Here is a 288,358-nt window from a genome sequence, read left to right as displayed (position 1 = left end):
GCGGGACAGGTCATAAACATATGCAGGTCATCTGCTTTTTCCAAATTGCACTTTGGACAACAGGGAGTAGGCCCCTTCGAAAATTTGGCAAGTCTAGCTGGAGACCAGTATACTCTATGGAGAGAAAACAAGTGATTGCGCTTTAAATTGGCAGGTGAGACCGTAAGATGTAATAAGTCAAAGGATACTTGCCATAAATTCTGCAAGTCGACGTCCTGTACTTGATCCCTCCAAAGCTGATCTGGAAGGGCAAACTCTCCATCTTCTTCCTCGAGTATTGTCCAATAAAGGACTGATGTTTTAAGTGTTCTAGGTTTCTTCATTAAAAGCTCATCCAAAACAGTCTTGGCACCTTTAACCCCTGTAACAGCTTGGGTCCAGCTTTTAATTTGTAAATACTTGAATTTGGATAGATTGTTATCTGTAAGGAGAGAAATGTCTTCCCAACTCAAAAGGTTCCCTCCAGGTAATAGCTGGCCCCATGTTCTGATATTTGCATTCTGCAAAGCGATAGATAGTATATCTTTAGTCCATTCAGGAGAGCCAGGAGAGTCCCATATTGGGGCGAGGGCGGAGTAATATGAAATGTTCAACGCTCTTCTAGTTCTGGCCCACACATATGCCATATCTCTAAAAACTTTTAATCGCACTTTTTTGAAGTAACGCATATCTCCAAACTTGAACAAAAATGCATTAGATCCTCCCTGGATCTCAGATAACATATTTTGAAACATAAAGTCTGTTTCTGTCTCCCCTAGGGTGTCGAATAACCTTACTCCTGCTTTCAATAATAATGTCCAGGCATATACTCTCAGATCCGGTGCACATAATCCACCTTTGCTTTTCTTCCTGCGAAGCTTTTTCCATGAGATCCTTATGCCTTTAGAGGCCCAAATAAAGGAATTCCATTTAGCTTGGATCTTAGTTAGTCTGGCTTCTTTAAAGGTAAGTGGAATATTCTGGAATATGTATATTAATTTAGGTAACAGCATCATTTTTACTATATTGATTCTTCCGATTAGGGTCAGAGGGAGAAATGACCAGCTTTTCAAGGATTCCACGATTTCTTTCTCAATTTTTAAAAGATTTGTTTCAGCAAGTTGATTTATGTCCTGCGTAATTTGAATTCCCAGATATCTGATTTGATGTTTCAATATTGAAATGGAGTTAGCATGGGTTATATTCCAGCACATGCATTCTGATTTGGATTGATTGATCAGATAACCGGAGAGTTGGCCAAACTGCTCTGCTGCTTTATATATAGGAGGAATTGATTTAATAGGGTCCGTAGTGTACACCATGAGATCGTCCGCATATAAAGCGACTTTTTTGATCCAGTTGTTATATTGAAAGGGTAAAATGTCTTGATCTTGTCTAATTTTTTCTGCAAACGATTCCATGTATAAATCAAAAAGTAGGGGGGAAAGCGGACACCCCTGTCTTGTTCCTCTCTGAATTTTTATAGGAGAGGATAAGCTTCCATTTATTAGCAATCTAGCTATCGGAGCCTGGTAAAATGCTGCTATTGCCCCACAAAAGTTACTGCCTAAATTGACTTTTTCTAATACTTTAGCCAAGAATTCCCAATTGACACGGTCAAAAGCCTTAGCGGCATCTAATGTGATAACCGCTAGTGGGACTTTATATTGAGAGGCAACATCTATTGCACCCACCAAGGCTTGTGTAAGATCTTGTATTGAACGGCCTCTGACAAAACCCTTTTGGTCTAGATGCAATAGTTGGCCTGCTACCCCGTTTAGTCTCTCTGCTAAAATCTTTGCCATAAGCTTATAGTCCGTATTAAGGAGGGAAATAGGCCTATATGAGTCAAACTGGGATGGTTTCTTCATTGGTTTTAGAATAAGAACCACTATGGCATCATTCCAGGAAACAGGAATTTTGCCTCCTTCCTCATATATAGAGGTAAAAAGCAATTTCAGGACTGGTATTATTACAGGTGCTAACACTTTATATATCTCAGAGGGTAGTCCATCAGGACCTGGAGCCTTACTTTTTTTGGCAGAATCAATTGCCGAAGCTATTTCAGTGGAGCTAATTTCTCTGTTAAGGTTGTTGGAAGCCTGATCATCTAAAGCTTTAACCTGATATTGATCTAGCCATGACTGTATTAGTTGATGTTGTGGCAGGAGATCTTCTCTATACACTTCATCAAAATGATGGTGGAAGGCCTGGTCAATATCTGTACTTTTGTCTGAGATCACGTCCATATTTGGGATCTGTACTTCCTTAATAGAGTTTTTCTTGATATCCTTTTTTGTTTTCCAGGCTAAAAGTTTTCCGCTGGCCTCACCATATTCAAAGTGTGCTAATGAGCTAGCCTGCCAACGTTTCCTCAACCTTTCGTCTAATAGCTGCTCCAACTGTAATTTACATGTTAACAGATCTTTCCTATTATTCTCTTGATCTGTCAGGCTGGGGTCTAGTGCATCCTGTTCAAGAATTTTAATCCTAGCTTCAATTTGTGAAATTTGTGCCTTATATGCTGAATATTTTGCAATCTGAAATGCTACTAGGCGCCCTCTCAAAAAAGCTTTGTATGTATCCCAGACAACCGGGAGTGTAGCTGTTCCCAAATTAAAAGTAAAAAACTCATTTGATTCCTTAAGCAGCTTATCTAATACTTCTTCTTCCAAGAGAATACTTCTGTCGATTGTGCATCTCTTAACCAACTGTGGACCTGTCAATTTTAAAGTTAGAGTGACCGCTGAATGATCGGAGATATGGGCACCTAAATGTTTTATCTCCACCACTTGCTGACCTAGGTGTTCTGCGATCAAGAAAAAGTCTAGCCTAGATTTATGGCGTAATTTTTTGTTGTGTAAAGTAAATTCTCTTTTTGTGCCATTTCTTTGTCGCCAGATATCTTTCCATCCAAACTGAATAATCGCATTGGCTAGTATTGCTCTAGTTTTAGAATTATGTGAGAACCTTGCAGTGGTGGATTTATCTAGCTGAGGATCGATTACTAAATTAAAATCTCCTGCAAGAATCACCGGATCCTCATAATCCAGAAGTTCAACAAAGAGGTCTTTAAGAGGAAGGGTGTCATCCGAATTAGGACCATAGTATCCCACAATCGTGAATTTGTGCGCATGTTGCTTTATTTTCGCTATAACCCATCTTCCCTTCTTATCAGATTTGGATTGTAACAAAGTTATCTCTGCATTCGATTTGATCAATATAGCCACCCCTTTAGTAGCAGTTAAATGAGAAGTGGTTATTACCTGCTGAATCCATTTTTTATCCTTGAAAATATCTATTAATTCTTGTTCGGTAGAATTGGTCTCTTGTAAAATAAAAATATTTTCAGGTGCATCCTTTAAATACTGAAGAATTCTCTCTCTTCTATGCTTGACCCGTAACCCATTAATGTTCCACGAAAGAATCTTAAGGTGTGATGCATGAGCTACCCTATCTTGCATTATTTCTCCTAACAAATGTGTAGATAATGAGGCTTTGAATATGGCGATTGGGACATTTTTTTGTGTTTTTTTCCCCCAGATGCTCCCCACCCAGTGCCCTCCCCTCCCTTCCCCCCCATACTAGCCCTCCCGTGCTCCCCTGGAGAACCCCCCTCCTTTTCCTGGCCGGTTTGGGCCATTGAGACTCTTCCTCCCGGGTGTCTTTTCATTGAGAGCGTTGAGAGCATTGAAATGTATAGCTGAATACTACTTTAATTGATGCATAAACTAAAAATTTCAATACCTTCAGTGTTTGTTGTCTTGCTCTCTTAAAGTATCATCTGTAAGTAATTGCAGGTATTCTTCTGCCTCATCCAACCTCTTTAGGACTTTCATTTTATTTTATACTTTCAGTGATGCCGGAAATTTGAGCTGGGCGGTAGCGCCAAGTTGTTTAAAGGGTTCTAGCACCTTACCAAGCTCCCACTGTCTAGACGCCGTAATGGAAGACACATCTGATCTGATCTGATAAGAAAAGCCGTCTATCAAAAGTTCGCTAGTTCTTAATGCCCTGTTAAGGATCTCTTCTTTTAGGGTATATGTCAAAAAATGTACTAGAATCTTCCTAGGCCTACTCTTATTTGGATTTTGCCTGAATGGGTCTCTGTGAGCTCGTTGAATATCTTTTATTATTTCTTCTTCAGATATCTCAAGTTCAATTGTCTGTTTGATCAATCTGGCCACAAAAGCTTTAATATTTCCCCCTTCTGCCCCTTCAGGAACTTTTAACAGGCGCAGGTTATTTCGCCTTTGTGCGTTTTCTAAGGACTCCATTTTATCTTGGAGTCCTTGCTCCTTCAATCTTAGGTCCTCAAGCTTTTTAGAATGCTGAGTAGCCAACTTTTTTAGTTCTGCTACTGAGGTTTCTAGATCAGTAGTTCTAGCAGCTAGAGCGTCAAATTCCTCCTTAATTTCCTGCTGATTAATTAATGTTGCTTCAAAACCACTTTTAACCTCATGACTTAGGGCTTTTAGCATGGCTATCACTGACTGGTCCATATCTGATATATTTGTAGGAGCTGCAGATAGGCTGTCCTCGCTATTAGCATTCATTGTATGCGCTAGGACTTCTTCTCCTGATTCCAAATCCTTGATGGCCTGCTCAAAATCCTTATCCTCAGAACTATGTATAGTATTTTGTTTCAGAGTTCCTGGAGAGGCTTCCTTGAGCTCCAGGTCCATTTCTAGTCCCTCCAAAAGTTGGTATTTATTAGTAGTTTCCAGCCCGCTTATAGCTACCCCACCTAAAGGCTGCTCCGACAATTTAAGTTCCAGTACTGAAGGCACGGTTTTGAAATATGCCTTCAAGGAAGGAGGTGGTTTAGTCTTTTCAGCTAATTTCTGAGTTTTAGCAGCTTTTTTTTCGGCTTTCTTTAAGGATTTTATCTTGGATTTAGATAAAACTGGAGAGGATGTCTCTAGGGCATTTAGAATGGGTTGCTTTCCCCCCTTGCTTCTAAGGGTATATCCTGAAGCCTGGGAGCCTTGAGACTCTTTTTCTGACATATGCAGGTCTGGGGCTAATAGTTCTATATCCTTAAAAGTCTCCCCTGGCCCGTTGCATTGTGGATTTGGTAGTTTTATTTTCCAATTTATAGTTTCAGTGCTCTCCCCCGGGTGACAAGAACTATATCTATATCCGGCTCTTCTTCCCTTCTTAAGCTCATATGCCGCTTTAAACCAGCGTATTAACCCCTGTTTTGAGGCCTCATATGATCCTACCTTTAGAGTGCAGGTAGCAGAATGTGGGAGATGAGGAGTCACGGCCCCCGCCGTGTCAGTGTGTAGAGTCCTCTCCAGACTGCTTGTTTTGTAGCGCTCCAACACGGAGCTGACAGCGAATATCACCAAATCTATTCTCGCACCCGTTCTTAAAAAGAGGCTGTGTCCTGTAATTCTCCCCGCCTGCCACCACCGCTGCTCGATCAGCGCTCCAGCGCCGGTGCAAGCCGGCGAAGGTAGCCCGTAGCCTGTAGCCTGTAGCTCCGCCCGCTCCCCTCCGCTTTATGGATTGTTTGTTTTTCTGATTCTGTTTGGCGGGTGGTGTGTTATCGTAGTGATCGCCGCTTGCACCGAGGAAACTGGCAAAGGAATGCGCGTCTCGTCCGATGTGGAAAAAGAAGGTTTAAAGCACAATTCTGCTGTTCGCCTCTCCGCTCATGCTCATGCTCTTGACGGCGCGGACACCCTAAGGCTCCAGAGTCTCCCGACTAGCCACGCCTGCTAGCCGCCATGTTCTCCTCTGCCGGCCTTTCTCAAGTGTTAAATTCTCTCAAAAACCCATACACCCAGTCACTGACCTACTCAGACACTCATGTGCACACTTATACATCTACTCAAACAATCAGAGACTCACTCAGACAGTGATGCATTCACTCACACACCCAGTGAGACACTAATTCAGGTAATCCCAGATCCAATCAGACACACCCACAACTAGTCACACACCCATTGAGACAGTCACACACCTACCCGGGCACTCTTGCACTCACTCGTTTTCAAAGCTAACAGGTAGGAACTAGAATGTAAAAAACCTTAGAAATTCACTGAAAAAAACCCAAAGGTTACCAAACATTATAGTTAGGAAATAGAATTTAAAAAAACTTAGAAATTCACTGAAAAAACAAAGGTTACAGGGATGTTATATTTAGGCTCACATTTCACTCATACAAAACCAGTGAAATGCTGCAGTTACAGTAACCTGAACTAACTATAACTTATGACCCCACAATGCTCTGCATATGATCTCACATATTACATCACTCATAACATGATCAGTGATGACATCATCTAGTGAGTGTGTTTTCTAAAAGTTTCTGAGTGATAAAGATATATAATAATATACTACAAAACGTAAATAACTATAGTTGGTGTACCACAAAAGAGTAATGGTATTTGTAACACCTATTATGTTGAGTGGTATGACTGTATGTATCCATGTTTGAGTAAATGTCTGGCTTTATAGGTGAGTGAGTGGTTATATGAGTGAGTGGCTATGCGAGTGGCTGTATGGGTGAGTAACTGTGTGGCTGTGCGAGTGAATGGGTGTGTCAGAGGTGTGTGGGTGAGTAAGTGGGTATGTAAAAGGCTCTTTAGGTGAGTAATGGGGTGTGTGAGTGGCTATATAGATGTGTGAGTGCTTAAGTGATGTATGGATGAGTATGTGAGTGTGTGAGTGACTGGGTAAGTAAGTGAATGTGAGAGTGGCTGTATGGGTGTGTGTATGCTTATGTCAGTGACTATAGGTGAGTGAGTACATGTGTTAGTATCTGTATGAGTGAGTGGGGGTGAATAACTATGGGTGTGTGAATGTATGAGTGCCTCTACGGGTAGGTGGGTAGATGTGTGAGCAGCTGTATGCGTGACTGACTCAGTGTGTGAGTGGTTATATGGGTGTATGAGTGGGTGTATATCTGGATGTGTGAATGGCTGTAATGGTGAGTGAGTAGGTACATGAGTGGCTGCGTTAGTGGTTATGTGAGCGGCTGAATGGGTAAGTGGATGTGTGAGTGGCTCTATGATTCAGTTCAATGAGAGGGTAGGTGAGTACTTGTATGAGTTTGTGAATGCGTTCCTAGTGGTTGTATGGAAGTTGGTGTATGTGAGGTTGTATAGGGGTGTGAATGGGTGTGTGAGTGGTTCTGCGGACGATGTAATCAGTGATGTCATTTGAGGATGTCATCAGTGACGTCACTGACCACGCCATGAGTGAAGCAATATGTGAGATCATGAGCAGCGCATTGTGGGCCGTAAGTTATAGTTGGGCCAGGTAACTAGAACTGCTGAATTTCACTGGTTTTGTACGAGCCAGATGTGAGCCAAAATATAACGTGCCTGTAACCTTTGTCTTTTTCAGTGAATTTCTAAGGTTTTTTAAATTCTATTTTCTGCACTAGGAAGTTATAGTTAGGACCATGTTCCAAAGCAAAAGCATTTTTTGACTTGCCTATATCTTTGGCAACAGTTGACAAGTCTTCATGAATTTTTCTCAAAAAAGCATAATCATAGGTCTTATTGTGCATTGAAAGTTTCTGGGTGATCCATCAAGCGGAGGCCGAGAAAGAGGGAGGGTTTAAAAAAGGTGTGGTCTCATGTCAATTACCATAGGACGGGTAGTCTAACCTGCAGCCCAAATCATTAGATGGAATTACACCAAATTTGGTAAAAAGGTAGATTTTGTTACGCGGATCACGCTTTTAGTTATTTGGCATACATCTGTTAAGTAGTTATTGAGAAATTTAATAAGAAATAGTTAATGATATCTCTGTCCTTGAATATTTCACAGTGACATTGCAAATAAATGTGTTAACGTGAACCAACAGGAATGCTGTGAATGGCTGGCTGCAACCTGAACAGAAAGTTACGGCTGCCGTTTTATCGATCGGAGAACGGTTCCTGGGGATGAACATTTCTGTGAAAGCTGATATAAGGGGTAATTGTGGAGAAACTCTGACCCCTTGTAAAACAAATGGGGGTGTTAATAAGACAAGTTATGTGTCAAAATAGATTATTTTTTATCACAAGTGATATTAGCAAAGACCCCTTAACCGTCAGCAGGGTCCCCATGTAATGCCATTAGGAAGTCACGACCATTGTGGTGACTTAGTAGATATTGTTGAAAATAAACATACACACCCATTCAGAAACTCATACACTCACTTACATTCGCACTCCGACACTACACACCCATTTACAGATGTAGTCAGTCACACAGCCACTCAGAGACCCAGTTACAGACTCATGCACCCACTTAACACATTCATGCATTCACTTGCAAACCCACTGAGATACCCATTGACAGACTCAGTCATACACTTGTGCACCCACTCAGGGACCCACTCAGAGACTGATGCACCCACCCATATACACACTCAGAGTCAGACACTGAGTGAGAGACCCAGTCAGGCACTGACGCATCCCGTGACAGGCTCCCTTAGAGACTCACTCAGACACTGAGGCACCCACTAAGACACTCAGTTAAATAGTCAGACAGCCACTCGTAGGCTGACTTCAACACTAACACCCCCACTCAAAGACCCATTCAGACATTGATGCATCAACTCAGAGATCCACTCAGAGACTGATTTGCGCACTCACAGACCCACTAGAACATTGATCGACCTGCTCAGAGACCTAGTGAGACACAGATGCACTCAGTTCACTTCATGAAAGCTTTATTTAATTTAGCAAACAAATCATAAAAGTGCAAAGTCCAAACTTCATTAGTTAATAATATGCAGGTTACATTTTTTAATAACATTGCATTGTTCGAAAATAAACATGTCATTCAGTGTAGATAAAAAGCTCAGGCATATAAGTAGAAAAAAGGACCGACAACCCACATTAAGACTGATCCTTTATTCTCACAAATTATAAGTACTAAATACATAGCTGCACCTCATAGAACTATTTTATCTATACAGCTTTCTGATTGCAAGCGCTCCTCATATAAAATTTATGACAGCAGAACAAAAATCAATAGAATCCAGCAAATACATAAAACCTTCTCTATAAGAACAAGGGCGGTACGCCATCAAAAATTGAAGCAAAAATGTAGCTCTCAGGGTTTTATAAAGTGCAAAGTAGTTTGTTTAGCCATATATTACAAGGACATGGCATAAGATCATCGGCCCGACTGCATTCATGCGAAAAGGCTACCAAAAAATGCAATGTGCGCAAACAAAACTTAGTAAGGTAAAATCTATTTTCCAGGTTCATGAAAACAGTTAGATAAAATTGCTACTGGTTAGTCAGAGCTAACATTTACAAAACTCAGCAAACTCTGCTAGCTCAATAACTGCTGGTGGTATGCGTTTGCACTTGAAAAATAAAGCTGATTTGATAATAGATGTTGCTTGGCGGGGGGGGGGGGACATTTTATGGGGGTTGTCAAAAAAAGAAATCAGGTCTACTTCTTGGAACACATGTTTCAAATAACGTAACCAAGGAATCTTTTCAACCTGGCATACTGTATGCGTGTATGGCGTCCCTGTAATGTGCATGGGAAGCCATACACGCACTGTATAACGCACACAAGGTGTTTTCAGGCCCCTCGAGTGCCACGGTGGATCCCTATTAACATCTTAAAATAGTCGCAAGATGGATATTATCAACCCATGAGTTGTTAGAACCTGGGGAACAAATAGAGAAATCAAAAAGAAATATACAAGATTACCTATATGGCACCCTCTCTCATATGAACCTTCCTGAAACCTATGTTCTGAACGTACAGTGACGCTTCACCTGGACACCTATTTTATGTTTCTATACCATTTGGTCGAGCCGGAAAAGTTACAAACCCATTGACAGTACCTGTATCTGAGGTGGCTTTTTCCTGAAGAAGGAATTTTTAATGCCAAAATGCCGGGAGCTGAAGTCACTTCACGACACAGATACACTCTTGTGTTCTAATACACTACATACAAGTCACATCTACAGAAAAGGTTTAAGACAATCATATGTGTCATGAAGATATAGAATACATCGGATTATATATAGAACATTGTATATATATTTCTTTGATTCTTTAGTCTGAATGCTGAGATGGATGTGGTGTGTATGTGTTTTGCTTAATCTCATGTTAAAACAAGGAATACTTCAGTATCAATAAATAATCATTTTTAGCGGGGCGTGGCTAGCAGCCGAGTAAGATGGCTGCTGCTTAGAGGAGCTCCGGGGAAGCAGTAGCCTTCAACAACGATCCGACTACTTATCCGCACAAAAATAATGCTCCAGAGACTCTCGCTGATGTCTAAGGGCGAGCAGCGTCTGCAGACGTAACTCCGGTTTAAAACCGGGATCGTGCAATACCTGAGGGCGGACTGCGGCGGCCTACGGACCCATCTGAGGCTGGGGACTTGATTGACGGGCGCGCCCGGCACGATACGTTGTGGCGGCAGAAGCGTGAGGACTGCTGTGAGCGGCCCGGAAGCACCCTTGAGCTCGGCTGAGGAGGGCGCTGGACCACAGATGACCCGTGAGCGGGAACAGAAGCTGCAGTTCGGAGGCCCGCGATCTCGGCCCCAGGGAGGGCGGACACGAGGTGAGGCCTACCCACAGTGGCGAAGCCGGGGACTCGATTACTCGGGAGCCCTGGCTTCCAACGGAGCCGGAGACGCAGGGGCCCGCAACACAGTGGGAACAGTGTGCTAAGACATTCGCACCAGCAGTGGGGCCCGGCGCAACCCCCGCCTTATAAATGCAGTATAAGATCCTGGCAAGAATGCGGGGGTGGTGAGTTCCGGTAGCCCACACGCAAGTGGGTGCCTACTGGTGGGGAATTGGTGTTCAACTGATAGAAAAACAAATTTGGGACTTGCGAACAGTGACCCCCCTCACTCGCTAACCCGCTGGAGGAGATACCGCACTAGTAGGGGGGTCCTGGGTGTGTCGCCGGGCCACGTGGACCGAGAAGTTCGATGGAAAGTAGCGGTCAGTATCGAGGCACCCCGACAACCTTCAAAGATACAATGGCAGGCAGGGGCCCACGGACTCAGGCCACGCAGTCTAAGCTGGATAAATACGCATAAGGAAAGGACTTTCCGCCACTCCCAGAGTGAAGGGATCCCTCAGATAAGGCCCCCGGGGAAGAAGGCACCAAAAATGTAACATTGGAAGACATAATGGCAGCCCTTACCAGTGTCCAGGCCACAGTGGGGTCAAAATCAACAGATGTATCTCTATTAAGGACAGACTTTCAAAAAATGACGGCCAGGGTCACAGAGGTCGAACAAGTCACCAGAACTCTAGTAACAGACACAGCAGTCCTGCAGAAAACGGTATCCCGGCTCGAGACTGAGAACAAACTGATGGCGCCGAAGCTGGACGATCAGGAAGGACGCTTCCGCTGAAATAACGTGCAAATTCTCGGAATTCCTGAAAGTGAAGGGAGCCCGGCGATGGACCTCTATGTGGAGGAACTCATAAAGACACGGCTACAACCAAGGGGACTATCAATCTTTTTCTCAGTCAAAAGAGTCCACAGAGTTCCTGGGGGAAGGCCCAAGCCTGGGGCCCCGCTAGACCTGTACTTGCCCGTCTGTTCAACTTCCCTGATAGGGACGCAGTACTACAAACCCCAGAGTGGCCCCATCGATCCGTATTCAGACCTCAACGGTGTCTTTTTTTCCAGATTACACAACGGCGGTCTCTAGGCACCGCCGTAGATTCATGGAGGTCAAAAGAGAACTGAGAGCCAAGGACTTGCCTTACTCAATGCCGTTCCTGGCAAAACTTTGAGTTATAGCGGATGCTAAGACATGGTTTTTTGATACACCAGAGGAGGCACATGACTGGCTCGAGGGCTGGCGACAGGTAGGTGGGTCCAGGCGTGGGAACAGAAACCAACGCCGTCGGGACTAGACTGGCGACGCAGACAACCAAGATCAACGACGGGCTGAGGAGGAACACTCATAACAGAATGAAGCTGAAGACCTCGGTTAAGGGTGAACTTGAAAGCTGGGAGATGACCAAAATGTAGGAACACGTACCTGGACAGTAATGCAGCTGCGCCTGTTTTGGACACTAAGCTGATGCAGTCTTTGGGGGGGGGAGAAGGTCTATGCTCTTCCTTGGACCTCTTACCCCCTTCACGCAAGTACTTTTTCGGGGTTGGGATTGAGCACTCTGCTAAGTTGGGGTGGCGGGCAGTTCTGAGTCCGTCGGGCAGGGAGGGAGTGTGAGACACAGGGTTGGGGCACATGGTTTTAAGGTTTATGGTTCTAGTTTGTAACAGCAATGAAAGGTTGGCAACGTGCCCACTGGCTGATGTGCGTACACGTCACACGTGCGAGTTAATGTATACATTCCCTGACTACCGCAACTATGGCGACACTAACCCCAGCTGAATGTACTCCGGAAATGCCCCCTAGAGCTCAGGTGTCCCCCCTAACATTACTCATGTGGAACGTACATGGCTTGGGAGACAAAATCAAAAGGGGCCTGGTGTTGCAGGTTCTAAAACGTCAAGCCCCAACATTGGCCCTCCTGCAGGAAACACACCTCACAGGCACCGCGTGTAAGGCATTAGATAGGTGGGGATATAGGATGGCGGTTCATTCGGAGTTCTCATCTGGCTCTAGCGGAGTAGGCATACTGGTGCGGAAACAACCCTCCTTCATAGTACATCAGACCAAAAGGGATGATCAGGGGAGGTTTGCAGCTCTCCAGGGCCAATGGGAGGGAGAACATGTTAATGTGGCATCAGTGTACATTCCCGCGGCGCTGCACGCAGTGGCACTCCCAGCCCTTGGACAGTTCCTACTTACTCTACCGGAGGGTGACCTTATAATTGGGGGGACTTTAATGCTACGATGGATGCTAACCTAGACAGATACCCAGTGAGGACACAGACACCCGGTGTTTCTCGCCTGCAGAGTTTTCTAGAGGCGCTTGGGCTTATTGATGTTTGGATCCATGAAGCCACAAAACACTTCTTCGTGGAGAACACTCCGTCAGTTTGTTCCCCGTCAATTTTATGGTAGGCTTACAAGACCATAATTAGGGGTCAAGACATAGTTTCAATTGTAGGGTACAAGCGAGAGAAGCAGAAAGAACTGCTAGATTTGGAGCTAGAATTACATTCGTCCGAGACACGCCACTTGGCAGACCCCACTCCGGCATCATCACGTGCACTACAGCTCAAACAACAACAATATAGGGACCATTTAAGAGAAGAGACAATATCAAACCTCACAGCCACCAGACATAACATATATGATGTAGGGGACAAGGCTGAAAAGCTCCTGGAGTGGCTGGATAGACGAGAATAGGGTACTAAAGGAATAGCGCAAATACACACAGAAGATGGGCAGCTGACAGCAGATCCCCGGGAAATAGTACGCACACTGGCAGGGCATTTCCGAGAAGTTAACACGTCAGCATCGGTCATTATAGAGGATGAAGCTAAGGCCTCCATAAAAAATATAGTAATGCCCAAACTTACTCCGGAGGCTGCCCTAGAACTGGAGGCTGATCTCATGGAGGAGGAATTGCAAACCGCGATCCGCTCGCTGCAGTCGGGCAAAGCAATGGGACTAAATGGGGTCCCCAATGAATTATACAAACAGATGGCGGGAATTATCAGTCCGCATCTATTGCGAATGTACACTGACAACCTGGAAGGAGGAGAGCTGCCGCTTGACCAGCGACTGGCCACAATAGTGGCGATCCCGAAACCTGGGAAGCCTCCGACTGACTGCACTTCTTATCGTCCAATCTCATTGATCAATGCGGAGGCTAAAATACTTGCTAAGGTGTTGGCGAACAGACTGGCGCCACACCTCACGCATTCAATTCATCCACATCAGTCTGGCTTTATGCCGAACAGAAACACTGCATTGAACCTCAGACGCCTACATGGGGTGCTGGCTAGGACTCTAACCCTGCAGGAACCGGCAGTTGTAATCTCCCTTGATGCAAGGATGGCTTTCGACATGGTTGAGTGGAGTTTTCTTTTTGCGGTCCTTCACCATTTGGGATTTGGCCCAAAATGTGCATGGGTCCGCCTCTTATATACGAGACCGCTGGCATACGTTACGGACAATGGACACATCTCCGACACTATACCACTAGCAAGAGGGACGCGCCAGGGATGCCCCCTGTCACCGATGCTTTTCGCATTGGTGTTGGAGCCCCTGGCGGCTTGGATCAGAGGAGAACCATTGCTGCGAGGCATTCAGTGGGCGGACGGGTGGGAGGACCGCATTTCCCTCTATGCAGACGACATCTTGGTGTATTTGACAAACCCCGAATACTCCATACAGGTACTCATTAAGATCTGCGACTAGGGCAATTGAGAAACAGCAAGGGCTTTGACCAATGAGACAATATAGGCATCTCCACGGTGGGCGACCTGTGAGACAAAGGGACTGTGATCCCATTTGAACAGCTCAGGCAACAGTACGAGCTTGCTCCTTCTGAGGCTTTTCAATATACACAGATTAGGCACGCATTGTTGGTGGCGCTACCGCAGGACACTGAGGTACCTGAGGCCTCCCCGCTGGAAGACAGACTACTCACAGACTACATGCAAAAGCGAGCCACATCTTTCACTTATCGTAAGCTCCTTAATAATTTTCCGGACCCTACAACCTCTTTAAGAGAAAATGGGTGGTTGACGTGGGAGAATTAGATGATACAGAATGGCAGGAAGCATTGGCCTCACCCAAAGAGGTGGGTATACCCTCACGACTCAGACTAGTGCAGCTCAAGATACTACACTGCATATATCATACTAGGTGCACCTTATACAAATTGGGCAGAGCACAGCATCCATACTGTCTTAGAGGGTGTGGGGAGGAGGGATCCTTCTTTCACACATTGTGGGACTGCCCCAAGATAGCTGACTACTGGAGAAAGATATTAAGAACTGTGTCGTAGACGGAAGGAGTATCACTAGTCCCAGAACCGCGCAGGTGCATATTAAATGTGTGGGAACCCAATGACCTTACACGTCCAGCGCAAACATGGGCCACAATGGGGTTAATGATGGCAAAGCGCAATATAGCGCAAAAATGGGGGGCTGTGGAATTGCCGTCATTGGCGGTTTGGTGTACAGACTATGGCTATGATGGCCGAAAGAACGGTTTTCATAAATCGGAGATGCCCCCAGAAATGGAGCAAAATATGGAGAGCATGGAATAAATACCGGGGGATATATGTGAGCCACCACCAGATTGTGATGAAGACAGCTCTGATGATGAGTTATAAGATATGTGCTGGGACTGTGTTAAGTAGATTGTCCACCACAATCAGCCAGATTACTATAAGCGTTAATCGTGGTTTACTACGGTGGTTATGTATGCTAACTGTAATATGTAATTATGTACACCCTGATTTTTTTTGCCAAAGTTGTAAATGAAAATAAAAAATAAAATAAATAAAAATAATATTTTTTTTACTTTTTCATTATATTGGTTTTTGTCTCTCCTGATATTTTATCTATTTCTATCATTATAATTGTTTGAAGTTGCCCTAGGAATTTACAGAATGTATTATGTCCCTGCCTAGAGGAACTTCTTATTAGTAGCAGGGGCCCTTTATCTTCACACATCTTTGCTACCTTGGAAATATTGAGATAATCTGTAATAATGGATTTTGAGAAGTGTAGATCCAATGAAAGCTAGACCGTTGCCCAAAACAACGTAGGGGCAAGGCCAATACGGTCCTCAATGTGTTCCAAACCCAATTCAGAGTGGTGAAAAAGGGTCAACACGCTTTTAGATATCATCAGAAGCCTTCTAATAAAGTTGTTACAACTTGAATTTAGTGCAATTACTGTGACCCCAAAACTCTGGCAATCGGCCGACATTTTGCTTTGTAAAGAATTATCAGCTCTTTAAATGGTTTTCCGGCTTATTTTGGCTGCGAAACGGAAAAGTGTCTCCACTGCTTTAGTTGTCTGCTGGGCTCTTAAAGTCAAAAAAGGGTCCCAGGAAAGCTGTATATTAAAAAAGGATCCCCAAATAAGAGAAGCTTTTAACTTTCTCAATGACATTACCGTACACCACAAATGTTTTAGACTTTGTTCGTTTGGAGCTGCATTCCAACACATACAATTTTTTGTAATTTACTTTTAAGTCACTGGATGCCAAAAAATCTACAAAAGCGTCTGACACTGATGCACCAACTCAGAGATCCACTCACAGACCCCCTAAAACATTGACAGACCCACCCAGAGACCTTGTGAGACAATGATACACTCACTCATAGGCCACTCAGAAACTGATACAACCAGTCAGAGATCCTCTCAGACACTGACGCAACCACTGAGAGACCAACTCAGAGACTCATGTACCCACTCACTGTGAGTCTCTTGCACCTGCTGACCTACCCACTCGGACAGTCGTGTATCTACTCACAGACTGACTCAGAGACTCATACACCCACTCAGAGATTAACTAAGGCACTCATGCACCCAATCACAGACCCACTCAGGCTCATGCTCCTAATCAGGCTGCACAAATCCTTCAGTGCCTGTGTTAGGGAATAGAGATCTATGTAGGTGTCACTGCAACTACCTTTGAGTCTGCTGCATGCATAAATAGTTTGTGGTGAGTAACTTAATGTGTAAGTGCTTATGTACTTGTCTCTCTAACAGAAAGAGAGGCTCTATGCTTTTGTGAACTTCTATCTCAATTGTTTTAGGGATGGTATACTCTGTGTATTATTTGGCATAGAGGCCTGCAAGTGTACAGGTAACTTGTACAACTCAAAAGCACACCTGTCAATGTCTTAAGCACAAACAGCATCCTTACTCCTTACAGCATATCTTAGAAGTGTAGTATGTGCACTAAAACAGTGGTTTGATACTTAAGAAAGACCTTTAACATGGCAAGTAAAGCTTAGGGTAAGATTGCACAGAGAGGGTCTGCACTAGTAGCATTCGCAAACCATTTCTCTGCATTTTTCAGAAGGTTGTGTCAGTACTTTCCTACATATGTGGGTTTAGCAGTACACCTGTATGAGTGCCATAAGATGTTTAAGTAAATGTCCTGATATGTGACTGTATTTTTGCAGCTCCTGTCTAAATGTGTATGTAAGCGGTTGCACAAATACTTCAGTGCCTCTGTAAGATAATAGAGAGCTATGAACCTGTGACTGCAACTACCTCTGAATCTGCTGCAGGCATAAGGAGTTTCTAGTAAATTACTAAATGTATATGTGCTTCTGTAGCTGTCTGAGTAGGTTGCAGAGAGAGTCTATGCTTGTGATCATGTATATCAGTTGCTTTAGGTGTGCATGCCTATGTAGTACTTCCCATAGGGGCCTATGAGTGCTCAAGCAACTTAATCAACTCAAAAGAACATTTGTCAATCTCTTAAGCACAAAACAGCATCCTTTATGGCATACGTTTAGCATATCTCAGAAGTGTGTTATGAGCAGTAAAATGTGGAGTTGACACTTCAGAAACACTTATAACTTGCCCAGTGAAGCTTGCAGTGATAGTGCACAGACAAGGTCTGCACCAGTAGCCATCACCCATGTGCTGCTACGTAACTGCCTGCTGTAAGACCTCTATGGCTGTCTTCGTGTGTAACATCTGCAGAAATACTTTCATGCCTTTGTTAGGCAATACAGAGCAATGTAGGTGTGACTACAACTAACTACTACTACTTCTGCATGTATTAATAGTTTCTAGTGAGTGACTGAATCTATACGTGCTTCTGCAATGGTCTCAATAGCTGAAACAAAGGCTTTGTTTTTCTGAACATGTATGTTAGTTGCTTTAGGGTTTGCACACTATGAAGTAATTAGCATAGGGACATGCCAGTGCAGAAGTAACTTAGTGAACTGAAAAGAACATCTCTCATCTTTTAAGCACAAACAAGCATGCTTTAACGTACACCTACAGCATCTCTCACATGTGACTTGTGCATACTGAAAGTTTAATGTAATACTTGACAAACAGTTTTTACGTGGCAAATCAAGCTGCAAGTGAAAGAACACACACACAGGACCTAATCATCCATGTTTGAAAGAGTATTTCTCACATGAATGAGAAGGCTGTGTCACTACTTGGCAATATATGAGACATTGTTGGAGTAGTGTGCTGTGCCAAGAGACATTTAAGTAGATAAATAAACTAAGCATGGGCGGAAAATCCGTTCCGCTCGCGGATTTTGCGGATTTTCGGTAAATTCGCAATCCGCGAACGCTCGCGAATTTACCGAAAATCCGCAAATTCGCAGGCAGCGGATTTTTTTTCTTGGTGATACAATTTTGCGGCGTGCGGTGTAAGTTCGCAATTGCGAACATGTAGGTGCGGCGGGCAGCAACAATCTCGCACTCACGAAATTACAAAAATTGCAATTCTGCACAAGAAATCCACTAGCAAGCAGCATAGACCTTCTGAAAATGATGATTTTTATCAGAATAACTCCCTCATCAGGTTGACATTTGCCTGCACTTTTTTGGATTTGAGGCCTTTGACTTTCTTTGGATCACTTTTGGATTAGAAATCAACTTCACAAGTAAGCTTGTTTGGGGCATTACAGTTGCTGTAATGCTGTTCTGCAGAAAAACGAGTTTTGCAAAAGTGAAAGCATTCAGCAGGTGCAAAAGTTCAAACTCATTATTAGTAACCATTCCCTGTAGTGCTTCCTGACTGGGGCCCCTCCAGAGTTCAGTTGCTAGTTGCAACAATTGTATGACCCTGCTCTGACCCTCACAGCAGGCTCATAGAATAGCTGCAAGTAGGCCACAAAGGTCCTGGAAAAAAAATTGCACTGCAACAGAAAGCAAATTACAGATAAGGAAGCAGGTGCCAGACTGGAATTTTAAAACCGTGACATATTAATAAATCACCCCCAAATTAATTCATGTCAGTTGAAGCAGGCAGGTGTGCTTGCTTTTTCCCCCCATAATCTACAGTTATGATGAACCAGAGGGTGGCATTGATGTACCAGAGGGTGGCATGGGTGAAACAGAGGGTGCTGGGAACCTGTGATGATGAACCAGACGTAGAAACAACATAATCGCGACCGTTGCGAGCCGACATGTAAGTTCGCAATTGCGAACTGGTACAAAACCCTCGCAAACTGGCAGAAATCCTTGCGAACACAAAAAAATTCGAGAGAATCCGCGGATTTTGCGGATTGCGAGTTTGCAAATTCGCAAAATTCGCGAACGCCAGATTCGCAAAATTCGCCCATGCTTAAAATAAACACCTCAGTGCCTGTGTTTGAGAAAAGAGAGCAAAATAGATGTGACTATAACTATGTTTCTGGGTAAGTGACTGAATGTTTATGTGCTTCTGTAGCTGTCTGACAAAGCAGTGTAACAGAACGTCAACACCCAGAATTCAAAGAAAAACACTCTTTGAGAACAGCACATCATATATACACATGTACATATTTCCACATCTTCTAATGCCTTGCTAACTAAAAGTTGAACTCTTAATCTATAGTTTCTTTACTAACCATCACACCATATAGTAAGAAGCACATGTGCAACATACTAATTAAAAGCAGGAGATTGTGAACTAAGCATGGGCGGAAAATCCGTTACGCTCGCGGATTTTACGGATTTTCGGTAAATTCGCAATCCGCGAACGCTCGTAAATTTACCGAAAATCCGCAAATTTGCTCGCAGCGGATTTTTTTTTCTTGGTGATACAATTTTGCGGCGCACGGCGTTTACTTACCGTCATTCAGTGTTTGCCGAGTTGTTTTTCTCGATATTTTGCGAGTGCTGCGCCATTTTGGATCTTGCTGCGGGATCCGGCGGGACTTTGGCGAGCGCGATTACGTAATCGCGGCTTGCCAACTTGCACAGCGAGAGTTTGTCAACGCGAGTACGCCGTGATCACGTATCGCGGGACTTCGCAATTGCGAGCTTGTAGATGCGGCGAGCAGCAACAATCTCGCACTCGCGAAAATACAAAATTTGCAATTCTGCACAAGAAATCCACCAGCAAGCAGCATAAACCTTCTCGAAATGATGATTTTCATCTGAATAACTCCTCAGGATGACATTTGCCTGCACTTTTTTTGCGAGGAGTCCATTTTGGGGAGGGGGGGTGGGAGGAAGGAAGTGCCCCACAGTCTTAAACTTCCTGTTCCTGTCCAGCAGGCTCCTCCCAGTGCTTTGTCCATCTCCTGGTCACTTTTCATTTGGATCTGGAGCTGGAAGGAATACTTTTTGTGGATGCTGCTGGATATTTGGATTTGAGGCCTTTTTGACTTTCTTTGGATCATTTTTGGATTAGAAATTTCACAAGTAAGTTTGTTTGGGGCATTACAGTTGCTGCAACGACAATTTTGGAATTTTCGATTTTTGGGCTGTTTTGGGGCCTTTTGCCCAGGGGTACTCAGTGGTGGGTGCACTGAGTCTTTCTGCGATGTGTTTTGAATTTAAACATCATGGAGGGGCTGGATGGCTTGGGATTGTGCTGATTTTTCTGTGATTTTTGTTTTTGGCCCGTTGTTGTGGCCTTTTCACCAGGGGTAGTGAGTGTTGCATGGGCCTAGTCTTTCTGTGGGGTGTCTTGAATTTAAACATCATGGAGGCCCGGATGGTTTGTGATTGTGCTGATTTTTCTGTGATTTTCGTTTTTTTGGCCTGTTGTTGTGGCCTTTTCACCAGGGGTAGTGAGTGTTGCATGGGCCTAGTCTTTCTGTGGGGTGTCTTGAATTTAAACATCATGGAGGGCCTGGATGGTTTGGGATTGTGCTGATTTTTCTGTGTTTTTCGATTTTTTTGGGGTGTTCATGGGGACAGGCCATGTGGGTGGGGGCCATTTTGAGTGCTGGTACAGGCAGGCCATGTGCTGGGAGGCAGGTGGCCATTTTGAATGCAGTCAGTGTTGTTAGGCCTGCAACCATTTTGCCTAGTTTTCAACCTTTATGCCCAGGGGTAGTGAGTGTTGCATGGGCCTAGTCTTTCTGTGGGGTGTCTTGAATTTAAACATCATTGAGGGCCTGGATGGTTTGGGATTGTGCTGATTTTTCTGTGATTTTCGTTTTTTTGGCCTGTTGTTGTGGCCTTTTCAACAGGGGTAGTGAGTGTTGCATGGGCCTAGTCTTTCTGTGGGGTGTCTTGAATTTAAACATCATGGAGGGCCTGGATGGTTTTGGATTGTGCTGATTTTTCTGTGATTTTCGTTTTTTTGGCCTGTTGTTGTGGCCTTTTCACCAGGGGTAGTGAGTGTTGCATGGGCCTAGTCTTTCTGTGGGGTGTCTTGAATTTAAACATCATGGAGGGTCTGGATGGCTTGGGATTGTGCTGATTTTTCTGTGATTACAGGGGTTAATGCTAAGGAAGGTTTTGTAGATGTAAATTTCACTGAGGGGCGAGAAGGAGTTCCATGTGGCCCTGTTCTTAGTGCTAGAACTGAGAGGGTTTTGACTCATAGAGAGGACAGGATGAGTCGTACTCTCAAGTGATGTAAGACTGATGGATTTAGTTTTCTCCATAAAGAAGATAGCCAGATCAGTGCAGGAAGGTGAATTGACTGCTGAGTCGAGGTGATTGGGAGGTATCACTGATTGCTGTTTGACAATTTCAAAAAGGTTTTTTGGGCGATTAGAGGCTTGTCTAAGTTGGGCTCTGAAGTAATCGGTCTCAGTCGTCTTGATTCTTTTACTGTAGGAGCTCCTAACCGATCTAATGACTTTTAGATGATACATAGATGGTTTTGATCTCCATAGACGTTCAGCTGCCCTTAAGTTGTGGCAATCAGAGTTTAGGTTGTCATTGAACCATGGTTTGGAGATTTTGGAGGCGGCATTTTTTTGTTGTAGAGGTGCTATTGAATCCATGATATCAGAGATATTAAAGTTGTAGAAGTCTGTGAGATCATGTACATAAGTCACGACCGGGGGAGACAAAGCATTTTTACATTCGGTAGCTAGGCAGTCCGAGTTAATATTCATGAGGTCCCTTTTCCACTGTTTCATTTTCTTGGGTTGGATCCTATTCCGTATCACCTCCCTACTGATAAGGAAGAAGTTGCTGTAGGGGTCGGACCAATCACAAGGAGTAATGTCCTTCAAAGTGATGGTATTACCTTTTGAAATAGTGAGGTCCAGAATTTCTCCTTTGATGTGAGTTGGTCAGTCACAAAATTGGGTAAGGTTCATATGAGATAGGAAAGCGTTAAGACAAATCACTGCTTGGTCATTAGGTTTAGACCAATGAAGTCACCAAAGTAGGTTTGGGATATTGAGTGGTAGTCATTGGAGGAGGTTATTTCCATTAGTTGTTCGATGAAAAGTAAATTATCGCCAAAAGGGTGGTAGAAAGTATAAAGTTTGCATACAAGGAGGTGGTAACTAGAGATGTTGAGGCAAAGGTATTCAACTACGGAAGAGGAGGAATACTCCATGTGAAAGACAGATAATGTGTTCGGGTGTATACAAGCTAATCCCCCGCCCTGTTTTGTGGTTCTGTCTAGATGAGTTATGTCATGACTCGGAGGTTCTAGGACGTCTAATATGAGGGTGGAGGAAGGATTTAGCCAGGTTTCTGTGAGGTTTATGTCATCTTGCTCATTGTTTTGGATGAGATTGAAAATATCTGAAGCATTTTTTTTTTGCTGATCTACAATTGAGTAGTGCACATTTCAACCGAATATGCGTGTGTGATGTAGGGGTCTGGGTGATGTTTACTTGCTTGAGGTTGTCACTATTTATGACTCTGTGGTTGTTAGAGGGTTTCCTGTTTGGGTCGACTAGATTGGATTGAATTTGGGCCATGTGGACCTTGTCAATATCTAGAGTTATTGAGTAGGAGAGGAGTAGATCTTCGATATCACTGGCGCAAGTTCGACCATCATTCTTCTAGGGCAAGAGGGGGCGTTGGGGAGGGGTACTGTTTTGGAACAGTTTTTACGGTCTTTTCTGAAACGAATTGACATACTTCAAACCAACTGATATGAGATCACATTTTGGCAACAGCAATAATAGCTTAGCTCGCTCTTCTGGTGGCCTAAGACTCACTTCTTGCAAACGTGTAAATACAAGAGCACTTGTAATAATATTTTTTTCTCAGGCAGGTCGCAAATAGGAAGCTATTGAGCTTTCTTGAAGACATTGATCATAGTGCACAATTAAGTCAGCATAATATGAGCTTAGCAACTCTACACACACCTAAGTGTTTTATTGATTCCAGACAGAGCTGAGATGTGGTTCTGAGGTTGCAAAATATTGTAAAATAAGCAGGGATGAGACAGTTATACAGTTCCCACTAGAAAAGGTTGGACTGCGTATTAGAACAACAGGACGTCAGAGTGCAGGGCCTGAATCCATCTACACCATCATAGACTGCTGTCCCAATTCCTGACAAGCTCACAGTGCCTCACTCTAACCTCTAACTCCTAACCTTCTTGGAGTGGCAGGTGATTTTGGCAACCTCAAACATGACACTGATTATCAAAGGATCGTGGAAACAGATCTTACCTCTTTCATTGTTTACATATGCATGACCATGGTAAACACAAGGAAAGATATGAATAAATACATTTGTTGAAACAATTGTTATCTTGCATAGAAAGAGTGAGCTGTGATTATTAAGCAGATAAAACAAAGAATGTAACCATCATTATGAAGAATAAACAGTTCAACCATGGCAGTCTATATTCTATAGAGATAAGTATACCAGATAAAAACGCCAGAAAAAGAAGCCCATCAGGGGGGCTTGCGGTATGGGTGGCATGTAAATTGAATTGAACGATAGAGCAACTACGGGTTTCCCAGCTATCTCCCAATCTCGTGCATGTGTGAGTGTAGGATACTGGTCTTGAAGAAGGTGTGAATGACAGTTTGAATGTTTACCCAGCTGGTCCCCTGGGATGCAGTTGATATGGGGGAAACTTGCAAATTATGTGGAAAGTCTTAAGAAGGATATTGCTGATGGGAAATAGTCTGAGGAGGGCAAAAGGGGGAAATATTTGCTCTTGCATTGTGGTGATTTCAGGGCCGTTGGACAGGCCCCTATGAGGTGTTGGAGAAGATGGGCAAGGCTACCTACTTGGTAGCCGTAAAGACCCCTTGGCACCCACATCGGGTGTTACATGCCAACCGCCTCAAGCCCCACTCCGAGAGGCCCGAAGTCATGTTGGTTATGGTGACTGACGGATCAGAGGAAGAGGACACAGAGCCTCTCCCTGACCTTTTTGCGTCTCAAGAAAAGGATGGGTCGGTGGAGGGAGTGAAACTCTCGCCATCCCTGACTCCTGAGCAGCAGGAGGAATGTCGCCAGGTCTTGGGGTCATTCGCTCCTCTGTTCTCCCTTGTCCCGGGAAAGACCCACCTGTGTACCCATGATGTGGACACAGGAGACAGCCCACCTGTGTAGTCCAAGTCTTACCGGCTGTCTCACAAGGTGAAGGCCAGCATTCGAAGTGAAGTAGCTAAGATGCTGGAGCTAGGAGTCATCGAACCTTCAAGTAGCTCTTTGTCTAGCCCGGTGGTTTTGGTGCCCAAAGCTGCTCTACCTGGCGCCACACCAGAATTGCGATTCTGTGTGGATTACCGAGGACTAAATTCGGTAATGAAAACGGATGCTCATCCGATCCCTCGGGCGGATGAACTGATTGACCGGTTGGGAGCTGCCCAATATCTCAGTACCATTGACCTCACTGCAGGGTACTGGCAGATTCCCATGACTGATGGAGCCAAGGAAAGGTCAGCCTTCTCCACACCTGATGGACACTACCAGTTCTGCGTCATGCCCTTTGGGCTCAGGAACGCTCCTGCCACTTTTCAGCGGTTGGTGAACACGATCCTCATTGGGATGGAGTCCTTCTCTGCTGCCTACTTGGATGACATAGCTGTCTTCAGTAGCAGTTGGGAGGATCACTTGCAGCACTTGCAAGCCGTTCTCCAAGCCCTGGAAAGGGCTGGCTTGACGATCAAGGCCAGCAAATGTCAGATTGGACATGGGTCGGTAGTGTACTTAGGTCACTTGGTGGGCAGGGGAAAGGTGCAGTCCCTTCAGGCGAAGATTGAGGCAATCATGGCCTGGAAACCCCCCAAGACCCAGACTGAGGTCCGAGCCTTCCTGGGCCTCACAGGTTACTACAGACGGTTCGTGAAGGGGTATGGCACTATCGTGGCACCCCTTACTGAACTCACGGCCAAGAAGCAACCCAGGAGAGTCATCTGGACGGAGGCTTGTCAGCGAGCCTTCGACACTCTGAAACAAGCATTGTGTAACGCTCCCGTCTTGAAGGCTCCAGACTTCACGAAGGAATTCATTGTCCAGACAGATGCATCCAACATTGGCATTGAGGCGGTGTTATCGCAACTCAATGAAGAGGGTCTGGATCAACCCGTGGTCTTTCTGTCACGGAGACTGCTTCCCCGGGAACATAGGTGGAGTACCATTGAACGGGAAGCCTTTGCGGTGGTCTGGGCACTGAAGAAGCTGCGAACATACTTGTTTGGTTCACACTTCCTTGTTCAGACAGACCACCGACCCCTTCGCTGGCTCATGCAGATGAAGGGGGAAAACCCCAAACTGTTGAGGTGGTCTATCTCCCTACAGGGAATGGACTTTTGGGTGGAACACCGACCCGGAGTTGACCACACGAATGCAGACGGTCTCTCCAGGTATTTCCGCCTTAGTGTTGAGAACTCCCAAGGGGTTGGGTAGCTCTCCCCACTTTCAGCTGGGGGGGGACGCATGTTAGACCGGTCTGCTTCTGAGAGTCCCCTCACCACTATGATTTCTTTTGTTCCCCTGTACCTCCCAAAATTTGTCGCTTTTTTTTGTCTACCAGGACCTTTTGTGTGCTGTTTCATGGGGCTGGATGTTCCTTGACGCCCAGTTGTTCACAAGGTTTTTGGCACCTATTTACAAGGCACCTGGCGAAACCTGTGACATTATAGACTGGGATTGGCAACCTGTATGAATGGCCTCAAAATGGTGGCCATCCTTTTTCCTCATGTGAGTGACTCCCCTTGGAGCCTCCCTGAACCTTGACCTTTCAAGGTTTTGGCGCCCTTTTTACTTGGCGCGCATTCCTGACAGGAATTTCTTTATTTCCCTCAGGTACACAAAATGGCTGCTCTAGATCCCCAGTATGGTGGCTGTTAGGGTCCCAAATACCTCTCGGAAGTGCAATGTCATTGGCCTAGCCCAAAGAAGGTTCTAGAACCTACTGGCACGAGCCAGCACCTCAGGGCACTGGCTATATAAGGTCCAGTCCCTGGCGGCCATTTTAGATGACTAGAAGACTAGATAGGATAATGATGTTCCAGATCTAGGTGAAGAAGGAGATTCCAGACTTGACACCAGATTGACACCTGCCCTGTTGACCCCTGAGGCGGCTGGTAGTGCGGGCAGTAGAGCAAGCAAGGGTCACTGGGGTGGATCCTGACTGGCATTCCAGTCAGCTGTGTGTGCGGTGACCTTGCGCCTGCCCAGCGACTGCCTCGTCACCCCCAAGGGACTATGGCCGTTTTCGTGTGCCTCCCCCTCCCCCCCCCCCCGGTGGTGAATCACGACAGACCCAGGTCGCGAGGCGAGAGCAAGTTCGCTGCGACCGCGAGCGTCTTCTGTGCCCCTTTGTGACAGGCGCCTCCAGCGAAGAGCGAGGACGTCTCCGAGCTCCACCGGTGTCGAGTGCTTCCTGCGCAGACTGAGGTGAGGTGGTGCGCCGGGGCGGGGAAAGGACGGCCTTCGTTGGGCGGGACTACTGTCTCTGCCCCTCCCCAGTGAATCGGCAGCTGTAGCTGTGGGCGGGAACCATCCCTGTTTGAGGAAGTCGGAGGGAGGTCCGTGGAGCCCCTGAGAACCCGTCGCTGGCAAGAGAAGTGCTGACCCCGACTGAATCGCTTTTCGATTGCAGCCGATGTGAGGTGGGCCCGTTTCTTCAGGTGGGAAGCGGTTATATAAAGGAACTGTGAACCGGCATTTGACTGAGCGCGAAGATTGTGTGACCTCTTCGGCAGCCCCGTTCGTCAGTCTAAAGACTTTGAACTGGTGCCGCCTGAGTGCTAGCAGTGGTAAAGCCCCTAGGCGCGCTTAGACCCCACCGGCAAACAGAGATCTCAACCCGGTGGCAGCCGAGTGTAAATGAAGTGTTCACTGTCTTTCCTTGCCTTTTAGATACACGCGCATAGCCCCCGTGTGGTTCTTAAAGAGTCCCAACACTCCTTTTGTGCCCAGAGAAGCCTGTGTACATTATTGGTGAAATCGTCCTAAACTGTAAGAGTTATCTTTCCAACCTGAAATGTATTTGCAAATGTAGTGTTCCTGAAGTATTTAATTGGTGGCAGCTATACCAGAATGAACCTATGGTTGTTTATTTAACTGAACCAGCATTTATTCTGCTAAACAGAAAGTGATATTTATTCTATTTATCGAAGATATTTATTCCCGATATTTATTCTATTCATTGAAGATATTTATTTCTGATATTTATTCTATTTATTGAAACCCAGCAAATTTTGGCCAAAAGAAATGTAAATGTGCTTTCCTAATTGATCCCCATTCACAACAGAGAACTTTTACATAAAGGAATCATATTTTTCTACAACAGTGGTGTGGTGTCCTTCTTTTTGGTGGTTGTACAAGGAGATATTATTGGGTCAAATCCGGCTTAACACAATAGCCTTCACTTGCCTTGACACTTGAGCCAAGGTACCCCCTTTGTGCTGGGCTTGCCCATCGCAGGTGCAACACAAGGATATACCAAAAGGACAATAAAACCTTGATATTCAGTGCTGCAAGATATTACCATCTGTTGTATTCCCGAAATGCCTTTTTTGTGCATTATGCTTTGTAGCAGCATCTCGTGGCTTTGATGTCTTCTCTCGCTGCACTTTTAATTGGTACAATTAGGGTTGTCCTAGCAGATTTACAGTCTCTATCAAACCAGTGATCCATTGCATGATAGGTAGCTCTCTCATAACAGATACTGGTTTCGGTAAACGAGGAGCTAGATGATCAACTATGCTAATGTACAATTTGTTGTGCTGGTAAAGCTCGATTTCCACTTCCTCCCACTTTTGTGTCCTTGTCTAGGTTGAGAAGATGTATATGGCCTATTGTGCGAAGTGGCTACGGTAAATAAAATGTTGCCTTGGAGAGGGGTAAGGGGGTCATGGTAAGAGAGCTGTGCAATATTCCTCTAGTTTACCCCTAATCCTTGTTGTTTCTTTGCCTCCCTCTTCAGGGTGAATCAAGAATTTGGATATGGCTCTGGAGGTGATCGCATTGGGCGCAGCAATGTGGCTAAGTAAGCACAGTAAATTTCCCCTGTTTCGGATGTCATGAGGCATCTCAGAGACATATGTGGGGGAAAGGTCTAGTTTGTTTGTTTAATTAGGACCCCAAAAGATCTTAGCGGGTAAGATTTTCTCCACCATCTAACATCTAATTTGGCCATGAAGAAAGTTTATAAATGTACATAATATTTAGAAACCATACCCAAAAAAACGTGTACTGTGGTTCCTAGTAATGATCTCTAAGGCTACCATTGTTTGTTAAGGGATGATTGTCTTGCTCCCCCCCCCCCCCCCCCCCCATACCCAACTTTGTTATCAACTGTATGGGGACCCCATTAAATGTTTGCTTAGCACTTGAACTGGGCAAAGGCAGGAGTCATTCGGTCATAGAAAGAAGAATAGGAGATGCAGATCCAGTCCGAAGGTGGCTTATTTTCTTCAGACAGGGTTGTCGTCTAGGCTGCAAAATGGAAATACTTGACTCACTGTTTGGCCATTATCTGTCTGCAGAGTACGTTTTTGTCATGGCTCAACTATATTTTAGTGCCTAATGCGGTACTAAGGGGGCTGCCATCTTACAGGGCCCACTACATACGCACTGTCCAGGACTTCACCACTTAAAAACAGCAAACAAAAGTACAAGCAAATCTAAAGACGAACATGACGATAAGTGCTGCAGAGGAACCATCCTGCCACAGGTTGGTCACTAAACCTAGCCAAGGTCTTGTTTTTTAAGAAAGACTCCAATATGTTTAAACATTACAGAGAATTGAGTCATAGAAAACAGTCCTATCCGGGAGTTAAGGAACTTAGTAAATTATTTTGACTAACAGCTTCCTCAATTTCGTCTTGCTACATACATTATTAAAGTCCTTGCATTGTTGCTCATCAGAGGCTTCTATATGTTGAGATTCAGTCTATATCTGGATGGCACATTTTAAGTGCTGATTTCCCACAAATGGTTTCATGGGAGGCTTCCTTGGCCATAGATTTCTCAGAGAATATGATTGAAGCTTCGTTAATTCTTGACAGTCCCAAGGGAGCCAATGGAGTCTATCCAAGTGTGCAATGGTCCGTGTACGTTTTTCAGAAATATTTGTATATATTCCGTTGCAGGGTTTAGAGTCTGCAACCTCAACTGATGCCGCAGGCTTGTGGATATCTAGGTTGAGTTCCTTCATTGAGAGTTCAAAACCATTTAACTGGTAATAATATAATTGCCTCGGTCCTCACATTTGAACAAAGGTTTAAATTATCCAAAACTGTAGAAACTCTCTTTAGCCCCAGTTTTGCTGTAACATATCTTTCCAGGAGGTCAGTTATTTTATATATCAGCTCGAGCTGCATGTCTGCCTTCGCAGACTGTGCTGTGAGAGACATAGAGATCGTGTCAGAAGATTTTGAAATTGCTTTCAAGGAAAGTCCAGTGTTTACACCGCTATTAGCTTAGTATATCTTCTGCCCTCAACCGCTGCCGGGGTGGCTTTATCTGATACTAAATGTCCAGGCATGTTGTCACATAGTCCTTCCACGTCCTGTGAAGTTTAAAGTGTTCCAAACGCGACAATCATTTCAGTGCAACTGCCATAAGTGTGATGCAGAATTGGATCTCTGGAGTTTTATAACCGTATATAAAACGGATGCGCTTATTGAGTAGGGCGACAGATAAATCTCCCAACCATACAGCTGGTGTCTTGGAAGGACCTGACAGGTAATAATTGAGTCCACCAAATGGACTGTAGATGACAGAAAACAATCATATTGTGGGCCCTGTTTAACCCCTTCGATGCTCATGACGAGCTCAGCTCGTCATGAACAATGGGATTTACAGATAGCTCAGCACAGTAGGGGAATACCATCAGCAGCGATGGTGTTAAGAAAATTATCGATCATATTTTCTTTCCATCCGGCAAAGGATTTAAAGAGAGATGACATTAGAGACTAGAACTGTCAACCATATGGCTATGTCCAGAACAAGAAACAATTGCTGTGGTAATCATACTGAAAGCGCTTGTGGAAAACCTCAGGGCCCCGAGTATACTTGCTCAATAGGTGTGCAAATGGGTTGGATCTACATATTTATTTAAAGTTTTGGATAGCGCGACCAAAACCCCGAAGGGTATCCGAGCGCTTCACAGTAATGGAGGGGGGAACAAAGTAAGGGGGCATTGAAGAAAAGGTAAGAGAGCTTAACATGATGAGCTAATTAAATTGTACAGAGATGCGAGCAAACATCACTTAATAGGGTAAGGCAGAGAATCACAGACATTACAATTGTTAGGGGAAAAAAAGAACATTTCGCACACAGATGAACCAATTAAGGAAGGAACTTGTCCATTAGGATTGTTTTTACTTCATGTTTGAATGCAGCCGTGTAGGGGATTCTACGAATTTCCAGTGGAGAGAGAGTTCCAGATCTTAGGTGCTGCACCAGAGAAGGCTCTGAGTCTCATTTCCTTTTTGAGAAAGGTCTGAGGTTTCAGAAGTAGAGCATTTGCACTTCTGGAAAGTCTTCCTCTTCCTGATAATTCCAGTTTTTGAGCCAGGTATCCAGGTGTTTTGAAGTGGAGGGCTTTGTGCGTCAAACATGTAATCTTCAAATGTGTTCTTGCTTCGTAGGGTAATCACTTTAGAGATCTTAAGGCTGGGGATATGTGCTCATTTCTTTTTGTGTCAGTGATCAGTCTGGCAGCGGCTTTCAATGAAGCCCTGAGCAGGGTCAAGGTATATTTGAGGAGGCCAGAGAGCGTCACACTCCCATAGTCTCGCCTCGGTAGGACAAGTGCTTGAACCACCTGCTTGAAGCCTTCATGAGGGAGGAATAGTTTTAGGTTTCTAAGAATCTTTATTTGGTGATTCGCACCCTTGCACATCTTACTGATATTTTTGTTCATGTTCAAGTGTGAGTCTAGGGTGATTCCAAGAGATTTAGCTGAGTTGAAGATCACCGGGAAGCAATTGAAGGTCGAGAGGGGATTCATCCAGAGGTCAATCTTGAGGGTGTGCTTAGGAGAGGAAATGAGAAGGAATTCTGTTTTGGTGGTGTTCAGCAGGAGATGGTTTTCAGTTAACCAGTTTTGGCTAATCGTCAAGGAGGAGTTGAGTGAGATGAGGTCTTCAGAAGAATTGATTTTCAGATAAAGTTGGGTGTCATTCACATACATATGAAAAAGAATGTTCATGGATGATAACACATTCGCTAGTGGTTCCAGTAAAATATTAAAGAGTATAGGAGAAAGGGCAGATCCTTGCAGGACCCCCATGGAGACAGCAGACGGATGGGATAAGGTATGATTCACCTTAACTCTTTGAAGTCTATTGTGAAGGAAGGATGAGAACTATTGCAGTACCAAGCCAGAAAGGCCCATTCTGTGTTCCAGAATAGCTAAGAGGTTGTTGTGATTAACCGTGTCGAAAGCAGAGGAAAGATGAAGGAGGATTAAGAGGCAGAATTCATTATGGTCTAGCATGTTTAACATGTCATCAATGTGATGAGGGCCTCCTTGTTTTCTTTGAAGACAGATGGTGGCAGTGGGTCACTGAGGTGATTACAGGGGTTAATGCTAAGAAAGGTTTTGTAGATGTAAATTTCACTGAGGGGCGAGAAGGAGTTCCATGTGGCCCTGTTCTTAGTGCTAGAACTGAGAGGGTGTTGACTCATAGAGAGGACAGGATGAGTCGTACTCTCAAGTGATGTAAGACTGATGGTTTTAGTTTTCTCCATATAGAAGATAGCCAGATCAGTGCAGGAAGGTGAATTGACTGCTGAGTCGAGGTGATTGGGAGGTATCACTGATTGCTGTTTGACAATTTCAAAAAGGTTTTTTGGGCGATTAGAGGCTTGTCTAAGTTGGGCTCTGAAGTAATTGGTCTCAGTCGTCTTGATTCTTTTACTGTAGGAGCTCCTAACCGATCTAATGACTTTTAGATGATACGCGGATGGTTTTGATCTCCATAGACGTTCAGCTGCCCTTAAGTTGCGGCAATCAGAGTTTAGGTTGTCATTGAACCATGGTTTGGAGATTTTGGAGGTGGCATTTTTTTGTTGTAGAGGTGCTATTGAATCCATGATATCAGAGATATTAGAGTTGTAGAAGTCTGTGAGATCATGTACATAAGTCACGACGTCTTGGGGAGACAAAGCATTTTTACATTCGGTAGCTAGGCAGTCCGAGTTAATATTCATGAGGTCCCTTTTCCACTGTTTCATTTTCTTGGGTTGGATTCTATTCCGTATCACCTCCCTACTGATAAGGAAGAAGATGCTGTAGGGGTCGGACCAATCACAAGGAGTAATGTCCTTCAAAGTGATGGTATTACCTATTGAAATAGTGAGGTCCAGAATTTCTCCTTTGTTGTGAGTTGGTCAGTCACAAAATTGGGTAAGGTTCATATGCGATAGGAAAGCATTAAGACAAATCACTGCTTGGTCATTAGGTTTAGACCAATGAAGGTTGAAGTCACCAAAGTAGATTTAGGATATTGAGTGGTAGTCATTGGAGGAGGTTATTTCCATTAGTTGTTCGATGAAAAGTAAATTATCACCAGAAGGGTGGTAGAAAGTATAAAGTTTGCATACAGGGAGGTGATAACTAGAGATGTTGAGGCAAAGGTATTCAACTATATACTCCATGTGAAAGACAGATAATGTGTTCGGGTGTATGCAAGCTAAACCCCCACCCTGTTTTGTGGTTCTGTCTAGATGAATTATGTCATGACTCGGAGGTACTAGGAGGTCTATTATGGGGGTGGAGGAAGGATTTAGCCAGGTTTCTGTGCGGATTATGTCATCTTGCTCATTGTTTTGGATAAGATCGAAAATATCTGAAGCATGTTTTTTTGCTGATCTACAATTGAGTAGTGCACATTTCAACCGAATATGCGTGTGTGATGTAGGGGTCTGGGTGATGTTTACTTGCTTGAGGTTGTCACTATTTATGACTCTGTGGTTGTTAGAGGGTTTCCTGTTTGGGTCGACCAGATTGGATTGAATTTGGGCCATGTGGACCTTGTCAATATCTAGAGTTATTGAGTAGGAGAGGAGTAGATCTTCGATATCACTGGCTGCAAGTTCGACTATCATTCTTCTAGAGCGAGAGAGGGCGTTGTGGAGGGGTACTGTTTGATCACATTTTGGCAACAGCAATAATAGCTTAGCCCGCTCTTCTGGTGGCCTAAGACTCACTTCTTGCAAACGTTTAAATACAAGAGCACTTGTAATAATATTTTTTCTCAGGCAGGTCGCAAGTAGGAAGCTATTGAGCTTTCTTGAAGACATTGATCATAGTGCACAATTAAGTCAGCATAATATGAGCTTAGCAACTCTACACACACCTAAGTGTTTTATTCATTCCAGACGGAGCTGAGATGTGGTTCTGAGGTTGCAAAATATTGTAAAATAAGCAGGGATGAGGCAGTTATGCAGTTCCCACTAGAAAAGGTTGGACTGCGTATTAGAACAACAGGACGTCAGAGTGCAGGGACTGAATCCATCTACACCATCAGAGACTGCTGTCCCAATTCCTGACAAGCTCACAGGGGCATATTACCAAGCAATAGCGATAATTATTGCTATTGCTTGGTTAGAGACAAAAATTTACCGCCCAGCTGCGGCGATTTTTATCGCAGATAAACCTTGGTATTACCAAGGTTTATCGCAAATGCAATAAAAATCGGCCGCAATGCATGAATATCGCTGAAAAGTCCGCGATATTCATGCATTACCGAGCTAATGCTCTTAGCCATGTTATCCACCTCCCATTGGATAACATGGCTAAGAACTGCTCAGGGCAGGTGTTAGCTTTTGGAGATATTCGGGCTTAGCGCAAATATCTTCAAAAGTTGGTAATAGGAGATAGCAATGTTAGCGACTGTTTCCAGTTGCTAACATCTTGGCACGCCCACTTTGCATGTGATTAGTGATAAATATCACTGACATGCAAAGTGGGGCCCAAGATGGTCGCTATCTCCTACTAGCTGTCGCTAACTGGTGTTAGCGACAGCTAGGTAATAGGGAGATAATTTTATCTCCGCTTTCTTGACTTTTAAAGCCAAAAAAGCGGAGATAAACCCCCTTGATAATATGCCCCACAGTGCCTCACCCTAACCTCTAACTCCTAACCTTCCTGGAGTGGCAGGTGATTTTGGCAACCTCAAACATGACACTGATTACCAAAGGATCGTGGAAACAGATCTTACCTCTTTCATTGTTTACATATGCATGACTATGGTAAACACAAAGAAAGATATGAATAAATACATTTGTTGAAACAATTGTTATCTTGCATAGAAAGAGTGAGCTGTGATTATTAAGCAGATAAAACAAAGAATGAAACCATCATTATGAAGAATAAACAGTTCAACCATGGCAGTCTATATTCTATAGATATAAGTATACCAGATAAAAACCCCAGAAAAAGAAGCCCATCAGGGGGGCTTGCGGTATGGGTGGCATGTAAATTGAATTGAACGATAGAGCAACTACGGGTTTCCCAGCTATCTCCCAATCTCTTGCATGTGTGAGTGTGGGATACTGGTCTTGAAGAAGGTGTGAATGACAGTTTGAATGTTTACCCAGCTGGTCCCCTGTGATGCAGTTGATATGGGGGAAACTTGCTAATTATGTGGAAAGTCTTAAGAAGGATATTGCTGATGGAAAATAGTCTGAGGATGGCAAAAGGGGGAAATATTTGCTCTTGCATTGTGGTGATTTCAACACTATTGTTAGCAGCCAGGTCCTAATGGAAAATCATTGTCTTGGTATTCCTGAGAAAGCTATAAATCAATTTAAATCATCTAAGAAGGGTGATGTATTTTCGGATCTAATGATAAATCATAAAGTGTGTTTTATTTATACCTGTACAGTCTCAGATAGAACCACCAATGTGACATATGACAATGGTAGAAGATCATCACAATTGGCTATATCATAGTAAATATCGAGGGTTGAAAATATGTATGCGATCCGTCTGTGATCAGAAGAGTGGAGAGTGATCATGACCCTGTGGTTCTATGCATGAAGTTGAGTTCTACGTGGTATTCTTCCGTCAATAATTTAAGCATGGGGTCCTACGTCCACAAATTGGAACAAATATTAGGAGGTAAAGCAAAAAATTATGTACAAAGAAGTACATTCATGATCTCCCACTGCTCAAGGGAATAGTGGTTACGTATGGACCCAAAATGATGAATACCCTGTCTGATAATAGTGAAAGTATCCTTCTGACCTAAGATGAAATGATAAAGAGCTGAAGTCCTTGTGGTCTAAACCAATAAGGCCCAGACCCATAGGTCCTAAGGGTGTGAGATTGAACAAATGGTACCACTGGTACGATGATGAATGTTTTCGCATGAAGAAAATAGTCTCACATGCTCTTTTATGGCGTCATTGTAACTCCCAGAGTGAAGTACTATTTCGGAAATGCAGGCAAGAATATAAAGATCTCCTGAATGTCAAGAAAGCACTACTTCAGAAAACACTCTGGGTGGAACTGACAAATACCTCTCTTGATAAAACCTTAAAGAGGTTCTGAGAACTTGTCATGAGGATAGAGAAGGAGGCAGGCAACTTAATAGAGAACCATATTGGTTTGGTAGCTTAGGTACAATATTTAAGTGCATTGTACAGTGACACCCTGAGCCCTCGCTAGTGTGAAAGTCCTTCTATAAGGGCTACAGTACACTTATAATTTCAGTACCTGAAGTGGAAAGAGCATTGAACATCATGAAGAAACACAAAGCTCCAAGTCCCGACCTAGTGTCTATTGATTTCTATCTGGAGGAGCCTCAGTTTTGGGCTAGAGTTTTTACCAAAATATTCAACTCAGCCCAGCTGCGAATTTGATTCCACTCTCTTGGTGTTCAGTCATTCTTGTACCTATATTTAAGAAGGGAGATTGTGGCATCCCTTCCAAATACCGCCAAATCTCCCTCTTGGACGGGACAGGGAAAATCCTTGGGAAGCTCCTATTTAACTGGTTGCAGGGCTGGGTGGACAGTCATAATATCTTGAAAAGGCACAAGCTGGTTTCAGATCACAGGTGGGTACAACTGATCAAGCAATACGACTTCATGTGATCACACATAAGTACAGAGTCAAAAGGAAATATTCATTGTATATCATATTCATGGATCTGAAGGAAGCCTTAAACCTAGTTGACCGGGAGAAACTGAATTTCACTTGTAAATGTAAATGTAAATGTACAGGAATTTATATAGCGCAAATCACCGAGCGGTTTCTAAGCGCTTGCTTAGGGAACCCGTCCTGGTATTCCCCTGTGAAATAACCCCAGCAGGGTATCCGCAAGGTGAAAGCCAGGCATCCCGCCGCGAGGGGCCGTTGTGGAGATTAAGCAAGCTATTGCCCAGAGTCGCAGAGTGTGAACCCGTGAATCGAGTAGGGACTCGTAGCGAGAATTGTCGAGTCCATGGACATTTTTAGGACTCAAGACCCCGCCGAGCCGGAATTGAACCCTGGTCCCGGGCTGACCTCTGCTTCCAGGTCTGCCTCCTCTAACCAGTGAGCCACACTTCTCCTTGTAGATCGAGGGGTTGATAATACTTTGGTATGAACAATAATGCCCCACCACTCTAACAATATTGCTAGGTCATGTTCGGGCAGAGAAGTGAGTGTACTGAAACCTTTAAAGTAGAGAACGGTATCTGACAAGGTTGCGTGCTGGTTCCCTTATTATTAAGCCTCTTTCTGAATGATGCAGTGGACTGTCTATTGAAGGAACCCCTGGATGTTCCTATTATAGCAGGAAGAAGGGTTTTACAATATTATTATTCACTGATGATGCCATTTTGATGGAGCAAACAACAAATGCAACTATTAAGCTATTAAGGCACTTTGCAAATTACTGTGAAAAGAAATCACTGACTATTAATGGAACTAAAACTAAGGGTATGGTAATGAGACCATCACCCAATTTTAAGCGGAGGCTTGCAATTGACAGTGCCTCTATCTAGATTGTTCAGCAGTATGACTATCTGGAGATACCATTTGCAGAGAAATTGCAATGCAAATTTCATATTCAGAAGACAACCATAGTCTGCAGACATATGGGTGGAGTGATCCTGAAGTTCAGACATAAGGTATATGCAAGAAGTATTAGTATTGTATTGCAGATCTATAAATAAAAGGCAGCAGCTCTCTATGGGGGTGAACTTTGGGGTATGCAAATCTCCACTCACTACAATTGGCCGAGAACAAAGTTTTGAGAGCTCGGCTGAGGTTGGGCCCAGGCACCCAGTTGTTAGACCTTTATGTAGAACTTAGCCTTATCACAATGTCGTAGACAGCAGCCCTCAGTCCAGTGTTGTACTGGGTCAGACTGGTGAGAAATCCAAAGGCGACAATACATTCAAGATCATTGGAAGATGCAACATCGGAAGGTGGATGAGATAGGAATAACAGGCCATCCCGTGTAAGGAATATTTTGTATGAACTGCATTTGGGGTTTCTATGGTTAGACCCAATTGGAGTAAAGTGTGTCACTGCCGATTTGATTAATTACCGCCATTATCAGTTCAAGTGGATTTTGAAGTACACAGTGCTGAAGCCAGAGTCTAAATTGGGCAGTTATTTCTTCCCTTCCTATATGTTCTATTTGGATCTGATTGCATAGATATATGATCCCTTTTTTTATTTTACTGATTTTGTGTACCTGTGCCCCCAGTAGGTTGTTCACATATATTTGCTGTTTCAATGAGCATTATTGTCCAGTGATGAAGGTTGTTGACTGTGAATTTTGCTTGATATTATCGATCATGTTGTTATGCCTCTTTGCATTTGCACTTTAATTAGTCCTTGTACTGTACTGATCTACTAATTGATTGTCCTTTGTGTTGTCGGACCTGTTGTTAGACTGAATTTTACTTCATAGTTTCAATGTTTTTATGCATCCTTGCATTTGCACTTTATAAGTCCTTGCACTGCACCGATCTACTAATTGATTGTCTTTGTTGGTGTAGCACTGGTGGCGGCCTTTTGTGCTCCCCTTAGGTTTCCTGCACGTTTTTTTTAACATTCCATTTTAGTAGAAAGACCGTGCCTATGCGCTACAAGCCATAATGTTATCTGCCAGATTACATTGGGTATGTTCTAAATTTATGAGCTATCTGGCACATGCATCAACCAAAATCACCTTCGGTAAAATTGCGAATCGGTAAAACAGGCCGTTACCGAACACAAAACATCATTTCCCAATGCATCAACCCCAATACTGAAAAAACTCCAGATTCGCAAATTAACCCACGCAGTAAATTACCGAATCGCAAAATAGCAATTTGAAATTACTGATACATTCAATTGCTCCCGGAAATAGCGAATCGCATCACACCTCGCAAATACCGAAAATCTCCAAATTCACTATTTAGCATGAGCAGAATAAGGGGAATCCCAACCAGGAGGTAAAGTTGGTGAAAGAAAAAAAAAAGGAAAGAAAATATGTGAAACAGGTGGATACAATCAGAAACCCTTCAAGAATAGCCCTGGAGACCCCGAATGTTAACCAAAATGGCTGCCCTCTACGTGCTAATGCAGCAGCACAGCGCAGGAGGAGGATCCAGGAGAGGGTATTCAGGGTGAGCATCACATTACTGGGCCAAAATGACGACAAAATCTAGGACAAGTAGAGACTTAATCGTGCAATGGTCATGCGCCTAATTGCTGACCTGAAACCACTACTGCAGCACCAGACCCGTAGGACCAATGCCATCCCTGCGCACATCCAGGTCCTATGCAGCCTGCACCTGCTGGCTTCTGGAAGTTTCCAGAGGGTCGTAGTGGTTACTGGAGGCATATCACAAAGCCCACTTTCATGCTTCTTCAGCAAATTCATTGATGCCATGCTGACAATGATACACACCCACATCACCTTCCCACAACCCCACAGCAGTTGAACCGGACCAAACAGGACTTCTACCGTGTGGCACAATTTCCCCATGTCATAGGATGCATTGACTGCACGCATGTCCCCATCTGTCCCCCCTCAGCCAACGAGTACATATTCTGCAACCGGAAGTCCTATCACTCAATAAACGTGCAGGTCGTGTGCAATGCCAAGCACATCATTACGGACATTGTAGCGCAATTTCCCAGGAGCACACACAACTCCTACATATTCAGACACAGTGGCATCCACAGGCGTCTGCTAAACTGTGAATTCGGAGAGGGATACCTACTTGGTACATACATATACCTATTTGTTACACCATCATCACATATGTAATTGTATTAATGTTGCTAACCCTTTGCTCCCCACCCTTTACGTGACAGCGCATACGCCTTGCGTGAATATCTCCTCACTCCCTACCTCAACCCAGCAACACCTCTGGAGCAGCGCTACAATGCGACACATATCAGTACCAGGAATTTGGTAGAGCGAACATTTGGTATCCTTAAAGATTGCTTAAGGATCTTACATAAGACGGGAGGTGCATTGGAGTATAACCTGTAACCTGCTGCAGGATATTAGCAGTGTGTGCCATGCTGCACAACATTGCGACAAGAAGGGGACGGAGACAACTTTCGTGATGACCAACCCCCTGCACAATACCGACAGGCACATGTGTCAAACACATCTGAAGGTCAAAGGAGGCAGACATACATAAAACAACATCACTTCAGAGGCAGGTAAGAATGAGCCATCACAATATATTCGGGAGTATGTCAGAGTAAATATACATAATTTGTAAACATGACTGTGACTCAACACATTGTGAAAAGATACATATCCGTTGGCATCACGGGAGTACGATCACGATATGTAAGTGGCCCATGGTTACACCACCATGGGCAAACAGGCGGAAGTGCATGTCTATTGCGCCTTTCTACGTATCCCCAGCCTCCTGTCGCATGGCTCCTCTACATCACCACAATGTGTGTCGGTGGCTGTAGAGCTGCACCCAATTGCGTCTCCTGTTACTGGTCTCCGGCACAGAGACGCTACTTACGCTTAATGCCACCTCACTGCCCTCCTCCCCTCCCAAGTAGCTGGCACTAAATGTGCCAGACTGCAGATGTTCAACTGCAGTGGTCACCTGGCCTAAGGTCTTCGCTACATCCCTGTAATAATGACCTAGGTCGATCTGCAGTGACACGGATCTGCGTGACAAAGCAGCAGTGCTTTTGCAGAGCTTGGTGATGACCCTAATCGATGCGGTAGAACAGAGCAAGTTCTGCCGATGCCTCCTGCGCTCGCTGTGTTGTCCTGCTAGGTCGGCACGGGTGAGCTCCTGTAGGGTCTTATTAATGTCACGATTCCCTCTCTAATACAACTGTGGTCAGTTGACGCACAGCGTCTGTCATTGTGCACATGTGCTTTGCCAGTTTGGAGAGGTTGAGGTTTATGGTTCCCATATATCTCCCCTGCAGGTACTGAACACGCAGCATCTGGGACTCTACCCCACCATAGACGTTTGTAGGCTCTCCGGATCACTCAGCAATACTGATCATGGCCCTGCGCCACTGTCTGACTCGGCCACATGCTGGTGTTGGAGCTGGCGGAGTGACACGTGACTGGCGGGGAACACTGTGTGCTGGACTCGGCTCGGTCTCAATTACCTGCAGGGAGGGGACATGTGCCCTGCGTCTTGGTGGTGTTGTCGGTAGTGGTGATGATGGTTATGATGTCGGTAGTGGCGGTGGTGCTGGTGTGGATTGACGTCCCTGCAGAGTCTCTCCATCGGTCTCTGCCGGTGTTTCGGAAATGATGAGGCGTTCGCCGTCATCAGAGTCCACTGGAGATGCATCTGTGTGTGAAACAGTGCATTGTTATTATTTTATTTTGTTACTTTATCTGTTTATCATTCTGCATACTTTGAACATAATAAATGACATATTTAGACAGACTGTTAGACCAGTGCTGCTGGTCTCATTTCTTGCGCATTGGTAATCATAAAATGCACACTTGTCTGACATGACTACAACTCCCATGATGCAACACTTCTGTGATGGTATATGTGTTATGCACTTCTTCCTGCACACTGTGATTAGCTTGGGGGGGAAGGGCATGGGTATACAATACACAGCGAATCAGCACAGGCATGCATCTTACCTTGATCTATGGCTCATTGGTCCCCTCAACGAGGTCCTTCAGGGCTGTGTTGGCAGGTACTCTGGATGGCCCTCCTTCTGTGCCAGCTGCCTCCTTCACCCTTTCCGCCATGAGCTCCTTTGCCCTTTTCCTGAGGTCATACCACCTCTTTTTCAGATCGTCAATGCTGCGGTGCGTGACTCCTACGGCAATTACCCTCTCCTTGATACGCAGCCAGATCTTGCGCTTCTTGGCTTCGGACACCTTGAGTGACAGCTTTCCATAAAGCTTGTCATACTTGCTGCTCACCTCCTCTATCAAATGTTCCAGTTCCCTATCAGAGAACTTTCTCTTCCTCTTCCTGGGCATGTCTGATGGTTTTGATGCATTCTTGTCCATCCTGGATAGTGTGGTGTGGCTGTGTTGTGAGGGTGAAGTCTCTCAGCTCAGCTCCTATGCTCTGCCTCCTCCTCTGAGCTCCTCAGGGCACTGAATGAAGCATGGGCTGGATGACTTCCTGGTTGTGATGTCATCAGCTTGCTTCCAGAGCGACCCGTTTTTAGCGAATTCGCTATTTCCGAATTTGCTAATACCGAAATCGGTAATTGCGATTTCGGAATTTGCTAATCTTTATTTTGAGGACTCGCTATTGTATATTCGGTGTTTCTTTGCGATTTTTACAGAATCGCTCAGAAATGCCGAATCTGTTGATGCATCCAGAAAAACAAATCCTTATTTGTGATTCCTTATTTAACGTTTTTCCGAATTTTGATGCATGTGCACCTTTGTTATTAATTTGTGTTTTTTAATTATTGTTAGGCTGATAGCTGAAACAATAAATATGTAAACAAAATCGATATATATGTGTATATCCCTACCTATCACTACCCCTATTATGAGAACATAGTGGTATACCCTCTGGCTGATCTCTTAAATTAGCCTGAGACCCCATGCCTGGATGACTTGGTCTGGAGTTGTATTGGCAATCCCTCTCTGCAGGATCAGGATGGAAGATCAGCAGAGCTGCATTTTAAACACAGCATTGGTTCCAGGTTCATCATCACTGGAGTGCCCCTCTAAACAGTAAATGCACAGTGCACTGTTTATATAATAAATCTATTGTGCTAGAGGTACAGCTCTGATGCAACAATGTGTTTAGATGTTCAACGCGGTCTCTGAGCGGGCAAAGCAAATGCTAGGATATCTTTTTCAGTTCTTAGCTTTGAACAAAATGTACAATGTAGCAGAAAAGACTTCTAAAACTAAACAGCATGTACGACATCTTCTTAGAATAATATAGTGTAAATAAAATATGTCTGAAACAAAGTCAGCTAAAACGTGTAAAATACAAAACTAAAAGGGGAACCAAAGTGGGTCCAAGAGGGCCACACTACAAGACCACATTTTGATGGTACAGCAGAGAAATCAAAAACAGTCCACCAATCCAACACAGTTGTCATGGTGGTAATAAAACAAGGCATATTATTGGCTTACCTAGCCTCCATCTCTTCAGAGTGGACTGGGAAGTAAATAATGTTTTGGAGATCACACCTACTTGCTTCTGCCTCCTACTGCATAGTAAAAGTTAAAATTGAAAATTGTCTAGCATTCATGAAGAAGAATGTTCACTTCTATTAAGGATATGTAGGCAAGAATTTAAGGTAATAAACAAACACGAGAACCACAAAATCCATAGTTCTTTAGAGACAAATACTGTTCCCAAGATGCACACCATTATCCAATCACAGTCCAAAAGTCATATAAACACTGACAATGCTGGTGACCTCTATTCTTTGCTGCAGCAAAAACATTCTGTTGAATATTGTCCCAATTTCATTCTAGTTTCTGAGCAGGAACCAAAGACAATATATATCAATAAAAGCTATCCTATACCATTTGTTAATGATGGGGTGGGGGGTATTTACAACCATTAAAACATATAATACAGAATGTGGGACATAAAGATACCATTAACATAATACCAAGTGGAAAAACCCGTGGTTCCATGTCTCTAATAGAATTGAAAATTATTTTTAACAAATGCTAGAAAATGTTTAATTCTATGGCAGGACCAGAGACTACAGATTATGTAACTTTGAGGCCTTGTCATAATAGGGAAAACTTACTGGCGTATAGTAGAAAGATTTTAAAATTGGACTCTATTGACCAGTCATCCATATGTTATGTTATGAAGAACTTCCAAAGCGCATATTCACTAAAAGTTTTCATGGCACTGAGAGCACTAGCAGCAGAGTGAAGAAACAGTTAATCGTGGTCTTGTCTGAAAAGCCATGTTTGTAGCAGCGTTCTGAAATGCTCATAGGAGGTTGTGGCTCTTATGTTGTCTGGGAGAGAGTTCCAAACACCGGGAGTCAGCACTGCAAAGCTGGTCCCCCCATCCCTGTCTTTTCCTATTGAATTTGGGGACTCTAAGAGATTGAGGTGTGCTCTTCTGAGATTACGCCTGTGGATGTAGTTGGGGCTTTTACCATGACGGATTTTAAAATTCGTACATCCCGTTTTAAATGGGGTTCCTTATGCAACTGTGAGCCCTTGCAGTTGTTTTAGCAAAGGGTTAGTATGGCAGTATCTAGGGTGTTGATACACCAATCTGGCTGTTTGGTTTTGAACAAGCTGTAGTCTTTGGCTCAGACCTTCAGGAAGACCTAGGTAAAGAGCATTGGAGTAATTAATCAATTAATCAGGGTACTTGTAAAGCGTGCTACTTACCTGTGAGGGTCTCAAGGCGCTGAGGGGATGGGGGGTTCTGCTACTGCTCGAAGAGCCAGGTTTTGAGGAGTCTCCTGAAGGTGAGTAGGTCCTGGGTCTGCGGAAGGTGGGACGGGAGGGTGTTCCAGGTCCTGGCGGCGAGGTAGGAGAAAGATCTGCCGCAACGGTTATTCGTTGGATTCGGGGGACAGCGGCGAGGGCGAGGCTGGCGATCGGAGCTGGTGTGTGGGGGTGTAGAAGTTTAGTCTGTTGTTCAGGTAGGCTGGTCCGGCGTTGTGGAGTGCTTTGTGCGCGTGAGTGAGGAGCTTAAAGGTGATCCTCTTGTCGACAGGGAGCCAGTTGAGATCTCTCAGGTGGGGGTTAATGTGGGTGCGGCGGGGGATGTTGAGTATTAGTCGTGTGGAGGCGTTTTGGATGCGTTGTAGTCGATGCAGGTGTTTGGCTGGGATTCCTGCGTAGAGTGCGTTGCCATAGTCCAGTCTGCTGCAGACGAGGGCCTGAGTCACTGTTCTTCTTGTTGCGGTCGGGTTCCACTTGTAGACCCTGCGGAGCATGCGGAGGGTGTTGTAGCAGGAGGAGGAGACGGCGCTAAACTGCTTCGACATGGAGAGGGAGGAGTCAAGGACGAATCCTAGGTTACATACATGGTCGGTGGGTGTGGGTGCTGATCCCAGCGTGGTCGGCCACCAGGAGTCGTCCCAGGCTGAGGGGGTGGGTCCGAGGCTGAGGACCTCTGTCTTGTCGGAGTTCAGTTTAAGGAGGCTGCTCCTCATCCAGTCGGCGACGGCCTTCATTCCCTCGTGGAGGTTGCTTTTGGCGAATTGCCGGTCCTTGGTGAGGGAGAGGATGAGCTGAGTATTGTCGGCATAGGAGATGATGTTGAGGTCATGCTGGAGTGCCACTTGTGCGAGGGGGGCCATGTAGACGTTGACTAGCGTCGGGCTGAGGGATGAGACCTGGGGGACGCCGCAGATGATGTCGGTGGCATTCGGAGCGGAAGGGGGGGAGGCGGACGCTCTGGATTCTGCCGGAGAGGAAGGTCCAGTCGAGGGCCTTCTCTTGGATTCCGGCTTCTTGGAGGTGTGTCTTTAGAGTGCGATGGCAGACCGTGTCGAAGGCGGCGGACAGGTCAAGGAGGATGAGGGCTGATGTTTTGCCGTTGCCTAGTTGGTGCCTGATGTCGTCTGTGGCAGCGATGAGGGCTGTCTTAGTGCTGTGGTTTTGTCTGAATTCGGACTGTGAAGGGTCTAAGATGCTGTTGTCTTCGAGGTGGCAGGCCAGTTGAGTGTTGACCATTTTCTCGATGACCGTCGCCGGGAACGGGAGCAGAGAGATGGGCCGGAAGTTCTTGTGGTCCTTGGGGACCACTTTGGGCTTTTTGAGGAGGGCGTTGATGCCGCCGTGTTTCCAGCTTTCCGGGAATGTCGCTGTTTTGAAGGAGATGTTGATGACCCTTCGTAGTTGGGGTGCGATGGCTGCATCTGGTGTGGGGACGGGTTTGAAGGGGATCCTGAGTGGATGGAGTTCATGGCCTTGTGCGTCTCGTCGTCATTGACCTTGGCACAGGAGGTCAAGCGGTTGGTGTGGGTGGTGTTCGCAGGGGAGGTGGAGTCTAGCGAAGACGGGGCAGTCGTGGTGCGAAGCTGTCGTGGATGTCAGCGATCTTGCGGTGGCCAGTGAGTCGCACAGTTCTTGCGAGGGCGGGATGCCACTGGCGTTGGCGCTGAGGTTGGAGAGTTCCTTCACGATGCTGAAGAGCTCTTTGCTGTCATGTGCGCCGTTATTGAGGCGGTCTCTGAAGGAGGATCTCTTGGCTAACCTGATGAGGTGGTAATCAATGCGGGACCTCAAAAGTGTGATCACAATCTGGAAGATGGCCTCAACAGAGAAGAATTTCCATTTTTATTTTTTATTTTGCAGAGCTGAAAGAAGAAGGGTGAGGTCACTGCTCAAATCTGGGGTTTGTTGGACCTGACCCTCTTGGCAGGGTCATCCCTAAACTTTTTGCCTTCCTCCAATACTCTCTCTGACCTGTTTTTGTTGGTTTAATGACTCTGGGCACTTTACCACTGCTGACCAGTGCTAAAGTGCATATGCTCTCCCTGTATAAAGTATAACTGTGTTTGGTATACCTGATTGGTTCATTGGATTTACTATCAGTCCCCAGTAAAGTGCACCAGGAGTGCCAGGGCTTGTAAATGCCAATACTGCTAGTGGGCCTGCAGCGCTGGTTGCGCCACCCACAGAAGCAGCCTTTTAAAAATGTGTCTAGGGTCTGCCATTGCAGAACCTGTGTGCAGTCTGGTACTGTCATGCTGGCTGGGCAAGTGCACACACTTGCCAGCCCCTAAACCTTCCCTTAACTTCATATTAGTCACCCCTATGGTAGGCCCTAGGGCAGGGTGCATTGTAAGTGTAAGGTAGGACATGCTCTGATGAGTGTGGCATGTCCTAATAGTGAATTACAGCCAAATTCGTTTTCACTATTGTAAGGCTACCTGCTCCCCTTTAGGCCAGATGGGCTGCTGGAATTATTACACTCTATAATCCCAGCAGGCTCAGGGAGCATGGTAGAAAATAATGTTTAGTATGCCTGAACTCAGAATAATAAAATACTTCTTTTAGTAAAGTTTATTTTAATATCCTGTGTTTGCAAATGCTACTTTTAGAAAGATAGCATGTGCTTGCCTAACCATTTCAGCCCGCCTCTGCAGTATGTGTATCTGACTGTCTGGGTTGTGTGAGTGACAGGGCTGGGGCATGACAGGTAGTGATGGCAAGGATTACACCTTAGTGGGAGGTAGGAGTGGCCCTTGACTCTTAATCTGGCTGTGCTCTGCCACCACAATGCTGGCTCCGCCCCCCTGGGGAACGACTGAGGACTCAGCCTGCATCTGGCCCAGGAAGGGCGAAGCCCCATCATCAAGGTACTCCTGGCTGCCCCTGTCCACACAATGCTGGCTCCGCCCCCTGGGGAGCGTCTAATGTGCCTGCCCTCACACTGAATGCAGAAGCCAGAAGTACCCCCAACAAGTGCCCAGAGGCTGAGAGCAGTTATGCAAAGGCCCCCCTGGCCTGTGAGAACAAAAGAAACTTTGCATAAAAGTAGGAGCCCTGCTCCTTGTAAATCAGAATCCTGTTTTACCACAAAGGACCTCTACCCGACTAGAAGGAGAAGAAGACGCTGGAAGGACTGGCCTGCTGCTTGCCTTGCTGAGAAAGGAGAGGAGAAGACTTACAGAAGAAAGACTTTGCTGCTTTGTGCTCTAAACATTCCCCAAGGGCTTGATTGAGCTTGCCCCCTGATCTGGACCCCAGGACTAGTGGGTCCTTGGTGCTCTTGCTCGTCTTGACTTCCGAGCCGTGTGTGCTTCCCTGCTGGAGCCAGACTGCGCCCCTCATTGCCCCCTCCTAGGGCTGTGGCACTCGGGAGCTTGCCAGCCTCTGCCCTGTGAGAGCCTCGCTCCGACCGGAGACGCTCTCTGCCCCCAGGCTTGGCTTCCTGCTCCTCTGCCCCTTTGCCTGCTACTGGAGTGCCTTGAAGCGCCCTCACCCCTCCCGCCGGAATTTCCTTTGTGGATTGTGATCCACGCCGGGTCGACAGCTGCACAGTCTGTGCCCTGTGACCCCGCTTCGCAATCCCCGAGGTTTTGCCAGGCCGCGCCGCCCCCGCTGAGGAGACCCCCGCACCGTCGTGCCAAGGGTCGCGGGCCGCGCCTGCCTGCCTGCATACGCCCGCTGGCATCAGGATTCAAGAGTGCCGACTCTGATCCACGTGACTGAAGTGTTCATCGAAGTCTCCCTCGGGCTCGGGCCCGCAACGCTTTCTTTCCCCGTCAGCCAGCTGTTACGCGACGGAGAGCCGAGCAGAGAAGTCTCCGAGTGCCCGGAGCCCCCACGGGTGAGTGAGAGCTGAGTGCTCCATCTGTACTCCCCGTCAGGGACTCCGAGCCTCCCCCTGCCGGCCGCGCTGCACCCGGAGCCCTCCCGCACCGCTGGGCCGGCCCGCCTTTAACTCTGTCCTCGAGCCGAGAGGAAGAGCCGGCACAGGCATGCTCACGCCCGATGCGTGAGCCGCGGTAGGAGCCGAGTCAGTTTCCTCGCGGAAGGCAGGAAAGGCGCTGCAAGGCACGCCGAAGGCCCGGGGAGGGTCCCAAAGCCACGGGACGGAAAGAGACTATCTGTAAAAGGGGGATAACACTGAGAGAACTGTGGATTTTAAGACCCCAAGAGAGATAAAGTGTAACAGAACTATTGATGGAACATTGGAGTTAAGAAATCCGCAGTAGAAGCAAATTATCAAAGAACTTTCCATTGTTTTTACTGAAACTAAGAAAAGTACCTATTTACAACCTGTGGTGCAACAAAAACGTTATTTGGTCTTGTACTAAGTCTGAACTGCATAGAGATATATATTTTTACATAAAGAAGCGTATTTTTATATACTCACAGCCTGGTGTCCATTTGTGGGGGGATTGGTGTATTTTACTGTGTGTGTAATTTCAAATGCTTAACTGAATAACGCCTGAAGAATAGCCTTGGCTGCTCACGCCACGCAGCTAGAGGGTGAGCAAGGGTAATTCTAAGGGGTCATCCTTCGCCCTGACTTAGAGGAGAGGGTCCCTGCTTGTCACAAGTGAATACTTGCGCCAACCAGAGACCCCTAATTCTAACATTGGACGCAGCGGTGAGGATTTGCGAATTTGCATTTGTAGTTGACATACAGTGAATTGCTGATCACCACATAGTGAGAGCAGACCTATAACGCAGCCACAGATATCCATTTTGTTTAATTTTGCTGTGAGATCTCCATGTGCTGGTGAAACGTCATGCCTGGTTCAGTGAGGATGGAAAAGGTAGCAACCAGATGCCTGTCGCCAGAGGAGTTGGCAGACAGGGCAGCAACCAGGGCACATGAAATGGAGATGGCGAGATTAAAAGGACAATTGGAAATAGAGAAGCAGAAATTGGCAATGGAAGCGCAAAAACGCCAAAGAGCTCACTACTTGAGGATGAGAGAACTTGATTTGGAGCTTGAAGCCAGGAGGGCTTCAGCCCAACAACCAGAGATTTGTGTAGCTCACAGATGGAGCTTTGCTGAGTTGGAGGTGGAGTCCAGCTCAGCTGGTGGCAGCAACATGCAGGTATCTAGTGCTGACAGCATAGTGCGCGCACCTAGAGATATGGCACCTGACTTGGAGGGGGTTAACTTTCACCAGGAGGTTCAAGGGCATGAGGTAGCTCCTGTAGTGCGCAGCGTCCCTGAAGGGAATAGGGTGGCTGGCGTAGGAGTTCATGGTCCTAGTGGTGGGAGGGATTCCCCCATGGTTGAGGTCCTGGTGGGTGAGTGTAAGGACCACCCAGAAGAGTGTGGGTTGTGTGACAGAGACAGTCCGCTACTGTCTGGCCAATCTCAGAAGAATGGTGTGGAGTATGTGTGTGAGGCGCTGGATGGAGAGGTGAAGGATAGTTTGGTTAACCCTGCTAGGGGGCTGTGTGATCCAATTCTGGGAGAGCATACTTTAAGTCCCAGTTTTCCAGAGCTATGCCAACACCTGTTTGAGAGTGAGTTCTCTGACCCCAGGGAGCTCACATTGGAGGCAGACCTTGTGGTGGATTCCAGAGGGTCTGGAGAGGCATTGGGGTGTGATGTGGGGAGTGACTCAGGTATCTTCCAGCCCAGAGTGGTGGAAGTGGCGCAGATTAGCCCAGCTAGGTCCTGTAGTAGTGAGAGGGGTGTAGGGCCTCACGTCCTGTCCTTGAGGTGAAGGAGTGAGACTGGGTTTTGTCCCGGTAGTGCCCAACCTCAGTCTCAGAGCCTGGATGGTTCTTTAAGGGAACATCAGGTGGGGAGCCTAGGCTGTCCGGATGAGTCACCCTCTGAGGGGGATCCCCCAGTGGCTAGAGAACGTGGATGCTCTGTAGACAGAGCTCCAGCAGTTCCGGTGTCTGGCAGTACCGCTCCAGTTGGGAGGGTGCAGAAGTCCAGAAAGAGGGGCGAGAGGGGGAAAGAGTCCCCAGTGGAAGAACCAGTGGGTCAGGGGCCAGCCAGCAGGGCTGCGTCCCCAGTGAATGACCATGGGGACACCACTTCTGTCCTGGGGGATCTTCCCACACTGTCAGAGGGACAGAGGCTGGGAGATCTGCGCCAGGCAGACTGTCGCACGGCACATGAGCTATGTGCCACCCTCAGGGGGGGCATGCGTGCTCCCCGGGAAGTCCTAGTGCGCCAGGCAAGTGTTCAACTGCAGGGTTGGGTCCCTGAGTTGGAGAGCCAGGTTCAGGTGTTGTCTGACCTGGAGGGTGGGACCACTGTAATCAGTTTCCTGACCCATGTCACTTCTAGGGGTACCACTCCAGTGGGGAGTGGGCAGTACTCTGGAAGGGGGTGCAGAGGGAGGGAGTCCTTGCCTCTGACCCCGGTGCAGTTTGAGGGTTTAGACCCTAGGATAGAGGGCCAGGTTCAGGGTGTCCCCCCTGACCTGGTGCCCCAGTTGCAGGATAGCACCCCTGAACTGGTGGGCGAATTGTGCAGGTCACCTGCCACAGGTGCCCTGACAAATCTGGAAGGGGGTACCACTACAGGTGGGAGGGTACAGAGCCCCAAGGAGGAGGACCGGGTGTGGGAGAGGCCACCCCCGTGTTTAGTCCAGCCGCCAGGTACAGGCCTGGGGCTGGTGGGTCAGTGCCAGGATGACATACCTGACCTGACAGGAGGGAGAGTGGACACAGGGTGCCAAGCACCTGGGGCTACTGCCCCCCGCTCTCTGAGGCCACAGAGGTTTGAGAGCCCTGAGAGGCATGAGGCCTGGGTCTCAACCCTGACTACTGTCAGTGGCCACTGTGATTTGATGACTGTCTGTTGGGACACACCTGTGAGCAAGTTAAGGTTAGAGGCTGCACAGGTGGTGTCCACAGAGAAAGAGAAGGGTGCCCCATGGATTAGCTGGGTGAACCCTGAGAGTATGGACAGAGGATTTGAAATAGGTTCAGATTGGCGTAGAACTGGAATATGCCCCTGCTGTTGCGGGCCAGGTCCAGGTTCTATCGCCCAAAGCAGGGAAGCCCATCACAGTGGTGATTGGTCTACCCTGCGTTTTGCCTGGAAGGGGGTTGTGTTGGACCTGACCCTCTTGGCAGGGTCATCCCTAAACTTTTTGCCTTCCTCCAATACTCTCTCTGACCTGTTTGTGTTGGTTTAATGACTCCGGACACTTTACCACTGCTGACCAGTGCTAAAGTGCATATGCTCTCCCTGTATAAAGTATAACTGTGTTTGGTATACCTGATTGGTTCATTGGATTTACTATCAGTCCCCAGTAAAGTGCACCAGGAGTGCCAGGGCTTGTAAATGCCAATACTGCTAGTGGGCCTGCAGCGCTGGTTGCGCCACCCACAGAAGCAGCCTTTTAAAAATGTGTCTAGGGTCTGCCATTGCAGAACCTGTGTGCAGTCTGGTACTGTCATGCTGGCTGGGCAAGTGCACACACTTGCCAGCCCCTAAACCTTCCCTTAACTTCATATTAGTCACCCCTATGGTAGGCCCTAGGGCAGGGTGCATTGTAAGTGTAAGGTAGGACATGCTCTGATGAGTGTGGCATGTCCTAATAGTGAATTACAGCCAAATTCGTTTTCACTATTGTAAGGCTACCTGCTCCCCTTTAGGCCAGATGGGCTGCTGGAATTATTACACTCTATAATCCCAGCAGGCTCAGGGAGCATGGTAGAAAATAATGTTTAGTATGCCTGAACTCAGAATAATAAAATACTTCTTTTAGTAAAGTTTATTTTAATATCCTGTGTTTGCAAATGCTACTTTTAGAAAGATAGCATGTGCTTGCCTAACCATTTCAGCCCGCCTCTGCAGTATGTGTATCTGACTGTCTGGGTTTTGTGAGTGACAGGGCTGGGGGATGACAGGTAGTGAATGCAAGGATTACACCTTAGTGGGAGGGAGGAGTGGCCCTTGACTCTTAATCTGGCTGTGCTCTGCCACCACAATGCTGGCTCCGCCCCCCTGGGGAGCGACTGAGGACTCAGCCTGCACCTGGCCCAGGAAGGGCGAAGCCCCATCATCAAGGTACTCCTGGCTGCCCCTGTCCACACAATGCTGGCTCCGCCCCCCTGGGGAGCGTCTAATGTGCCTGCCCTCACACTGAATGCAGAAGCCAGAAGTACCCCCAACAAGTGCCCAGAGGCTGAGAGCAGTTATGCAAAGGCCCCCCTGGCCTGTGAGAACAAAAGAAACTGTGCATAAAAGTAGGAGCCCTGCTCCTTGTAAATCAGAATCCTGTTTTACCACAAAGGACCTCTACCCGACTAGAAGGAGAAGAAGACGCTGGAAGGACTGGCCTGCTGCTTGCCTTGCTGAGAAAGGAGAGGAGAAGACTTACAGAAGAAAGACTTTGCTGCTTTGTGCTCTAAACATTCTCCAAGGGCTTGATTGAGCTTGCCCCCTGATCTGGACCCCAGGACTAGTGGGTCCTTGGTGCTCTTGCTCGTCTTGACTTCCGAGCCGTGTGTGCTTCCCTGCTGGAGCCAGACTGCGCCCCTCATCGCCCCCTCCAAGGGCTGTGGCACTCGGGAGCTTGCCAGCCTCTGCCCTGTGAGAGCCTCGCTCCGACCGGAGTCGCTCTCTGCCCCCAGGCTTGGCTTCCTGCTCCTCTGCCCCTTTGCCTGCTACTGGAGTGCCTTGAAGCGCCCTCACCCCTCCCGCCGAAATTTCCTTTGTGGATTGTGATCCACGCCGGGTCGACAAAAGCACAGTCCGTGCCCTGTGACCCCGCTTCGCAATCCCCGAGGTTTTGCCAGGCCGCGCTGCCCCCGCTGAGGAGACCCCCGCACCGTCGTGCCAAGGGTCGCGGGCCGCGCCTGCCTGCCTGCATACGCCCGCTGGCATCAGGATCCAAGAGTGCCCCCATCGTTGGAGTCGCACAAGCCTGTGCCGACTCTGATCCACGTGACTGAAGTGTTCATCGAAGTCTCCCTCGGGCTCGGGGCCCGCAACGCTTTCTTTCCCAGTCAGCCAGCTGTTACTCGACGGAGAGCCGAGCAGAGAAGTCTCCGAGTGCCCGGAGCCCCCACGGGTGAGTGAGAGCTGAGTGCTCCGTCTGTACTCCCCGTCAGGGACTCTGAGCCTCCCCCTGCCGACCGCGCTGCTCCCGGAGCCCTCCCGCACCGCTGGGCCGGCCCGCCTTTAACTCTGTTTTTGAGCCGAGAGGAGGGGCCGGCACAGGCATGCTCACGCCCGATGCGTGAGCCGCGGTAGGAGCCGAGTCAGTTTCCCCGCGGAAGGCAGGAAAGGCGCTGCAAGGCACGCCGAAGGCCCGGGGAGGGTCCCAAAGCCACGGGACGGAAAGAGACTATCTGTAAAAGGGGGATAACACTGAGAGAACTGTGGATTTTAAGACCCCAAGAGAGATAAAGTGTAACAGAACTATTGTTGGAACATTGGAGTTAAGAAATCCGCAGTAGAAGCAAATTATCAAAGAACTTTCCATTGTTTTTACTGAAACTAAGAAAAGTACCTATTTACAACCTGTGGTGCAACAAAAACGTTATTTGGTCTTGTACTAAGTCTGAACTGCATAGAGATATATATTTTTACATAAAGAAGCGTATTTTTATATACTCACAGCCTGGTGTCCATTTGTGGGGGGATTGGTGTATTTTACTGTGTGTGTAATTTCAAATGCTTAACTGAATAACGCCTGAAGAATAGCCTTGGCTGCTCACGCCACGCACCTAGAGGGTGAGCAAGGGTAATTTTAAGGGGTCATCCTTCGCCCTGACTTAGAGGAGAGGGTCCCTGCTTGTCACAAGTGAATACTTGCGCCAACCAGAGACCCCCAATTCTAACAGGGTTTCATTGAGGGGTCTTCATCACCAAGTATGCTTCGGCTCTTAACGCTTTTTTCGGCGTATGAGGGGAGCCAAGCTCCTGAGGCCAAAAGGAGGGACTCCATCAATGCAGTTTGTTTTTGACCATTCCCACCTTGGTTTTATCCGAATTCACTTTTAGTTGATGACAGTTCATCCTGTCCCGGATAAAGATCAGAGTCTTCTGTAAGAATGTTATAGATTTTGGTGTATCCTCGAGGTTGAACACTAGCAGCATGACATCAGCGTAGTTGTATATTTTTACTTTTTGCCTTTGTAGGGAGTTTACCAAAGGGCGGACATAGAGATTGAATAAGAGGGGGGATAAAAAGGAGTCCTGAGGTACTCCACAGTTGAGATTGACCTAGGAGAAACAAAAAGGAAGAAGGCGGTCCCATGGGAAGAACTTTATCCAATCCAGAGCACAACCCAGCAGTCCAGCCGCATCAACAGTCTAAAAGGATGTCATGGTCTACTGTGTCAAAGGCCACCAATAGATCCTGGGCCTTACCTTTGCCACCTCCTCTCTCATATCATTGACTGTGGAGAGAATGATGGATTCAATAGAGTGAACGGCCCGCCTGATGGGGGTCACCATGGATAATGTAATGTAGGGCAGCCCCTAAAGAAATGGATTTAGAAGCCAAAGAGCATCTGGCAGAGTTTTCCTCAAAAATAGAAACATCAATGCCATCTTGCTCCAAAAATCAAATGAACCTGTCTGGCCATCATGGGAACTGAAGCTGGGTGGAGGGGATGGAGGAGAGAAAAGAACAGCTGACAAGAAAGAGATGATCGGAGATCTTGTGTGGCTTCCTCCTACGAGCACAAGCAACAACCCATATACAGCTTGGGAAATATGGTTAAGAAATATATATATATATTTTTTTTTTAAACTTTTTATTTTTGTTGTTGCTATCACATGTTAAACAATGGCAAGCAATCGTTCTGTAGAGCAGCTTCAACATTCCGCTGTCTACAATCAATAGAGCAACTTTTTATATTTTACCCCCCCCCAACATAAAACTCGCTACTTCAAGGGTTGCAATGCATGATCATGAGTTGTATTCTAATGCAACATCGGTGTGTATCTAGGCGTACAGCAGCCCCAAAGACAGTCTCTGGTGATTACATTCTCTCCATCGTTTATGTTCCCCAGGTCCCGGGTCAAACTGCGCATCTGGGCCTCCCCCCGCCCTTCGCCCATTACTCCAGATCCTCGTCCTCCCCTGAGCTGTCCCCATCTTCCTCTTCGGGCAAAGGCTCACAAATGTCCCCCCTGTATGTGTTCCATGGAGTCCAAATTCTGTTCCATTTACGTGGATTATGTCTCTGTTGATACACTGCCCTCTCTGTCACCATGAGCACATCCATATTCCTGCACCATAGCGCTAGCGTCGGTGCCTCTAGTGCCCCCCAGTTTTTCGCGATATCACGTTTGGCCATCATTACGCCAATGGTCACCCAGCCCTTTGCATGCAATGACAAATCTGTTGGGCCCCATATATTTAGGATGCATGTTCTGGGGTCAGGCGTAAACGGGTTCTGGAGGGCCTGGCTGATCGTGCGTGTGACACGCCTCCAGTATTCCTGTATGACTGGGCAGGTCCAAATAGTGTGGAACAGTGTACCCTCCTCCCCACAGTTTCTCAGGCAATACGGGTGTTCTGCTCTGTGTATTTTGTATAGTGTGGTGCGGGTGTAGTAGACCCTATGAAGTACTTTGAGTTGTATCAGCCTAAATCTGGTGGAAATACCTGCCTCCCTGGGCGATGCTAGGGCTGCGTTCCAGTCCGCCTCATCTAGGTCTCCTATCTCGTCCTCCCAGTGGCCCTTCAGCTTTCCAAGGGGATCCGGCAGGTTGTTCATCAGCTTGCGGTAAGTGAGGGAGGTTGCGCTGGACTCCATGTAGTCCGTAAGCAATCGGTCCTCTAGCGGGGCCGATTCCGGAAGCGCCACACCTGGTTCCAACACTGACAAGAGTGCGTGCCTAATTTGAATATATCTGTACGTTTCGGTCACCTCCATGTTATACTGCTCCCTCAGGGTCGCAAAGGAGAGCACGCCCTCTCCTGTCCATAGGTCGCCCACCGAGGAGATCCCAATGGTATCCCATTGATCAAACCCCTTGGAGCTGCGCAGGTTGCCAAGGGCTTTGGTGTCCCATAGTGGCGTGAGTTTAGTGATCACTCCCTCCCAGGCCAGTCGCCTTTGCGCTTTGTGCCAGATGGCTACCGTGTGTTTGGTGGGTCCCTCCAATTTTCTCACTATTCCTTTGTTGTAGAGTGGGGCCAGAAGGGTGGACGTGCCCAGCTGGTGCCTATCCGCCTCATACGCCGGGTCGTCGTGTGCCGCGTGGACCCATTGGTTGATCACCTTGAGGTGAGCGGCCCAGTAGTACAGTTCGAGGTTGGGGAGGGCTATCCCCCCACTGTACCAGTCTCTGGTTAACTTCGATTGGGCAACCCTAGCCGGTTTGTCACCCCACAGTAGGCCAGACAATTGTGCCGACACGTGGCGGAAGAATGATACGGGGACCATCGCCGGTGTGTTTTCCAAGACATAGAGGAAGCGAGGCAGCGCCATCATCTTAAAGAGCGCTGCTCTACCTAATAGAGTTAAGGGGAGATTTTTCCAGTGGCGCACGTCTGCTTTCAGCCTGTCTAGCTGGGGTTTAAGATTCAGGTCGAGGAAGGTTGAGTGATCTTTCGTGATCCGTATCCCTAGGTACTTAAAGGAGTCGCGTTCTAGGAGTAAGTGGCAATCCTCAGGCAAGGCTGGGGGGTCACCCTGGACCATGAAGAGTATGGACTTGGACCAGTTAAGTTTGTATCCCGAGGCTGTACCGTGGGTTTCGCACAGTGCCAGTAGGACCGGGATGCTGTTCGTGAGGTCCATGAGGTAGACGAGCATGTCGTCGGCGTATAGGGATACTCTATCTTCCCAGCCACCTCCCCATTGTATGCCTTTCAACAGCTGGGTGGTTCTGATAATTGTGGCTAGGGGTTCCAACACCAGGGCGAACAGTAGTGGCGAGAGTGGGCACCCTTGCCTCGTGCCCCGTGCCAGCGGAAACTCCCTGGATACGTGGCCATTTGCGGTTACCCGCGCCATGGGTTCGACATACAGTAATTTGACCCACGAAATAAACTTCGGGCCCATGCCCATGTGTTCCAGGACCGCAAAAAGATAGCGCCACTCCACCATGTCAAACGCCATTTTGGCATCTAATGATAGTACCGCCGCTGGTTCCTCCAACCGCGGGGCTCGGGCCAGCACTCCGTTCAGCCGTCTCAGGTTCAGCGCCGTACTCCGGTGCGGCATGAAGCCCGACTGGTCCGGGTGTATCAAATACGTCAGGTGGGGCAGGAGTCTGGTGGCCAACAGTTTTGCCAGGATTTTGCTCTCGGCGTTAAGGAGGGAGATCGGGCGGTACGATCCGCATTCCTCAGGGGGTTTGCCGGGCTTGGGTATCGCGACAATTGTGGCCGTGCGTTGATCAGGAGGCAGTCGCCCCTGTTCCCGACACTCCTGGAACATATCGAGCAATGGCGTGGATAGTGTTTCGGACATAGTCTTGTACCATTCTATCGGCACACCATTGGGGCCCAGTGCTTTCCCCGGGTGTAGTGCTGCTATGGCTAACTGTATTTCTTCCGCTGTCAGGTCGGAGTCAAGCTCATCCCGTTGGTCGGGGGCGAGAGTGCGAGTCGGCACTCCATTGAGCGAGCTCTCTGCCATCTCCCGTGTGACCTCACACTCGGGGGTGTACACGGAGTGGAAGTGGTCTGCCAGGAGTTCCACTATTTTTGCCGGACTGGTATGCATCTCGCCAGTAGGGTCTTTCAGCTGGAGTATGGCCCTCTGACCTCCCCTTGCTTTCTCCAGCCATGCCAGGAGTTTCCCTGCTTTGTCGCCTATGTCATACACCCTACTCGTGGTTGCTGACATGTGTTCCCTCACTTGGCGGTGCAGGAAATCGGTATGGCGTTGCTGGGCCATTCGGAGCGCGTGCTGTGTGTCCCCGGTTGGGTTCCTTTCGTGGTCCTGTGTCGCCTCGTCAAGTTGTCCCTCCAGACCTGTCAGTTCCTGACGCTGTGTGTGTTTGTGTCGTGCGATCACTGAAATCGCCTGTCCGCGGAGCACCGTTTTATAGGCCTCCCACAGGATCGTAGGCGACGCCACTGAGCCCACATTTTCGGTGAGGTAGGATCGTGTAGTTCTTTTCAAGGCCTTGGCTATGACAGGCTCCCTAAGGTAGCCCGGGTAGATAGGGAAGAGTCGCCTACGGGTCCGTTCCTGACTGGAGAGAGTCAGTGTTATTGGGGAGTGGTCGGAGACCCCTCGTGGTCTAATCTGAGAGTCAGTGTAAGTGAGGAGACCCCCTGCCAATGTCAGGAAATAGTCAATCCGCGACATGCTGTCGTGGACCGCTGAGTAGTATGTGTATTGCCGTTCCACTGGGTGGAGCCGCCTCCATATGTCCACTAAGCCCTGCGCTTCCATGAAGTTCGGTAATTTGGAGTGTGCCTGTGTTTGTGTACGCATTGGGTACCGGTCTAGAGAGTCTTGAGCCACTGCATTAAAATCCCCTCCCATTACGAGCGCCCCCTCTGGAAGGTCCAATAGGAATTTACCTAGTTCCGGGAAGGCTATGGTGTGTAGTGCCGGCGGGATGTATACTGAGACCACATTAAGTGGTTTTCCCTCCCACTGTCCATGCACCGCTGCGAAGCGGCCCTGTGTGTCCACTGCTACTGATTGGACGACAAACCTGGATGAGCGGTGAATTAGTATCCCGGTGCCCCGGGATCCCCTTGTGAACTCAGAGTGGGCCACCATGCTATAGCCCTTCCTGTCTAGGGCCTTAGTGGCCGTGCCTGTGAGGTGTGTTTCTTGTAGTAGGACCAGGGCGGGATTCTGTCTTTTTATACTGTGCAGGACCAACCCTCGTTTAATTTTGTCGCCCAGACCCTTCACATTCCAGGACATAAGGCTCAACGGGGACGCCCGCCCTACATCAGTGCCCTCCCCCATCGTGTTCGGGTATGCGGAGTGAGACGTCGTGCTCGCGGAGGACCCGGAGGTCTGTGTATTGACTCCGCGTGCAGTATCGTGACATTACCATTCTGTTTTCATGCGCTCCTATGTAGCAATCTTGACCCCGTGTAGAAACTAAGAACCATAACCCCATCCTACCCCCAACTCCCCCCCTCCCCTGCTCGACGGACTCAACACTGCCCGCCCCCCCCAACTCAGCAGAGTGCTTGATCCCAACCCATAACATAGTACTTGCTCGCTGGAGTGAAGGTGTCTCCGTGGTCGGCGGCCCCCTTCCTCAGCTGCGGAGGCCTTTCCACCCAGTGTCCAAAGCGGCCTTGTCAGTCTATGTTGTTCATCGATTCTTCCATTCAGCAGCCGCGATTCATAGCCCTCCGTCAGCACTGTCCTCATGATGATCGGTCAAAGGAGAATGTATCTCTGCGTCTTCGTCGTTGGCTTGTGGGCCCTGACGAGAGCCGGCCGTACGGTGCTTGTTCTGTCTGTTGGACCGACGGGGGAGGCCTGTCGTTCTCCATCCCTCCAACCAATCCTGCGCCACCTCCGGGGATTCGAAAAACCAGGTCTTGTTGTCCGCCACTACCCGGAGCTTGGCCGGGAAGAGCATGGAGTACGGGATTTCCCTGGCCCTTAGTTCTCTTTTGACTTCAAAGAAGGTCCTTCTCCTCCGTGCAACCTCGGCCGTGTAGTCAGGAAAGAATGCCAGCGTCGCGTTTTGGATCTTTATGGGAGGTGAGTTCCTTGCCGGCTGCAGGATGGCGTCCCGATCCCTGAAATTGAAGAGTCTAGCTATTATTGGTCTGGGGTTGGCGCCCGTCTTATGGCGTCCTCCCGGTACCCGGTGTGCCCTTTCCACTGTGAAGAAGGCAGAGAGTCCTTTGGGCTTCAGAGTCTCTTTGATCAGGTTTTCCACGTATAGATCCATCGCCCTCGTGTCTTCCGATTCTGGCACACCTATTATACGGATGTTGTTCCGCCTCGAGCGCCCTTCCTGGTCATCCAGCTAGTCGCGAAGTTCTTTATTTTCTTTTGAGATGCGCTCCATGCTGATTTGTAGTTCCGACACGTCTTCAACCAAGGATTTGGTCACCACCTCCATATTATTCACCTTCTCCGTCATTTTATGAAAGTCCGCCCTTATAAGTGTGATCTCAGCTGAGATCGACCCCACCGTGGCTTGCACCTGTGTGAGGGCCCTCATGACGTCGTCAATTGTCGCCTTCTTGCCACTGGGCACGTCGGCCGTCCTGCTTGATTGCGATTTGGCTTCTTGCGAGGGAGAGCCGGGCTTTTCATACGCAAACCGGTCCAGGCGTGATTGGGCCGCTCCGTTTTTAGGCCCTTTGCCGGCCATTTCGGCGTCCCTTGGGCCGGTCTGATGTCGTGTGGTCGCTTCACCCCAAATTCCACTGGGGGCCGTGCCTGCCTTACCTCCTCAGACAGGTATTCGGGGATCGCCTCGGGGTTTTGAGGGCCAAGCTAGGTGCTGCGTCCCGCAGGGGTACCAGGCTGGTCAGTGCTTTGGACGTTCGATAGTATGAGGCTGCCAGTAAGGTTTGGGGCTAGTTTGCGTGGCAGGCAGTCCTGAGGGAACTGCCCCTGCCCTCCGTAATGTCCACTTGTGCCACCTCCTGCTCGTGGCCGTCGGACCCACTGCTCGGGACCTCTGATGTAGGTGGGGGGCCCCGGGTAAAAGAGGAGCGCCTCGTGTAAATGTCCGTCAGGTGTCAGGGCCCCAGCCTTGCGGGGGTGTCTCGACGTCACTCCTGCGCGCGGGCTCCTCGCCGCTCACTGCACCTTCGGCGGCGGGGGGGATTCACTGAATGGTGCGGTTTACCGATCTCCTGCCCCCGCGCTCAGGCCGCCGCCGGCCAAGATGGCGGTTGCCGGCTCTGTGCGCCTGATTCCTCCCTCGTCGGGTGCCCGCAATTGTGTCTCTCTCACCTCCGATGCGTCCCACTTCAGGAGTCGCGGGCCCCCGATGTCCGGTGCAGGCGGCTGGGTGCTCCGGTTCGTCAATCACCGCACTTCTCCGCGGCCGTGCACTTCCGGTGGATTTGGTGCCCACAACAGGTCATTTCCTCCCGGGCCCGCCGCTCACTGTGGTCCCCGGTCTGTATGCCACGTACAGGCCCCTCCTGGCTGTTGTCGGAACCGTACTTCCCGACCTCGGATTGAGGTCCCGCTGGTCCGGTTCGTTGCCGCTTGGTCCTGGGTGTCTGTGCCTTCCCGCCCGGGAAGTTTTAAAACACGGATAGTTGATCGGATTGATCCGGGAGCCGCCTCAAGCACGGAGCTCTCCTTCTAGGCTGCCGCCATCGCCGGCTGCTAGCCACGCCCCAAGAAATATTTTTTAAGTTAGTTTTGGTCCTTCTCACATTCATAAATGTAACTCTTTTGGGAGTAAAATGCCTATCTGCTAGATTCGAGAAACTCACGGACAAGATAGCACCGTGAGGCTGGCTGATAGTTGATTCCTAGATAATATGCCATTTGCTGGCTCTTTGGCACAAATGAAGAATAGAAATATCCTGATGGTCTGACTACTAGGATTTAGGAGAAAGGCAGATTCGGAAAGGAAGGGAAATAGGAGGTTCACATGACAGTTCCAGGAGGATTGGATCCTCTCCTTCACCAAAGAACCCACTATCGCCAGGAGCAACTTCCCACAAAGGAATGAGAGCCATTCCCATCGCCTCCGGGATGAAAGACAGCTGCCTGAAGCTCAACTTGGACAGAAGTCCTCATCCTTGGAGCCCCCCTCTGCTTGGAACGACTCCTGATCATCCTCTGCTCTAGGACGTTCCCCTACACCCACGAACCACGCACAAAATCTCAGCATCAGACTGGACTCCTCGCTCACAATGGACCACCAGATAAACACCATCTCCTCGGCCTGCTTCAACACACTCTGCCTGCTTCGAAAGACCTTCAGATGGATCCCCACTGAATCCAGAAAGACAGTCACCCATGCCCTCTTCAGCAGAAGACTCGACTAGGGCGACACACTCCATGCCGGCGTCACACAGAAACTCCTCTGAAGACTCCAGAATGTCCAGAACGCCACAGCAAGACTAATCCTCAACATCTCCAGTTGCAGCCACATCACTCAACACCTCTGCAACCTCCACTGGTTCCCAGTCAACACAAGAATAACCTTCAAACTCCTCACTCCTGCATACAAGGCCTTTCACAACGCCAGACCCACATACCAGAATCACTGCCTCTCATTCCACGTACCCAACAGACACCTCCACTCTGCCCAGCTTTCCCTGGCTACCATCCCACGAATCCACAAGACCAGATCTGCAGGAATGTCTTTCTCCTACTTCGCCTCCAAGACATGGAACACCTGAGGAAATCACCTCGCTGACACATTTCTGGAAGGACCATAAGACCTGGCTCTTCGGATGAACTCAGCACTTAGTCTGAACCACTGCGCCCCCCAAGCACCTGGAGACCCTCAAAATTGAGTAGCCACGCTTTACAGACCCTGGAGGATTGATTCATTGAAACTCAGCTGCATCCTCCATGGGAGAGTTATCAGGATAACTTCTGCTGCTTGTCTTCTGGTATGCCATGTCACTATGGGAATCACCACGAATAGTGGGAAAAGCATAGTTTCATCCCTGCCATTCTTGGAGAAAGGCATCTGTTGCTAGGACCAGCAGGTCAGGGTTTCAGCAGTAAAGTAATGGGATTTGAAAAGTCAAACTGGAAGCAAAAAGATGCATGGAGCAGGGACCCCATGTATCCATGAAGGTTGAAAACAGTGGTGTGTGGAGTTTCCATGCACTTGAATCGACAATAATATGGAATTCCATTCAGTGATCTCATTGTGCTTGCCAGGAAGGTGAACCGCCAAAACTGAAATGATGTTGTTAATGTATAATTGCCTAAACTTCTTTACAATGCTTGCTAGGATGTGCCCCTCCCCCAAGCAGTTATGTAACAAACTACTGAAGCATTGTCCATTCAAAGTAGAATGCAACATTCTGAGCTCTTTGATGTGACGGAATGGATGGCAAAAGCTCCTGCTAGAAGCTCTAGAAAATTATTTGTAGTTGCTTCTCTTCTTGGGACCATTCCTCACTCCTCCTTCGCACCCCTGGAGAGCTAGCCAAATCTTGCACCCTCAACCGAGTCTGCTGGCATTAGATTATCAGATCCAGTGTCAGTATGCCATTCTAGGCCGCCCTGGGATCCAACCACCAGTGAAATGAAACTCCTGCCTCTTCAAGATAGTGCCTGGGCATAAGCAATATCCTTTTGGCGATGTTGTATTAATCATTGTAAGGCTCTATAATGAAGTGGTCCGGGGAAGATTGTTTGAATGGAGGATGAAAGAATTTTGACCAGACGAGTTATCCACCGAAAGGTGACTGATTGTTTTGCGAGAACTCTGTGAATCTACTTTTTTATGGCTTCAATATTGTCTGAGAGAGAAAGGGCTGAAGGCATTGAGTCTATTACGAACCCTAGGAATTCAATTTGAGTAGTCTGAGTTAGGCTGGACTTGATCTGATTGATGACGCAGTGGTGCAGGAGGGAGGTAGTTAGGTGAAGATGTTGATGAAGGAGACCTGGATCCTGTGTTATAATTAGGATTTGTAATTTTTGAATGTGTTGAAATCTATTAGATTGATTACTGGTTTGTAACCTCACCCTTTAATGCTTCCAAGAAAAGTCTTGCTGACAAACCCATTTGCATGCTGTGATGTGCGATAAATCAGTTTCTACTGAAGAAGAGACTACCACTCCATGTCTCTAAAACTCTGCTTCTCTAGTGAATTGCATGTGGGAAGGTCGTTTGAAATGGTTTGTCGTAGAATTCTAGGTGAAATCCCTGTAGTGTGCGGAGGACCCATGTATCTTGTATAATTTGCCTTCTAGATCTGACAGAGAAAAAAGCTTTCTCACTAGAGACATTGGAAGTGGTAGCTCCTCCTCTGCCATGTTCACAGTAACAACATTCTCTGAAAGATCTGGCCCTGGCCAGGAAGAAAGCCTCTCCCTGCTCGTAATCTCCATAGCCCAATTGATTTCTTGGGTGACCTATGAAGGAGGGCTAGAAAGAAACTTCAGAGAGCCCTGTACCTCTGTTCTTCTTGTTAAAAAGGTGTTTTTAAAGGCCTTTTCATGAGCAACTTACTCCTTGTCTAATGAAGTAAAAGAACTACAAATGTGGTTATTTCAGTCACAAAGGACTCTCCAAATAATGAAATACCTGCTGCCTTATTGGTGGCAAGGTCACATCATTTAGGGTAAATATGCAGGAGAATTGACCTGTGCCTCTCTATAGAAAGGGTGCAGTTCACATTCCCCAAAAGACAAAAGGCCCTTTGAGCCCACGTGGCTACCAGATTAAGATCCATAGAGGCCACTTGCTCTTTGTCCAAGAAGCCTACATCAAGGATCTTTGAAAGGGGTCCTGAAAAATCAAGAAGTTTACCCCGACATGCTCGCCAGGATTTGTTGAAGCTCTTTTTTGGATCTTTATTATATTTGCCGGAGAAAGAGGACCATATACGGTCAATTTCAGTCACGTCAGGTTCTTTCCCTTCTAATACAGAATGAAGGCCTTCTGTTTGGATACCATTGCGCACCTCCTGTGGGAAAGGACTTCTGAGTATTGGTTGCAGATAGCAATTTTCACAGAAGGCAACCAGTTGGAGAAGCATGGGTGCATTATGACTTCCGTATTGAAGGTATTGCACAAATGGTTTGAAAGCTTAAAGGGAAGCGTTTAGTGGACCCTCCCCAGATTCCTCCTTCACCCTAACTCGCTTTGGCAGGGTACGCAAAGTTCATGCCACATCTCCATCAGGGACGTCATTCGTCTTCATCTGTATCATGTGTGTATGACACATCAGGATATGAATCCTTTTTATCTTCCAGAGTATTTATGGGCAGTGAATACAAATAAGCCTTTTTTTTTGGTTTTCTTAGGCAGTCGCCTTGGAGTGTTTTTTGACTTAGAATTACCTTATTTTGCATCAGATTTAGAAGATATCAGGGCTATCAGGCACCCATGAAAGTGAAAAGAAGGGCTTTAGTTATTGACCTAAAGAGAAGGGAACAGACTTAGTCACATAGTTTTGGATTTATTAGTCAAGGAGTGACCTGTCTCTTGTGAATAGCTCAGCTCCGTCGGGGTGAGATAAACGGTAGTGGTGCTATTTCCTCAGTATCAATTAAAGTCCCCATCACAATATTTATTGGGTTACCCACTACAGCCACCAGATGGTGTACAATGAGATAGGTGGTGGACCTCAGCTAAGGTGACAGAGGATCATGTGAATTTATATTTGGCTTCGTGTTTCAACTCATCCCCAGGTTGCACTAAGCAAGTCAACTATTATTTCAAACCGAGCTCTCTATCGAACACGGTTGTCAGTTGGTGCCTAAAAGCAGAACATTTCCATAATTCCTATGGGTTTGGCAGGGAGTATATACTGAAAATGGACTGAAGATGGTACCACAGTGGCCCCAGAAGCAGGGTTTCTCTGGCGGTGACTCAGCTGAGGAAATTAGGCCCATCAAAAGGAGAGAGGATCAAGAAGAGTAACCACTGACCTCGAGTGAGAATATTCCTTCAAAATAGCACAGTGGTCAGTGTGAGGTTATTGGGAGGAAAAACGTACTTATGATTGCTCTGATCAGCAAGACCATCAGTGTTTATGTGTTGAATTGGCCTGTGATTGGTTGATGGCACGAATATTGGTAGCTAGATGTCCTTGTGCCACACACATAGCCACACACATAGCTCCCTGAGGGGAGGGCAGGCGCAGTGGTGCTGGTCGAACCACCAGGAGTGCCTGGCGACTACATACTGCAGCCAAGGACAGGCAGATGGGCTCTCTCAAGGAACCACTCAATACTGTGACTTTGTGGAAAACACCACTTACACAGTCTGTCAAGGATCCAGGCTAGTACATCCTCAGAGTGACTTCAGGAACTCCAGGCAATACTCCAGGAGAGAGGCAGAAGGTCTGTATCTCCCATCAGCGTTCCCCCAAGCTTGGTCCGACAAATGTATCACTTATCTAGGGATTAAACTCTACCCATAATTGGGAGACACAGTAAGTGTTAATTACACTGAACTTCTACACTCCCTTAGATCAGAGTTGCAGAAGGAAGGCCCATCATGTACATGGCTGCTGTAAAAATTACAGTTCTTCCTAGATTTCCATATTTAGCTCAAACCTTCCCATTGTAATCCCAAAATGGAGTGTTCAAGTATACATTTTACAACATTAGAAAACGATGACACTTTCAGCACGAAGTACTGATTGCTGCCCCCAACAGATGGAAACATTTTATATAGGTAATCAAGAGCAACACCACTCATCTATGAAAACTAAAACAAACGCACATTAAGAATCTCCTCTCAGCCCTGCATGATGTAATTGCACAATTATGGCAAACATGCGGGGAGAGACTGCCGCTGCATTTTTCCTGACCTCGCCGCACCCACTCCGCGGGTGCCGCTTCACACTCCGAGCCCTGAGCCTGAGGTAATAGGACGCCGTGAGGGAGTTGTGAACTGCGGGCTCCTGCTGGTGGCGTGTAACAGGGCTGCGAGCGTAGCAGGGACTCCATCTCCCAGGAGTCCCTGCCTGACCTACTGCTACCACCTGGTCCGCTCTCCTTGTTGCCCCGCCCACAGCCCACTGGAGGGAATTTAAATCGCCAGCTGTATTTACCTCGTGGGTGTGCCATTGAAGACTGTGCCTTGCGGGGAGAGACTGCCGCTGCATTTTTCCTGACCTCGCCGCACCCGCTCCGCGGGTGCCGCTTCGCACTCCGAGTCCTGAGCCTGAGGTAATAGGACGCTGTGAGGGAGTTGTGAACTGCGGGCTCCTGCTGGTGGCGTGTAACAGGGCTGCGAGCGTAGCAGGTACTCCATCTCCCAGGAGTCCCTGCCTGACCTACTGCTACCACCTGGTCCGCTCTCCTTGTTGCCCCGCCCACAGCCTGTCACCGCCCCTACTTATTGGTTGCTGTACCCCGGTGCCCGGGAGCGTCGCCGGGCAAAGACCGGGCCAAGAGCGAGCCCGTTTGTGCCCGTTCATGACAGTTCGTGGCCGGGCCCCCACCTTATTTTTGCACCCCCGGGTACATCTCTACGTGTGGGGAGATGTCCTCCCGTGATACTAGGAGCAAGTCATCCTTAGGGGGAGCAGCTATTACCGGAGGTATGGAGAAATTCCTGGTAAGAGCCAATACCCTTATCGATACTGAAATAGACGCTCTGGAAAAGCGCTTATCCAAGGAACTAATTACCAACAAAAGATCCTCCCTTGGTACTCTGGCCTGTGCCAAAACCCCGGACCGGCACAGAGAGACTTGTAATAATGTCACAATGAACTCTTCTTTAAAATCTGTGGAGAATAATTTGGCGTCATCTGATTTGGACATATTGGTTAATGAAATCCTCCCTAAAATTGACTTGGTTCTTGATATTAATACGCCCTCTCTCTCTGATCCAGTTGTTATTTGTAATTCAATTTCAAATGGGGTGAAGGAGGGGGCCACGTCCAAACGTAAAAGACCCTATAATTCTAAACTGGGTGGTAAATCCAAATCCGCCAAACTTCGACATGAAACCCCCAACCCCACACCAAGTTCATCCCCTCCCCTATTTAATTCGGATTTTACCCTAGAAACCCTGGGAGCCCTTTTTAAAACCTTCCTATTCCCCCTAGAGTCTAAATTGGAACGTATTGAACTCCGTTTATCTAATATTGAGAAAACCTCGGCTGCTATTCTAGCTAGACTACCTGAGTCCAACTCCCCCTCCAACTGTCCTAATTCTCAAATTCCCCTAACCAATTTAGGACCCTCTCTAGTGATTCCTGCTGCTGCCCCTCCCTTGCAACCCCCTATGGGTAATCCAGCCCCGATACAAAGCAGCAATTCTATTATTCCACCTTTTCTACCAGTAGGTCACCCTACGACAGCTACCAATGGGACCATATCTAATGCCCATATAGTTCCCCCAACCCCCGAAAAGTTTGTTCCTAGACCACGAAGACCGGACCTGCCCCCCCGAGACCAATCGCTTCATGGTAGTCATGGCTGGTGTCCCCCCCCCTTGAGGCAGGAGAACGTGAGAATTTTCTTTCACTCAAAAGTAGAGTCATTAAGTGGTTGAATTGGAATAGACCCCTCCCGGCCCACTTTAATAATGAAATTATTATGGTGAGAAGGGTACCTTGGCTAGGTAAAACTAGAAAGTCCATAACAGGGGATTGTATTACGGTGAGTTTTCGAGACCCTAGGACAGTTCAACACATATGTGCCGGGTTTAATAGATCTCTCGATTCCACCATTCAGACACTGCCAGTGTCCTTTTTTTCCCCCCTATTCACATGCACCATGACCAAGCTCGAAGTAACTGGACGAGAGTCGATTGGAGGGGTAGACCTCGTGGGTATGAAGCAAGACCGGATTTTCTACCACCTGAGACCCCCGTCTATGATTTTAATCGTTTTAACTGTCTCAACGGGCTGGATGGTGTTGATTGACTGCCCCCAGCTCCAGTTCCCACTCCTCCCTTTATTGGTAACAATCTAGTTGTAACAACGGGTATCGGTTCATTATCCACTTCTCCACCAGCAATGCCCCTTACCACTGCCCCGGGGCACACACCTTCCCAGCGAACTGTAACTGCTGATAATACTCTAGTTGCAGCCACGGGCCAATGTTTAGTACCCGGAACATCTTCCACTTCTACTCTGGTGCACATATCCCCCCAGGGAGCCATCCCTCTTGTTACCGCCCATCCTCCTGCCCCGATGGTTTCCCTTGCTGCCAATAAGCCCTCCATCTCTATTGTACCCGAGACCAGTGTACTAGCCCCCTGTATCCCCGGCCTCAAATTTGCCAGCTGGAATATTGCAGGTTGGAGTCGGCAAATGTCGTCCCTGGGATGGAGTGAAATCCTTTCTGACTTTGATGTCTTATGTCTACAAGAGACATGGGTAACCACTGATATCATCCTTGATGGATTTGTGTCATATAACAACCCGGCACAAAGGTCTAATATGGGCAGGGCCAAAGGGGGGCCAGTAATTTTACTTTCGGTAAATCTCCCTGTTCGCAAGAAATTACATCTGACAGTGGGTCTCCATTCACACATTCTAATCCTAGAACATAACAGGGGCCACACAATTATGCTGATTAATCATTACAACAATTTGTTTGATGCTTCTAATACCACTGTGGTGGACGAGTTGGGCGTAGCCGTGAGTAATATCTGTAAAGGCATTCATAAACCCTACGATATCATCTGGGGAGGGGATTTTAACATTCGTACCTGTCCCCATTCATTCACCAGGACTTGTGGGTATGATGGGGATAATGGGGAAAACCGGGCACATTTTATTCATTCTCCCTATGGTGATTCCCTTAATTCTTTGATGCTAAACATGGACCTTATGATACACTCCCCGGCCACAGACGCGGATGGTAATCCCGTACCAACCTTTGTAGGTTTGAACTCGGCCTCTGTTATCGATCACTTATTAGTTTCTGTTCACTTTGTTCCACTCTGCACGGTTCCAAATGTTGTCGACCTTGGAAGTAGCGATCATAATGCTATTACCATGCTGATTTCTGTTTGGGGTGCTCCAGCTAACACTCAACGCTTAATAGTTGAAGATGTAACCCCTTGTAGGCAGAATGGTGTACGTATCAAGTGGTGTATGGATAACTCCGAGAGGCTGCAACTCAAAATCTTAGAAGCAGGGTCTGTGGCAATTTTGAAATGTTTGGATCCAGAGGCATCCCCTGAGTGCATTTTAGCTGATTTTGTGGAACTAGGTACAATTATAAAAAGAACGCTTACTAAAACAAAAGGCCTAACCAAGAAGGAAAATGTTGGCTGGTTTGATAGCATGTGTACCAAATCCTTCCGGGAACTTAAGCAGGCACTCACTAAACAACCCAGGGACAGGGTGGGTATCACATCCCTTAGACAGACTTATAAAATGCACCTAACCCGCAGAAAACAAGAGCTAAGGGAGCAAGCCTAGGATGCCCTTGATAAAGCAGCCATATTGCATGATAGCAAGCTCTTCTGGAACATTGTTAATAGCCCTTTCCTGGTAAAAGACTTCCCCGTATTGTCAGCCCAGGTTAGTGAAGCAAACTGGGTTGCTCACTTTTCTGAAATCTTCAATCCAACCAGGGAGGATTGCGCTAGTTCCCCCTCTCCCATGTTTGAAGAGAAGTTATCCCTCGATATTACCCTCCAAGAAGTGGAAACTGCCATTAGTCTGAGCAAAGGGGGAAAGGCACCGGGACCTGACGGGGTCCCGGTTGACCTGTATAAATCCAACTCGACACTTTGGAGTCCACTTCTAACACAGGTGTTCAATGCTTCAGTTAGTGAGAATACACCACCTACCTGGAGTGAATCCATAATCTTGCCCATCTACAAGAAGGGAGATAGAGGAGAGGCTAAGAACTACCGCCCTATCTCCCTTTTGGATTCCTCCCTTAAGATCATGAGTATGGTCCTACTGAAGCGTTTAGAGGAATGGGTAGAGGATAATAAACTTCTAGCGGAATCTCAATACGGCTTCCGCAAAGGCCTTGGGACAACAGAGCTGTGTATTAATCTCGACCTCCTCATCGGGAAGTACACTAAAGCGAAACAGGGTTCCTTATTTCTCTGTTTCGCTGATCTCTCGAGTGCATTTGACCTCGTGGACCATTCTCTGTTATGGTCCACACTACTGGAAATGGGAGCCCCCCCTGCAATTACATATTTCCTGGCTAGACTATACAACAAACTATCGGCCCAGATTCGCTATGGTCATGTAGGGAATGCACTGGGAAAATTAGGGTTAAATCCGGCATAAGGCAAGGCTGTGTGCTGGCCCCATTGCTTTTCTCCCTTTTTATAAATTCCATGGAATCTGAACTGAAGAGGGTACAGGCAGATCCCCCGCAGGTTGGTGATCATCCTGTGCCGGTCCTGCTATATGCCGATGATACGGTCCTACTCTCTCGCACTCCAAACGGGCTCCAAAAGTTAATGAACCATTTCTATGACTTTATTAAGGGGAGGAAACTGAAAATCAATAACTCTAAGACTTACATCCTGGCCTGTGGGAAACGGATGAAACTTACCAAACCGTTTCATTTTAATAACCACAGAATAGAGGTTGTGGACCGATTCTGTTATCTCGGTGTAACTTTTTATAACAGAGGAACTTGGGCTCCTGAGATTTTAAACGTGAATGCTAGGATGGGCAAAAGCTCCTCCGGAGTATTTCGCTTTGCTTCAAAGTTGGGTAGCCGCCGTATTCCAGACATGTTAAATATCTATAGGCATAGATGTGTATCCATTGCTCTATATGGTTCTGGTATATGGGGCTATTGTAACCACAGGGAATTGCAAGTCACTGAGAACCAGTTCATTAAAAGACTCCTTTGTCTACCTTCGTCGGCATCCAATGAACTGAGCCATAGAGAGGTGGGCTTAAATCATCTTACAGACCTAATGGGAATGAGACCTCTAATGGTCTGGAGGTCAATCTGGGCTAAGGATGAGACTGGCTTTACCAGGCGGATTATCCTAGATTGTCTTTGTTTGGACAATGCCTTTAATATTCCCTGGTTAAGTTACGTTTCATCTTCTTATAGAGAAATGTTTAACCTGGATATTGTTAGTGACCCCCATAGTGCTGTTACTGTACCAAAAAAGGAACTTAAGATCATCTTTTAATGGAAACCAAAACTAACTTGCGCAGGGCTGAATGTAGCCTTGTGTCAACTCATGTATTTTACCATTCTAACATGTTGGAAGACAGGGGCATGCCTATGTACCTTAAAACTATTGCCAAGCAATCCCATCAGTTTGTTCTCACTAGGTTGAGACTTGGTATTGTACATAATTTAGTGGCTTTTCCAAAGATGAAAATTTATAGCCAATCTCCCTGCCCATGTGATGGACACACTAGACAAAGCACTTTGCACTTTATGCTTATTTGCCCTCTTTATATGCACCTTCGTCGTTATTATCTCAGACCTGTTTTTAAGAAATATTCTGTGTGTACTACTGCCCAAGCAATGAAACTGTTATTCGCACTTGATACTTTGGATATCTGTTTTTTTTCTGCTACCTTTTTACTAAAAGCTGTTTCTCATAGGAAAAGCCTGGTGTTTTAATCCCATTACTGATGAGCTGTTTTTTTATACTGAAATGTCTGTTACCTGTATTTTTTATAAATTGTTTGCTTTTGTGATTGTTTTTAATAATCGAATAAAGCTTTGAAACTTGAACTTGGCAAACAAACAGAATATGCTAACAAAATGGTGGCATGCACTCAATTTCTTTCTGTTTTTTGATCATATTTCAACAAATGCTCAAAGGGTTTAGATTTAGTGTGCGGGCTTGATCCGTACTGTGTCCTGGTAGCACAGCCGAAAGTTCAATGTTCAAGCTGGTGGGATATCGTCCTCCAGATTCAAGCCGCTACAGCTATGAAAATATTCCATTTCAAGAAAGTGACACTCAAACCATTAAAAAAAAAACATGTAGTCCATATTTTATTCGATAAATTCTTCAATGCTATTGCAGGTTAATGTAATTCCGCACTTTTAATGCAGCAGGAATGCCCATCCAGGCCTTATTCTGTAACATGTTGGAATTCTTTTTTACATCCTTGGGAAACCTTTCGTCAGGGGGCTGAAATGTAATCACAGCCACAGTTGCAAACCTCAGGATGTCCTGCACAAATAGTCCCGCAAAAAAAAGATTTGGATGCCGACTCGCTTCCAGAGGAATATGCCCAAGAGCTGTAGTGTCACCTCGAGGACCCTGCAAAGCAGACTTGGCCTGTCCATCTCAGTTGGTCTAAGGAACTGGCAGGTGGGGGGGGGGGGGGGGGGGGGATGCGGCGGGGGGGTAAAAGGAGGTTAAACCTTAAATGGGATATTTAGCATCTCTCATGATGGGTGTTTTGCTCAAATAGTCTTGCACAGAACAATAAGCTCCATAAGTAGAGAAAGATCTGTTCATAATCATTTTGTTTCTGTGATACATTTCTTTCAGAAGCTTAACAAAAATGAGAACCAAACTGACGGGTGTAGATTGAATATTGCAACAATCAGGTCCTTGTCTATTAAACTCCCAGTTTTTTTGGAATGACCTTTGCTCCTGGTTTATCATGCATAGAAAGCTATTTGGTAAAAAAAAATTTGAGCTGAATGCTCTAGCAATAGCCTGTTAAAATAAAGTCAACTGTTGTATGACTGTGGTGACTGGCCCTACACAGGTTGAGAGTGAATGTGTGTGCAGTGGACTAAGCAAAGAGGACTTGCCTCCCACTCACCCTGATATCTGCAGAGAGGTAGCAAAGTGGCAAGTGAGGACCACACAGAAATATGAATGTACTGGAAACTAAAAGGGAATGCATCATCCCATTTTTAATATCGTGTAATGTTTTGCGCCCCCTGGCTGCCACAGTTAATTGTTTGGCTTGCTAGCTAGCAGATTAAAACTCACAGAGGCACAGAAGGGCCATCCTAGAGAGTTTCCACATTCTCAGCTTGGGGAAGTTGGGTGGGGTAGGAATCCCAGGAGCTGTTAAAACACCTCCCTGTAAATTACCTTGAGTAATGTGCCTGCAAAGGGGGGTATGAAGAACTCTGGCTCCAGTCATCAATTAGGTTTCAACAACATCTTGGAACGTAGAAACCATTTTAGTATAAGTGGAGCGTGGGTAGCCCTCGACCTCGTAGGTGCACGCTGCCACTTCTGGTAGCCCAGAGCCACCGTCTCGGTCTCTAAGCTCTTCTCGATCGGTGGTTCACAGTCTCTCCTGCAGTTTGACCTCACCTTTGGGGTTGCTTGAATTTAAATTGCCTAAGTTAATTCAAATTGATCAAATTGTTGTACCTGCAATACAGTGTCAGCAATGTAATTACTGCGCTCCAGTTTTCTTCCTCGATCACTACTTTAACTGTTTGCAACCCTGCCGTTTCCAGCACCCTGCCTTCTCACCTCCCAGAAACCCCCTCCCAACCCCCACAACTACTTTTAGAGGCAGCTGTACAGAAGTGTCACCAGTCAGTCAATGGCAAGCCCGTATGCACCCATACCCGCCTCGACCACATCCAGCATCAGGGACCCTGGCCTTCCGCACCCCTACCAAGGCTCTGCTGCAGAGCTCTGTGCCATGGACTACGGATGCAACAACTGCTGCCTCACTCCACAGGAGGACCTGTCACCTGCTGCCACTTTCTCCACCACCCTAACACCAACCCCCATCACATAAACAAGTGCCACACCTACCCCGGTGGCCAAGACCTTCCTCAAATGACTCAGCTGCCTCCTGATCAATTGACGATCGCTCTGCAAACACTCCACTGAACTCTGGGACACAATCTCCACCCGTGCCCCAAATGCGACCTTCATCACAGAGACCTGGCTCACCCCCACATCCGCCCTAAACATTTCCATCGATACGGGGTAGGTATCACAATCCTACACAAAGAATCAATCATCTGCACCACCACCAATGCCAAAACTGAGCCGATCATAGAACACATGAACTTCCAGCTCTGCACCAATGACAAAACCACAATCATAGGCACCCTCGCTTACAGATCCCCCGGACCACGAACCAGCCTCAGCAACACCATTGGGTAATTCATCACCCCACTCGCCATCGAATCCGAAAACTTCATATTCCTGGGAGACCTAAACTTCCACCTGGACAACCCCACCTACACCAACTTCACCGACCTGCTGGTATGACTGGACAACAGTGGCCTCAAGGAGCTGGTCACATACCCCACACACATAGCAGGACACGCTGGACCCTATCTTCACATCCAGCAACAGAATCAGGTACAGCCACACCACCAAACTTACCTGGTCGGACCAGACTTCCACTTACGACCTCCACAGCGCCCCCTCCGCAACTGGACCAAGGTCTCTCAACACCAATGGACCAACGCCCTCAGTGTCCCCCGGCCCATCCACACCACAGAACCGAACCAGGCAGTACAGAGTTTCAACACCTGGATCACTTACGCTGCCGACCAAGTCGCTCTCACCAAACCAGCCAGAACTCACAGAGCCACCAAACAAGTAAGCTGGTACACCCCGGAACTTAGAAAGGCGAAACCCAGATGCAAACAACTGGAAAGAAAGTGGTAAACGAGCAGGAACAACATGGACCGAGTCACCTCAAGTCAGCCCTGAACAACTACCACTGCCAGCTCAAAGCTGCATAAAAATGAAGCCTTAACACACCGGATCAAGACCATCGCCAGCAAAACCAAGGAACTCTTCAACATCGTCAGAGTTCGCCCACCCGTCAGCCACAAAAATGCGATCCCTTCCTCACAGGAACTCTGCTATGGCCTCGCTAAAGACTTCCACAACAAGATAGCAACCATCTACGGTAACTTAAATCCCCTACCCACGAACCCCACCCCCAACATCCATTCGATCACAGCAGCAGATCACTCGCTCGCCACATGGGAACAACTCAGTACACCGAACATAAACACATAAGTAAACTCCATCCACTCTGGAGCAACCATCGACTTTTCCACCTCAGAATGACGAGATAAGCCACCAGCTCACCTACATATTCAACACCTCTATCATCACAGCCACCTTTCCCAACACCTAGAAACACACAGAGGTCAGACTACTCCTCAAAAAACCCTCTGCAAGCCCGAGAGAGCTCAAAAAATACAGTCTCATCTCACTGCTCCTGTTTCCTGCCAAAGTCGGGGAGAACGCCATCAACCTCCAACTCACCGAACATCAGGAGATAAACAGCCTGCTGTTCACTTCCCAATCAGGGTTTAGAGTTAATCACTGCACCGAGACAGCCCTGATCGCTGCAACAGCGGACACCCACACCCTACTCGATAGATGAGAATCAGCCATCCTCATCCTACTAGACCTCTCCGCAGCCTTCGATACAGTTCCCCACCACACACTCATCTCACTATGAGAATTCGTCCCCCTTCCTTTTCCTCCCAAGAACATCATCTGCTGCACCCCTCAAGGCTCATCCCTCAGTCCAACCCTCTTCAACAACATTTACATGACACCACTCTCAGACATCCGCAAAGCTCACAACATCAACATCATCTCCTACAATGACAACACTCCACCCATCATCTCGCTACAGTAGACTCCACCACAACAAAGACCTACTTTTACAACTGTATGAAGAATGTCTCAGCTTCGATGAAGAACAACTGTCTGAAGCTCAACATGAACAAAACTGAAGTACTGATCCTCAGCAGACTCACCTCCCTCTGGAACGAGTCTTGGTAGCCATCGGAACTTGGACCCACACCCACTCTAAAAGATCACACCTGCAACCTCAGCATCATCCTAGACAGTAAACTCTCAATGAAATGTCAGGGAAATGTTGTCTCCTCATCCAGCTTCCACACTTTTTCATGCTCCGCAAAGTCTTCAAGTGGCTCGCCATCAGCACCTAGAAAACTGTGACGCAAGCCCTCATCACCAGCCGGCTGAACAGATGGCAATGCACCCTATGCAGGCACCACCACCAAACTCATGAGACGCCAGACAATCCAAAATGTAGCAGTCAGACAGATCCTCAACCTGCCAAAGAGGACCCACATCACTTACACCTGAAAGACATCCACTGGCTCCCCATACAGAAAAGATGCCAATTCAAGCTCCTGACCCACATCTACAAAGCCCTCCACTACCAAGGATCCGCCTACATGAACCACTGCCTGAAATTCCGCCTACATAAGCATCTGCCTGAAATTCCACCTACCTCCCAAGAATCTCCACTCACTTCGCTCTCGCACAGGTCTCATGCATCCGCCACAACTGCACCAGAGGACACACCTTTTTCCTCCATGCCACACTGGAATACCCTTCCCCTTTACCTCTGCACATCACGCTCACTTACCCACTTCAGGAAGAGACTCAAGATCAGTCTCTTCAACTGACTCCACAGCACCTGGATACCCTTGCGGGTGATAAGTAGTGCTTACAAATACTGATTGGGTCCAAATTTGAGAGAGAGATGACATCTTGAAACCTTCCTAGAGTTAATCATAGGTGGGGTCCTAAGGGTGACAGAAATGGGTGAAGAGATGATTGGGTGGGTGCCACACTAATCCTAAGAAGCATCACCTCCCCTTTCAAGTATCTGCACAGAGAACTGTGGAGGCAGCTTTGGCTAATGGACCACCAACCAGATTCTGGGCTAAGAACACACAGGGGTGGACAGATCAGCTCTATTTAGCAAAGGAGCACTTGTAACCCATCAGCCACGTCATGTCTTTTGTGCTAGTCAATCAATCAATCAATCAAGGGAATTGTAAGCGCACTACTCACCTGTGAGGGTCTCAGGCGCGCGGGAGGGGGGGGGGGGGGTAAAGCAGCTCTGTTCAGTCAAAGAGCCAGGTCTTGAGTGTTAGTAAGCATTTCAAAAACAGAATACTACAGGGAATCTCTGACAGAGGAGACCAATCTTGGCACCTCAAATCAAGAGGAGGGAGATCTCAGATATGTTATCCTCCTGATTAGTGTGGGTTTCTGATTGAACATTAAATGGTTAGACAAGATTAGCAGGGGTAGACTTAGGGGTGGATTTACATTTCCTTAGCCATCTTAGAAAACTGGGAATGGTGGTTTGCAGCGTTTTGTGTATTCTGAAGTGCAGAAAGTGCTGTAGATAGGTGGAGTTTTTGTGGGAAATGTCCCTGTTTTATGTTAATGGAAATTCACCAATCAGTAGTGGGTTAACGCTGTTAGATGGGCCTCTCGAAAAAGGATTGTGAGATCAAGCGTTTCCTGCTTTGGGACACATTCCATACTCTGCAACATAATTTCCAAATTGTAACAAAAATGGTTTCCATCTCCAGTTTATTAAAATGATTATGATTGCATTATTAAAAAGAAAAACATTGCTAATGTGATACAGCACAGTGCCAAATACTTTGCAATGATTATATGCCACATGCTGGTTGATGGAATAGGGTATTAATCTCATACTAATGAGAAACATTTTTGCATAGACATTATTATCGTCCCTAGATGATTGATTGGGTCTGGGGACTTTAACCTCTATAAAAGGTTCAAGTCCAAAGGTAAACTGCAAGATCAGAAATAGGCACCTCGGTATGCCAACATCTAGGCACCTTCAGCAGCTACAATTTCATGATTGCCTTATTGGGAGGTTTTTGCAGCGTGGACCACAGAATTAGCGTTTCTGACTTTATGGAGCCTATGTAACCCATATCTTCCTTTTTTGTCCTATAGGAAGATTTGTTCTTCGTTGGTAACTAGTAAGTCAGAAACAAAACTGTTGACCATGGTAAACTGGTATACCTTGCTTGTCTCTTGCTCACCAGCCTCAGACATTGCCTTGGTCTCAGACAAATGTAATACTATATTTTAGGTTGCCATTTGAATTTGAAGCAATACATTTTATTATTATGTTTTTAAACCACAATTAACCAATTTGTATAATTGTATTGTAATTTTAATCTTTAAATAGTATTAATGATTACTAACCTTCTCCTGCAAAATGTAATCTGATATATTTCTTGACTTTGCTGTTGTTTTAGTACTCCTTATACATGTATACTCTCAGTGGAAAACCAGTCTGAGTTTGTCAAGCTAACAAAGTTAAACTCAAGATTGCTCACAAACAGCTGTTTTTACATATGCTTAGGTAGTAATCTGTTTATCATTGTGGAAGTTTAACCCCATCTAACATCAAAACTCTTCCCTAGCTATGAAAGCAGTTTTCTACAACCACACACAAAAAAAATAAGCAAATGCACAGATGTCGGGGAGGAGCTACGATACCAACCAAGATGGCCGCATAGTCTCCCGGCTCCGCTGACCTCAGTCCTTCGCTCTATCATCCTGTTGCTCATCCTGATAACCTGCACCGGATCTGTGTGTGTGATCCGACCCGCACTCCAGTGGTGCAATCCCGGAGTTTCTCCGCCGTTGTGAAGCGGAGCTACGTCGATGGTTGCATTGAGGCCTAACCCAGCGGAGAAGCCGGGGACTCGAGTGCTGGCTCTGCCGGGTCCGAGTTGAATAACAACGGACTGCTGGAGGTGTTTGGGTCCGGTCTCTGGAACACTCGGACTTTTCGATTGTTCTGTTGCCATCAACTGCCTGGTGCCCTACAGAAGGTGAGGTGACGGGTGACGCAAGGTGCTGTGTCGCGGGGGTCCCTGACCGGGGGTCCGGTATTCACACCATTGTTCCCCCGGGTCGGTGCCTCGCTGCGTACTACTATTCGCTGACCGTCAGTCCCTCATGGCTTACTCCTGCTCCGCTTAACTCTGCCCCGGGGAAGGCGCCTCTCCGTGGGTTCCACCATGTTGGAGGACGAAACGAATTTAGCGGAACAGGCTCGAAATGGCCCGTCACTGCGTACGGTGCTGGAGGCACTCATGGCACTTAAGGGAACTATTGCAGTCCAGACTTGCAGTTTGTTGTCTGCGACGGATAGACTCATAGGCATGAGACCGGATCCTGACTCGACGCCCGCGACCCGGCAGCCGGTCCGCCTTTCAATAGATGTCTCGGAGGTGTGTTTTAGCCCGGCGCTGGAAGCAGTGTTTGCCCCTATTGAAGTGGCTCTACCTGACTGTACTGTGCCTGGTCACTTCACTGAACCGTTGGAACCCCCGATGGTGTATCCCCCGGAACATTTCCATGTCATCCCCATTTTGGAGCCTTCTACTTTCTACCCTTTGTTGTTTCGGACCGTGTCGACTCCCCTCCCCTGCCGGTCTTTCAAGATGGCGGATGGGGAAAGCTTGGCTTCGGAGGCAGGGAGGGTCAACATTGGTACCAGCCATCTACATCGGGACCTGCCGTTCCTTTCTCATCTGTGTATTCCTGTTTGTTAGACTTTGGCAGTACTTTGTGGGAAGTGCTTTCCTTAATTGATGACTTCAGTGCATTTGATCGACGGGGCCAGGGTTGAGATTCTTCTCCGAGTCTCTCATTGTGGCATTATGTTAACGGGATTGTTTTTATTGACCTAACGGAGTCCGGGGCGGGGCTGGCTACGACGGGGGAAGGAGACCGGGAGCCCGTAGAACTATGCCCTCCTCTGATTTCCCTCATTGTGTGGGATTCTTTGCCTTTTCCTTTCTTTCCCTTTCTACTATATTTCGGGTTCTGGTTACTGGGAGAAAGGTACGCTGCGAGGGTGGTGGCCGTAGTCATCAGCACGTGTGCAGGGTGGGGGGGTGTGGGGATGGGTGTTTCGTTTTTATTTTTGTTCTATGGCCTCTTTTCCTCCTTCTCCTTTCTCGCCTTTTCTTCCTTTTCCGTTTCCGGGTTCGTGTAGTGGGCTCGGCTTTTCTTACATCCTTGTTTCTACATCTGTACCTTGACTTTTTTGAGGTTTTGGTGCTGTGGGGCGGACAATAATGGTGGCGTAGACGAATAATAATGTGCTACTTATCCTGATGTCGTATGTCTTAACGCCGCTGACCTACATGATAGCGAACTTATTTTGGACACGTTGTTCTTTGCTCGCCCCCTTTTGTGATCCGAGACACTGTACGACACCTGATCCTTTCAACCTATTATATGTAAAATGAAAACCTCTTATCCTGTTTCCGAATTGAACTGCCTTTGCAACCGATGTGCTTTGTGGATGGAGTTCCTATTCTCCCCTGGGAGGCTGGGTCTGAAGTTGGATTGTAATAGCGTACTGAAATGCTTAGCGGCCAGCCCTGGGGGGTTGTAGCCCTGTGTCTGTATTTGATTGCAAATGTTAAATAAAGGTTTTCAAAAAAAAAAAATGCACAGATGTCATAAGAAGACCACTCAAAGGGACCGATTATGGTTGCGGAAGGACAGCCATCGCCAGCCATGTGGTGGCAGTCCTTTTGCAATCGGACTGTGATTTTCCCCCCGCCACATTACAATGGCGGGGGGAATCGTGTTCGGACCGCGGCACATGCAAAGACTGTCCGACACGGACCCGCCACAGGCAATCGTTGCATTGCCTGGTGGAGCGGTCTGCATCCATAAAATGGTGGCGGTGCCTAGCAGGCACCGTCCATCAAATCACAATTCTGTTTCCAGCCAGCCTTTCCTTGGCGGGTAAACCGCCACTGAAAGGCTGGTGGAGATTAGTTTCAGGGTCCGTTGCGGGCCCCCCTTGTGTTGGGGGAAGGAGTGGGTGCACTGGGGGGTACCCATGGCACCTCCACTACATTTCACTACACCAAGTGGCAGTCACCGTGTGGTGCCTGCCACGTAGAGCAGTAAAATGCACAACATGCTATTTTAACATCGCGGTGGGTGCTGCTGTCAGCAGCACCCGCCACAATGTTAAAATATGACTGCCATGGCGGCGGTCGCATCCTGATTTGGTCTGCGGGATCGCCGCATGTATTGCGCACGATCCGGGTCACCACCACAATCATGATCGGCCACAAAGACTTTTTTGATTCACCAAATGTGTAACGAACGTCAATCTATTGTCACACCAGTGATCTACTATTAAAGCAAAGGAAATAATAGATTACTAGAAAATACTTGTAGAAAACTTCAAGTCCATATAACCCTAAGGGAACACAGTAAAGCAACTCTTGGCTGTGGTCCCGTCGCTTGAATGGCCTACTTCCTTTCCGCAAGGCCATCAAAACTCATCTGTTCCCTGTGGGCTAGTCCTGCTGCCTTTCCGACTCCTCTTTCAGCGCCTTTGCTGGGGCAGCTGCGCGCTCTATAAAACTACATAACAATAACAATAGAAAACAAAGACCTAATTTTTCATTAAAAAAGCCAAGTATTCCTCTAAATCATTAAACACTGTCACTACAACCACAGAGTACATTACATCTTTATTGTCTCTCACTGTGAACATAGCCAACTTCATCTCCAAGACGACAATGAAAATGCACAAGAAATATATAGACGACTGAAGTTACTAGCTAATGAAACATTTCAGAAAGAAACCCCTCTAGCCATCGTTCACAAAACTAGACAGGCACTGGTTCTATCAAATCAGAGCATCTCTTAAACCTTTACCTAAGAGACAACCCAAATCCAGAAAACCTATTACAATCATGAACACAGGACGTACGCCCCTTATGAACTGAAAAAAAACGCTCTAAAAGGAATATTCCATTTGAAACTTAAATCAGGGCAAAAAATGAAGGGCCAGATGTAGGTAAAACCGAAATACTGAGTCCCTAATAGCGAATTCTACCAATTTGTAATTAAGAACCTGGTATTTCAGATGTAGATAAAAAAAAAATTAAATTTAAAATCGTTAAAAAGTAGTGATTTGGTAAAAATCGCAAATAAATTACTAAATCCTCATTTCCGAATCGGTTTCACCGATTCCTTAATACCGATTCGGTAATTAGCAAATCGGTATTTAAAAAAAAAAAATTACAAATTGTTGAATCAGCCAATCCTGTGGTTCCTCAAGACCTCACAACCAGGAAGTGGCCACACCCTTGCAGGTGCACTGACCCAGAAGCTGTTGGAGAGGCATGGAGCACAGCAAACAACCCAGGAGCAACTTTTCCAAGTTTTTGCTGACATCCCAGACCAGAAATGTACAACCAGGAGAAGGAAAAGGAAGCAGGAGAGCGCAAAAGGAAACACAAATTCAGTGAGAGGGAGCTGGAGGTCCTGATTGAGGAGGTGACAAAGGACCATGATAAACTGTTTGGCACAAATCCCCTGCACGTCCCTGAATCACAGAAGAGGCAGATATGGCTGGTTACCCAGGAAAGAATTAATGCCATTGGTGTAACCCAGCGCTCTATTGAAGAACTTAAAAAACGCTGGTATAACCTCAGGAAGCGTGCAAAGGAGAGGTTGTCAGAGAGACTGAAGCAAGCCAAGCAGACAGGTGGTGGGAGATCCACAGCACCTCAACCAACTGCCCTGGATCTCCTGGTGGAGTCCACCCTCCAGCCGATGAGTGTTAGTGGGATTGAGGATGCAGACAGCTCAGCCAGAGCTGGCAACAGGCAAGGTAAGATGCATGCACAGCATACTGTGCCCCCCACTCCCTAACCCCAATGAGGCAGTATGATTCCCACTCCAGTACGTTTTACTAAAAACCTGCAATGCATTATGGGAGATGTAGTCAGAAGTACCACATATCATAACAGGCAGTCCATTGAACCCAAAGGCATGTAACACACATCAGCAATTAGCAAGCAGAGGACAGTCAGTCTGATTGGCAGTCATGAAATTTATTAATACGCAAATGTTGCCAGACAAGTGAGCAAATGTACATTCTGTCTCTACATGCGAGCTATCGCGCAGGGCTGCAGAAGGGGACACAGGAAAGGCACCCAGGAGAGAGAAAACACAGGAGGAGGAAGTCTTGTCGCCTGCAGAGCACACCACACCACCACCACCACCACCACCACCATTGAGAGCCAGGAGGCATACAGTGGCTAGCCTCCAGCAGATGGAGGAGTCCAAGGAGGACAGCATGGGAGGCCAACATTCCACACTGCCAGAGGATGACAATAGTGCAGGCACGCAGTCCCTCACCGAGCGCGCCCACACAGGTGTCAGACGCCGCAGAGCAAGGGCAGCCAGTCCTGTTGCACAGGGCGAGGATCCAAGCGTATTTGCCGGTCTTGAGGGTAATATGCTCAAGGTGCAGCGCCTGCAAGGCAAGGCAATCAGATCAGTGCAACGGCAGATGGTCCACATGAACAGACACATGCTGGAAATCAAGGAGGGCATGAACAATACTGTGGCTGAGGGCATGAGGGACATGTCAGAGGCAGTAAGGCTGCTGTGCAGCAAAATGGATGAGGATCATTTGGCGAGGGGCAGGGACCGGCAGAAATTGGACAACTACACTAAGGCGGTGAACCGCTTCTCCACTGCCACCTCTGTGCTCTGCAGGCACTTGGTGGCCATGCAGGAGGAGATGGCCCACTGCAGCTCGAGGTGGCAAGGGGGCTGGTCACAGTGACCAATGCACTGGAAATGCTACAAACAAATAGCCACTACAGGTGCAGGGGATGGGGGGATGGTGCAGAGGCAACTAGCCGCAGTAGATTCACTCCCCCGATTACAGAGTCCAGGAGGCACAGCGAACGGCACAGCGCTGCCACAGGACAGACCGCCAGTGAGGACAGTGTGCCCAGGGAACACAGCAGTGCTGCGCGTGGGCACAGGAAATAATGCCAGCCATCACCTGGCATTGTGAAATGGTTGATGTAACCAATTTCGCTTTGGAATGTTCATAGCAACATTGGCCTGGCATGTTGAGGCCTTCATGTTGTGGCGGTGTGCTATGCTATTGCCTGACTTAAGGTTAATAAAACACTGTCACTCAATTACAGTTACTGGCTGTGCTCCTTACTTATTCAGAAACAGTTGCGTGTGATCTCAGCCCGTCTGTGTCTCCCATCTGGTGCTGCTGCCAGACCTGCTGCGCTGTGCTCTGGCTGTGGACAATCCTCACTCTCATCCTCGGAGTCAGTTAGTTCCACTGCTGTTCCTTTCTTTGTGGCAAGGTTATGCAGCATGGCACATGCTGCTATTATTTCACAGCAGATGATGGGGCGGTACTGACGTGCACCTCCACTTTTGTGGAGGCAGCAGACCCTGCTTTTTAGGAGTCCGAATGTGCCATTAATAACAGTCACCAACACATTCATCCAAGGTAGACATCAGGGTGTGTCACATCGATTTACCTAGCATGTATCCTTCTCCAAATTCGCCCCCAGCCAGACGTGTGTAGATCCCACTGTTTCTGAATATGTAGGAGTAATGGATGCTCCCTGGAAGTTTGGCTACAATGTCAGTGATGATGTGGTCTGCATCACATATTACCCGCAGGTTGATAGAATGTGTAGATTTGCGGTTCTGATATATGTACTCTGTAGCTGCAGGTGGGCAGATTGGTAGGTGTGTTCCATCAATGCACCCTATTACATGTGGGAACTGTGCCTTTTGATAAAAGTCCATCTTGGTTTTCTGCAGTTCCTCCTCTGTGCTGGGGAAGCATATGTAGTGATACATTCTTTGCATCATGGCACCCAGGAAAGTGTTGAAAAAACGGGACAGGCAACTCTGTGACACACCACCTGCCACAGCTATCACCTCCTGGTGACTACCTGATGCAAGTAGGTGCAGGCTACAGAGCACCTGAACATGTGTTGGTATAGCAGGCGCCCTTGGTGTCTGATGCTCCAGGAGTGGGTGCAGGTCCTGTATCAATTCTAGGATGGTTTGGGGGTCTAGACTGTACCTCTCATGGATTTCAGCCTCAGTCAGTTGGAACAATGTAACGCGCATTCCTCCGGTCTCCAGATCCTCAGTCCTGCTGCTTGCACACGAAGCCGCCTTGCAATAACAGAGGGCCGCCATTGTGTTCACACTGTTTAAATGCAGTGCACCCGATTACCACCTGCTTTGAGTCAGTGGTAATTAGCGACTCCTAAATACCGAAAAATTGAAAAATCGGTATTAGCGAAATTCAGTACATCGATTTGCGAGTTTTTAAGGATTTCTTATTTAGCGATTCGGTATTTGGGGTTTCGTTGTGTCTTCTAATTGCAAATTAAGGAATCGCTAACATGTTTCCCTTATTGTTAGCGATTCCTTATTTGCGATGGCGTTTGGTGTTACCTACATTGTACATGGCTAAATTCCAGCCGGGAACGCAGAAATTCTGTGAATTTCTGCATTACCGCTCGGTATTTAGCAACCTACATCTTGCCCGAAGTTACTTATCTTCGGTAACAAATGATCTGGTAGAGACTATCTAGCTGCAGATTCCTTACCCAATTTCTCAAGTGTCAGGCTGGATCCAGAAAAGCAATACTCCTTGCGCATGCAGTCAGGTGGCACCATTCAGCTTCACGTGACGGTATCGCTAGGGTGGGTTATGATGTTGCGGTCACCTATATAGTCACCACCCAGCTGAACGCAGGTCAGTACTTTTTTTTTTCTCCACACCAGAAGCGCAGAGCCATGAAGAAACTTATGTAAACGTGTGCATAGCTAGGGCCCTGAAAATGGGAGTAACCCTAGCCCTAACAAAATCAGTCCACAGAGTGGGGAGGCATGGGTAGAACTGTAAGGAATTTGCAGCTAGATATAGTCTCTACTAGATGATGCGTTACGGAAGGTAAGTAACTTGTTCATCTGACAGACAACTCTAGCTGCAGATTCCTTATCTTTGAATTAGATACCCAAGCCATACCATCCCGGCAGTGGGTTGAGGACCAATACTTTAGACTAGGAAGTCCTACAGGACCGAATGAGCAAAATGCCCGTCCCTGCAGACCTGACTATCGAGGCAGTAGTGCTTAGCAAACATGTGCAAGGATGCCCAGGTTGCTGCCTGACAGATGTCCAGAACTGGGACACCCCGAGCCAAGGCCGTAGTCGCAGCCTTTGCCCTGGTGGAATGGGCCCTTAATCGCTCAGGGGGCTGCTTCTTAGCTAGGACATAGCAGATATTAATGAAGAGAATGACTCCGCAAGAAATGGTCTTTTTCTGAGCTGCCTGTCCCTTCTTAGCTCCCACGTACCCCATAAAGAGTCAGTCGGCCACCCAGAACTCATTTGTGCGGTCAAGGTAGAACGACAACTCAAAGTGGCCAACCAGAGGATATCCTGGAAAATGGATAAAAGACTCTCAAAAGACACTATAACTTGGATGGTAAGATTAGATAAATAGTTAACACCCAATGGCATTTTTTAAACGTCAATAGCGATGGAAAAAAGGCTTGTTCGACTGTTTTTTGCCTTCCGGAGAAATAATAATCTATGGAACTGGTTGTTTAAAGCCAAAAGGCTGGAAAAGAACAATTTTGTTCAAAAGTCCATCACAGGTGGTGCCCCCATCAGAAGCAACCACAAATGGGGTACGTATCAGACCTGTGCCAGCGCGATTGTGACAGATACCATGAGAATAAACAACAGAACTATCTATCTTAAAGATATGATTAATTGCTATTTGACCAACATCATCTACCTCATCCTGTGCCTATGTGGATTGGGACGGGAATGCAGGACAAGAATAGGGGAACATAAATCTAACATCCACACAAAAAAATGTGCAGCTCCCTTGGTCCAACACTGGAAGGATCTGAAGCTCTCAGATTAAGATCTTAAATGGACTATCATTGAAAACATTGTCCCACAGACAGGAAAGGACAATGTTGCTATTCGAAAAAAACATGAGGTATTCAGGATTTTGCCTTCAAAACACATAAAAGGGTTTGAATTAACAAAAATGCATTATGAGCATCTATAATCCACCAGAATTTATTGGTCTGGGTCTTCTTTGATGGTCCTGCTTTCGTTTTTTTATGTGCATCCTATCTATGTAACACTAGCATTCTGCTGAACAATATGACCCCCACTGTAGTCCTCTGGTGTGTTTTTTCGGTTTGAACCAGATCAATTGGAATCCATTCCTCCTACATTATATGGGATATCTGTTTTCTTATCCTCTGGTATATGAGATTCCTCAGTAATACCATTGTGCACGTTAGTTCTAATCTCAGACCTTCTTTACCTTACGGTCTAAAGGTGGCCGCCTATTTAGTCCAGGTCTTTTTCATAAGGGTAATGTGTGTCTCCCACTATTTCTTCTCCTTCCGGTTCGCAGGGTTATTAGCCTCGCTTATTTGGTTCTGAGTCACCCTATCTGGAATCCACTAATTATGGCGGCGATGATATCGCAGAGAAAGGGGATCCTGCACTTTGAGGACAGTTTGATTTCTCCCTTCGGCTCTGAGCTACCTATGTGTTTGTTCTTCTCCTCTAGCTGGTACCGTGCATATAGAAAGAAGGCTTGCTTTCCTTTTTGTTACCCGTTTTCAGTTTCTGGGGTTGATTCCCCTTAACTATAATGCCATTCAATGCAGTCTTCGGATCCGAGGGCGGAATGTCCCCACTCGACCACCCATTTGCCCATTTCCATTTTTGCAGAATTTTTTGACCATGCGGGGTCAGGATTATCTCTTTGCGGTTTGGGGGGCTCCATTCACCACCTGCTCAGGTCCTTCTGCATCGCTGTCAGAGTTCATCCTTTCCTGCCTGTGCAATCAGTCAGATGAGTGCCCATTAATGAAGTAGTATAGTTCTGTCAATGAGGGCTGGGTTCATTCGTGACTTTTTTTTCACTTCTGCCGGATGCAGTGTTCCAAGCTGTGTCTTTCCGGGCACAATTTATATCTTTTAAGCCGTTGAGACCTAAACATTTCTTTTCACATCTTTATTAATTCTTCGGCTCAAGTCCATTGAATGCTGGACTAAGAATAATATTGTCCCTGTTCCTTATTTTTTGCTTCATAGAGCTAATCCACAATTTCATTTAAACCCTGTTGGGAGTTTTGTACCCCCAATACATCTTTTGGATATCTGTTGTGCCAGTGCCGTATTTTAATTTCTCCCACTTGAGGTATTTTCTAGCTCCCATTGATGCTATATGCCCTGACATTATTGCTATTATTTATGCCATACTATTTACGAGCTAACCCTATTTTTTATTTGGTGTTCAGCTTTTTCAGCTGGGCAGACCTGGTAGTGAGGCTATGCATTTATATGGTCTTGGGCCCACATGGTGCTTATGTCCAGGTTCCAGTCTTTTCAAGTAAAGTAATGTTCTGCCATAGGGGGTACATTAGATACTCTTGCTGGAACACTTGGATCATCTACTTACCTATCGGCTAATCACAAATAGATATTTAATTTGTTGGTCTTATGCCGTACTCTGAGGTCTTTTCAGGAGTGATACTTTCTCTCTTTGCCTCTTGTTTTTTCTTTTTCTGGTGACCACTCTCTCCAGTGACTATCACATAGGGTATAAGGTAAACTTTTCTTTGTTCTTCACACGACTCCATCTCCCTTCTTTCATACTCTTTTGAGGATCGTGCTCTCACCTTTGGAGCTAGAGTGTGCATTCTATACGTGCTTTTAATTTTTTGAAGCTAATATACCTGTGGACGCATGGTGTTATTTTCAGATACCCCTTCCTGCTGCCCCATACTTTGATACTTTAAGCGCCCTGAAGAAAGTGTGACCATATCTCTTGGTCTTCCACCGAAATGCATGTTAGCGCATCATATAAACAAGACTGGATGACAAACATGTTTAAAAAAAAAAGAAATTATAAAAGAAAGAACAGCAATTATTGACATCAACATATTAATGTACAGGAACTAGTGCGGGCAAACACTATATAGGCATTTTGGGTATTTATGATAATTTAATAGTATTCTGTACTTGGTCATTTGGTTTGTTATGTTTAGACTTGTTTATGTCTTTGAGTGTGAATGTAAGAGCTCGGTTTGAATGAATGTATGACAAATTGTTTACAACAACAATGACGTCTGAAGCATAGGGGTACCTGTTATTTTTTCTGTGTATGAATTTTCTTGATTGACGATGTTCTTGATGTACATTTAGATATATTTTTTTGTAAGATTATTATGTATAATAAATCGATCGTATAGGTTTTGATAGTATGAAATTTGCATTTAATTATTCTTGTGGTAGGCATCCTTTACAGTACACTCTCCTTAGCTCCTCACAAATGAGGAGATATATATCCCTACTAGATAGTCGAGCTGGTCCACCATATATTAAAGAAATGACTTTCAGGCAGGTGGATTTGTCTTGTTGATTATGTAATTACAACTACAAAAGCCTAGCATACGCCAAGAGTGTGTCTAACAATCACAGTGTCCTAACTGCCTTCCTTCAGCCAAATTGTAAAATAAACAGTCTCGTTATAACTTTGTTCACACACATCCACGAATAAGCTCCTAAATTATTTCCAATCTGAATTTTTACACAAACGCAGCACACATACTCTCTGAATAACAGAAGACATCTTATGGTATGTGGATTAAGGTGATGCATGTCTCTTATGTGGTGCTATCTACAGCCTCCACCCACAACACTCTATTCACCATTTTGTCCACCAGGATAGCAATAGTTAGGCAAGTCTTGGACGGATTAGCTTTCTTCAACATGACTATTTGTAATAATTGATTAACTCAGACCACCACCCTCTCAACAAAACAAAAGAAAAGAGATTGGGAGTATCACAAGGCTTTATGTTACCCCATTTCCTTTGCAATTACTACTTAGAACCACTTGAATTAATGCCTCAAGAAAAATAAATCATAACCCATTAATATAATAATGATGCACGCCTTTACCCAACAGTAACAAATCGCTTGGATAGAAAGCCAAAAGCTGTCTTGACAAACTAATAAGCTGGATGAACTCCTTTGTCCTAAAATTAAATAAGTTGAAAAAAGAATTAGGCTTAATACATTCTAGAGCATGGGTACTCACAAACTTTCTCTCGGGGGCCAAATTTACAGTTTGGTTTGTGTCCGAGGGCCGCATCGGTGGGGGGGCAGGGTCAGTGGGGGAGGGGGAGGGGCTAGAGCAACAACATAAAACTGACCATGAGGTTGATCATAGGTCCCTGCAGCGGACGCCTTCGTCCACTGAGCCGTCCCGGCATACACACATCTCTCTCGGTCTCCCTCCCTCTCTCTAGCTCTCTCTCCCTCTCACCCTCCCTCTCTCCTGTCTTCCTCTGTCTCACTCCGACTGTCTCACTCCCTCTCTCTCACTCCCTCTCTCTCACTCCCTCTCCGTCCCCCTCCCTTTCCCTCCCTCTCACTCACTCTCTGTCTCAACCCCTTTCACTCTCTTTCCCTCCCTCTCCCTCCATTTCCCTTCCTTTCCCTCCCTTTCCCTCCCTCTCCGTCTCCTTCCCTTTCCCTCCCTCTCACTCCCTCCCTTTCCCTCCCTCTCTGTCTCCATCTCACTCCCTCTCCGTCCCACTCACTCCCTCTCCCTCCCTCTCTCACTCATTCACTCTCACTCTCACTCTCCCTCTCTCACTCCCTCCCTCTCACTCCCTCCCATTCACTCCCTCCCTCTCCCTCTCACTCACTCCCTCCCTCTCTCTCACTCACTCCATCCCTCTCACTCACTCCATCCCTCTCACTCACTCCATCCCTCTCACTCACTCCATCCCTCTCACTCCCTCCCTCTCACTCCCTCCCTCCCACTCACTCTCACTCACTCCCTCCCACTCACTCCCTCCCTCCCTCCCCATCCCTCTCACTCATCCCTCTCACTCACTTCATCCCTCTCACTCACTCCCGCTCACTCACTCCCTCTCACTCACTCAACTCATTTACTCACTCACTCCCACTAACTCCCTCTCCCTCACTCACTCCCTCTCCCTCACTCACTCACTCCCTCTCCCTCACTAACTCCCTCTCCCTCACTCACTCACTCCCTCTCAACCCCTCTCTCCCTCTCACACTCTCCCTCCCACTCACTCACTCCCACTCACTCACTCCCACTCACTCCCTCCCACTCACTCACTCCCTCCCTCCCTCCCACCCCATCCCTCTCACTCCATCCCGCTCACTCACTCCCGTTCACTCACTCCCTCTCACTCACTCCCTCTCTCAACTCATTTACTCACTCACTCCCACTAACTCCCTCTCCCTCACTCACTCCCTCTCCCTCCCTCACTCCCTCTCCCTCACTAACTCCCTCTCCCTCACTCACTCACTCACAACCCCCCTCTCTCTCTCTCCCTCTCACACTCTCCCTCACACACTCTCCCTCCCACTCACTCACTCCCACTCACCCCCTCCCACTCACTCACTCCCTCCCTCCCCATCCCTCTCACTCCATCCCGCTCACTCACTCCCGCTCACTCACTCACTCCCACTCATTTACTCATTCTCTCTCACTCCCTCTCAGTCACTCACTCCCTCTCAGTCACTCACTCCCTCTCCCTCACTCTCTCTCCCTCACTCCCTCCCTCTCCCTCACTCCCTCCCTCCCTCTCCCTCACTCCCTCTCCCTCCCTCACTCCCTCTCCCTCTCACTCCCTCTCACTCACTCACTCACTCACTCACTCACTCACACTCACTCTCTCACTCCCTCTCACTCACTCCCTCCCTCTCACTCCTTCCCTCCCTCCCTCACTCACTCTATCTCTCTCTCTCTCCCTCTCCGTCCCCCTCCCCCTCCCTTTCCCTCCAACTCCCTCTATCTCTCTCTCTCTCCCTCTCCGTCCCCCTCCCCCTCCCTTTCCCTCCCACTCCCTCTGTCACCTCACCCTGCCTGTGCGCCAGCCGGGGCACACACACACAGCCGCACCCGAGCACTTCACAGGTCATTAAAAGACCATTTGCATGTTAATCATGCCTTTGTATTTCACCTCTCCTTAGGCCCCTGCAGCTTTAAAAGGCCATTCCTAGGATCGCCCGGCCGGCAGCCCCCACAAAGCAGCAAGAGTCTCTCTCGCTGCTGCAGACACTTTAAAAAAAACCTCGGGAAACACAGGTATGATGTCTCGGGGGTCCACGGGCCAACAGGGAAGGCTTGCCGGGCCGCCACTGGCCCGCGGGCCGTACTATGAGTACCCCTGTTCTAGAGATTCACCCATCCTCAAGTAAAAGAAACATTGGCGAAGGCAATAACTCTAGCCTATGCAAGAGCTATTGGCAATGTCTTTTAGCAATGTTGTACACCAGTGTGGCTGCTGTTCAGCATGGCTAAAAGTAAGTGTTGTGGAGTGGATTAGAATGAAGTGGATAAGACTGCAATGTAGTTGAGTGGAGTGGTTTAAAATGGATTGGATTAGAGTGGAGTAGAGTGGATTAAAGTGGAGGGGATTAGAGCGGAGTGGAATGGAGTAGTGTTGTGGATTAGAGTGTTGTGGAGTGATGCAGAGTGTTGTATAGTTGAGTCTTACTTGCTGCAGGTGAAAGGGTCGCAGACCCCCACAGACTCCTACAGTACCAGGGGATCTCATCTCTACACGTCCCAGGAGGCACGCTTGCAATGTGGGCCCAGGAGGGGGCTGGAACTTCTGCTGACACGCTAAAAGTGCCTTCAGCAATCCCTCAGAGACACACGTGGGTTCTGACTGGGCCAAGACGAGCCTGTCTGAGGCAGGAAGTGGCAAGGCCACACCTCTGACAACTATCACTTTGGATTCCCTACCTGAACTGTTCCCTACCTGAACATATGCTGATGATACCCAGCTTGTGGTATCATTAAGCCAACAGGAACATCCCTCCACCGATCTGAACTCCTGTCTGAGGGATATAGCCAGTTAGATGGGCAGGTCCAATCTTAAGCTCAGCAGCGATAAGACGGAGATCCTGGTTAGGGGCAATCAGTCACATTTCCGTCCTGAGACGCTGTGGCCTCCATGTATGGGCCCACCTCCAACCCCAAAGTCCGACATCAAAAGCCTTGGGATCTGGCTGGATCAAGGTCTAACACTTAATACTCAAGCCAGGAAAACAGCCGGGGCCTCCTTCGCACCGCGCAAAAAATTCTCCCGCTGTTGCCTTCACAGTCCAGAAAGCTCCTGATTCATGGCGTTATACTGTCCAGACTGGACTACGGAAATGCACTTTATCTTGGCGCCCCAAAGAAAGTGACAGCCAAATTGCAGGTTGTACAAAATACTGCTGCACGGATTCTTACGGGCACCAACAACCGCTGCTCAGCGAAGCCGGCCCTCAGGTCACTGCACTGGTTGCCAATACTCGAAAGGATACACTTCAAGGCCTTGTGTATCACCCATAAAATCCTGTATGGCAAAGACCCTCCTATCCTAAAAGACTTTATCACCCCACACAAAACTAGTAGAACCCTTCGCTCCACACATCTTCACCTGACAACAACACCCAAGATCAAGAGGGCCCGATCAGGAGGACGCCTGTTTTCGTACAACAACTCCAGACTTTGGAATGCACTTCCACTGGACATCCGGTCCCAGCCCAATCTTCTTTCCTTTCACAGGCTTCTGAAGACCTGGCTGTTCCCTTAAATCCACTCACCTGTTCCTACCTACTCTATCACTAGCGCTGGGACGCTCACGGGCAGCCATGCGCTCTAGAAATCTGCAAACATAAACATAAAACATAAACTGTAAGTTGCTAAGTTTTATTGGGGCTTGGACCAGCACTGCTCCTGCATAGGCAAGAAGGAGCCAACAGATGTTAGCGAAGTCTGCTTAAAAAAAAAAAAAAACCTAGCCCCAAATGCAGCCAAAACTGTATGACTGATGACATTGACAATTTGATCGAGGAGGTGAAAACAATATTGAACAAAGACAATCAATCAAATCGAAAGGCATGTGGTTGGGCCCAAAAGTACCTGATATTTTTGAGAAAAAGAAATCTCTTACTACATCTGATGCTAGGCAACCAATGCCAGAATCAACTGTCTCACAGGACACTGTGCTCGAGGACTCTATAAAAACAGAAGGGGCTGGAGGCAGGTTCTTTCCTCCCACAGTGTATTTAAAGTACACTATAGTCATAATATGAGAAGCGATTCAGCAAGGGAATCGGCCCGAGGCCACTAGCAATAAAGCTGGGATTGATTGTATTAGCCAAACCAAATTAAATGATTTAATGGATATAATCAAGCAATTGATAAATGAAATATCCCTAGTGAGAGCTCAAATTGGAATGTTTACTGGGAAAGTTTATGAATTGCAATCGCTAAGAAATAGTGGCGAGGAAATTGGTTGGCAGAGATCTGAGAGGGGACAGGGCACTAACAAGGGGGGGGGGGGGGGGGGGGGCTGATGTAAAAACCGACAGGAATAACAATTCGCAACAGGGTGATAAATGGCCTCGAAAGCGAAACTGGCATGGTCAGATGCCCTCACACATGTTAAATGACTATGCATATACATCAAATAGGGAAGCCCAAAAAGTCTCTCCTATGCAGGTCAACATATATTTTCAAAGGGCTAACCCACCCATGATTTTTGATTTCACGACTACATGTGGGAACAAAATGCCAACACCACACATAATTGACAAGCAAGGTGGGTGGGAAAGGCAATTCACGGGGATGGACACTAACAATGTGAGAGATGTAATCCAAACAGATCTAAGAGAACCGAAAAAGGCTCTGTCAGTAGAAAATATATGACAAACATTCCTAAAATATAGACCAGGGTGACACAGTATAGCGAGATTCTGACCAACAATGTTACAAACTGGCTCAGGCACGTTGGACTGTGCTGATCGATTATTAGATCGGATATCCTATCTGTAAGGTAATGTCACTGCAATGAGAAATACGATTACTTATCCCTTGGTTCACCTGATGAAACATTCAGGTTGGATTAGTAAACCTGGACCAATACACTTTACCCTCTAATGCAGCGTTTCCCAAACTGTGGTCCGCGGACCCCCAGGGGTCCGTGACACATTCCCAGGGGGTCCGTAGGCAACAGTTTTAAAAGCACAGAAACGTTTCTTGTATAATTAACAGCTTTCCAGCAACAATAAAAGTGTCGAGAATGCCAGTGATTAATGTACCTGCTGGAGAGTGAGGAGAATTGTGTTCAGTGGCAGCTTTGATTTAACTAATGTAGCACAAAGGGTTAATGTGCCTACTGCAAATAACGTGTAACATGCATCCTAAAAAGCAGTATTTTATATGCCTAGGTTCGTGGTTACAGCTTTTGTCACAGATTCTTTTGTTACTGTGCACTTTATAAGTGACAATCGTAATCTAGCAGAGGGACCTATAAACTGTCATCAAAGAGCTGCTTGCAAACTGCATGGTACCAGTTAGTAACTTATATTTTGCCCCAGTTATTAATTATCCTGATGCTGCAAAAAAGATATATTTGGGTGGAAATACATTTTTAATGTTAAAGTCAATGCTAGCCACTGTGTTATGTTCTGAATCCTGAGTTTGTGCTTTTCCAGACCAAGCCCTCTTTAAACATTTTATATACACACTGATTTACATGTATGATTCAATGTTTCTATATGTGTGTTATGTAAAGTGCTCTGACATCCTACAATGGTAGGAGAGATGCTATAAAACAAATGAAATACATGTGACAGGGGGGCTATTACTTCAATATAAAATACTTAGGGCCAGATGTACGATCTGTTTTTATATGTGCGAACGGGTTCGCGAACCCGTTTGCGCATGCAAAAACCTATTGGGCCATGTACATAGCCCATTTCGTGAGTCACAATTTGTTTGCGACTCTCTAAATAGGTTTTGCAACTTGCTATTTGGAAGGGGCAATCCCGTCCAAATAGCGAGTCTCAAAACCATGTACAAATGTTTGCGGTCGCAAAACAGTCACAATTACCACCTACTTCAAGTAGATGGTAATGAATTCGCAAATAGGAAGGGGTCCCCAGGGGACCCCTTCCCCTTTTGTAAATGCATGCAAAATTATTTTTTAAGGGCAGGCAGTGGTCCCAGGGACCTCTGCCTGCCCTTAGAAAATGAATACAAAATGTTTCTTTTTTTTTTTTTTTTTTTAAATGCATGGTAAACAGGCTGCATTTTTTTTAAACTGCTTTATTTAAAAGAAGTCTGAGACATGGAGGCCTGCAGAGCCCAGCAGGCCACCATCGCTGGGAGGGCTGGCATTCCCAATGGGCTTGCAAATTGCGAGAGGCTCATTAATATTAATGAACCTCGTAATTTGCGACCCCATTGGGAATCCCAAACAGTGTTAAACACACTGTTGTACATTTCATTTAGCGACTCGCAATTTCCCACTCGCAATGTGTCGCCAATTGCGAGGCGCTAAATGAAATGGTCGTACATCTGGCCCCAAAATCCTTAGTACTTTGAGTATTTGTTTTTTGTGCACACATGTGTATTTTTTTCGAACAACTGTTTTAATGTTTGAAATTTAACTCATACAAATTGCTTGGGGGTCCCCGGCTTCCAGTGGTAACTCAATGGGGGTCCTCAGGAGTCAAAAGTTTGGGAACCACTGCTCTAATGGATCAATATCAAATTTAAACTGCCTGAAATGAGTTGCGTACAAATTAATAGGGATAATGGGACTTCGGCTTGCCAGCTAAAAACGGTTCAAGAAGATTGTCATGATCAGAATGTAAAGGAATTCAGGTTACATTGGGCCTAATGATAGCAAAGAGAAACATCGCACAACTCTAGGGAGCCGCCACTCACCCAAAATAAAAGCATGGAAGGCAGACATGGACTGGTGCATGTTCAGGGAAAAAACAGACTATAATATAGTACAGGGATGCCACAAAAATGGTCCTCCATTTGGAACGGCTGGAATTATTAATCCAGGAAATATCTGTACCTCCCTGTGTTCCTTCTCCAGATGAACCTCCCTCACCGTAAATGCTGTACCACCTCACAAACTGTTGTTCAGGAAATGTAGCAATTGTGATTCCTAATGTATACAGCATTTCTCCTCTTTGTTGCAATCTGTATGGTCGATAATTCACTTTGTTTAATAAAAAGAAATATAAAAAAATGATAATAAACAGTGTAGAATTGAGTAACTTTATTGATTCCTTTCGCATCTGTTTTCTACAGGAGACATGGACCACTACAGCACACTATAGAGTCGGGTTCTCAAACTACAGCATAGAAGCAATTCCCTTTTCAGCAGGGCATCCATCTAGTGAACTCATTGTCGGGGTGAGTACATTTTTTAACTGTACCATTAAAAGCTTGGCATTAGATCAGCCGATATATTAAGTATGAGACAACCAAAATTGAGCCGTCAATCCCCTTGATTGATATTTATTACAGGTTCCCTTCATAGAACCAGGTATGCTGGTCTTAGATGATTACTTGGATCGGGCAAGTCACTTGCTTGCACTAGGTGATCTAAATGCAACATTTGAGCCTCTTGAGGCAATGGCGAACTAAACTAAAGAAGAGGACGAAGATAGGGGTATTCCTAGTCTAAATAATGCTGTTTTTTGTTAGAAATACTAAAATAGACGCAGATTGCTTCCCTCACACTTAAGCATGGTCTTCGAGCATGCAACAGCCGCACTCGATCAGATAAAGCTTTGAGCCATATTTTTAAAAGGGCAGATAGTAAAACTAGAAAGGACTACATTCTCTTGTGTGTCCCTTTGGCCCCATTTGTTAGGTATGGCTGTAATTGGAAGGCTAAACAGTGACCACAATGCCTTAGCCTTGCTACAAATGCTTATCCTTCCCTCTGATCAAACAGAGCAAATATTTGACATTCCAATTGTCCTTAAGAAGATGATAAAGTGGCCTACAATTGAACAGAACGAAGTAACTCTATCCCAGATGTATACAATTATATTGCACGCATTAGCAGATATTGATAAGTCTGGCCAAGAGGTTCATGCTACTGTAGAGATGTTTTTTGGAATATTAGATAACATTAAGAAGTTCTTCTATGAGGAGGGGTGGAGTAGCCAATAAGATCAAGAAGCACATCAAAGTATGACCAATATTGTAAGGCAATGAGGGAAGAACTAATGATTGCTACTAAAAATGGATGTAGAACACACTCCAGAAAAAAGTATCCACCCTAGTCACTAACAAGGGGCCTGGCAGCGCGGGTGGGAGATGCAGATAGACACGCCCGCAGAAACAACCTCCACTTTGTCTGATTCCCTGAGGGGTGCGAGGGAGATTTCCATGTCAAGTGGCTCCTGTCTGGTATTGTAACTCTGTGCTTCATAATCGAGCGCACAGATTGGGTGATGATGCAGAAGCCGCCTCCGGGCGCTCATTCTAGGCAAATAATAGCAAGGCTTCTTAACTACAAGGATAGAGACGTTATTCTACAAAAAGCTAGAATAAAAGCAACCATCACATTTGCCTCACAAATAATTTTTCCGGACTATACTAAGGTGGTACAGCAGCGCCAACAATCATTTGTGGAATCTAAGGATCGCCTTCGGGGTCTTAAAATTCAATACTCCTTATTGTTCCCGGCCTGCCTGAGAGTGGCTTATCAGTCACATATGCACTTTTTCGAGACACCTAAGGAGGTATTCTGCTGGATGGAAGAAATTGTGAAACTCAAACCCCATAGCCATCCCAGACTTGATTCGGACTCCTCCTCAGGAAGGCATGGACGTGGTTCGCCTGGAGTAACTGGCGAGCAGCATAGAGGATCTTGCTCTAAGAGACAATCTAAGACTCTAAGCAAGTCTTGCATGCGACTGCCAGACGATCAACCAGAACCAGCGGCTTCCTAGTTGCTACCCCCCTGAGATCTACATCTACTTTAAATATGTACAATCCAGATGACAAGAATAACTGGGCCACAACTGTTCATATGTTCCCCTGCCCGCAGATTCTTGTATGTGCAGGGGACTCTTATTGGGGATCCATTGGCCACATGCTGCTTCTACCCTCCGTTGGGGTTTGTAAACACATATTGCCGCAATAGATACTTCAGCGTTTATGATTTATTGGAGTGGGCTCGTGGGAAGTTCTTGTGTTAAGTTACTGCCATAACTAGATACTGCATGCATTATCTTCGAGATACTCCAGCTACTCAGCGGTATGTTTTTGTCCATTTGCTCCACTGCCTGACATGACATCTACTTTGTTGGGTTTTGGCAGTCGTGCGCTTCGGATCCTCAGTTGGAACACCTCTGGCCTTCATGATAAGATTGAGCGCAGAGCCGTGCTCCTACAGGCCCAACGTTATAGGGCACAAGTTTTATTTCTGCAAGATACCCATCTGCTGGGCACAAAGACACCATGGCTACCCCGATTTGGATTAGCCCAAACCTTTCATTTGGGGTTCACTATGGACTACAGCGGCATAGCAATCCTTATCTATTGCAGTGTCTTATTTTTCCACTGCAAGACGTGGTCTGAATAACAGGGCAAATTGTTGTGATTTATGGTACACTATATGGGGAACCCCTTATCATACGTAGTTTATGCTCCATCTCCCCTTGAATGGACTCTCGTGGAGCGTTTGACTATGCCCTGGACCGAAATCCCTTAGGGCCTGGGAGAGGACTGGAATGATGTACTGTGTCTGGTGAGTGACAGATGGCGAAGCGCTGAGTAGACGACTGGGGTCCGAGAATCTAGACTGCTCCCCTTGATTCAGGGGATGGGGTGGGTTGACTCATTGAGGACGCTCAATTGTCTCTACACCCTGTGCGCCCCCAATTCCGCTGGCGGCTCTCACCATGGCTGCTACAGGACGAGCAATCCAGGCTGCACATCTTTACGTCCGTCACCGACCATTTCTCGCAGAACATAGATACTGTTAACTCCCCTATAATTCTATGGGAAGCTATGAAACCCACACTTAGGGGGGTGGACATTGCCTTTTGCGACATTGAGGCATCGACTGCACCGTGAGAAACTACTGCAGACTGAAGCTCAACTGATCAAACTGGATCTCATAAGTAGGGAGAGTGATGGGGGTGCCATGCGCAGACTGTTGCTGAGCACGCAGCAAACATATTCGAGCGAGCTGCTGGACAAAGCTAGACTACACTGGCTCGCTACCCACAGCAGGATATATCAGTGGGGCGATAAGTCAAGTGCCATACTACACCGATTGTGCCAGCAGACACTACGGCCACAAACTCTCCTGGGGGTGCGTGGTCAAGACGGGAAGATACCCACAGTAAATCGCAGCAGGCTTTGCCAAATACTTTACAGATCTATATGCTCCTCGAGAGACCCTGCCAGTGGAAACCATTCACAAGTTCATTGATGACCTTCCCCCACGGACTCTCTACGACACTGTACAAGCCAATTAGCGCTGTTGGATATGCGCTCCGGAAAGGCGCCTGGCCCAAATGGCTTCCCTTGCGAGTTCCTTCAGAAACATTAATCTCAATTGATACAACCATACCTCACTGCTCTAAATGCCGGAGTGGAGGACAGCTAACTCCCACCCGATTGGCGACATGAACAAGTTACTTACCTTCTGTAACGCTTTTTCTGGTAGATACAGTATCTGCCCGTGGATTCCTCACCTTGTGAATATCCACTTGCGTCAGCAACATTCGGAAATTCTTTTTGTAGCTTGTGGACAACGTAACGGAGGCACGGCATCACGCGCGACTCCGCTGACGTCACCGACACCATAATAGGCCCACGCCGGCATGATGACATCAGTTCCGCCCTTTTTTCCGTGCTTTCGAAGCACACGGACGGACCGACAACAGTAGATATATATATATATATATATATATACACAGTATACAATATTCAAGATAACACACACAGTGTAAAGACAATGCAGCAATTCAATAAGAATAACATATATACATTAAAACATTGCCATAAACTAAGGTATAGAAGAGTGGACAACGGGGAGGCGGGTGGGCATGTGAGGAATCCACAGGCAGATACTGTATCTAACAGAAAAAGCGTTACCGAAGGCAAGTAACTTGTTCTTCTGATAGATATATCTGCCAGTGGATTCCTCACCTTGTGAATAGAGTCCCACAGCAGTCCCCACTCCCGGAGTAGGGTGTCCACTCTCCTATACCAGAAAATCCTAGAGGACAGAACGCGCAAAGTGGCCGTCCCTCCTCACTTCGGAATCCAAGCAGTAATGCTTCGCGAAAGTGTGGAGGGAAGCCCAAGTCGCTGCCCTACAAATGTCCTCTTCAGGTACACCCCTGGACAAAGCAGATGTAGAAGACTTTGCTCTAGTAGAGTGAGCCCTTATACCCTCTGGAGGTTCCTTACCCGCCAGGGAGTAGCAGATCTTGATGCATAGAATGATCCATCTCGAAAGTGTGCGCTTGTGCACAGCTCTTCCTTTCTTGCAGCCAGCAAATCCAACAAACAACTGGTCATCCACCCTAAACTCTCTAGTTCTGTCCAGGTAGAAGCTCACCGCCCTCTTAGGGTCCAAGCGGTGAAGTCCCTCCTCCTCCTTGGAAGGGTGAGGGGGAGGATAGAAGGTAGGAAGGGATAGACTGTCCTAGATGGAAGGGAGTAACCACCCTAGGCAGAAAAGCAGCCCTGGTCCTAAGAACCATTCGTTCAGCATGAATGGTCAAGACTGGGGGCTTCGAACTAAGAGCTTGAAGCTCACTTACCCTCCTTGCCGAGGTAAAAGCAACCAGGAAGACCTTCTTAAAAGACAAAAGTCTCAAGGGACACTTGTGCAAAGGTTCAAAAGGAGAACCCATCAGGAAAGTAAGCACAAGATTTAAGTCCCATTGAGGCACAATAAAGGGTGTAGGAGGAAATGTATTAGTAAGGCCCTTCAAAAATCATAAAATCACAGGAGATTTAAAAAATGACGGCTGATCCGGCAATCAGAGAAATGCCGACAAAGCCGTAAGATAACCCTTGACTGTGGCAACAGCAAACCCTTGTTGCGCCATAGAAAGAGCAAACTGCAGTATATCAGACAAACGCGCCTTCAATGAGTCAACAGATTTCTCTCCACACCAAGTGACAAATTTAGACCATCTGTATAAATAGATTGATTTGGTGGAGTCATGCCTGGCCGAAAAAATGACATCCACCACATCATGTGGGAGAGAAAAGGAATTCAGGTTGCCCCGTTCAATCTCCAGGCATGAAGGTGTAAGGTCTGGAGGTGGGGGTGTAGAACCTGCCCTTCCATCTGAGAGGAGATTTGCCCTGAAAGGGAGACGGAGCGCCGGGCACGAGGAGAGGTGGAGAAGATCTGTGTACCATACCATTCTTGGCCAATCCGGGGTGATCAATATGACTTGGGCCCGGTCTTGGCGAATCTTCCTCAGAACCCGAGGAATCAAGGGTATGGGAGGAAACGCATAAAGGAGTTGCGAGTCCCAACTCAACTGAAACGCGTCCACCAAAGCACCTGCATCGGATACTGGAGACTGCAGAATGAAGGGCAGTGAGCATTCTCGCGAGTGGCGAACAGGTCCACCTGAGGAGTCCCCCACATCCGAAAGACGTGACGAACCACCTCCAGATGGAGCCTCCACTCGTGGTCGACTGACGACTGATGACTGAGGCTGTCTGCACGCACGTTCAGAACTCCGGCCAGATGATTTGCCATCAGACAAATCTGATGGTCCTGAACCCAGAACCAGAGACACAGAGCCTCTCTGCAGAGACACTGCAACCCTACTCCTCCCTGTTTGTTGACATACCACATTGCTGTGGTGTTGTCCGTCAGGACTTGGACCGACCGACCGACCGCGAAGGGAAGGAAGAAAGGCCTTGAGTGCCAAATGTATCGCCTGCAATTCCAGAAGGTTGATGTGAAGCAACCTTTCCTCTGGAGACCAAAGACCTTTGACCTCCAGATGAGCACCCCACCCTAGAGTGGATGCATCCATTATCACTGTGGCCACAGCTGGAGGCAGTTGAAAAGGCTTCCCTTGAGACAGGTTGCCTACCACTCCCCACCAAGTCAAATCCGCTACAGTTTCTCTGGAGATCCTCACAGACTCCCTGAGATCTCCGTTGTGTTGATACCACTGCCTGCGGAGGCACCACTGGAGTGCCCTCATGTGCCAGCGTGCATTGTTGACCAACAGAATGCAGGAAGCCATCAGACCGAGCAGACGAAGGACCTTCAGGACTGTAACAACCGCTCCATTGAAAAATAAACGAATCAACTCCTGTATCTCGCGAATCCTTTGAGGAGGGAATGCACGACACACAGTTGTATCCAGTACCGCACCTATGAACAGGTTGCGCTGGGAGGGCACAAGGTGAGATTTGGGCATATTTATCGAAAAACCCAAACTGTACAACAACTGAGTTGTCACTTGCAGACGATGGAGCACTTTCTCTGGAGATTCTGCTTTGATCAGCCAATCGTCCAGATACGGGAATACCGGTATCCCCGATCTTCTGAGATGTAATGCCACCACAGCCATCACCTTGGTGAAGACTCGAGGCGCAGTAGTAAGACCAAACGGTAGAACCACAAACTGGTAATGTTGTGATCCTACCGTAAAACGGAGATACTTCCTGTGAGACTGCAGGATAGGGATGTGAAAATATGCATCCTGGAAGTCTATTGACACCATCCAGTCTTCTTCCATCAGCGCCTGAAGAACCTGTGCAAGGGTGAGCATCTTGAACTTCTCCGGTTTTAGGTAAAGGTTCAAGATCCTGAGATCCAGGATTGGACTAAGTCTGCCATCCTTCTTGGGTATCAGGAAATACCCGGAGTAGTAACCCTGACCCCTTTCCTGCTCTGGAACCATCTCTATTGCACCCTTTCTAAACAGTGACTGGACTTCCTCCTGCAGGAGTAACAGGTGTTCCTCCGTGCAAAAACGTTGGCAAGGAGGGTAATTCGGGAATTCCCAAAAGGGAAGATCATACCCAATTTCTACGAGATTGAGAACCCAAAGATCTGATGTAACCGATTCCCAATCCCGTAGAAAAGTAGAGTAAGCCGACCCGCTACAGGACCCGCATGATCCGGAATGGCGGATCTAGGGCTGCTTTTCTGTGGCTGGGGGGGTTGGAAGAGGTGGAGGAGGAGGAGGCTTGACGTCCTAGAGGGCGAGCTCTTTGCTTACCCCTGTATGATTAATACAGCGGATTCTGCTGTTTTTGCTGCTGCTGCTGCTGTTGGCCTTGACGGTAGGGACGAAAATAAGAACGTATAAAACCTCTACACCTTTTGGTAGATGTTCCTCTTGTCTGCAGCCCCAAAGATTTGGCAGTAGCCCTACTGTCCTAAAATCTTTCCAACTCTGCATCAGCTTTTTTACCAAAAAGACCGACACCGTCAAAAGGCAAATCCAATAACGCAGCCTGAGCATCAGCCGAAAAGTCTGATGATATCAGCCAGGCAGCCCTTCTAGAGGCAACAGCAGTTCCCATGATGCGAGCAACTGAATCAGCGGTGACTAGCCCACTCTGGATCACTTGACGTGCAGCTGCCTGTGCATCAGCCAAAACCTCATCAGGAATTTTAGGAGCCAACAAACGCAATGAATCCATCAGGGCATGTATGTATCTACCCATAAGGCAAGTGGCATTAGTCGATTTTAAAGCCATACTTGCTGAAGAGAAAGACTTCTTCGCAGTCTGATTCTGTTTCTTGAATTCCTTATCCCCAGGTACCTGAGGGAATGTACCCACAGTCTTTTTTGAACAGGCTGCCTGAATAACCAGACATTCAGGCAAAGGATGCGAGGATAAAAACTCAGGATCCCCAGGTGCAACTCTATACCTCCTTACAACACTTTTAGCCACTGCAGGAGCTGTAAGAGGCTTGCTCCAAACCTCCAAAATAGGTTCAGTTAATGCTTCATTAAAAGTAAGCAACGGTTCAATAACAGAACTTGGGGAATGGAGAACCTCGGCTAAGAGATTGGATTTATATTCCACTGTAGGCAAGGTTAAATTTAGCAGTTCTGCAGCCTTCTTCATGACCGTGTGGTATGGCTTAACATCCTTCGAAGGGGCATCAGACACAGATGGCAACTCCCATTCAGGAGAAAGTTCCAAACCACTAGCTTCTCCTAGATCTTCAAAACAGTCCTCCTGAAGCTCACCTTCTTCCATCTCAGCCTCAGCCTCAGCCTCTCTATATCTTTGCTCCTCTATGAGGCGCTGAGCATCCCTCCTGGATCTCTCTTTCAACAGCCGTGCCGTTGGATCCGTGAACGACTCTGACGGAGCCGGTATCGACGTCGAGATTGAATCCGTAGGCCCAGGGCGCGGATCTCGAGGTCGACTCGGAGCCGGCGATGTCGGTATCGGCGTCGACGACCTCGGCGGCGCCTTGTGATGCCAAGGCGGCGTTGGAGCCGGCATAAAAGGCATAAAGGGAGCTGGAGAATAGGAGTGGGGAACTCCTAAATTATACCCCAGAGGACCCATAGGACCCGAAGGTGCACCAGAGGGATACCATGCTCTGGAATAGACACCATACATTGCATTTAAAAACGCAGTAGGGTCTTGACCCGGAGCTGGAAAAGGTGGGTAAGAGCCCACAGACTGACCCTTCAGAGGTTCAGGATTCACTTCCTCTTCCACAGGTGGTCGTGTCATTGAACCCTCATTCAAAGGGACTTCTTCATCCTCTTGAGCCGGAGACGGCGCCGGAGACGGATTCAAAACCGGAGACAGCAACTGAACCTGCGACTCCGAAGGCGAAGCCTCACCTTCTGGTTCCAAGACCTCTGGTGATGGAGACATCACATCCTTCCCATGCTTCCTCTTGGGCGACTTCGGTCTCGAGTCCGAATCCTTACCGGAGTGATGTCGAGATTCATGCCTTTGCTTCTTTTTCGACTTCGAAGCATGACCGGATGAAGACTTCGAATGAGACGCCAAGCGTGATCTTGACCTCGACCTCTACTTTGACCTCGCCCTTCTCGAACGAGATCTCGAAGTCTTCTTTTCTTTACTTCCTCTTAACTTCGCCATTAAAAGCTTAGTCTCCCTCTCTCGAAGTGCCTTCGGATTCATCTTCTTACACAAAGAACAGCTATCGACATCATGGTCCTAACTCAGGCACCAGATATAGTCCTTGTGCGGGTCCGTAATCGACATCATTTTGCCGCACTGTCTACATGGCTTGAATCCGGTCTTCTTAGTCGGCATCTTCAGAGAGACAAAGAAGCAAGAAAACAGATAAAACAGTAACAAAGTTACCAACAGCTACAGAGATTCCCCGAAACCGTTAGCATCGACGACGCGGAAAAAAGGGAACTGATGCCATCATGGGCCTATTATGGTGTCGGTGACGTCAGCGGAGTCGCTCGCGATGCCGTGCCTCCATGACATCGTCCACGTTGGCGCGAAGCTACAAAAAGAAATTCTGAATTTTGCTGACGCAAGGGGATATTCACAAGGTGAGGAATCCACTGGCAGATGTATCTGTCAGAAAGTTGTCTTGTTGGTACGGTACAGTACTCGTCTTATCGCCCGATCCCCTTTCTTAATGTTGAAGCGGTGTTATTGGCTGAGGTAATCGCCTGGTCCCCCATATCACAGATCTGGTACACCCAGATCAGACAGGCTTTATACCCGGCAGTGTTGTAACCGACACAATATTGCTCGTGCACATAATGCAATTGTTGCAGTGGATCAACTTGAGGGACCGGCTGCACTACTCCTGGGGGATATGGACGATTCCCTTAACTGGACAGATCTCGTTGTCTTGCTCGGCCACCTAAATATTGGCCCCTCACATATTTAATGTAATCAGTCTATTATATAACGACCTCACAGCATCATTCCGAGTGGCCGATTCCTCATCTGCAGCTTTCGCCATTTGGCGGGAAACACGTCAGGGATGACCCCTCTCCCAGTATCTATTTGCGCTGGCCATGGAGCCTTTGGCGGATTGGGTGAGAATAGATGTACAGGTTTATGGTTTCGAGTTGTCGTGGGAGGTCTCGGACCGCATAGCGCTATATGCAGATGATTTATTGTTCTTTCTCACCCAACTCGATCGGACTGGCCCACGCCAACTCAGGATCATGCAAATTTTTGGTGAAACCTCAGACCCTCTACATGAATCATATCTATGGTCCCTGAGAGGGGGAGATCAGATGAGTAGATGGTCACGGGAGGTGGCGCTCGTCCCGGATGGTTTCAAGTATCTGGGAATATTCCTTTTGACGTCCCAGACCGTCTCATGGGACAGAAATCTAGCCCCACTGTGGACACAGACGAGTGACCAGGTTTGCATGTGGTCTCATCTGCCCCTATCCTTGTATGGTAGATCTGCCAAATGATCACTCTGCCCCACCTCCTGTACCAACTCCAAAACCACCTGTACCCAATACAGCCGACATGGTTTAGGCAACTAAATGCAATCCTGGCGTGATTCCTATGGGGACGAGGCACAGTACGAGTGGCCCTACGGACCTGCTTTCAGTCCACTTATTGCGGTGGCATCGCCACCCCAGATGTCCAGGCCTACCATGCGGCTTCTCATCTTCTGGTCCTTAATGATTGGTGGTATCGGAATAGAAAGGACACAGCATATGCGGTCAAGCATTGGCTGCTAGGAGCCAAATCATTACATACTGTCCTGTACTCTGGCCCGACGCCTTGGGAACTGCCACCCACTAAAAATACAGTTTTCATGCTCTGGAAGTGCACACTTTGCACAATGTGATGGTGGGGGCGGCTGCCGAAGGAAACTCCCCTGTGGCAAAACAGACAGTTGCCGCAGTTGATGCAACTGTCTGGATTTCGGGGTTGGGAGGCCATTGGAATAGACACAGTGGGGGCAGTTATGCATGGCCGGAATTTAAAATCCTTTCAGAAACTTCAGGCAGAATACGCTATGCCCCGCTCACAATTTTTCAGATACCTACAATTTCGACATGCCTTCTCCTCATATCTCGCACAACAAGCAGCAATACCAGATTTTAATCCTGTAGAAGCAAAAGTTTTCATGGGGGAGCTGGGGGATCACTAAATAACCAAAATATATTGCACGCTCCTGAACAATAGCCCTACTACAATACTTAAAACTCGGGATGCGTGTCAGCTAGACCTAGGCCCCCTGGATGGAGATGACTGGGTGGAGGCATTAGAGTCCCCACGCAACTCCGCAATTGCACCCTGTCTGCAACTTATTCCATTCAAGTATCTACACCAACTCTATTACACCCAACACAAACTGTGGCGCTCTGGGCTCGTTGCCTCCCCTCACTGTCTTTGATGCGGAGCCACAGAGGGTACATTCTTGCACACGGTTTGGCTATGTCCGACTATCCCGGTTATGGAGATGGGTGACCACATGTTTGTCGGAGGTCCTGGGGTGGGATATCCCGCTTTCATCTCGATTGGTAATGTTACACATCACTGAGGGCCTGGGCAGCAACAGGTACAAACGCCACCTATTATTGCTTGGCCTCACCTTGGCTAAATGAGATATTGCCAGGGTATGGTAGGATGAGTCCCAGCCATTGGTCGCTATATGGAAGAAAAGTCTAGAATTCTCCATGGGCCTTAAAAATGCATGTTTCATGCAAGGGGGTGTCCCCAGAAACATTTTAAAATTTGGAGGGGATTGGCGGACATTAGAGGGCTATATTTGGAACCTGTCCCTGCTGGGTCTTCAATCGAGGAACTGCTGGGGCGATGGACTATGCTGTAACTCACATGCGGACTATTTGTCTCCAAAGTGAATGGCTTTGATTGCTTTATGTAAGACATATCTGTTATCTATGCAGGTGTTATATGGCACTACTGTTTGTTGTTAAAAGTTATATAACAAAGCGTTTATTCTGTAAACGATGCTACAGTAATATTGGTAATGTTGATATCAGCAGGATTGTGAAGATCTGTATATTACTGGTGTTCCAAATTGCATCCGACATGTACCGGCTATCAACAATAAAATTATGTTCTGGGGAAAAAATGGCTGTAGGGGAATGGTAATTAAAAAAAGTAAATAAAAAAATAAAAAAAGAGAGAAAAGGGTCAAACTTCAAGCTAAGGGGAATTGGGAAAAGTGGGTGTGGAGAGACTCAAGGGGCAACTCTACAGGATAGCAGGCAGTTCTGGCACTTGCTATTTAAAGGAAGAACACAAGCGGTTAAGGGAAAGGATTTACATATTCAGACAGGCACTTGGATTAACCATTTATTATACTTTAATCATGTCACTGCAGCACGAGCCAATGACTATTGTAAAAGATTATGTGCCTAATGCTGAAGGTGAAAGAGGTACTTCCAATTACTTTTGGTTTGGAGGAAACAATGGAGGCCCTTGCCAATTTAAAGAAAGGTAAGTCACAAGGTCTTGATAAAATGGGAGACCTCTATGCTTTTGAGCCACTGATCTGGGGATATATTCTTAACCAAACTTTTAATGCACTACTAAAGGGGGCAGATTTACCTGAATTCTATATGGGTCCAGTAGTTGTTCCAGTTTATAAGAAGGGATCCAGCAACTTTTAGACCTATTAGCTTAATTGATATTTCTAATAAGCTGTTTTGCCATCATTTATTAGTACGAACTCAAACTTGGATGGAAGAACAGCAGATTATGTCCCCACTTCAGGCCAGATTGAACACAAATACTGTGGACCAAATATTAAGGTTTTTATTAATATTATGGAAATATGCGGACATTAAGAGGGAACATATATGTAGTGTTTGTGGATCTACGAGCTGCCTTTGCCTTCCTTCCCAGAGGGAAAAATGTGGGCAGCTTTTGAGAAAATGGAGATGCCAATGAACCTATTGCAAATGTGGAGGCTCCATGGCTACAATTTTGCTTGAGATGGGAGCGGAATGGTGAACTGACTGAATATTTTAGAGTGAACAGAGAAGTCCGCCAAGGATGTGTATTGTCTCCGACTCTGTTCACCCAATACATAAATGGACTGACAGTCATTACTAGACTGTAAAGGAGATCCAAAGTTAGCAGATCAACTAGTACCATCTTTGCTTTTCGCTGATGGTACCCTATTGGTAACAAAGACCCCCTATAGGACTCCAAAATTTACTTGACCAGTTCCTGTCATCTTGTAAGTTACGGCTTAGAAGTGAACGCTTCTAAAACAAAGTTCATTGCGTTTCACCTGCACAAAACATTCGGGGGGGGGGGGGGGGGGGGGGGTGTCCAAGATGGCGACAGTCTCTGCGGCTCCCAGTCCTGAACCCTGCCAAAAGCCCTGAATTACATCGCCTTTCTCTCCCAGCCTTCACACAACCCTGAAATTTGGGGCCGACAGCAGCCGCAACCCCCGGAGTGCCGTTGCAGCACCTACTTCGGCGGACGCGGCTCTCAGGGGGCGAGACAATCTAACAGCGCTCATTGGAAATGGCGGCCGCCTGACACCGCCGGCCGCCCTAAGAGCCTTGTGATCAAGCCCCGGCGGACTGGACGGAGGGACTGGGCACCGCTGACTGCCACATCCGCAGGGGCGACCCAGAACACCCGGCTTGAGGTGGAGGCCCCCCTGCTCGGACCAGCACTCCTCCAACGTGACCCGGCCGGCGGTGCAGAGGGACCCGGCCGGCGGTGCAGAGGGACCCGGCCGGGAAGCACAAAAATTGAAGCCCCGGCTTTGGGGCCTAGCGTTGAAGACGCCGCACGCGCTGGCGACACGGGTAGGGCCCTCACTAACTGCCTCAGACATCCGGTGCCCCGCTGCCAGCCGAAACCACACGATGCCCCCCACAGAGCCCTGAAAGCCGGCGTCCACAGCCCCGAAGTGACATCGCGACCCGGCCGGGAGACGCGAAAATCGAGGCCCCGGCTTTGGGGCCTAAAGGCGGGGAGTCCGGCGGCGCTGATGGCATGAAAGCGACCCACGCTGACGGCAGCAAGCATCCCATACCTGGTGCCCTGACAAAGATTTACAGGACGGCAACCACAGCTTTGGAGGGGCAGGGCTGCTGACCCCCTGCGAGGCCTGGAACTACCAGAGGCAGAGACGTGGAAGGCCAGAGGCAGTAGCAGACAGTAGGACTGAAGCCGACACCAGAATACAGCAGCATCAGAGACCGAGGTGAGGAGTGTGGAGAAAGGAGGAGTGAAGAAGCTCGGGGAGCACAATCGAGCTCCCGGTGGGCAGGCGGGCTGGGCCTCAGGGCGGCGCTCTGTTGGGGGCTGAAGACATGACACGGGGGTCCCAGGAGCGGGGGGTAGAGCAGCCGGATACCATACACTGAGAGTGGAAGGAAGGCATGAGCACCGGAGATCACCTGAGAGCTGGGACAGTTGTCTGAGTGGAAAGGCCTGCCTCGCCAATACATCCCACCTGGCGGCTTGGGACCCCCCACCTATCCATTCATACACCACTCACACACCACGGTGAGGGCATACACGTGCGCCCTCTGGGAACCAGCCTGCTGCTTGAGGGTCCCCCGGGGCCCCCGGTCCCTAGAAAACACCACAGCATTTGGGAACCCGCGGGCTCCGCAGTGCCCACCGGGTCGGGGGTGCAGGAAGTTGTCGCCCACTGGATAGAGCAGAGAGTCACTCCTCGTCAGCGTGGTCTGCATTCCCCCCGGGGTGCACGGGGCCACTGTGCTTTCCCCTGACCCCCCCACCCGGGGACATAGGCCGGATCGGCCCCAACGACCGTGCGGGTCATGGCTGGCCAAAAGGGGAAGAAAGGGAACCAGACGCTCCCAGAGATGTTGGCTAAATCTCAGCCTCGGCCCAGTAAAGACCCACCCTCCCCAAAGATTACGGGGACACCGCCGGACTTGTCCAGTGATCAAGTGCCCATCACTAGATCCTTCCTGGAATCGCTGTTTAATTCCCTCAGGGAGGACTTTAAGTCCCTGAAGCAGGAGGTGGCAGGGGAAGTCTGAGTGGTCACGGTTGAGGAGGCCGACCAGAAGTGATGAGATAGCACAGCTTCAACAGGAGGTCCTGTGACTCACTGAACAACAGGTGGACCTCCAGGCCCACGCAGAGGACCTCGAAAACCGTTCCCGTCGCAACAACATACGGGTCCGGGGAGTCCCTCAGAAAACGGAAGGGTCGGACATTACCAGCTACCCGCAGGATCTCTTTCGGGACATCTGAAGGGAAACCGGCCGACTTCCACATCCACAACGACCGAGCACATAGAGTTGGGCTTCCTAGGAGAGCTTCTGCTCCGCCACCGGACATCTTGGCCTTTCTCCCTGACTTTCCGCTCAAAGAAAGGATCCTCAGGGAAGCCAGACGTGCGCAACCCCTTCATTTTAAAGGACACCCTGTCGCCTTGTACCAAGACCTATCGGCCATCACTTTGCAAAAACCGAAGGAGTTCAAAGTAGCAACGGATTTCTTGCGGCAACGGGAGGTTCCGTACTCCTGGGGCCACCCGTTCAGACTGATTTTTAAATGGAACGGCACCCTGCACCAAATGCGCTCACTTACGGACACTTGCGCTCTTCTGGGTCTAGACACGGAAAACGACGACGCAACGAAGAAAGCGTCACAAGGGCCTTCCAGGGGCGGGTGGCAGACGGTGAGCCGCAGAAGATCTCCGACACATCGCTTGAAGCCGGACGTCTCCATCGTCACGCAAGAAAAGGCAGCGGTGGCGGAGGTGGCCCGGTAGACCTCGCCCCCCGAATAATTTGTGCATCCAATGGAGAGATTGTTCATAGCACACACTTGGTTCAGGTGATGGGGGGGTGACGGGCGGGGGCCGGGCTGGCCGCCACTGGAGATGACCATATATGTAACTTCACCACGGCCCTGTATGAACTGGCAAGACTGGGACTGTACTTTTTTCTGATATGGGGGTTGGGGGGGGAGAGACCATCCTGTTTTGCAAACTGGGACGTTGGACAGAGGACGCCGAGTTGAGAGCTGGGATGCTGGGGGGAGGGGGGGGGGTAGAGGCAGTTTTCGGGTGGAGTGAGGGGGCATTGGTTGTTCTTGGGATGTTGGTGGGGGGATGGTTGGGACAAATACCGGGGATGGGGCTAAGGGTGGGACCCAGTGTGCCGGGGAACCTTATGGGGCTCGCTCGCCCTTTGATTCATCATTGGCTCCTCCAAGGAACCTGCGCTCATATAGCTAGAGGTCTCTTTGCTCTTACACCATGGAGTCCAGTTTGAAGGTACTGACTCTTAATGTTAAAGGCCTGAACAATCCGATTAAGCGGAGAGGGCCGTGATCTCATACTTGGAGAACTCCGGGGCCGACATATGCTTACTGCAAGAAACCCATCTCCTACTCAAAGATTGGCATAGTATGCGATCGCACGCTTTCCCTCAGCAGTTCTTCTCCTCGCTCCCGACAAAGAAGGCAGGTGTTGCCATTCTGGTCTCCAGGTGCTTCCGCAGCTGCGTCGGGGACAAGGTGGGGGTGATTAAGGGCAGATTGCTAGCACACTCTTTCCTCTTGGGGGGACAGCGCTTTACAATTGCCTAAATTTACGCCCCGAATTCTGGCCAGGAATCCTTTCTGAAACAAGCTGCTTCCGAATCCTTTCAATCCCTTAACTCACCTTTGCTTATCGGGGGAGATCTCAACTTGGTGATGGACTCAAACATAGACAGGTCGGGCCACCGGTATGGGGACACGGGAGCCATAACAGCTGCTGGTAGGGACTGGCTACGTGACAAAGGTCTAATGGACTTATGGAGATCCTTTCACCCCACATCACACTTCTCGTTCTATTCTCATGTCCACCACACTTATGCCAGACTTGACCACTTCTTGGGCTCCTCTGAAATACTCCCTATCCTTACAGACATAACCATTACCCCTGCGGCGCTGTCTGACCAGGACGCTGTGGAACTAACATTAAAGGTCCCCAGATCCACCCGTCCCCCTGGGTCCTGGCCGCTGAGCGAGACCCTACTACAACAACCGGAAGTTACCAAACAACTGCACGCACGTCTTACCGAATACTTGGCTACTAACGACACCCCCGGGACTCCTGTGACTGCCCTTTGGGGGGCCTTGAAGGTGGTGGCTAGAGGCGAGCTCATTGCCATCTCGGCAGCGGAGGTCAAAGACCGCAAAGCGAAAAGAGAGGACCTCACTGCTCGGGTCTCTGAGCTAGAGAGTGTCCATAGCCGCACTGGCACCCCGCGGGTTTGGAAACAACTGAAAGCCGCCAGGGCCCAACTGGCCAGCCTGGACACCGACCGAGCGGTTCTGCGCCTCCGCCATTCTTACTATGTCCGGGGAAATAGAACGGGCCGCCTGCTGGCCAGCGTCCTGAAGGCGAGGGCTCAACACTCCCAGATTACTACCCTGACGGATGACTCCGGTCAAGTCATTTCGGGCGAGACCCAGATTGCGGCGGAGTTTAGGACGTTTTATGCTACATTATATAAAGCAGACTCTGTCCCGTTGGAGGATGTTCGTAACTATCTTGAATCTGCAAATGTGACAGAGCTGTCTCAGGACAATGTGGATTCCTTAGACGCCCCTATCCGTCTCGACGAAGTCCTGGCTGCCATCGCCCGCCTCCGCCCTCTTAAATCCCCGGGACCAGACGGGTTTTCATGCGGGTTTTACAAAACTTTTAGCCAGTTGCTGGCCCCGGTCCTCACCCGGCTCTTCAACTCCTTCGAAGGCCCGAGTTCTATTCCTCCTGACATGTTAGCGGCCGAGATCATAGTGCTACCTAAACCGGGGAAAAAGCCTACCTGCTGTCCCGCGTTCTGGCCCATATCTCTACTTAATCTGGACCTGAATATCTTTACAGGGATATTAGCTGCGCGACTGGGTCCATGCCTGCCCGGGATCCTGGAGCCTGATCAGTCCGGCTTCGTCCCAAATCGCCAAGGCAGCGACAATACCAAACGTATCCTACACCTGATTGACAAAGCCCACTTCCAGAACTCTGACTCCGTGTTACTAGCTATTGACGCGGAGAAAGAGTTCGACCGGGTGGATTGGCTCTACCTCCAGCAGGTCCTACGGCGTTTTCGGGTGGGAGACCGGTTCAAGCCTGGATCGCAAGTTGCTACCACCGTCCCTAGGCTCGCGTTCGCTTAGGCGGTTGGCGCTCTGAACCTTTTGAGATTCAGAGGGGCACGAGGCAGGGGTGCCCCCTTTCGCCCCTTTTATTCGCCCTCTATGTGGAACCCCTAGCGCAAAAAATCTGCAACAACCCCACCATCCGAGGGATGACCTTTGGGGGAGCCCCACACGATAGGTCTCTATGCCGATGACATCATCGCAGCCCTAGATCGCCCGGACTGCTCCATCCCCGCCTTTCTAGCAGAACTGGAATATTTTGGGGCCGTCTCCGGCTTCAAAATCAATAAAGGAAAATTCCTTATATTACCTCTGGGCAAGAACGCCCAAACACATCCCCCCCCCCGCCTGCCTACGAAGGAGGAATTCCATCGGCAGCACATCTCCCCTACTTGGGTATCACTCTTACTGCCTCCACGGCAGCCACGCTGATCCTCAACTACACGGCCCTATCCTCCCGGATTCGTTCCGACCTTGCTCGATGGGCCAAACAGCCACTCTCCCTACTAGGTCGGGTCACAGCGATCAAGAGGTCAACCCTGCCAATTTTTTTTTTTCCAGACTCTCCCAGTAACCCCCCCCTGCGGGTACCATCCAGGCCCTTCATGCAGACATCCATCATTTCATTTGGGGGGGCAAGCAGGCACGCCTACATAAACATCTAGTCTATTGAAGCCCGGATGAGGGAGGTCTGGGTGTCCCCAATCTTTTACAATATTTCAAAGCTGCACAGCTCGCTTTCTGGTGGAGTGGTTCCGACCGGAGTCCGAGAAACGCTGGTTATTCCAAGATAGAGCAATGGCGGGCACCTCCCTATGGAGAGTCCCTTTCCTTTTCAGACAGCACCGACCACGTTATCTCCTAAAGTCTCCTATCACCCGCACTGTCTTGCAGGTCTGGAACGCGGTCGCGGTCAAGAGAGGACTTAGCACTTTTCCCTCTCCCCTAATGCCTGTTCTGGACAATCCAGAGTTCCCGCCGGGCAACGACCCCAGGGCTTTCCCACAATGGCGGAGCATCAGTAGCTTCTCCACTGGGCACCTCTTCGACTTGAAAGGTTTCCTTTCCCTTAAAGACATAACTCAAAGTTATCACGTTGTTTCACCTCATCTATTTCAATATTTCCAGCTAATACACTGGCTTACTCATCCTGACGTCGCACCCCTGGTTGGCAGGCCCTTGACAGCCTTCGAAAAGTGGCTGGTGACACCTTATAACAGATCTTTACAAAATGCTAACTCCTGCTTCCCCCCCCGGACAAATCAGCAGGTCAAAAAAGATGGGAGGCAGAGCTTGGAAGGGCCCTTTCACCACAGGAATGGCGTTCTGTCTACTACAGAGCTGCTCACACCACCCGCAACACTGCCTCCAGGGAGGCGGCGACGAAGCTGGCAATATACTAGCATCTCACTCCGGTCCGGCTCAATAAGGGTAACCCTACATGAAGCGCGTTGTGTTGGAGGGGCTGCGGGGAGCAGGGCACCTTGACTCACCTCCTCTGGGACTGCCAGGAAATCCAAGATTATTGGAAGGCAGTCTTTGCGAGATAGACTCCACATTTGACACCGAAATCCCCAGATTTCCGGCATACACCCTCCTGGGCTTACCCAATGCATGCACCTTCCCCCTGAAATCTCAGAGGGGTCGCCAGATGGGGGTTGCCATGCAGGCCGCAACACAACACGTCCTGTCCCTGTGGGGCTCCACCACTCTTTTGACTGCGGGAGTGTGTGACATTGATCCACATTCAGTCCATCAGTTGTTGTTTTTGCAATGGATTTGGGCCCAGATCTTTTGACTGGGGGAGTGTGACATTGATTCACATTCAGTCCATCACTTGTTGCTTTTGCGATGGATTTGGGCCCAGATCTTTTGACTGGGGGAGTGTGTGACATTGATCCACATTCAGTCCATCACTTGTTGTTTTTGCAATTGCCGCCCTAAGTGCGCTGGGGATGCCCAGACGTGGGTCCCAGGCACTCCACACCACTTGGAGTCAAGCTAGCCGGGCTGATGAGAGGTGTTACCTCGAAACCGGTCCGGTCCTCGGATGCTTGATTCCGTTCTGGGAAGGACATGGCTTTTGTAGTTCGGACTGGACTGTTCCCATGGGGCAACAGGGTCAGAGCTGATTTGCATATCGCCATTGTCTAACCCAGGGTGGTGTGGAGTGCAAAAAAACGATGGATTTGGGCCCAGATCTTTTGACTGGGGGAAGTGTGTGACATTGATCCACATTCAGTCCATCACTTGTTGTTTTTGCAATTGCCGCCCTAAGTGTGCTGGGGATGCCCAGACGTGGGTCCCAGGCACTCCACACCACTTGGAGTCAAGCTAGCCGGGCTGATGAGAGGTGTTACCTCGAAACCGGTCCGGTCCTCGGATGCTTGATTCCGTTCTGGGAAGGACATGGCTTTTGTAGTTCGGACTGGACTGTTCCCATGGGGCAACAGGGTCAGAGCTGATTTGCATATCGCCATTGTCTAACCCAGGGTGGTGTGGAGTGCAAAAAAACGATGGATTTGGGCCCAGATCTTTTGACTGGGGGAGTGTGTGACATTGATCCACATTCAGTCCATCACTTGTTGTTTTTGCAAGCTCCACCACTAAACCCACTCACACGGGTTGGCTACATAAAATATTGTTTACCCTGGGCATGGAGCGCATTCACGCCACGCTCACACACTCCACGACTGCTTATCAGAAAATCTGTCTTCCATTGCTCTCACTCTTGTCCAAAGAATCAACGAGATCACATGTCCCAAATACCTGCGCATTTTACGTCTCACAGCGGCAACGGACATCTCTGCAAATTCTTCTGAATGATGGCTTCGATCACCACACGTCATTGCTTCTGCTTCTCCCACATGTTGGGCACACTGGGAGGGGTGGGAACGAGGAGGGAAGTTGGGAGAGGGGGGGGGGGGGGGAGGGTTTACAGTTGGGGTTTTTCCTTCTTACGATTTCATCGCCGCATCGGAAGGAGCATTAATACTCTCAGTGCCACGTCACTGTTACACCAAAAGCAGACAATCAAACATGTGGTGATGGACATTACATATTCTATGTCTAATTGTCTGATATTCCTATTATGCCTATCTAGCTTCGCTTTGTATACCGATGCTCATGTGCTTAATAAGACAAATTTGAAATTAAAAACATTCAAAGGAATGATTACGTTAGGGATTCATTTTTTTGGTACCAGTCAAAAAATTCGATTATCTAAGGGTCAGGTTTTCAAATACACTTAAGTGGACATCCCAACTAATCAATAGCCAGCTTACACTACAGCAAGCTAGTTCTTCCATCATTAAAAAGCGAAATATTTCAACCTATAAGCAAGCATCACCAGCTTGAGAAATTTACTGGACTAGAGGAATTGGGGCTACTTTGTACCGTGCAGAGATATGGGGCTTAAACAACCTAGAGGGTTTGGAGAAAAGTAGAAAATAATTTTATGAGATAGCTACTTATCCAACCCTGCAATGCACCATTAACCCCAATTTGAATTGATATAGTACTAAGGAATATAGCGCATGTGGCTGCTTTTACACCATTGGCATATTGGATAAGGATATGGACCAGCAATTCACCACTCCCATTGAGGCAAGCATTTCATGAAGTTAGAGCAATAGACACTTAAGGTAAAGTAACCTGGCTTAAGTATATCAAAAACTGGCTGTACAGGCTAGGGATGAGTGAACTCTGGCTGAACCCTGAGTGTCAGAAAAACAACCGGGCAGTCCTAAAAAGGAAAACATTGGAATTAAAATTGGAATTACTCTAATAGAAAATGGCTATGGAGAAACACTGCTGGGTCACTGAAAGGGAGTTTTTAGATTTTAAGGATAACATGCAGTTCGAAATACTTTTGAATTGTATTGAACCTCAACAGGCAAAATCCATATACCTAGAATTTAGATATGACATTTTACCCATTAGTGAACTTTATAACAGGTGGAATGGCTGTCACACTAAGTCAATCTGCGCCTTATGTTGTATTAGTTTTGAAACAGAAGAATAGCTTTATCTGTCCTGCTTATATTGCACATAGGAGGACTTAGCTACTCCCAGTATGCCGACTTCTTGCTACGATACATTTGAAGTACATTATTAGGATCCTCAAAGTGATTGTACTGAATGGCTATTCTTTGCACTTTCTAGATTTTTTCAGTGTGCCTGGTGAATGAGATCTAAGCTGTTGAGATAGGTTTATGGCCAAAATAATGTTTTTGTAGGTGTACTATGAGATTTTTTAAGGTTTTAGATTGCTTTTATCCTAAGGCAATGATGATTTGGGAGTATTTGTAAGAAGCACCTTCTTCAGCTGAGTGAGTCTGAAGGCAACACTTGGGGCGAGAGGTCTCGGGAAGAGTGGAAACCATCTGTGGGTGGAGCTGGGCCCCCTGAGAACAGGGACCACGACTTCTGTGGAACAGAAGGAACACAGGCACAAGCAGAGGGGGAAGGAGGCTGAGAGAAGAGAAAGAACCTGGTGCTATGAGCAGAGACCAGCCATAAGCTGAGCGGGTGACCTCAGCCAGGGTGCTGCGTGAGGGCCCATTAGACAATAGTGAGACCAGGCTGAAAGAGGCTTGGCCTGGCTGGAAGCAGAAGCCACCGGACGGCTAGGCACATGGGCTGGATTAAAGAAGGGAGTGAGTAGCCCCCCCCGGAAGCTACGCCAGTAGTGAGAGTGAAGAAACTGGTCCGGGAAGGATTATCGAGGCCTGCAAGACCAAGGGAGAAATTGAAGGTCTAGATTTGATTGTGGAGAGGAGGTCACACGCAAACTAACGTGGGGCCCCACTCCTGGTTTCCTCAATAGTTGAAGAACGAAGGGAGAATGACAAATCTAGCAGTACATGCTCCTTGAGACTCAGGGACCAGATAGGAGGTGGAAAGAGCCTGAAGAGATATTGAAAGGGTTTTGTATACTCCACCTTTAACACCGTAAATAAAAATGCTGAAACCAAAATGAAAAACATGGGCCACTCACCCCACTAGGAGGGAGCCCTCTCCAAACCCACTCAAAAAAGATGGTGTAGAATCTACAAACACCGACAATGCACTACACCGTCATCTAGTTAGAAAGTGCTTGCTGCAGTAGCAGATACCAAGGCGGTGCTCCAGCAGGATATTTGAGCAGTGTCAGTGGGGCTGTTACAGGCTGAACACTGAAAACTGGCTGATAGGGTTAAGGAAGTGGAAACCACTATAGAGGAGCTCCTCCCGGAACACAAACAAGGGGCAGCGCATCTGGATGATCTTGCCACCAGAGTAACCAAACTGGAACAAAGGGCTGAAGACGCCGAAGGGCGAAATAGGAGAAATAACATCAGAACAGTGGGTATCCCAGAGGGAACAGACATGATGACGTTCCTTGAGAAATGGCTAAATGAAGAAATGCCCGATTCCCTCTCCAAATTCTTCGCCCTAGAGAGAGTTCACCAAATCCCTGGACAGGCACCTGCTCCGGGGAGACCTCCAAGACCAGTGGTAGCTAAACGCCTACATTATAGGAACAGAGATTCAATCTTAGAGCAGGCACAGGCTCATACGCCGTAAATCCTGGGTAACAGTAAAGTACTGATGTTCCCGGACATCACTGCCCCGGTGCAGGCAGAGCGAGCCTCCTTCATCACAGCTAAGAAGACCCTAGGAGAAGCTGGACTGCAGTATTCCTTGATCTATCCGGCGCAGCTCAGAATTATATTAGATGGCTCTACGCATTTCTGCAATACTCCTGAGGAAACATGGGCTTGGTTGGAGGCGTACGAAAAGGGCACACCCCTGCCCAAACCACAACAGGGCCCTCGAGGTACAAAGCGCACTGATAGGCCCCGACAAAGACGTCTGAAAGAAAGAGAGTGCACTCGAGAAGCCCACATCATCCGAAACACAGCATGAAAGGAAGGCTGCGCTGCAAGCAGTGGCATTGCTGATGTCTTCCCAGAACTCAGACAAAATAATGGGCTCATCCTCCAAGCAGATGGCTGGAATCATCAGAGTCGGAAGAGAATACAGGGACCGAAACAGACCCTCCGAACTCCGCCCACAGCGGATGAAATCATATAGAGAGAGGTCAACAGGCGGACCTCACTTGCATGGGGGCCGGGGACTCAGATCTGGTAAGACCTGATCTCCTGGAGGGAGTGGTCAGCCTCCCCCATGAACTGGAGTACCGGGACGGGCTCAACGCCCTTTTGAGCTTACAATGCCCCCTCCCCTAACCCTTCCCACCCCCACCCCCCACTAGTGTCTCCCACCAGAGAAGCTGAAGGCAGCGTTCTATCTGAACTAATGTTTGTTTGCACGTTTGGGCAGTTGGTCGTTGCCGATCCGCTCTTGGAGAGAATGGTTCAATTCAGGGGTGGAGCCGAGGAATTTAAGTTGATCTCCTGGAACATCAGGGGAATGTCTTCTCCTGCCAAACGATATAACATCCATAGTCATATCAGAGGCAGAGGAGCACAGGTAGTAATGCACCCGACAGCAGAGGGAGTACAAAGGCTTAAGCGTAAGTTTGCGACAACATATTCGGCTAATGCTCGAGGGGCCCTTGTATGGATAAAGCCTGGTACCCCCTTTCACGCTACATGCACAATTACAGACAAAGAGGGGCGTTTTGTACTGGTGAAGGGGAAGCTGAAGGGGATGGAAGTGAGACTAGGGCCATTCAAGCCCCGAATCAGGACCAGACTCAATTGTTCTACCAGTTATCTAAACCACTATCTGAAATAGCAGCAAGTGGATCGATCCTAGGGGGCGATTATAGCTGTGTGGCAGACCTCGAATTAGATAGATTCGGACCACCATTGAGAGGTACAGCGGCCGCAGCGACAACCAAGGGCTTACGGGAATGGATGTTTAAATGGGATCTGTTCGATATCTAGAGGCTGCAAAATGAGCACAGGAAAGAACACTCCTACTCATCACTTTATGGCCTACATACTAGGTTAGACATGCTCCTTTGCTCCAGGCAATTGGCACCAAACAGGGCTGGGTCAGACTATTTAGGACGTGCCATCTCGGACCATATCCCTCTCATATTGAATTTTGCCCCAACCCTGGAGCGAGGTCCGATCCCAATATGGAGATTGGATCCCAATCTCCTGGAAGATGACCGTTTCCAGCAAAAGTTGTCCACCGTCATTCTGAGTTACTTTGAAAGCAATAAATGCACCGTCAGCACTCCCCTGGTGGAATGGGATGCATTTAAAATAGTAGTCATGAGCCAGACTGTGGGCGCTAGGCGGGAGATCAACCAAGAGCTCCAGACACTAGAAACACAAATTCAGGCCCTGGATAGGGCCACCGGGAACGACGCAGAGGACAGGACATGATTGTCGGTAATAAAAAGTAGATACAGCAAAACTTGGGAAAGGCTGAGGCTCCTAGATTTCCAAGCATTCCAAGAGAGGCAACATAGAGAAGGAGGAAAGGGTGGGAAGTTGCTAGTCTTGCTGATCCCACCTAATATTAGGGTTGCTTGATCCCTAGCATAGTATTATCAGAAGGGCAGACATCTCCTCGCCTAAAACTATTAATGATGCGTTCAGGAACTACTATACTGCGCTGTACGGAAGACCGAGGGAGGTGCAGGGAGACAATATAGTGTCCTACCTGGAGAGCTTTGAGCTTGGGGGAGTGGACCGGTCAACGCAGAAAAGTCTTGAGGCAGTAATCACTGCACAAGAAATTAGTGCAGCCATTAAAGAGATGGCCAAAGGGAAAACACCTGGCCCAGATGGTCTGCTGGCAGAATTTTACAGCACTTATGGAACAATCCAGGCACCACATCTAGAAAAATTGTACGCCTCTGCCTTTCAGCGAGGACAGCTTCCGGCGTCCACAAGGGAGGCACTGGTGGCTCCATTGCCAAAAACCAAATAGGACTTGCCGGGTACAGCGGACTTAAGACCGCTGTTGATGCTGAATCTTGATTTTAAACTCCTAGGCAAAGTCCTGGCCACAAGACTAATGCCATATATGCAGACTGGTCGATGCGGATCAAAACTGATTTATCCAGACCATATAGGCCTCCAATAACCTGAGGCGATTCTATCACGTTCTATTCCCTAAGGATTTACAGAGATACCCGGAGGTTGTGGTGGTGGCGATTGACCTGGAAAAGGCCTTCGATTCTCTGTGGTGGGACTTCCTGTTCCAAGTGATGAGGCTCATGGGTCTGGGAGAAAAATGGCTGCGTGGGTAAGATTGCTATACTCTACCGCCACGGCATGGGTACGCACAGGCAGAGTGGTGTCCTTATCTTACCTTATATATAGGGAAACACAGCAGGGCTGCACACTGTTACTGCTGCTCTTCGCCCTGTCGATGGAGCCACTGGCGGAAAGCTTTTGAAGAGAGGAAGACTTAGCATTGAGCCCCAATGGATTGGTGCATATGATCTTGTTATATGCAGACAATATCCTACTCTATATTAGAGATGGAAGGCAGGAGATACAAAGAAAATTCCACATCCTGTGAAAATCTGCACAACTGTCAGGACTTCAAGTGAACACAGGTAAGACCCAGATTTTTCCAATGAGACCCACACTGAGCAGACCAGTGGGCTTGCCAGACAAGTATCATCTCCATGTGTTTGCCCTAAGTTGGCAGGGTATGCCCAAACATGGGTCCCTTGCTCACTGGAATGAAGCTAGCCTGGCTGATGAGAGCTGTTGGCCCGAAACAGGTGCCAGGATCCATGTTTCCGGTCCAGGGAAAACTTGGCTTGGCAGCTCGGGCTGGACTGTTCCCATGAGGCACATGGTCAAGAATGATTTGCATATAGCTGTGTCTGAACTGGGGTGGCGAAGTGAGCTAAAGAACGATGATGGATTCAACCCAGATCGGTGACTGGGAGGGAGTGTCTGGAAAGTTTCTTTTCTTCGTCCATCATCTCATTGTGTTTGCTTTGTTCTGGCCTACCTGGGCATCTTCATCCATTAAATACCTGGGCATCCAGATTTTCCATAGCCAGATAGACTTATTAGAGGGGAATCTGGGGGAGGCTGTTCGTGCCCTAAAGACAAATGTGGCCTTCTAGCAAACACTCAAACTCCCAGTCATGGCTAGAGTACCGTTCTCCAAAATGGTGATACTACTGAGATTGTTGTACTACGTGAACCTCCCCATGGTGATCCCTAAGAACTGGTTTAAGGACATGGAAGCCCTGTTTAGAGCTGAATGGGACGGAGGCCGGCTTAGAGTGTCTCTCAAGACCCTGAAATAGTCACAGACTATGGGGGTTTAATAGGTCCCGGACTTTGAGGCATAGGATCTGTCAGCACAACTCCAAAGGGTTGGCACAGTAGTTAGATGGAATAGGACTCGAGACACTGGCGCTACCAGGGAAAACCCCACATGGGGCACTACTGCCCAGAATGCTGCAATCCAAACAAGATTGAAAACATACGAGTGCTGTTGAAGGTGGTCCTGAAATGCTGGGACAGATGTGTGAAGCGCGGAGCGGGATCCCCCCTATACACACCTGACTTGCCTGTGGTGGGGTTGCTTCGGGAGGGTGGGGAGTCCCCCTCACACACAGCCAGCTGAAAGACTGGGTGGAGGCGGGAGTGACCACAGTCCGGGACTGTTATCAAGATGGTGAATTATACCACAAACTAGGACCTGACCAGTTCCTAAATTATCACACTGTCAGGGAAGCGATGCCTGCACTTTGGGGCAGGGACTCACACGAGCCTAGCGCACACCTGGTCATCCAAGCAGCGGGAACGTTGGGATCCGCCAGACACCTAGTAAATTGGGGTGATTATGGAACTGTCAGTACAGACTGACCCACCAGCCAGAGAAATGGGGGGGGAACTAATAGGCAGACCTCGGACTGCCATGAAATGGAAGAAATCTTTAGGGAGCGTGAGGAAAATATCTAGAAACGCTAATTTCAAACATTCAGTTAAATATTCTTCACATGACCGACCTTACACCTCACAAGCTCGATGTCATGTGTGGGACTGAAGACAAGGCATGGCCTAGATGAGAAGAACTTGACGCACACACATGGTATGGGGATGCGCGGTAATACAGGGGTACTGGTTGTTGAGAATAGGGACTCTTATCGGAGTGCTTGCGCATGCCTTTGAATGCAGTCCAGAAGTTTGACTGCTGGGGCTTTATCCAAGACCCAAAACTGTAAAATGGGGAACACATTCATTGCCTTTCCCTTGATGCTAGCTAGGAGGCAGGTAGCGCGTAGATGGAGTGCGGTGAAGGGCTCCAGAGTGTTTGCCTGGGAGACAGAAGTCTCGGATTGGGCTAGAGCAGAGAATTAGGCACTGACCCGAGAGGACAAAGTAACTAAAAGGCAAAAAAACCCTATCTGAACCTTGGGCTGAAATAATGAGTGTGTGGGAGTCCAGAGGAAAAGGAGACCCGGAGAACAATAGTGAAGGCCCAGCACCACCACAAGAGTACATGCTCCCCACGCATCATACTCCGACATCGTAAAGCCAGAAGGGACTCATTGGGCAAGAGGGAAAATACCTAGACCTGCTGGATCGAATGAGTGGGCCCCCTTCTCTATCCATACAACACTTGCCCCCCAAGATCCACACACACACCACTGAAATGGAAAAGAGGCCAGACAAGCGAGATAATTTAACTCACGAGGAAGTATAGGAGGGAGGACCCCATCTGCAGAGTTCCAAAGAATCCTAAATGATCTCTTTAGCCAGTATCATCTGTTCTCACTATATCCAAGCCCTCTCCTATTCAGACAAGCAAATCAGTCTCTCACTCACAGACAAGAAGTCCAGTACCCTGATCAAGTTCAATGACTGAATTCACCCAGCTGTTTGAAGCTGAACATCGAGAAGACCAAAATCATGATCTTCGGGAAGAGCACATTACCGAGGGATGTGGCCAACAGAGCCAGAACCAACACCCAGCCCTAGCACCCATGCCAAGAACCTCAGGATCATCAACAGCAAACTCAACATGATTGACCAATTCAATGCCATCACTGTCTCATGCTTCCATGCCCTGAAGATACTAAGGAAGATTTTTTAAAGGCTTCCCATCAAAACCTGGAAAGGAAACAACTGTCATGCACGCCCTTGTCACAGGCAAGTTGGACTATGGGGAAGCCCTCTATGCCAAGATCAACAAAAACACACAAAGGGTTGCAGATAACTCAGGAACTCGGAGGCTAGAATCCCTCTCAACCTTCCAAGGCGCACTCCTATCATACCACACTTGAAGAAGCTTCACTGGCTCCCCATTCACAAACACAATTCAAACTCCTCCCCCAAACTTTCAGGGCACATCATAGCACTGGCCCAGCATACCTCAACAATCACATATGCTTTCAAAAAGTTCCCAGATGCATACTTGCCGAAATCCCATGCATATGGAAAACCAGATCAGGTGGATGAGCCTTCTACATTGCTCTTGAAGAGTGAAATGACCTGCCGCAACACATAACAAACTGCAACTCACTTCCTGAAATTCGCGCAAGGCTAAAGACCTAGCTTATTGAGTGGTCCCACTAGGCCCTAGGTGTGTTTCTTTTCAGATAGTTGAGTGACACTCAAACGGACTCAATCTGTGATGTCATTCACGTTCAGTTGTTCATCTTCCTTGTCAGTCAGTTAGGCTGTGCTTGATAGATGCACCATCCTCATGAGCGGGGTGAGATTTGTGTCCTCATGGTGCTGCACTTTTGTGTCCCCTTGGCTTTCCTGGGCCCAGTCTTCTTGCTGGTGGTGAATGCACCAGCTTTCCCCCACCAGGTTTTTCATACAAATTGTGTTTATCTTACTGCCCCGCGGCCCAGTTGCCCCATTGGCCTTTGACTGGTAGGCCTGCAAATATTGATTGAACCTTGGAAGCTCTCCACAGCCCAACCATTCAGCAGGGCTTGCGTGAGGGCACTGACTTTGCTAGTCTGATCGAGATAAGGCAGTAAACAGACTGCCCTAGTACACATAGGGTGTCTTCTCGTAAGAGACGCAAGTTGAGGCGTTCAGATTTCTTCATTTCAATTTTACTGCCCACCATGTTCCAGGGTCTGCCTAGGTCAGGGTCGCATGTGGACCTAACTGCAGAGAGAGATGTGTTCCGTACTTTAGGCCACGAAAGGTGGGCCTTATAACAAGCCATACAGAAATCTTTCTTCCTCATTGAGCACCTTGGTCCATCCACTTCAATCTTTGGAGGAAGGGATCACCCTGACTCTAGAATCCTACTATAGGGCAGATGGTCTGGTTCTAGGTCAGATGTTTTAGAAGGGTTGAAGGCAGAGTACCTCAAAGATCTTTTGGACAAACCCTGGTTGTGGAGTGTTGCTTCTCAATCAGATGAACGAGCCAACTAGAAGACAGAAGTGGCATCAAAGATTCTGAAGGAGAGGATTGTTCCAGGTGTGCCTCTGGTAAAAGGAAAAAAAACAAAAGGAAGATTAGAACAGTCCACTAACTGCCTTCAATTATCAGTCCAGGACCTTGTTGACACTTTTAACCAAGAGGACATTATTCATTCTAGTCTAGTAGTTGGGCACACTCAGCGAAAATGGTAGCTAGAACCAATCGAGATTCTGAAAATCTTTTCCCAAAGACGGTAGCAATCGTTTGAAGGTAGAATGTCCCAGACCATCCTCCGAGATTCCTTTTGCTTACACTCCTGATATGGATCTGAAACTGGCAATCTTTCTAGGCATGTTTGCCTGTGACCCCCAGCAGGGCACTGACAGATCCCGGAGAGCTTGCCAGGATAAACTCTTGAACCTGTAGGCTCCTTTAACAAAAAACGTTTAGATCCGACAAGGCTGAGGAAACCCCTTTAGACCTGGACATTTTGGTTGTTTTGCCCAACATGCAATCTGCCTGTTGAGTAATGGAAAGTGCACCACCTAAACACAGAGCTGCAGTATCATTATTTTGCTCATTGACCAAAAATAACATGAACTTGCTACCAATGAGGCGGGCCTGGCTGCAAAAGGCCTTTTTTATGTGGCAAAACTTTTGTTAAGGAAGTGGATACATTTGTGCGCGCATTCACTTCAGGCAGCAAAACAGCTTCAAGGTGTTTAGCCAATAGGTTTTTGGCATGTCCAGAAAAGGCTGGAGTTGTGGGTGGTTGCTCATTCAGTAAAGCCTCCTTTTCTAGGGCAATCTTGCAAGTACAGTGTTTGGAGTGAATAAGGTAGAGTCAACACATCCTTAACTTCTCACGCAATAGGTTTCAGGTGTCACCTCTTAGAGGGCAGCATCTGAGGTGGTACCTCTACCTCCTCCTTCCCAGGTGAGTGTGCAGTTTTCCTCTCGTTGTTGTAGGGCAGGATATTATTTTACCACAGTTACTGTCAGCTCCCCCTGGATGCCTGGGTCTTGGACATTGTCTTGGTATTTCATACAAAATGTTATGCACCCCCCCCCCCCCCCCCCCCCCCCCAAGATTGTCGGAAGAGGAGTAACTTCTCCACAACAAGTCCTTGAAACACCCAAGGGGTTGGTTTGCCATTCGCTCTTTGACTCTACTGATCAACTAGTAAGGCAGCTCGAGATCCCAAATTCTGGCCGAGATAGCCAAAATCTTCCAGCACTATGGCCTTTCTCACATCCTTTCAGTAATAGCTGTTCTCGTCCCAGGAAAGGAGAATTAGATGGACTAAAATTGTCACTTTTTGGTTAGTTGAGCGTCTGCAGGCCTTTCTTACAGGACTGTCAGCATTTATAGGTTCACTATATCTGATGGGCATCTCCCGATTGCTGATCACTAAATAGGTAAAAATCCTTTGGTGACAAAGCTGTTATGAGGCAATAAGAAAACGAGTTACTTACCTGTAACTAAGGTTATCCAGTATTGGTATCTTTCATAGATTCACATGCCTGAATCATTCCCCGTCGTCGAGGCGGGAGTCCCACGGTATAAATATATTCAAAAGCAGTGCCTAAAAAATTATTTGTAGTAGGCTGGAAAAGCTTAAAGGCCTAACTAGGCCTCAAAACTTAGCAGCCTATCTACATCATTATGTAAAAAGACCTGAAATAGTAGCCTCAGCCAATCAGCTGTCCTCTTCCTCTAGAACCTTCCCAGCTCAGGCAGTTCTCCTAAGACTTTTCCAGCACAAGTGAGAATGAGTATCCATAAACCAGAACTGCCGTGTCGGGGAGGCGGGAGGGTGCATGTGAATCTATGAAAGATACCAATACTGCATAACCGTTAGAGGAAGGTGGGAGACAAATAAATCATATATATATATATATATATATATATATATATATATATATCTCCCCACACAACCAGGAAAGTAATAGAGCACAAACTTGTCAACATAACATATGCATCAAAACCTTCATAAAAAACATTATTAATAGGACAGCGGTATAAAACACTTTAACATTCAAAGAAGAATAAAAGATTATAAGTTATCTACCCTTAGTGAAGAAGATGCTGCAGTACCGCATCCCCAACTGCTGTATCATCATGAACCGCCGACTGCAGACAGTAATGTTCGGTAAAAGTGTGCACACTTTCCAAGTAGCAGCTCGGCAAATATTCTCCAGCGTCACTCCAGCGAAAAGGGCCGTAGACGCTGACATTGTTCTAGTGGAATGCGCTTTGACCTTTCTTGATAGAGGTTTGTTGGCCTTGTCATGACAGAAAGTAATCGTAGAAGACAACCACCTGGCTATAGTTGCTTTCATGACAGCTTGACCTAAGGTGGCTTTGCCATAAGCAACAAAACGTTGATTAGATTTGCGGATGTCCTTTGTTTTTTGAAGATAAAACTTCAGGCACCGTTTCACATTCAGAGAATGTAAGACCTTCTCCGCTGGAGTTCTAGGATCCGGGAAAAAGGTTCCGAGTTTGACCGGTTGATTGATGTGGAATTGAGTTGGTACTTTAGGAATGAATGAACTTTGGATTGGTTCTAAGCGTAAAAAAGTCTTTAGAGAATTGCAAGAAAGGCTGAGTAACAGTGAAGGCCTGTATTTCACTAACTCTGCGAGTCGAAGTAAGAGCAAGCAAGATAGACACTTTACAAGTAAGAAACTTTAGTTCCGCCTTATGAATCGGTTCAAAAGGCCTCTTTAGAAGCTGAGAAAGAACAATATTAAGATCCCACTCAGGAGGAGGAGGACGAACTGGTGGAAAAGCTCAACATAATCCCTTAAGGAATTGTTTGATCAAAGAGGAGGAACATAAGGATGGTTTGTTGGAACTCTTCCTGAATCTGGATATCGCTGCCAGATGTACCTTAATGGATGAAAAGGCTAGACCAGCCTTAGCCAAAGACAGCAGATATGGAAGGATGGCTTCCGGAGGAGCTTGAAGTGGATGAACATTATTTTCGCCACACCATGAGCAGAATCGCTTCCACTCAAAACGATATGTTTTGATGGTACTTTGCGCACGTGCTTGCGACAAGATCACCCTGCAGTCAGAAGAGATATTTAGATCCTTGAACTCTAGGAAGTCAGGAGCCAAGCGTGCAAGTGCAGCGATTGAGGATCCGGATGATGAATTTGGCCTCCCTCTCTTGTCAACATCGACACTGTCGGTTTGAGACGAAACAGAGGTTGTTGAGAGAGTAGAAGGAGCTCCTGAAACCAAAATTGCCTTACCCAACGGGGAGCAATGAGGATGAGAGTGCAGTGTTCCCTCTTCATCTTTTGCAGTACCTTCGGGATGAGCGGAATCCAAGGATAGGCGTACGCAAACATTCCGGTCTATCTCATCAGAAGGGCATTTCCTCTTGACCCCTGTTGTGGGAACCTGCTGGCATAAAACAGGCATTTGCTGTTCTGCTGTGTGGCAAACAAATCCAGCGTTGGTGTCCCCCATACTCGAAAGATCATCTCTACTTGATGTTGTTCGAGCTCCCATTCGTGACAGCCCGTGAACGTTCTGCTGAGGCTGTCTACTAGAGAGTTCCGAACGCCTTGTACATGCTCTGAGGGAAATGCCGTGGCGCAGGGCCCATTCCCACATCTCCTGAGCCTCCAGCGACAGGGTGAGAGATTTCGTTCCTCCCTGTTTGTTTATGTAGAACATGCTGGTGGTATTGTCCGTACGCACCAGCACGGACGAATTCGTAATCCTTGGAAGGAAGGCCTGTAGGGACAGAAAAATGGCCCTCAGCTCTAAGCTGTTGATGTGCTTTTGCCGGTACTGGCGAGACCATCGTCCCTGGATCTGAAGGTCCTGAAGGTGACCTCCCCAACCTTCCATGGATGCGTCCGTAGTCAGAGTGAACTCTGGGATGTCTCGGAGAAAGGTGAGGCCTGGCGACAAATTGTGCGCCTACGACCACCAAAGAAGAGCATGTTTCATTTTGGCAGTCACTTTGATGCAGTCGTCGAATGATCCGTCGACTTGCCTCCACTGACGAAGTAACTCTTCTTGCAACGGTCTCATTCGGAGTCTCGCCATAGGAATGAGGTTGATCGCAGATGAGCACATCCCTAGAAGGGAAGCGAATATCCGAACTGAAAGTGACCTTCTTGCAAATATTTGTTTTGCTAGTTTTAACAGCTTGTTTTGCCGCTCCTGTCAAGTACGCCTTGCACTGGCATGTGTTCAACACTACTCCCAGAAAGGTCAATTCTTGACGAGGTTGAAGCTGAGATTTTTTTGAATTGAGGGTCAGTCCTAGATTCGAGAAGAGAGAAAGTTTACTCCTGACCGCTTCCATTGTTGAGTTTCTTGTTGGACCTTTTAACAGCCAGTCGTCGAGGTATGGGAAAACTTGTATTCCCAGGGACCTCAACATTGCTGCCACCGGAGCCAGACATTTGGTAAAGATTCTGGGGGCCGATTTTAGGCCGAAAGGGAGCACTTTGAACTGAAAATGGACGCCAGCCACTTGAAACCTTAGGTATTTGCGATGTTTCGGGTGAATAGGGATGTGGAAGTAGGCGTCTTGCAGATCCAGAGAAGCCATAAAGTCCCCTTCGTTTAGACAATTCAGAATGTCCTTCAATGTTACCATGCGAAAACTCTGTTTCTTTAGATACTTGTTGAGTTTGCGCAAATCCAGAATTGGACGCCACTCTTCTGAATTTTTCTCTACGAGGAAGAATCGAGAATAAAATCCTTTCCCTTTCTGAGAAGGAGGAACTCGTTCTATCGCATTCTTGTGTTTCATCTTTAAGGCTTCTTTGACGAGTAAGTGAAGACGAGGAGGAGGGGGACCCCTGGGCGGCGTTGTTGGAAGCTTCTGTAGAAACTCCAGAGTGTGTCCATTCTTGACTAGATCCAGGACCCACTGATCTGAAGTTATCGTCCGCCATTGGTGGTAAAAGGCGGAGATCTTGGCGCCCACGGGAAGGGAAAGGTGAATGGCTGACATCCGGCAAAGCTCATTGGCGCTTGTTGGAATCTCGCCCTTGATTGCTTGAGCGTCGTTTCCCTCCTTGCCGAGAGAAAGAACCAGAGGCAGGCTGTCTGTAAGAGGATTGATAGTAAGGTTGTTTGTAGTGAGATTGGTATTGATGATTCTGTTGGTTGGAATAATTTCCCCTGGAGGAGTAACCACGACCTCTTGCTCCTCTAAAGGATCCCCTCTTGTATTGCAGGGTACCAAGTAATTTAGCTGTGTCTGTATCAGTTTTTATAGCCAGCAAAGCGTCATCGATGTGCTTCCCAAAAAGTGAATCTCCATCGAATGCCATGTCCAAGATTTTTGTTTGGACCTCAGGCCTGAAGGTGGTGGCCCTGAGCCAACCTTGACGCCGAAGTACAGCTGCTCCAGCCAATTGCCTGAAATTTGTGTTTGAAATATCCAGGGCGCAATCAATGATTTCTGAAGCTGCCCTTTCACCCTCCTGTACAATCCTGCGTACCTCCTGCTGATGATCGTCAGGGATCAAGTCAAATTCTTCCGTCAGGTCGGACAACATCGGTCTATCATAACGAGCTAGGATAGCCAATGAATTAGCTGCTTTAATGGAGGCTGCTGCATTTGCTGAAAACTTCTTCCCAATGGCATCCAGTCTCCTGCCCTCCTTGTCAGGTGGTGTTGAAATGGGAGCAGAAGGATTCTTGGATTTCTGCTGCGCAGCCTGGGATATGACAGAATCTGGTCGAGGGTGACCTATTAAACAAGATGGAGTATCCAATGGTGCTCGATACTTTTTCTCTATTCTTGGAAGGACTGCAGGAATGGAAGCGGGCGTTTTCATGATGGTGAGGCCCTCTTTCCAAATATAGTCAATAATGGGAATCGCCCTGGTAACTCTGCGATATCCCTCTTTAAAGTCATGCAAAAAGCAGTCCGACTGCTCAACTGTGACGGCCAATTCAAATCTATTAGCAGCTCGTTGCATAATATTGTGAAAGCCGCCAATATCTTCAGGTGGAGAATCTGAAGGACGGGGCGCAGGTGGCGAAGGCATAGGAATGACAATCCTCCCAAGGATCTGTATGTGTTTAATTCGGCAACTCGCCGTCTTCCCTGCTTTCTTCGTCATTAGATGAAGTATCTGTGTCATTTTGAGGAGCTGGACCAGTATCTTGTCTTGGCGACAATGAAGCTCGCGGTGACGGAGGTCTTGGCACGTCAACTGGAATAGGCGACTCAGCGGGTGCAACCGGAGTTGGTGGAAATCTCTGGCGATAATCCGCCAACATAGCCTGCAAATCCTGAATTAAGGTAGATGACAAATGAGTAGTGTCCTCAGACCGAGAAGGTCTAGTATGGGGTGATTGATATGGCGTTGAATAAACATCATGCATATAATGACCATGGTCATCATCATCCTCCTCCTAATATTTAATATTCAATTGAGAAGGGTGACTGGCAATCCCAAAAGGACCGTCATCCTCTTCACCTTCATCTGAATCCTCCTCCACATATGTCTCCAAAATGTGTGATGGTAAGAGTGGAGAAATGTGAGAATAATCTTGCCTTTGATACATTTTCATTTGAAAATGAGTATATTGAATCTTTGTCGGAGGTGAACTGTGCAGCAGATGTCACTGCGGAAGCCACTGTTATAGGGATTTCTGTCGACGGTACTGTCAGTGACAAAGATTTTGCCGTCGACGGGGTCGTCAATGGTGTCTTCGTCAACGAGTCCCTAGTCGTCGGGACCGTCAATGGTGTCTTCGTCGACGAGTCCCTTGTCGACGAGGCCGTCGATACCCTGGTCGACGAGTCCTTCGTCGACGATAAAGTCGAAAGTGTCTTCGTCGACGATGATGTCGGCTTCGTCGACAGAATTGTCGTCGACGGACAGGAAGATTTAGTCGACGGAGCCGTCGACGATGGAACAGACTGCAACTTGTTTTTAGTCAGCGATGGCTTGACAGGCGATGGAAAAAGTTGAACAGACATCAGAGGTGAGGTAATAGCCGAAGTGGTAACCGTAGAAGCAGATGAAGAGGCAGAAGTCGAGGTAGTAGTAGTAACAGACACCAGAGAAACAGTCTTAGCCTGGGCTGTACTCACAGTTATACGTGAAGAAGCCGATGCACTCTTTGAGGGTTCTGAAGTTCTCTGAGAGGTTTTAAGTTTTTTCTTTCTCTCAGGAGAAGAACTTTCTTTGGATCTGGTTCTCTTGCTGGAGGTAGAGGCCTTGTCCTCATCATCAGTGGAAGAAGACTTCAACCACAAAAGAACCCTTGCCTCCCTATCCCTGATAGTTTTCTGAGGGAAGGTACGGCATATCTTACAGTCCTTCACAACATGTGAAGGGTGTAGACAATAAATGCAGTCAGAGTGCTGGTCATCCACATGGACCCTCTTCTTGTAGCAGGTTCCACAAGCTTTGAAAAGAGCCTTCTTTTCAGACATTTTGAGGAAAAAAGTCAAAAAACTGAGTAGGCACTCAAGGAGACTCCCTTACACACGAAGTGCGGTGAAAATCTGAGAACTGCCTGAGCTGGGAAGGTTCTAGAGTGTGAGGATAGCTGATTGGCTGAGGCTACTATTTCAGGTCTTTTTACATAATGATGTAGATAGGCTGCTAAGTTTTGAGGCTTTTCCAGCCTACTACAAATAATTTTTTAGGCACTGCTTTTGTATATATTTATACCGTGGGAATCCCGCCTCGACAACGGGGAATGATTCAGGCATGTGAATCTATGAAAGATACCCTAATACTGGATAGATTCACTGTACCACATGAGTCTACATAGGGCTATCTATGAGATGTAGGAATGGTTTTGAAATTTCTTTTGTCGATCCCAGATTGTTTTATACCTTGAAAGCAGCTTTCGGGTAAGTTGACAATGCTCCTGTGATTAGCCTTGTGTCCAAGGGTTTCTGATGTTAATGCTTTGGAGTAGCTGGTATGATTTTCATACCGGAGAGTCTCTATCACACTTTCTAGGAGAAGTAACTGGAGTCCAGCCGGGGGGTGGGGGGCCTGAGCTGGCCAAGTCTTCCCCCCTGGCTGTAGCGAGTGGTGAGTCACGAGGCAAGACACACGGGCATACAGTGGTTGGCGGGCAGACTGCTCAGCTTGCGCATATCACTTGGGGATTGCAGAAAGGAGCTGAGAACTGGGAGAAGCACGGCATGCAACGCGGGATTAAAAGAACCAGAAGCACCAGGAGCCTTGAGGTGTTGGGAGTTGGGAGCTGCTGCGGACGAATAGGAGCCCAGAGCCCTTTGAAAGTCAGACCATTAGAACTACCGAAGACCCCTGCAGGAGAGAGGGACCTTATATGACAAGGTCCTTACAAAATAATTGTACAGAGCAGTACAGAGCTGTGGGGACAAAAACTGAAAGTCACTAAACAGCAAAGTAACCTGGACTACGAAAAGAGGCAGTGAGCAGCGAGTGGAGCGGCGAGAGGAGCAGAGGAAACCTGAACCCTGAGCCTGCATAGGAGCCCAGAGCCTGAACCTGAGCGAGGGGGCACCGTGAGCTCCCGAGCATGAGCTTGAGTGAGGTGAGGAGCAGCAAGTAACAAGGGAGCAGAGGCGGGCAGCAATAGCGGGCAGCAATAGCAGGGAGCCCGAGGTCTTAGCCAGTCCGTGTCTGTGGCTCACCTGCCACACAGCTCCACCGGCACACTGCGGCCCTGCCTTCATATTAAAGGAGGCATTGTGCGGAGTGCTGTGCGAACGGTGTGAGACCTGCAACCTGTGGCCCTTGCGGACATTTCAGCTCCAGCTCTCCTCCTAGCGCTCTCCTGGTCTTCTCCTGATTACCGCCCCTGTGCAGTCTGGGACTTGTAGTTTTGTATTTGAATGTCCCCATAGTTGGAAGGGAGAGAGGAGAGTGAAGAGATAGAAGAGGCAGACGAACAACAAACGCGGGGGAGACGCTGACAGGGGCATATGAGGACCACTAGGAGGTCAGGGAAAGAAAGAAAACCTCCAACAAGGCAACCGACAAAACAGAAAAGGAACAACGCATCAATGAGCTTAGAGACAGTGGGAGAAAACGAGCGACCAGTCAGCAGCCACAAGGACTCTAGCAACCCTTTGAGCACCTCCAATTCACTGGATAACAACCAAAAAGACAGCAATTGTGGCACAGAAGAGGGGCAACTAACGAACTCAGCCCACATTCCCAATCCTATCCCAACTTCAACATCAATTTCACCTTTAGATCAATCCACAAGTAATAAAAATAACAAAAGGAAACTCTAAAGACCTAATCAACCTAACAGATCAGCCAGCGAAAACGTAATACAATTATCAACCGAAAATTTACACAAAATTTGCCTTTCTAAAAAATCCAGGAAACGTGATTTACTCGTCAAATGACTCGGTTACAGGCCTTCAAACCCCCTTGCCACCAGTTGATACAAACAACCCCTCGCCTACAACCTCAAATCTCACTGTAGCTGTAATACACACGCAATCATACCCAAAAGAGACCACGGCAAACATCAAAAGCATAGCAGGGGTAGGAGAACAATAGAGAAGGAAAACAAGTTACTTACCTGTAACTTTGGTTCCCCAGTATTGGTAACTTTCATAGATTCCCATGCTTTTGTATCATTCCCCGTCGTCGGAATGGGAGTCTCTGTAATAAAAAATACCATAGTAGTAGGTACAAAAGAGAAAGGAAAGGCCTAGGCCTCATTCCCTTTTGTAGCATATCAGCCTCTTTTTGTAAAAGAGACCAAATTTTAGGCACCAGCCAATCAGAAGAGCCTCACCCCTGGAACCTTCCTGAAGGAACCCCAGAGCCTCAGATTTTCGTAGCCGTTGTGTGCTAGACACCATACTTGCTGAAGGCTGAGCTTTTCCCGGGGAGGTGGGTGGGCGCCTGGGAATGTATGAAAGTTACCAATACTGGGGAACCAAAGTTTTTTTTTTTTTTTTAAACCTTTATTTGGAGACAAGTAGGTACAAGGGAAGTATACATTCAAAACATACAGTCACATTCGGCCATTACAGTGGTACGTCAGTGCCCAGAAAGCATACAAAACAGAAATACATAAGGAGACACGAGGAAGTACAGGGCAGGGCATCAGTCAATACAAGGAGCAACAGCGAAATGTGCAGGAGATATTAAAATACAATGATCCAGCATGGACAGGCGAGCCAATAAGACAATGCAATGTGAATACAGTACAGTAGCGGAGAACACGTGAGCCAGAGGGGACACAAGTAGGAGGAGCACTGGATAGAGGGGTGCCGCATAGGGATACAATCCGAAATTCCGATAAAAATACCTGTCCGAAGGAAGACTCCCACCCCTCAATAGCTCGCAGGAACAGGAGACAGTCAGCTCCCCCCCCGATATCGGAAGAGCAGCAGGTGTCGTGTAAAATCCCAGCCCATCCCGTTGTCATCAGCCTATCCCCTCACGGTCCTCAAGTTCAGAATCGGAGTTCCGCGCAGCCCTGGTAAGGAGGTACACCTGGAGCGGACTCCAAAAATCCTTTGGTCTGCATCGAACAGGCATCAATTCAGAATAGATATTATACTGATCCTGACAGTAAATGAGGTCAGTCACCCAGTCCTGAAAGCGCGGCACCCTACCACGACCCCAGCAGCAAGCAACCCTACGCTTAGCCAACAACAGAGCCACGTCAACAAATCTACGATGAGAGGCAGGTACGTCCTTAGAGAAGCCAAGTAACATCACCAAGGGGTCAAACGCCACCCCATCCTCCGCCATAACCTGCAGGGCCTCATGAACCTGAGTCCAATATTCCAAAACCCCCGCACAGCTCCAAGCCAAATGCAAAAAGTCAGCGCCTTCCGCTCGACACCTAGCACACCTATCATCCTCCGCCAAATGAAACCACAGTTTCCTCGCCGGGGTATAGTAGTACCTCTGAACAAATTTGTAATGGATGATTTTAAGGCGACAACTAGAAGAGACATTGGCCGTGAGTCCGCAACAATATTTCCACTGCTCGTCTGTAATAGGAGCACCCAATTCGGCAACCCACTGCTCGCGCACCCGATTGGTCGGGACCGATCGCTGTCGGCGAATAGCCCCGTATAACTTCGACACCAGGTGTCGCCCATCTGAAACCAGCAGCACATGGAGGGGGAGGGTTACCCCAGGCTCCGAAGGGTAGTCCGGTAGCAGAGCACGCATGCCCTGCCGCAGGCGGACAAAGTAGAACAGGTCTAGAGGGGAGCAAGCAGCCGAACCGAAGAAATGAGCCTGCGTACGAAAGGCACCTTCATGGAACAAGTCGCCCCACGTAAGAATACCTAGCCGCTTGCACATCCGCTGAAACCCCGTCTCCAACAACAGCGACAGATCCGGATGATAAGACAGAGGCAAGGCCGGCGAGTAGAGAAAGGAAACGTCTAGCAAATGAGCCGTCCGCTTCCAAGCATCCACCGTGCATGTCACCGTCGTGCGGGGCGTTTCCACATCTGACACCTTGCCCAAAACCATCCCCTCCAGTGGGAGCGGGTGGGCGACCCAATGCTCAGCAGCAATCTGGGGCATGAATGGCGTGGGGCGCATCCAATGATAGGCATAGTGCGCCTGAGCGCTGAGATAATAGAGTTCAAAATCAGGGACGTCAAAACCGCCATCAGCATAAGGCAACGTAAGGGTAGCCCAGGCCACCCGTGGCTGCTTGCCCCCCCAGAACAATCGCAGAAGCTCAGAACGAAGTCTACGAAAGAAATAAGCACCAGGATGATATGGGAGGTTTTGAAAGAGATAAAGAAAGCGGGGCAGAACCACCATCTTGATAAGAGACGCCCTGCCGGCCATGGAGAGAGGTAAAGACATCCACCTGGTGACATCATCCGCCAGTTTAGTAATGGCCACACCATAGTTGAGCCGAACCGCGTCTCCCCTATCCAAGGATACAACAATACCGAGATAGCGCAACTCCGAGTCACACCATTCCAGAGGGTAGTCAAGGGGAAACCTGGCCACCGCAGATGTGAGGGGGAAAAATTGAGATTTCCGCCAGTTGATATGAACCCCAGATACGCCACCAAAAGCGACCAGCTCCCGCAGGAGCGAATTAAGGTTGTTCTCAGGGTCCTTGACATAGAGTGTGACATCATCGGCGTATAAAGAAATGCCGACCTGCCGCTGAAGACAATGAAAGGCGCTCTGCTGATGAAACTGACGTATCCTACAGGCTAGCGGCTCAATGGCGATAGCAAACAAGAGGGGTGAGAGGGGGCAACCCTGTCGGGTCCCTCTCGTGAGAGGGAACGAGGGGGACAGCACCCCATTCACTACTACCCTCGCCATCGGATCAGTATATAGAAGCTTAACCCAAGAGATAAAAATCCTGGGGAAACCCATCCGACAAAGAACATCAATAAGGTAGCCCCACTCGACAGAGTCAAACGCCTTAGTGGCATCAAGAAAGACAGCGGCAACCGGGACAGCGGGATCGATGGTCGACACAAGCGAAAACAAAGTGCGAAGATTGTGAGAGGTGGCGCGGCCGGGCACAAATCCCGACTGATCAGGCAACACGATGACGGGCATGAGTTCGGCTAATCTCACCGCCAAGACCTTCGCGAGAATTTTAACATCGCAGTTGAGCAATGAGAGGGGCCTGTAGGAGCCCACGTCCAGTGGATCCTTACCCGGCTTGAGCAGCGACGTGATGGCGACCTCCCGCATGGAGCCCGGAAGGCGTCCCTCCTCCAGAGACTCCTCAAACACCTCACGGAGCACAGGGGCCATGATGTCAATATAACACTTATAAAATTCAGCAGGAAGGCCATCCAGCCCGGCGGCCTTCCCATTAGAAAGAGACATGATGGCATTCCTGACCTCCTCCTCCTCCAGGGGCCTGCCTAAGAACTCCCGATGGCCATCCGATAGCCAACAGAGCGCCAACTCATCGAGGAAGCCACCGTATCGAGTCTCACCCGTCTGCTGTGTCGTGTAAAGGTGTGCATAATGATCAATAAAAGTGCGCTGAATCTCCGATGTATCTCGACAGCGAGTGCCATTCGGAGACACCAATTCCAACACGTCCGACCCATGCCTAGGATGTCTAGTAAGGGCAGCGAGGACCTTACCGGGCCGCTCCCCTTCGCAGTATCGCCTCGCCGTCCAGTATTTCCCCCTGTGCTTAGCCTCCCGAGCAGCCTCCTCCTCATACTCGGAGAGCTTAGTGCGGAACTGTGCCAAAAGAGCGGGGTCCGAAGTCCCCTGCATCCTGCGCTCCAAGTCTCGCAAGTCAGCCTCCAACCTCTCGAGGGTCCGAACAATCAGACGGAGTACTCCACAACTTTTAGAAATAGTGACACCCCGGATCGTAACCTTGAATGCCTCCCAAATGACCTCAATGCTCTCCACAGAGCCCTTGTTTCTAGGGAAGAACGCCTCCACCTCCGTACCGAGTTCCTCCTTGAACACCGGGTCAAGCAAAGCAGTCGGAAACAAACGCCAAGGCGGGCGCGGCCTGTGCAACCCGGGGACGGACAAATCAACCTTCACTGGACAGTGATCTGAATACGTCCGAGCCAAATGTGAGGCCCCCCTTAGGCCAGCCATCAACCCTCTAGAGAGAAAGACATAGTCCAGCCTCGCCCATGAACGAGCATGTGTGGTGTAATGGGTGCCTTCCCTAGTGGCAGGGTGGGTGCACCTCCAGCTGTCAACCATCCCAGCCTCCTCCACTATCCCCCGCAGCACATCCCTTGCCTGTACATTGTACTGAGGACTACCCTCCGATCTGTCCATCTGGGCCTGAAATGCAAAATTAAAATCACCCCCCCACACAATGTGAGTAGCATCCACAGCAAGAACATGACCCCACAGAGTGATAAAAAAGATCGGCGTATCAACATTGGGAGCATAGCAATTAACAAACAGTACAGTGGTCTGCCCAAGCCGTCCCCACAGCAGCACATAGCGCCCCTCAGGGTCCCCCATAGATCCAAGTTCCTGGAATGCAAGCGACTTCTTAACAAGGGTAACAACCCCACGAGCATAAGAAGAGTATGAAGCAAACCCCCTGGCCGCAGCCCACCTTCCGCCGAAAGTGGGGGAGGGAGCGGGGCGTAGATGCGTCTCCTGGAGAAAAGCAACTTGAATAGCATGCCTGTCCAAATACTGTATCACACTGCGACACTTCCTGGCATCATTAAGGCCCCGCACATTCCAGGACAAAATCGAGATCTGATCTACAACAGCAGTTGACATCACATAAAGTAAGGGCCCCACAGGACCCTATAACCAAATACAGGGCATCCAACTACCAGCAACAGCCATCGATAGGTCCGCGCCCCAGGGCACGGGCAGACCTCCACATACACTCCATACATTTCCCAGTCATCTCCAAAACAACCAAACAAGAACACAACAACTCCCCCCCAACCGACCCATCCACGCAGCAAGCACTCGGGACAGCCTACGCGCCGCGCGCCGCCAAGCCATTCCACACGGCCCACATCACGCACACGTGCTGCGCTCGCAGAGTGCGCCCCGGCGCGCGGCAGCCTAAAATGGCGGCCGGCGCGCGCGGGCCCAAAATGGACGGGAGCACGGATCCCAGAACCCGTCCCGTAAGATAGGAAAGTGGAACAGCCCGGATAGCGGGCGCCACGACATGTCCGTGCACTCAAACAACAGCAGCAGCTACCAAAGCGAACCAAAAGTCCCGGGCAAACATACATGGACAGCTTCAGCCCCCCCCAATCCACCCACCTGACACCACCCCAACTATCAGGCCACATACACCCCTCCCCCCCATCCCGCAACACACATCCAGTCAACCAACATAGGACTAGAATCCAAACAAAAGGTAAATATGGGGCACACCCTCCGGGGAACCTTCCAGAGGTGCACGACGCCACTCCCTCACGCCACGCCAGTGTCCGCGCCAACGAGTATCAGGCGGCCCCAGGCGCAGCGCGGGGGGGTGGGTGCCCAGAGCGCGACATCCCATAACACCATCCCGCGGTGCCATCCCAACCCCACAACAACAGCAAAACGCACTCACTCATCATAATACAGCCATAACCCACGCATGAGCAAAAAAAAAATCAAAAACGGACAATAGCTAGGCCGCAAATACTGAAAAGGAAGCCAGCAGGCCTCAATAAAAAAAGTTACATATCCACAATACTACAAAAACCGGGAAGAAGACAGGCAAAGTCCAAAGTCACCAGAATCAGGCGACCTCCTCCTCAGCAGCCGAATGTTCACCCTCCGGATCTCGATCGTCGCCACGATCCGCAGCAGCGCGCTCGCGCTGGAGGCGCTTCGCAAAGTCCTCAGCATGCTGTGGGTTGGTGAAAAAATGTTGTTTAGCCTGGTGCGTCACTCGAAGTTTAGCCGGATAAAGCAAGGCGTAGTCCACTTGAAGGTCCCGAAGCTTCCTTTTCACCCCCAAGAACTTCCGACGCTGGTCCTGTACCATCGGCGTGAAGTCGGGGTACATGGTGAAAGACACCCCTTCGAAGGAGAGAGTCCTGTTAGTGCGGGCAGCCTGAAGAGCAGCGTCTCGATCACGATAATTCAATAGGCGCGCAATGATGGGACGCGGTGCAGCCCCAGAGGACGGGATCCCAACGTCCGATGCGCTCTCTCGACGATGAACTGGGACGAGAAAACTTCCGCCCCAATGGCGCCCACCAGTAACCTCTCCACATAAGTCTCCATTTTCCCCACATTTGTGGACTCCGGTACACCTACAATGCGCACGTTGTTGCGCCTACTCCTCGCCTCCAACTCCTCGTTCTTGGCGGCAATGACCCGCAAGATATTGTCCATTCTCGCCAGCTGGGTGGTATGGGTGGCCGCCGTGTCATCATGGTCCGAAATGCGCTGTTCCGCCGCCGTCAAGCGCTCCTCGTGTACGTCCAATTTCTGAACGACCGCATCCATGCGCGACGATATCTTGTCCACTTTGTCCACTATAGTGGCGAACCCCTGCCTCATCTCCTGCATCATTTGGGCGAAGTCCGGTGGAGGTGGGTGCGGGACACTCTCAGCGACATTCGGGGGGGGGGGGACCGCGAAGTCCCAGCTTCCTGGAGCGAACGCGCCCCTCGCCTGGCCCCTCCAGAGTCAAAGGACAGTTTGGACTGTTTAGTGTCCGGCTTCCCCATAACGGTGGTACAGAAGGGGAACGAGGCAAATGGGAGTCAGGATACAGGTCGGGCAAGGGACCCGGCCAAGCAGAAAGCAGCTCGAATCGTGGGGGCACGAGCAGGCCAGCACGCCCCGCCACTCCCACCGATGAGCAAAGGCCGTCGCCGTTCCCAGCCCAAGGTGGCAAACCCTCAGAATCCAAGTATTAAATCCGTGGCACTTCCGTGGGCGATGGTATCTGGACAGGCAGATGGGAGAGCCAAGAAAAGTCCGACAACAAGGGAGAGCCAAGCGTCTCGCCCGGCCAGCGATCGGGCCTGGCGGAGAAGGGCGGAGCTAGGCCTACACCCCACGTGCAGAGCCCCGGACTGGCATGAACAGCGACGCCGGGCAAGATGGCATCAGACTTCCAGAGCGCGAGTCGGAGAAACTTGGGACCCTCATAACTTCGGCCAGCAACCTCCGAATGGCACAGGAGTTGGACCGTGGGTGGACATCCGATATCCCAACCGAACCGTGGGGTCAGTTCAGGGCGCAGCGATGGTAATCAGGATACCTAGGCGGATAATAGCTCCGGGCAGCGGGAGCCTCACGACAGTGCGGCCATTCCGCAGTGCGCCCTCTAGCGCCCCCCCTGGGGAACCAAAGTTACAGGTAAGTAACTTGTTTTCTTGCCCCAGTATTGGAACTTTCATAGATTCCCATGCTTTTGAATCAGAATAGCAAGCAGTAAACCATCATAAACACATTTTGTAAATAAGTACCTAATAACATTAAAAATGAAATCACAAAATGTGTTACCAATGGAAGGTGGGATAGAAAGGAAAGCTCACCAATCACTTGAAGAGGTTCCTCAAGACAGCCTGGCCCACCGCCGCCTCATCCTGCTGCAATGACTCTAAGCAGTAATGCTTAGTGAAAGAGTGCACGCTGCTCCAGGTAGCAGCCCTGCAAATGTCCTTTATATGTACCCCCGCAAAGAGGGCTGTTGAGGATGCCACTGATCTCGTTGAGTGAGCACGGATCCTGCCCACCAGAGGTTTTCCTGCTATGTTGTGGCAATGCAGAATAGCACTCGAAATCCATCTTGAGATCCCCTGTTTGGACAGAGGGAGACCTTTGCTTGGACCACCAAAGGCAATGAACAATTGCGAAGTCTTTCTAGATTCCTTAGTACGGTCTAAGTAGAATTTTAGACATCGTTGTAAATCCAGCGTGTGCAATGTCTTCTCCGCTGGAGTGACTGGGTTTGGAAAAAATGTCTTTAGAATTACTGATTCATTTAAGTGAAAGTCTGTAGGAACTTTAGGAATTAATCTTGGGTTCATCCGCAAGATGACCGTGTTCCTTTTGAACTGTAAAAACGGCTCTTGGATAGTAAGGGCCTGCAACTCCCCCACTTGCCTAGCCGAGGTCAGGGCTAAGAGTAGAGCCAATTTCCATGACAAGTATTTCAAGTCTGAGCGGTGAATCGGCTCAAATGGTTCCTTCATCAGTTGAGCCAGGACCAAGTTTAAATGCCAAGTTGGAGGAGGAGGTCTCACTGGTGGATAGACCCGGAACAGGCCTTTGAGGAATTGCTTGACAATTCTTGAAGACCATAATGAAGGACCAGAGTCAGATCTCCTGAATCTTGAAATTGCCGCCAAATGGACCTTGATCGTAGAATGGGTCAGATTAGACTTTGCTAGCGAGAGTAGATAAGGCAGGAGTTGATGAGGTTTCGAAGTAAAAGGATCAACCTTTTCCTTTTTACACCAAATACAAAACCTTTTCCATTTTAATCTGTATGTCTGGTTTGTTGAAGGTGCTCTTGCCTGGGAAAGGATGTCCTTGATCTCCTTGGAAAGAGGGACATTCATGAATTCTCGCTGGTCAGGAGCCATGCAGTCAGGTGTAATGATTTTGGGTCTGGATGCGAAACCTGTCCTCCGGACATTGTCAGAAGATCCGGAACCTCCTCCAACAGCAATGGAGGAACTAGCGACAGCAGATGTAGTTCTGTGTACCAAAATTGTCTCAGTCATGCTGGGGCTATTAGGATTATTTTGCATGGTTCCGTCTTCATCTTCCTGATGAGGCGTGGAATCAGGGGAATTGGTGGAAACGCATAAAGAAACCTCCCCGTCCAGGCTATCGACAGGGCATTGCCCAATGAGCCTTGATGGTGGAACCTGCTGGCGTATGACCGGCATTTCTTGTTGGTTGGCGTTGCAAATAGGTCCACCTCCGGTGTGCCCCATGTCTGAAATAGTAGATCCAGAACCTGCTGTTTTAGTTCCCACTCATGACTGACTGAGGATAACCTGCTCAGTAAGTCGGCGCCTTCGTTCAGCACTCCTGGTAAGTGTTCGGCCTTTAGTGAAATTCTCTGAAGAATGGACTATTCCCATATCTGTTGAGCTTCTCGTGACAAGAGGAGTGATCTCGTTCCTCCTTCTTTGTTCACATAATGCATAGCTGTGGTGTTGTCTGTCCTGATGAGCACTTGTGAACCCTGGAGTCGCGGAAGAAAGGCTTGAAGAGCTAGCCTAATCGCTCTCAGCTCCAACAGATTGATATGCAGTTTTTGCTCGCGAGGAGACCAATGGCCGCTGATCTGCAGATCCTGCATCACTGCTCCCCATCCCTCCAATGACGCATCCGTCGTTAGTATTTGAGGCGATGGTACGCTTGCGAAGGATAGACCTTGGCACAAATTGTCTTGATGTGACCACCAAATCACTGCCTCCTTCATCTCCCGAGTGACAACCACCTTGTCCTCGAACGATCCGTGCACTTGTTTCCATTGGAGGTCCAGTTGTTCCTGCAGGGGACGCATCCGCAGTCTGCAGTGTGGAATTAAGGGAATACATGATGACATCAACCCTAGCAGCGACTTGTAGCTGCGTACAGAAAGACACCTTTTTCCCCGAAGGTTTCGTGCCAACCGTTTTAGTTTCTCTATCCTCTCTTGAGTAGGAAACTCCCTCCAGAGCCTTTAATCTAAAACTGCTCCTAGGAACCGTGCTCTTCTTGAGGGCATCAACATGGATTTTTCTCTGTTCAAAGTGAGCCCCAGATTCTGGAACAGATTGGTGCAAGCCTGCACAGCGTCCTGCGCTAACCTTCTGGACGGGGCCTTCAGTAACCAATCGTCCAGATAAGGTAAGACCTGGAAGTGGTTCTTTCGCAGAAATGCTGCCACCGGTGCCAGCACCTTCGTGATAATCCTTGGGGCAGAGCGAAGATCGAACGGCAGAACTCTGAACTGAAAATGGCTCTTGGCTACTGTGAAGCGTAGGAACCTTCTGTGTGCTGGGTGAATCGGGACATGGAAGTACGCGTCCTCCAGATCGAGCGTGGCCATGAAATCCCCCGGGCTGATCATCTTCAATATGTCCTGTAGGGATACCATCCGGAAGGATAGGGAGACAAGATAGGTATTTAGCTCCCTGAGGTCCAAGATGGGGCGCCATTTTTCCAGCGTCTTTCTCACCAGGAAGAACCTGGAATAGAAACCTTGGCCCTGTTGTTTGGAGGGGACCGGCTCTATCGCCCCTTTGCGGAGCATTTGTTGTACCTCGAGCCTTAGGAGACGCAGATGTTTCGATGGAATGGCTGCCGGGGGCCTGGGTGGAGGGACTTCCATAAATTCCAAAGTATGTCCTCGCTTTATGATGTTGATCACCCAACGGTCCGATGTTATTTTTGACCAATTTTGAAGGAATTTTGACACCCTGCCTTCAACTGATGTATTCTTGGAGGAGGGAACAGTAGGCAGAGCCAGGAGGCCGCTATTGGCGCTTGGACGTGTCCCGTCCATGGGCAGCCTGCTTGCCCTTGTTGTAAGGCCTCGACCAACCCGAAGATTGGCCCTGTCTTTGCTGGTATGACTGGCGGTTTTGGTGGTATCCTGAGCTGTTTGAAGAATAACGTTGCTGCTGTTGGTATGAACCTCTATAACCACCTCCTCTGCCTCTCGAACCTCTGAAGGGAGATTTGCGATACTGGAGGGTTCCTAGCGACCTGGCTCTTTCTTTGTCCTTTTTGATCTCTTGAAGAGTATCATCAATTAATTTCCTGAATAGGGCCTCGCCATTGAAGGGCAGATCAAGGACCTTGTTCTGAATTTCCGGTCTAAACCAAGTTGCCTTCAGCCACCCTTGGCATCTTAGCACTGCCGCTCCTGCCAACGCCCGAAAGGACGTCGTGGCAATGTCCATGGCACAGTCTATAATTTCCATAGAGACCGCCTCACCCTCTTGTAAAGTCTTCTTTGCTTCCGCCACTGACTCCGGTGGAAGCTGTTCCAGATATGGAGCTTTATCACACCATAATTGGCGTTCATATCGTCCAAATATCGCTAAAGCATTGGCGGCACGTATTAGCAGGCTAGCCATCGATGAAAACCGCTTGCCCGTGTTATCAAATCGTCGTCCATCCTTGTCAGGAGGGGCCGTTAAGGGAGCAGAGGGGTTCAGCGACTTCCTCTGTGCTGCCTGTGAGATGACAGAGTCAGGTTTTGGATGGCCCGTTAGCGCTGCAGGTCCATCATCTGGTGCTTTATACTTTTTATCCAGACGCAGTAGCACAGGGACCACCGTCGCTGGGTTTTTCATAGCTTTCAAACCTTCCTTCCACAAATGATCCACAATTGGAATCGACCTTGTTGTCTTGCGGTGTGTTTCTTTGAAGTCATATAAGAAACAGTCCGTGGTTTGAGCAGGCATTACCAGTTTAAATCTCCCAGCTGCACGTTCCATCAGCTGGTGAAAACTGCCGATGTCAGCAGGAGGTGAATCTACCAAGTCTTGATGAGGCGAAGCTTGGTCTGGGATGATGTAGTCACCATATTCATCCCCATCATGATCCGACTCTTGGTTACCATTGGATGATTCATCATCATCATCATCATCATCATCATCATCCCCATCCGGGTCATCGGCTGGCTCTGACGGAGCCTGAGGCACCGGCCGCTGAGGTTGAGGTGGCGTCTGTATCGGAAGTACCGGAGGGACTACAGATGAGGGGTTCCTCACTGGTGTCGAAGGAGCCGACCTACGTGGTGTAGGTCTTTCTGCTTTTGGCTTATAGTCCTGCAGCATCTTGTGGAGGTCATGCAGGAATGTTGTAGGGACCGAAATCATGTCTTGTGGCTCATAGAGTGGGCCATTTGATGATATTCTCCTTCCCCTTGGTCATATGCCCCTTCTGAATCTGTCTCCTGACTCTTGATTAGTAGCTGAGACGGGCTATTGGCATAATCATAAGCATCCTGTCCGTCTTCATCAGATTCTCCCGGGTCCAACAACAAAGTTGGCGGTAAAGAGGTCACCCTCCTCGGGGATGTCATCTCAGGAGTGATTCTCGTTAAAGAAACCGTCACTCGTCTCTCCGTAGCCACTATCGTCGATGGTTCCGTCGACGCCGGAGATATCCTCGTCGACGATATTGGAATTACAGATGTCGTCGTCGTCGACACCACCGTCGACGAGCCCGCCGACGTTGTAGATATTGTCTTCGTCGATGGACTCGTCAACGACACCACCGTCGTCGACACCGTCGTCGTCACTGCCGTCGACGATGATGATGGTTTCCTCGTCGACGATGTTAATGAAGCCGTAGACGACGTCTTCGTCGACGCTGCCGTCGGCACACCCCCCGTCGACGCTGCAGTCGACGATACCTTCTTCGACGACGACGACGACAAAGCTTTCGTCGACGATTCTCCCACCGACGAGCCCGTCGACGGGACCAATTGGATTTTGGGCTTCATTTTCTTAGTCGACGGACCCACCGTCGACGAGGTCTTCGTCGTAGAGGACTTAGAACTCCTCTCTGAAGAATGTGAGGAGGGTTTTTTGAAGGCTGGGTCTGTCTTCTCACCCTTAGGAGGCGAAACCAGTTCTGCCTTATCCTTCCCACTGCGGTGGGGGGAACTTCCTGAACCCCAGCTATCAGACTCTCTGGGGGTCTTTTTAGAAGCCTTTGAGGGGCGCCCAACAGAGGAAGATGGGGAACCTCTACCCCTTTTCACTGACCTTTTTGAGGAAGCAAATGAAGACGATTCCTCCTCATCACTAGAAACTCCATGTTTCCTCTCCTTCTGCCTCTGTAGCCATGTAAGCAGTCTTCCAGCACGATCTCTCAAGGTCTTGGTTGAGAGAGTGCGGCAAATTTTGCAGTCCTCTGCCTTGTGATCCGGATAAAGGCAGTAAAGGCAATCTTTGTGTTTGTCCTCCACAAACAGCCTTTTCTTTCCACAGGTGGAACAGGGCTTGAAAAGGGTTTTCTTTTTCTCAACTTCAGACATCCTGATGAAAATGAGAGATTTCTGAAGTAAACTGAAGAAATCCTGAAGAAAAAAACTGTAGAAATCTACTTGAAAAAGTTGAAAATAGAGCAGAGCTCAATGGAGACTCCCTAGCACAACGTGCAGTAGAAAATCTGAGGCTCTGAGGTTCCTTCAGGAAGGTTCCAGGGGTGAGGCTCTTCTGATTGGCTGATGCCTAAAATTTGGTCTCTTTTACAAAAAGAGGCTGATATGCTACAAAAGGGAATGAGGCCTAGGCCTTTCCTTTCTCTTTTGTACCTACTACTATGGTATTTTTTATTACCGAGATCCCCATTCCGACGACGGGGAATGATACAACAGCAAGGGAATCTATGAAAGTTCCAATACTGGGGCAAAAGATTACAGCCACCTCACGACGACACAAGAAAGCGCAGCCAGTCACACCTCAAAAATAGAGGAAGATAATCAGGCATCAAGCCAATCCAGTCCTCCCCTGGAGAAAGAAAAATGGAGCACTTGTGTCCTAGAGCTGGTAGAGTCACAGGGACACCCTAGTAACCACGAAAAAAGTGGTAAGTCACCTTCAACACTCTCTCTTTCATTCATCCGGCCGCAAGGGGTAGAAGTAATACATGACCAAGAAACAGCATTGGTTCGAGGTAAAGAAGGCAGCCATCAAGCCGAACCAAAAGCTCAAGATAAAATCACTGCCCATGGAACCCAGGGAGCGAAAATAGAACCCGCAAACTCTTCTCCAATAAGCGCCGACAAGACTTCACCCTCCCTAGATAGGGACATGACCTTCTTGGAACATCAAGAATGGATCGAACTTGAGGCAGCATACAACACAAAGGACCCCGCAAACAACATCAGCAAAGAGAGTCTAACTTATCATAATGCGGGGGCAAGGGATACTACTGACACCTTCTGGGCAACCTTACTCAACACTATCCAACTGTCCTCAACAGCACTTAAGTATCAATCTGACAAATTAGATCTACAATTAATTGTGCTGCAAAGGCTGGCAGAGGCCACAATGGAGATCGATAGAAAACTTGCAGATCTCAATGGCCTTATAAAAAGAGGACAAGAGTCAGTAAAACTATCCCAGATCGTAAGAACGGACTGTGTCTGCTCACCTATTGTCGACAAATTATCATCATTACCCACTATGTTGGGTAATCTTCTGGAGGACATAAAATTAAACACCACAAAGTTCCTCACAACAAAGGAAAGGCCTGCCACACCATTTCATAACAAAAGCCCACAAGGGACCGACAACAACCCAAACAAAGCCAGAACGCAATGGTGCCAACAACCAAAATCCAACTCTTCAATATAAGAGTCCCCCCATAATACCTTAACAAGAAAACATGACGAGCAAGCGGGCAGCTCAATGAATGCGCGCACTCGACGCAAACAAAAAAGAAAGGGCAGGAACAAGAAGCAAGTTGATGTAGTCTGTACAGAAGAGAATCGTCAGCTAATTACATTGGGGGGCACGGATTCATCAATATCAAATAAGCACCACAGTACAGAAGTGAACCGCCAGCCAAGCACTCTGGGGGGGTGTGTACCGCTAGAAGCAAACAAGCGCCACTCCAGCGCTTCACCTCAACTTAAAAAATCCACTGACGCACAGACGCAAGCCGGAGATGGCATGCGAACCCCGTCCTTCCCAAAAGAGAAAACTCACAATCAGACAGAGGAACTCCCCTCTGGCCAAACAAAAAACTCAACAACTAACAACTCATCAGGACCGACACACAAAGGCCAAAGCGATAGCCAAACAGCAACAAAGCAATGGACCTGGGCGGTCGGAAAACAGGCCCATCAGCAGTGAGACAAAGGTGGACCTTACGACATCAAACATCACTAAAACAGAAAGCGGCCAGCCTAAAGACCAACTCTGGTGTGTAAATTCCAATCAAAACCTTACAATACCCACTAGCCAATATTCAAAAGGGCCAAGCGAACTGGTGAGACAGTCACAGCATATACTACAGCCCATAGAGGAACCCAATATAATTCTCTTTATTCCCGAATTTAAATCCAGATGAAGAGTGGACACTTTAAACAGGGGCAATATACTGAAGCTGATCAACTCAACCGACAACCTAAAAAATATACAGACCACAGACCTGCTTGAACTCTAATTTCTTCCAGCTTCCCACACATGTGGTAATGAAACAACAAAGACCAGATGGGCAACACAAGACGTTGCAAATTCAATTATGGAGGAAACACTTAGATTCTCCCAGTGGGGAATTAAGAAATCAGGCCCGCTTACCCGACCCTGCTTCTTGAAGAAATTAAACAAGAACGCCCTAAATGGCCAAATCAATCCTGAAAGGTGCACGGAGCTACTCACCAGGGCCGGGTACACATCAGCCACCCCTCCAACATCCAAGCACCTCCCAACTAGAACCACATAGAGCACAACTATTAACACGTACCATACTCGGTGTAGACACTAATTGATAAAGAATATCAGTCTTAACCGTCAACTCTACAGCCACTCCCAAAATAAAAATATGTAACTGGAACATCAATGGCCTCCTAGACAAACTGGAGGACCCCGAGATCTTAAATTACTTAAGATCCTTCGATTTGTTCCTCCTTCAGGAAACAAATGACATCCCACTACAAGGTTTCACAACTCTAACGCACCCGGCAATCAGAAGCTCTCAAAATGGTCACAGTTCAGGAGGCTTGGCAATCTGTGCCTCGACATCAACAATTGAGGCAACGGAAATGATAAAAGTAAGCCTCACTCCTCCAAACATGATACAGGCGCTATCAGTAACAATCACAAACAACCAGGCAACCGAACAGCTGTACATTATCAATGTATACATACACCCAAAGCATAGACATTTGGGCACCAGAGAACTTACCAAAGAACTGACAAGACTCATGGTGGACAGGGAAATGGAGAACACACTAGTGGCAGGAGATTTTAACCTTCACCTGTTTGAAAACAAACCAGTAGACGAAATGACCAAGGAAATGGACACCGTTTGGGCTATCCCAAGCCAAACAACTCAGTTTCCCAACAAACACATAAAAACCTCAATCGAACTACTGAAAGACCTTGAGCAGCTAAACCTTAGAGTCCTTAACAGACGATTTAAAGACGACATCCCACCAGCACCAACACACTTCTCCACGAGCACGACTTCTCACCTTGTCTACATGCTGATGACACTCCCGCTGTATGGAAAAATCACTTAGTTCAAAATCGGGGAAATTGCCTCAAGCGATCACCAGCCTTTAGAAGCCACATTAGGCGTGTCTAGCGAGAATAAAATCATGGTCAATTGTAACATTGGTACAGAATATACTGCCAATTACAAACGAATAAGGTGCAAGACCACAGAGACCGAGGAACTATCAAATAGTGCAAAAACAATCATGCAACGGGAATCCTGCTCAAACAAAAATCCGCTTGACGCCTGGGAAGGCTTTGCAACAGAACTGGGAGCCAAACATGCTACTGAGCTGAAAACCTACAAAGGGACCACCATTTGGTCTTCACATGGAAAAAGTACAACACCAGAGATAAAAAGCATAAAACGAGAAATAAAAAAGACATTGAAACAGCTCCGAAATGAGCCCAACAACGAAGGCACTCAAAAGGAGCTTCGGACTTTAAAAAGACAACTAAAAAAGATGATCTGGGAATTAAAAAGACAACAAAGTGAAGATCAATGGATAAAAATTGTCCATAGCTCAAAACAGAAGAATAGCTCCAGCTTCTGGAAAATAATCCACTCCCTTCAACAGCCAGGCCACAAGGGCATTGACTAACATATCTGAATCTGACTGGGCCAATTACCTATTTGCACACTTTAACGCAGCTGACTCAAAAACAAATAGCCCCAGAGGGGGGGACTGGTCAGATGACGCTGACCAGAACCTCAAACATCTCGGTACACCCGCAAAGGACGAGATCTCAGCCTATAAAAGGAAATCTTCTCTGCCCCACAACTCAAACGCGTGCACAGACTCAAAATCAACCACCAACTTAACAGCAGACACAGAGATTAACCCACACCTAAAAATAGCAGATAGGATCAAGAAAAAAATCCTAAAAGGCAAACTCGAGGGGGCTCCTGGCCCAAATGGGATCCCGCCAATACTATACAAAAATGACGCTGGCTACTGGAGCAGCACCTTGGCACCGGTCTTTCTCAAAATAAGGGAAATAACAACAACACCAACATCCTGGAGAGGCTCGATAATAAGTCTGATTTACAACAAAAAGGGCCCCAGGAACGACCCAAGCAGCTATCGCCTCATAGCTTTGATGGATACAGAGGCAAAGTACTACGCAGGCCTCATCCTAGAAGATCTGACAGCTTGGGCAACCGCAAAGAACATCATCCTAGCAACCCAAACTGGATTTCGCAGTGGTCAGGGCACTACGATGAACATCATGGCGCTAACCCTCCTGGCAGATGCGGCAAAAGCCAGCAAGACTTCTCTGTGTCTGTGTTTAATCGATTATAGCGCTGCATTCGATCACGTAAACCGTCACAAACTCTGGCAGAAACTGAGCGTTTGGGGTATTCCAGGCCCACTCCTACAGCAGTTAATACTGCTATATAGTAACACCTGGGTCAGGATAAAACTGGGACATGGGACGCACCTTTCAAGAGAAATTGGGACCAGCAAAGGACTGAAACAAGGCTGCGTTCTAGCCCCAATGCTGTTCAACATCTTCCTTGCAGATCTCCCCGGAGAGCTAGATGCAGTTAAATCTCACGGTCCACGGCTGGGCAACACCATATTGTCAAAGCTTCTTTATGCAGACGATTTAGTTCTCATTAGCCGGTCCCCTATAGGCCATTAACACCTGTTGGACAAAACTAATAAGTTTTCCAAAAATAACAACCTAAACAAAACAAAAATCATGATAATTAACCACCACAGAAAACTGAACTTTACATGGCTATTGAATGGACAGAAGTTAGAGCAGGTAACCTCCTACAAATACTTAGGCGTCATACTAGATAGCAATGGCTCATTTAAACAACAACTAGAGGCTATCCGGCGGAAGGGCACGACATTCCATATGTCGATAAAGCCGTTGCAGAAGGCTCTTCCTGACCGGACACTGGGTCCCCTCCTAGAGGTATTAAGTGCTCGCCTACAGCCAATGCTCACCTACGGAGGCGAACCCATGCGTGGTAAAGACGCAACGACATTAGATAACACCATCAGTCGAGCCTACAGGGCAATATTCCATCTGCCCACTTACACCTCGCCTGCCCAAATCCGCCTTGAATTTGAGCTGCAGAAACAAACGGTGGAGAGAAGAGGCACACACATTAAAAGCTGGCGGAAAATCTGAGACGCAGAGTATGGATCCCTAAACACCCACCTGTGGACTGAACTATCCATTAGAGAAAATTCACCAGCAAGAAAATATCTAATGGAATCATTGGAGACCCTAGGACTAACAAACTTATGGGAGTCAGCAACTGATCCCAAGACTTTTAAAAAAAATGGTATCGAAGGTCACCAAGATGGTCTCATCTATCGAGGACAAAGCAACTCTTGCTAAGAGAGCACATGGATGGGTGATACTGGAAGGCTACACAGCTCTCAAGCCACAACAGTATTTAACAACGGGTCTTACACAGAAAAAAAAAAATAAGTTCCTCAATATGCGTCTTGGTAACATACCGATAATGCCTCACTTAGCACCCTGGAAAAGAGAAAACGCAGCAAACTGCTGCCGACTCTGCTCAATTGGAAAAGAGGATTTGGCGCACATAATCTGCATCTGCACAAAACTTCTGGACATAAGACGCTACCTGCTTCGGCCCCTATGGATTCAGAAGGGAATAACTAGCTGCAGGCAGGCTGTGATGCTTGCTTTAACCCTGGTGAAACCCAGTTAAACTGTAGAACAACAAAATTCTTTGACATTGTGGCTAATAGACTAAAAGAATCAGCTGCCGGGCCAACTGGAAGCAATGCTTAATACAAAAAACTGTTAGCATCCAGTCGCCACAATGGATAGCAGCATACCAAAACGTGTTTTATTAACCTATCAAGGAGAACTCACCTGATATTTTAATTACAAACACTTTAGTTAGAGATTGTCTTACAAATTTGCTTGTTTTAATAATTGTGAGTTTTTATTAACTGTGCAATAAATCTTTATCTTAATCTTTACCTCCTTCTTCAGGACGGGGTGCACCACACCCCACCGTACTCCTGTTTCTTTAAAAAAAAGTGTATAATACAGAAAAGTGAAAAGTAGTACTATAATATTCCTACTGATTGAATAAAGTTACGCTAATATGCAAGTAACTTTTTGTTTTCGGTACAGTGCCTCATGAGCCTTCAAGAAAGTTGGGGGTCAAGCTGGCCCAATGGCTCTGATTACTGCAGTTGCAAAATCCTTGTGCCCCCGAACGCGGCTCGAGATTCTACTTTAAACCAATGAGTAATCCTTTTTCTATTGCAGTGGATCACTTTTTAGAATGTGCATATTCCTCACCTGCGGTCCTGCCATAAAATGTGAAATTGTACAGCTAACGCGAAGAAAAAATGTTCAATTCTATGAAGTAAACAAGGCAACAATGATTCCAACCCTGCGATTGTAACAAATTGAATTGTGCTATTTTGCGGCACTTAGTCATTTGCATGATGTATTTTCCTTAGCATACAACAGTAAACTTCTTTGTTTTTACCTCCTTATTCTAGTTTTATTAAACTGGATGCAAGATGGTATATTAACGTTTCAGAGCTAAAACAAGAGTAGATGATTCTGTTTCAGTCCAATTCCGGATTGTCTGTCTCGCTGCAAGAAACAAGACATTGGCAGGGGCAGAACTGTGTCATTAGGCATCGTTGACTGTAAATGGTTACAAGGTATTATGGATTTTGTAGTTGGATTTTGGACTTTTTTATTCCTGTCTTAACTGTAATATGAAGGATGTTTTTGGAACAAAACAAAAAAATGGACTACATAATTCTCACCTGTGTGTGCTCATTAGAAGTGAAAATTCTTATTTGTGTTCGCTAGAAATGTTGGTGCCCTGCGGAGGACATAAATACAGTGAGAAAAAGAAATCTGTGAGCCCTTCAGGATCAGTAGACCCAGTGTTAGCGCAGCTGAGGAGGCCTGCTCCTAAGAAGGTTAAACATCTAAAAGACAACAGAGACATTAAATGTGCACACACTGTCATTACCTCTGAACAAGGACATAGCTTAACCCACAATTTGTACAATCCAGCCTGCCAACAGATCAACATCTTGTAAGATAAACCTGGAGGAAAGAAAATGGATAGCTGATAGCTGATCAATCACCAGTCTAAGAAGGTGACCAGCCACATTATGCACTAGGACGGCAGGAACAATATTTTGATGTTGCGGTGAAGTACTTTAGGCACTACTTAGACAGCAGTTTGCTCTACAAAGATAAGTTGGGGAATACAGGCAGTCCCAGGAGATTGGTAACAAAATGCTTCTTGCCCAACTTGAAGCAATGACCATTATCGTTTTGGAGAAGGGAAATGTGGCCACTTACAAAGAAAGCCTGTCTGGAGCCTCCCCCGCCTACATACAGTAAATGCACTGGGAAACAGCAGGTTGCTGCTTATGCTCACTTCAAGAGATGATTTGTCCTATTCATTTGAAAAAAGCCATGACTTGACACCACAAAACTACGGTCAGTGAAGGTAAAGCAATTACTTTAAGAAAAAATAGTAAAGCTGCTGGCATATCTCGGAAGTCAAATCATACTTGCGGACTTATTTCTGGTTACTGCCTGGAGCTAATGCTATATGTTTAGAGTATGGGATACTGAGCAGAAGCAGGAAGTACATTAAAAAAGGAATACAGAGATACGGACAGAATGGTTAGATCATCATTGAACCCCGACCAAAAACAACAAAAACAGTCTGCCACGTGAGCCAGAAACAAAGTCCCTCAAGTGAAGAAAACAAATGAAGTAGAAGAACAGGCAATGCGGTACTCTATAGAACATCACTGAGCCTAAAGCATCCTAGTCAAAATCAGCTTGAGGCCTCACCACACCCACCCTGGCCAGTGTTTAAGGATATCTACAAACCCATACCTCTGCTTACCAAGAGTACCATTTGGACCAATTCCAAAACCCCACCACTGTTTTGACACCTGTGAGATTTGGCTTGATTTGAAAATACAGAAATGCTGAATGACTGATTTAATAACGAACAATATTTAAATGTGTTATTAATTGGATTATCTCTAGGGTCAATCAAAGTACTAAGCAAATATAACCTCTTTAAGTTTGGGTGTGCTTGTCTGCAGAATCTGTCTGCAGATTAATATTTCTGGACACTAAGAACTTGAAATACAACAGGAATTGGTTAACTTTTGATACTGAATAATAGAATAAGTTTTATTAGTTAATTATTGGAAACAAATTCATTTTTGGAGGTAAATATGTGTTAGGAGTGACTGCCTGTGATATACTAGCTGAGAAGTAAATTTGTCATGATTATAATCAATGAGAAAAATAAACCTCTCATAACAAGTGCTGCACTAATAAAAGTGAAGGAGTATATATGAATAAGCACAGAGGCTTTATTGACACTTTAAAGTGAGTAAATACGAGATGTGGGCTAGTTCCCTCAAAAGATGTTTTAAAACATGTTACTATTTTATATTTGAATCATCTGATTGCTGGCTCCATATTAATGTAAAGGTTTTACTCAGTATGCACTCTAATTTTAAGGCACCAAACACATTTCAATTTTAAAGCTTCTGTCACACTGTTGCCATAAATTGTAAGCTGCTTTGTCTAAAATGCTTAATCTAAAAAAAAAAAAAAAAAAAAAAATGGATGTGTAAGACCCAAGTGTCTGGTCTGACCGCTGAAGAGAGTATGCCGATTATTTTAACTCAATAGTTCAAAAATCCACATTTGTAAATCGATCTGTAGTTTGGGGACCAGAAAGCATTCTTTCTGTCTGGCCCTTGAAACTGGACTCAATTTAGAGGCCAAGATCTGCAGTCTTTCAAAAAGAAAAACAAGCTCTAGATTCTTGTTTGTTTAGAACTGTATTTTCCATCACACATGTGGAGGAGAAACACGATAATTCTTTAAATACATTCTTGGTGTGTTTTCTGGCCAGTAGTACTTGAGTGATCAGGCTCCAATATATACGACGTAGCACTATAAACACTGAAAGAAAATTTGCCAATAGTTTAATTTTAGAAACAAAGATCCTCACCATTTATAAATACAGTAAACATGATAAATTTAAAATAAAGTTAGGCTTACGTACAGTGTTTTAAACAAAATTACACATTTTCTAAGGGTCATAATCAACTAAGTGACGTTTCACCCATCAAAGTATTTCATGAAAAATTTGCAAAACATTTTTAAACAAGGGTTAACAAATAAAACATGGTTTTAATTTACAATCACAGGCTACATTAGAAATTTCAGATTGCTGGAGGGTTTAGCACTCTTATTTGTCTGTTAGAATGGCAATCTTGAACAACCAAAAAAACTAAATCGACATTTTCACATTCACACGTGAGGCAGGAATTCGGAGTTCATGGAAAGGAACCATACTTACTTGCAATAAGACGATCAAGAAAGGTATTTCTGAGCTTTCTTAATCATGGACAATGAAAAAAGGTTTTCAGTGAAACAGAATTGCATTTACTATTGCTCCTCCAACACAAATAGTAGTCAACTGAACTGACCAACATTGATAAAACGGATAAACATTTAAAACAGTCAAACTTAAGCCCATAATAATGGCATTCAAAGTTAAAGTTCATTTAACTTGTTATCTAAATTATATTCGTTCCATTTGGTTTGATTTTAAACAAGAAATTAACAGCTATTATGGACATTTAAAAACTATATAAAAAGGTGCATTTATGTACCAACAATGCACATGAAACTTTTTGATGGTGTGAGGCAGTTATCTATTAAGAATTATATTTGATCATGAAATTGATAACATTACCAAAATCTACAAGATTACAATAGTAGGTCTAACAGTGCTGGATAGCATCCTATAATATTGAAGAGATAGGAAGATTGGGACAAGCCTGAATGCTAGACTACAAAAAAACTCCCATTTGAAATTTCTGTAATGGAAACAGACGTTTGAATGATTTAATAAGAGTGAATGTGAGGAACTTTCTTTTCATTTCTACGTAATGGCTGTGGTGCATCCACTACTTAGTTATTTCTTATATGCAAGGACTTTCGGCCCTTCCTCCAATGCCGCTAAACTTATTCCTACTAAAATACAGTACCTTGCTTTTTTCCACAATTTAATAAAACAAACTACAGAATAAACTGTTTACATCTTTTTGTTGCCATTTTCTGAAAAAAATGGCCAACTTTTTACATTTTCATATACAGTTCTGGAGATTAAAAGCTACAGATCCATACTATACAGACAGGACAGTATTTCTAGTGTGAAGGTCTTAAAAAACGTATTTACAGTATTTAGCCTGAAGAACTGTGAATAAGGCACATGTAGACATGTTTAAAGCCAAAAAGAGAAACTAATGAATATAATTACAGTCACTGATTAGATGTCATACATGCCCCTCTACTGCAGCAGGATTGCCACTCTAGATACAAATGCAGTTAATAACCAGTATGCCATGACAACAGGTCTAATCTGGGAATTAGAGTGTCAATACTGAAAGTAGATGAGAGGAAGATTGACTTTCAAAAATATTAGTTTTTCAAAATGTTCTATCATTAGCCTTGATTGGCTAACACTGGTATTCTCATTAGATGTGCTGAACAGTGTCTCAGACGGAATAATGCTTGGAGGACAACCAAGGAATCTGACTGCCAGTTTTGACAGGACTGGCCAACACAACTTCTTTAAATTCCAGTAAGCAAGAGGATCACAGTTATGCTCAAGTACTTCTTCATCCAAGTAGGCAACCACAATTTCATCTGGTAACTTAGCTTTCTCTTTGATTTCTTTTGTCTTTTTCATGCTGTCCATAAGGGACCAAATGCTATCTTGCTCACCAAATGTTTTTTTAGATGATGAACCAATGTCATATCCATTATAAAATGGCTCATCTGAGGTAGAACTCAATATTTCCAACTCCCTGATTAAATCCTGCTTGTATTGTTCAGCCTCTTCTTCTGCAAACAAAGAAGTTTTATATCGGGGATCCAAAAGTGTAGCAAAAATGTATCTAGGATCATGAAGGGTTGAGGACAGCCTACAAACCATGGCTTCTTTTAATGACTTTAACATAGTATCTATACCCATTGTCTCTTCAAACAACATTTCAATCTTTCTGTTCAGTATGTGAATCATTGGAATCACTTGACTTAATGTGGCCATGTGCATGCTCATCTCTCGACTTGCAGCTTCAAATGGTTTTAAAGCATGGCATACAGACTGCATAACTTCCCACTGATCACAGCTGATTAATTCACGAAAGCTGCATTCTATTGACATCTCATCAACTGCTCTTTTCTGCTCAATCAGTCTTTCAAGCATATGAAAGGATGTGTTCCATTTTGAGGGAACGTCCTGAATAAGTGGATGTTGTGGAAGTCCATACTCCTTTTGTAGATCAGACAGCTTTTCTTTTGCCTTCACTGACCGATGAACACGTTCACAAATTTTCCTTGCAATGCTGAGGAGATTCTGAACCATTCTCTGGCTTTTAATTGCTTCACTAACAATTACATTCACAGTGTGGCCAAAACAGTGCACACTTGAATGCCCACATTCATTTAAAGTCTTCCCAATGCTATGATTATCCGTTACAATAATGCCATTTTGTAGACCAAAAGAGGTTATCCAGGTTTCCCACAAATATTCCAGCTGTTTTTGAATACTGACACCATTATAGTCACAGTCTATTTGTGATACGTGTAAAAGTGCTGAGCAGTGATAATCTTCACACTGAGGTCTAAACGAGGATTGAAAAGTAACCCAATGTGCTGTAAGTGTAAGATATTCTCGTGTTTGGTTGCTCATCCAGATCCCTGATGTAAAATGTATCACACCACTTTCAGCTTCTTTCAAATGAGAAACAATTATTTCTTTTACATTTTCATACATATCGGGAATTGCAGTCCTGGAAAAGTAAGATGGTGAAGGTAGAGAATACTGAGGTTGCAGATATTCAAGTAGTCTGTTAAAACCAACATTATTTACAAAGGAATATGGCTGAAGATCAAGTGCAATCATTTCAGCTACAAGACTTGTGATTTTTTTGGCAACAGGGTGAGAGTCACAAAATTTGTCATTGGCTTCATCTAACGAAGAAGGTGGCAGTAGTTCTGTACTTATTGGCATGTGTAAATCTACAGCAGTAGATAAAACTGGCTCAGGGACTCCATTGCTTCCTAGAGCATTTACATGAAATCTTTGCAGATGTCTTAAAAGGCAGCTTGTCCCCAAGTTTGTTGGCTTTTTCCCCCTGCTAATTGTACGTCCACAATGCAAACATATTACTTTAGTTGAATCAGCAGAGCAAATTGAAAAGTGGTTCCACAGCTTTGAAGTCTTCTTGCTATTGACAGGGAATATAACTGGATTATCATGAGCGACAACAGCTGGCAAATCAGATACCTTCGAAGAGCATTCTGCAGAAGCTAAAGTTGCATATGGAGAATTTGCCAAACCTGCATCTACAAAGCCCTTTTGGTTTCCAACAACATCAGGGTGACGTCTACAAAGGTGCCTCATCAAGCAGCTTGTGCCCACATCACCTTTTTTCCCTCTACTGATCTTGCAATTGCAGTACCTGCACACTGCTTTCAGATTATCTACTGGGGATAATGAAAAATGATGCCATACTTCTGATTTAAGTCTTTTCATAATCTTTTTGTTTTGCTGAAAAACCAAACCAGATTCAAATATAAAGGGACTTGCACAATCTCCTTGTTTTTCAGGCGAAGATGCTAAAGCATCCCCAACATCTTCAGAAGAAGACAGGACGGCTGATTGATCCTCTATTAATAACTCTCCAGAGGATGAATTAGTGTGCCCTTCTTCTGAAATGTGATCTGGAGAAGAGGAAACTGAAATGGATTCTTTAAACAATTTACCAGGGGAAGACGTTGGATCTCCATCCGACAGTAATGAAGGCAATAATATAGGTGAAGCAGTATATGGAGGTGGTATACTTGCCCCACCTCCATTCTCTTGCAGAACAATGGACCGATGAGCTCTCCACATATGCCGAATTAAACAACTTGTCCCTAAATCCTTTCCATTTTTTCCTCTGCTAAATTCATTCATGCAGTGAATACAAACAGCCTTTGAGTTGTCTAAAGGAGATAAATAAAAGTGCTTCCATACAGCAGATCGTCTCCTTGAACCAGATAAACTCTTTGGAACTGAAAGATTTTTTTCTGCCCCACTGTCCGGCATTTCATCATACTGATTATTGGATATATGTTCTGGTGACCCATCTGTGGTTTCTTCTTTGCAGCATTTTTCAGAAACTGATAAATCAGATAGGATTTCATCTGCTGAAGTTCGAGAAACATGTTCCACTTCCATTTCATCTGGAGGCAAAAACTCAGATGAAATTTTCTGGACCAACTTTGTAGGAGAAAGCCCACTATTTAGATCACTAGCATCTGCAAGCTGCAGGGGTAGTAATGTTGGCAATGAATAGGATGATATTCCTGGCAAGTTTCCATTTTCCTGAATAAGTACAGTAGGGTGTGCCCGCCTAACATGCCTCATAAGACAACTTGTACTAAGGTCCTTTTCATTTTTGCCTCTGCTAAATTCTTTCATACAGTACATACAGATTGCTTTAGTACTGTCTCGAGGAGAGATAAAAAAATGATTCCAAGCTGGGGATTTTTTACGATTGCTTAGATTTCTATTTGAAAGCATACTTTGAGTCACAGCTTCCATTGCTACATCATAAAGGGAATTGGTGTACTGTGAAAATAGAGCTCCATAATCATCTTCATTATCTGTAGACAAATACTTGTTTGAGTTATTAAAGCAGTTTTGTTCTTGCTCATCTCCTTGTTCATCACTGCTGTCTGTGTGTTTAAAATCTTCAGATTCACTTTTTACTTCCATTCTTTCAAGAGCACAGCTTTCTTTGTTGTCTTCTGTCTCACTTTTAAAATGGTTTATTCTCTTTTTTTCAAAACTTCTTTCCATTTGGGGGAATGTCTCCTTTATGCTTTCCATAATCATAGATTCACACTCCGCATTCATGTACAAATACAAATAATTCATCAATCATGTACCATCTTCAGTAAGCAGAAAGTGTCAAATATGTACTTGCGATCACAGTTAAAGCTTGATTCCAATGGATTTTCTTGAGCAGTATAGTCAAAAACATTAAGTAAATATAAAAGAAAATTTGATTTTAAGGAGATGAAGATTGTAATGTTGAGGGATAGTAGCAAATATAGACCTCCAAGCTACGTGGCATATCTGTCCTGGTGTACAAAACCATATCTGCAGAATCTCTTCTTTCACAAACGAATCATTCTATTCACTTTGAATGGATTTCCATTTCCATAGCACCTACAGAGAAATACAAAAATAAGTAGTTCAGATACACAGTTGTGTGTGTTCCCTTCAAAAGCCATAGTCTAAATATTTATAAATGGGTTTCTTCCTAGGTAATTGCAATATTAAAATTTGATTTAGTAATTATTTTAAAGCTGGAATTCCAAACAAACGAACTTTTTGTAATTGAAAAATGTGCTGAATAACACCTCGCTCACCCTTAAACTTGAGACACCCTTTTGTGAAATGAAAAACAGGGAAACCAAATCAAGACTGAGATTTTGCTCATGCACAGTACTGTATTTCTTTACTGTAGTTAATGACAAGTACAATGAACATTACAGCTAAAACAAAAATACCCTCATTATGTTGCATGGTTAGTCTAAGTTCTCCTTCCTCCCAACGGATTGTAAAAAGCTTAACTGAAGCATGCTGTTACTTATAAAATAGTTTTTGGGGAGAGGGGTATCCTCCACTTACATGTCCACAGCTCACTAGGTACCTCCCCTATAAGCGTCTAATTACCTGTTTCCGCCAAGGCTTGACAAATTTGTGCTTTATGGGGATCACGGTAAGGGTGGGGTGGGATGGGGGGCGAGGAACCAGTCTAGAGTACCAGGATGAACATCATGGTTATTTTTCACTACTCTCATCCTGCTCTTCCTCAACAACTGGCTAAAAGCAAGCTACACACAAAAATAGCAGTAGAAGGAAGAGGTAATACCCAATAGACATCCAGCAGAAAGGTTGTGACGATCTTTCGAACTAAAAGAACCATCTTTTCCAGATGATGCATGAGAATAGTACCACTTGCAATAGGCATTATCAATGGTTAACATTGGTACCTTTTAAACCAGTAGTATAGTTACGACCTTCCGGTCTCTGCTTTGGTGCAATAAACATAAACGGCCAGATTCATCAAGCTTAATTGCGCACGCAAAGGGCCCGATTCTGAGAATATGGCCCTTTGCGAGTGCAATTTTTGCATTTGGGATTCATCATCCCAAATGCAAAATTAGCTATTAAAGAATTCGCACATTTGCGAGGAATTGCATTTAAGGAATCTCTATTTGAGATTCCTTAAATGTAATTCATGAACCATTTTAAAATTGCGAAATCGCAATTTTGGGCCTCTATTTACCGCGAGGTCAAACCTCGTGGTATTTAGCGAAAACTTAGAAAAATGCATTTTTCTAAGTTGCATGTTACATACACACGTCCTTTGGACATGTGTGTGCGCAACACCAATGTAGATTACATTTCAGGGGTGCTACAGGGTGTCCTTTGGACACCCCTGGCACCCTTGAAATCGCTTCCTTATTTGCGATTAGCAATTAGCTAGGCCCATAGGACTGAATGGGGAGTCATTCCTTATTTGCGATTAGCAATTAGCTAATCGCAAATAAGGAATCAGTGGGAATCGCAAATTCAATTGAGATTCCTACATGAATCCCGTTTTGCGAGTCCTTAATAGCGAATCCTTAAAATTCGCTATTAAGGACTCGCAATTCCTTACCTTGATAAATCTGGCCGAAAGTCTTTTATGAACAAGAATTTTACAAACTGCTTTAAGAAGACCAGGAAATCTATTATCTAGTTGTCTTAGCACAATTAAAGACCGCAATTATGAATAAAAGTAATTTATATATGTGGAGGGTGTGGCCAAGGCTGGTAGGTTAGTTCAGCAGTGTATGCGCCTTCAACAACTCAGGGATGTTCACTCTACTTACAAAAAAGTAACATTTTTACAAGGGCGGCCATACATTACCGAAACATGGATCTACAAGTGAAACACCAATCGGTTTCTGTGCAAGATGAGGTTTCCTTTCAAAGGGGCTTAGACTCATGCAAACAAAGCTACACACATTTGCAATTGCACAGGCCCCAACTATGTACCAGTGCAATTCATACTACAGAAAGGGCTACAAAAATAGTTGTGGCCATTTTACAATACAAAGTGCTCCTGGCCACACTAAAAGCTCACTGTCTACCGGTGTAATTTTGTTCTTCTGCCTTCAGGAGTGACAGAAACATTAGCTGAAGAGCTGAGCGTCTTTGTTCTTTTTTAAATAAACACAGAGAGGCATACAATGCCTAGTTTATACAAAGTCTCATCAGTAGTTCATGTAGGAGCCCCAGGTTCAAAGAGAACAATTTTAGGCTTAGAAGGTAATCAAACATGATGAAAGTGTGGACTGAGAGAAAAGCAACTTTCGCCACTTCAAAGGTAATTTGTAATTTGTTGGACAATGTAGCCTGCTGATCTGTCAAATTCTTGAAGACTCGCTGGCCCCTAACAGTAGAGGTTTTCTATATAAAAAGGGTAAAGTTTGCATTATGGAAACCCTTAGCAATTTAAGATCCTGTTGGTAACAGAGGATTCTGCATGAGTATGAACATTTTAGAGATCTTCAAAACTATATTTATTATTGTACTGTTTCCATCACGGTTCAAGGTCGCTGGGATAAGGATACAGGAGAAGGGTATACACCCGTTACAACGCATCTTTTACTCCGCACTACCATTACAATGCGACTTTTACAACGCATACCATTACAACGCATTGCGCTGGGGGGCGCTCTAGGATAGGGAATAAGTATAATTTACTAACTCCAGTCCACGGGGACTGGAGTTAGAATAGTAAATTATACTTACCACTATCCAGCACCTCAAAGCGCTATGCGTTGTAATGGTGTGCGTTGTAATGGTCGCGTTGTAATAGTAGGTATGCGTTGTAACATGGTACATCCCAGGAGAAGCTGGAAAAAAACGTACATACGTAAAAAATATGATCAGTACAAAAGTTTAACAGTGAAATGTATGCAAATATTCGACTGTGGATCTTGTTGGAAAGTCCTGCAGCAAAATTCCGACTGGCCCTTTTCAGGTATTGGGGGGTAGTAGAATATGCGTCAGAAGAGAAGAGCCTGAGAGGGTTAGCACCAGGCTGCTAAGAGGTTGTGCAAGGAAGGAAGAAAAGGATATTAGCAAATTGTGAGGTATATCGGACAAGAAAAAAAAATTGGTGATCGAGATGAATAATTGCTGTGGTGTGGCAAGAGGAAGATTTTAAAGATTGTTTCATTTAAAGAAAAGTCAGATGAGAAACACTCTTAACTCTTATTACCACTCGCCACGCAAATAACAGTGGAAGAAAAATACCTTACATCAAGGAACTGTGGGTCGACCAATGTAGAAAAGTGGGCGATGTGTGATCTTTGATAGTCACAGAGCAAAGTTAAACGAAGCCACAAAATGGAAAGATAACATTTTAGAACAGTTTTAGAACACTGGCAAAAATTCGTTGGATTTCAGATTAAATCCCCTCTTCCTACTGCAGGTTTGTATTTTAAATTGAGAAAGTGGGAAAGCTTTAGATGGATGGCTATAATTAATGTCTCAAGGAGTTTGCATTCTGTGGCAAAGATGGTACTCTAGCTTACACTTACTTACTATCATAGTTCTAATGGTATACCCGGTTAATGAGCGATGTGTAGCAAGGAAGCTTGGATGAGGTAATCAGTGATGTGATAAATGTCACTGAACAGGTCATGAGTGATGTCACATGTGGCGCCATGGCTAGACCAGCCAAGATGGAACATGCGACTCTCTGAAGCTCCTCTCACCGGCCCAAATATCTTCATTCATCTGGGCTTGGGTCTCCTTTGGCGGACTGTTAGTGGCTGACTATGTGTAAGAGCACCCCTTGGCTCTGTCAGCTAGGATTTTTGACACGCTTGCTGGCTCCTACATAATTCTGAAAACACGGTCCAGTGCCCGTTTGGCCCCAATCAGTGCAGGATGGGCTGTGGCCTAGGCCGCTGGGCAGACAACCAGTGCTTGACCTTATCCTAGTGGTGCCTACGGGGGACCATGTTGGTGTGCGTGAGTGGGCGTGCTTGTGCTGCGGACTGCTGCCCCAGTGTTGGGATGACTATGCATGCCTTGCACTTCAGCTAAGCCTGTATCCTTCCTCAGGGGCATCTCCTGCTGTGAATCGTGGTCTTGAGGGCCCAGAATCAACTTGCTCCTTGCTCCCCTCCTTCCATCCTACTCTAGGGGGCCCGAGCCGATCCCTGCATCTACCCTCCATTGCTTGGCATTGGCTGGGGGCTGCAAAACTTAACCGGCACCCAAGCTTGACCTCAATTCCCCTTCATATCAGCGCTCATGTTGGTGTGCGTGTAGAGGGCTTGTTGCTTTGTGTTATTGGCACGAACTGACTAGACCACTGAACGCAACAAATAGCCTGCCATGCACTTTGAGTCCTAGAAGTCACGCATTGAGGCGCAGAGAATACTGCAAGAGCCAACTCGTTGTTGCTCTCACCGAAACAGAGCCAGCGCCGCAAGCACTGCATCTTCCCTGGTCATCATGCAAACTCCCCCCAACATCGGTGCTCAATTGGTGTGGGTGGGTATGGGAAAGGGCCGTACCACCCACCAGAGGTCACCCTTGAGCCCTGCTTGGAGCGAAGCACAAATGCCTACTGTATTGCATTGGGGCTGGGGTTGACAATTGCAGAGGAAGACTCCTTCATTTGAGGATACCCTCTTGGCTCCCACCCGGTGCCTCCATCAGACGACCATCCAAGACGTTTTTTTATCACCTTCATAGGAGTTGGGGGGCGTGGGAGAATCGCAGGACCCATCTTCGTGCCATAGGATTGCTTGGGCGAGGTGAAACACTCGACTTTTCATCATGGGTAGACTCGGGTCAACCACTCTGGGTCCATCTTCAACTGGTGCAACTACACTGTCAACCATACAAGAAACGACAATGGTGGATCCTCCCCAAATGATGTCCACTTCCAATAGGTTCGACCAAGTGTTTGCTGCCATTGAACACTCCTGCATCTCAATGGAGGCCCGATTTGGCGCCCTGACTACTGAGCTCAGCTTCCTCCGCGACTATCTTCGTCCGCTACCTCGAGGAAAGGGCAGAGAACATTGAAAGCCGCTCTCGGAAGAGCAACGTAAAACTACTGCGGTTGCCAGAAGGAGGGTCTGGGCCCCATGACTTACCTGGAGAACTGGTTTATGCCCTTAACCTCAACTTCTGATCTCACTCCTTCTGCACAGTTGCGAGAGCACACTGTGAACCAACTAGGCGACACACCTCCTCTCCATGCCCAATCATGGCGAAATAGCTTCATTTCAAAGACTGGGATGCCATCCTACATGCAGATCGCCACAGTGGCCCTCTACGGATTAAGGACAAAGTGATCATGGCGTTTCCTGATTACAGTAGGGCAGTTCAGCGAGCCTTCTTTCTCAAAATCAAAATGTTGGTTGTGACAATTAGGAGTCCAATACTAACTCATGTTCCCGCCACTCCTCAAGATCGTGGTCGACGGCGCCTCTCACTTCTTCACGGATCCCAAAGAAGCTTGGGGCTGGGCAGACTAACAATAGTATGCAGAAGCCCCCACATCGTCCGGCCACCCCTCACAAGTCGCCAAATTGGGCTAGACCCGGCAGAGGAAAATCAAACGTACCTCTGCATCACGATCCTCAGATTACCTTCTCCAAACTTGGAACGGATCATAGAAACTAAGCGCCAGTCCCTCCAAGCAGGCTGCCTCCGTGGGAACCACTACCACTGACATTGATGAAGATAAGGGCCCACACTTCTTCACCACAGATGAGGACACTCTCCTCTTGGATAACTCGCAGCAGGGCTCATTGACTCCTTAGAGTGTGACCCCGCAAACCGCAGACACTTATTAAAGCACATCTGCTAGGTGCAGCTTGCACCAATATACCTGAACTCTATTTTTAGGTCTCACCTAGCGTTGCAGAGCGAATGCGCTGCCATCGCTTTGCAGTATATACTGTAGCGTAGCGTGGAAGCTCCACTCACTCTCTACCCATTGGCTTTTGTCTTAAATGCTGCCTTCCGATTGGTTTGAGGCTTGAAGGTCCCTCCTCATTCATCATTTGTATTATGCTTCCACGGCTATTGGCCCTTTTACTCCTAAAACTATTTTCTTCCCTGTCTCCCCACCCACCCCCTTCCGTTTTCAATGCAATATATGTCTCGAATAAATACTAGTCCTGTTGCATTGCCAAGGTTTGTTTTTTATTCCTGTAAGCACTATTTCTGTATATGGCACGACGGGCTTTGCTTTCGTTTAGTGCGCCGTGTGTGTTTTCACTTTCTAAGCAGCTGCAGAGCATGCACACACGCACTAACGGCAAAGGACCTTCAGAAAAATTTCAGTTTTTTTTTTTAAATATCTTTAATAGATTTTATACCAAAAAGACAAGACGATACAACACATAAAACAACAAACTCCCCCCCCTCCGGTCGGGCAGGTTATATGTGGAACAAAAGGAAGCCATAAAGCATATATATAATAAAAGTAAAAGGTAAACTAATGAATTATCAGATAATCATTCAAAGACAGATAAACATCAGGTAACAGAGGTACACGTGACAGTTAAATCATTACAACCAGATTGTTACTACATATGTCACTGAGATTCAGACCATTCTATTAAAGGTGACCAGATTTTTAACCCTTTTATCCTACACTTCCTACCTTTAGTTTTATATATTGCCATTTCTAGGTTAAAGATTGCTAACAGTCTTGAAAACCACTGTTGATATGAGGGGGCCATAAGATCTAGCCAGGCTGATGCTATGCAAATTCTTAATGCGGCCATCGAGATAAAAATCAATTCATGACCGATATTCTGGTTGGTACGATTTGTTACGCCCAGGACAACTGTTTGATCAGGTAGGGTAACCACTATTTTGAGAACCAATGAGAGGAAATGTTAAATTTTTGACTTAAGAGAAGTTAAACAGGGACAGGATGAAAAAATGGGTATACAGTCCACATTTTGTAAATTACATCGAAAGCAGCATGTGCCTCTCCCACTGCCCCATTTGGAGATTCTGTCCGGAGTATAATACATAAAGAAACATATTTTATAAAATTGTGTTTGTAGTTTCGTTGACATAAGTACAGTTTGCGATAGCCCATATACATAATCAAATTCTTCTGTGGAAATGGTGATTTTACTTTGCCATTTCTGAGTGATTTTCTGCATATCATACATAAAATGCATCAATAATAACTGATATAACCCCCAATCCTGAATTTTTCCTGAGAGTGGCTGAGAATCTCGGCTATGGCGTTTTTAATCAGGGTGCCCTCTCCCCTTGTACGTCTTGACAGAAAATCTCTTATTTGGAGATATTTGAAGAAGTCTCTCCATTCCAAATGGTACTTATCTTTCAAAAATTCAAAAGAATATAGCCCCTCTGAGGAAAAAAAACATCCTATATGAGTGATTCCGGCTGTATTCCACCTATGGATGCAGGTATCTTTAAATATTTCTGGTAGGGAGGGATTATTTTATATGGGTGTGTACAAAGATAAACGTCCCAAACCTATCATTTCCTCACAGATATCCAAACCTTAAATGCTCCTATGAGTGTTTTTAATCTCACTTTTTTATGATAACTATCGAAGAGATATCTCCAAAGATAGCCAGTGCTTCTATCGCCCAGTATTATTTGATGGATTGAAGGGGCGTCATTATCCACAGCTGTCCCTGTCCCGTCAAGATGAAAGAGCGCATTATTATATAACAAAACTGTTGCGCAATAATATACCTTAAGATTTGGCAGGGCTAATCCTCCTCTTTCTTTGGGAAGTGTCAGCAGTTTATAGGCGCGGCGGGGCTGTGTGTACGACCAGACAAAGTTCGTGAAAATACGCTCCATTCTTTTAAACCACTGGTCTGAAATTTCCAGATTAATGGCTCTAAATATGTACAAGAGTTTTGGAAAGTAGACCATTATTAATGCATTCACCCGTCCGATCAAAGAGATGTAAATTATTGATACGGCGGAGATCTTTTTGCATTTTATTTAGTGAGGGTTTTAGGTTCAGGTCGACTAGGTTCCCTAATTCAGATGTAATAGTGACCCCCTAGATAAGTAGCTGATTCTGTTATGCGTGGATCTGTCATTGATAATTATTTGGGTTTTCCCTTGGTTCAGAGCATACCCTGAAACTTTCCCAAATCTTACAGCCTCCAACTCAATGATAGGCATAGCCAAGTTTGGATTAGCAGTGACAATGGCGATATGATCGGCATATGCAAGAGTCTTTGTTGAATATCCATGTGTCGAGATAGCCGTTATATTCCTATTGCATTCCAATCTCCTCATAAACGGATCAATGTAAATAGCGAACAGCAGCGGGAAACACTGACATCCCTGCCTAGTTCCTCTGGAGATTTTTAGTTCTTGAGAGATGCAGCCGTTGACCATCACCATAGCCCGAGGACTAATGTAGAGTTTTTGAATTGCCTGTAAGAAAACCTGCTTGAATCCAATATTACCTGCCAGAGGAATGACCAGGAGACACTGTCAAAAGCTTTCTCGGCGTCGAGTAGTATTAACGCCATCAGGTCTCCTGTCACCTGGGTATGGTCAAATAAGCTGATTACCCTCCGTGTGTGATTAGTAGTGTCTCTCCCGGGGATAAAGCCATGTTGAAATTTAGATATAACTTTATGAATAATTAATGAGATACGATTAGCAAGCAGTTTAGTGTAAATTTTGGAGTCTGCGCTTATTAACATAATGGGAAGATAAGAGCCCAACTGGTCCGGGGGTTTATTTTTCCTGGGGAATATAACAATTTTTGCCCTTGACCAGGAGTTGGGGGGTTGTCCTCCTCTAAATAAATGTAGGCATAAGTTCAGTTGGGTTGCTCGAGGGCGATTGTATTGCTGGTCTACGGTGTGTGGGGGTGGTGGAGTGGGTGCTTAGGGGAGGGTTGTGTAGTGTTGAGAGGTTGGTAAGGATAAGATTCATGCCTTGTATTATAATGTTGATTTGGTTTTCGATGTGGGTGAGGCGGCAATGTGTCTCTTTCTGAGTGGGGGGGGGTGTTGCTTCGAGGTGGGGTCTCTTTGGCGGGGAGAAGAGATGATAGAGTTGTGTTGTCTTTTGGTGTTAATTAGGTAGTCTGATTGGGTTGTGTTCTGGGGAGGAGGGAGGGGGGGGATAGGTTGTGGTAGTCAGTTATTCTTGAGAGGCAGTAGAGATCGGGGCTTGGGGGACTTATGGCTAGTCTTGCGGTCACCTAGTGCTGCTTGGGGGGTGTTCAGTATCAGGGGTAGTTCTGGAGGATGTGCTGGGGCGGTTGGAGGGGCTGTGTCTTTGGTTTCGGGGGATTGGGGAGGGTTAAGGGTTGCACATGGGTGACTGTGTTCCCGGGGGGTGGTGTCTGGAGGGTGTTCAGTGTTGGGGGCTGGTGGCCCTGATGGGCATCAAGCGCGACAGAGTTAGTGTGTAGAGAGGGGAATAGGAGATCACAAGTCTCAAGATTGGCATTGTTGGCTTGGATCAAGACTGTGCCGTTGGATTATATGGTCACCGATGTGATCCAGTAGTGGGGCAGGTGATTAGGGGAGTAGAATGAGAGCTTGCAGCTATGGGTCGTCTTAGTAGTTTTGGTGATTTGGCGTTCTCTCAGGGTGGATATCCAATAGCCTGGTCTAACTGTGTGGAAGATGAGGTCCATTTTTATTTGACCCTTCGAGGAACAGGGATAGACATCCGCAAAGAGGTATTCAGGGAATTGCCTGATCAGTTTGTGTTTGAGGGATTTTTTTGCATTAGGTGTGAGGCTGGAGGGCGGGGTGATAGAGAAGGAGTTTGGTCCATGTCGTTTTATGAGGGGAGAGGAGAGTTGGTTGTCGTGGTGGAAGTCATTGTGTCTGGGGTGTCCGAGTGAGTGATCCTTGTGGAGCTAGGTAAATCTAGTAGCCCGGTGGACGTGGCTGGAGTGACTTTGGGTTGGGTGTTTAACCGAGAGATCGTTCTATATGAGTGGGGATATATGTAGACAGGATGCGATCTTGGGAGACATGGGTGACAGGGAGTGGGCATGGAGATAACAGTGGCAGATGTGCTGTGCTGATCTGCTGCTCTCTTCCACCCAGCTTCTCGAATTCCCTGTTCTCTTCTCCCGTACTGATCTGCTGCTCTCTTCCACCGCCTCCTTCTCTAGCTCCCTGTTCTCTTCTCTTGTCCTGTGCCGCTCTGCTGTTCTCTTCCACCCGCCTCCTTCTTTAAATCCATGTTCTCTGCTCCTGTCCCGATCTGCTGTTCTCTTCGACCCCACCTCCTTCTATAACTCCCTGTTCACAACTCTTGCGCTGATCTTCTGCTCTCTTCCACCGCCTCCTTCTTTAACTCCCTGTTCTCTTCTGCTGTGCTGACCGGCTGCTCTATTCCATATACATCCTTCTCTAACCGCACACACACACATACATACAACCACGCACACACACACAACCACACAAACAGGCTCAATCTCACACACAACCCCCCACACACAACCCCACACCCAACCACAACCACACACCCAACCACAACCACAACCCCACACCCAACCACAACCACAACCCCACACCCAACCACAACCACAACCCCACACCCAACCACAACCACAACCCCCCACACACACACACACACAACCCCCCACACACACACACACACAACCCCCCCCACACACACACACACACACCACACAACCACACACACACACACCACACAACCACACACACACACACCACACAACCACACACACACACACCACACAACCACACACACACACACAACCCCACACCCAACCACAACCAACCACAACCACAACCCCACACCCAACCACAACCACAACCCCACACCCAACCACAACCACAACCCCACACCCAACCACAACCACAACCCCACACCCAACCACAACCACAACCCCACACCCAACCACAACCACAACCATACACAACCACACACACAACCATACACAACCACACACCCCACAACCACACACATCTATCTATCGCCCTCACTCTATCTATCGCCCTCACTCTATCTATCGCCCTCACTCTATCTATCGCCCTCACTCTATCTATCGCCCTCACTCTATCTATCGCCCTCACTCTATCTATCGCCCTCACTCTATCTATCGCCCTCACTCTATCTATCGCCCTCACTCTATCTATCGCCCTCACTCTATCTATCGCCCTCACTCTATCTATCGCCCTCACTCTATCTATCGCCCTCACTCTATCGCCCTCACTCTATCGCCCTCACTCTATCGCCCTCACTCTATCGCCCTCACTCTATCGCCCTCACTCTATCGCCCTCACTCTATCGCCCTCACTCTATCGCCCTCACTCTATCGCCCTCACTCTATCGCCCTCACTCTATCGCCCTCACTCTATCGCCCTCACTCTATCGCCCTCACTCTATCGCCCTCACTCTATCGCCCTCACTCTATCGCCCTCACTCTATCGCCCTCACTCTATCGCCCTCACTCTATCGCCCTCACTCTATCGCCCTCACTCTATCGCCCTCACTCTATCGCCCTCACTCTATCGCCCTCACTCTATCGCCCTCACTCTATCGCCCTCACTCTATCGCCCTCACTCTATCGCCCTCACTCTATCGCCCTCACTCTATCGCCCTCACTCTATCGCCCTCACTCTATCGCCCTCACTCTATCGCCCTCACTCTATCGCCCTCACTCTATCGCCCTCACTCTATCGCCCTCACTCTATCGCCCTCACTCTATCGCCCTCACTCTATCGCCCTCACTCTATCGCCCTCACTCTATCGCCCTCACTCTATCGCCCTCACTCTATCGCCCTCACTCTATCGCCCTCACTCTATCGCCCTCACTCTATCGCCCTCACTCTATCGCCCTCACTCTATCGCCCTCACTCTATCGCTACAGCATCACTCGTCGCCGCCACAGCATCACTCGTCGCCGCCACAGCATCACTCGTCGCCGCTACAGCATCACTCGTCGCCGCTACAGCATCAATCTGTGCAACCATTCAACAACTGGTTCAAATACGTTCCCTCAATGTTTCAAGCTTTATTTTATTACAAATGTCACAAAAATATATGTTAATATTTCACTTCTGTTCTTGGATTTTCGTCACAATAAAATACACTGAACATAATATTTACAAAAGTTTAAGCTACTGCCATTATAAAATTACAATAACTTATGCTATAGGTGTCACATTTGCAAAAGTTAAAAGTATTGGCATTGTAAATGACAAAGCTATTAATTTCACTATTTTCAAAACCAACACAAATAAAAAATGTGTAATTTACAATACCAATAGCTCAAAATTTCGTAATGCAAGACCCATTGCATTGCAAATGCTTGTTGTATAAATGTGTTCAGTAGTTTTGGAGAAATTAATTAAACTTTTTTTTATATATATCATGCAGCGGAGCATCTGCAGAGCCAACAGATCTCAAACTGATTGACTGCAACCACCTCAACAAGGAAGTGGTGGAAGCCATCTTAGGACTCAGGACTTAGTCAACAGTCCTAAAAAATGGACAATAATGGGGGCAGGGTAGGGATCCCCTGATCCCCTAGGCCTGGTGGAGGGGTCGAAGAAGGACCAAGCCTGGGGAGACTATTTTTTATTTTATTATTTGCCACAGATATGCAGAGGCTCTGCAAATCAGCGGAAAAAAAGCGTGCAGAGTGGGCCAGGGTCTATGGGGACAATACATGTTTCTTTAGTGGGGGACGGGCATGTGGCCCAATCCTCAGCAGTTTTCATCCACAGGGACCTTATCGGTCAGGACCCAAAGTATGTCTTTTGGGATGGGGCAGCCCCCCCCCCCCCCCCCCGAGGCCGTTGTCAGGCAGGGCCAGCATAGTCGGGCGATGTGTGGGCTCCAAGGAGCCGTGAGACTGTGATGCAGAGTCCATAGCAAAGGCTGCTGACGCTGCTAAGGGATGCAAGGGACTGCGCCTACAATGCATCACGCAGCGGCAGGTCTGAGGAGGCTGCAAAGCGAGTCATTGAGATGGGGAAGATCCACACAGCAGTGACGATGCTTCGGTTCTGCTCTAGGTTGGGCCGTGCAGCAGTAGCAATGCGTTGGTCCTGCTGGGTCCACAGAGGCCCACTTGCATGGATCCAGGAAGGAGGGGACACCACTTGACATTGTGTGTGTCTGAAAAGTTTCAGCGCTCTGCCCATCATCTCGTTTTTTCCCACCTTAGGGGCGACATGAATAAACAAGCACAGCGAGAGGGCAGGGAAGCAAGCGCAGCGAGGGGGCAGGGAAGCAAGCACAGCCAGGGGGCAGGAAAGCAAGCACAGCCAGGGGGCAGGAAAGCAAGCACAGCCAGGGGGCAGGGAAGCAAGCACAGCCAGGGGGCAGGGAAGCAAGCACAGCCAGGGGGCAGGGAAGCAAGCACAGCCAGGGGGCAGGGAAGCAAGCACAGCCAGGGGGCAGGGAAGCAAGCACAGCCAGGGGGCAGGGAAGCAAGCACAGCCAGGGGGCAGGGAAGCAAGCACAGCCAGGGGGCAGGGAAGCAAGCACAGCCAGGGGGCAGGGAAGCAAGCACAGCCAGGGGGCAGGGAAGCAAGCACAGCCAGGGGGCAGGGAAGAAAGCACAGCCAGGGGGCAGGGAAGCAAGCACAGCCAGGGGGCAGGGAAGCAAGCACAGCCAGGGGGCAGGGAAGCAAGCACACTAGTCACTAATAGGTTTCAAAAGAGATCCTGGGCTGCACAATTTTGAGATCAAGTATTTGTGCAACAACTGGCCGGAGATCCCTTCTGGAATACTGGGAGAGGTCATGAACCCTCTGCCTACTCAGAAACGCAGATAAGGAGCAAGATTAAACTTTCAAGCAGGATGAAACAGAAAGCATGATGATCAACCCATAACCAGTGCTGCTGCCACAGCCAGAGTTAAAAAACCGTAAAGAATGTCGCTACGACGCTTGGACAGAAAACTGACACCTACTGCAAGTCTGCAACTTTGGATCAACTGGCCTGAAGTGCCAGGGTCTCTCGTGAGCAAAAAGCATACCGGGCTCCTGTTATTTAATAATTAAATCGCGCACCGGGCGGAGAAGAGCTGCGGCAGAGGGAAGGGGGGGGGGGGAGGGGAGGGAGGCGAAACGAGAGCGCAGCCAGAGTTAAAAAACCGTAAAGAATGTCGCTACAACGCTTGGACAGAAAACTGGCACCTACTGCAAGTCTGCAACTTTGGATCAACTGGCCTGAAGTGCCAGGGTCTCTCGTGAGCAAAAAGCATACCGGGCTCCTGTTATTTAATAATTAAATCGCGCACCGGGCGGAGAAGAGCTGCGGCAGAGGGAAGGGGGGGAGGGGAGGGAGGCGAAGCGAGAGCGCAGCCAGAGTTAAAAAAACGTAAAGAATGTCGCTACAACGCTTGGACAGAAAACTGACACCTACTGCAAGTCTGCAACTTTGGATCAACTGACCTGCAGTGCCAGGGTCTCTCGGGAGCAAAAAGCATACCGGGCTCCTGTTATTTAGTAATTAAAATTGCGCACCGGGCGGAGAAGCTTCCAGCCAATGTAAGGCAGAGGTGCAGCAGCCCCCACCCCCCAGTCTGCACACCAACCACTGGTCCCAAACAGGATTGAACCGCTTCTAACAAAGGGTAGAAACTTGAGAACAAGAATTTACAAGTGGGGCCGGAGACACAGACAGCGGGGGGGCGGGGGGGGGGGGGGGGGAACGGGCACACTGACAGCTGGAGGGGGGGCGGGAACGGGCACACGGACAGCAGGAGGGGAGCACTCACCTGGACTTCTTCCGGCAGCGGTCGGCCTGGAGGAATGACAAAAAAAACCTCTGGAGAAAAAAAAAAAAACAACCGCCCACCGCCGCATGACGTTGTAAAAGGGGCGGAGAGGGAAAAAAATCAGCGGAACGCCCACCAATCTGCTCAGACAATTACGGACAGATCTCTCTTCCAATGGCTAGCCTCCATTTATGGAGCTAGCCAATGGAAGAGAGGCGGGTGAAAGCCCCGTACTGATCAACAAAAGATTTCACCTGTGCGAACACTGCTGTGCAGTGGACGCCAGGCGAAACCTAAAAAGGAAGGTTTGGTCCTGGCAAATGGTTTATTTTGTCAGGTTAAAATGGCAGTTTAAAACTGCACCCAACAGGCTGCAGTGGCAGACCTGAGATATTTTTAAAGTTCTAATTAAGTGGGTATCCCAATCAGTGCTGCAGGCCCACTAGCTGCATTTATTTTACAGGCCCTGGGAACAGGTAGTACGACTTCACTAGGAACTTGCATGCATATTATAGATGCCAATCTGGTATAAGCCAATTCCACCATGTTTGAAGGAGAGACCACAAGCAGTTTAATACTGGTTAGCAGTGGTAAAGTGGACAGAGCCCTAACAGCAGCAAAAACGAAGTCAGCATAACAGGAGGATCAAAGGCAAAGGGTTATGGAGAATGCCACGCCAAGGATGCCAGGTCTAACAATCAGCATGTCACTGTTTATGCTCCATCATAATTACTTAACCCCATTGGGACCAGGAATGGTCTTGGTAAAAAAAAAACACCAAATTCTGGGAGAAAACAAAGCAACACATTTGAGGAGTTTAATAATGAGGCATGAATACATCTCCCACAAACATCCATCAGCACTACTCACAGGCAATGAGAAGACAACGCTTTGGATTGCCCCTCACCTGCCAATCGTAGGTATCACAGGACAGACATAGGGTTGCAATTGTCTGGCCAATCCTACACGTTGTCTCACAGAATATGGAGATATGCATGGGGAGGTCTAGTGTGACAAGTACACTGACCTGGGAGAAATAACAAGAATAGTTCTATGCATGTCATAAGGCGCCCACATTTAATATATGGGATCCAATAAATATCCATTTCGTTTTTTTATTCCTGTATTGGAATTTATTATATTTTTCAGGGCACACTCTCAGGCTACTTGCTGAACTATATTTAATATATAAAATAACCTTGTTTTTCTGTATATTCAATGGACTCGATCCCATGCAGTACTGTAACAATATGCAGTTTGGCAAAAAAGAATCTACTTCAATTAGAAATAAATGTGTTTTTTTTAATACGTACCCCTCAAATTTACTGTGTTCTGCAGGCTTCATTCTGGATAGGATACTTGAAGATAAAGTGCCAAATCAGGTGAAACTGAAAGAAATGCAATAGCAACTCTTTAGAATGTGGCTTTTATGCATATGGCAAAAACTATGAAGTCTACAAATGTTACCCATACTCTTTCCAAAAGGCCAACAGAGGCACAAAAGAACGACTACAAAGAGAAAAGATTTGACCGGTCTTCCAAAATTTAAACAGGCCATGTTCGTTCACATTTAACATGTTACCATATCGATGGAACCATTTCAAATTTGCATTTCGGGTAGAAACGAATAAACACATTTTAATGAATGTGGGATTCGTTTTGTCTATGTAGACCCCATTTGCATTACACTGCGATACCTTTTTTGCAGGTAGGTATAGCAACAGTAGCAGAGTTTATACTTCACTCTGTGACGTATATACATTTTTCTTGATCTCTACAGAAGTATTAAAAGATATGTAAAGCTTGTGTATGCATCCTATGTGAGGCATGTTAATGTCTATGTTAGCAGTATTACAACATTTAAAATTAAAAACCTACTGTCATGAACAAACCTGGATCATATGTACGGTTCTGGTGCAGCAGCACAAGAATCAGTTTAACTACAGTTGGCCCTAACCACAAAAGTGTTTACCTGCGGCAATCTCCACCTATCTACACCAAGGAAGCATTTTCATGAATGGAGTTCATTTCCATGTGGACATCTCAATCTAGATTAAAACTTGCAACTCTCCAACCCCCTCAAATAAGGGGGTGGAGGAGCCTACTAACAAATGTACGGCTGAAAATTACTAGAAGCAACTTTCTGGCAGTTTGTGGAGAATGAACAGTTCGGGAGGAGGTATTTCTATAAAAGTAAAAATAATGGAGAAAATTTGGAAACTTAAAATCTCGAAATAAATGTATAAATTACATTTTAAAATACACAAAATCATGCTTCCCTAAGCCACTTCATCTACTACTATCACATTAACAAGGCAACACACCTTAAAAACCTACACTATTTGAAATAATGTTACCTATTTATTTTTTAATAAATTAAATTCAAATTTTTCTCCCCCACCCTTTCATTGTCAGTTGTTTTGTTTGTGATACAAGCTCGGTTGTGAGATATCGTTTATATTAAAATTTCTAAAGAAGGTTTTATTTAAGTTACCATTTAAATTAAAATGTACACGTTAAACAATGTTACTATTTGAATTATAATAAAATATATTTTATTTAAACCCATTCTTGTATTTTAAATAAGAGTTTAATTAATTTTTATTTTATTTTATATTGTTCACAGATTATTTCATTGCTTCCGTTTTTGCTGGAAGGGTGTTGCAGTACCAGTAGTTTGCCTTGTTTGGTGCTTTATTTACTTCAAGGCTTGGCTGCAGTACATTTAAGCCTGTTTTTCCATTAAAAGTACAGATGCTGATGTAAATGCGTATTTGGTGATTAAAAACGGTGTTATTCTTTTGTGGGTGTGCTCAGTTTTGGCAGGTCACCTTCTAACCCAGTGCTACCCTTAAACTCCACATATTTGAATACTTATTCTGGATTTCCCCACCACTCCTCATTCTCCCTTCCACATCTACTACTAAAATATGTAATGTACCTATTTGTGTGGAGGTGTCTGCCACCTGGGTGGAGATCTTCGTACAGAAAAGATAGGAGTGACGGAGTAGATCTCCAGCCAGATGTTTGTGAATTGTAGTTGGAGTTCACAAATAGTACTACACTATGCACTCAAAAATAGTATTCACGACTAGGGCCTTATATCTGCAGCAAATGCCTTAGCCTACACAATCCAAAACTTACCCCAAGCAGCAGGCTTTCCCACATGTTTGGGATTACACAGATAACAGAGACCTGATAGCCATAAGATATCAATGTTCGAAGTATTTCCAAAACTGGCATGGGTTTGCTCGAGTTCCAGTATATAGGAGATTTGGACTGGCAGGTCAGGCCGAACCCATGCGAGCAGGACCAAATCGGATTTGTATATGGCTCATCTCCGTCTTGGTGGCACAGGGAACAAAGCAAACCATGGACTAGAAGTGGCCTTATCTAATTACAAGTGGCTGAGATTACTTCAGCATTTACCGATCACCTTTTCATTACTAAAAGTATTTTTAGGACAGGTATGTGGCCAGCGTTCAATAAATGACTAGCTTGCAATTTCTCAACTAGGTAGGTGTAACATAAGAAAATGGATCACTACCAATTATTTTTTAATAGTTGCACACTCTATAGAACAAATCATCAGTAGTTGGGTGTGTCGTTGTGGCCTCTTGATATATACATACATACATACATACATATATATATATATATATCAACAAAACTCCACACAGCAAGAGTTCCACAGCACCACGGAGCAAGAATCCACAGGTAATTGACCAACAAAGTGCTTTATTAGTACATCATTGTGCGAAGCATGTATGGTCAATGCGTTTCGGATCCTACCTTCAAATGGAGCATAGAGTTCTGCTATCTAGAACGTCTATTTAAAGTGAACATGTGCATTTATATCCCTTTGTCTGTTTCAATTATTTACAACATACTCAACTGCTGACCCTCATCTTGTACAGAGACATGGCAGCTTGCGGCTGCCATTTTTACTCATGTTTCTATTGGTAAAGTACCATTGTTGCAAGGCAATAAGAAACAAAATTACATAAATTCATAGTCGCTCTTGAGAGGAGATAAACATTTTTGTGCAAAATTATGCAATAGTTCTTTCTAGCAGGAGTCGTCGAGGAGAAAAGTGCAATTTATAAGAGACATTGAAAACGAGCATTTGTATTGTGCGAGTTCAATAACTTAAATATCTGTGTGTGTATATATATATATATATATATATATATATATATATATATATATATAACCTACTGGCGGTCGCCAGTAGGTAGTTATAGTTAGGATTTTTTTCAATGTTAAATCTCAAAATTCTATTTGGAATAACTTTAGCGCCGGTTGACGAATCTGCCTCAAAATTTCCTCAAAATGGCCTCGCGGCGTTCCGGTCCTTCCCTGAAAGTTTGGGGGGGATTCGTCAAGCGGGGGCCGAGATAAAAGGGGGGTCCCAAAACGCGTTTTCCCCATGTTAATTTCCATAGGGCGGTCGATTTCACTTTTAGCCCGAACGGCTGAATGGATTTCCACCAAACTTGGCAAAATTGTAGGGACTGGTAGCCCGATGTGCCTTTGCTATGTCTCAAGATATGTGCTCCAGTGGATTTTGAGTAATTAAGGTTCAAAAAAATATATATATCTATAGCCGCGCTCCGGTACGCGCACCGGTACGCGCACCGGGCGCTTACCGCGACTTGCGCGCAGAAAGCTGATTGGCTCTGGGGTGTCTGTAAACATTCTAAACAGTCCGGAGTGGCCGCCATCTTGTGTCTCGGTAGGATCGAGACACGAGAGGTGGCCAAAACAAAGAGGGAAATGACCATAAGGGGGCAGAGTAGACCCCCCTTGACCCCCTAGGTTTGATGTGGGGGCCATAAAAGGGCCCCGCGGAGCAAAAAAAAAAATAAAAAAATGTTTTGATTTTCGCGGGGTGAGCGCCCGGTACGCGCACCGGTAAGCGTACCGGGGAGCGTACCATGGGGAAAAAGAATGACAGTTTTAAAAGTAGCTGTTTAAAAAAAAAATGTTTTTTTTTTTTTTTTATACATACACATACATATATATAAATGCATATGCATATATATATATATGCATATATGTGTGCGTGTAGAGAGAGGTGTAGAGGTAGAGAGGTAGAGCGGTAGAGAGGTAGAGATTAGTAGAGAGAGAAGAAGAGAGAGGTAGAGAGTGAGTAATAGAGAGTAGAGAGTGAGTAGTAGAGAGTAGTAGAGAGCAGTAGAGAGAGTAGCAGAGAGTGAGTAGTAGAGAGTAGTAGAGTGAATAGTAGAGAGTAGTAAAAGTAATTTACAATCGTTCGGAATATCGGTGTTTGGGCAGATATGATCCAGGGACCCCCAGTATGCAAGGGGAATTAGTCCCCCCTCTACAAATGCGCCAGTGGCCTGCATTGCAGAGAGGTGTAACAAGGGTGTGGCCTCATTACACTTCTCTGCAATGCAGCTCCCTCGCGCATACTGGAGGCTCCTGGTGGACCAGTTGACCCCAGGGACCCCCAGTATGCAAGGGGAATTAGTTCCCCCTCTGCAAACGCGGCAGTGGGCTGCGTTGCAGAGAGGTGTAACAAGGGGCATAGTCTCATTACACCTCTGCAATGCAGCCCCTGGCGCATACTGGAGGTTCCAGGTGGGCTAATTGGCCCCCAGGGGCCCCCAGTATGCAAGGGGAATTAGTTCCCCCTCTTCAAACATGCACGGGGGCTGCGTTGCAGAGAGGTGTAAAAAGGGTTGTGGCTTCATTACACCTCTCTGCAATGCAGTCCCCTGGCGCATACTGGAGATTCCTGGTGGGCTTTCAGGTCTTATATAGTTAGGAATTAGCATTAAAAAAACCTTTGAAATTCACTGAAAAAACCATAGGTTTCACACCAGTTATAGTTAGGAATTAGCATTTAAAAAACCTTTGAAATTCACTGAAAAAACCATAGGTTTCACACCAGTTATAGTTAGGAATTAGCATTTAAAAAACCTATTAAATTCACTGACAAAACCATAGATTTCACACCATTTATAGTTAGCTGGAAATTTTACTGACATAAAACCATTGAAATTCCCACGTTATAGTTAGTTGGACTCACTATAACTTGCGCGCCTGTAATGCACTGCTGATGACGTCACATATTACATCACTCATGACATGGTCAGTGACATCACTCATGACATCACTGATGACACCATCCTTGTGACAGAGTGACAGACCTAATTTCAGTGTAATGTAACGCTTGAAACACATATTCAAAAATAGAAACAAACATTTTCAAAAAAATGGAGATACCCAAACCAGTAACAACAACCAATTCGGTAATTCCACCATCTATATACACATCCACTCATTCACCAACAGTTCTATATAGTCACTCATATATATACTCACTCATCATATGTAGTGATACACCTATACATCCTGTTACACATCAGCAGTCATCCAAAAGTTACTCACACACATACTCACACATGCAAATAAACTATTGAACATCCATTTATTTGCATATACATTTATACACACACTACCACCTTACTTCTAAGGAAACTTACCCATACTTACTCTCTTAAACAATCACTTATAGAAACACATAGTTATTTAAACAGGAACTTCTACAATCTCTCACTATATATACTATACTCACTTATATACATCAATACTCACATATACTAGATTAAAACATATGTCGTTACTAATGAAGACACTAGTGAGACAGTCATTCACTCACTAACACACACATATACACACTCATCCACCCATACAGTCCTGCACATATGCAGTCTTCAAAACACATACAAACAGTGAGTCAGTCACCAACCCCTGCAGCCACTTATACACAAAGAGAAACACTGATACAAACATTTAAATATTTAAACAATACTCGCTAATATATGTATTCACTAAGATACACGTAATAAGCCAGTTACCCAACCAATTTTTTTTTAAAAAAACATCCATTTACACACTTATTTAAACATTTATTCTTCCATCGACCTTTACAAATACATATATAAAACAAATTTATTTTTCAGAAAGACACACATTCACTGGATGGTGTCATCAGTGATGTCATGAGTGATGTCACTGACCATGTCATGAGTGATGTAATATGTGACGTCATCAGCAGTGCATTACAGGTGCGCAAGTTATAGTGAGTCCAACTAACTATAACGTGGGAATTTCAATGGTTTTATGTCAGTAAAATTTCCAGCTAACTATAAATGGTGTGAAATCTATGGTTTTGTCAGTGAATTTAATAGGTTTTTTAAATGCTAATTCCTAACTATAACTGGTGTGAAACCTATGGTTTTTTCAGTGAATATATATATACATATACCATAACAATGCAGAAGCAGCACCATTATGTTTTGAATTCACAAAGAGGGAGTCAGGTTTATACGAGATACGGTTTCTCTCCCTTTTGGAAGCCCAGAGAAACAAATTTTAGGAAAATATCAAATTTTAGAATAAAAAATTGGATAGGAAAGGATAAGAGCCTCTGAATGGCACACCTACTGGAAATTAGTTGGTATCTTCAGGTAGACATTCTAGTTATGTGATCATAAAATTGGCGTTTTAAATTTGAAAATCGCCTTGCTTGATCTGTAGTCACTATAAACTTAGGATTGTTGACATCATTTCTTGCAGTTTGAAAACTGTGCTGGATTCAATATTGGCAGAAGGGAAAACTTACAGACTTAAGGCTGACAATTTAGCAGTATATTAACCTCTGCACACTAAATGTGCTAACAGTTTGCATGCAACCTTAAAATGGGTTTATCGTCGTCGAAAGGCGACTCAACATTTCTTCAAATCTATGTAAACAATACAGCCCTTACTAGGAATTCGAACATTGGAATGTTGGGTGCTCCATTAAAAACAATGGAGTGCTCCGGACTTCTGATGGCGGTAGAAGCCAGGAGTATCAACATTCCAATGTTTAACAAAGGCCTTATGTAGCAGACGGGATTTCAGTCCCCTTGGGCTCTGTGAGACCTTTGTTTTATTTGTTAGAACATTATGCCCTCTAGTGGCAAATGTTCTAATAGCCTTAGAGCCCTTTGTAGCAGGCTCTACGGCCCGTTACTGGCCCGCTCCAGCGTTAAAGGCCTGAGCAGAAGGAGAGGGCCTTCAAAGCTGGAGCAGGCCTTAAATGGCTGGTAGAGCCGGATATGAAAGACTAAGGTTATATTAAAACACCATCATGTTAATCTCATAGCTTGAGCTACTTTGTGAGAACAACAGCTTAATCGTACGGGTTATGCCATCAACCCCACTAAAATGTCATGATTAACCATATCCTAATTAAATGAATTGAAAAAACACCCATGTTAATAATGGAGTTAAGGATCTGGATCAAACTTTGAAAACCACAGATATACGCCAATTATGGTTTCCAAAACACATCCCATTTAACATGGCGAATATATACTCAAAACTCTGATTTGCCAAAGGCACAGAAAAAAAGGTTCATGGTGGGAGGTATGATTCATGCAGGAGTTCTGAGAGTTGGAAACAGTAATTTCCGAATTGTAAATCGTTAAGATGTTTGAAACAACGCCTAAAGGGGAGGGTGTACTCCAATTTCCTGGGCTGGGTCTAGAGCTTTCCAGAGTGCTTTAGTGATAGACTGGAAATCCCAAGAGGGGCCCCTCATGTTAGATGTAAGGAAGGGGTCAAGAAAAGGACAGGGGCAAAGGGAGCAGCCCTGAGATCCGAGGAAAAAAAACAAACAAAAAAAGGTTTTGAACAAAGCATTGCAACTACAGCTTTTCTAACAAGTACTTTTTTTATTTTTATTTTTTATAAAACGTGTCTATTAGTTTGAGAAATTAGCATTACCAAAAACATGTTGGTGGCTGCAAAGGGTTAAATGTTGGAGCTATATCGATAATAAGACTAGTCAGTCTTAAAGCCAGGTTTGCAGGCTCTCATGAACCTAAATTTAAACACCCCAAAAAAAGGAAAACCCTCCCTGTGAACCCCAAAACAGAGTGTACAAACATATCTATCCATCCATCCATCCATCCAGTAGGTTGATAAAATTAGGACCCAGTTAAAACAGGAAAAGTAGTTTTTGTTTTGCTAATAACTTTGGTGCCGTTTGACAAATCTTTCTGAAATTTTCAAAACTAGTGAGCGCCTTAGTTCAGCTGCTGGGTGGAAAATTTGGGGATACTTCGTCAAGCGGGCCAAGGAAGGAGGGGGGTGTGTCACAAACACATTTTCCCCATGCAATTTCTCAAAGAATTTTCGACACAACTAAAGCCCGAAGCGGAATTATACCAAATTTGGCAGAAAGCTATCTCTTGGTCCAGAAAGTGCATGGGACTAATACATTCAGTAGTTTTGGAGTTATTTAAGAAAAAAGAAATATAGATATCCAAGAACGCGAATCCTCCGAGGATCACAAATCTTATGAGATTTAAATGGCTGCTAACACTTCAACCAGGAAATGTTGGCAGCCATCGTGGAGTTTTATTCGTTCAAGCCCAAGAAAAAAAAAAAGAGGAAAAAACGTAAGGGAGCAGGATAAGAATACCCTGACCCCTTAGGCATGGTGGTTGGGTCCCATAGGGATCCCGCTGGGGACAACATTTTTGATTTCCAGTACATTGCAGTGGATTTGTGACAAATTTGCCCCCCCAGGGGGTGGGGGTGTTGATTTTATAATGGAATGGGGGGTGCATGTGTTGCCCCAGGGCCTGGACGAGTTTCTGTGCTGTGAAATAGCTAGACTGGGGTTAATGCACACATTACTAACTTATGTTGCCTCTTTGTTCGTTCAACTCTCTTCTGATCACATCCTTAATACTGTTTCCATTGCAACTGCCAAGGATTTGGGGCCCCCAAGCTCCTGCCAGTCCTTTGCCAGTCATGTGTGAACAACAGGGAGAAAGCAGACATTGGAGGTTGCCCAACAAGCAGACGCTGGCGAGGGACGATAAATAAGGAGGTGGGCCTGCATATAATCATACCATTCATGGTGCACTATCTTTTCCAACAGGTGAAATGTTCAATTTCGGAAATTTATGGTTTTGAGAACAGACTGCACCCATAAATCACCTATCCAGGTGATGGTATGCCAGCAGCTAGACATTTCAAGCTCAATAACAATAAATTACAGCATCATCTGTTCAACCCTTGCCCTACATTTGCTGGATTTTTCTCGCAATAAAGTGTCACAGTCTTTTGAAGGCCACTTTTAATTACTCTGAAATTATGGAAATGTCACACACAGCAACCAGAAACCATGGCAGCTATGTACAAATACATCTTAACACCTTGGCTGTGGGGCATATTCCCCTGCCGTGCTGGGGGGCGCGCACAGCGCCCCGGTGCTCATGATGAGCTCACATGAGCCAAGGTGGTCGTCAGCTCGTCATGACCACACCCGTTTCATTCGAACGCTCGCACAGCAGGGGAATTTGACCAGCGTGCGAGCGTTCCAACGGTCATGACGAGCTCAGCTCGTCATGAGCACACGAGAACCGTGGCTCATGACGAGTTGAGCTCGTCATGAGCGTGGGAGGGGTTAAGAGAGGGATTAGGCCTACTTACAGGAGTGCTGGTTGGTTCAGTTTGTAATATTTCATAAATGTCTTAAAAAACGAGCAACCATGAACCAGCTGTTTGCATGAGCATCCCCTCCCAAATTATAACCATCCATCAGACAACTAATAACATAGCTCAGAGAGTGAAATACTCTCTGTTTCGATGTGTCTGCAATGTAGATGGCAGGTACAAGCCCCAGCAGGAGAAGCGCAGCCTTTTATTGTTCTGGGGTGCACAACTCAAATACCTAGGATTTGTGTAAAAGTGAAATCCGTTATATTCAGGGCGCCTTCGGAAAGATTTTAATTATCGTTCAGTCCGGTGGTTGAGTGTTTGTTGGCATATTTGCAATGTACATTATACTTCCTTGAAAATCTAAGTTCATAAAGCCAAATGCCCAGAATCTCTAATTAGCTAACATTGCGGCAACGCTGCGTGAATATCAGTAATGCAGCATTGCAAAAATATATATTTTTTAAAAGGCGCAACAGCAGATTTAGCTTGTGTTGCACTGTGATGATGCCATTGGCAGTGCATGCATTAAAAAAAACAAGCAAGGCATTTTGTGACAGTGCAAAAACTACGGAACAGTGGCTTGTGTGACGTGTGCTCGAGGTAAATATTGCTTTACATAAAATTCCCTGGATGTTTGCCCTTTTATGCCCCCTTTGCGTGTTACAGAAGGGTTCGGTCACCGGGATACGTAGAATCCACAAGGCCAAGCCAGAAAGACGCATGCACACACCAAGCAAATTCACAACAACCAACAGCAAGATAGATTGGTCACAGAATTTTTTTTTCGTTAAACAAATCCTAATGTTTGTTAAAGCAGACAACACAAATAAGAACATGAAATCAAGGCATAAAGGCTGGTAGGGACTGGTTTAAATATATATAGGGCGCACTCTAAGGCATTTTTCCAACTAACCACCGTGAAGTAGTGCTTGGGTCTAAAAGAACAGTCCACGGCACTAGAAAGCAAACAGTTTGTGTGGTCTGACTGGACATCCTAAACATCCTTTGGCAGTGAGCACATACTCTGGGAGATAAGCAAGGTAGGAGAGAATCAGCAGTGTAACGCAAAATAACGCTTTGTGCAAGTTAGGAGAGAAGGCAGATTTGTAGGCTAGTTTTATGGTAAGGCCTGAAAAGTTTTGGAAACATTGAGCAGATTAGTTCAATAATTACATAGACGTTATAGTTAGGAAATAGAATGTAAAAAAAGTACATATTCACAAAAAGAAAGTTTATATGGACGTTATAGATCGGTTCAAAATTTACACACAAAACAATAGCAATTCAGCAGTTATAGTTCTACTTATCTTAAGAAACTATTACTCGTGCCCTAAGGTAAATATATCTCGCACCCTAGCCTTGCACTGCTAATTACCACACATATTACATCACTCATGACATCATTGGTAATATTGCTGCAAGATTTGCAGTGGAATTTTTGATGAGAAAACGGAGCATGACAGGCGCGCGAGTTATGGTTAAAGGGGGGTTGGAACAGATGGGTTCTTGGGATGCCATGAAAGGATTGGCGGACTGGTCTCAACATGGGGTGACTGGGCTGAAAACCTATATAGAGATGTGGTGCAACTGACCTTTGACGACATTGCCATAACCTTTGAAATACAGAGGCCAATTTCGATTACATCAGGCAGAGGTAACAACCAAACATGGACCTGTCCAAGGTGCAGAGAGCTGGGTGCCGAAATGCTCCATATGGTGTATCTTGTCCCTCGCTGGCTGAGTATTGGAGGGAGGTTGTGGAGCATATCAATGAGATTACCCAGAGGACAATACCATGTACCCGACTGGCATACCTTTTGGGGGGATTCCAGAGACCAAGGTAAAATCACTACCAGGTTTGTGGATTTGGCACTGGTTCTCGCGAAGTGGGAAATACCTATGAATTGGAAGGCAGCTAGAAGCCCTAAGTTAGGTAAATGACGGGAGGATCTCACAAAGTGTGAAACTGCAGTATTATTCAAGAAGGGGTTGAGAGTATTTGGACACGGCCAGATTGATAGAGCAAGGGCTCATATCAAAGAGACTTGCTCGGACGCAATCCTCTCATGTAACTTTTAATCCCGCATTAACTTTGTTTAGTGTAAATTAATATGCACAATATTACATTTACAAGAAAAAGCTTTCCTATGAGTCTTACTAACAAGTAAGTCGAGTGAAATTTCTAAGATGGCCGATACCTGAAAATCTTTAGTACGCATGTGTCTACTGCATCTACGTAGTATGATGTACTTTTGCTTGGAGGGAAATTATTGTGCTTGCGCAAATGCCAACAAAATGGCTGCTTTGAAACACATGCTCAGCATCTACTTTGCCGAAACTAAAACATGCTATTTTACTAATCCTAACGCTGGGAAAGTATTAATAAGTAAAGGGGTTAGAATAGAGATAGGTGGTATACAGTGAAACCATTTATTTTTGATTTTGACATTTGTCTTTTTGATTCTTTCAATAGTGCTTATTAAGGGCCTTTCTATTTGAACCATAGTCTGTTCCCTCCAGTCTACTGCACATGCGTAGTACAACCGAGCAGGAAGAAGAGATGTCATCTTGAACACGGTCCAAGATTGATAAGGGATACTTTTCCTGAGAAATGGAACAGTCCACTGACACAGATGTGACCCTGTGAACTTTTAGAACTTGTGACAATTATGATGTGAGTGCGGGTGGAAAATAAAGTTTGAATAAAGAATTAAGGGGATGGGTTTGTTAACCAAGGGCTAACTGAAAAGAGTGATATGTGAGCACATTGTGATGATCACCTCCCTAATTCTGTCCACTCAGAATTAGGAGTTTCTTGAATTTAAATATTTTTGGGAGGTACGCGAATATTGTAGGGTATAATTAAGGTAGTTCTTAGAGCATGGAGACCGGGATGCTGTCTGAGATAGAGAGAAGACGTCGATGCTGAATGCTGCAGAGAATGAGATGCTGTTGGAGTGAAGAGAGATACCGAAGAAGAATCAAATTATAGAACCATATATCTTAAGCTAATTAGTTTAGAAGAAGATCGCGGAAGAATCTCGAGAAGGAAGAGAGTGTTAGAGAGGGGTGCTACGCATGCGTCTGTGATAGAGAGGTCATTTGTCCTGTCCAGATTCCTGTCCTTAAGCCTTCGGGTGCCAGATCTTCCCTTGGGGACCCTTCCCAGCCCCTTCGCCAGGGAGTTGGTTTTCACACCATACTTGGTAATTAGGACTATATGTCTTGTTTATGTGCCTATGTCCTTTTCTCTCCATCATCTCCTTTCCAAGCATTGTCATTTGAATTCATTTGATAATTGATTTATTAAATCTTCCTTCCTATGAATAAACGGAGACTGTCCTGTGCTTTGTAAATGGTTCACATGACTATTTTAGATAAAGATTTAAAACACTTCCTGACTCTGATCATTGAAATTTTACAAGTAAGCTGTTTTATGTCATTTCACCATCAACAATTTCAACTAATACTCCATCGACCAGAGGAAATAACTTTTTAATCAGTGTCAGATTAGTTAGGAACCCGAAATAACTGATCTTGGTATGGTAAGAAATTAATAAAAACATAACCCCAGCGGTTTATTACCAGGTAGAGTGAATGTGTGTTTATGGGCCCAGGTGAGTATTTGGTATAAGAGTACCTGTTGCTGGTAAGCCACTGGATCAGTGTTCTGGTAGCAGAGATGTGGCTATTATTAACTAGTTTGGTGATTAGTATTGATTATTGATTCATGTTTAACAAAAAGAGTTTGCGTATTGTTTTAGGTTGTCCAGAATTCCCGGGAATTTGAATAACGGGTGGCGATAGAAACCACACTCCAGTGAGGTTACTCATCTTTTGGAATAGCACAGAGAAGCTATGTAGAGCTGGCAGTGTTAAATTAGGGACTAATTAATAATAACAGTGAGAGTGATTGATAGCAGAGAGTTCGCTGGTGAAACTTTGGTCTTATATCACCTAGTAGGGGTAACATCTAAGGAGTAGCTGGTTCTTCTGTGCTTGACTGAAGGGTGAACGGAAAGTTTTACTCTCAGTGTATGGAAAGTAAACGGAAGGTCTTACTCATAGATGAGCGAGCGAAAGATTTTACTTGCAGTAGAAAGAACTAATTATCCTTTGAATTAGTGGAACAGACAAAGTAGCGAATGTTTTTTTTGGGTTTTTTTTTTTTGGTGCAAGATATTTATTGAAGTTTGCCATTAATACATCATCAGTACATCATGTCTCATGTAGATTTTACGCAGTTAATCACCGTTTCGTACTGTTACACAGCTATTTAGCCGACAAACTTCCGGTCCGGCAGCAAATATTTGGCATGATGCAAAATGCAGTGAGGATACTATGACTTAATATGTGAAATCTTAATGTATAGTCACAATGTCACAATCAAGTTCAATGGTAATTGCCGATTCCAGGTTCCCAAGCTGATACCCTTCCCTCTCCGAGCACTGAACAATGTAAAGTCCCCACCAGACAAATCCTATCCCTTCGCCCATCTCTATACATTTCGCTCTATCTCATTCATCCATCTCCTCTTCATCTTCTGCGCTGTCGTCCTCTTCTTCCGGCAGTGATTCACATAAATCCCCCCTATATCTGTTCCATGCCTCCCACACCTTGTTCCACTTGTTGGGGTTCGCTCAGTTTATACACTGTGCGTTCAGTCAACATCAGTTTATCCATCGTCCTGCACCACAGTGCTAGAGTAGGTGTTTCTGCCACCCCCCCACCTCTGCGCCGTGTCGCGTTTGGCCACCATAGTCCCAATAGTGACCCACTGTTGTTGTCTGAGCGTCAAATCAGTCCCTTCCCAAATATTCAGCAAGCACATTCGTGGTTCCGGTGTTAAGGAAGTGTCAAGGGTCTGGGAAATGGTCCGCATGACTTGTTGCCAGTAACGCGTTATGGCCGGACAATCCCACAATGTATGCAGTAGTGTTCCTTCCTCCCCACACCCCCTAAGACAGTATGGGGTTTCCGCCCTGTGCATTTTATGAAGACAGGTCCTGGTGTAGTACACTCTGTGTAATATTTTCAGTTGTATGAGCCTAAACCGGGCCGAAAACCCTGCCTCCCTTGGTGACGCTAGTGCGGCATTCCAATCTGTCTCGTCCATGGCACCTAATTCAGTTTCCCATTTCTCTTTCAAGCGTTGTAAGGGGTCTGGTAGGTTGTTTAGTAACTTACGATATGTAAGTGAGGTAGCGCGTGTTTGCATGAAGTCCGTGAGAAGTCGGTCTTCTAAGGGTGAGGATTCTGGGACAGGGGACCCCGGCTCAAGTACTGCCATTAGTGCGTGTCTTATTTGGATGTATCTGTAGGTTTCAGTGGGGCCTAGTGCGTATTGTTGCTGCAATTGCGGGAAAGGGATCACACCTGCAGAGGTCCACAGGTCCCCCACCGTTGAGATTCCAATATTATCCCATTGGGTGAAACCTTTACTAGACCTAAGACAGCCTAATTGTTTAGTGTCCCAGAGTGAAGTTAGCTTGGTAATGACTCCCTTCCATTTTAGCCGTGTGAGCGCCTCATACCACAATGTTACTGTGTGTTTGGTTGGACCGAGCAATCGCTTTATAAGGCTTGGATTATACAGTGGGGCCAGCAAACTATGTGTTCCTAATTGCGCCCTATCTGCTAGATATGCCGGGTCGTTGTGTGGGGCGTGGATCCACTGATTAATTACTTTGAGCTGTGATGCCCAATAATAAAGTTGCATGTTTGGTAATGCTATCCCCCCGTCGTACCACCCACGATTGAGCTTAACATGTGCTATCCTGGGCGGACGTTCTCCCCACAACAAATCGGTCACTACTGCCGTGACTTTTCGCAAGTATGAAGGCGAGATCACATTGGGGTATTCTCCAGTACATATAAGAGGCGCGGGAGTGCCATCATCTTAAATAATGCTGCGCGCCCCAGCAGCGTGAGAGGCAAGGCTTTCCAGTGACGGACATCTGCCTTCAGGCGGGTGAGCGGGGGTGCCAGGTTCTGATCGTAAAATACACCTGCGTCACCGAGTACGTGTATGCCCAGATATTTAAAGGAGGTATCAGCCACTACCAACGGGCAATGTTCGGGGAGGAGAGGCACAAGACCTTTCAGTACGTAAATGACTGATTTTGTCCAATTGATCGTATATCCGGAGGTCAAACCATGCTTATCACAAAGTGCTAACAGTATCGGGACGTTCGCCTCTGGGTTAGATAGATAAACCAGCATATCAACAGCATATAAGGATACTCTATCTTCCCAGGCTTCACCCCACGTTATGCCCTTCAGCAGTGGCGTGGTCCTAATAACAGAAGCGAGCGGTTCTAATACCAGTGCAAATAGTAGAGGGGATAACGGACAGCCCTGACGTGTCCCTCGTGCCAGAGGGATCGCTCGGGAGATGTGGCCATTGGCTGCCACATGGGCAACCGGGTCCGTATACAGGAGCTTGATCCAGGAGAGAAATTTAGGACCAAAACCCATCCGAGCCAGGACTGCGAATAAATATTGCCACTCTACCATATCAAAAGCCATTCTGGCATCTAGTGCCAAAATGGCCGCTGGCTCCGTCAGCAAATGCGCGCGTGCCAGTGCTCCATGCACACGCCGGAGGTTTAACGCCGTGCTTCTATGTGGCATGAAGCCTGACTGATCCGGGTGGATCAGGTGTTGTAAGTGCGGGGTCAGTCTGTTCGCAATCAGTTTCGCAAGAATCTTCGCCTCTGCCTTGAGAAGCGAGATTGGGCGATACGATGCACAATCTGTGGGTAGTTTGCCCGGCTTCGGGATGGTCACTATAGTCGCCAGTCGTTGATCCAAGGGCAGAACCCCTGTTTCCCGACACTCGATAAACATGGCTAATAGCGGCGAGCTCAGGGTGTCTGACATTGCTTGGAACCACTCAATCGGTATCCCGTTAGGGCCCAGCGCCTTACCCGTATGCAGCGCACCAATTGCCATACGAAGCTCCTCCACCGTGAGGTCTGCTTCCAAGTCAGACACCGCCTCCGGCGATAGCATCTCAACCTCTACATCTTGAAGCGCCATCACTGCCGCTTCACCCGTGACCACCTCTTTCGGAGTGTAGACTGCTTGGAAGTGGTTTGCTAAGATGTCTATAATCTCAGAGGGGCGCGTATGATAAGTCCCCTCCGGATCCTGTAATTGTAGAATGTGTCTACTGCCTTCACTTTTCTTGTCCAGCCAGGCCAGCAATTTGTTGGCTTTGTCGCCTATATCATAGACCCTATGCGCAGTCGCCTCTATATTTTCTAGCGTCCTCCGTCTGAGAAGATAGTCATGTTGCTGTTGGCAGAGGTGGAGTGAGTGGCGCGTGTCCTCCGATGGAAGTGCCATATGGGCCGCATTAGCCTGTTCCAGTTTCAATTCTAGTGCAAGTAGTTCCTGTTTCTGTGTGCGTTTATGGTTCGTGATCGACGCAATCGCCTGCCCTCTCAATACAGTTTTGTATGCTTCCCACAGTGTCGTCGGGGAAGACACTGAGCCGGTATTCTCAGTAAAGTAGTGTTTAGTCGCTTTCTTTAAGGCTTTGCGGACCGGAGGGATTTTGAGATAACCAGGGTAGATTGGATAAATTCTCTTACGCGCTGGCGCTGTACAGGACATGGTTATGGTCAAGGGGGAGTGATCTGATATACCCAGGTGTCTAATCTGCACGTCACTGATTGTGAGTCGGCCATCCCCAGTGTAAGAAAATAATCAATACTGGACAGACAATCATGTGTGGCTGAATAGTAAGAATATTGTCGATCTTCGGGGTGTAGGTGCCGCCATAGGTCTACCAGTCCCTGTGCCTCCAGGAATTCACTGAATCTGGTCGGGCCTGTGGAGTTTGTGCGATTCGGGAACCTATCCTGTGTGACATGAGCCAGTGCATTAAAGTCTCCTCCCACCACTAGGTCTCCGTCCGGGAGTTCTAGAAGGAACTTTCCCAGGTCCGGAAGTGCTGATGAATGTAGTGCTGGCGGGATATACACAGACACCACATTAATGGAGACACCTTCCCATTGCCCACAAACCGCAGCAAAGCGGCCATGGCCATCTGTCTTAGTAGCCTGTTGTATGAATCGTGACGTCTTCTTCACCAAAATACCTGTCTCACGGGACCCCGAAGTTAAATCTGTATGTGTGACCATGCGGTATACTCGCCTATCTAAGGCCCTGCTAGCTGCACCCACTAAATGTGTCTCTTGAAGAAGGACAAGGTCACAATTTAACCTTCTGATACTCTGGAGAACCAACCCTCTCTTCACCTTGTCCCCCAAACCCCTGACATTCCACGACATAATCTGTAGCGGCGGCACAGGCCCCACCTCGGGATCGTTCCTTACGTTACTGGGCTGTGGTGGTCCTGCCATTGCGAGATCGCGAACACAAACAAAAAACCCATAGGGCGAGGTAGCAGTGTGTTCGATGGAAATCCCTCCCCCCATGTGCCTCCAGTCACATGCTGGAACGATTTCAGTGTCATCAGATCAGTATCGGTACGCCTGGTGTGTGAAATTCGGCATAATGTGACTATAATGAACGTCATTGTGAACAGTAGAGCCAAACAATACAAACTAACAAACCTTAGAAATCCCCCCATACCCCGAACTCCCACCCGCCCTGCTTCCCTGCCACACGGACTTAAAACTGCCCGCCACCCCAATTTAGCAGAGTGCTTAGACCCACCCACATAAAAACACACAGTTACTTGCTCGTTGGGGGTGAGGAATACTCCGGAATTAGCGACCCCTCATACCCTCTGCAGAGACCCTCGGCCCAGTGTCCATGGCAGTCCCGGCGGCAGTCCCGCATCAAGAATGTCTCATACCTGCCTGGTGTTCATATATCCACCTCCTGGTCTGCATCAACATTGTCCCTCATCGGCGAGCTTCTGCCGTTGTCTAAGTCTTCTTTCCGGACATCGTCACGATCTTTCGAATGTTGGCCATTTTTAGTTCGTCCCGGGCAGCGGGATTGAGAGGCCGGACGCCAGCCATCCAGCCAGTCTCGGGCAGTTTCTGGGTTATCAAAAAACCATGTCCTATTCTCCGCCACCACCCGCAGTTTGGCCGGAAAAATCATGGAATATTGAATCTCTCGTTTCCTGAGTTCCTTTTTTACGTCCAAAAACGTTTTCCGCCGTCTGGCCACCTCCGCCGTGTAGTCCGGGAAAAATGCCAATGTGGAATTCTGAATCTTCACAGGTGGGGAAACCCGTGCTGCTTGGAGGATGACATCCCGATCACGGAAATTAAACAGTCTCGCCAGGATCGGTCTGGGGGATGCCCCTGGTTTAGGCTGGCCGCCCGGGACTCTGTGTGCCCTTTCGACCGAGAAGAATGTTGATAGTCCTTTGGGTTGAAGGTGCGTTTTGATGAGGTCCTCCACGTAAAGATCCATTGCTCCGAGAATGCGTATATTATTTCTTCTGGAGCGCCCTTCCTGGTCGTCCAGCTTGTCCTTTAGGAGTTTGTTCTCCGCAACTACCGCCTCCATAGCTGTCTGGAGTTCCGACACATCCTCCACTAGTGATTTCGTAACCAGTTCAAGCGACCCCACTTTCTCGGCCATTTTATGGAGATCCGCCCGAATGAGAGTGATTTTGGTCGAGATGGAACCCACCGTCGTCTGGACCTGCGTGAGTGCTCGCATGACATCATCTAGGGTCGCCTTCTTCGTCCCCACGTTGTCCACCGTTTTTGCGGAGGTGTGTCGTCCATCCGCCGGAGGGGACGCGGTTTTATCATTAGTGTATCATTCGATACGTATTTGGGTCGTGCCGCCTTTAGTACCCTTTCCCGCCATAATGTTGTCTTAGTTATAGTTCAGGCCTTCGGAACGAAGGGATCAAGAGGAAAGGGAGCGGCCACCAACGCAATGCGGCCCACAGTCCGAGCAAAGGAAGAGCCCCAGTATGAATGGGTGTAACGCCACAGTATTCGTGCCGTCTCGGATGGTCCGCTTTTTCCGGCCGTACACTATCTTCTCGGTATCTCAGAGTTACTGCTGCGTAAGCAGCCACCGGATGGTCTTTCCGCCCTTCCGACAGTGCACAGCCCCCTGGTCTGGTTCACGTCGTTTCCCAGGACAAAGACCCTGCCCGCTGGTCGTTTCGCGGGATACTTCTCCAGTCCCGACCACGTCCGGTCCTTCGTTGCCGGGCAGGGCGCACTTCCGGTCGGCTTCACTCGTCACTGGTTTCCCCGGATTCAGGCCTGTGTTCCTATCACCTCGACACTCGACGGTAACTCCGCCGTCCGGCCTCCGATTTTCGTCCGGGTGCTCGCCGCAAGTTCCGCCCGGTCTTGGGCGTTCGGTGCCTCCGTCTGAGGTTTGATTTAGCCACGGATTGAAGTACGGATAGTCTGAGAGGCCGCTTCCCTGCCGGAGCTAGTCCTCTATGCTGCCGCCATGTTCGGCCGCTAGCCACGCCCCCAACAAATGTTTTTATGTTGTTACTAAAGGATTATAATTGAAAGAAAAGTAGAGAAATAAGTTTCTCGTAATTACCTTGTAACGGGAGGGTCAGTCGTCGGAGTAGCACTGCTGTCACAGTGTGCCGCGCTGGGATTGGTGGAAACAGCGTGTGTGTGTGTGTGACAAACGCAGATTGTAAAGGAGGGGTCAGTATAAGGAGCGATACTGAAGTCACAGAGGCCGCACTGGGATTGGTCAAACCACGAGTGTGAGCCTGATTTCAATTGGTTAACAAAGTAGAAGTATGAATGGGACGTGTGAAAACAAGATGAAAGTGGAGAAGAGCAATGGTATCAGAAGGATTATATCCAGTATTAATGGCTGATGAGCAAACTGAGTAAATATAAAGAAAATTGTAAACACTTAAGTACGACATGGTATGGAGGATATTTTAACTAAAAATCCTCCACTGTATCAAGAAGGACCAAATAAAATTAGCCCAAGTGCACCAGTATTAGGAACACCTTTAATTCCACAGGTATTACATGATCAGTCGGTTAATAGAGTATTATATGATAAAGAGAAAGAAAATTGAACAAAAATAGAGAAGAACTAATACAGAAAATAACTCAGTTAAATGTAAATTCTGAAGCATTGACAATACCTGTAACTATAGCTCCGGTTGTTCCATTGTATGGAGATAAGGTAAATTTTCCAAAACCACAAGTTGCAGCGATTCCTTTGAACCATCCCAGTAAAGAAACTATAATTACTGATGACCAAGCCAGTGAGTGTAATTCCGGAATTTCATTAATGGATCTGCCAATAAGAGACTACGTGAGTGAAACTCCAAAGAGGAGGAAGGGCAGTGACATCTTCAGGAGTCAGAAGTGCCACAACAGTAACTCTGGAAGATTTAGAAAGATGGTCACAAGGGATAGAAAAGCAGAGTTCACCTCCTAAAATATTAGATATTTACAAATTAAAAGTGGAATTGGAGGAAACTATAGTTGGAAATGTGAGAATAGATAGATTAAACACCTACAATGAAGAAGAATTGTTGTTTATATGCAGGAGTAAAACTAGAAATGGGAGATTGTTTAATGAGAAGTTAACTGAACTTTCATCTGAGATGGGAATAGACATGGGGCTTTTGTAATACTTTTGATCTGCCTATCGAGTGCATTTTTCAGACAAAGATTTAGAAAATATGAATGTGTCTAGAAGGAAGTTACAAGTGAAGGAGTTTCCCAAAATTGAGAGAAAAGCCAGTTGAATGTTTCAAACAAGTTAAAAGATTTGTAAAGGTTTCGAAAGTTTTGTTGAAAGATTTAGACATAGTAGTGCTTGCAGATTTATGGACAGAATGTAAAATCACCGTTGATTGGCCTAGCAATGACTATCCAAGAGATCCGAAAACAGGACCACCCTCAGATGATGTGATAAAGAAATATCACCAAGTAATCACTTTCTTGAAAGAGAAAATTCTTCCAAAAGAAACAGATTGGGTAAAGATAGATAGAACAACACAAGAGACAAATGAATCTGTTCATGCTTATTATGAACGATTGTTACAGGTGTTTAAGCAGTACAGTGGGTTTGAAAATATTGGAGACAAGGATATGGGTCACTTTGTGTATCGATTTGTTTATGGTTTAAAACCTGAGATTAGTCAGATTATTCAGCAACATATGCTTTGTTGGCAAAGCAAACCCTTAGATGACATTTTGAAATACGCCAAGTATTGTGGTGATGACATTGAGGCTAGACTTAAAAAATTAAAAGAGAAAATGATGTGGGCACAAGTGAAGCTGGCGAACAGCAGTAAATCAAGAAAAATTGTCAAATGGAAGGTCAGGGAAAGGAACAGAATCAGAGTGCAAGTGGTGGTAAACAGAAAGGACGAATGAGTAGAGCGGATGCAAAGAAAAAGTTTCCTAGTCATGGATGCGGAAAGTTTGGACATTACAAAAACGAGTGCAAGAATATTCAGAATAATAATGGCCCAAATCAAAATTTCAATCCATAGACGCAGAATGAGTTGTTTGTGAATCAACCGCAGCAGGTAGTTAATCAGCAGTGTCAGTTACCACCTGCCCCTATGCTAAATTTTGTCAACCAGACACAGTACAGTGCAGACGCCGGATTTCAAGGAAGTGGTAAGAAATAGTCTGTGGTTTCACAATATGTTTTGCAGAATAATAGTGAAGAAAATAATTTCCTGCAATGATGGTGCCTGAGGGGGGGAGGAAGAGGAAGAGGAATGCGTATTTGGCGCATCCTTGCAGGTAGATCAGCCAGATCCATTTATTGATGGTAAAGTAGAAGGCAATGATATCACTTTTCTTTTGGATACTGGTGCTACCCGTTCAACTGTGAGAACAGCAGACATCCCAAACCTACCCCTCTCGGGTGAAGCGATCCAAGTAGTTGGAGTTTCCAACCAGCAGATTAGATCCGCACTCACAAAACCTATGGAGGTGCGAATCGGAACATTCAAAGATATGCATGAATTCGTAGTTTGTGATTCTGGTCCAGTGAATCTATTAGGTAGAGACCTTCTGTGCAAAATGAATTGCACAATATACTGCACACCGGATGGTGTTGCTATCCAAACCCCAGATGAAGGCGTGATATACAAAATAATGTTAGCTAAACAAGGAACAGAAATGTATGAAATGTTTTCCCTAATAACAAAGAATGACTTACCAGAAGAATTAAAAACAGTGAATTCAGAAGTGTGGAATTTTACTGGAAAAGAAATAGGTCTAATGGCAGATGTAGACCCAGTGAAAGTAACCTTAAAAAAAGATGCAGTTTACCCTAACACCGGACAATACAAAAGGAGTCCAGAAGTTAAAGCAGGAGTGGCTACTGAAATTGACCGAATGGTTAGACAAGGCATTTTAAAAGAAATAATGAGCAGTCCGTGCAATTCGCCTATAATCGGACTTAAAAAGCCTAGCGGGAAATACCGGCTAGTACAAGTTCTAAGAAATATTAATAAGATTGTAGTACCATGTTGTCCTGTAGTACCTAATCCAGCAGTAATTCTATATCAGATACCCTGGAATGCTAGATTGTTTACTGTAATTGATTAATGGCAGGCCTTTTTCTCAATTACTTTACACCCAGACAGCCAGTATCTCTTTTCCTTTAAATTTGAGGATCATATTTATGTAGGGAATAGAGTCCCTCAAGGGTATACAGAAAGCCCTTCAATTTTCAATCAGATTTTGAAAAAGTGTCTAGAGAAGCTAGTTATGCCACAAAATTCTGTCTTAGTGCAGTATATTGATGACCTACTTATGGCGTCGAAATCAAGAGATGATTGTGTTACTGATTCAATTGCATTACTAAATCATTTGGCTGATGGGGGTCGCCAAGTATCTCCAGAAAAATTGAAATTTTGCCGGAGTAAAATATTTAGGTCAACAAATAGAAAGAGGTGTGAGAAAAGTGACCATTGAAAGAATCTGAATAATAAAGCAAATGCAATTACCCCCAAACACAGAGAGAGATCAAAATGTTTCTCGGAGTTGTGGGATACTGCAGACAGTGCATTGGTTTTTTTTCTTTACTGGCGAAGCCATTAATTCAGATGAGCCGAAAAAGAGTAAAAGATCCAATAGTTTGGGACGATGAAAGTGTACAAGCATTTGTAAAATTACTAAATTGTTTATGTGAAGCCCAGCCTTAGGTATGCCTGAACGACGAAAGAATTTGCACTATTTTGCTGTGAGAGAGAAGGTCATGCACTCTCAGTCTTAACACGGACATAGATTGAGCCGACGTCCAGTAGCATATTTTTCTGCTACCTTGGATCTTGTAGCTTCAGCATTACCTGGCTGCTTAAAAGCAGTAGCTGCTACTTGTATGAGTATAGAACCAGTGGTGGAAGTGGACGGGATCGGGAGGGCACGGCGTGCCCCTACGTCTTGAATTTTATAGATTCCGTTCCCATACTTTCTTCTTTTAAACATGCATCCCGGACTGCAGAAATGCCAAGGCCGATAGTTAACGCTCGGCTGTTGGGGAAGGGGGGGGGGGGGGGGGGGACAGGCAGAGAAGGTAATAGCTCGGTCTTTTCCTCCGTGCCCGTAGAAGACCAGGACAGTGTCAAGTTCTCCTGCGGCTGGTAGTTGCCCCCACCCTCCGTCTTTGTTCCCCCACACAACAAAGCCACGTTAAAAAAGTGAATGAAAATACAACAAAAGAGGAGGAGCTTCGCGGGCAAGCAAGATGGCCGTGTAAGCTCGGAGCTCCGCAGACCCTCCGCATATATCCTGTAAGAAATCCAGATCCACGGTTGTGGATTCCATTTGGCGAGTGGTCGTAGACACGGGACCCGCTTTCCGTTTCCAAATCCGACATTTCTTGGCGAAGTTATGTCGTGTTGAACTTTGTGCCAGGGATGCGCCATTGTCCCGGAGATGGCCGACGGTCGAGAGGACGCATAGCATGACTGATATGCTGAGTGAGCGCTTCCTGCCTCTGTTGGCGGAGTGAACGTAGCCGCGGAGTTGCCTACTGTTGACTTGCATTCAGTGAGGCTGCGTTCCGCGCCCATCTGAGAGCCCACAGCGACATCGCCCCGCTGCCCTTTGTTCTGTCCGGACCCAACATGGCTGGCAGAGGTGATCCCGACAGGACGGCGAACCGGGTCAGTAGGAAGACGATCCAGCCTCAGACCAACAAAATCGACCGGTACGCCTAGCAAAGGACCTCGCCTACTGTGGTCGCTCAATCTAAGGACTCCCTACGGGCGGGCTCACCCGAGGGGTCGGAACCCACTCTTCACGACATCATGGGGGCGATCGCAGGCATCAGGACTGAGATGCACAAACAACATGAGGTCCTAACACACAAGGTGGACACCCTGGCTATCGATCTCAACTTGATCAGGGCCGACCTGGGCAAAACGAATGATCGAGTGAAATCTCTCGATATCAAAACCTCCAGCCTCACTACCGATGTCTCGGACCTGCAAGCGGAGGTCCGTACCTTGCGGTCGGTTAATGACCTGTTTGAGGCGGCTGGAGGATTTCGAAGGACGTGCCAGGCGGCAGAATGTTCGCATTATTGGGGTGCCGGAGGGAGAGGAGGAAGCGGCCGTTGACCTCTTTGTCGAGGACTTGGTTAAGACCCATCTCGCTCCAGCAGGCCTTAGTCACTTCTTCTCTGTTGAGCGGGCCCACAGAATACCGGGCGGCTCTCCGAAGACTGGCGTCGCACCGAGACCCATCATCGCCCGATTATTTAACTTCAGAGATCGAGATGCGATCCTCCAGGCCTCGAGGCGACATGGGCCTCTCAAGTTTCAAAATGCAGATGTGAACTTTTACCCGGACTTCACCAGGGCTGTTCAGAGACAGCGTCAAAGTTTTGCGGGGGTAAAGCGGCGCCTCAGGGACTTGGGGCTGAAATACTCTATGTTGTTCCCCGCTAAACTGCGCATTGAACGCGATGGCCGCGCCATGTTTTTTGATATGCCTGAGTCTGCGAGCGACTGGCTGGACACTTTGCCGCACCGGCGGCAGGAGCAGGAGGAACATTCTGAAGGCGCATCTGGTGGCCCCAATCCTCAGGAATAGTACTTCTCGCACTACCTTTGTCGGTTGGTGTGCCCGTTGACTATGACCGATTAAGCCAAAGCTGTTGCACTTTAATGGGACTATCCTTCTCTCACATGGAGGGTGGCAGGGGGGACTGCGAGGGTTCCTTACTCCTCTAGGGTCTTTTTGTAGCTTAGTTTATGGGGCGACAGGCACACTGCTGGTTGGGGGGGCTTTTTAGTCTGCTGCATGGGTGCAGGGTGGGGGGTGGTGTTGGGGTTGGTTTTGTGTGCTTTCTTTGTTTCTTTTTTCTTTTTCTTATGCAATGGTTCGTATGCTATGCTTCGTTTCATGTATAGGTGGGGCCTCTGAGGGCTGGTGAAGGCTTGGGACACGATGATGGGGGGTAGGACATTGAAAGTTCTTTGTTGGAATGTCAATGGCTTGGGTGATCATATCAAGAGAGGGGTGGTATTGCAACTGTTTAAAAGACATATGCCAGATATTGTTCTTTTGCAGGAGACACACTTGGTGGGGAACATGTGCCGAGCGCTCAACAGAAAGGGTTACAAGATGGTGGCTCATTCGGGGTTCTCCTCGGGGTCCCGGGGGGCGGGAGTTATGGTGCGCACGTCACTTCCTTTCGAGATAGATTCCACTATTGAGGACGAGAGGGGGCGGTACGCAGCCGTCGCAGGGCGGTGGGAAGGGCGTGTCTTGACGCTGGTTTCGGTTTATGTTCCTCCGGGTTTGCAAAATAACACCTTTCAGGACCTTGGAAGCGCCATTTTGAATCTGCCAGATGGGTTGCTTATTGTGGGGGGTGATTTTAATTCGGTTTGTTCTGGATCCTTGGACAGACATCCGCCTAGAGACCTCCGTAGCTCGCAACTGTGGTTGCCCACTTTCCTTGATACTATGGGGTTGGTCGACTGCTGGAGACTCCTCCATCCCACCCAAAGCCGATACTCCTTTCATTCTGGCGCACATGGTAGCCTCTCAAGGATTGATTACGTTCTCGCCTTGGCTGCTCACGCACCGGCGATTTCTGAGGCCCGATTTTTGGCGAGAGGTATATCGGACCATTCCCCGTTGTGGGTCTCATTCGATTTCAATATTGTTGTAACGGAGCGACCGGTGGTGGTCAATCCGTGGTACTTCCGTAACCCAAAGACGCGTGGTCTTTTGGCCAAGGCTATTGAACTTTACTTTACCGAGAATGTGGGATCGGTTGCATCGGCTGCCACCTTATGGGAGGCGTTTAAAACGGTCTTGCGGAGTGAGGCATTTGCCCTCATAGCGGAAGCTCGTAGGAACAGGGACGCCGACAAGGTGCACATTGAGGCAGAGATTATGGAGTTAGACTCCCGATTGGTGGAGGGTCCTGAGCCCGAGCTGCTACATAACCTCTCCCTTAAGCAATTAGAGTATCGAGACCTGGCCACCAACGCTGCTCTTGTCATGGGAAGGGAACAACAGGGTCGGATTTACGACGTTGGTGACAAGGCGGGCAAGCTACTAGCTTGGCTCGATAAGAAAGAGAGGGCCAGCCGCGTCGTCCCGGAGATATTGGGTGACGACGGTTTGTTGGTTACTGACCCGAGCGCAATCGCCGAGTCCTTCTCGGATTACATTCGGGGCGTTTACTCCTCGGTCTCGGACCGGTCTTAGGCCGACTCAGGCGCTCTCCTGTCGGATATCTACCTCCCATGCCTGTCGGAAGCGGATCGAGAAGATCTAGACAGGGACATAACCGCAGACGAGGTTGCACTCGCAATTCGCTCCCTGGGATCTGGCAAAGCGCCTGGCTCTAACGGTATTCCGGTAGAGCTTTACAAAATCAAGCCGGATGTGGTTTCCCCGCACTTGCGGAACATGTTCCTGGAGGCGCGGGAGACTGGCTTACTTCCCCACGACCAGAGGTTGGCCACCATTGTGGTTATCCATAAGGAAGGGAAGCCAAGAGATTTGTGCCGATCATATCGCCCCATTTCTCTGTTGAACGCGGAGCCTAAGATTCTAGCCAAAATGCTCGCTAACCGTTTGATTGGTGTCATCGGCGACTTAGTGCACCCGGACCAGTCGGGCTTTATTCCACACCGCAACACTGCTCTTAACCTACGTAGACTTCACGGCGTCCTGGCCAGGGCCCATACGCTTGAGGAGCCGGCTGTCCTGGCATCTTTGGATGCCACAATGGCTTTTGACTCCCTTGAGTGGAGTTACCTGTGGGCAGTGTTGGCGAAGCTCTGTTTTGGCTCGGAATTTGTAGGGTGGGTCAAACTCTTGTACGCTGATCCGTTGGCTAATGTAGCGGTCAACGGTCGAGTCTCAGCATCCTTTATTCTTCAGAGGGGCACCAGGCAGGGCTGTCCTTTGTCACCCCTCCTGTTCGCTCTTGCACTCGAGCCGTTGGCGGCCTGGTTACGCAGCCACCCCGACCTGCATGGTATTCGGTGGTCCCCGGACTTCGAGGACCGAGTATCACTGTATGCAGATGATATTCTTCTATACCTCACTTCCCCCTGCAAGTCCCTCTTTGTGGCCTGTGACGTGCTGCGACTTTTTGGTCAGTACTCCGGCTTAGTTATTAACTGGTCTAAGTCACATTTGTACGTCCTGAAAGGGGGAACGCCTCGCCTCCCGAGAGGTTGCGGCATACAGGTGGCGAGCCAGGGCTTCCAAAATCTAGGGATCTACATCTCCACTAACCCCCAATGCGCGCTATGAGCATAACTTGCTTCCCCCTCTTCTCCGCCTTCGGCGAGACGTGGAGGGGTGGCGTAAACTCCCGCGCTCTCTGCTTGGGCGCGCGGCGTTGTTTAAAATGATGTCCTTGCCCAGGTTCCTTTACGCCCTCCAAAACACTCAAGATCCGGTCCCAGCCCGATACTTCGGTGAGATCGAGAGCCTACAACGCGCCCTGCTTTGGGATGGTCGCCCTCGCATCGCTATCACGAAGCTCAAGCTACCGTGGTACGATGGGGGGGGGATAGCTTTGCCTGACGTGCGGAGGTACTACTGGGCCTCCCAGCTAGCGGCCATTAATCATGGTTTATATGGTCCAGTGGACAATCCGGGGTATGCCATGGATCGGTGGTTGCTGGGTGGAGGGAAGTACCATAGGGCACTCTACTCGAGGTCTCTTGACAAGCGGATGTCTGGTCCAACGAAAACCGCCGTCCATATTTGGAGGGCGGTTACAAAGGCACAGGGATGGAAACACAGGCTAACAAAGATGACCCCACTTTACGACTCGGAAAAGAAAATACAACAAAAGCCTCATTTACAAGTACACAGTCTTTTAACCCGTTCCACGCGGATGACGAGCTGGGCTCGTCATGGCGTAGCCTCCTCGCACGCTGATGACGAGCCCAGCTCGTCAAGTAACATGCGTTTTAAAAAATCTCAGCGCAGGAGCGAATTCCGCTAGCGCGCATGACGTTAAAGACCTGTGAAGTACTTGAGTGCAGCTAGAATTAGACGTCGCCAGCCAGCCCCGAAGTGGTCTCAGCCCAGCCGGACACGCAGGATGGGGGGGCAGGGGAAAAATGTGCTTACTTTAACCAACTGGTCCGAGAAGCTGAGGTGGGGATGGGACACAACAGGGCCTGTATGCTGGCAGTGGTGAGCGTTCCTTGGTGCCCTGTGACATGAAAAGAGGGTGGGGGAGGGTCAGGCGGGCCGGGGCCAGGAGCCAAGGCCAGATTGTGCTTGCAGCCTAACCCTGGTGTGATTTTACCGGCAAGTAAAATCAATTCTGTTATTCTCACACCTGGGAAACCCGGGTGAAGGTTATAATTGGGTGGAAGTTAACAATATCCCACCCAGGCATACTGCCCCTTCCAATTTATCATTTGGGCACAAGAGTGTGTTTCCTAACATTAGTCCTGATTTCAGTAGATACCCTGGGTGCTTGTCTTGCTTTTTGAAATGTTCATGGTTTTATCCCATATGTCCTACATTCAGTTTGAATGTGGGGGGCTTGAAATCAGACTGTAGCTATTGAGTGAAAATGACTCCTCAGTGTCAGTTATTGCAATGATGCTGTCCGTGTGTATTTTCGCATATGGCCACTATGGCATCACCAATCTTTATGTCGATAGATGTCCTTGTATGTGAAGAGCATTGCATATCTGTGCGTTGGATGCTCATATCCACATTGGTGGCAACTGATGTGTGTTGCTGTGTACAAGTTGGAGTGAAGGACTGAGAGGTCTCCACGGCAGCCATAGACTGTGACCCAAATCATTAGTGCGGTGATTAAGATATTTTGCTCTGCCACACCTCTGACTCCGCCCACTGACCCAACACACAGGTTAGTCCCGCCCTCTGATTCTCCGCCCACAATTCCCCTACTTTTTTCCCCCACTTCGACCTCTGCATAGAACAAGCAGTAGCTGCTACTTGTATGAGCCTAGAACAAAGTGAGTCAATTGCAATGGGACACCCAGTGAAGGTGTATGTTCCACATTCAGTTGAGATTCTTTTAACAAGAACTAGAAAACAGCATCTACAGTATAACGAATTCCCAAAACGACAAACTCGCACCGCTAAAGCCAGTGTGCGTAACGAGATTCATTCCAGAACTGTGAAAAGCGAGTATTTTTATACATTCTTCAATTTAGTGCGTGCACTATATCCACTTCAAGACGGTGTATATTTAATTTGGGCATAGATGGAAACAACAACAAAGCAAAACGAGTGGTGCGCGCGCACCACAGAGGAGCGGGGGCAAGGGAGCACAAAAGAGGTGAACGCGCAGTGCTGCTCGTGCGAGGAATGGTGTTTACTCTGTGGGGCTGACGTGGTTTCAGTGAGAGAAGAGAAAAAAGAAAAAAAATCGAGTCTAGTGCACGCTCGCCCACCATCTGTCTTGCGCGTCCAGCATCTGTCTTCAATTACCGCGAGCCATGACAGCTGGTAATTTAAGATTTATGCCCTTCTGCTGCTCGTGTCCGCACGGAATATGCAGGAGGCGGAGCAACTCAAAAGCCTATGGCCTATTGCGTGCTCTCTTCCAAAAAGACACGCACCAGAAGGCCAATTGAAATGTAGCTGGCAAAAATAAAGGACTAAAAATCACGAGCAGCCAGGAATTTTTAGGTAGCTGTTCGGAAACGCTAACTAAAGGACTCTTGGGATCCGCCCACACTGCTGACGGAGTGTGACGTAGGCCAGAGCCCTAAAAAGGGATACTTTTCCTGGGAAACGGAACGGCAGACCATTGACACTTGTGAACTTGTGACAATCATGATGTGAACGCTGGTGGGAATTAAAGTTTGAATAAAGAATTCGGGGGCGGGTTTGTTAAAGGGCTAACTAAAAAGAGTGATATGTAAGCATGGTGTGATGATCCCCTCCCCTTGCCTGTCCAATCAGAATTAGGAGTTTCATGATATTGAAACATTTTTGGGAGGTACGTGAATATTGAGGTACTTCTTAGTTAGAGAGTCAGAGAATTGCAGAGAGCATTGAGACCATGATGCTGTCAGAGAGAGAGAAGACGTAGATGTTGAATGCTGCTGAGACCAAGATGTTGTCCGAGTGACAAGAGATACTGAAGAAGAATCTAATGCCAATTAATTTAGAAGAAGATCGCAGAAGAATCTTGAGGAGGAAGAGTGTGCCAGAGAGGGGTGCTACACATCGGTCAGTGATCGAGAGGTCATCTGTCCTGTCCTGATTCCTGTCCTGAAGCCTTTGGTCACCAGATCTTCCCTCGGGACCCTTCCCAGTCCCTTGGCCAGGGGATTGGTTTTCACACCATACTCGGTAATTATAACTAGATCTCTTGTTTATGAGCCAATGCCCTTTTCTCTCTATCCTCGCCTTTCCATGCATTTTGCGCAGTTTAAATCAATGCAGTTGATAACTGATTCATTGAATCTTCCTTCCTATGACTAGACGGAGACTGTCCTGTACTTTGTAAATGGTTCACATGACTTTATTTTAGATAAAGATTTAAAACACGTCACGACTCTCTGATCATTGAAATTTTACAAGTAAGATGTTTTATGTCATTTCACCGTTAACTTGTTCAACTAATGCAGGGGTGTGGAATTTAATAAAATATCTACTTGTCCATGGGGCAGGTTGCTTCATAAATTAAATCTACTTGTCCAGTAACAAAATCAACTTGCCCCTTTGGTGCCTTGTCGTGTAGCGACAAATTATGGCAGCAATCTCATTATGTAAGAGCTCTGATGAAGCCTCTGATTATGCCAGGGCTCATACCATAGTAGAGTTTGAATACTTTCAATCCCCTTATGTTGCTACGATTCCGCAGATCTGTATACTGGGGCTGAAGGTAGTGGTAAGCAATAGTTCTGGGGTTGGAATGCCCTTTTGAGTCTGTGCAAACCTACTAACTTGCATTTTTAAGGGTTGTCAACAACTCTTCTCTAATCTTTTCATACTGTAAAATGTTGGAAATGTACTCCTGACAATGGCAGGCCTAAACCTTCTTCCAGAGTTGGGGAAAAAAGTGGTTGGAGAGAGAGTAAACAAACAATCAGATTTTCTCATGAGCAAATCTACATATGCAAATTTGCTCATGCTAAAATGCAGTTCACATATTTTCAAGGAGTACCATTTCTTGTCCTACTTCTGTAAATTCTTGGGAATCCACAAAAAGCGGTATAGCTGCACTTAATGCAAGGACATATACCATGGGTGCACTTTTGAGACTTTCTTTAATAATTGGGCCTCTAATTTGGTCTGGCATTTGCTATGACCTTTTGTGTTTATTAAAATTCTGTCTCCGTCTCTCTCTCTCGCTCTCTCTCTCTCTCTCGCTCTGGATCGGCTTACTTCACTGTGAGTGGCAAATAGTTTTGTTCAGTGCCAGTAACTACTGTGGCAGTGTGCGCCTTTTAAGGCCCAAAAACTATTTTTGCTTTTGCCAATGTTTGTAATAATAGGGAGGGTCCGGCAGCTCCCACGCCAATAAGGTTTTACATAAACCATGCCAAAACAAGTCACACAATGACAAAACTAAAAAGCTGATCACCAATTTCAGACCTACTGGCACTGCCAAGGCATGTTTATTTTGTTTACCATAACCTTATTGAAACTAGTTACACTGATTTTCCATTATAAATATTTTTGGGAAATACTAGCATGCATCAACAAGTTACTAAATAATGCTGCAAAGAAATAGTACCTGACATTTTACAGTAGTTTAGCTAAATGTTTTTTTTCCTGCTTTCATTTTTTTATATGAACTTTTTTTACAAGGCAAAGAATAATCAATCTTGTTTTCAAGCGTATGCGAATATTTGCATCAAATCAGAGAACATTCTGGGAGCATTATACATAGCCTCATATTGCTAAACTTTGAAAACATGTGTACACATTTTTATACTGAAACCACTGTCAGTAATGCAGTACAAGCTTACAACATTTACTTAGAGCGCTCACCCTATAAAAAACAGGGCTTTCCATTAATGAACGGTGAATACAAACAGCATTAACATATAGACAAACATATTACCGTAACTGCAGACAGCGCCCTTCCCTGATCCATAATGTGGTACTGCAAACTGGCAGCCAAAGGGTTTGTGCTGCATGGACCTGCGCCTACTTGTCCCAAGGACAAAATACACATGAAATCTTGTTGCCCTTGACCCCAAACAATATGTCCTGGGTGTCGGACTATAGGAATTCCACATCCATGATTTAATGGTCCATCAACCAGAGGAAAAAACTTTTTGATCAGTGAAAGATTAGTTAGGAACTAGAAATTACTAATCTTTGTATGGTAAGAAATAATAAAAACATGCCCCAGCGGTTTATTACCAGGTAGAGTGAATGTGTGTGTATGGGCCCAGGTGAGTATGTGGTATTAGAGTACCTGTTGCTGGTAAGCCGCTGGATCAAGAGCAGGGGATCAGCTGGTACACAGCCTTAAAGAACCGGACCCCGATCATTTCCCATTGCCTGTGAAAGGAGTAATCATACACACCTACAAATATCACACCATAGTAGGGGCAGGGTGCTGTATGCATGGATGTTTAACATTGAGTCAGGGTGAAAGGGAAATAAATGGTTCGGTCAATCATTTGCCTCCAAGGTCCCGTGGGTTAAGAGATCTCTAGGCTACACCATATATATAGATATATATATATATATATATATATTTTTTATTTCTCAGGAACAGAGAATTAGTAGTCGCAATATTTCTCCTCACGTTCCTGCCAGCCAATCAGAGCACAAGCTCCTGCAGGACTGGCTGGTTGCTCTATTATTTAAAAACTACTAAATGAATTTAGACCAACACACAAAAAGCAAGTTTTCTGAGTAAAAGTCAAGCGTGAGCACTATGCTATTGAGAAAGGTGTACCAGGAAACATCAAACTTTCGTCAGCTGTCAAAATGGAGAGAAATGATTACTGAACACACCCTTTTTAGGTTTCGCCTGGGGCCGGAGCTCCTAGCTCTGCCCAGGAGAAATCTTATGTCCCTACAGTGTGGGGCTTAGTCCCGCCCTCTGTTCCATTGGCTAGCTCCATAAATGGAGGCTAGCCATTGGAACAGAGATCTGTCCGTCATGGCCGGACCAGATTCGTGGGCGTTCCTGCATTTTTTTCCCTCTCCACCTTTTTTGCATCGTCATCGGGCGGTGGGCGGAGTTTCTTTTTTTTTTTGGGGTGTTTGTTTTCGTCATTATGCCGACCACGGCCGCCAGAAGAAGTCCAGGTGAGTGCCCGTTCCCGCCCCCCCTCCCGCTGACCGTATGCCCGTTCCCGCCCCCCCCTGTCCGTGTCCGCCCCCCCTCCCGCTGTCCGTCCCCCCTCCCGCTGTCCGTGTACCCGTAGGTGCTTGTTTATTAAGTGTATTTCATTTTAGAAACAACCCAGACCTGCATAACTTGTGCTGGAGCCTGCTTTGGTTCCCCGCTGTTCACTCCTTTGGCAATTGCATCTTTCTGATTACTGCACAGCTCCCGCCTCCCATGCTGCAGGTTTCTCGGGTACATCCCCCCTCCCCGGATTACGCAGGCCCCCCAAAACCCACTCCGTGACTGCACTGCCTCTCTCCCAGCCCTCGCTGCACGTGGTCTCTGAAGATCAACTCCGCAGGGGGGTGGGGGCGGTCCGGATGCGAGAGATTATAAAGCTTTAGGGCAATGACGTATCGTGACCTGAAGTTTGAGGCTGCGAGGGTGGTTTTGGAGAATGCGGTAGTGTAGAGCAGGGAAAGAAATGAGGCTGTAGCAGATAAAAGATTAAATACAGGGGCATGCGGGCACATTCCAGGAGAGTAGAGACGAAGTAGGAGGATGTGGTGGGAGACGAGGAAGTAAGGAAGGGGGGGGGGGGCGAGGAAGAGGCAGAAGGCACAACTGGACACGAGAATCGCCCCCTGAAGGCGAGTTGGCGCACACATGCGAGTGGTGAGGTTTCTAGACTGCACGAGTCCTTGGATGAAATCTGACAACCCGGTGGGTTCTGGGAGCTGTAGTGATCGTTTCTTTAATGGCACCAAATGGACTACAGCGCATCAGGACAATCATTTACAACAGGATAAAGTCAGAACTTAAAAGGTTAATGTCCTGGCGACGTAGATGCCTGGCCCCCAGCGCCCTTATGGGTGATCAGTTCGCGCTTTATAAATACCGGGTATGTAGATGAAGGTGGCACCCGCAAGGGGGGGGGGGGGCTGCGGTTCGCTTTAGTAGGGTGTCGTTAGGGGTTGTAAGCGCTATGCATGCATTCGGAACAACCCTGAGGGAAGTGAGTAGGAGAAATGATTGAAATGGGGGTTTGACAGTCGTGCAATTGTCGAGCTGACAGTGGGGAGGCTGGAAGGGTGATGGATGGGAGAGAGAGACGGTCAGACTTCAGAAGTGGAAAGTGAGGGGTCGAACTAGCGGGTTGATTAAAAAGAGAGGGGATAGGCCGAGATGGTGAGACCAAATGGCACCGGGAAGCGAAGATTGTGATCCTGGACAGATGGAAATGGGGTGAGGGGCACGAAAATGGGACGTTCACAGACGCGCTGATGGGGTGGGTGGCAGGTAAGGCCCAGAGGTAGAAAGTGATGTGGTGTATAGAACGTGCAGAGCAGGCAAATGGGAGGATGGAGGCGAGAAGGGGTGGGCAGGCGGCGAGGCGGGGACAGGTACAGAGTCACTCGGGAAGAAGGCGAGAGGATGGAAGGAGACGGAACAATGGGGGCAGAGAGCCAGGGAGAGGGCGGAGAAGGAGAAAAAGAGAAAACTCCCGCTTGGATATCAATTAAAAGGAGATACATGGAATGAGCGGGAGAGAGTGAGCTAAGGGGGCGGATGAAACGTCTGCAGGGGAAAAGAGACAGGAGAGAGATGCGAAGAGACAAAGGAGATGAGAGGAAAGGGAGAACAGGGGGGGGGGGGCAGAATCGGACGTGGGAAGAGAAGCAACAGAGAGCGGGAGACATGGGTAGGACATTCAAGAGAGAAAGGTGAGTCTAAAAGCAAAAGGCAGAGAAGTATCGAAGGAAGAAAAACGGAGGGAGTGGCAGCAAGAAAGGTGGCGTGTGGGATGGGCAGAAGAACACATGGTGATGGAAAGAGGCAGAAAAATTGGTAAAACATGAGTGAAAGCAGCGAAGAAGACGGGTAGCAACAACGATGGGTAGAAAAAAGAGCAAGAGGGGACAAATGGAGTGAGAGGGTGTGCTGGGGACAAAGGAGTGATAGTGAAAGGGGTTGAACGTGATGGTTGGACACAAAGCCTTGTGGTAGGCGTGGGGTGAGATGGCAAAGCGGTGGAGGGGAGGCAGTTGCCCAGAAACTGGTCAAACCAATTAAAATACCTGGCCTTGCGGGAATCTTCCAAAATATTCTGGCTTCAAACTCATTAACAGCTCCAGCTTAACCGTCAAAACTAAGATGGCCACAAAGCCAGATTTCTACCAAATCTACTCGCTCCCAGGTCCATCATCTCAAAACAGTACCTTCAAAATGGCCGTCTCACAGATTACAGAAAGCGGTTCATGGTGGGTGTGCTCAATCACGACTTGCAACACCAAGTATTTCAGCACGGTTTTTAAGCCCAACTCACCGGTCTACAATCCCAGGATGGCTTCCTCCTGAATTCTGTTCACCCTGTAAAACAGTATGCGTTACGTGCAAGCTATCTTCCTTACCGCTCCTAAATCCATGGGTCAGAAACTTCAGATGTGTGGCAAAAGCTGAGTCCTGAAAAGCAAGGCAGTGCTCAGGTTGTGTGGGTTGTGAGGGTTGTGAGGGTTGTGTGGGCTGCGAGGGCTGTGTGGGCTGTGTGGGCTGTGTGGGCTGTGAGGGCTGTGAGGGCTGTTGGCAATGTAAATAACAATGCCATTTATTTATAAGTTAAAAAAACAAAAGAAATGTCATGAGCAATGCCAATAGCTCTATCTTTTCCAAAGGCGAAACCATTGCATTGTAAATGCTTGTTACAATTGTGAAATACAGCAGATATAACATCTGTACTCTTCATTTCAACATTTGAACTAATTGCTAGCAGGAATAAAAATGTCCACTAGCTTCAGTGTGTTTAAGTGTACGGGTGCATCCGATGTACACCAAATGGAAATTATTTATAAATCCTTGCAGTTGGCACCCAGGTGACCTCGGAGAAGTCAGCACTCCTAGATAATTACAACAGTGGGAGGAAGAAAAGACAGCCCTCCGCAGCACACATCAACTATATTAATGATGACAAGATAAAAGGACTGGGATAGGTATGTATGATAGTTTAGGAACAGCTCACAATGCATCAGAAAGTAAAGAAGAGGTGCTATATTTGGCCTGGCATGGGGAACCAAGTCAATGCAGTATTCCTACCGTTCCAGAGACACCACACAATCAAGGAGCTGAACTACAGGTGGTGGTCATACAAGCCTATTTCTTATGGTAACCCGAATTAAGGTTCTACTCTGAGATGGTACGAAAGAGGATGTTGGAAAGTTCATAGCAACGTTAAGACTAGTGAGTGTCTGAAGACCCTGACCAAACTGAATGAAATCTTAGGGCACTCTTCAAAGAAACGTTTGGGTGAAGCTAGTAGAGATCCACTGCATAAGCATGAAGAAGGCGATTTCGAAAAGCAGTCTGGTGAATATTCATGGAGTAGCATTAAAGCCAAAAGGACAGCACATTGTGTTACTGATGACTTATGGAACAAGCATTTGTAACGCAATAGGTCTCGCATTTACACGAGTTTAAGCTATTGGCATTGTAAATGACAACACTTTATTTAGGTTTTAAAATGAAAAAAATAAAAAGGCATGTTTATTTGCAAAGTCAATACGGGTAAATGCGAGACCTATTGAATTGCAAATGCTTGTTAGATTAGTGAGTAGAAACGCTTCCTTTTGGCCCGTGTGGTAAATTAATTAAATAAACAAGCGCCGCTGCTAAAGTGAAAGCGGACCGCGCTGCAAATATTTTTTTTAAACTAAAAGTGCTTACCGACTTATGAAAGACTGTGTAACGCAATAAGTAAATTATCCAGTCCTCATAGGAGGTAACAAATGGCGACAGGAAGGTAACAAGGTGAGACTAACAAGCCTCATTATCAATCGGAAGCCAGCATTTACCAAGGACAATAACACCAGTCAATCAAAAATAAGGGTGGAGAGAAGGCAAGGCTTCCACAGCATACTAGACTACTGCATGCCTTGCAGAGGGAGCAGTGCATGTGCGCTGCTGCTAGGCTCGACCTACAAATAATTGATAGAGAGCACACAACATGGCCAAGCTGGGAACGTGTGGTTAAAAACGTGGCCTGTGTCTCTAGTTCCCAACTAGACCACAGCTGGGGTGGCAGGGATTCCATTGGGATGGCAAAAGGATTGCTTGTGTCTTGGACTCTGAGAAACCAAATTTATAACACTCTTTAGTTGCAGCATATTTAAGTAAAGTGATAAAACCAGGATTAGATTCAGAATTCCATGACTTGATTGTACAAACTGCACCTCCTTGAGTGGTGGCGTCTGCCAACCCCAATTCACTTCCCACCTTGTGACTGAACCTGTGGGCGGTGAAGAAGTCAGCAGTTACAAGGCAGCTTCTAAGTTTTTTGTTTTATTTACTTGATTTTATATAGTGTTCTTCTTTCCTTTCAGCTTCGTTTTAAGTTATCTTTTAAAAATGTCTCCAGGGGACAAGCAGAGCCATCCAAAGCAAGTAATAAGATAGCTGTAAAATATTTGTGAGCTTTGTTTGATGTAAAATCTTCACTGCTTTGAAGGAAGACCTGTTTGTTTCTTGTTTCAGACATTTTGGTACTCGATAATCTGGTTAAAATTTTTTTTAAAAATCAACAATGCTTCTGTCTCTAAAATGTGACACCTTTACTACAGGTAAAGTACAAAGTCAGGGCGTGGAGGGATTTCTTAACCTCTTACTTCAAACGGATTCCTTTGCGAAACCCCTTGATTTTCTGCAAACTGTTAAACCTGCATTTTTATGTTAACATTGCATTAGACAATATTCGGGCTTGTTGCCACAACGCTGCATTGCTAGGCTAGGTTAAGAAACCCCTGTTCATCTTATGCTCTCTGTGATAAGCACTGATTTGTTGGGCTTATGAAAAACCAAACATAAAATGACACTAGCTATTTTAAGCATTACACTCAGTAAGATTAGTGTCCTACTCAGACTTAAGACTCCCAGTCAGCTTGTCTAAAACATGCTATGCACAACTGATGCAGCCGGGGAGTAGTAATGGTGCTATTGACACCAATCAGATATGCTATAAATTGTGAGTATCAATACCCTTTTCTTCATTATAACAATCGCATTTAATTAAACAAAGAAGCAATTTTGTCAGAATGGTCTTTTCTTCACAAAAGAAAAAAAATTATATATATATATATATATATATATATATACACACACACACACTCACAATGACATATTTGAAAGACATGTTATTGAATATTATCGTTATATTGATGATGTGTTCCTGATATGGCAGGGAACCCAAGAAGAGGCATTATCATTTATTGCCACTCAATAATAACAACATGAACTTAAATTTCACTTCTACGATCAGTTCAGTGCAGATTGATTTCCTTGATGTTAGGCTCCAAGTGAAGAATAGTATACTAAATACTACACTATTTCGGAAGCCTACAGCCGGGAACATCACATTACATGCTGCTAGTTCCCACCCTCAACTTCTGATAGCCAGTATACCATACGGGGAGATTTTAAGATTAAAACGCATTTGTAGTGATCATGAAGATTTTTTTGCATGTCAAGAGAATATGTGTGCACGTCTTAAAAATCGTGGATATAGCAATAAAGTTATTGCAAAGGCCATTAAAAAAGCTAGTGAACGTCCAAGAAATTCTTTGTTCTCTCAACTTCAATGTGGGAAAGAACCAGCCAATCAGGTTTCTGATAACCCCAGATTTATTACCACCTTTTCTAGGCAAGAAAGGAAGATCAGAACCATTATGACTAAACATTGGCCAATTGTTTTGACCGATGTTATGCTACAAGAAAGATTGCCCAATACACCTTCTATTACTTTTAGGAAGGGCAAATCAATGGGTACTGAACTTGATATTAACTCTCCAGAAACCAGAATTCCAACATTGTGGCTACACACTAGCAATGGCTTTAGACGTTGCACTTTGTCGTGCTTGCAAATTTGGATGTAACAAAACTACCTATCAAATACCCTTTCAGACATCCCCAGTTCCAATAAGAGGCAGTTACAACTGCAAAACCGAATGTGCTGTTTAGGTTTTGACGTGCACTTGCGGGCTGAACTACATTGGTAGTACTAAGCAGCTAGTGCACGTCAGAATATTACAGCACATAAGGGCAATATTGCATAATGACCCTGCCTATCCTGTAGCCAGGCACTTTGCTCAATGTCACAATAAGGACATCAACTGTCTGTCGTACTATGTTGTCAGTGCCATTCCTAAATCCAAGAGGGATGGCAATAGAGAGCGTCAACTGCAACAACTTGAAACGAAATGTATATTAGAGTTTGACAGCAAGTGGCCTCAGGGTTTGAATAACACAGAGGACATGCATACTTAGGGTCTCATTATCATTTACATTTGCCAATTTGTGTCAAAGAGTTTAAAACAGTTGTTCTGCCACTTCAATTTATGATATCTTTATACAACTGCAGTTCCATTGAACAAGTCAGCACCTTTTCCTTGCCTTATCTTGATTACTATTTTACAATGTGCTCATTTTTTAGCAATTAAGCTACTTTCGTATAATTTTATCAATTTTAATGTTTTACCCGGACGGAGTATCTTATTATTGATGAATTGTTATACATGCTTGCTATGAATTTGTATACAGTACTTTATAATATTAATCAAGGTTTTTTTATATTTATTGCACTGCACTTCTTTATGCTCATTTGCACATCACTGTCTTTTTCGCACTGTCTGATTAGTCCTTTCAATAGGAATTGTTTGCACTATGCACTTTAATTGAGTACTTGGTTGCTTGGATTTATCCGGTTATTTTCATAACACACAAAATGGGCGCAAATTTATCATGTTACACTGTAACACTGATACAAACATGGATTTATCCAGTTAGAAATGTTTGGTATTTAAATAACTTGACTTTGCAAAAAAACGCTATAATTTATAAAATTAATGTATGTGCAATACACAAACATTTAGAAATATTTTATTAATCATTCGAATAGCGACTAAAGCATGTATTGATGTCAGGTACAGAACAAGTACTAGGCAGTATATGAGAACATAGTCTTTTTTCAATGCCTTTTAATCTTGTGAATGTCACTGGAATGCAACTCAGGTGTGCACTTTCACCAATTGTATATAAAGAAAAAAATGGAGCAGTTTTAGCTGAATGTGATCAAGGGCTGCATACCCCGAAACGCGTCGTCGTGAGAGGTGACAAATAAAATACTTCTTGCCTGAAATATTTGCTGCTGAGGCCTGAGTTTCCTTCTTCGCCAGGTGTTTGTCTGGAAGTGGTGGGAATCGTTTCGAATATATATATATATAAAAAATAAAAGATGAGCTGTCGACATTGCGCGATTGGAAAAAAGTGCTTAGCTACAAATTAAAGGAGACAGTATAACGCCACAAGTAAAAGATCCAGTTGTGATGGGCGGTCCCAAAAGGAGACAGGGCAGTAACAAGGAGGGACTAAGAAGCCTCATTATCAATACGAAGCCAGCATTTACCATGGACGATGACGCCAGCCAAGGAAAAATAAGGGCGTGGCTTCCACGCTACTTCTAAAACATACCCTAATACAGCAAGCCTCGCAAAGCGAGCAGCGCATGCGCTGCAATGCTAGGCTCGACCTAAAAATGGATGTACTGAACTAGATCCGGATACAAAGGGACATGAAAATACCTAACCAATATGCCGAATATTCACAATTATTTATTGCTCCGCATTACTGCCTGTGATAATGACAAAAAACAGAAGTCCATCTACATCTTAAGGGAACAGAGATGCTCTTTGGTTTCCAGTAGCGGAAGCCTCTGAACCTTCATGATTTAAGTTGCTGAATTATACAGTCACAGCAGTCTTAGGGAAGGTAGGTATGGAGCGTTTAAGCCAAAATCAAAATTGTCATAAGTGTTAAAGTACAAATTAAGCACTTAGGTGTACTTTTCATTTTTTTACATTTCTCTACAGTATTAAGGATGAAAAAAACGACTTTCAATGGAGTGGATAAAACAATTAACCACAGATAGGTGACATGCCACAAACGAAAAGGCTGAAAATCATTTATAAAGCCTTTTAAGTTTACAAGAAGCCCACGTATTCTTACATTATTAATGCAACTTAAGACAGTACAAATGATATATGAACTCTCCTTCGTTTCTTGCGGGCATGTTTTCAAATTTTGAAATACAACAAAGTAAATGTCATCAACATGTCAAAAATTGTTCACAACTGTAGTCTATAGCCTTTGACTTATTGTGTCTGAGCAAACCCAGAAATTACACATGTTAATACAGCAAGAAATGTGCTACATTATTCCTTGATGCAGAAACAAGTCTTAGCCTAAATAAGGTTTAAAAAAAAAAAAGAAAAAAAAAAAGAAGAAGAAGGTGCTTTGTTTCTCAGGTACCATAGTCAAAAAATACCTAGGGGGAGGAAGGGCCTTAGATGCATTCCCTAGCCTTTCACAATGTATTTTCCCTAAAGATATTCTGGTAAATAAATGTTTAGCAATCCCAGCTCTGTGCAAGTAGACTTCAGTCTGATGAAAACATGTCACCTAACCTATGCTCCCTGTCCCAAACAAGTTCACACAATAAGACAGGAAACTGGGGATCATTTTTGATTCAGATCCAAACTTCACCCCACAAATAAATCCAACGGGCAAGGGAATCAGCTTCCAGTCACTACGCAAAAACGCATCATACGCCTCAAACTAAGCACCATATTGAGCTAATAATTACTGTAGTTATGGTTCTACTGAACTACTGCAACATTGTCTACACTGGCTTCCCTAAACATCTCACCCATGTTCTCTAAACAGCACAGAATGATGGAGTCCAGATGAGCTTGCACCTTCATAATTGAGATCAAATCAAGCCAGCCCTGAAAGTGCTTCATTAATTCTGTGTTTGAAATCAGGGTCTAATTCAAAACAGTTTGCACCATTCAATAGAACATAGGGACAGACTGCTTCCAAAATCTGGTATCCATTACGCTCCAGATAAAAATCTGCAGCTCTCATTGGCAAACCTGATCAACCAATACTTATTTTAAAGATTTAAGTATGGCGGTAGATCTCTGGAGTCCTGTGCACTTAAACCTGGAACACAGTTAGCTCAAACTTTTGAATGAAGCACACTTCCTTTATGTTCAGGAAACTTTAGAACCTGAACCTTCGAAACAAGCCTTGAACTAAACCAAAATCTTCAAGGAAATAAGCAAAGAATGCTGCATCTAGGTTAAGCCTACACTGCTCTGAAGAAGCCCTAGATGATGTGCAGCACTTTACAAAATATCTAACTCATCTTAACACCAAAAATGGCATGCATCAAGCAAAAGTATACACTATAACAAATCCCAGAGCTTTGAACGAAATTGAGCTGTATACTTTAACAGAGAGGCTGCACACTATGGAACATTCAGCATAAAGGCAGCCATATTCACAATATTTCCAATTTACATAAGAAAAATATATTATCTAATCACTTTTCTGTATTAAAGCCATTGGACCTAGATAAATGTTAACATGCCAAATTTGCCAGAAAGTTTACAGAGAATATGCAGACAAAATGTACTTCCTGCAAAAGCGGCATACTTTTCAAGTAGGTAGTTACCTAAGGAGGCCCATCAACCAGAGTTGGAAACAAAGAGAAAACAAGCAATGGAAATGCAATAGGGCTCGCATTAGGAAAGTTTGAGCTATTGGTCTTATAAATAGCATTTTATTTATGTGTTATTTTTTAAAATAGCTAAATTAATAGCTTTGTCATTTACAATGCCAATAGTTATAACTTTCGCAAATGTGACACCTATAGCATTTGTAATGCAACATGTTTTGTATTTACGTGACTTAGATGTATTGATATTACAAATAACAATGGCTTTTAGCACTTTCTGGGTGGGCGAGGAAGTAGCTAATCTGTTTGTATTATTTATACAGTGTTTCTATTCCTGACAGCGTCACACTATAGTGAAATCTCACAGAAATATACTTTTGTGCTCTGAAATGAACATTACCCCATACCCAGATTAGTATCGAAATATTCTGAAATGACGATATAAAATAATATTTTGGATAATAAAGCCTCAACCCGAATATAATTTAACTTTGTGATTGATATAATCTCACGCTATGAATCATCATGAACTCACAGTCTGATATAAATGTGCATTCTGATATGATCTCAAACTCTGAAATAATGCGTCTTCCGGTGCTCCCTTCCCTCTATCCGGACGTGCTCAGTATGGGTCCCCTGAAGCTTTCGCGCTCACATTACTAGACTGCGAGTGTAGCCGGAGGAGCCCTTATCTTGTGATATTTACGAAGGTTTTTCATTGTTTGTTAATTTCTATGTGGGCAGATTGCAGAACGCGTGAGCGCATTGTGGAGTGTGACTGAGCTTGGATCCCGCTCCAGCCAGGGTCCGTGAGTGTCACGAGTTTGCTGCATGCAGGAAATAAACAGTGTATGGCAGGGAGGAAGACATGATGGGTACAGGCCACAAGCTCAGGTAGCACTCACACATGAGGGAGGTCATCAATGGAGAGGAAAGGGTTAAGCGAGAGGGTGAAAGAAGGGAGGACAGGTTTAGAGGCAGCGACTACAGCAGAGCATCAAAGGACTGGGCGAGAAGGGAGGGGGGAATGCGAGGAGATAAGGACCCAGAAGGGGGAGGAGGGAAATGCAACAGACTTTAAAGGGATGGGCACATAACAAAAGTACTTTGCCGATCAAAAGTTGATTATATTTTTTTTTAAGCTGTTTAGAATTGAAAGTTGTTTTACAAGCATTTTATTTTGTTCTTTGTACATTTTGTAATAGTTTAGATTAAAACAATAATTGAGTTCTCCAAAACAAAACTTCAAGGCCTAGCGCGACTGGACAGAAAGGGGGGCTTGGCAACAGGAGCCCCGAGTGAGTGCCCAGTCTGCAGCTCTGAAGGCCGGGTCGGTCCTGTGAAGCTCTTAGCTTGGAGTCGAGACAGTTGGCATGGAAGAAGGATGAGAAAGCACGTGCCCTGCCTGCTGCCTTCAAAGGAACAATGCTCCCTGTGATTCTCTCGGAGCCATCTCACCTTGCAAACAAACACTGACCAAGGAAACATCATCGGGGAAATGTAAACACCTTTGAACAGCGGTCAGGGAGACAGCAGTATATTTCCGATTGTCGCTTGTTAATTGATGCCTCGCCCAGTGCTGGAGTCGGGAGTTAATACGTGTGAACAGGCTCACTATCTTTGCAATCTGAGCTACCAGCATTTGTGTGTTCCTCCTCACAATTACAGAGTGGGGTCTAAAAGAACCACAGCATCATAATTTAAAGTCCTGGCTAAAAGAGGCTTGCATCATAATAGGGTCGGGCCAAAAAGTGTCACAGCTTTAGGGTCAACATAGAACCCTTTTCACAGTAAGAGAGTCCTGCCGAAAAGTCACTTATGTTACTGTCATACAGCAGAGAAGTGTCCCCATATCGCTGCAGTTAAAGAATAAATATTTAGGTCACCGCATTATTTACATAGTCAGATCTAAAAGTGTCCTTGGGTCAGAACTACCAAGTGACAACCCCCACGTCACAATAGGCTGTCAAGCCAATGAGTTCCCCAGCATCAAAATTACAGACCAACTGCAAGTGTCACCACATCATAATGTCATACCTAAAAGCGACCCTATATCGCAAGTAAAGGCTGAAGCATAAAAGTACATTAGGGTACATAAAAGTACATTAGGGTACATTGAGTGGAATGCTTAAAAGCTGAGCGCGCAGTTGTTGCGGCAAGGAGCGGGAAGATTAGGAGACGAAACTGAAGGTACGGCCGGCAGGCCGTGAATAATTAGGGGGTGACAAATGCGCTGGGAGGGCTGCCTTTGATGTGGTAATGCGAGGCAGGCAGGCAGGCGGCTGGTGGCATTGTGCACGCGCTTTTTAGGGCTTGCGCGACCTAAAAAGCACATGCACTCAAAGGAATCGCCAGTGGAATCGCCAGTGGTGGTTAAACACTGGATAAGCCCCTATAGAGCTTCGCCAGCTGTGCGCATGCGCACAGTAGGCGAGCCCTAAACAGATGCAAATAGTTTTTGAGACAGTTTTACAATGTGTTCATTTATGAGTTGAGTGCAAATAACTATACGACCAGGTTATTGTGTAGGTCATTTTCTCCAGGCCCTTATCTAGAGGATATTGTCAATGCAACATATGCAGTAACGTAAATACTGTGCACAAAATGATGAGAAGTTATATGGGAACATCTTGCCGATCCTGCTTTCTTTCATTACATAGTTAGTATAACAGTTGAAGTTGAATGTAATTTTCACAAACTGAGAACTCATTCACATTTTCTTTACCACTTTAAAGTTGTTGATTTTCAAAAAGTAGAATGGTCTGATTGGGAAAAACGTAACGGGGACATGTTGCTAGCTCACATACCACACAACTCTGCCCATTGCTGTCCATTTGCTTTTGTTTTTTTCACTTATTTGGTTGCTATTTGATGGTTTATTTTCTTTAGCCCATCCATCTCCTGTTTGTCCCGCCTCTGGAGCACTGCTTGTTTACCATCTGATTGGCTGCATTTATCCTTCCACAAGGGTCTGCATTATGGGAACTTTGTTTTTGTTTTGTAAAAACACTCCACAAAAGTGCATGCATTTCCCATCTTCTCTGCGTTTTCACCCTTCTCCCACCATTACTTGCTCACACAGAGCATTGGAATGCTTACAAACACTGTAATTCTTGTTTACAAACAAGCTTATGTTGTTCATGTTTACATTCGGGCACATATACACTCTTACTGCTTAAAAAGCAGCAAATTTAGACTGCCTCTGCTTACAAGCAACACTGTAATATGAGAGTACAAGCTGCATGTGGAGTGTCTGTCTCTGCTTACAAACGCTACATGCATTCTTCCTGTCTTGTGCTTAGAGTGGCTTCTTCTTTCAGGGGCAAGTTTCGGGTCCATTTCTTGGTCCACCGTCCACTCTTACAAGTCGGGCCTTGAGAAATCGACTCGCTCTGGCAAATCAGGTTTTATCAGAGTGAGCCTTTTTTTTGGGGGGGGGGGAGGGTAAGATACAGAAAGAGGTCTTTAAATCTTGTTTTAATCTTGTCACATTAGCTCTGCATTCAATGACGGAAGTCAAATGTCAGTTTGTCTTACAATTCACTGCTTATTTTATCCTGGAGGTTGGTGTTTACTTTTCTCTGACTGCTAAGTTACAGGATTTTTTTAGGGCGAGGACCGAAGGCAGCGCTTGCGAAGTCTTCGGGAGGAGATTTAATGTTTCAGAGTATGGGGGCTTGAACCCGCCTCTCTCCTCTGTTGGCTGGCTTCCCAAACGGAGGCCCCGTCTCTTTCGGATTCGGGGGCGTGTTTTTTGCGTTCAACTGTGACGTCATCTGTCACTCAGAACGCCAAAAACACGCCAGAGTCCGAAATTTTCGGAGCTTTGCGGCCGCCATTTTGCTGCTGTATACCTTGAAGCTAGCAGTCTCCGCATCGGGGGCTTCCATGGCTGCCTTCGCCCCTGCCCCTTTAGCCATGTTGTTTCCTGCCAGATTACCGGCTGGCACTGTGCCCATTGCCTAATGCTGCAGCGAGAGGAGCATCTTGTCCCCAGTGATGCCCTGTGAGCGCCGGTGCTCCTGTGGGCCGTAGTATGTCCTGTATTGGCGGCATCTGCTTCAAAATACATCTCCGCTGCCTGCGAGGATGGGCCCGGCGCCCCATTATGGCGGTGGCGCTGCTTTGCCAGCTGTTCCGTGTCTGCGGCGGCAGCAGGAGCGTCTTTAGTGACACAGCTGCAATCAAAATGGCAGTCCTCGATTGAGCGGGCTCCTGAGGGATACACACTTTAGATAACCCCTGCTCACCCCCTTGGTAGCTTGGCACGAGCAGACAGGCTTATCCCAAAGGCAATGTGTAAAGTATTTGCATCAACACTCACAGTAAGACAGTGAAAACACCACAAATGGACACCACACCAGTTTGGAAAAATAATACATCTTTATCTACACTAAACAAGACCAAAATGACAAAAATCCAACATACAAAAACTCAGTAGAATATCTTGAGAAAGGTTGTTGCAAAAATAAACTTGTAGATGATGAAATGCGACATTACTTACAAAGTACCTGGGATGCGTAATGCAAAAGGGTCACAGAGAAGGCGATGCTTCGATTCTTCCTGCGCTCTGGTTCCAATGCGACAAGATGGCGCCTTGATGCATTGCGATGCGAGAAAATGGCGTCTCTGTTGCGAAATGACAACGTGGAGGTGATGCCTGCACGACCGATGGACGTGCGGCAAACTAGGTGGCTTTCTGAGCCGCGACAGGCCCTGCGACATGCTTCTCCAGTGATGCAACGACACCCTCCGTAACAGCGACGATAAGCAGCGCGCTTCCTCAGCAGTGCAACGGCCCTGCGACACGCTTCTCCGGTGATGCGACGGGACCCTCTGTGCGGTGGCATGCTTCACCGGTGATGCGACGGCGAAAATCAGCAACAAGCTTCCTCGATGTGACAACGGCTTTTGAGTCACGCTTCTCTCTCGTTACGTCGAGCTTCCAGCTCCCCACAGCAAAAAGGCCTCACACAGTTAGAGGCCCTACTGGCAGACTGGAACACCCAGCAAGGAAGTTTAGGGAAGCTGGGGGTGAAGTCCTTTTGTGTCTGGGACTTCAGTAACAGGAGGCCAGCTCTTCTCAGGCCCTTGGAGACTTTTCTTCAGATGGACACAGCACAGTCCTTCTTCAAGCAAGGTACACAGCACACAGCAAAGTCCCTTGGTCCTCTCCTCAGTAGAAACCGCAAACTGCAGGCCAACCCCAGACACACAGCAAGGGCAATACTTCTCCTCAGTCTCTTCAGCTGATCTTCTTTGGCAGGGATTCCTCTTGATCACGAAGTAGTCTTGGAAACTTTTATATCTCTGTTTCCACAACAGGAGGACAGCTCTTTTCAGGCCCTTGGAGACTTTCTTTTCAGGACAGGGCACACAGCAAAGTCTTCTTTTCCTAGGTAACCTCCTTCAAATAGCAGTAACAACTTAATCTAATCTAAAACTAGGGTTTTAACACCTTAATCTACCCTAAAATGATGTTTTTGACAACAACCATAATGAAGACATCCTATATGGACTCCACATTACTGCAACGGGGGTCAAATCTCTAGACATCACCGTTTAAGACTAAATCCTTTTATGGCTCCTAAGGGTCCACCGAGATGTGATAAGATAGTGCCCTGTGGGAATTCCAATGCTAGTCAAAGAATAGCCTGCAGGTATGCAGCCATAGTGAATTCTCTATAGAAGCTACCCAGGTGTCATAATGGCAATCAGCAGGCATGCACTTTTAGGAGGCAGCTCAGGCTGTAAGGTCAGTCAGGTGTGTGGGCCTACAGAGAATTTATACAAACAAGACAAATAAATGTGATAAGTTACAAATCAAAAAGGTTACAGTTGATCGCCCACCTTGTATAGTTAACATTTACCCCTGTAGAGTTCATCAATCAGTCAATCAACCAACCAACCAATCACATTTATAAAGCGCGCTACTCACCCGCTAGGGTCTCAAGGCGCTGCGAGGGGGCGCTACTGCTCGAAAAGCCAGGTCTTGAGGAGCTTCCTGGAGGAGAGATGGTCCTGGGTGAGTCGCAGGTGGGTGGGGAGGGTGTTCCAAGTCTTTGCCGCCAGGTAGGAGAAGGATCTTCCTCCAGTGGTGGCTCTGCAGACCCGTGGGACGGTGGCGAGGGCGAGGCTGGCGGAGCAGAGCTGGCGGGTTGGCGTGTAGAACATGAGGCGTTTGTTGAGGTACTTGGGGCCTAAGTCGTGGAGAGCCTTGTGTGCGTGGGTGAGGAGTCTGAACGTGATCCTCTTGCTGAGTGGGAGCCAGTGCAGGTCCCTCAGGTGGGCGGAGATGTGGCTGTGTCGGGGGATGTCCAGGACGAGTCGATCTGAAGCGTTCTGGATGCACTGGAGTCTTTTCTGTAGTTTGGCCGTGGTCCCCGCGTAGAGGGCGTTCCCGTAGTCCAGACGGCTGGTGACGAGGGCCTGGGTGACCGTTTTCCTGGTTCCAGTGGGGATCCAGCGGAAGATCTTACGGAGCATGCGGAGGGTGTTGAAGCAGGGGGAAGTAACAGCGTTGACTTGTCTGGCCATCGTGAGGGAGGAGTCCAGGATGAAGACCAGGTTGCATCCGTGGGCTTGGGTGGGGAGTCGTCCCAGGCAGAGGTGGACGGGCCGAGGATGAGGACTTCCATCTTGTCTGAGTTCAGTTTCAGACGGTTGAGCTTCATCCAGTACGCAATGTCTTTCATGCCGTCCTGAAAGCTGGCTTTGGCGGATGCGGGGTCGTTGGTGAGGGAGAGGATCAGCTGGGTATCATCGGCGTAGGAGAGGATGTTGAGGTTGTGCTTACGTGCAATGGCTGTGAGGGGGCTCATGTAGACATTGAAGAGGGTGGGGCGGAGCGAGAAGCCTTGCGGTACGCCGCAGATGATCTTAGTGGCTTCTGCGAGGAAGGGCGTGAGACGGACTCTTTGGGTTCTGTCGGCGAGGAAGGAGGTGATCCATTCCAGGGCCTTTCCTTGGATCCCTGCGTGGTGGAGGCGGGTTGCTAGGGTGCGGTGGCAGACCGTGTCGAAAGCAGCCGAGAGGTCGAGGAGGTTGAGGGCGGCAGTTTCTCCGTTGTCAAGCAGGGTCCTGATGTCGTTGGTGGCTGCGATGAGGGCGGTCTCGGTGCTGTGGTTCGCTCGGAATCCGGATTGCGATGGGTCGAGGGAGCCGGTCGTGTCGAGGAAGGCTGTCAGCTGTGTGTTGACGGTTTTCTCTATGACTTTGGCGGGGAAGGGGAGAAGCGAGATGGGGCGGAAGTTCTTGATGTCTGTGGGGTCTGCGGTGGGTTTCTTCAGGAGGGAGCTGATCTCTGCATGCTTCCAGCTCTCCGGGAAGGTGGCGGATGCGAAGGAGTTGTTGATGATGTCCCGGAGTTTGGGTGCGATGATGGAGTCGGCCTTGTTGAAGATGTGGTGTGGGCAGGGGTCGGTAGGGGAGCCCGAGTGGATGGAGTTAATCGCGTGGGTGGTATCTTCCGTGCTGACCTGGGTCCAGGCGCAAAGGGTAGTGGTGGGGGGCGTAGGTTCGGTGGCAGGGTAAGGGTTCTGGGCGCCAAAGCTGTCGTGTAAGTCGATGATCTTACGGTGGAAAAACGTGGCGAGAAGGTTGCAGAGGTCTTGCGATGGCGTGATGTCGTTGTTGCTGGCGTTGGAGATCTCTTTCACGATGTTGAAGAGTTCCTTGTTGTTGTGGTTGTTGTTGTTGTTGTTGTCCAGTCGTTCTCTGAATGCTGTCCTTTTGGTGGTGCGGATCAGCTGGTGGTGTTTGCGGGTGGCGTTCTTGAGGGCTTTCATGTTTTCCAATGACTGGTTGTGGCGCCAGGCTTTCTCCAGGGCACAGCAGGATTTCTTGGAGTCTTTGAGATCGTTGGTGAACCATGCGACTTTCTTGCTGTCGGGATTGCTTGGAGGGTTCTTCAGTGGAGCAAAGGCATCCGCGCAGTCGGTGATCCATTGTGTGAGGTTGCGGGCTGCTTCGTTGGGGTCCGTGGTTTTGGAGGGCGGGTTTTGGCTCAAGGAGGTGGTGAGTTGGTAGGTGGTGATCTTGCTCCAGCATCTTTGGGGGGTTTGTTGCAGGCGGGGGTGGGTCGTTGTTTTTCTGAAGTTGGAATGTACGCAGCTGTGATCGGTCCAGTGGAGCTCGGTGGTGTGGCTGAAGGAGATGTGGTTGCTGGAGGAGAAGACGGGGTAGAGTGTGTGGCCGGCGTAGTGGGTGGGGGTGTTCACCAGTTGCTTGAGCCAGAGGTTGGCGAGGTGGTCTAGTAGGGTGGTGGTGTTGTTGTCTTTGTCGTTCTCCAGGTGGAAGTTGAGGTCTCCTAGGAGGATGTAGTCGAGGGAGGGGAGGGCGAGCGGGCTGATGAAGTCTGAGATGGGATCGCTGAAATGTGGCCGTGGTCCCGGGGGTCTGTAGATGAGGGTCCCTCTGAGGGTGGTCTTGGGGTCGGTGTGTATGTGGAAGTGAAGGTGCTCTGCGGCGGTGAGGGCGTCGTTGGTGTTGGTCGTGATGTGGATGGTGTTTCTGTGGACAATGCGATGCCGCCTCCGGTTTGGTTGACGCGGTCCCTCCGGGTGATCTTGTAGCCGTCCGGGATGGCTATGGCGATGTCGGGGGCGGAGGTGGCGTTCATCCAGGTTTCCGTGAGGAAGGCGACGTCTGGTGCTGGTGTGTCCAGGAGGTCCCAGAGTTAGACGGCGTGTTTGTGGACGGAGCGGGTGTTGAGCAAGATGCATTTGAGGTGGATGTTGCTGGAGGTTGTTCTGGCTAGCGCAGTGCAGGATCGAGTGCAGGTGAAGTTGCAGGCGTGGCAGGTGAAGGCTCCGTGGGTGCGTTTCGGGGTGGCTTGGTAGCAGGCTGGCTGTCAGCCGGTGTTGAGTGCGTGGAGGGTGGCGGCATTGGATTTCCGTTGGGTTGGCTGGCTCCGGCGAGGTCCAGGGGGTCTGGCGCTGGGCGCGGTCCAGGCGTAGACGGGCTTGCCTTTGGCACGCTATCGGCGCACAATCGGCCACTCGCTGCGCGTACGGGAGTGGGAGGGGGCGGGCGCAGGGGAGCAGCGGCGGGGAGGGAGACCAGGGCGGGAAAATCAGACGCGGGGGAAGCGGCAAGGGGGCAAGCCTGAGGACAGAGGCCCAAGCAGCACCTGCAGCACACAGGGGGAAAGGCAGCAGGAGAGGCGGCAGAAGGCAGCAGCGGTGACCAGGGCACACGGGGCCGTGCGGTGAGTGGAGTGACCGGGTCATGGGTCACAACTCACTGCCGCGCGGTTCCCGCAATATATGGCCAAGTGGGAGGGGGCGGGACGCAGGGGAGCAACGGCGGGGAGTGGGGGGGGGGGGGGAGACAAGGGCGGGAAAACCAGACGCGGGGGAAGCGGCGAGGGGGCAAGCCTGAGGGCAGAGGCCCAAGCAGCACCTGCAGCCCACAGGGGGGGAAGCCAGCAAGAGAGGCGGCAGAAGGCAGCAGCGGTGACCGGGGGCCGTGCGGTGAGTGGAGTGACCGGGTCAAGGGTCATCTTCAGGTTCAAGGTTCATCAGGTATCGCTAGAGGCACCACCAAATGACAACAATTCTCGGGACGAGGATACGCAAGGGTATGTGCAGACGCACGGTCCGCTACCCAAAATCTTGGGGCATGCTTGAACAGGGCACCTCCGTGTCACATGATATAACAAAAGCGATTTTGCTTTAGTTTGGACCTTGAACCACACAGACAGTAAGTTGCACTTTAAGGGTGCCGTTATTGTGTTGGGTAGTTTTTCATTAAAGATGCAAATGACCTGACGAAGCGCCATGGATCCTTCAGACCAATTTCATAGGTGCGAAAAACACCGACAAATCATTGAGTGAGAGACCAACGTGAGGTCTCCACCTCATAACTATAGGATATTCTCACCACATAGTCGCCATACACTGACAAACAGGGTTCCTTTCAATCCCCTAGGGTAGCATCAGCGTTTTATTGGTTTTTATCTCTGACAGGGCGGTCTACAATTTAAAAGATAGTTTGTGGCCTCCCCTATCAGTTTTAACCCACAACCACATTTTACCACTCCACCACACTAGTCACCTCACTTGCACGCTTCATACGGCATCTCTTAAAAGGATCTCCACCAAATTGACTCTTTGGGGTACCCGTAGGGCATTGTAGCACAGGCCCAATGAGGAGCACCGCCCTATGATGAAGCATGACATCCCTTCGGAGATGTGGGAAGGCAACATGAGACAGTCATGTTGACTGTCCTCATGATACAAGTCCAGAAACACATGTTAGTAACACTTATGCTCCTCTCTTAAGAACAGAAGCCCCCCTTTTGTGATTCTTTGATCTATGGAGAAGTAACCAGGTGCGATGAAGGCACAAACCAACGAAAACACATAAATCTTAATGAAAGTTCTATGTTGTGCCACCCAGGATTTTGGAGACCAAATCAGGAAGAAGATATATGGAGTCCACCCAGAAGTGGAAATGCAACTTATAATAATTAGGACTTTACATGACCTCCCTTAGCTGAGCATCTTCTCGGTGGGTCAATTTGGAATATTTTGCCTCTACACCTTCTGTGGTTTTTAAATATGCTTATTTAAAATACTCTCATCTAATTACAGTTAAATATTTTAATGGTTGTTCACAGCCACTATTTTATGGGACCGCAGGGAGACTTGGAGCACCTTCCACTGGTCTTTAAGAATATTACTTTTGTCTCAGAGGTGGGTAGACAAATCTAGGGATACTGTAAGCAGACTAAATGAGATAGATATTCACACATACTTATGCATCTAATGAGTCCATATGTTCCCTTTTCTAGATCAAATTGGCAAGCCGAGTGGCATCAGTAAATTGAAACAAGAGAATATTGGCCTGACAACTCATTAGCTATTATCTACTAGACAGGTTGGTTTCTGCTCTTTTACACAGAAACTCAATTGAACGGGATGCAGGTTTTAATATTAAACACATTTATTTACACTTATTGGCTATATTTGTTCCTCTTTCCCAACAATAAAAAAAACTTTTTGGAGTAAAGATCTGGTGATCGGCACTCACAAACATTTGATGATATCTACTGACTTCGGTGATATTTAGCACAATAGGTTTGTAGTATACTAAAGGGTCATGGTTTATGCAAAGAATGTCCTAGGGTGCACAACAGAAATCTAGAGCAGAGAGGCCTGTTCAATCTAACATGAGCTTTTCAACTGTATGCAGACTGAAACATATACAAAGTATGTGGTCAATATGTTCTGCAATAGTCAACTACCTTTCATTGGTCTGTATCAGAGGAACTGGAAGAATATAACCAGAAGTAGCTTCCACGCGCTTCCTAAAAACTGAACTGAGGCATTGTTTACAGGAGCTTAGTGAGTACACTATATATATATATATATATATATATATATATATATATATATATATATATATATATATATATATATATATATATATATATATATATATATATATATATATATATATATATATATATATATATATATCAAAACCAGTCTAAGCTTTCACATCAAGCAGGCGGTGACTCCGTGGATTGATTGCCAAAGAAAGATATATTTATTCCAAAACGACCCAGACGCGTTTCGGCGGGGATCGCCTTGCTCACTACATCTGGTTCTTCACTTACATCAACAATATATACATTTTGGGTTGACAGGCAAAAACTGGTTGGTTGTCACAGCAACCGTGTCGGAGCAACAAACATAGAAGAGTTTCCTGCATCTGCAAGATAGTGCAAAAAGAACGGTAAGGATGCAAGAAGGGAAAACAGGAATTTAAATAATGCGCACTGTTACCAATTGTTATATGCTGCACAATTGTTGTAAATTAAAATCTGTGGCTGATGTGTTTCTGGACACCTGAAAGAATTTATATATACAACGAGCTGTGACAATATTTACAAACCCTCCACAGTGGCAAAAATGCTGTCCCACAAAGTGTTCACTGTCTGGAATTTAATCAAATTACAGAAAGGTGAAGGAGCGCAGTTATAAAGGTATTGTCAAGTCAGGATATTTGTATTGCGCACATATCACGTCCAAAGAGTCTCATGGCGCATGCAGATGATTCTGACCAAAGGGTAGGTAGCTAAGATTAGCAGAAAAACCAGGTCTAAAGCTTCTTTCGGAAACTAGTGTGTTCAGAGGTTGTGCGCAGGTTGAGAGGCATTTTATTCCAAAGGGATGGAGCCAAGAAGGAGAAAGCGCGACCTCCATTCCTGGCAGTTTTAATTCTCAAAGGAGTGAGTAGTGACTCAGTGCTTGATCTCAGCTGCCTCCTTGGCATGTACCATGTGAGTTTCAGGGTCCAATATTTTGGGCCCCTTCCATACATATGTTGGTGTACCATACATAGTGTTTTAAACGTGATCCGTTTTTTCATAGGAAGCCAGTGTAAGGTTTTTAGGCAAGGCACGGAGGGGGATCTTCGAGGTAAGTCCAAGACGAGGTGTGCTGCCGTATTCTGCAGAACCTGCAGCTTCCTAAGGTGGCATTCATTTGTGGCAAGTAGTAGTGAATTGCCATAATCAAGCCGGTTTATAATGAGGCCCTGTACTAAGGGCTTACGGGCTTCAGCTGGTATCCACTTAAAAACCCCGAGTACGCCGCGCATGATGCCAAAAACAGGTACCAACAATATGGTTCACCTGAGCTTTCATGGAGAGCTTATTATCCATGTGTAGACCTAGGTTGCGGACCGATTCCTTGGGGACTGGGCATTCGCCCAGTTGTGTAGGCCACCAGTCCTGGGTCCAATGTTCAATGGCTTTGCCTAACAACATGACCTCTGACTTGCTGCCGTTCAGCTGTAGGTGATTTTGACCCATCCAGTTTTTTACCTCCATCAGACAGTTCTTAAAACGGCCTTTTGTCTCGTTAACGTAAGGGCCAAGAGTGGCTAGAATTTGAATATCGTCAGCATAGGATAGAACATCGAAGCCGAACGCTCTGATTACTTTGGCCAGGGGAGCCATATAAAAATATTAAAAAGCGTGGGGCTTAAGATGGAGCACTGTGGCACCCCTCCTTTTGCCAGGCCGAGTACTGGCCAGGATTCTGCCTATCTGTACTGTGGTCGTCCGGTTAGAGAGGTAACTCTTGATCCATTCCAATACCTGCCCTCTGACACCAATCTCCCATAGTCTCTGAATCAGAATACGATGGGAGATGGAGTTGAAGGCCGCAGACAGGTCTAAGAGGACAAGGATGGAAGATTGATGTTTGTCCAGAGCAATTCTTATGTTGTCTGCGACCTCGACCAGTGCCGTCTCCGTACTGTGGGCAGCACAGAAACCAGACTGTGAAGGGTCAAGTAGGTCATTCATTTCAAGATATTTGACCAACTGTCAATTGACCGATGCTTCCAATATTTTCCCAAAATATGGGAGCAGGGAGATGGGTCAATAATTTACAAGAATGTTTACGTCAGCTCCTGATTTTTTCAATATTGGCCTTACTCTCGCCGCCTTCCAGATTTCTGGGACATCTACTTCAAGCAGAGATTTATTAAGGAGGCTAGTGAGACAGTCTGCTAGAGCCGGGGCAAGTAAATTAAATAGTTTTGGGGGTAGTTGATCATTCGGGGAGCCTGATTTGATCTTTTGCCCTATTGTAATGGTCTTATCCTTGTCAAACATTTCGAAGGTAGTCCATCTAGAGGGAGACTTCTCGGTAGTGGGATTGTGATCTTGGTACTGTGTAGGCAGAGAGTCTGGGCTGAAGGATTAACATATGGTTGTGATTTTGTCCTCCAAGAATTTAGAAAGTTCTTCGGTCCATTCTACAGTATCAGGAGTAGATGATGGATTTATTAAAGAAGTAAATTCTTTTAAGATATGGTGAAGCTCTTTCGAGGAGTTTTCGGCTTTAATTATACGCTCTGCTAAGTACACCCTCTTAGCTGATCTTATTTCCCTCATATAGTTGGTATGCAGAGTTTGATAGGTCTTACGATCGATTGCGTCCTTTCTTTTTCGCCATTTTTTCTCAGCGGTTCTTGTGATGGACTTGGTTTCTTTAAGCTGTTCCGTGAACGATCGATTGCGTCCTTACTTTTTCGCCATTTTTTCTCAGCGGTTCTTGTGATGGACTTGGTTTCTTTAAGCTGTTCCGTGAACCAAGGTGATGGCTTCTCCCTGCACTTGACCATTGTGCGTTCTACTCTCCTCGGTGATTTAGCTATGTCTGGATTAACAGATAAAATTAGTGTTGGCAAAGGAATATACGCGACATGCTATACATCGAGAACATAGCAATCAGTATTGCATCTGGGTCACTGCAAGTGCACTAGGGTAAGATGTTTTGAGGTAGGATATACCAGCCAATGAGGTATCGGTGACGGGTTGGGAGAGGTACGTGAGGTGCTGCCCAAGTGGGCTAGATAAACTAATGCTTGCCTGTGTGTGTGTGTATATGTATATATATATATATATATATATATATATATATATATATATATATATATATATATATATATTGAGTTTAGTCCGATGCAGCACAGCAGAGCGCAACCACACCACACAGCACAACAGGAAAGTTGAGTAAAGCCACAGACTCCGTGCTCTCGTTATCAGTGCCTTTTATTCGTGATGAATAAACAGCCCACCAGTCGCCATGACGCGTTTCACCTCAGCCGAGGCTTGATCACATGTCATGAAAAGAAGGAGGGAAGCAACTCAAATAGCAAAGTTGGTCACATGACCGGTAGTATATCCTGTATCTCTTAAAGAGGTATACATCCAACAATTATCGAGGGCGCAGTGCCCTTATTAACACCACAGTCATGTATCAAAAATAGTTCACGATAACATAGTTCATTTGTACTGAAACAATCAGTCAAAGTTGCAACATTAGTATACAACGAGAGGCAAACAAATTTCATAAATGTCGATGTTTAGAAAAAGTTCTAAAAACAATCCTTTTGTAGAAAAATATATAGATCTAAATTCATATATTTACACAATGTACAAAAAATATATGATTATTTACACAAACATTCATTGTAAACATTCACATTGAATATGCCTCCTTAGTCCTAAACCGAATATATACACATATATATGCACACACACACACACACACACACACACACACACACACACAGTGATTGGGGGTGGGGCAATGCAGATGAATTACTGCTATAGGGAGCTGAAAGATGCAAACCGGACTTCAGATCTAAGAACATAAAAAGGTATGTGGGCCGTTTTAAATGAATATGCAGAAAATGCTCTAATATAATCATAATGTAAATCAGCTAACATAGGCAGGGTTTAGACTAACTGGTTAGGGATGCGTCATGAAACATGATTGGGGTGTATCCGGCATTCACTATGTTATCCATTTTGGTCACTGAGTTTTAGTAATTAAAGTGATAATTCTTACATTTGTAAGAAAATAGCATATTATGCGTTCTGATTTTGGGGTTTAGGGTGGGCTCCGTAAAACGACCTGCAGGTGAGAAATTCCTTACAGGTTTGCCTGTCAACTAACACCCCTACCCACAAGTTAATAACGCAGTGAGATTGACAAGATACACCAGCTAGTTTTCCTTTTCTGCTAGTTTTCCTTTTCTGTGAAAAGGACCTAGTTTCCTTATGGGTCTCAGTCGATGTAAAGGGTATGACCCTAATAATGTTGGGGAGCACGGCTCTTATATTATTGGAAAGGATGTTATTTGCTTCAAGTATCATTTTTAACATCAGCTTTTGAACAGCTCTGCCCAAAAACCCTAGCACTGATTTGATGAGTCCCTCCCATATGTATAATCAATAATTAGGCCTATCAGCAATCCACCATTGGCAAACCATGTTCCCCATTCTCTCCTCTCAGCTAATGGGCGGGGGGTGGAGGGGGGGGGGGGGGGGGGGGAGACAAAAGTGGCCTTTAACTGCATCGGTTCTGTAGTGCGGGGTCTAGATCATGGAAGGTTGCAGTGTGAATAACCGGTCGACCAGAAAAAAGAAGCAAATATAACTGTATCCATGGCTTTCCATCTCAAGGCGGCAATGGGTTGAGTGTGTGACATTGATCCACATTCGGTCCATCACCTGTTGTGTTTGCATTTTCCATCTCAAGGTCCAAACTATCCTTACTGAGACTCCAAAGCTACTTTAATGCACGATTGCACATGAGGGTATCAAAACAAAGACCAGGAAGGATTGATTGTGCATGCAATTAGATGCTGTTCAACTGCATTTCTTGTGTAGCTAACTTATGCTGTTTCCGTAGCAGCCCTGCTTTATTTCACTCACACTCATCAGATCAGACCCTTCTATAGGACAAACATGTGACAAACTGCCCCAACTCACTTTTAGAAAAGCAATATCAATGAGGCAGGAAATAGTGAACTACGCACCGACAGTGCCCAAGAACAAACCATGGTTTCATGCACAGCCAGGGTTTTACAAATGTCCCAAATGTAAAGCCTGCAAACATGGTGTGAACACCAAAACTGTGGAATTCCCATTTAGGCAGACACCGTACACCATAAAAGAACATCATACCTGTAAAAGTGATTTTGCAATTTATGTTCTCAGCTGTAAGTGTAAAAAACTATATGTAGGGAGCACCATCCACCAGGTACACGTTAGAATCCTCCAGCACCTAAGGGCAATAAACAATGATGATCCAGCCTACCCATTTGCAAGACATATTAACACACAGCATGTGGGAAGACAGAAGAGCTCACATACTTTGTAATCGACAGTGTGGCTCCAAACCCTAAGGGAGGAAACAGGCAAAAAATGTTAAGGAGACTGGAATCCAAGTACATCATAAACTTAAATAGCAAAATACCTAATGGACACAATGCAGATGAAGCACTCAGTTCACATCTGTAACAAAAGACTGAGATGGGCAATGATGATTTAAGACCCCCTCGCCCAAACAAGAATACCCAATCGACTGTTAAACATCTAATTTCACCATCTAAAATACAAGTTTTTAACCCACACACATACACGGAACCTATTTGTAAATAATAGCACACACTCACTTCACTTGTAGGAACGACAAAGATTAAGGACAGAGTTCTTTCACAACAAAATGTACACTAGCATTTTGAGACTATCGCACTTTCTGCACACAAGCACGTAGGTGCCTGATACAACATGGGCAACATTGCATTAGGCGAGGCTTATTATATGCCGACCAATTTGTGGGCACCCTCTGACAAGGCCCACATGGGCTTCATACACCAAGATTTTATCAAAAACGTTAAATGTCGACAGCGGGTTCACTTCGCACTAAGCAGTAATAGTGTACCCAGGGCACTAATCGGCACAAAGGTCTAAGACACGTAGGGTTAAACGACACGCCGCAGTAGGTACCCATGTTCAAGCACAACAAGCTTAGTCCCAAACGGGCATACAGAACCTACAAGACAGAGTCATCAAACACAACACGCCCAAAGCCTAAACAGCATAATGAATACCGCGTGTGCATCCACACACATCGGCAAACCACTTATTGAAAAACACAACCACATACAAAAACTTTTTCATTTAAACAAACAGCCAGTAACACGCCCGCCACACACAGCGCTTAATGCACGGCTCGGGTCTCATGCCATCCGCACCACAATTAATCAAGTACTTACGAGAAACACGGAGCAGGGTAGCATGTAACACGCTCGCAAACACGCTGAGGAGTTACAGAAAGCTCATGCACAGACAGTACATATACCTCTTCCATGTCCATGGAAGCACGTAATCAGGGCACAGACCTTTTTGACACACATACCATACGATTAACATACACTACGTAGCAGATCAAGTGCATCAAACATCTAGACAAAAGAACTGAGTAAAATACACGGTTAATAATAATTTAAAACGTGATTATGTTCTAAAAAACAGGCATGACTAATGTAAAATGCTTTCGTTTTTAGGTTTCGACCTGGCGATCTGCGCAAGCAGTTCGCGTAGGCGAAATCTAATGTTTACAATATTGGCGATAGGAACGTCCCCCGGCTCCCATTGGCTAGCTCCATAAATGGAGGCTAGCCATTGGAAGCCGGATCTGTCCGTCAAGGCCGGACCAGATTCGTGGGCGTTCCCGCGATTTTTTCCCTCTCCGCCTCTGCGATGTCGACATCACGGCGGTGGGCGGAGTTTCGTTTTTTTTCTTCTGGGTTTGTTTTTGTCATTCCATGCCGACCACGGCCGCCGGAGGAAGCCCAGGTGAGTGCTTGTTGGTGTGGTAAATCTATCGATACGACCCGCCCCGAAGCCCTTAGAAACGGGTGGATTGCGGACACCTAACATGGCTGTTGCGGTAAAACATTAGAAAGCGCCAAACGCGCATGCGGGTTACGAAGTAAACACTCCACGACATTATGACAACCGAGCCGCGTCGTTCCTCTACGTATGTTACAGTTATCCGACTTGTTGAAAACGAAACCAAAAATTATGTCCGAAGCAAAAAAGCAAAACTTACCTATAAGCCTCTGTCTCTTTTCTTCGCCGTGGCCCGGATGCTGAGTGCACCGGTTTAATCCGGTTCCTCGCGCATGCGCAGGGACAATAAACAGGAAGATCAGGGAGGCGGCGCAGAGAATGCAACAGGGAGCGAAAGGGGACTCAATTATAGGGGACTACGCAGCACCGAGCTGTCACCCAAATCAGTTCTGTCTGTCAAACAGAGCCCCTCTCAGTACCTGTCACGATAACCGGGGCCTGCACTGCACACAAAGGGAGCAAGTCTCCGGGGACAGCCAGCGCCGCCACCTCCTTTCGGCTAAGCGGGGACGAGGTGCGCGCTGTGTCCCTGCCTGGGGCCCCTACGATGCTTTGTATTCCCTCTCCCAATTCCCGTCGCCTCTCTCACCATGGTGCAGAAGGAGAAGCAGCAGTCTGGAGGCGAGGAAGCAGAGCTACCAGCCAGCCCGTGTACTGTTGTCCCGCCGGCCATGGTTCATCCCCCGGAGACTGTCGGGGAGGAGACCGAGGCAGAGACTGCAGGCTCCTGCAAGTTCCTGTGCGGCGTAGTCGAAGGTGAGCAGATGTACCGGGAACAACCCCCGTGGTGGGTAGGAGGGAAAAGAGTTGACTGTGATGACCCTTGCTGATATGTCCACCGTCTCAAATGTTTAGCTCTACTAAGCCATTGCCATTAAGCTTGTGCAACCACCGCGGTCCAAAGCTTTGTCTGTGCAGATTGTTTTTAGTATTAAGATTTTTCGTTTTAGACCTTCGGTTACGTAAGCTTTAGAAGGGCTGATTACTCATTTGGACCTTTTCAATGCCCCGAGGACAAACGATTAGGTTGAAACCATGTTGAAGGAGTGGGAATTGGTGAAGCGCTGTATAAAGCATTGATATTTTGCGAGATCTGCGGCTTAGGGCCGGTCTTTAAATATAGTGATTATGGTCAGCACAGTCCAACCACCCTTCTTTACTTTCTTCTGCCACTACCTTTATTATTGCATTCGGGCAATATTTGAGACCCAAACCCCTGTGTTTGGTCTTTACCGGGGACGTAAGATTGTGCTGCTGAATCGGCATGCTCTTTCGACTGCCACCCAAAAGCCACGCAACTCTGCATTTTTTTGCACACGTCACCACGGTGCCTCGTAGACTCTGTACTAAATTAAACGAGTATGGAAAAAATAGCCCTCCGCTGGTATCGAGGTAGCTTAAATTCTAGCACGTTCTTTTGACATTTTATGAGATTGAGATGAATTAACTTTTCCAATGTAAGTAACCTGCGTCTGATAAATAGATTAACTCAATTGCTAATATATATTAATATAATCTAGTGCAAATTGGAGTGCACATGAACCTCTATCTTCCAAAATACATAATGGTAAACTGTGAGCAAGAGTCGCAAAAAGGGAGTGGCGACAGCTGAACGCTGTATATCACCAAGTAGAGCCAGGCAGCTGTTTAAAAAGCTGTGAGTAACAAAACAAAGTTTAGTGCTTGGTGCACATGTATGGTTATGGATTTTGTATATTTGAAACACATCAGAAAACAATTTCGAGCGTTCTAATCCCAGAACTTTTTTGCCACGAGTTGTTTTAAAATCTTCAATTGATGTCTAAAACAATTTTTACTGAATATGACAACAGTATATTCTCACATGCACAATATTGTTGGCCAAACTGAAACATTCTGAAGAGTGGCCCCAATCTATAATAGAATATTGAGACCGGTACACAACAGTGCCTTAAGACTGTAACAATGTAAAACTTGGTAACATCGAACCTGAACAATTTTTTGGGGATTATTTTTAAAGCTATTGTGCTTTGTACTTTTTTTGCAGTGAATCATGAACATGGAAGATACATGTATTCTTTACCAAAGTCAATACAGTTGTTCTTATCCTGCCTCAACCTTGTAGTGGACCATAGTAGCCACTTTTGTTTTGATATGCGTGTTCTATCACGTGTAGCCTTCCGTTCTGCACAGGGGAATTATGTAAGTAATCAAGTATCCCTTGCCATATATTGCACAGATATTCGAAGTCACTGAGGAGTGACTGTCTAGAGCAAATGTCATCATTTGGGGGGCCCCGGAGTCTTGGGAAGGGGGTCGCGCACTTCCAGGCCTAACTTCTGCCTGGAATACAAAACATGCTCTTCATTTTGGAAAAAGTCACCTGCGATCATTAAAATGCTTCAACTGAAGTTAATTGATTGTCATGTGCTGTAAAACGGAAAAGGGCCGACAGACAAGCAAATGCCTTTAACGTAATCAAAGGCGAGACATTGCATTTTTAATACTTTTTAGTCCCTTTAGAAGACATGAAATACTAATAAAAACTCAGGGGTCCCATGTCGACTTTCATTTTTCACTGATCTAGGCCATCCGACGCCCAAAGCGCTGATGTAGCTGTCAAATCCATAGCACTTAAACTTTACAATTGGCACCACTAGCTGTGCACGTGTCCGCTCCCACAAGAGCTCTTTAGACAAGAGTGTGCATTTGAAGGCGGAGATAATACGCGGCACCACCTGCAGGGAGACATTTATCCCAGCACTATCAGCAGAAAACTGATCGCTGCTTTTCATTCGTCTTAGTTGTTTCTCAAGTTAACAGTTATTCCATTCGGTAGAGGTGCGCCCCAAGCTCGGCCGTCCCTGTATCAGCCCTTCATCTCCGGAGGTTGCAGTTTATCAGAAGCAGCAGTATTTTGCTGTTATCAGCAAGATCTGCGCGGATACACGTAATCCCGCAATCACAGTTTGTTCACACGGCGGCAGCAGGCAGCATGCTTCCGGAATTTTATATGGACACACGTGCAGTGATTTACAGGGCTTTGCGGTTTAGCCTAGTCACAATTTTCATCTAGAAGTATTCATTGGTTGGTGTTTCTTCCAATATCTCCGGCATCCTTCACCTATTGAACTAGCCTTATAGTTTTTAAAGACAAGTGTTACAGAAGGACCTGAAGTGTGTTATTATGAGGTTATACAGAAAAAAGATCATTGCTTCGAAAAAAGCACAGACAGTCATCTGTAAATAAAGGCCACAACAAAGACAAGCATAGGCGTTGTGGGTTAAAGCCAATGTGTGTCGTGAAAAAACTGTGAGAAACGACAAAGCTTCTGTTTACAATATATTATCCACCAGTTGGTGTCTGGGCACATAAAATGTCTGTCTGTGTGTGTTGCTCTGTCAGAAGCGGTCGCTCCCCCTCACGCTGCTCCCCCGACCTTCAGTGTGGTATCGTGACCTGCTTTTAACTGCGCCTGATTTGTAGAATTATCGCCACATAGCGCTCCATTACATTTCAACTTGTGCAGATTGACATAGAAGCGTAGCGCTAGTCCGAATTGTGCTGATTAGCATATTAGCATAGCACTAGCCGTCCATAGCGCGCTGCAACGCTCTGCTTTGTTTGTGGTGCCTGCATTTCACTTTGGGATTAATTGTGTACAAGTATCTTAGCGTTTTTATACATACTGTGTGCCCCAACCCTGCATTGTATTTGGCCGACTGCCATCTTGTTTAGCTTGTTGTTGTTTAGCCTTCCCTCCCCGAATCTCCACCCCGCCTCCCGCCTCCCAACTGCTCCGCCCTCGCCCCTCCCCCTCCACTATCTATATATGACATGTCTTATCGCGCAGCATTTACGCGCAGCGATCGGGCCCCATGCGCGCCAAAGGTAAGCCCGTCTACGCCCGTCCGCGCCTGGACCGCGCCCAGCGCCAGAAACCCTGCCCCCCGTAAAGCGCACTCCTCCAGCATTACATATGACGCCGCCAGCCTCCTAGCCCTTAACCCCGGACGCACACCTCTATGCTGCGTAGCTGCCCCAGGACTCACCCATGGGCCCTTCGCCTGCCACTACTGCAAATTTACCAGCATCAAGAACCAAACCACACCCACTAACCCCAAACACAGCTCCGACTCTAACCACCTGAAGCGCATCCTGCTGAACACCCGCTCGGTCCACAGACACTCCATTAAACTTTGGAACCTACTCGACACTACATCACCGGACGTCTCCTTCCTAACAAACATGGATGAACGCATCATCAACACCGGATATTGCTATAGCCATCCCGGACAACTACAAAATTATCCGCAAAGACCGCACCAACCAAACAGGAGGAGGCATCGCCATCGTCCATAAGAACACCATCAAAATCACGACCAGCTCCAACGATAACCTCACAACCGCCGAACACCATTACTTCCAGGTCCACACCGATCCTAGAACCACACTCAGAGGCACCCTCATCTACAGGCCTCCAGGAACTCGTAAACAATTCAGCGAAGACATCACTGACTTCATCAGTCCACATGTCCTCGCATCCGAGATCTACATTCTATTAGGAGACCTCAACTTCCACCTGGACAAGAAAAACGACAGCAACACCACCACCCTTCTCGACAACCTGGCCAATCTCGGCCTCAAACAACTTGTTGACACCCCCACCCATGTAGCCGGACATACGTTCGACCCAATCTTCACCTCCAGCAAACACATCTCCTTCGATCGCACCACAGCCCTCCACTGGACAGACCACAGTTGTGTTCACTTCAGCTACAAAACCACCTCGGCCCACAACCCATCCCCCGAAGAAAATGGAACAAAATCGCCACCGACCAACTCCTCACCTCGCTCAACCAAAACCCACCCGCCCTCTCATCGGACCCACACCAAGCTGCCATCAAATTCAAACAATGGATCACTTACAGCGCTGACGAATTAGCACCCTTGAAAAACCATAACACCAAACAAGACAACAAAAAGGCCCCCTGGTTCAACGACGACCTTAAGAAATCCAAAAAGTTATGCCGCACTCTCGAGAAAACATGGAGAAAAAACCAGACCACCGACAACATGTCCACCTTCAAGGCAGCCACCCGTAAACACCACCAGCTGATCCGAGCCACCAAGAAATCAGCACTCAAGAATCGACTCGACAACAACGCCCATAACATCAAGGAACTATTCAACATCGTCAAAGAATTCACCAACCCCACCGCTGCCTCAAACGACATCACTCCCTCCCAAATCCTCTGCGATTCGTTATCCTCCTTCTACAACAAAATTGCCGACATACATAACCGCTTCGAAAACAGTTCCAACAAACAATCCTCTCCACCCCCCTCAGAACCTAAAACGCCCTCCAACAACCTCAGCGCATGGAACACAATCACCACTGAAGACACCATCCGCCTCATGAATTCCATCCACTCTGGCTCGCCAACCGACCCTTGTCCCCACCATATCTTCAACAAAGCAGACTCCATCATCGCACCCCATCTCCGTTATGTCATCAATTGCTCCTTCATCTCTGCTACCTTACCCGAAAGCTGAAAACATGCCTAAGTCAGCGCCCTCCTGAAGAAACCCACAGCAGACCCCTCCGAACTTAAAAACTACCGCCCCATATCCCTCCTCCCATTCCCGGCCAAAGTCATTGAGAAAGCCGTCAATAGCCAACTTGCCGCCTTCCTTGAATCCAACAACTCCCTCGATCCCTCACAGTCCGGCTTTCGAGCCAAACACAGCACTGAAACCGCCCTCATCGCAGCAACAGACGACATCCGAACACTACTGGACAACGGAGAAACAGTGGCCCTCATTCTACTCGACCTCTCCGCCGCCTTCGACAACGTTTGTCACAGCACACTCATACAACGCCTCAGCAACATCGGCATAAAAGGAAAAGCCCTGGACTGGATCATCTTGTTCCTAGCCGGGAGAACTCAGAGAGTCCGACTCCCCCCCTTCAAATCAGAAGCCACCGAAGTCATCTGCGGTGTACCACAAGGATCATCACTCAGTCCCACCCTCTTCAACGTTTACATGAGCCCACTCGCCTCCATCGCGCGTCAACACAACCTAAACATCATCTCCTACGCTGACGACACCCAACTGATCCTTTCTCTCACCAAAGACCCCAACACCGCCAAAACCAATCTTCACGAAGGCATGAAAGAAGTAGCCGTATGGATGAAAGACAGCCGCCTTAAACTTAACTCAGACAAAACGGAAGTGCTCATCCTAGGATCATCCCCCTCTGCCTGGGACGACTCATGGTGGCCCTCGGATTTGGGGAAAGCACCCATACCTACGGACCATGCACGTAACCTCGGCTTCATCCTAGACTCTTCACTCTCAATGACCAATCAAGACAACGCCGTCTCGTCCTCCTGCTTCAACGTACTTCGTATGCTCAAAAAAATCTTCCGCTGGATCCCCGCCGAGACCAGAAAGACTGTCACCCACGCACTGGTTACGAGTTGACTAGACTACGGAAACACCCTCTACACCGGAATTACAGCCAAATTACAGAAAAAACTCCAACGCATCCAAAACGCATCAGCAAGACTCATTTTGGACATCCCTCGCCAAGATCACATCACCGGCCACCTGAAAGACCTCTACTGGCTTCCCGTCAACATGAGAATAACGTTCCGCCTTCTCCCCCACGCACACAAGGCCCTCTACAAACTAGGACCCGAATGCCTCAACACTCGACTATCCTTCTACACTCCCACTCGCCAACTAAGATCATCCAATCAAGGCCTCGCCGCAGTTCCACGTATCCAAAGATCCACCATGGGAGGTAGATCCTTCTCCTACTTAGCGGCCAAGACCTGGAACTCACTCCCCACTCACCTCCGACTTACACAGAACCACATCTCCTTCAGAAAAGAACTGAAAACCTGGCTTTTCGATAAATAATCAACCCCCTCCCCGAGCGCCTTGAGACCCACTGGGTGAGTAGTGCGCTATATAAATTCTTGAACTTGAACTTGTGTGTTGCTCTGTCTGTGTGTGTGGCTCTGTCTGTGTGTGTGGCTCTGTCTGTGTGTGTGGCTCTGTCTGTGTGTGTGGCTCTGTCTGTGTGTTTGTGATCTGTGTGTGTGTGCAAATGCAATAGGTCTCGCATTTGTGAGAGATTAAGCTATTGGCATTGTAAATGACAATGACATTTATTTATCTGCTTTCAAAACCAACACAAATACAAAATTTGTCATTTACAATGCCAATTGCTCTAACTTTTTCAAAGGCGAAACCGTTGCATTGTAAATGCTTGTTTTACAATGTAACCTTCTATGTCTATACTATGTCACATGTCATGAAGTCGTTCCTCCCACATCCAATGGTTGTAAAGGGACCACTATATATAATGAGCACATTACTGGTGACAGTAGATGTAGTGAACAAGGCGGACCCGTCCGCCAAAACGCGTCTATTCGTTGTCTTAAGATTAAATTACCTTTGATTTGAAAAATCAGTGCCTGCTATTGAATGGATGATTCAGGACTGGATATAGATATATATATATCACACATACACACACAGTGATTGGGGGTGGGGCAATGCAGATGAATTACTGCTATAGGAAGCTGAAAGATGCAAACCAGACTTCAGATCTAAGAACATAAAAAGGTATGTGGGCCGTTTTAAATGAATATGCAGAAAATGCTCTAATATAATCATACTGTAAGTCAGCTAACATAGGCAGGGTTTAGACTAACTGGTTAGGGATGCGTCATGAAACATGATTGGGGTGTATCCGGCATTGACTAGGTTATCCATTTTGTTCACTGAGTTTTAGTAATTAAAGTGATAATTCTTACATTTGTAAGAAAATAGCATTTTATACGTATTAGTTTACTGTAAGATATAAATTGTATGCGTTCTGATTTTGGGGTTCAGGGTGGGGCTCCGTAAAACGACCTGCAGGTGAGAAATTCCTTACAGGTTTGCCTGTCAACTAACACCCCTACCCACAAGTTAATAACGCAGTGAGATTGACAAGATACACCAGCTAGCTTTCCTTTTCTGCTAGTTTTCCTTTTCTGTGAAAAGGACCTAGTTTCCTTATGGGTCTCAGTCGATGTAAAGGGTATGACCCTAATAATGTTGGGGAGCACGGCTCTTATATTATTGGGAAGGATGTTATTTGCTTCAAGTCTCATTTTTAACATCAGCTTTTGAACAGCTCTGCCCAAAAACCTTAGCACTGATTTGATGAGTCCCTCCCATATGTATAATCAATAATTAGGCCTATCAGCAATCCACCATTGGCAAACCATGTTCCCAATTCTCTACTCTCAGCTAATGGGCAGGGGGGTGGAGAGGGGCAGACAAAAGTGGCCTTTAACTGCATCGGTTCTGTAGTGCGGGGTCTAGATCATGGAAGGTTGCAGTGTGAATAACCGGTCGACCAGAAAAAAGAAGCAAATATAACTGTATCCATGGCCTTCCATCTCAATGTCCAAACTATCCTTACTGAGACTCCAAAGCTACTTTAATGCAAGATTGCACATGAGGGTATCAAAACAAAGACTAGGAAGGATTGATTGTGCATGCAATTAGATGCTGTTCAACTGCATTTCTTGTGCAGCTAACTTATGCTGTTTCCGTAGCAGCCCTGCTTTATTTCAGAACCACCAGGTTAACTTTGGGGATATTGTTGTAATCAGGGTCTCCTTCCAGATTATTTATATAATCTACACACACATACATCAGTGGGCAGCAGTCTTGCAGAGTGTATTGTAATTTTAAAGTTCCAATATGGCCACCACGTTTAGAAGCAACTTGGTAGCCATATTAACACGCCATGCTCAATTCCATTCTAAGATGGGTGCTCAGTAAACATCAAAGTAAGAGCCATAGTGGAGCAGTTTTCTGCATAGTGTATCACTGTTGTACCAATCCAAGATTGCTGACATAATGCTTATATATGTGGTGGCCATCTTGGAATGGTAAAACAATGATTTACCATGGACAATACCATTCCAATTTGGAAACCCGTTATGAAGCATAAGCCATGCAACACACTGCGATATATGAATGCAATGTGGCCTGGCAGAGCTGTGTAGGCAGCTGCACAGCACTCTTATGAAGTACAAAGAAGGTGGGTGGTAAGAAAGTAATACATGGGGACATATAAAAGGAAAACTAAAGGAGTAGCCCGCCAACACTCATACTGTTAGACAATCATTTTTGCATGGATATGTACATGTGATCAGGCACATTACTGTCCTCAAAACTAGATCTGTGGATATCTCTTAATAGGGTTTAGCAAGTATTAACCCCAGGGTTTGTCAAAAGGGATAATCAACACCAAATCTTTTGACTAATAAGCCAATCTGTGAGATTTCATGGTAAAAAAAATATATTATCCGTTTGCAGGCTTTATCATGGTGCAATAATGATTTAACCTTTAAGGCCCATTGTATCCAGCACAAGCTTTTCCACAAGACACCTCTCAGGCACAAAGTAAATACAATTATAAATATGAGCACAATTAAGTTAAAAAAGCAATATACAAACGTATGAGGGCCCAACCGTCTGTCCCCTGGGTATGTTAGAAAGTGTAACTACCACAAACCTATTCCTTACTATGGTAATCCATGTAACAAAATACCTGTTCATAGGTTTTTATGCAGGGTAATAACAATTCACCCATTTGCTTTAACATTAGCTTCTCACAATAAATAAGGCAAATCTACAGTCTTGGTCGTAACTCTTCAGAATAAACATATCATTTCTCAATGAATTAATCTTGGCTGAAGCATTTACCATTGTTTTTCCAACATAAACAGTTCAGACATACTATATTCTGCATAGATTTTCCTGCAAGGCAAGCAAAAGGCAAACAATCATATAATTATAATGATGTACAAATGTGTCCCTTACAAAACAAATACCCCTCTCGCTCTGGTGAGGTCCAATTACTGCGCTACGACAACTGACTTGTTAATACAGGCCTACACGCTTTAATACATAGGGGGAAAACTGACACCACACAATCTAAGCTCTCATTCGAAAATAAAAAAGACTTATAAGGCATACAGATCCGGAACAAGACCCTGAAGCTGAAAACAGGGAGGGGATGGCTGAGCTGGGCGACGATCTGCGATCCATCCTCCTGGAGGTGAAATAAAGTCTAAAAATCAATAGATAACAAATTTGACGAGCTTAAAGACCACCTGGACCACGTAAAGCAGCAGGTGAATGCCCATGAGATCCGATTAGACAAACTGGAAAACCGTGCCTGAGACGCACATGAGTTTAAGACAGACCAGGGATCAGCTAGGTACTGGAAGTAACAAAAGCAAAAAATTAAGAATTAAGAATTAGAAGCCTGGCCCCGCCGGTATAATATAGGTATCACAGGAATACTTGAGACGACAGCGATGGGCAAAGTAGAAGATTTTGTGGAGACACTGCTACGGGACCTGTTTGGTTCTGCACTCTCTACAATGTTCATAGTGGGGCGGTGGGGAGGGCACGCCAAGGCCCATACTTGCGAAACTGCTCAACTGTCATGACCGAGATAGGATAATTCGTGCTGCCAAGGAGATGGAACAAATGGTTCATCAAGGTAATCAAATCTCTATCTTCCCAGACTTTACACCTGCTGTTCAAGCGGCTAGAAGAGAAATTGTGGCAGCTAAACGCATCCTTCGTCAAGCTGGGAACTCATACGCTCTGTTGTAGCCAGCCACGTTAAAAGTTACACTGGATGGCAACCAACATAGTTTTTCAGCTGCTAAGTCTGCCTTAAAATTCGCCAAGCATGTCGTGGGCAACAGGCGATCGCCGACTGCAGAGGGCCATGCAAAGGCAAGACTAAGCAACAATGACTGATTATGGGCATGTTGTCGAATCGTGGTCAGGCAGAAGAGGCAGCAGGTGATGTATTGTGACATTTGATTATGTATAACAGTGTACCCTTGTTTGGGTAGCCACAGTTGGGTCACAAGATAATTCTCAGCCACCTGACTTATGGTCAGGGCGTATTCCAGAGACACTCCGCCCCCTAGGGAGAGCTCCCACTAATGGTTATGTTTCTACCTTGTTGGGTTGTTGTGGGTCTATAGAGGGAGGGTGGGACATTTAAACTCAATCTAATTGGGGGTGGGGGGTTGGTGTGGGTAGGGGGGTAAAGTTTTGGGTTACAGAGCAACACAGTTTCATGTCCTCCAAGTTTGGGTCTCCTGGGTGGGGGTGGATCAGATACTCACCCTATTTGGGGGGTTGGAGTGGGGGGGGCTTGGGTTCCTCACTTTGGGGTTCGCAACAGGCCACCTTCTATGTAGCCTGGTTTTTGTTCTTCCTGTATTGTTTCTGGAATGTCACCAAATGTATGCACTTCACGAGGGCTCACACTCTAAGACACTGCGCTTCCCTTGGTTCGACTACAACCCACAGACACAGTTTCATCAATCCCCCTTCGACTGCTACATGACCGATACCACCTTTGTGACATGGAATATCAGGGGCCTGAACGACTATCGCAAAAGCACGTCTTATGCATGCACGCACATTTCAACAGACACATGGTGGACATTTGTTTCCCCCCAAAACAATAGAGGAAGTATAGAGGAATTGATAGAATCACCCTCCTTGTAGATCCAAATAAACAAAAAGATTCTATCAAAAAGTGCAAGTGTTAAATTCTTGGTTTTATAAATTTTTTGAAAAGGTGTAGAATAAGGCTCTTCCTCAGATTGGTGAGATGAAGGCACTATGTGCTTTAATTACCCCTCACACACTAAGAATCCCTTAGTGTCATGCTTCATCATTGGGGTCTTCCCGTCCCTCTACGGGGCGGGGCGTGCTACGACCTACGAGGGAGCACTATTTTAGTGATGAAGGCCTATGTGTTAGTGCAGTGTCGGTGTAATTGGTGAAGTGTAGGGACCTAATAATGTGAGTAAAAAATTTAAAAAAATTCCCTGGCTAGTGGAAAAAATAAAATTGTATTCACTTCCCTGGCTGGGAATGTTAAAAAGGGGTTGTGTGGTAGGGCTGTTGGCACCTACCAGGTCGACATGTTTCACAGGCAGTCCCCTACTGCCTGCTCATCAGGACCTCGGATGGTCCCTACTAGAAGGTACTCAGTTCTAAAGTTTGCCTAGAGTCCTACAAACTGATAGCAAAAATAAGCTGTCAGTTTGTGCTTCAGGGCATGAGTTGGCCCGAGGTGAAGCTTTAAAAGTTCAAAAATGATTTTTCGAAAAAAGACACACTAGTCTCTGAAATGAAAGAGGGAAAAAAATATATAACACAATGAATATATTCAATTGTAGCACATAGTTCACATTAAACTCGTTTTTTCGTATTGTCTAAAATAATGACAACGAATAATGCACATTATTCGTTGTCTGAAGCACAAACTGACAGCTTATTTTTGCTATCAGTTTGTAGGACTCTAGGCAAACTTTAGAACTGAGTACCTTCTAGTAGGGACCAGGCTCAGATGGGCTCACCCCCGCATTTTATAAAGAGTATGCGTCTCTTCTCGCCCCACATATGGCTGAGATGTATAACGAGTGTCTGGACCTGGACATATTTCCCCCATCTCTCTGTGAGGCCATGATCACTCTCTTACTAAAGCCGGACAAATCCGCAAAGAGCTGCGATTCCTATCGCCCCTTATCGCTAATTAATACTGATAGCAAAATTTATGCTAAACTACTGCCCAATCGTCTCCTCCCGTTGATGCTGTTAATAGCTCGTCCTGAGCAATGTGGGTTCATCCCAGGTCGCACCACTTCACACAATCTGCCCACCATTTTCTCTGTCTTCCAATTGATCAACTTTTCTCTGCCAGCAGTGGCTTCCCTTCTGGACGCCACTAAGGCCTTTGATATACTTGAATGGCCCATCCTTTTTTATCTCCTTCCTCACCTGGGCTTTAGTCTAGGTTGTGCGGAAAATCCAGCTCCTCTACACACTCCCGACGGCATGCATCAGGGTTAATGGGCAGGTAACCGACCCCGTAGAGATCATGAGGGGCACCAGGCAGGGTGGCCCCCTGTCCCCCATGTTATTTACCATTGCTACGGAGCCTCTAGCGGCGCCCCTACGCCAGCACCACACTCAGCGATGCATTGGCTTCTCATCCCATGCCCTGGTTACGTCTATGTACGCAGATGACGTTACAATGTATATCTGCAAACCGCAGGAGAATCTAGCTCCCATGACCAGGGAGGTTATCCGCCTGGTCATGGGAGCTAGATTCCGATGACCAGGCGGTCATGGGAATGTAGCTCCCATTACCGCCTGGTCATGGGAATCTAGCTCCCACACAAATGTTCACCATTGAATATCCATTCATTTGGGCTAGTGGTCCTACTGGAAACCTGGGCAACTGGCTGACTAGAGACATAGACTAGCTGTGGAGAGCTAACTTCGGCAAAGCAATGGACTGGCTTGAGACCAAGATGCAAGCATGGCAACAACTTCCTCTTTCATTAGCTGGGCGTATCGCCAACAAAAAAATAATTGTGCTTCCTAAATTCCTATACTTGTTTATAAACATCCCCATTCCACTTGCATCACAATTTTTTTTTAAACTGAGATCCAACATTATCACATTGATCTGGACGGGAAGCCAGCCACGCATCCCTTACAACGTCCTAACCCTACCATTAGCGAGATGTGGAATGGGGGCCCCTGATCTTAGACTCTACGCGTTATGCGCACAAGCTAGCTTCCTCCATTTTTGGATACATCCAACACCTTTCCAGCTGTATGTTGCGGTTGAGACAGACCTGGCCACACCCTGGCCGCTGCAGACAGCGCTGTTTCTACCGCACAGGATTCCCCGAGGAGAGATAGACACCGTGGAATGTTTGCAATGTGCCTAGGACGGGCTGCGCAAATACACTTGTGCAAAAACACTCTTTACACCTTCAATGCAGCTCGCTGGCAATCCCACATTCCCCCTGCTGCAGACAGCTGGCATGGCTCGCCGTGCAGCAGTCCAGGGTATCCGCACAAACGCCGACATTTACCCATACATTACTTTTCTCACACTGCCTGATGATGCAGCACCACTAAATAAACAACTCTATTACCAGATTAGGGCCACATGTAACAAGCATTGGAAATGCAATAGGTCTCGCAGCATTAGAGTTAGTGCTTTTAGAATTGTTTATGGGTTTTTTGTTGTAAATCTTTTGCATTTTTATTTTTTGTAGCCAATGCTAAAGAATTACAAATCAAAAAAGCCATAAACAATTGTAAAAGCTTTAACTAAAAATCCTCTGAGACCTATTGCACTGTGTGAGGGTGAGGTGTTGAGGGTGAGTGAGGGTGAGTGAGGTGTTGAGGGTGAGTGAGGAGTTGAGGGTGAGTGAGGTGTTGAGGGTGAGTGAGGGGTTGAGGGTGAGTGAGGGGTTGAGGGTGAGTGAGGGTGATTGTGAGTTAGGGTGAGGGGTTGAGGGTGGGTGAGGGTGAGGGTGAGGGGTTGAGGGTGAGTGAGGATGAGTGAGGGTGAGTGAGGGGTTGAGGATGAGTGAGGGTGAGTGAGGGGGTGAGGGTGAGTGAGGGTGAGTGAGGGTGAGTGAGGGTGAGTGAGGGTGAGTGAGGGTGAGTGAGGGTGAGTGAGGGTGAGTGAGGGTGAGTGAGGGTGAGTGAGGGTGAGTGAGGGTGAGTGAGGGTGAGTGAGGGTGAGTGAGGGTGAGTGAGGGTGAGTGAGGGTGAGTGAGGGTGAGTGAGGGTGAGTGAGGGTGAGTGAGGGTGAGTGAGGGTGAGTGAGGGTGAGTGAGGGTGAGTGAGGGTGAGTGAGGGTGAGTGAGAGAGGGTGAGTGAGAGAGGGTGAGTGAGAGAGGGTGAGTGAGAGAGGGTGAGTGAGAGAGGGTGAGTGAGAGAGGGTGAGTGAGAGAGGGTGAGTGAGAGAGGGTGAGTGAGAGAGGGTGAGTGAGAGAGGGTGAGTGAGAGAGGGTGAGTGAGAGAGGGTGAGTGAGTGTGAGGTGTTGAGTGAGAGAGGGTGAGTGAGAGAGGGTGAGTGAGTGTGAGGTGTTGAGTGAGAGAGGGTGAGTGAGTGTGAGGTGTTGAGTGTGAGGTGTTGAGTGTGAGGTGTTGAGTGTGAGGTGTTGAGTGTGAGGTGTTGAGGGTGAGGGGTTGAGGGTGAGGGGTTGAGGGTGAGGGGGTGAGGGTGAGGTGTTGAGGGTGAGGTGTTGAGGGTGAGGTGTTGAGGGTGAGGGTGTTGAGGGTGAGGTGTTGAGGGTGAGGTGTTGAGGGTGAGGTGTTGAGGGTGAGGTGTTGAGGGTGAGGTGTTGAGGGTGAGGTGTTGAGGGTGAGGTGTTGAGGGTGAGGTGTTGAGGGTGAGGTGTTGAGGGTGAGGTGTTGAGGGTGAGGTGTTGAGGGTGAGGTGTTGAGGGTGAGGTGTTGAGGGTGAGGTGTTGAGGGTGAGGTGTGAGGGTGAGTGTTGAGGGTGAGGTGTTGAGGGTGAGGTGTTGAGGGTGAGGTGTTGAGGGTGAGGTGTGAGGGTGAGGTGTTGAGGGTGAGGTGTTGAGGGTGAGGTGTTGAGGGTGAGGTGTTGAGGGTGAGGTGTTGAGGGTGAGGTGTTGAGGGTGAGGTGTTGAGGGTGAGGTGTTGAGGGTGAGGTGTTGAGGGTGAGGTGTTGAGGGTGAGGTGTTGAGGGTGAGGTGTTGAGGGTGAGGGTGTTGAGGGTGAGGTGTTGAGGGTGAGGTGTTGAGGGTGAGGTGTTGAGGGTGGGTGTGAGGGTGAGGTGTTGAGGGTGAGGTGTTGAGGGTGAGGTGTTGAGGGTGAGGTGTTGAGGGTGAGGTGTTGAGGGTGAGGTGTTGAGGGTGAGGTGTTGAGGGTGAGGTGTTGAGGGTGAGGTGTTGAGGGTGAGGTGGTTGAGGGTGGTGTTGAGGGTGAGGTGTTGAGGGTGAGGTGTGAGGGTGAGGTGTTGAGGGTGAGGTGTTGAGGGGTGAGGTGTTGAGGGTGAGGTGTTGAGGGTGAGGGTGGTGAGGGTGAGGTGTTGAGGGTGGGTGTTGAGGGTGAGGTGTTGAGGGTGGGTGTTGAGGGTGAGGTGTGAGGGTGAGGTGTTGAGGGTGAGGTGTTGAGGGTGAGGTGTTGAGGGGGTGAGGTGTTGGGGTGAGGTGTTGAGGGTGAGGTGTTGAGGGTGAGGGTGTTGGGGTGAGGTGTTGAGGGTGGGTGTGTGGGGGTGGGTGTGAGGGTGAGGTGTTGAGGGGTGGGTGTTGGGGTGGGTGTGGGGTGAGGTGTGAGGGTGGGTGTTGTGGGTGGAGGTGTGGGGTGAGGTGTTGAGGGTGAGGTGTTGAGGGTGAGGTGTTGAGGGTGAGGTGTTGGGGTGGGTGTGTTGAGGGTGGGGGTGTGGGGTGAGGTGTGAGGGTGAGGTGTTGAGGGTGAGGTGTTGAGGGTGAGGTGTGTGAGGGTGGGTGTTGAGGGTGAGGTGTGGGGTGAGGTGTTGGGGTGAGGGTTGAGGGTGGGTGTTGAGGGTGAGGTGTTGGGGTGGGTGTTGAGGGTGAGGTGTTGAGGGTGAGGTGTTGGGGTGAGGTGTTGGGGTGAGGTGTTGGGGTGGGTGTTGGGGTGTGGTGTTGAGGGTGGGTGTGGGGTGAGGTGGTGGGGTGGGTGTGGGGTGGGTGTTGAGGGTGGGGTGTTGAGGGTGGGTGTTGGGGTGTGGGGTTGAGGGTGGGTGTGTGGGGGTGGGTGTTGTGGGTGGGTGTTGGAGGGTGTGGTGTTGGGGGTGGGTGTGGGGTGTGGTGGTGTGGGTGGGTGTTGAGGGTGGGTGTTGGGGGTGGTGGTGTTGGGGTGTGGTGTTGGGGTGGGGGTTGGGGTGTGGGGTGGGGTGGGGGGTGGGGTGAGGGGTTGAGGGTGGGGGTTGAGGGTGATTGTTGTGGTGGTGAGGGTGGGTGTGGGGTGGTGAGGGTGGGTGTTGAGAGTGAGTGAGGGTGAGGTGTTGTGGGTGTGGAGTTGTGGGTGTGGGGGGTGGGGTGTTGAGGGTGAGGGGTTGTGGGTGAGGGGAGTGTGGGGTGAGGGGGTGAGGGGTTGAGGGGGTGAGGGTGTGGGTGAGGCTGAGGTGTAGAGTGGTGAGTGAGAGTAAGAGTGAGGGTGATGAGGGTTTCAGTGTTAGTGAGGGTGAGGTATGAGGGTGAGTGAGGGGAAGGGTGTTGAGGGATTGAGAGTTGTGAGGGTGGGTGTGAGTGTTAGTGATGGTGAGGTGTTGAGGGTGAGTGAGGGTGGTGAGGGGGTGGGGGGAGGGTTAAGGTGGTGTGGTGTTAGGGTGAGTGTTGAGGGTGTGGGTGAGGATTGAGGGTGAGGGTGATGGTTGAGGGTGAATGGTTGTGGGTGGTGATGAGGGTGAGGGTTGAGGTGATGTTTTGTGGGTGAGTGAGGGTGGATGTTGATGGTGAGTGAAGGTGTGGTGTTGGGTGAGGCGTTGAGGGTGAGTGAAGTTGAGGGTGGTTGGTGAGGATGGTGAGAGTGAGGGTGAGTGAGGAGTTGAGGGTGAGGTGTTGTGGTGTGAGTGAGTGTGGGTGAGGTGTTGAGGGTGGTGAGGGTGAGTGAGTGTGTGGTGTTGAGGGTGAGTGAGGATGAGTGAGAGTGAGGGTGAGGGGACAGCGGGTTATATATCCTCCTGGTGGTAAGACCAAGGCTGAAAACAGCGTCCAGTAGATTTGTAACTAGAAAGAGTTATTCAACTTGAATTGACAAAACTACACGTCCCAGAATGCAAAGCTGCCATGAAATCGATGTATCCGCTGGTCACAACAAGAGCAGTGCAGACAGACTTCAAAAGGTGGACGGATCCGTGCGTAACCCATCACTTAGACAGCAAGCCCCAGCACTCCGCGGGCACCAACTTCCTCACTCACCCTAAATCCGCCATTTCCCGCTCCCACGGTTGGAATAGGCGCGTGCGCAGAGCGCGCCCTCACCGAAGGCCACGTAAATAGATGACGGGCTAGCGTACGAGCGCGCGCACCCTCTGCCCGTGGCATCCGTGGCGGCCATCTTGGAGGTAGACGATTCTTGCTTAGCTGTCCATCGATAAAGTTGACATTTGTCAAGAAAAAAAAAATCTGTGGGCGGAGAGGGAGGAAGCAGCAGTGGAGCCGTGTTTCCCATTGAACTGTTTTTAAGTTGAGAGTGCGAAGTCAGAGAACTGCATTAGAAAATGTCCAATTCTGACTCTAAAAATCTGGATTTTACTTTGATATACCGCTGTTTAGATTTGTTACATCGATCTTTATTGCGAGGATGGCGCTATTTTTTGCGCATCAGTTTATAACTGAATTCTTTGTTTATTGTTCATTTCTCTGTTGGGTTAAAATGTGTGGTGACATCAGTCTGGCAGTGTTAAGTGCCCTCATCTGTTGGTAGATGTGTGATATAGAAAGCGCTGGGACCAGCTTTTAGTGTTTTGCTGCTGAGGGATTATTGCGCATCGCCGGATGTATCTTTATTGCTAACGTCCTGGGGAGTTCAGAACACATTGTTCGAAAAGTTGTTATTTTTCATTATTCAACATTGGAAATGTTGCTGTGGTAATTGAATGGAGACTCTTATTAACAAGGCTAGCGGCAGGCAGGCAGGGGAGGAGAGGAGAAGGGGGGAGGAGAGTAGGGGAGGCACGGCCTAGCGGCCGTGCAATCAAGTAGTGAGGGGGCGGAGCTGGGGGAGGCTGTGAGAGAGAGTAGGCAAGGCAGGCGGCTGGGGGCATGTGGCACGCGCATTTAAGCTCAATGCGCATGCGCATTGAGCTTAAATTTCTCGTGCACTGCAAGGAATCGCCACGATTCCTTGCAGTGTGGATAAAGAGCGGATAAGTGCCAATACTCTCGCCTTGCTCGATGCGCATGCGCATCGACAGGCGAGACCTAAAAATGTCAGCCCGACCTTTCCAATTGCTCCCCTGCCCAACACTATGCTCGAATACATACACTTCTTCACTTCCCCACGCAAAATAGTTACTAGGCTCTACGCCCAATCATTGGACGCCTCCCCCACAGATAGTGAGCACGGTCGTAGCGCATGGAGCGTAAACCTGGCCGGCGGTCTCTCTCCCGCACAGTGGCAATACTGCTGCAAGCAAACTAAACATCTCTACCCCAATTATCGCCTACGGCTTATCAATTTTTAATAGATCTACTGGCTGTACCGCACGCTTGTAACACTTCATAAGATGGGTCTGATGGACAATGATAGATGTGTGTGATGCTCAGCTCCTGGCGTTGATTTTGCACACCTGGCCTGGTCGTGCCCAAGGTATCAGACTTTTGGCCAGAGGTTTGCTCCATAGTTAGTGATATCACTCAAGAGTGCATAGCTCCTAAAAGCTCCTGATCTCCTGTTCTGCCTCTTGGGACATGTCAAAGACATTTCAGATGCCAATCATAAACTTGCTGCAATGCTGCTGGTGCTCGCCAAGAGGCGAGTAGCGATTCACTGGGGCTGCAGGCCAAGCACTGGTTAGCTGGTGCCAGACGTTCCTGGGTGAATTCTGGGTCCTGATGACAGCTTTAAAAAGGCCTCCAGATTTTTGAGGCCCTCTCATATCCTAACTTTGATGACTAGCCAATTCAGACATACCCCCGGAGGGTTCCCCCCCACTGACACCCTGGCCACTGAAGCGGACCCCGACATGACTGGCCTCAGACGCTCGATTGACCACTCGCAAGCCACATTGACACAAACTCCATTTTCGTTTTTCTCTCTGTTCCATTTGAAATGTTACGCTGGGATGTGCATTATTCAATATTTCTCGAAGTGTCAACTATTCCATGATTGTAGTGTATGCAGCATTACTTGACATTATGGTGATTGCATCATGCCTAATGTTCACTAAAGGTTTTTTAATGTATTTATCTTTAAATACTTTTCATAATAAACAGATCTAGATTATAGCCTTGATCACTGGTTTGTTCCGTGTGGAGAAGTGTGGCTCAGTGGTTAGAGGCGGCAGACCCGGAAGCTGAGATCGGCCCTGGACCAGGGTTCAATTCCCCGCCTTGGCGGGTCTTGAGCTCAAAAAATTCCACGGACTCGATAATTCTCGCTCCGGTGCCTTCTCAACTCACAGGTTCACACTCTGCGACTCTGGCCAATAGCTTGCTTAATCTCCACAACGGCCCCTTGCGGCGGGATGCCTGGCTTTCACCTTGTGGATACCCTGCCAGGGTTATCTCACAGGGGAATACCAGGACGGGTTCCCTAAGCAAGCGCCGGGAAACCCTTTGTGGGTAGCTGTGCGCTATATCAGCTCAAATACATTTACATTTGTCACTAGACTATAGCCTTAATCACTGGTTTGTCACTATAGGCAATTCAGTCCTGCTGTACTGAGCATACACTTTCCCATAAGACAAAAAGTAAAATACAAGTACTAAACACTAAACTTCCACCCAAATACTGTATTCAAGGTAAACACGTGGGCGGAGCCAAAGCCCATCTCTAAGAAACACTTCCTTAATCCCTTTTTCTGTTGATGAAATAAGGACTGGTTTGATAGCTGTGCTATCAAACCAGACTGAAAAATTACAGTTAACCCACTATATTCTACAATATGCTACTGTCACGGTCAGGGAATGCAAGGTCATGCAAGCCTCCTGGCTCCCCTGCTATAAACATGCATCCACAAACACACATACACAATCTCCAGGTGCACAAACTGGCCTGCACAGTTCACACCAGGTGTGCTTACAATGAAACAACACGGTGGTCTATCGCCAACATCCAAGGAATTAACTCCACTAGCTCTGCCCATATAACACCACAACAACCCTCCCCTACCCAGAGACAAATTCTCACATGATGCTCACATACAACCGACTCCACTCTGCAAGCAATATCCTACACTGACTCCAGTGCATCCGAAAAACGTGCTTTGTAGCTTAACAACAAAACACTAATCTAACGATCATGTTCTTATTTTTTTTTTGGGGGGGGGGGGGGGGGGGGGGTAAAAAAACTTCCCAATTCCAGATATAGAGAAGGCTTGTCATTAAATGACGTTTATGGAATGACGAAAAATGGCGGAAAAAAACGTCATGTGCCAATCAGGCAGCAAAACAAATAGGGCCATCTGTGACTGACTAAGGAAGGCTCCACAACTGCAGATAGGATTAACTTTAATTCGGGACTATTCTGGACAGCAAAGAACAAAGGCATGAAGAGGGTGGCGTCCCTGATTGTGTTTGGGGCACAGCTGTTGTACTGTTGGGGCGGAGAATCAGCTGTCACCGTCTACGTGTTTTGAAAAAGCTGATTTGAACTGAGCTCCATCGCGTATAGTAAGTCTCTTCGATAAGGAGAAATGAATCATATTACACAACAAATACCAGTCTCTATATAAAAACATAATATTTTGATACTGTCAAATCATGACAACGTTTTTGAAAATAAAGACCTCCTGCACCTGCTGCTTATGTGCAACCGAGATCACGGTGGTTCAAAACCTTGCATGGCCAACACAGCATTTCATTCTCCCAGGTTAGAGAACATACCTTGCATTGAAATGGGCAACAACATTCACAGACCTACAAAATAGTGCTTATTGAATTTTAAAAATAAGTTAATGTTAAAGAGCACATGTACTCTCTGAGGTGCAAACTTGACCACCAAGTGCATCTATGCGCACATAGATAGCCTGATCGTACAAATAAACCAAGAAAGAACTCCCATAGCCAAACCTATAAGCTGTTCTATGGCTATATCGAGGAAGTAGGCGAGAGTGGACTGCAACCCCGGGCGATAGAGGTCTCCAACTTATGCTGGTCAAACCCGATGTTCCGTGAAGATTAGCATCATATAACCACCCTGAGATGTTCCACAGTGAGGGGAGGAATAACGTGACCCCCCTATGGGGGGTGGTCACAATAATAGAGAACGATGGGCCACTGCATAAGTTAGGTGACACCCCCCAATGTGCCGATGCTGCACCCCCGTGCGGCCTTTAAATTTCCATGGCATCCTCCTTATAGTCCCTGTTAGGGCAGCGAAGTCCGGTCACATCACTCACCCCGGGCCCCGTCGACCCCTCGCAGCTCCGGTCGCGGCTTGGCTGACGACGGCGGCGGCCATTCATCTACGGCGACGCTTTGTCTCCCCCCTCGCGGGTCACGCACTCTCACAGCAGCAGTGGGGCCGTTTGTGCCCTATTGTCTCGTGAGCGCATGCGTATGATTGTACGCATGCGTACTATTAACTCTGACTTGTGTTTCTGAGCTTCGCCTTCCAGCACGGCAGCAGTGTACTATGATTGGGCCCCGGACGTGCGTCAGCAATGTCAGCGCGCTGGACGCAGAGTTCACAGCGACTGACGGAGCCGGGTGAAGGGCGCCGAGTGGAGGTAAGAGAGGAGCCTGGTCAGGGTGAGAGGGCAATGGTCGCGCTGTGGCTCAGGGCGGCAGAAGCAGTGCTGGAATAGGCTCCTGGTGCTGTGCGATAATTGAGGGAGTGAGTTGGTGTTCAGCGCCCTCTTCCCCCTCCTCATCAGAGACGGCAGGTATCCCTTATGATTTGTTGCGTGTATGACGAGGTGTATGTCGTAGCATCAGCCGTGCTCTCCGGTACTGTGTCCGCAGTTCAGGCACCTTCCGTGTGCCCCTGACTGCCACTCCTCCCAGAGGCCCCGCGCCCTTCGGGCTCACCGAGTCCTGCAGTCTCAGGCTTTCTCCACCAGCCTGATGCCTCTCACAGCCCATCTCTTTGACCAGTTCCTTCAGACGTCCGCAGTATGGAGACCTGTCCCCATGACCATGGGGAGCATTACTGGAAGAGGTTTGTATGTCTTGAGGCTGTATCATAAGATTGACCCAGAAAAGCTCGTGGTGGACTCCAACTTCACGAAAGACCTGGGTGGGACTGGACAGTGTGAACCAAGTCGAGATCATTTTGGCAATGGAAGATGAGTTTGTGTTTGAAATCCGCGATGCGGATTTAGAGTAGATCCTGGCGCCAATAGAAATCGTAGATTACATCGCAGATTTTAAGGACGTGAAGCTAGGAATAAGGGGGCATATTGTCAAGGGGGTTTATCTCCGCTTTTTTGGCTTTAAAAGCCAAGAAAGCGGAGAGCCAAGAAAGCGGAGATAAAATTATCTCCCTATTACCTAGCTGCCGCTAACACCAGTTAGCGACAGCTAGTAGGAGATAGCGACCATCTTGGGCCCCACTTTGCATATCAGTGATATTTATCACTAATGAGATGCAAAGTGGGCGTGCCAAGATGTTAGCGACTGAAAACAGCCGCTAACATCGCTATCTCCTATTACCAACTTTTGGAGATATTCGCGCTAAGCGGGAATATCTCCAAAAGCTAACACCTGCCCTGAGCAGTTCTTAGCCATGTTATCCAATGGGAGGTGGATAACATGGCTAAGAGCATTAGCTCGCTAATGCATGAATATCGCTGACTTTTCAGCGATATTCATGCTTTGCGGCGATTTTTACCGCATTTGCGTTAAACCTTGGTAATACCAAGGTTTATTTGCGGTAAAAATCGCTGCAGCGCTGCGGTAAATTTTTGTCTCTAACCAAGCAATAGCGATAATTATCGCTATTGCTTGGTAATATGCCCCTACCTTCCTTGTAGGATTTAAAAGCATACCTGCCATGGTTTCAGATTGCTTCTGTGACATTTTCATAACTTTAGTGTATTTATAGTCATATTTAACGACTAGGAGTGAGACTCTCGTGAGCAAAAACCAAGCAATGACGAGGAGGGAAACCTCTAAATATCAGAAATTACACCCATTTGAGCAGCTAGAAACTCTAAGAAGATCTTAAAATTGCTGCAAAGCACTAGAAATGAAAGGGTAGGATCCTAGTGCCCTTGTAACCTAAGCGTACTGTTGTACAAATAATGAGACCGAAGACTTGTGACACTGCCGTGACTTCAGTGAAATTTCTGCACTGTTGGGTGAAACATTTAGGTACATATATAAAGGGTCAGAGTCTAATATAAACAAATAGGAAAAAATCTCAAAGTGGCACTTATTTTCTCAGTGAAATACTTTCATATTATCATGGGCATCAATGTTGCTCAACAGACGAAAGAAATTCAATACATTCGGTGCATATTTATTTAGCACATCTTATGTTTATAAACTGCATGAATTTCAACCCAAAAGGGTAGGTGATATTGCAATTAATGCATTGGCAATATAAGCTTAGAATCAACACATTTCTATGTTATTAAATCAACTCAAAAACATGTCAATGCGCTCAAGGTGCATAGAGAAAAAGGGTTAATTAGAAGGGATGGGTAAGTGGGGGTGAAGGTGGGGACCGGGTAAAGGTGGTGTGACTGAGTAAAAATCACAGTGAAAAATGAAAAAGCCTTTACAGCCTATATATAGATCTAAAGGTTCCAAAAACAATCTCAAACATAGGTTCCGTAGTTATCCATTATTTAGTCCTATGTTTGGAAACGTGAAGAGTAATGCTAGTCGACGTTTCGACCCCTGAAAGGTGCGGGTGATTCAGAACCTCAGGATGGGGTCTTCATCAGGACGTTGGATTGTAACAGGAGCGCCTATAAGTAATGTAAAAGCCATGAATGTATCTGGTAATCCTATATATTAATTAATGCACTCGAAATATGGTAAAACGTTACCTACTTCGCATGAGGCCCGTTTGGGCCTACAGCCTGGGGACCTTCCAAGGTTCCTTAGTAATGTGTGAGGTCTGTAATTAAGTAAAAGGCGGTATCAGTAAAGTGGGCTGATCCACCGGGGATGAAGCAGAGTAAAACTACATCCACAATGAAAAAAGGGGGAAGAAACTTACTGGTAGCTTTTCTCAAAGTCGTTCTAACATGTGGGGTTCTGTCGTCCACTGGACCGGCCGGTCCGTGGTGGAACGCCGTGTGTCTCTGAAAATGAAGTAGGGTAACACACTAAGTTGTGGTAGTTAATCTGTATTAACGCGCCAAAATGTCACAGGGGTTTGTTTCATAGAGAGCGCGGTTATTATATAGAAAGCGCGGTTGTTACAGACAGGGGCCATCTGTCTCTCAAAGAGCAAAAAATGCTTTGCATGAATCAGCGTTAGCGTACCCAAAGTTATAGGGAAGGGGTGTCTGAGTCAGCGTTAGCGCACCCAAAATTTCAGGGAAGGGGTGTCTGGGTCAGCGTAAGCGCACCCAAAATTTCAGGGAAAGGATGTCTGAAAACGCGCGGTTTTAAGCGTAAAGAGAAACGGAGTCCCATTGGGGAAAGGTAGCCCAGGCGGGAGAAAATCTCCATCAGTTCAGTGATGTTTGTTACGCGCGCTTCATTGAGGTTGAAGCCTAGAGTGTGGCTCACCTGATCGTAGCGCTAGTCTATCTCTTTCCTCTCCTCTGGCTGTCAGCAGTAAAGGGAGCCACCGCGAGGTGCCGGCGTTAAATGCTGCTAGGGGGCTCGCCACTCTATGGGTGAAACATTTAGGCAAGCGTAGCCAGCCCCAAGCCTGCCGCAATCAGCGCATAGTTACAGAGAAGGGGTCAATTAAGCAGTATCCTTCCTGTATGTTATGTCAAGAACATGACCTATTAGTCATCACAATTTCATACTCGAAATAGTCCTAGCACAGGATAATCAAGTCAGAGCCCTTTTATGTATGTTGTTCCATTTATTCATAAGTCTCAGAAGCAACAGCCAAATAACAGAGGAGACAGCCAACACGTGTTTCGTCCGTGCACAGTCTGTACCATGACTTTCTCAAGCCTAGATGGTGGAATGAAACACAATGGAAATAGATCGGTTGTCAGTGATGATGCACGCGAAGAAGTATACAGCGTTTCAGACCCGAGCAAAAATAATGTCCAGGTGCACCAATCACAGTAGCCCTTTAAAGGGTCGTAAAATCACGGATAGATAACGTGATCAAGGGAAATTCAAGATGTCTGTTCTATTTGTCCCCAGACACAATCATCCGCAAGATTATCCTGTCTCGAGATGAACTTTGTTATTGAAATGTTCAATGATACGACTATTTCGAGTATGAAATTGTAATGACTAATAGGTCATGTTCTTGACATAACATACAGGATAGTGCTTAATTGACCCCTTCTCTGTAACTTTGTATTTGTAAATCCTCTGGATTTGCTACAGTCAGTCTTGGTAGTGTATGACAGTTGTCTCCTTAGCACTCCGATTAGATTATGAACATCTTGCATTAATTGTGTGTCCCATAATACTACTTCATTTGACACGTAGGTGAAGGTGCAATTGTTCTCTTTCAGGGAACACCACTACCTAAAATTATCGCAATCGGCGCATGGACCTTTCTTTGCCAGCTAAGCTTTGCGCAGTCCGTGGAGGTGCTAAATAGCAGCGCTCCAGCAGAGTCCTCACAACCACACTCTCCAGCAGTGTTTGCAGTCCAAATCTAATTTAATGGCAGGTCGCGTTGTGAAGGCTTCTTGCAGCTGCAGGCCCTCAACTTAAACTGCTGCTCGCGGCGCAGGCACCTAGCTGGGTCCGCCTATGCTGCTGGTGATTGGGTAAATGAAAACATGAGTGTACACTCTCTCGACACTTTTGTGATGTCAGTGAAATGGCTGCGGTGTTGGGTGAAACTTTGTAGCCAGCCGCGAGCTGAACCAGCCCTCAAGCCTGCTGCAAGTACCGCACACTGCCAGCTAAGCTTTGCGAAGTCTGGAGGTGCTAAATAGCAGAGCTCCGGCAGACAGCTGAGGCGCTATAAATGTGTGACAATGCATTTCATTGTGGTGATGTTGACTACCACACTGAAATGCATTAGTCTAACCCATTGATACTCTGAGTATGGCCCGAGGGCCGATTGCAACCCTCCTGATCTTTACATGCGGCCCCCTATTCAACAGGAGCACTGGGCTGCTGTTTTCTCGACTTAGCACTAACATTAAAAATATTTTAAATACGGGCAAGCCTTTACTTAAAGGTTATTGCTCGTTAAAGAAAGAATGTAACTAGGGAGTCTTGCACTGCTTTACTTTAGAAACATCATTTTTAAACACATCTTGTAACAAAAGTGTAAAAATATGATAGCCTCGTCAAAATTCAAAAAGTGTATCTAACTTGCAGAGCATTTTCACGTTAGTACAACTGATATCAGTACAATTAGAAGTATTAATTTAAAAATGATAGGTTTCAAATATGAATTTGGTAACATTATTTCTTTCCTGTACCCGGACAACAATGCCAATAGTGAACTAAAGAGTCAAGTCAGTTGTTATGTGCACTCTTTGGTTGGCCTGCGTTCCTACTATACATGAACAACATTATAGCTTATTACATCGAACACAGGGGAAGGTTTTGTACAGCGCACATCCTGAAGCCAAGTATTTCGAAGTCTTCTTCTTATATGTGATTAAGAAGAAAAAGTAGGCAAAGAGAAATAAAAATTTGCCTAGGATCACACCATGTGGTAAAGTGGGGAAGCTGGGAATAATTCAGGTTTTATGGTCTCACATTGTTCTATTCAGCCACTAGTTGTATATGCTATGCTTCCCCCTACACCAACCTTACCGCCAATCGATCCACACCCCTCACCCAACCGCCATCCTGCTGGCATTAATGCGGCCCTCAGCCATATCACACGCCAAACCTTAAGGCACCTGGGAAAATGTTAGCAAGTGCCCATGGTCTAACCCCTGATGCGTGTTACTTGGCAGGGCTGATTTATAAGCCAGTTGCACATGGACTCTGGAATGAGACTTGCGAGTGTGTAGATGCAGAGACTTCATCACATCATTGTGTACACAACCTAAATCTGATTTACCAAATTTATTGTTCTTTTACTAGTGTGCTCTCATGTTTGCTTTAAAGGTTACTGTATCGACTGAAGGCAATGTAAAGGTACGAAAAAATACAGCTCCTTATCATAAGGACGCCGTTTCCTGAATTTTTATTTGCTTTACTGATTTGTCGTGTACTTCCATTTTTAATCCTTGCATGTATTGTTGAAGTATATATGGAGCCTTCTTAATTTATTTGTATTATCACTCCTACCCGAGCTTTGTCAGCAGTGCAGCAGTATAGAATGTAGGCAAGATAACCCCCCTCCCCACCCCCCCAGAAATAATACACAACATATCCTGACACTGGGCTGGAGCTTTTTAGGTCTAGGACCTAATGGCTGCGCTTGCGCAGTCTGGGGAGGAGATTTAATGTATCTTAGTAGGGCTTTAGAAACCGCCTCCCTGGCCCGTCTCTCCTCCATTGGCTGGCTTCCTAAACGGAGGCCAGCCATTGGAGGAGAGAGCCGTCCCTCCAAAGAAGCTCCGTCTTTTTCGGATTCGGGGGCGTACATTTTGCTGTTCTTTCGCCAGTGACGTCATCCGTCACTCAAAACAACAAATACACGCCCCGAATCCGAAAATGGTCTGAAGCTTGTGGCCGCCATTTTGCTGGTCGAGCAGCGTCTACCAGGACTTGAGGTAAGCCTCTGCTCCCCTGTTTGTGCCGTTATCTACCTTCTTTTATTGAATTGATGTCTGAATTGCAGAGTTCGGCGAGTTAACAGGCGGAGCGGCTCTCAGATCTTCAGGAGCACGGGCGGAGCACGGGGACACCCAGTGCTCCGGTCTGGCAGTGGCAGAGAGAGGGGGTGGGGGCGAGCAATGAGGACAATAATGGCAATCTGTTAGCGGCTGCGGAGGGCACAGCAGCTCGGCCGGCCCATTGTCATGGCGGCTTTGTGTGCGGGGAGCAGGGGGCATCAGGGTTTGTTCTCTCCGTGGCCCAGAGGTATTTGTAATCCTGTGCATCACACTGCTTGCGTGTGCCCCCAGGGGCCGACAGATTTTCCCTGGCAGACATCGGCACGCAACTGACCTCCACTTTAGCAGGAATAATCAATGGGCCCTCAGCCAGACACACTCACAATGTATATGTATGCATATACACAGACACGTAAGCCACTCGTGCTGCCCGACGCTGTTTTGGGCTCGTCTGGTCTAGCGTCGGGTTTTCTTCAATGGGTCACACGGTGAGTGATGGTTTGTTTACCGAGCCCATCTGCGTGCGTCTTTGCTGTGTGTGCAGCCTTGGTGGACGGTGTTGGGGATACTCATGGTGGGGGAGGGAGGGGGGGCTGAGGCGTCTGCTTTTGCTGGGAGCAGAGCCCGGTCTATTCTGGGACACTCCCTCGAGGTCAGGCGGGTAGCGGGCTGCCCCAGCTTCGGCCCGTTTAGTGGTGGAGGAGGAAAGTTCGGGGGTGTTGTATTTGTCTGTCGACGTGCTTGGAGGAATTCAGGGACAAATACCTCCTAAGTGGGGTTTTCAGATGCAGCTCTCCACCCTCCACCCTACACTTGTTGTAAATATTTTTGTCCACCCTAAGCGTGGAAGGGTATTCTCAGATGTGAGACCCTTGCTCATTGCACCATCAGGATTCAAGCAAACCGGGCCGAAGACGGCTGTAATGCCAGAAACCGGTCCCCGGGAGCTTGTTTGCTTCCCAGTGTAAGAATTGGCTTTTGTAGTTTGGTTTGCCCTGTTCCCATCATGCACTGGGACAGGAACAGACTAATTTGCATACAGCCAGGTTCTGACACTGGGATGGTGCAGTGAGCTAAAAAACGGTGTTGGATCTAGCCCTGATCTCTTGACTGGGTGAGAGCTTTCTGCTTTATTCAGAGACTCTGTCCCTCACCACCCCTTGTTGTAAATATTTTTGTCCACCCTAAGCGTGGAAGGGTATTCTCAGATGTGAGACCCTTGCTCATTGCACCATCAGGATTCAAGCAAACCGGGCCGAAGACGGCTGTAATGCCAGAAACCGGTCCCCAGGAGCTTGTTTCCTTCCCAGTGTAAGAATTGGCTTTTGTAGTTTGGTTTGCCCTGTTCCCATCATGCACTGGGACAGGAACAGACTAATTTGCATACAGCCAGGTTCTGAAACTGGGATGGTGCAGTGAGCTAAAAAACGGTGTTGGATCTAGCCCTGATCTCTTGACTGGGTGAGAGCTTTCTGCTTTATTCAGAGACTCTGTCCCTCACCACCCCTTGTTGTAAATATTTTTGTCCACCCTAAGCGTGGAAGGGTATTCTCAGATGTGAGACCCTTGCTCATTGCACCATCAGGATTCAAGCAAACCGGGCCGAAGACGGCTGTAATGCCAGAAACCGGTCCCCGGGAGCTTGTTTCCTTCCCAGTGTAAGAATTGGCTTTTTTAGTTTGGTTTGCCCTGTTCCCATCATGCACTGGGACAGGAACAGACTAATTTCCATACAGCCAGGTTCTGAAACTGGGATGGTGCAGTGAGCTAAAAAACGGTGTTGGATCTAGCCCTGATCTCTTGACTGGGTGAGAGCTTTCTGCTTTATTCAGAGACTCTGTCCCTCACCACCCCTTGTTGTAAATATTTTTGTCCACCCTAAGCGTGGAAGGGTATTCTCAGATGTGAGACCCTTGCTCATTGCACCATCAGGATTCAAGCAAACCGGGCCGAAGACGGCTGTAATGCCAGAAACCGGTCCCCGGGAGCTTGTTTCCTTCCCAGTGTAAGAATTGGCTTTTGTAGTTTGGTTTGCCCTGTTCCCATCATGCACTGGGACAGGAACAGACTAATTTGCATACAGCCAGGTTCTGAAACTGGGATGGTGCAGTGAGCTAAAAAACGGTGTTGGATCTAGCCCTGATCTCTTGACTGGGTGAGAGCTTTCTGCTTTATTCAGAGACTCTGTCCCTCACCACCCCTTGTTGTAAATATACACCCTCCACTTTCGGCACCTCCCCCCGGGACGGGACTTTGATGCTGAGACCCGAGCGGCTCGCTGTGCCCGATTTCTCCGGGCCGCGTGATGTGTCACGATTGGTTAATTCCCCACAGTATTTATTTTATGTATTCATAGTGTCATTGAACATGTTGTACATGGGCCCAGGTGGTTTGAGTCATTGGGGCTCTGGATCGGGATCGAGTCCACATTTCCGTGCCTATTGGACTTAGCCACATGTGTTTGTAATGTTATACGTGCAGGGTTTAGTTAGCCTTTTCACTGCTGAGATGGGGGTCGTTGCCATCAGCAGCAGTGGATCCTCTTGACTGCCGTCTGCCCAGTGTCAGCGGGTCGATGTTTGGAGGTGACCCGGTTCTCCATCGCGGTCGGAGCTGGGTCATTGTTTGCACAGGTCATGGGCTGCCGCCGGGACCTCTCTGCACACTTGCGTACACTCAGCCCTCAGTTGTATGCTCCGTCACTGGAGGTTGAGAGGTCTGCACAATTGGTATGGGCGACATATATAAGACCTTATCTGAACTCCGGGCAGATGAACATACTGGGGGCAGTGGTGCTGGGGCATTGACAAGAGACTTTAAGGGTGCTGGGGAAGAGAAAGGGGCGAGCGAGTTATGTTTCTGTGTGGCATGTTGTGTCAGTAAGAGAAGATCGGTCAAAAGCGCGATGGTGCTGCTTGTTTACAGTGACAAGTCAGGTAAAATGCAGCTGAAGCGGAGTTATCGACAGTGCAGCTGGTGTAGTAGCACAGGGCCCTGTTGGGCTTTCTACGGATCCATTGAACTCAATTTTTGACTGTATTTTCAGTTCAGCCAAAATAAAGGCGATGGGGCATTTCCTGTACCAGGGCCCATAGCACCCTTGAGAAAGGGTACAGTGAACTCTGGGGTATTAAGAAGGCAGATAATAAAATGGTTAGCGGGCTCTGGGAGTGCTGAGAATGAGATCTGACAAGGTCATGATAACTGGGGTCAAGGAGAAGGGACTGGGGGTGAGCAAAGAAAACCGATGCACGTGACGAGGGACCCGAATCACAAGGCGAATAGGTGAGTAAGAATGGGCCAGGAGGCTATGAGGGAAGGTGTTAGTGATCAGGGGCTGAGGTACAGCGAGATGGGATTGTCCAATTTGGACTGGGTTAACATACCTGCCAGCTCACACGGTGCCACCGTGTGATATGTGCTCCCATCACAGGGTCTCCAGACGAGGAGGCAATTTCACATGGTGGCAGAAAAACCGAGATTATCGCCACTGCAAATAGTGGTCAAGTCAAGTCTTGTGTGTGCCTCTGTGTGTGTGTGTATAGCTCTGTCTATGTGTGTAGCTCTGTCTGTGTGTGGCTCTGTCTGTGTGTGTGTGACTGTGTGCCTCTGTGTAGGTATGTAACTCTGTGTAAATAGCTGTTTTTTTGTAGGTGACTATGTGTAAGTGCCAATGTCTGTGTGAGGGTGGCTCTGTGTAAGTGGCTCTATGTGTGTGTAGGTGACTGTGAACAACTCTATCTAGGTGGCTCTGTATGTGAGTGTGGCTATGTATGTGTACATTCAATAGGTTATGCATATGCAAAAGATTAAGCTTTTAGCATTGTAAATGACAATGCCATTTATTTAACGATTAAGCTATTGCCAATTAAAAAGACAATGCTATTTATTTATGAATTAGAAAAAACCATACCAATAGCTCTACCTTTTAATAATGCTGAGACCATTGCATTGTAAATGCTTGTTAAATATATCGTACGATATTTGGACACAAGGCCACTGTAATGGGAACCTTTCTAAGTGAGGTGGCAGACAATGAGAAGATAGCAAATGTGTGTTATTTCTGGTGCTCAAGCTATCCTTCGTGGCTTCTCCCAACCCTTTCTGGTCCTTATGACTTGACCTGTATGCTGCTCAGTACTGGGGTGTCGGAGTCGAAGGATGGGAGGAAGGCTTTAAGCTGAGGCTTGTGAGGTGAGACTAAAAGGAAGAAATAAAAGTCTGGGTCAGGGGTTTTGCTTTTTCCTAGTTCTCCTCTTCCAGCACCACCCACTGACCCTCCACTTTGTGGGCAGCAAGGCATGCCAAAGACTTTTCTTTATTTCATGCTGGTGTGAGGTGCTGTTGGGGCAGAGGACTCAGCTAATTAATCAAATCTCTCTGGTCTCCCCCTTTATCTGCATATATTATATCCCCTTTTCTCCTGTATGGTTGGGGAGGATGGTAGTGACTAGGTAGCTCTCTCATCCCATTTCCTCTTATTAGCTTCTGATGGCTAAGCATGTATTGAAAGGTTTGGCATGGAAGAAACCGCTGCCTTCTTAGTCACCTGGAAGAAATGCCCACCTACTGATTGCCTCATAATTGGAAAGGGAGATCAGAGTTGGAGGTGTGTCAGATACCTTAAAGCCACATTGCTGAGGCACAGGCACAAGACCTACATCGGAGAGTCAAGAAAAGCGGGTCCTAATGTACAGGAGAAATCGGGCACAGGTGTGAGGTGGCGCGCACCCTCATAAAATACATATGTACTCCCTCGACCAGGATCTCAACGACGTTCGTTATGTGACCCATCCATCTAAATGGATGCTTTAACTGTGTATGACTTTTTGACCAACTGCTGCAATTGTCTCATGTGGTAATTCCTGTACAGTTACCAAAGTAAACGTCCAAGTTTAATTTCTGTATCTGGAACCTGCAGTAACCCTTGTATCCTTCTACAGTTGTAAAGTGCTTTGATGCAGCCTTGCCTTGTCTACGCTATGTAAAATTGCAAAAATAAATAAAAGAAATATGTTTAGGGAATGTCATGTGTGTGTGGGTGGCGATCAACCGTCCCGGGTGTAGAAGACATGTCCCTTGTGTGGTGGGAGTGTCTCCTGGCATAGACTGTTCATTGGGAAACATGGGAAATTTTAGAGTGCACGTTCATCTTGGTGGTATCTTGGCTTTGGTGGTGTTGTCATTCTTGCCTAAGTGAAGAGTCATGGGTGCCTCGGAGAGCCTCGCAGGGTTCTCTTCTCCCACTCATTCATTTTCTGCCTCGCTTCCCCACTGAGATATTGGGAGGATAGAGGTTGAGGGCAATCAAAGGTGGTTGGCAGGTCCAGCAGCCTGGTTCTGCGAGTCCTTGTGTACCCGGCAATTTTCAAGTTGTTAGCTAATATATTAATTATCTTGCTGGAGAGATCTATTTTGTCATTTTATCTGTTTATTGTGAAGCACTCATGTCCTGAGACAAGGTTCGTGTTATGCATCGCATCCAAACCTAAATGTTAAGGGTTTAATGTTCTCCAAGAGTTAATAGAAAAGTGTTAACAATCTATATTACAAGGAGATACTACCAAGTGGCCGAATTGCACCGTGTGAAATTGGAAATGTGGGATTAATGCCAGTTTCCCTGCTTGACCAAATGGAGTAACCGTAGGCAAACACTTTATTTCAGCCAGCCTCCTTTTTTTTTTCTCTCACATATGAGAACATCTTTGAATGTTAATTCAGGCTGCGCGCTGTACAAAAACCTTTCTTGTGTTTAATAGCCTACCTAGGTGTGCCATCTACTTTAAGAATGTAGGCCAAATGTAGGGTACGCAAGGCATCTGGCTTGCCTCTTAGTTCACTAATAGCATTGTCATCATGGAAGGAGCAGGAGTTTTTCTCAATTTGTTTAAAAACTCTCACTTGTAATAAATACTTCTCAATACTGTGGTATAATTATAATTTTTTTAAACTTTATTTAGATTTTTTTTTTAAAAGAATCAAAAACACAGAAGCAACAAAACAATCAATCAATCAATCCTAGGTACAATCATAACATTACAGGCTTTATAACAAAAATGGGGAGCCGGTATTAAGAAAGAGCGGTGAATCATAAGATGGAGTCAGAGGGAGAGTGCCAGAGACTGAAAGTATATAAAAGTGAAAAGGGAAAAAAAAGGAGCAGATTAGGTGAAATTGTCATACCAACGCGCGGTGTACATAAGAAACAACAACATTTGGGGGGAGGGGAAGTGAATAATGGACGTGAGACGCTGCACCCTACTTATTATCGTCTGCAGCACCAGAATCTAGCATCAATAGTTTCTGAGGGGCTGCCATATGTCCTTTGGCTGAGAAGTTGAAGGCTGCAATTAGGTAAATATTTCGCTTGTAGTGTCACTATAAGACAGGTCTTGCAGCCAATCTGCCTTTGTAGTAAGTGTATTGCTGCACCAATGAAGGGCCACCTGTCTCTTGGCCAGTAAGAACGCAATTGCCGTAAAGCGTCATATGACCACAAGTAAAGGCTTAACATATCCAAGGAGAGCAAGCTACTGGTTAGGAGTGAGTACCTGGTCAGTTATTCATGATGAGTTAGAATGTACAACCTACAAGAAACCGTGGACTTGTACACAATTCCAAACTAAATGAAAAAGTCGTCATGGTTTGCGTTTAGGGCAGCAGTGTGATCTGGTCTGGTCCAGTTTGGCCGGATTTTGGGGGGGGGGGGGTTCACTTGGTTTAAGTTTCGAGGTATTTATAATGTAACCATTTGTGACAATAATTATTAGAAACCAGTCTGGTTTGTTCGCAACAGTAATACCATATTTTATTGGGAAGGGGTGACCCAGATCTCTTTCCCAAGCAGCTCTTGCCTTCTCTGCCCTCATAGGTCTCAGTGTAAGGAAGTGTAGGATATCAGGTGTGCATTATCTGGGGCAGTAATAATTAACTTATGCAGGATAATAGTCTTTCAGTTCCATGGGATGAGATGGTAGAATGGACCGTAAAGTGCCCTGTAACTGATGCAATATGGCTCTGTCCATGTGTGATGTGTCATGTCCCTCCTTCAGGGCAGAGATAGATTGTAGAGTTTGCAAATGGGTCACCCACAGTGTGTAGGTGATATGCAGTGAGTGTGCGCTGGGTCAAACTCTGTATCCCCGCAGGAATTCTGGGTAACCCCTGGGGTGATATAGTGGAAAGAGACAAAAGGAGAATCTGTATCCATTCTGGCTTAAGAAACTGGAGTCTAGCATCAAGATGATACCAGAAGCAGGCAAAATGTGCTTGAGCGACTAAATAAAAAAGATAGATGCCAGGGACTCCAAAGCCACCGTGGTCATAAGGAAGCGTTAATGTGTTCCAACTAATCCAAAGGCGAAAGACCTGCCCATACAAGCAACGTGAGCAAACTGCAGGGTGTAAAAAAAATTCTGGTCAGGGCAATGGGTATATTTAGGAACGGGTATAACAAACAAAGAATGACCACCATTTTGATATTTCAATCCGCCCTGTTCTTGACAATGGTAATTTAATCCACTGCTGAATCTGGGCTGAAAGCTTGTCAACTGCAGGGGCGTAATTACGCTGAAGCACCATGGGACCGTCCCTGTATAGGTACACACCAAGATACCTGGGAATGTCCTTTCACCATTTTAAGGGTTATTCAATAGAGCAAGGAAACTTGGCTTCCATCAGTGGAAAGAGTCCTGACTTGATCCATTTATTGGATAAACCAGGGAAGTGTCCAGAATGAACCACCTCTCGTTTCAGAGGGGAAGTTTAATCCCAGGGTCTAGGACTAATAACAAGATATTGTCCACGTAGAGAGAGATTAGTAGCGGACCCCTATGGAACCAAAGTCCCTGATCCAAGTGACTCTCCTGGAAGTGATGGACCAAGGGGTCCATGGCAATAATGAATAATAGGTAGAAAGTGGGTAGCCCTGGTGGGTGCCAAGATGCTGGAATTTGATGTGCTACGACTTCGCAAAATGTTTGCCTTGTTCTCGTTCTCAAATGCGTATTCGCAAAATATCCCCCCCCCCCCCCGAGCACGCAAACAGCGATTGCGAACAGTAAAAAAAGTTTTGCGAACAAGCAATTCCGCATGTTCGCAGAATTTCTGCGTGTTCTCTGAGATTTTTCACCGTTTCGTGGAGATTTGCGTAACGCGATTACGCAAATTTCGCCCACCCCTAATATTTTCATGGCTAAGTTCGAGAATGGGCTCTTGTAGACAGAGGCTATTCTTGGCTAAGCTCTGGCCTGCCTCAAACTGATTTATTATTTTTGGCTCGGTCTCCTCCATTCTATGTAGATCGCTCATTGAGTCATTTTTTTGTCACATATATCCATTTAGTTACTTAGTCATATTCTTAATATAGTACAGTCAGTGGTTCCTTTGGATAGTAATAGTGTATTGTCTTTTTAAGCAAAGACTGCATAACGTTTTAAATCCTGACAGTTTCTCTGGACCAAAGTGCTTTAAACCTATAATGCCTACCAGTTTTGATGATATGTGACTTACACCTTGTAGCCCTCATTACCTCCTGTAAGATTGCTTGTACATACATTTATTGCTTGTACATAGATTTATGCACTTTTATGATTCATTGTCTCCGTATAATATGTTTGTGATGTAAAGCAGTCTGACATCCTACATTATGACTAGAGCTATAGAATAAAATTAGTAAGTTTTATTTTCATCATTATTGTAATTACTTCTACAGATATGATTACTACAGTACTTGAATCTCTTACATAAAGAGATTACACAGTCAATCCTCCAAGAAATCTACTCTCAATTGGGGGTCAGATTTCATGATTGCAAGCTATTTTTTAGGCCTACTTACCCATTCTGTCGAGCTGACATAACCGCTCGTTTATTCACTCAGAGTGAACGAGCAATAAAGGTGCCTTAAAATCTTTTTTTATCTCTTCCCATTTGCTCTGCATTCAGAGACGGAGGTCACGTTGTTGTCTTCCTACTTTTGCTTTTTTTTTTGTAAAATTTTTATTTATAGTATGCAAGGTGAAAAATAGAAAAAGGGAGGGGAACAGTGCAAGGGGAGCGAGAAAAGTAAAAGGAGAGAAAGAAACAGGCGACATTCCGCCACATAACCCCACACAGGGGGTGCTAAAAATATTATCGCAAAGGAAGGGGCAATAGGGAATCAGAGCATGCATCAAAAGGGGCGGCAACCAGTTAGGGCAACTGTAGTGCGAACGATATGGGCCTGCCCGTCACAGTGTCTGAATTGTGCCTGGAAGTTCCAACAGTCGGTGCAATGTCCCCAGCCTGGGAAGAACAACCCAAGCCTGTTATAATCATAGTGTCCTTTCTCGGGGGCACAGCAAGTCGCAACAAGAGAAAAACAACTTCCCCAACTACCACCCCTCCACCCCCCACCCAGTGGTGGCGACCAGCATGCATACAATCAGCAACAGTCATACCGGTAATCAAATTTGGAAGAGATGAAGTGCCCGCAGCGCTGACGGGCGAACTGGCGAAGGCAGACCTCAGGACAAAAACCTCACCAAGGGGCCCCAATTGAACATAAAGTTTTTAAAATTCCCCAGGAAGATATCTGAGAGCCGCTCCATACTCAAAAGGCGCCATAGCCGTGCATGCCACAAAGAGACGGCAGGGGCAGACAGGCTTTTCCAAGCAGCTGCCAAAGTCAGCTTGGCCGCCCCCAAGCATAGCCACATAATGCGCTTATCAGCCCTAGTCTGGTGCTCAAGTAGTGGGTCTCTAAGGCCCAGCAAGACAAAGTCCATGGAGTTTGGGAGTGGGTAACCCAGCACATCTTTAATGTGGGAGAGAATCTCGGCCCAGAACTGCCGGATGGTGGGGCAGTCCCACCATATATGGCTGAAGTCTCCCAACATCCCGCAGCCCCGCCAGCACCTGTCTGAGGCAGTTGGAAATATTCGGTGTAGTTTGGACGGATACAAGTACCAGTCGAACAGAAGCTTCATATGGGCCTCCCTGAGGTCGGTAGAGTGGTTATGTGCTGTCACGTCCCGCCATAAGCTCCTCCACTCGCTGTCGGAAATGTCCCTCCCCAGTGTATTCTCCCAGTGATCCTTATACCGAGGCCGGGGGGACATTGTGGTGTCTAACAGCAGCTCATATAGAAAAGAGATCGCTCCCTTCATGGTGGATGTGCGAAGGACAAAAGTTTCGAATTTCGTCAAGGGTCTGGTAGCGGCATCCACCACTCCAGGCGACGTCGCCCAGTGCAGGAGCTGAAGGTGTCGAAAGCGCTCCGTCGGCAGAACGCCATAATCCCTCATACAATTATGGAAAGTGAGGGGTTCGGCACCATGGAACAGGTGGGTGAGGGCCCTACAGCCACCCTCCCTCCAGGTCTCAAAGGGACCCTCTGTCAACGCCGGAGGAAAGGCCGGATTGAAGTGGATCGGGGTGAACGGGGACGGGAATGTGGTCCACCGGTCATCGCTACTAACCGTGTCCCAGAACTTTAACACCGTGCTGGTAAGAGTGCTAATGTACGCGTTTCTGGGCCGGTCCACCTTAGGTTTCCAGGCTAGGTCCCAGATGGAACGACCCGCAACGCTCCGATCCATGTGGAGCCAGTGCTTCTCCGAAAGCTGTTGGGACCACTCCACTAGGACTCTCAATTGGGCAGCCTTGTAATGCAAATGCATTTCCGGAAAGCCCACTCCCCCCTCCAACCGCGGGCGTCAGAGAACCGTAAACGGAAGTCGCGCCCGACCGCCTTGCCAGACATACTTCAGCATCAGAGTCTTAAGCCGACGGAAGTAATCCAGTCCTATCGGGATAGGCAAGGCCTGGAAGAGGTAAAGGAGCTTGGGCACGAGAACCATTTTAAGTGCATGAATCCTACCCAGCCACGAGATAAATTTGGGCTTCCACCGGTCCAGTTCCATACGAATCGACGTCAGCATCGGGGGGAAGTTAGCCTGGAACAAGGCGCCTATGGTAGAGGTCAGCCGCACGCCCAGGTAAAGCAAAGAGGAAGACGTCCACGAGAGCGGAGTAAGCAACCGGATCTGTTGCACCTCCCAGGCGGTAGGGTCAAATTCAAGATGTAGGACTTGTCAAAGTTAACTTTGAACCCTGCCACCGTTTCATACTTGGAGAGCACCGAATGGACATGGGGTAGTGACAGCGCCGGGTCTCGAAGGGACAACAGGACGTCATCGGCGAAGAGTGAAATCTTATGCTGCTCACCCGTAAAGGGGAGTCCCAGGATCCGCTCGTTCTCCCGGATCGCCAGCGCTAATGGTTCTATGCTAAGGGCAAAGAGAAGGGGCGAGAGTGGACAGCCCTGGCGTGTTCCTCGGGAATGACGAAAACTCCCGGATCTATGGCCGTTAACCAACACCCGGGAGGTAGGGTTATTGTAATTGGCCTCAAGCATTCTTATAAATGGGGTCGAGAACCCGAAGGCCACCAGCGTTCGGTGCAAGAACCCCCAATCAACGCGGTCAAAGGCCTTCTCCGCGTCAAGCCCTACCAACACTGCTGGTATGCGGAACCGCTCCGCTTTTTCGATTAAATGGACGACGCGCCGCAGGTTGTCATGAGTTTGTCTACCTTTAATGAATCCAGACTGATCAGGGTGGATCAGAGCAGGCATCAAGTCTTGCAGTCTGCTCGCCAGGATGGAGGAGTACAATTTAGCGTCCAGGTTAAGGAGCGCTATCGGACGATAAGATGCACAGTAGGTAGGGTCCTTACCCGGTTTGGGGATAATAGTAATCATGGCCTCGGCCATGGTGTCCGAGGTCCTACCCTCAGTGGCCATCGCGTTGAAGAGGGAGACTAAGTAGTCTCAGATGTCGGACGCAAATGTCTTGTAGAACAGGGCCGTATAGCCGTCAGGCCCGGGGGCCTTATGCAGTTTCAAGGCCTTGATGGCGTCTAATACCTCCTCCCTAGAGATGGGGGAGGACAATAAATCATTCCATTCTCTGGAAACTCTCGGTAGAGGCAGACCACCCAAAAACTCGGATTGAGCCTCCGGATTGAGAGCATCGCTCGAATAGAGCTCTTCGTAGAAGCGACCAAATATGGCCGCCTTGTCCACGTCTTTATGCTGAACAGAGCCCGTATGGTCTCGCACACCCCCGATGTAATCCCTTTCGCGCTTGTCACGAAGTTGCCGAGCAAGGTGGCCCAACCTTATTGCCCTGGGAATAGGAGACACGACTAAGGCGCAGAAGGGTGAATTCCGCCCTGTTGTTATAATGGGCCTTTAGTTTCCCTCGCACCGCCGTCAGGGGGCGCAGGGTCACCCTGGAGGGGTTCGCCTTGTGCGCCTGCTCCAAGGTGGCAAGCTCCGTTTCCAGAGCCTCCCTCTCTTCCCGCCGAAGTTTATTAAGGTTCGCGTTAAGGGCGAGGCACGTGCCCCGCAAGGAGGCCTTGCACGCGTCCCACGTGTTATACACCGACGTGTCAGAAGGCGGATTGAGGACAAAAAAATCACCAATAGCCTTCCTCAGTGCCTTACAGGACACCTCATCCCTCACCAGTGCAGCCGGGAAGTACCACCTTCGCCAGCCGTCTCCCCCCCGCGGCCCAATGCAACCCCAGTACCACCAAGCTATGATCCGACAGCGAGAGCGGGAAGATATCAGTCATTCGAATATCCCCCCTGAGAGCTTGGCTAACTAAAATGTAGTCTATGCGGGAGTACAAGCGATGGACGTGAGAAAAGAAAGTATAGTCCTTGGCCTGTGCGTGGACAAAGCGCCAGCTATCTACCAGCCCCAGTTCACCCACTTGACGTTGTGTTTCCTCCGAGAAGACACCAGTATCCGCCCTTCGCGCCCCAGAACTATCCAAGTCCCTGTCCCATACCATGTTGAAATCCCCCAACAGTATTAAGTGCCCATCCACAAAGTCCCCCATCTTATCCATCAAACATTGCAAAAAGCCATTTTGACCCGCATTTGGAGCATACACCACAACAAAGGTACACAAACGACCATACAGCGTCCCCTTCACCATTAGCCAACGACCCTCCTTATCAACGCTCATCCCCAGGGGTTGAAAGTGGAGAGAGGCCCCCTACTTTTGCTTTTGTTCACTGTGAAGTGAACTGTGTGACAATCATGCTCTGTAAAGCGTGTTAAAAGAAAGGCTGTAAGACGTCAGGCTTTACTTCTAACACAACACAACACTGAAATAGCTAATAAGCGAACTGTACAAATATTACTAAATATATTTTAGTAATTATGGAGGCACTTTTTTATTTCTGTGCCCAAAAAAATTTGTTGGATGAAAACAAATCAGAATACTTTAATTGGTGACATGCAAATGATAAATATTTTTGCTGAAGCCCAATTTTCCAAACATTGTAATCTATATCGTTTCATCAGTTGCATGTTGGTGGGAAACTTTGGCAATGGAAAATGTGCTATGTGTAAATGACCGTGTACTACCACATCCTGCTTTAGTATTAAGTGAGTTTTTAAACATGAACTGAAAAATATTCCCGCCCCTGCCCTGATGACAATGCTATTGGTGAATTAAGAGGCAAGTTAGAGGTCATGTGTACCCTATATGTTGGCTCCCTTCTTATTGTACATGGAGAAAACTTTTGAATCTATTAAATAAAGGTTTTTTTTGTACAGCCAAAATGCTGAACTCTCATGTTTTAGGGTGCTCTTATATGCTAATTATGACGCAAAATACAGCTCCATCGTGGTTTTAAGGGAACATCAGCAATGCGTGTTGTGAGTCAATCAATCAATCAAAAATGTATTTATTGCACAGTTACTTAAAACCATTTGCAATATATTACACTTTAAAATTTAAGAGAATGATTAAATGACAGTTATAAATCTTGTCTTTCTGTAACCAAACATAAAACAGTATAAAAGTTAGATCATTAATTAATTTAAAAAACATTAGCGATGAGTTATCACTTCTTTTGTACAGATCGAGTGTATTTTTATGCAATTTTCTGTTTCATTAGCTTTGTTCAGTATTGAGCGGGCTTTCTGCATGTATCTCCCTATTCTGGCCAGATCAGTTGTTAATGTGCAATCAAATATAGCTGTGACTGCCTCTTTTGTTGTTCGAACACCTTTGCGTAGCCATATGGGTTTTAGTAGTTTCAGCCGGGATTGTAAGAGCCCTGTGCAACAGCACAACAAATGTAGCAGCGATTCTGTTGTAAAATCACATATTCTGCATCGATTCTTGTTTTCCAACTCGGGTTTAGTTCTTTTATAGGGAGAGGTACAAGTCTGGTCCACTGGATGATTTTTAGGTCCTTTCTCCCAAGTGCTTGATCAAGATTGGGCTGGAGTTTGTATTCCTTGTAGGTTGTTATCACCCCAGGTTGGCCTCTTCCTTTTTCCAGATCTTGACAATCAGTAGCAGTTCCTCTTTATAAAAAAATTGGTTTATACTAATTCTTTTTAACTTCGCTTAAACTTGAAAACTGAATAAACATATAAAAAAGAAAAACTTTGCTGAAAATTAACTGAGAAAATCTCTGTATATTTTAGTAAAGCAACTTCATATGTCTTTGTTTATCCATGGTCTTTGTGTTTTTAGTATGATATATAATATAATTACCTACTGTAGGTAGTTATAGTTAGGACCTAATTACCATATGAAAATATGGCCTATATATTTGGTGCCATTTGACGAATCATCACAAAATTTTACAAAACAAAAGTGTGCCTGTGGTTCTTGTTATGGCTGGAAAATTTCGGGGTGATCCGTCAAGCGGGGGGCCAAGAAAAAGGAGAGGGGAGTGTGTCAAAAGTGTTTCCCCTGTTGATTCCCACAGGAATTTTAGACGTGACAACAGCCCGAACTGCTGAATATAATTACACTGAATGTGGCGGGAAGGTAGCTGTTGGTCCAGAAAGCAACCTTTTTGTAAATGTGTGCAAATAAGTTTAGTAGTTTGGGAGCTATTAAAAGAAATCCAGATTTGGATGTATAGGTACGCGGATCCTCCGAGGATCCGACAGTCTGCGTGCTCAAATCTGACTCAAAAACAAGTTTAAAAAAAGAAAAGGGGGCAGGGTAGTAATACCCTGCCCCTTCTCCTCTTACTGTGCTCCTGGGGTTCCACTGTAACCCAGACAAAGCCAAAAAGCACTTAACATTTATAAAAAAAAAAAAAAAGAAATGGGAAAAAGTTGCGAATCACCAACAAAAATAATTTATAAAAACAAGCACAGACTCCCACACTCGTTGTTTACTAAGCTCCAGGTGGGCCAGGTCCCGGGTGGCATTTATTAAAATAAAACAAAGAGAGGGGCGCAATTGGGCCCCCCGCCCCCTCTAAGGATTTTAGAGCCCCAGGGACCTCCCCGGGCTTAATTTTAACATTGATAGGGGGGGGGGGGTAAAATGGACCTGAGCTCTGGGCATCACCACTTTTCCGGGCCTAAATAGTACCTACGGAGGGGCTGGCCCACAGACCCACTCCTTACACACTCACTCAGATACTCATCCACATACTCACAGATCCACTGATACACTAATTTTCCCATTCAGACCAACTCACGAACCCCACCACAGATCCACTCACGCACCCACTCCCAGACCTACTCAGGCACTTACGCACACATTCACTCACCTACCTATACAGCCACTCACACACCCACTCTAAGGTCACAGTTTACAGTTAGGAAATACAAATTTAAAAAGTTTAAATTAACTGAAAAAAACAAGGGTTACAGGGACATTATAGTAAGGAAATAGAAGTAAAAACACATAGAAATTTTCTGAAAAAAACAAAGGTTACAGTGACGTTGTAGTTGGGCTCAGATTTCACTTGAACAAAGCCATTGAGTCCTGACCAGCTTCCATGTAGCAGGTCTCCTGTCTACCTATGTCTTGCCTCTGCCTACAGTGATTTTGCCACCACTGCTCTGCAGTAAATCCCTCTACTGCTGCATAGCTCTTTTGAGGCTTAATTGCTGCCAGGAGCCTCCGGTTTGCCCTCCCACTTCCTGCCACCGAGTGACCTGTCCCTCTCCCAGGACCTACTTAATGGAGGTTGCAACACTGGTGGGCGAAAAACAAGCCTGTCTGCACCTGGGCTATGCTCAGCACCAAGAACCGTGGCCGTCCAACCACCCACAGGTACTCCGCCGGCGAACTCGAAGCCCTGAACCATTGGCGCTGCAACAACTGCTGCCTTGCTTCTCCTCGCTCAATGGCAGGGATGTTTACCTTCCACCGCTGTCTCTTCTCCAGCAATTCAAGACCTCCCGCCTTCACCGAAACTCCTGCCAGTCTTACTTGGGAGACTGCAACCCTCCCCCCGGAACCACTCTGAGGCCTCTTGCTCAACTCCTGATCTCTCTGCAAACACGCCACTTTAGTCTGAGACACTATGGCCACCCTTGGCCCTGACACAATGTTTATCACAGAACCCTGGCTCAAACACCTTCTCTGCCCCCTGACATCGACACCGTAACGCCCAACGGCCACAAGATGCCACACTGAGACAGTACCAACAGACGCTAAGGAGGCATTGCCATCATCCACAAAGAATTGATCTGCTGTACTGCCACCGAGGACAACACCACTCTCATCGTGCAACACCTCAACTTCCACCTCCACACAGTAACCTGCACACTTGTCACTTTTTCCTCCTGTATTGCACTGTTTGCTACCTCATGTATTTTGTTTGCTCACAATTGTCATTACCTCATGTAACTTATCGTCTGCTTTTGTAATTTTGTTCATCTGTAATTTTCTGTTCCTATTGTGAAGCGCTCTGACTCCTTTGGGTAAAGTCCGCGCTATGTAAAAACGTGTAAATAAAGAAATAAATAAAATTCCACTGGCCCTCAGGACCACGCAGTGATTTCTGTGACGCCATTATCAACTTCATCGCCCACCCCAGCCTTCAGGTCCTGGCACTACATCTTCCTCTGTGAACTCAACTTCCACCTGGACGACCACACAGACACAAACTCCGCTAATCTCGTGGAATACATGAGAAACATGCGCCTAACCTAACTTTTCACTGACCCCACACACTGAACAGGACACACACTGGACCCGATCTTCACGGCCAACGACAAAGTCAAATGCAGCCATGCCACAGAACTCACTTGGACCGACCACTCCATTGTTCACTTAAACATCACAGGACCACAGGCGCGCAACACCCATTGGGCTCACCGGGCTTCAGCCCCCCCCGTCGCCTCCTCTGCCCGGGCTAAGATTACACGCACTGAAATGGTGCAAGATGGCATCCGATCGGAGAATGATTTTTTTTTATGCTTTCTGAGAGGCCCAGCAGCCCGAGCCAGCCAGCCTCTGCTTCAGTGAGTGACCTCCTGCCCCCACCTCTTGTTTTCCTTTACGGTGGCGCTGCGAGGTGAAATCCTTGCCTGAAGGCAGGGATTTCACCTAAGCACTTGATCGCTTGTGAGCATGGGGTGTGAAGTGCACAGCAGGGGGAAAGGGCTGGCCAGTTAAGGTGATGCTTTTCACAGCAGGGGGAAAGGGCTGGCCAGTTAAGGTGATTCTTTTCCTTTGTAAAGGAATTTCTGCTGGCGTCATAGCCCATGGGGTGCTGTCTGTGCACTTGTATAGATGTGTATTTCATACAAGTGCGCAGACAGCAACCCCTGGGCTATGATGCCAGCAGGAATTAATTTACAAAGGAAAAGCATCACCTGCACTGGCCATCCCTTTGCCCCTGCTGTCTGTGTACTTGGATGGCATGGAATTCACATCCAAGGCGCTGCTCACCAGATAAATGGTGAACAGGGCCATGGATCTTTCTATTTTCGCACCCAAGGGCACCAGGGAAGAAGCAGAGGAGGCCCAGGCAAGGAGAATCCAGGAGCCATTTGACCCCCACCTATCTACTCTGAGACCTTCGAGGGGCTGGATGCCAGGACACAGTGCTGCTGATGAGCCAGCCTCCACAGTATAGTATCAGAGGAGCAGGCAGCAGTTTTTTATTTATGTAAGTCCCAGTAACTTTAACGCATTTTTCAGTACAGCATTACCTACTGCCTGCATGTCTAGGTTACTTTGAATGTTGTTCTTGACTTACATACATAGAAACGTCAAAGAGGACAGTCCCC

At 46.7% G+C, this 288,358-nt stretch overlaps 1 protein-coding gene and 1 pseudogene across 1 annotated transcript; one reads left to right on the top strand and one right to left on the bottom strand.

Annotated features, from left to right (window-relative positions):
* Positions 1-158,924: 158,924 nt before the first annotated feature.
* Positions 158,925-264,011, bottom strand: ZBED4 (zinc finger BED-type containing 4). The gene is made up of 3 exons (XM_086967307.1): positions 263,850-264,011; positions 180,181-180,255; positions 158,925-164,253 (listed from the first exon to the last, which is right to left on the bottom strand). Exon 3 carries the CDS (start codon positions 163,957-163,959, stop codon positions 160,405-160,407), a length of 3,555 nt encoding a protein of 1,184 aa, XP_086823433.1. The 5' UTR covers positions 163,960-164,253; positions 180,181-180,255; positions 263,850-264,011; the 3' UTR covers positions 158,925-160,404.
* Positions 264,012-264,212: 201 nt separating this feature from the next.
* LOC147750677 (acyl carrier protein, mitochondrial pseudogene) lies at positions 264,213-269,700 on the top strand (annotated as a pseudogene).
* The last annotated feature ends 18,658 nt before the right edge of the window (positions 269,701-288,358 follow it).

Source organism: Lissotriton vulgaris, chromosome 1_1 (assembly GCF_964263255.1).
Source record: "Lissotriton vulgaris chromosome 1_1, aLisVul1.2, whole genome shotgun sequence".
Taxonomy (NCBI): domain Eukaryota; kingdom Metazoa; phylum Chordata; class Amphibia; order Caudata; family Salamandridae; genus Lissotriton; species Lissotriton vulgaris.
The sequence above is the reverse complement of the archived record's forward strand: the minus strand, read 5'-3'. Positions and strand labels throughout refer to the sequence as shown.

Coding starts and splice junctions, on each gene's coding strand:
- ZBED4 (XM_086967307.1), bottom strand. CDS start 163,959: ATGAATTATTTGTATTTGTACATGAATGCGGAGTGTGAATCTATGATT.